The sequence below is a fragment of the Strix aluco genome, chromosome 1 (assembly GCF_031877795.1).
Source record: "Strix aluco isolate bStrAlu1 chromosome 1, bStrAlu1.hap1, whole genome shotgun sequence".
In the NCBI taxonomy this organism is placed as follows: Eukaryota; Metazoa; Chordata; class Aves; order Strigiformes; family Strigidae; genus Strix; species Strix aluco.
Window position 1 is genome coordinate 129838341 of NC_133931.1, and position 252920 is coordinate 130091260.

The following is a 252920-nucleotide window of genomic DNA, read 5'->3' on the forward strand; positions in this document are numbered from 1 at the left end:
TTAAAAAAGAAAATTCTAATGTATTATCTGAATTGGAATTAAACTGCAATCAAACTCCATTAAAACAAAAAAGAAATTATGTTATATGCTGTATATAAATAATTTTCATAAAATGAGGTCTGTAATGTTTTGCTGGAAATAATGAATAAGCCAGTGGTGTGGAAATGGATAACAAGCAATTACCAGAATGAGTATAAAGCAGTTGATTAAAATAAGCTGGTAGTGGTGGGCAATACCAAGAAGTGTGATGAATAGACCAAGACTTTCAGAAAGGATGAGACACAGTGTATTGTTTTGTTTTGTGTAGTTTATCTGTGTTTCGGGAACAGCTGAGATTCTGCTGGGGATTCACAGTTTGATCTTACAAGAAGTGTTCTACAAAACAGCATCAAACTTCCTTTTCAAAGTACAGATTTTCATTAAGCTTTTGGAAAATAGTTTGCTTTGATTACGGTGTTATTGCTGGGTTTTGTTTGTTAACTCGCATCTTCAGTCTCAGTTAATATGATTTTTAATCAATTTCTCCAGGCATTTATCCTCAAGAAAACACCTGAACTGATGAGGGATCAACTATTGTAGTAGAGAGATATCAGTCAACTATCATGAATATGAATATTTAGAACCTGAAGTAACCAGAATTTGTTTTAAAATGGTAGCATAAATTACAGCTTTTTAGAAGTTCCCTTTAGAAAGCAGAAAGAGCTTTTATAAACAAAACAATTAGTATTTATACTGTGTAGAAAATTTTTCCTGAAAAGATATTTCAGATATCACATCTCATACTGAACTTGGGAAATAATTTTCACCTATCATTAGCTGTTTTATATGTGTGTGAAAATGTGTTATAAGTATACACAAAATATTTCAAAGCTACTTTTAATGAAGCATAGGCATAATGAGAAATGTGATATAACTGAACGTTAAGAATTAATTCAATGTGAAATATTAAAATATTTTCCATATGTACCTTCTTAGAGAGTTGAACAAGAACACAAATGTCTAAATCATATTTACAGAAAAATAATTCATTAACATTCACATAATGTTTTAACTAATTCAAGTGAGAGAAAATACTGTCTAATCCATGCAAAATGTATGCAGCCACTGCATAATGGGCAGTGATTAAGGCATCTAAGCCAATTACAGTATGATTGTTTCGTTTATTTTTCTTTCGATCAGAGCCTTTGTTTAGAGCAGATAATTTTATGTTCTACAAATTGTATATTTCCGTTATTACAGTAATAAACTATACTGTGGGGCTATTGTTTCTTAGTACAAAGAACCATAACATAATGTTAGGCATTTAAGCATACACATATTTCCCCATATTTGTTTGTGTATGCTTTAGTAATTACCAGTCGCAGGAGTGGCCAAGAAACGTGCCATGTGAAAAGCATGCCTACAACTAACACAAGCCTGTTTGCTCCAATAGTCTCTGAATACTCCAAGGAATGCACCTGAGTGAATCCACCAGCCGTATGTTCTTATCCAGCACTTAAAGCAAGAGCCAGCAAACTTCACTGCCTTTCTTCAGAAAGTTGACTTTTGGGGATTATTATGCAATGGAAGATCAAGGGCAAAATGTATACCTACTGTCAAGAAAACAGCTCACTATTTGTATTTGCATCGTTCGCTCAAAGCTTTAGCTATGAACTGGGTCCACTCTTGCACTCTGTGCTATGCAGCATCACACTGAAAGGCAGTCTTTGCACCAAAGTGCTTGCAGTCAGAGCCAGGGAAATGGAAGGATAGAGAAGGGGAAAGATATGCTGAAAATCACACTGCAGATCAGTAGGGGAAAAATAGAGCAATAAGATGGAGATTTATGGAGCCCTGATCCTACGATCTAGCGCAGAGGCAGAAAAACTGTGGCACGCACGCTGCAGACGGTGTCCAAGGTCGAGGGGTCCCGGTGGCACGTTTTACATCATGGGACTGGCAGCCGGGCTGTGCCACTGTGGAAGCTGCTAGGTAATCCAAATCCCTAACAGGAGTGACAGTGGGGAAGCAAGCCAGCAGGGTCTGCTGAGATGGGCACTGCCAGCTCATCCAGGGACCCCACAGCATGCAGCACGAGGTGGGACTCCCGAGGAGCCAGTGCCATCTCCCATCTGTGGTCTCTTGCTGGCACTCTTCCTTTCAGCTCAGAGTGCTGAGCTGAGGGGTATCTGTCTTGGCCTCAAGATTTTTTTGGAATGGGGCTCATAGGGATAGAAGTACAGGCCACCCTGAAGTTGGCAATAGCCAGTGATTGAGGGACACAGTAGAGAAGGGACCTGTGTTTTATTTTCTTCCAAGTGTTTTCTCTATTTTGCGGTCATTGCTTGTTGGCATTATACTCTACACTTCTTTATAGCAATATGCAGCATGGGTAAGATTCTTCCCTCTTCTTTCTGCTCTCTTTATTTGTTTTAGTGGCTTTTACACCTGCTTCAGATAAATGTATTTACATCTGTGCAAATATATTCAGTGCATGGCTGTATCTTTTTTTCTTCACACCTTTTTTAGAATGTTTAATCTTAATCTGTTTTCCATTCAGTGTAGGAGAGAAGCAGAGACAGATATTTAGCTGTGAAAACTGATGTTGTCCATGGAAGCTTTCAAAGAAAATTCTGTTTGATTTGTACACCATAATCCTAAACTTTCCTAAACATTCAGGTCTTAAAAAATGACTCACAATATGATTTATTTTAGTGTAGCTGTGATCAGGAAAGTTGCCCACAGAAAATAGGACTTTACTCAGCTGATCTGGCTCCGAGTAAACATAGTCTTATCTGTTGGTAACAGTGACTAATAAAAGATTTTATAAATTTTTCTTCTGTTATTGTTTCACAGCAAGGGAGCAGACTTTGAATGCAGATAATGCATGAACCAAGTTCTTAAACATGTTCTAGTTGTGAGTTTCCTTCTGTCATGCAGGAAGAACCTACCTTATCCCAGAGCCCACACGGCATTTATCCCGTGGGTGGCTAGTAAGCCTTTTTTGTGCTGCACTTGTGAATTAAGTAAATTTGATCTGGAAATTGCCAGCTCACCCAGAACCCCAGCATGCCATCTGTATAGTCACATTTTGGAGAGAAATGGCATATTTGTTCCTGCTTAATGAAAAATGCAGTAATGTTTGTCACAGCATGTTAGAAAAACTGGTGTTTGAGATAGGAACATGCCCAAAGTACGATATCACTGTAAGTTGATGAACATTTAGCCAATAAATCAGATAGAAATAGGACCACATACAATTTTTGGTGTCAATCAATAAAAATAAATGTAATGAAAATTAAGTTGAAATTATGTAGCATTTGACTGCAGAAAAAATGAATAGTGTGAAACTGCTGGGAGCTGGTAAGCAACTGCTGCCTTAAAGCACCAAAGAAGCATCGTGTCATATCAGACAAGTGATGGAGGGGATAAAGAATGGCTGCCATTCAGCAGCTGCAGTAGGAAGCTGTGTTTTATTATGCAGAAATAACTGAGAGTTACGTTGTGTCATCAACTGATTTATATGGGTCTATCAGATCTGTGCTGTTTATTGATCTATATCGAGAAACAATTGGCTTAATTTACAGCACGGATCTATATTAGGCATTAAAAAACACTTTTTAAAGACAAGCATATAGTTAAGTACAAGTATTCTAGCACAGGGTCAGACAACCACAAGAGGCAAACATCTTCTGGGAATGATTTAATCCTGCTCCAGAGAACTGGGATGAACTAGGTCATTCTGAGATCATCTCCCATCTAGCTGTATGCATTTCTGATTACATATCGTTCCTGAGTACGAAGACAGCAAGACTATATAAGCATCAACAACAGCTGTCACAGAATGCATCACATTTTGGATAAGAAAGTAATTTTATATATTCTGGGAACATGGAAATCCTGTAGCTAACTGCTCTCTAGCATTTAGTAGCAAGTGCTTAATACTGATCACTCTGCCTGCAGCGCCACATCAGTGCACCAACCTTTGTTTCTTCCCAGTTAGCTGGTAAATACATAGCAATGACTTGGAGAGGGGAAAACTTGGTCTGCCTTACACAATTTCATGGATTAGAAAGCTGGGATACGAAGGAAGGCAAAACTTTAAGAGCAACCAAAATTAGTAGAAATGGCAACAAATTATACCAGTCAGTATAATTTACCTGTATTTGGAATCCAGTGATGCCTCTTACGTGTAAACTGTCATAAATGACAAGCACGTTGCTGCGAATGTTGGGGAGGTCAATATACTTACCTAGCACATCATCCAAAATACCCATGCACTTTAAATTAGAAACTTTATTAAAGATATATGTTTATATATGATATATATTATACTGCCTACAAAATTGCCTATATTATTCTTATCTCTGTGAAGTTATACCTATGTAATGTTGAAGGAATTGTTGCTTTTTCAAGTGATATGGAGGCTGTCGTGGATTCTTCATCTCCCTCTAGGGCCATAGTTAGGGACTGATGGCTTCTGGTTGTTTTTAATGTTGCCCATGACACAGGCTTAGAAATACAGTGCTATTGAATCCCAATTGTCACTGTTACTGATTTTATTATACTGCACATTTGTGTAGACCTCAATATTTCTACAGCAGGCACAAAATGCAATGTATGCTGAAGTCATGTAGATAGCAGTGGCTATAAAACATTGGTGTCCACTGTTTTAAAGGAAAATTAGACTTTGCAAATAGTGGGCAGGTGTGTTTTCAGGATAAAAGCATTTCTGCTAGTATTCTGTAGAGTATAACGTGATCTCATTGCACACAGATTTATATGCATAACTTCTATTAAAATCAATCAATGTTACTTGCATAAATGTCCTTGCTTGTCTACAGGAATAATGTATCCCTTAAGGCTGCAATACAGTGTAATCTGTTTAGTAAATGTAATGTAATACTACAGCATGAAAAAGACTTGGGAAACTAATGTTGAGCATGCACTAACTCATTTTAGGAACATTCCAGATTCATAAATACATGAGCTGTTTATTATCCACACATACCAGAAAGCTTCTATCAAATATAATTATGCAGTAGATTATGTACAATGGATGCCTGCCAATATTCCCTACTCGTATGACCACTATTATAGGATGGTCAGTTCTAAGTATGCAGTCTGGCCTTCATCAAGAGATACTCTCCTTAAGCTGCTTTAGAAAATTAATTTTTTGTTTTCATGCCTGGTGCAAGCAATGTGCAGTAGTTATTAAAAGCCAACACTGATGTCAGGATGTCACATTGCTAATTTCTATAGCAAACAGAGGAGGTAAACATGGGATTTCAGGTAACAGATAATGGCAACAGCCAATTTGAAAAAAAAGAACAGCTACACTGGGTCAGAACAAAGATCTCTGTAGTGCAGTCTCTGACTGTGGTTAATAATGTATGCCTAGGAGAAGAGTTTAAGCATAGTACTACTGGTTCCCTGCTCGACTATTACTTTTTCAAGATAAAGGAAATTGTCTGATGCCTAGAACTAGGGATTAAAACCCCAAAATTCAAGTTCCTAGACTTGCCTCTGCTATTAATACATAAAGCTGAGCAAATAAGAAACAGTGCGTGTACCAGCCCAGCCATTGCTAACAAGATTCCCTTATCCCTGTTTCTCAGAGTGAAGACTGCAAAGGCTCCTACACAAGGGAGCACTGTCATTATTTATGACAGTGAAGTAAAATAATTATTTATCTCTTCCTAGCTAAGAATATCCCAGACATTAACGGGAAATTGCATCACCTTTCAAGCGTGGGTGTACATAGGCGCACATACGTGTACACACACAGCTCAAATATTTTGCTCTGAACAAGATTTAACATCACCGACAAAACCTCACCAGGTATTAAAAAGAGATGACATTAAAAGGCAAAATAATGACCTGAGGGTTGAACTGTGTAATTGCATATTTTGTGATAATGTAAATATATTTAAATCAGATTTAATAAATGACAAAGTTACGAACAAATTTGTACCAAATACTTGGGCTCCTTCTAAACTGAGAGACCTGCGAGTGCTGCAGTACTCCATGTCAGGGCAAGACCAGGGTGTGTACAACTCCCTCTTCGTCCTCCTTTCCCTATTCTCTATGCCCCACTTTCAGCAGAAAGTAAACCCAGACTTCTGTGGCACCTTCCCACCAGGATGGAGAGAGAGAACCCAGTGACTTACTGGGGTTCCTCACTGCAGATTGGCTTAGATGTACTTCCGAGATTTTTAACACCTGACTAACATACCTGTTTTATTATTTTCTTATTTCCTAAAAGCTTTGTCATGTCAAAATTTACTGCACATATTTGCTAAGTACTTAGGGATAAAAACAAACCAGAAGCAAAACCAGAAACGAATAAAGGAGATAGGTGTATACAGTCTGCTTCATCCAGCCTGCTTGTTATTGGTGTAAGAGCAGCTCTTACTGAGATCTTTCTAAGTCTGTCTGCTTTACTGATTAAACTTCCCCGATTTGTTTTTATGTCACAACTGAAAACATCGACCAGATCTACCCTTTGGCACAGTTCAGAAGTGAACCTCTCCATACGAATTCTATGACTGAATGTTTCAGCTTATTCTTCTATATGGCTCGATTCCAGGAAAGACTAATGCATCAAAATGTAACTAGCAAGGAATTTGGATGTCCAAATTTATAATCACAGTCCCAAAAACTCCCATTCTCCTACTGCCTAAACTGAAGTACACCAAATGCAGTAATTCAGGTTTCTGCATTTAGGGGTACAGCTATTTCCAGAAATGTCCAATAGTAATGTAGTACAAAAGTCATTAAGAGAGTAATTTTAAAAATCTATGAAGAACAATAGGTTCCTCATAAGTCTATCTGAATGCAGAAATTAGGCTGTTTCCTTCCAAGTACTCATTTACATATTGTTTCCACTGTCCTTGAAAGCTCTTAACGGTTACAAGTAACAGCTTTGCTGTAACACCTGCCATTCAGAGAAAACCAGATCGTTGCAGTTAAAAACTAAAGGTGTTCGAGTACTTCTGCATACTTAAACCCCTGTTTATCAGAGACTAATTATCCAAAGAATTTTATTGCAAGATAAGAATCTTATTTAAATTTTTACTTTTTTATTGCATGAGCATGTGGTGGCTAAAATACAGACATGCTGCATAGGACAGCCTTTTCTTTTGAAAGCATGCTTAAAAGGAAAAAAAAAAGTCATGTGGCACCACAAAAAATATTGCTTCTGTCAAGGTTCCTTCTATCAGCTTCAGTCTCCTTAGGAAAATGTGAATCCTTTTCTTTGCTGTTCTAAAAAACAGTGTAAAAAGTTGGAACCCCATGACAGATGTTTTTCTTACCATGCTTTCCATCATCAAAGAATGTATCTCCTGACCTCTTCTCTTGGCCACACTTCAGTTGAAAAAGCAGTAGAAGATCAGTGTTCCCCTCCAGTGTTGTTAACAAAAAAATTGAGACAGACCCCTGAATTAGGGAAAACTGGGAAACACCTGAAAGCTATTAGATTTGGGGTTTTAGGTAGAGATGCAGTGAGTTTTGAGGGCCAGGCAATGATTGTTCATACCTAACATCAGTGTACTCTGTAAAGATACTGTGAAGCCCTGTAAAACTGCTAAACTCAGTAAAGACAGTGCACGAAATTTATGGACAGGAAAATAGAGACAAAAAGACTAATGCAAGGCAGAGACAATAGAGGAAAAACTGAATTTTGCCACCTTGATCCATGAGTGGGCTGTTCCTGCCACAGGGGAGGGAGTGGCAGGGCTAAGGGACAAGTTAGGACAGGGCTCTGCAGAGCCGAGCAGGATCCAGCTGCCACGGTGGGAGGGAAGGAGAGGGAGAGACAGAGGCACTGGGGACCTGTGGAGCTGGGGGCCAGCTTGCCCGGCACATCTACCAGCAGTGCCATTGCACCCCCTTCCTGCCAGCGGTTGTCCCTGTCTTCTGGTGAAGGCAAAGCAGGCAGCAAGGCCACAGACATTTTGGTGCACCCTTCCTCCCCTCGTCCCTCACCATTTTGCCATTTTACTGTATATTAGGTTTGTTGAATAAAAGTATTTATTAATATAGTCATGCACTCCTCTCTTACTGTCTTAGTGATCTCTTGCTGCTGTTTTAACATTTCTCTAGAATATATACATGCTTTCAAGGACACGGAGTATGTTTTCATCCACCAAACACAAAATATCCCTAAGTAGCAGAAACTACAGCATAATGACAAGTAAAGCCGCTTTCTGAGTGAGGGAGAGAAAGGGAAAGGGCACTTGTGTATGTCAAAGACTCTTTCACTTTATACAGGGACCAGCAATGATGTACTAGAGTAAAAGGAATCATTCTTGAAGAGTTTGGGTTCAGCCTGCCACAAAATTGTGCTCAGGGGAGTCACAGACTGCAAGGAGGATCTGAACTCCCGTTCACTGAAGGCAAAGAAAGTTCAGTGGTCTTGCACCACCAAAAGAGGCTCAGTACCTTTTAGGACTGAACCAACAGTTAATTAATAGGGCTATTTGCATCCATACTTATGATGTTTAAAATGTTTATCTTTTTTTAAGTAGAAACCACCATAATAAGGGAAGAAGGCGCAGAGCTGGCTGGAAATCTACAGACACTGGGATGCATCAAAAGCGACAGCTATTTTGTATGGGATGTGACAGCTCCTCTAAAAACTATTTAAAGTTCGAGGGAGAAAAGCACGCAAATGGGATGCCTGGTTTTCAGAAGTCCACCCAGCAGCTTGCATGAGCTTCCAGGGGAGCTGATGGGAACTCAGAGACTTTCAAGGACTCTAAAAATTTTAAAAAACAGGTCTATTATTTAGATGTCTAACTTGAGGGTCCTGCTTCCAAAATCATATTTTATATCTCCATAATGGGTTGGGGACTTATTCATGCACCAAAAGAAAGAGATACAAGGGTAAAGATTACAGACTAATTTCACTTATTATCCATCAACAAAATTTTTGGTGCTCATCATCCAAAAGAATAAATAAAAAAGGTGGAAACTTAAGACTACTGCAATAGACTCACTGTTCAGTAATGTTATATCAACTCTTAATGATTCAGCACAGAAAAAACATAGGAATGAAACCAATAACTGTGGTTATTGCTTATCAGCTACACAAGAAACTTGACTCAGCAAAGTAAGCTGTCAGTGCCGCACACGTCAGATTAAGCACAAAATTGCCTTTTGCTGCAGGGTAATAACCAATGTACAAACTTATAATGAAACTACAAAGTGGTTATTCTGAATGCCCATCACAGTACTAAAAGATCAATAGAAATTACTGATGTGAAGTGCCTTTGTATTCCCATGTACTGGACTTTGGATAGTTGGAAACTGATTTTTATTTAGTTGTTTAATCCTTTAGCAGAAAGGAAAATATACATTGTTCTTGAAAAAGATGAGTTTATATGAGTTGTTGCTAAGTTTTCATTGCAATGAATCTGTAAAATTATGATTTTAAAGTAAAAACCAAGGTTACTGTGAATTCAGCATTTTAGTTGGCAGCAAAAGAAGCCTAAAAAAAGACTCCTGCAGCATATCTATACCAGTTCAGGCATTTGGAATATAGAAGTTGAGCAAATTACTATCTGTCTTCCAATTGGAAACAATATCACTGGAGATCTGTATCACAGTATTTAAAAGCCTGTAACCGCAAAAGCTGAGTCCATAGGCAAACATATGAGAAAAAAACAGATCTGGATAGCCAGGCTCCCACAAGGTAAACAGGTCTGTTGAAGTCCACTGAAGTGAAAGGCTAGATCTTTCTTGTTGCCTCAGAAATATATGGCAGTCCTAATTATTTGAAAAAGGCTTTGGAAGTTCATAAAAATAACCAAAATGGAGGAAAAATGCAAATTTACCTTCCTTAAACCTCAGCTTCCCTATTTGCATTTTAAGGTCCCTGGATTGAAAATGCAATATAAATAGATATTGTTATGAAATAAGTAAGCATTTTGATCTGTAAAGGAGCAATAATAGATCTCTAAGATGTATTCTAGCACAGGAGATACACAAGTTAACATGGAATTTGCCATGGTTGAGCAAACATGCCCCCTCCACACTTGGGAGCTGGTCATTCCCTGCCATACTAGCAAAGACCATTTTCATCAGGCAGAGGCACCTTCAAAATGTTATTCCTATAGTTGCAGATTATTGTCTGATAGGAATTGTCTGCTTACATAGCTATTCTGAAAGACATGCAATAGTCAGATACTATGGAGAGGTCCATCTTCCTGAATTCTAGCTATCTAAAATTTAGGCAGCTACTCTAAACAAACTAGCTAGTTTCCCTCCATAGTTACTAGATGCTAGGCACTTCCAGAGAATTATTCATACTACTGCTCTTAACTATTTTAAGGCAAGATGACTCATGCTATGGGTATCTATCTCTTTCTAAACTTAACACCTATCTTTTAGATCACCAAATGTTGATGAGATGAATGCCCTCTTTGGTGTAGGGGAATATATGTGTCTTTCCTTAAGGGAATTGTGCCTAACCAAAAGCACTATGAATGCTCTGTGCCCTCCAGGTTGGAGGAGGGGGTGGTGGTGAAAAGCAACTAGTCTGTTTTTTTGGGGTGGGTAAACTGTAGGGTTTAAAACAGGAAACCTGCCTGAGCAATTCAGCTTTGGAACCTCATCATCAGATGATGGACCTTAAGCCCCTGATACCTGAGGTATCAGCAATAAGACTGTTCTTAGGAGCTTTAAGGGTAAGTTGGACCACTGGAAAGATCAAAAAATTAAGGAGACTTATCACAATGCAAACAAAACGTTACTAATCTGAACATTACTAGTCTGAAAATCCTTCAGAGCTGACAATACACAGGTTGAAAAAGCAACGCATGATCACAACTCTAAAAACCAAATAGACTTTTTTTAAATGCCTAAAATTATGTTATCCAGAGTAGCTGCCTCTGGGATCCCATGTCCAAAGCCTTCCATAGTGTTCTGTTCCCTTGCCCTTTCAGGCATTTGGGGGCCAAAATTCTGGGCTGTTTCTGATTTTAATTAAAGGGAAATTATGATACAAGGTATCTTCTTTCATGAACCCCAGAAGGAAGAATGAGAATTATAAAAGGTAAAGGGATACTCTAGACTCAAGGAAGTAGGGATTATGAATTACAGGAAATATACTATTATATTAAACATTCTTTAAATCAGCATGGTTTGTTTCTTATCAAAGGCTTGCTTTTAGCTCCTAGTTCCACTAACTACCTTTTGAAATGGATGCCAGGACTCTCCATTCTTTTTGAGTTTGTTTGTTTTATCCAGGGGTAGAGATTAATGTTAGAAAACAGGAAAAAATACTTTGCCTCAAAGTGTGCCAAAAAAGGCAGCTGAATACTAGCAGTCTATGGGCAAAAATCTGTATGGACTACATTTTACGCAGATCCACTGACTGCAATAAGAGTTGGAATGAGTACAACTCAAAAGTTGGCTCCATTTAATATAAGAAGGGACCCTCTTTTGATTTGTACCTATTTCCATAAAAAGTGTGAATTACAATAACCTGTGCCAATTTGGTTTAGCATCATTTGTTTTTCTGTTGACATTTTTGATTGGAACAGGCTTTATCTAACTAAGTAGAGCCTTTAAACAATGGGGCCCCACAGTTCAAGCCTTTTGTCAGCGGTATAGAAACCAGACTTTCATAAAAGTGATTCCTTCAGTCAGGCTTTTTGCAGTGAAACTTAAAGGGTAACAGTTGGTGATGAGAGACAATCCTGCAAAATTTGATGATATTGCAAAGTATTGTAGTGATTTGAAACACACAGCTTAGGAAATGCAAAAATTTTCTATTAAACCATGAGGTCAGTTTCTCTGAGCATCTGAATTACAGTTGAAGTTGGTATCACATTCTGTGATCAGTTTGGGAAAGAAGCTATTTTCCAGGTGAGTCTTGCTATGTAGTTGGGCCAGACTCCTTCTCAGCCCCTTTGATCTAGAAACCTCCCTGTAATGCAGAAAAAAATAAGAGATTTCTAGATGTTCTACATTTCCAGTTGTGTCAGAAATACCACCAGAGAATCATTCCTGTGGCATTTTAAGATGTGATATCTAAGGAAACTAAGAAGCAGAGAAGCTAAAACTAAACAAGAAGTAAGAGAAAGCTGAACATATTTTTCAAGATAGTAAACCCATAAACCAACATAAGTTGAGAAAAACAAAAATTACCTTTCAGTTTCAATTAAATTTAAATTATGTCTACAAACTGAAGTTGGTTCTTACTATATCCACAGAACCACAGAATGGTTGAGGTTGGAAGGTACCCTTGGAGGTCATTTGGTCCAACCCTCCTGCTCAAGCAAAGTCACCTAGACCTAATTGCCCAGGCTTCTGAATATCTCCAAGGATGAAAACTCCACAACCTCTCCAGGAAACCTGTAGCATTTGTTCATGAAAAGAAATGAATGGAAAGAAAGACTGTGCTTGATTCCTTCCAGGACGTACAAAAGTACATCTCACTTCTGTGAATCAAGGATTCAGGATGGATTTCATTGGCTGCTTTTTTCCCTCTACTTCTTCTTCATGCTTGATTGATATTGATGACCTAATAGTCCTGAGACACAGGGAAAACTGATACTAGTGAACTTTACATCTAGTCTAAAGATACTTTTTTCTTAAGAGGAAACATTGGCTCCCATAACACAAAATAATACTGAGTCTGTGGCTCTGGAGCCACAAATACAGCTTCAGGGCATTGTGCGTGGCTCTGATGGAATCCAGAGGAGTTGAAGAAACTCCTATCTGTGGTTGGGGACTGCAGGAGAACTGTGACTTTACAAGAGTGACCCATATAAAACAGGACAGGGACAGCTGAGCAAACATGTCACCAGGGAGGACCGTTCCCCATTTCTTTAAGTGGCCAAAATAAGGAAAAGAACAATGAATGAGAGAAAAATTCCCACACCATAACAAGGGTTTGGAGGTGAGACTGGGGAAAATTAAGATTATGAGTAGAAATGCTTTTTATTTCCTGCCAACATCTACAAAAGAAGGTGGGAGTGTGAGGAGTGGAGTGGTTGAGATCCACAATAAAAGGCTGAGCTTTACACTATGGCATCTTCTCCAGATCTGATGATCAAAAGTCAATGTATTTTGCCTAACAGTGAAACTTGAGGAGGACAATTCTTATTATCCCCATTTCTATGCCCCTATGCAGATCTATTGTGGAACAATTATTATAAAAATCAAACCAATGCAACAAAAAACCCAACCCAGTCTTGAAGTTGGTGACAAACAAATAACAATGTTTTGCTCTCTAGGCTCCCTCTTCTGGCTCTGGACTAGTAGTTTTCTAATGAGCACTTTTCCTGGAATCATATTCATTTCTGTTAAGTGAATGATGACTTCAGTGCACAAAGAAATAAAGAGGAAATATTGGGGAAATAGGAGAAACCCCATTCTTGTCCAAGGGAAGAACTGAACCAGTATTCCAAGAAAAGTTTAACATTTTTAAGGTGTGGTAGCAAAAGCAATTTAAAAAGCACAAAAGTACTATGCTAGTTATTAGTAAACGTACAATATGCTGTGTGTTAGATATGATGAATGTTTCAGTTGTAATGCTTTAGATCCAGTAAATGAATAAACCAATATCCCTCTACAGTTTCTGTGACCCATTTGTCAGTAACAGTTATACTGGGACTGAAATATTTCTGTAGTTTAAATACAGCTTTTTTCACAGTGGTTTCAGTAGGCCATAACAAACTATCTTGAAGCCTAGAAGATGTAAATCTGGTCTTTGAATTCAGAAATAAATGTATTTTCATTGACAAACATAATCACAACTAAAGACCTAGTCACATCAACGAGGAAATGGCACAGAGCCACAGCAGAGCATAGGTGCCTATTTGGCTCAGAGCATGCCAATACATTTTTTTTCTCTGGCCGTAAAAAACAAAAACCAGGGAGTTGCTTGAGGAAAAATGAAGTTTTGGGTGTGGCACCTTTCCCTGCCTCCCGCTCAAAGTACTTGATGTGTATACAGAAAGAGAGCTAGAGACTTCAATAGCTCAATATACCATTTTGTTTTTCTGTTCGCCTTTTCCACTTAACACAGCAGTTAAACAAAAAATCTTGCAGTTTTTTTCCCCTAAAAACTTCTTTCCAGATTTGATAAATCTTAAAGGATTCAAAAAAGTGTCTTAGAAAGCATTTTAAAAGGCATCTTATACTGTGGGAAAATTTACAGTTAATCACTGTCCAGGTTTTTGGGACTGCTGGGTGATTATCTCTCCCACAGGAATCAGCAGGAACTGTGGGTACCTCTGAATATCAGGTCAGAATTCTTTCGAGACAGAACTGCCAGACATCAGGTACCGGACTCATTCTTGTTTTTATCATACTAAAGCACAATAAATAGCTTATACCAAGGGATTAATCTGGCCAATGTTTGTTGGTTTGTTTTGGCCCCATAGTCATTGAATCCATCTTTCTAACCTGCTGGAGAACTTTTGTCCTGATTGGAATTGCCAAGCAGTTACAAAGATATCCCACCACTTGGCTTCCAGGCTGCTGGTCTCCCACTGGGATAAACTGAAACCCATCCTGTCATTTCAGTGGGGGGGACAGGGAGCACAATGACTGCTATAAAAGACATTGATTTAAAAATAAAAGAGAAGAGGGGACCCCTCCTTAAAGAGAACCATGAAATATAGACTGAAAGGGATCCTTTTCACTGCAAATTCCCTCTGCATTGCCCGATTTGCTTGCTATTAACTATCTGAGAGCAAAGTGTTCTTGACTTAAATGAGTTTCATCCCTGAGCTTTAAACAGTATGAGTATCTATCCTTTTACCCTCCCTTTCAACCTGTATTTTCCACTGCTGCACACAGCTATACATGAATATGTCTATCATAACATATAACAGGGCTGTAATGATAGATTGTTTATTTCTGGATTACAGCAGCTCTGAAAAAAAAGATATATGATGCCCATGAAGTGGAAGTCTAACTTTACTCTATAAGGATCTCTGCTATGTTGTTTTATAAACAGTTGAACTACAACACAGAGGCAGTATGAGTTCCCCTTATCTCTAGGATGCCTAATGCTTTCAACCATATTAAACTATCATTAATTTTCATTGAAAAATCTCCATATCTCTATGGTTTTCAAATAGGCTTTGAAATTTGGCAGCAGTATAGTCCTGCAGTCAAGAAAATGCTTTTTGTGGGAACTACGTAGATCTGTTCAAAACTAGCCAAATTATAAAATGTCAAAATCCTGACTTTTTTCTGTCTTTCAGATGGCACAGCTTGGTTTTGGCTCTGTACCAGATTTCCCTGAGATCTGCTAATGCTGAATGTGCACTTGGCCAACCTCTTAGCCTTGCTGTCAGTACCCGGAACAAATACGCAAGACGGGCCATCCTAAACAGATCCTTCGCCTTATCCTTCTGCCATAATTTTCATGGGGATCCAAGAGACCATTCATTCTGGATCTTTTCTCATTGTGGTGAATGAATTCTCACTGTACTTCCACGTTGGTGGCTTGTTAACCTAGGACTGCAGAACCTGCAAAAGGATTCTCATTCCTTTGAATGGCCAATACCATATTGAGGCTTTCCTGCTGACTCTCAACAAATCTGAGAAATATGTACTGGCATACCTAGTGAAAGGGGCTGCTCCTACAGATAAAGTCTGCTGTGGTTTGCATAAGGGACACAGCTCCTGTCAGTTAACAATCAACTTGCTAAAACTATGTTTTACTGCACTTTGTTGTTTAAATTGAGAATATTGTGATTACTTTCTTCTCTCTCTTGAAGTTGTGGTGCAGTTCACAGCACACTGCTGTTGCTGGAGACACCTCTAGGATGATCCAATACAACTGTGGTCAACGGCAGGGCTTATTCTGTAAGGTTGTATCTGAACTACTCACCCAAATTTCACAATGTGTCCCAGAGCAATACATAGAAATTTCTGTGAATATATCATTATAGTAAATTCATTTGATAAATAAAGGATATCCGCTAAGCAGAAGTAAGAAAAGGTTTTCTTGGCTTGGTTCTATTATTTGTTGTATCTTCACTTAGATGCAGGCAATGTAGTATTTTCACACTTTTTGGTACAACTGTGATATTATGGACTTGCAGACGTGTGGAATCAGACGGAACACAAACCATTAACAATACTGGCTTTGTTTACATCCAACTCTGCCACAAAATCTCTTCCTCAAACTTGTAGTTTCATGTGAGCAATAAGACACTTCATGAATACAGACCCTAAAGACAACTTTTATCTGGGCATGAGCTACTCTGCTCTACCAGCTTGGAACCTAGTAAATCTCTGTTCATTTACATCTCTGGATGTTATTGGGGACATAATCATTTATGGAGTGCTGTAAGTTAACACAGATCCTGCTATGAAAATCTTAAATATACACAGCACAAAGACGTAAATTATTATGCAGAACAATTGCAAAGTGGTTTGGTTATTACAGAAGATGACTCTAAACAGCTATTAATACTTTGTGACTAATCTAGCCTTGAACCCCTCAGAGATTTGGAAGTGGCTGGGGCTGCCTGGTGTGATCCACTTTCCCTTGGTTGTTCTCAGCTGTTTTTCTGAGCCACAAACTGTTGTTTTCTGCATGGGGGTGTCGGCTTTCTTAGTATGGGCATCTCTAAAGTGAGCGCTTAACATACAGATGCTTTGCCCTGTACTCAACACTCCGTATTGTTTACATGAGAAAAAAAAATCTAAAACAGTTTATGTCTTTCATGCATTTTAACATGATTTAAAGGCTGGAAATGAGGAGGAGCTAGAAGAATTTAACAGGTGAATACTGATCTCAAGCAACACTCCCTGAATTACTCCCAATAGGCACAGTATCAAAACAAATACAATTAAATTCATGATAGGAAGTATAAGCCTATAGATGTAGAACTGATGAAAAGGCAGAAAGATACCTGGGCATCTTCCTATCCAGGCAACAAACCAAGTGGTGTATCTTTTTCTGACTCACTGCAAGATGATGGAGTATAAGAAGAGCTCTAGATAACTAGGACTTAGGTGTAATTTCCCACACCAGGCATACACTTTTTTCATGTCCAGGGATGAGGCGTGCTGAACAAAGAAAGTGGGAAGAGTCCTTGGGTGGTGATGTTTGAGACTCTGAAGGTAATAGCCTGAAGAGAGGACTGTGAACAAAGAGGATGTGAACAGAAAACAAAGCACATGAAATAGGGAGATGACAACTGATGAAAAAGGGTACTGGATTTGTGCATCATAAGCACAGGTGGGAGGTTTAGAAGTTGGAATGAAGACAACAGCACCCGGAAGAACAGCTCAGGTTGAACAACTGAAAGAGAGAAAAGGAAGACAAATATATTATGATGATTTTAGAAGCCTTTGAACGTTTAAGCGGCTGATAGCAAATTAAGCAGACATTGCACTGTTTGGTGATTAATACATCTTCCTCTCCCACCTCCATACTGTGTAATATCCATCCACAGAGACATTCTCTTCTCTTTGGTGCTGCTCTGAGAACGGAACTTTAAGCTGACTGTGGTCATGGCTCAGGTCAGATTCACAGTGAGTCCAGCTTGGGGAACCCTGAGAACTGCTGCTGCAACACTTCACACAGGTGGTCTGGCCTCAAGAGCAGGTTTAAAGGCAGGAAAGTATCAGATTTGCAAGCCATCACTAAATTTAGTAGTTTAAGAATCTTCCCAACTAGGCATTGCTTGTCATTGTCGAAAACTATGTATGCAGGGAGGTTTACTCTTGATTTCCTATGCCCTGAGGTAGGAAGTTTGCGCATTCTTATCACAGGGTTGGCTTGTATAGCTACAAATGGTGATGAACAAACAACTAAAGAACAACCCTTTTGTAAAACCCAACTGCAGCAGTCCTGCAACCACCTCCTGCAGTGTTGAATTCCAGTCTGCACACTGCTGAAGGAAATATTTCATTTTTAAAATCAAAAATGCCTTTGCATTTGTCATTTTTTGGTGTACCATTGTACAGCTGGGGACAGCAGTTGGGCTGTGAGTTTCTGTGGAATCCCTGAGAATTCTCAATATTTTAGTCTAGTGCCTGTCAACTTTGTGTTTTCTTTAGGATTAAAATCATGTTCATCTTTATAAGCTCTGAGTGTACCTGAGACCATTTATCCTCTATGTTATCCACCGTTTCACTCTGTGCTAGAGGAGTGTAAAGGTAAGTTGATACACAAAGGATACCTTACCAGAACAGAGTGTATCTTTGCCAGTTTTTTGCTCTGTGTCTTGGATGATGGGCAAGTTTTGTTCCAACTTGTAACAACAAGGTAAGACCATACTGCATTTAATCCCCCTGTACACCCAAATGACCATTGCTAACATCAGTTGCTGACAAGAAACAGAAATACATTTTATTGTAATTCTATGTCCTCCTTTGCAAAGAGTCAGAGCTCATCAGGAGACAAAAGATGTTTTTTAAGTATGACTTCTCATATGTTTATCCAAAAATAGTTTTCATCTCTAGTATTCAATCACCTTCAGCCACGGTACAAGAATTCAATAAGAAATTGCATCTGGAATTTCCACTCCCCATAATACTTATCCATTTCTATCTTGTTCTAATGAAAAAAAAAAAAAAGGCTTAGAAAATCAAGATTTTATTTCCTTTTTCAGGTCTTATCAAACCCTTTTGAAAGCCAGTAGGCTTTCAAAATAGACAACTACATCTCCTATTCCTCCAGTTGGTGTTTAACTTTGAATATAACACCTTTTCAAAGCAAAAATTTACTTCCTCTTTCATAGCATGAGTTCTAAGCGTATCAGATAACATCACTGCCCATAGCAACAACTGGCAGATCTTACCATTATTTTTTATCACTCTGAAGAGCACCTGTTCATTATTTTGATTTTATCATTTAATAAATTTTTAATCCAGACTAGCTGTTTGCCCAATGATCCATGATTATTTGACTTCCTTATGAATTTCTTATCAAAATTTTTTGAAATCCATGTAAATTACATCTCCCAGGTTGTTTTTATCTACAGATTTATAACCTACCTAAACCCTGTCAAGTTATATTATGTTTACTTGCACTTTGCAGTTTCCATAGGACTGTGTGGAGGGTGGGTAGTCATGCTGTTCCGAAACACTTCTTAGATCTTCTTTTTTAACATGCATACTAATACAATAACAGTAATGCAGCAGCTTTTAAGATTATAGATATGACTTCTATGCTGAAGAATATATTGTTTATACTGTTAAAATCTCAGCTTTCTTATGATTTCCCATTCTTACCCACCCCAGTGAGTAATATCACCTAAATTGTTTAGGTTGCTCCAGAACATATTCCAGGATGAAATGTACTCAGATTATTAGTCTATGTGTTTCTGCAATAGTACTATTCTAGAATTTTCTGCTTTGATATTCATGTAAAATATTCTACCTGACTTCTCAATTTGGTTAATTTATACCTGTTGATGTGTTCTAGGACTCCAGTTAAGCTAGAATAACACTGGAATGTGAGGCTGCAACCTTATGGTGCTGAAGGACAGATATTTCGCTTCTCTACTTTCTTGGTTAATGCTGGGGCAGTATTAAGTGAGACATGCTGCATCTTTTGAATAAGAGGTAAGGAGGTATCTTGATCATTAATCCTATGACATCTTGCAAAAATAGGGTTACAACAACCTGATTTTTTAGCCAAGATCTGATTGGGGCCACTGTCCTATATTCTGACTGTTCTCTGTTTCCATTAGTGCAAAACTGAGCTTTGACACATCTTAATTACAGATTTTAAGGACTGAAGAGGGCACAGAGATTTTGTTTGATCTCTGACATAGCACAAGCTATATCTTTTTTACTCTTTTTTACTGCACCACAGACTATTAAATGTCACTCAGCCTGTGCTGAATGTAATACCTTGTGTTCGACTATACTGTAATTTTCACTAAAGCTTATATTTATTTAGATACATCAGAAGATGGAGAATCAATTATTTCTTTTGCACAGGATTAACCCATGCTTTCCTGGACAGCGTCATGGAGTCTTTAAGCTAACAGGCTGTCCTAAAGCTTTCTACCTCCACTCATGAACTGAAGATTTTGTTCATCTATGCTACCCATCACTTCTCGGCTTTTCTTTTTTCTTCCATTTTCTTTCAAGACTGTCTGACCAAGATCAACCAGCTAGATAAATCCCAACACTGCACAACAGCTGATCAATGTTCAAAAAATCAGTAAAATGTCACTTACAGGAAAAAGAGCACATGAAATTTTAAGTTATGATTCACTTTGTTCACCAGCAGGCTACCGAGTACATTGTACAAACCTGCAATATGTTAGGGTAGGAAAAACTGTGAAGAACCTATTTTTAATTTTTTTACAAATTAACTGATTCATAAAAAATTAAAAATAATTGCCAATGTTTTCTGAATTTTACTGTTATTAGAGGAAGGCCAAAATGAAAGAAAGAAAAAATTATGAAAGAAGTAACTGTCTAATTTCTAGGTTCAGGCATCTACCACTGTCTCAGATAGATATCCAGATGTCATCAGCTGCATCTGTAATTTATTGCAGATAAATGTGGGAACAAACGAGAAGCTGGCTGCCTTCTTCCAAGAACTATGAACATTAAGATAACATTCAGTTTACTGCATAAACAGTGAGGAAATATTATTAAACTGAATAAAGTAAAAGAACTTTAGCAAGGTCATTTTATGACACTCAATAGTAACTTCATCCTTTGTGAACTGCCTAGCTAATGTCAATTGAATAGATAAAGGATGAATTTGACTCATTAAATAATATTCTTGAAAAAGTGGGGATCATCTTATCAGATACCTTAACAATTGCATGTAACAGTACTTTTTTTCTTTTTCTCTTTCTTTACTTCCTTTATTTTTCTCTTTCTCTCTATCTTTCTCTCTCTTTCTCCCCCCACCTCCTGCTCCAATTTTGTATTGAACTAGAGGCCTGAAAACTGTAAAAATTCATCTGTAAGAAACAAACAAAAAAAAAGAAAAAGAAAAAAAGAATACAGGACCTACAAACAGGGGAGGGATCTACAGAAGATTTTATGAATACTCTAGGGAAATTAATTGTCATAATTTTATAGATTAAAAATTTACTTGGAAATTCTCCATTGAATGAATTACCTAAGTGCATGAGTCTTAAAATTTGGCTTCTAAATTTTGTCTGGGAAAGTTGGTGCAATGTGTGGTATGGTTATAGTAAAGCAGAGCTAACATCTGAATTCCACAGTTACTCTCCCAGCTTTTTGGTGGGGAAGTTAATTAACAAATATCTTGGCTATTTGATTTACTTTCAAACATCTGAGCATTTGAAGCACTTCCTGCTATTCACCCAAAGCTCCTTTTAATAGGATACCTTTTTTTTTTTTTTAAAAAAAAAGTTAACCATTATATACTCAGAAAATCAACATATGTTTCTAAAAGCAATCTTATTCATACATTTTATAGATTCCTATGAAAGTGTGAATTGTGACCTGGAGCATGAGAAATGTCAGGCTTTATAGCCTTAAAACAAACTTAATGGAAAACTGCCTGTAAGAGACACCTATGTTCCAAAATGTAGGCTTAAATATGGATATAATTATTTGTGACCAATCACAGAGACTTTGTGAGAATGAATGCAATTGTTAAAATGTTGGTTTAAGTTATTAAACAAATACACGGGTATAGATTTCAAACACAGCATATTATATTTCAGTTTACCTTTGAGGGGGATGCCACATGCTAATTTGAAATAATACAGGAGCTTGTGTAAAGATGTAAGTGACCTTCTGATTTAATGATTGCAATCCAGATGTCCGCAGAGCAGTGCTCCTACTAAGCTCTCAGAAGAAAGAGAACTTTCATAGGATTTTCCTGTTGAAGATTTTGGCTGAAGTCGAGAGAATACTGCCTGTCATGCCAACAGCTTGGAAGATTAGTTCAGTTATTAGCAATCAACAATCCCATTTTTTTGGCTTTCTTCAAATGAGTGACTGAACTGTATAATCCGAATGATGAGTCTCCTCTTTAATCATGATGTTCTTGTAAAAAATAAATAATAATAAATGACCTAACTGGGGATTAAATGAAGGTCTTTTGGCTGCTATTCTTCTGCTATTCTGTCAAGCAAACCATTAAATCATCTGTCTGATCTAATGTTTGTTTTGTTGATATCATTCACCAAGCCTATAACTTCAGATGCAGTCTGCAGGAGACAGCCTGATGCCTCAGCATAGACTGCTTGGGTAAATAAAAAAAGCTCCAGCAACATAAATAAACTATTTTAAGAGAGTTTGGACCTCCCCTCCTAACTCATTTATTAAGTGCAATTATTCCATAATATAGGAATATTAGGCAGAGGCTCTCAAGAGTGTCTACAGCTGAATGTTAATTTGGATGAAGTAGGATGTGAATTAAGGGCAAAATTATTTTTCCTCATATTCTTGCCATTTGGACAGGAATAAGTTTAACTAGAACAACTCTTTGTATGTCCAGAATTAAACTAATGATTGAACACAATAAAATTAAGAAAATATACTAAGTTATATTTTACTTTATATACATGGTAGATAAAGAGTATTCATGTGGGATGTGCAGCAGTTTCACTGATTAGCAATGTCTTCCTATCCATGATATCTTAGTTACATGCTTGTACTACACAAGGGTCATCAGAGTCATTTAGGCATAGCGGAGGTCTGTGTAGACAAACCCTGAGCAAACAAACAGAGAAGACTTCTTCAAACACCTCTTTAGAATGGGCCCTATCTGAAGATCTGTGCTAGGAGGAAGGAACCAAAACAGCCAGTCAGCTGCTGATTTCCATCTCCTTAAGTAATGGCCACCATGCCATGAGCAGTTCATGGTGCCTGTAAAATTGGGACTTCCCCGGCACATCATAAGGCTGAAGTTGATTTTATCATTATACTTTGCCTTTGTACAAGCAGGTTCAGCCATGGCCGTTTCATGTGACACTAGAGGTACAATTACCTGTTGATCAATCACATGTGGCAGAAGAGAAAGGAGCTCAGACTTCTTTAGCTCTCTGTGGGGAAGCTGTGTCTGACATGATCACTTACAACCCAAACCATTTGACAGGCAAACATCAGCATCTCATTTGTGCTGAACTCCATTATACTCTTCTCTACTGGTATCAGAGAATCCCAAATACAAATGGGAATCAGACTCACTATTTCTTTTGTACCCTGCAGCACAACTGGCCCTAGTTCCTATTTAGATCTTATTTGTCCTACTCCTTTTCTGCTACTTTTTTCCTTCTGTCTCAAAGGAGTCTGGATTAGTCAGCCAGGACAAATCTAATCTTGCGACACTTTGCTGTGATTAGTTTGGCAAGCTACAAACCATTCCCGAGCAGTGCAATCTTGTTAATAAAACCCTCTCTGTTTTCCACAGACTAGCCAAAGGAAAGTAAGAGCCAGCCAGCCTGTAGAGCCAGCAGAGAAAAGCTGGTGTCCAAGAACGGCTAAGGGGTTTGTGTGCCATGTGCTATACCTGCAGTCTTCCAGGAACTGAACTGTGGCATCACAGTTAGAAATTATTTTTATTTAGCTATGGCTGTTCTTTTTGCTTGACCTGCATGCATGCCTTCATCTTAAAAACAGAGATGGAAGAATCTCACCTATAGTTTCTGGTAACATGCTAATATATTTTATTTGGGTAAAAAAAAAGAATCTGTTTGTACTACTAGGACATGTTCAGCTGAGGTTATCCCTCACAGAAGTATTTATACAAACGCTGGGAGGAGGAAGAGGACAGCAACATGTGGAATAAATCAATGTCAAGTTAAAACCCTGTTTTTTAAACATCTTTGTATGCATGACAGTATTTATTGGGCTATATAAAGCAGCCCTTTTCCTCTGCTCTCTTCCCCTTAAGGGTTAAGTCATTTCCTCAAGGATTGTTAGGAAGGTGCTTCCTTCCCTTTACAGCTGAACCCTCTATCAAGGGTAGCCTTGTTCTAGGAGTGTTGCTACAAATTTACTCAGTCAGCATCTTACAACCCTTCCTGACCTACCTAGACCTTGTTCTCTTCCACAGACCTCATGAGAACAGTCCCATAAGAACACAATCTCCCCTTGCACAAGGGTCAGCCCTGGGTTTCTGTACAGCAGTAGATAGAAAAATCAGTATGAGATACAGTATTAGCTTTACCATGTTCAACAATTTTCTGCTAAACAGGAACATAAAAGAGAGCTTATGACACACACTGGCTAGACAACCCTAACAGCAAGCAAGAGCCATTGACCGAACAGCCAAATTCACTCTACACACCAGATACTTGCAAGATCTTCTGAATTTCAGAGATCCCAGACCCAACCATCAGCAGCCCACTTCCTTCCCTTCAAAACTGAACTAAGTTCACAAGAAGAATTTCCTTCCCTTCTAGTGTGACTCCCTATGCTCTAAGGCAAAGCCTTTTTATAGCAGCAGCTGCAATTGCATACAGCTGGTCGGCTTCCTGCCCCTCCTAGGCCTGCAGTTAACTCCTTCTCTGCCTCTCAGTGGTCATGGACTGTACGCAGCTTCTCATTATCCTCAGCACTACCCTGCTCTTGACGGCTATCTGAGCCTTCACAAACTGTCACTGTGCCACCACTTTGTTATCTCCTAGCTAAAGACTACAAGCTTATCCCCTTGTAATTTAACTTGCTTGATTAAACAAGCAACTTTTCCCATTGAATTTACTCCTTGCTTTTTAAAGACTGAACTGGGGAAAAAGGCATTAATGGTGGAGGCTTTGACTATGTAATGATGCTTTCCAGAAAGGCACTGGCACCTGGCTGCAATGTGTTGATACCTCCCAGAGTGTTTTGGTGAGGCTGGGACTCTAGAGGCACCCAGCAGGGTCAATTCAGTTAAGACAAATCACTGACATGCATATGCATGCTCATGTATACATCTGGAATATTAGTCTTCAATATATCGTTCAAGGAACAGAATATCTTCAAATGTATTATTAGGGGTCATTAAAATCCAAGTTGTGGAAAGACTGACATTTTCAAGGGGAACTGTTTATAAATTGGCTAGAGTATATATCTGAGAAATGTCTTCACTTGTAACAAAAGAAGTGTACCCCCCTATTTTCTCATGTTCTGTTTCTGCTTATATTTCCAAAACCACCAGTTCACTTTTGGGCAGAAGACACCAGGCATTTTGATCTGGTGATCAATTTATTTTTAAAGGCATAACCAACTGAAAAAAAATGGAGTAGGAGGCAAGGATTTTTTTTAAACTATAAAGCTATCAGTAAGAAAACAGCCAACCACTGTCATATCCTCACACTCAAACCTCTGATGCTGATACTGCAAACAGTTGCACATCTCATAACTCCTATGAATGTGAATAGTGAGAACTCTCCCACACAGTGCCCTTTGTGCATGTGCAATTCCAGGAAGCCTGAGCTACTTTGTCACCCTAAAATCTCCAAAAATCTGGCCCTGAGTGTCTGCAAAATGGGTGACTATATTAAAACATATAACTTCTATTTATAAAAAGTTATTGTTTGAAGACACAAGCTCTTAAAAGAACCTATTAATTTTTCATAATTACATAATAAAGACAAATTTAAATTTGTTATTAGACACCAAAATCTATACTTTATTGCACCTAAAAGAAAAAAAAAAAAGGCTAAAAATAACACTTAATTATCTGCTGGTTATTTCCAGACACACAAAGTGCTGAGGTTTTGTCCTTGTTAAGAAGATTATCTTCGCTTTTTCCTCTGGAATGCATGTAAAACAGCTCTTGCCTTGCTGCAAGCTTTAGGAAAGAAGTTCACTGCTAAATTACCTGTTGTCAGGGGACTTACATTTTGCAATAAGCTGCTGAAATTGCATTTTAATAAGGAGTCTTGACCTGTGCTGTGTATTTCCCTTCAAGGCTCTACAAGACATTTTTCTTATGGAGGTCCTGACCTGAGAAGCTCAACCTGGATAACCACAGCCAGAGGGGGATAAAATGCAACACCTAGGAGATTTCAGTAAACAGTAAAACCATTCCAACTTAATCTGTGCTAAAATGCTTGGAATGTGAGAGCTACCGATGATGCCCCTTGTCTGTGTGTCTGACTGAATCCTTTCTTTTCTTGGAGGAAAGCAGAGCCTGGGAACTAGGCCAAATGCCTGCCTCTTACCTTAAATTGATCAGCCACTTTAAGATTAAAAACACTGAAAACTGCAACACCACAAAAACAAGGCTTCCTTCACATTAAATGCAAAATGCAACATTGGGCTTGCTGTGATCTTTTTTCCATTTTACTCAGCGTACACTTTTTTTCCATTTCTGCTCAAAGGTAGAAGCCAATAGTTACAGCATCTTGGCCAAGTATTCATTAAGGTTTATAAAAAAGAAATTTATGGTTATTTAGGAGTTGGCACAAAAGCACGTTGTTGCTGGAGAAGAAATATAGTTTTGAAACAGTCTGAAACATTGGATGTCTTATTTCAAGTAAAAGCTATATTCTATCTTTGCCTGTTGTATTTAGACAACCATTGAAGTATGTGCTTGGGATAATCAGTAGGTAAATTTCTCAGTGGTTTTATGTACTGTAAATACACAGTCAATTCAAGAATTTACTTTGTTCTGCAAGAATTATTTCACTGTTGCAAGAAAGTTAAGTGTAGAGGTAAAAAGAAATGGAACAATGTCATCATTCATTGAAGCAGGTGCATCTACATGAAATGAGGGCTTTTTTTCTGTGTCTGTCTTCTGGAAGAACTGATCAAAAGTACAGTACCAAAGGCCTATTTGACAGAAAAAATTCAGGCTGGATCTACACTCAAATACGGATATACCCAGACAATGATACTAGCAAAATCTTCTAGTAAAAATGGTATTTTGGCTTGTAGATTTAATATCACTTCCTCAGCTTAAACAAGTCAATCAAAGAAGACATATTTAAATCAAAATTACTGTGTCTATATTTGGATTTTTCTTTGTGTGGAGGTAGCTAGAAATACTTTCTCTCTAACACATATTGGCAGAAATGCCAATATGAAACCTGGTGTCCTGTACTTTCAGCTCTTCTCAGTGCTGCATGGCTTAATTAAATTATTTGAACTGCTTCTCTCCGGTATTTCTTGATGCAGTCTTAAAAATCACCATCATGTAACGTAACAGTTATTCACGTAACATCACAACGCTGTTGCTGTGCATCTGCAGTCAGTCCCGCGGGAGCAACAGCAAGCTCATGCTGGGTGGACTATGGTGTCCATGCGAGCTCCCTGGGGACCACCCTGAGCGTTCACTCAGGGGCCCAGGATGACGGCGAAGGGGGAGTGTGCTCCTCTGCTGCTGCTGTGTGCCTGCCAGCAGCTGGATTTTCTCCCTTCTCTCTTAGGAGAGTCATTTGCTTGTTTTTAATCCTTTTCTTCTCATTTTAAGGTCAGATCAAGCAGAAAAGACACATGACTTCCTGGCTGTGCATGTCTTAGAAGCCATAAGATGCTGGCCCTCCAATGAGTTGGCTTAATTAGGGGGAGGTCAGCCAGGGAAAGAAGGCCAGAAGTAAAACAGAATAATATACTCCTTTGGAGGCAGATTAGATTGGTTAAAAGAAGAAAAGGTCATGTTAGATTTCCAAAACCTAATGCTCAACACTTTTTTAGATTTGCCTCTATGTATTTCTGTATCTGTGGCAACATCTGGAGTCATCAAGCAGTACGGCCCATAGCACAGGAAGATAGTTCTGGTCTAAGGCCTGAAGATCTGTACTTCAGATCTTCAGCACAGCTATTTGGAATCAGGAGGAACAGGGACATTTCTCCTCTGAACCCTGAGGAATTATGGTGGCATCTTCTTGTTTCTCAGGATTAGGCCCCTACGTGAAAAAAGCAGAAGGCAAGATAAATCAACGGTTACTCCAAAGAATTTGTTAGACAAACTCAAAATGGAAGCATCAGTTTCCTTTTTGAAAAAACAGACAGAAACTTTGTCTTCCACCCAGATAATCTGTAAACCCACTTGTGGATTTATAGGCTGCATAGAATGTCACTACTGATAAAATGTCATCTGAAAGACAAGGCAATGAAGAATATATACCTCAGCTCTGATGTGTGAAGATACCTCAGAAAAAAGCATGAGGACATTGGGTTAATCAATGGTTTCACTAAACCCATGCCCAAAGGTGGAAAATAATAGAATAGTGGATGAATATGGGAAGACATCATTCATGGGAGTATTGCTTTTGTATTGTGCTTTGGGATTCCTCAGCCGTGTGTTGTCTTCTCATTACAGACTTTCTGTAAATGCTTTTTGAAGCCATTTAGATTTTTGATTCTTAAAGTGTCCTTGGACAATGAGCTGTGTGATGAAATTGCATGCTTTATATTCCTCTGTTTTAAAACTGCTATCTGAGAATTTTATCTGGTGATTCCTTATTCTTGAGATAAGTGTAAATGAGTGAGTTACTGTTTCTAGTCATCCTCTCCTTTCACCACCCTCTGAAATTCTACTCTGTCCTCCATAAACTGTTCTTTTCTAGGTCTAGAAGTCCTAACCTGTGTAATATCTCCATGTATGGAAGTTTTTTTCTACCTCTGATTACCAGTATTGTACCCCTGTGTCTCTTCTAATTTTTTTCATAAATGTTTAGAAAAGGCTTCCCAGAACAGTAAACAATACTAATTTTTTTTTGGCACAAAATGATAATATAGTAGCATAATGTTGTTTCCCTACTTTATTCTTTCTTTCTTTTCCAAGACATACTTTCTTTTTTGAGCAGCCTTAGGCATGGAACTGATGTCTTCAGGGAACTAACCAAAATGGGCCCAAGATTTCTCTTTTCAATGCCATTTTTAGTGCACAGTTACTATATCAAATGGTATCATGAGAACCTTCTTTTTTCCTCTTTGTAGCACAACTCCCTAGAGACTCTGCAGGTAGTGAAGACTAACTATTTACTCATACCTTTGTCCCCTGATTCCTAATGACTTTTTTATTCATGGAATGACCTTCCTCCAATGGCATTTATAACAATTTCTGTTAAGGAGCATTGTCAAAGACTTTTTGGAAATCCATTGAAGCTGTATAAACCATCAGTGCTTTTCTAAAATGGAGTCTTGCAGAAAACTTCAATGACCTGGAGAGGTGTGATTTTTCTGCAAAAGGTGTGTTAAAGCCTCTTCTAATATATTTTAATTCAATATTTTTATATTTTTATACACTTTTTCTGGTACAGAAGGAACAGTTGTCCAAATCTTTACTAAAACCCCTTTAAAAATTGAAGTATATTGGCCACCTTCAGTTTCTTTATTTTAGTTTGGTATTGGTTGAATTTAAGTGATGACATAGCTAAATAGCACATCTCATAGTTCAGCAACTTCAAATCTGAGTTCCTTCAGAACATCTGGTTCTGGTGATTTGTTCCTGTTTATTGGATAGATTTGTTTGAAACCTCTTCTGCTGACATTTCAATTTAATACAGTGCCTCAAAGTCTTCACTTCTGAAGAAAGGCTGTGTGGATTCTCCCTAAGGCTCTTTGTGATGAATATCAATGCAATAATTCATTTAGCAATGTTACCATTTCTCAAGCACTTCTTTTAAACCGTGATCACCTATTTGGCAGAGTTTGAGAGGTTTTCTGCTTCTGATAATGTTTGAAAAAGTTTTTATTAGTAGTTATTATCTGGTCAGCAAGTTATTCCTCAGAATATTATCTGTCCTGTTCTATTATGACTTTACAGTTAACTTGCTGAATCTTATATACTCTAAGATTTTCCTTATCTGAACTTCTACTTTTTGAAGGACCAACTACTATCTTTAAATTTCTAATATTCTCCTCTATTATTTAAATATGATGATTTTTGGGGGGAGGGTCGGTTGGGCTTTTTTGTGTGACTGTTTAAAAGTCTCTTTGGATTAATTTTATTTATTCACCTTGAGATTATAATATGATGTCAGTAAGCAATCTCTATGACACAGGCAAACATTTTACCCTTTTAGATTACAGTTTTAATTTATTTTAAAAAGTGCTTTCAATTTAATGAAATGAAATGCTACAGATGAGAGTAGCATACTTTGACTCTTGCTGTACCAAAGATCCTGAACTAAAAAATGTTTTCATCCCTCCTACCCTGCAGGTTCCTCATCAGTCCCCCTTGCACAGCTTAGGACTACATCAAGAGTTGCATTTTGTCTTATGAATTGCTAACTAGTTGGTCCAGGAGGGAAACAAAAAATTCAGTCTCTGCACTGTAACCTTTGAAGATATTCACTCAGTGTACATGGGCATAAATGAACTCTGCAGTTATTACTGTACTTTTTGCCCAGTTGGCTCCCTTGTCTCCCTTGGCACGTCACAGTCATTGTCACTCTCTGAGTCGGGTGACTGGTGGGATAGCCCTGATGTTACACCCTCAATATTTCACTGTCTCATGGCTTTCACAAACTTCTGTTTACTACCTGCTATTTTAATATCTTCATTTATCACCTAGTATTCCAGTTCATCCAGCTATTTTTAGACTTGTAGCATATATGTTTAAATCCATGTAATTTTCTTGTCAGATTGCTTGTCTGTTTTTACATCCTCTGCTTCAGTGAGATTTTACTTGAACCTGTTCTTCTCTGTTTCCTTCTTCAGTTGTATCAACTTCTGTTCTATCTTTTATTCAAGGATACAGGTGTTTATAACTTCATATTTAGAGGATGCAGCATTCCAAAATCTTCCTCAAATTCCAGCTTTCCTTCAAACTTAAAAAATTTCCATCTGACCCTTTCTATTTTTAGTGTCAGCAGCCTGATTCCATTTTGGTTTACATGAAGTTCATCCTTCCTGCTCTATCCTTTATTACAGTCACTGCCATGCACTGAAACTTAGTTTTCTGGTTTTCCTGGTTGCATTGATGGTGAGATAGATCTACTGCCACAATGCCCAGCACCTCAGCAGGAAGCACAAGTGTTGCTTTCCAGATATTGTAAGGTTTGAAATTAGTTAATACCTGTATTTGAAGTCTGTGGATTTCTTTTCATCTATGATGTTCAACTAATAGGCTTTAAAATCTACTAAAACCTAACAGACTACAGTTTAAACTCTGTATTTTTGTCTTTCACAAAGCTAAATTGTACAGTCTTAGCATATATCAAAATCTGACCAAACTTGGCACCTACAAGCTCTCCCTGAAATTAAATATTAAAACATAAATGCTTCTGAAGACTGGCTAATGTGTAGAATTAGAACATATTTTTGTAGGTTTTAAAATTTGTTAAACTCCAAAATTGAATTTAGTCTAAGTAATTCCCTAAATCAGGGATTAAAATTTTGAAAGCAGAGGTCACTGAGAGGTTTAGTTGGAAACTTCTGGATTCTGAGTAGCTAAACTACAAGTTCACCTAGAGTCCCTTAGGAAGTTTAAACTGAAAATTCTTGTGTCCATCAACAGGGAACACTGTGTAGGTGAATATGCAAACATAATGTCCCAGTGGAGTTTTGCCTTTGTCCTTACACTATTAAAAATAGGACTAATGCAATATTTTTGATTGTTAATTAGGTACCTGTTGACCACTGAAAGTTAATGGGAATTGTACCCCATATGTTTCTTGAGCCTTTGACATCCTTCCTTTTAGGCTCCAAACTGACTGACATGCTTTTGAAAATATTAACCAGAGGTCATTAGTGCTTAAATAAGATTATATTTGAAAAAAGTAACAATTCAATCTCAGAATTATAACAGTGAGATGTAAGCAGGAATACAAGGATCCAGGGGCTCAGGAAAAGCAAAGTTCCAGGAAAACAAAGAAATAGCTCTTTCATCTTCTGACCACATCCGTTTTCTATCAGTAACTTTAATTTTTAGTGATTGACAAGGACCCTGTGAATCGTTCTTTGCAATTGGATCTATGTCCAGGAAATAACCTTCAAAGAAGCAATCACAAAAATGATTAGAAAAATGTTCTTCGCTCAAATAAGGAACATACACCTGCTAAAACAAAACTCCAAAAGAAATGAAGCATAGCTTTAGTTTACATACCAGAAAGGTAAGCAGGAATTGTTCAGGGCTCATTGCAGCGTTTCATACCTTAAGTGCCCTGAATACGTTAACTGCTGCACAGCACAGTTTGTCTGCTGTTTGTGGTATACATAGGACAAATGACTGTCAAATATTTTAAAGTTCTTAGTTAACAAAGTAAGTGCTATGAACAAGATGCTAAGAACAATTTTTAAAACTAAATTTAAAAGGAGAGAAGCAAATGAGAGGAAAATGAGAACAAACATTGTTTCTATAGCTCTTAATATAGAGTAAAACAGCAAATGACCTGCAATTTCCAGATCATTTTCCATGGGCAAAAAGAATGTCTGTGGGTTCTGGACTGGACTTTTTGGACCTAACCTTAGACTTAAGCTAAGAGATCAGACTAAACTCCCTGTCCTGGAAAGACCTAGAAATCTCTAGAGGGCCATTTAGACCTTAGATGAACGGAGCTGCCTCCAGAGGTAAGAACAAAGATTAAACTAGAGTAATTAAGCTTGTAGTTCAGTTGTTTCAGTTATGTGTCAAAGTTGGATAGTTTGAATATGGGCCCAATATCTCACATAAACGTCCATCCACCTGGCCTGTGTAAAGAAGAGAGAGCTCTTTATCAGTGTCCTTGTCCCTCATTGTTCACAGCCCTTCCCCCTATTGGCTGAATGCCCTTTGGAAGTGATACAGCCCAGCCCTGTACATCCTAACCTACAAGTGCCATTGCATTTCTTGTGTAGGAAATGAAGGGCCTGGTCTGAAGTCTTTTCTGTCCATCTCATGACTGGAAGCTGCTGAAGTTCTTGCTGCCTCTAGAAGTCAGAGACCTTTTCTTTCACAATTGTTCAAGCATCCTGGGCAGGCTGAATGCACTACATCATTAGACCATGGGATTCTTTTACCTTGAAAGATTTGTTTGATAGCCTAGCCTGAGGTCAACAAGTATTTTTCTTGGGTCCTTTACGATAGGATTTCCCTCTTCCATCTTGTCTCCCCTTATTCTGTTCCCCTGCATACATTACTGTGCACAATTTATAAAGAGACAATGGCAAGATGTAATAGATATATCTGTTTCAGCCTAGGCCACATGAGAGGCTGGTCATAAAAAGTACTGAAAGACCTTTGTTGATATAATACTGAACAGGTATTTTAGTCTTCAAGCAGAACGGAAGGGTAATGACTTCTCAGCTCTGAGGTTCATGCCTTTCAAAATATCATGGCAAGAAGCTTTAGCTGAGATTTTGAAAGGAATTCATACTCTACATTTTTATTTTAATTTTATAGCCCATGGATACTTTTAATTTATAATATTTTTTCTATGTCCAAGATAGTTCTTTATTTGTAGTGTGATTCAATCAATGGAGATATGGAACAAAATATATACCCACTTTTCTCATTTATTCTATCGAAGATAAAAAAAGTATGTGGCTTCATGGTGTTGTTTGACTAAGACCTAGTCTGGTACTCTGCCCTTTATGTTGCTTCAAATACCCTTACGCACCTTTTTTTCTCATATAGTTATGTGTTTCTCTCTTGTCCCTCTTTTTCTAAATGCTTACCATTAGTGTTAACATACCAACTTTTTTCTCTTTAGAAAGTCAAAAAATACATCTAAAGGAGGTAGAAGAAAGATTCAGAGTTAACTCCTGGTGACTTGGTATTTTTCTTATCAGTAAAGCCTACACTTTACTCCTCTTTTCTCTCAGGAAACAAATGCTCAACCCTTGTCTTTAGTTGTGATGAATGTCTACCATAAACAGAGGCCAACAGGACATGCTCATAATAAAAGCTATGTGTTAAAAAATAAATATTTTCCCTTGCACCAATAAAAAAAAAAAAGGAATCAATATTCTTCTCCCACACCATTACCTTTTGAATCCTGAAATTTGGAACAAAATAGTCATTTTCTACCTTGGAAATGAAAGAGATGATCCTATGTTATAAACATTTAATTGCAAAATTCCAGTAGCTGTCACCTTTGACATTTTCCCTGTGTGAACTGTGGACAGGAAGGAAAGACAAATGTGGAAAAAGAGTCTAGCAGGCTGCTGAGCCTCTTTGCTTTTATCCCTGCTCAAAGTTAGCTTTAAGAAAAGGATTGACCTGTACCTGTCTCAAAAAGAAGGTAATGACAGCTGAAAGCAAATTTGCTATATGCAAGAAACCATTATTTTTCCTTAAACTCATGACTCTGGAGAGAGTGATGAATCTAATTTTCTTCCTATTTTGGGGAAAGAGGACCAGGAAACTAATGAAGGTAGGAAAGTTCCCTCAGCCCTCTTCTAAAACAAACCTCCCAAAATAGGGTAAAGCTTGGGCTGTCCTGTGTTTTTCGCAAATGTCATTTTGCTGACATATGTCTAGCCTAGTGTGATTATGCTATGTTTCACTGAATTAATCAGTTAGAATGACATGAATCATAATAAGAATTGACAGACTACTCTGTTGTCTTTGTACAGGCTTCAAAATTCAGTAATGAGCACCACTCAGAAGCAATGGGTTGAAATCACACACAGATTTTGGACAGTCGTGAACATGCACAATTGAACATACAGAATGAACCTTCAAAATGAATCTGAACAGTGAACCAATTCTTCCCATTTTCCCAACACTGAACAGAGTTCTAGACACTTATCATGTGAATGTCATTCTCTAGGTAGGGCAAAACCAAAGCAATACCAGAGATAAGTCGGAAAAACATTCTGCCTACTTTCTAACTCATGTCTCTTCCAAAGTAATATGAAGGTAGGTCACAGCAGACTCAAAAGTGGATATGAGCAAATGTTTGGACACAGTACAAATTTTTTCTTAAGAGTGGGCACCCTCATGGATTGTGTGCATTTGTGAATCTTCAAAATTATCTTATTTATTTATATATAAGCTCTTAAAACCAAACCTTGACAGCTCTAGAATAAGAAATATTTTTACATTAAATACAACAAAAACTTTCACTGACTTCTATTACAAAGACACGACTGAAATGGATCCAGACTAAAACCAGTTCCATATCCAGGCTCCTTCATCATTGTGAAGGTATGTATTAAAGAATCGTAAAAAGAATCATTCCTCAGAGCAGTATCAGATAGACTTGTCTCATCACTACCAGATGTTGTCTAACCTGTTATTTCCCTCAACAACAGGGATTCCACACTCCCCACAATAATCTACACTAGCGGTCCCATAAGTTGAGAATTTTTTAACTTCCCTTGTTAGATTTTTTTTTTAACCTCCCTTAAGTCAGAATTTTTTCCAGATCTCTGTCTGAAAAATATTCTTTAACCCCTCTTTGTCATTTTTATTTTTAGACATCCTTCTGTAAAGCCATGAGGTACCAGTAATTCTCCACACTTATACCTTCCTCAAAACATAGCCCTAGCAGGGGCCTTCCCATGCCTGCTCACATGTTCTCAAGACAGACTTGTTAACAACCAATGAGACAAAACTAACAGTTAACTGTTACAAAATAAAGCTAAAGACTGCAGAATTAATGAGCTATGCTATTTAATTCTCCCTCTTTTGGTGATTCAATGTTTGTTTACCTTGCTTGCCTTTAATCTCCAGCATATACAAACACCTACTCCAGACTGCTGGCTGCTCTGGACAAGGATCTGATTTTCTTCTCTGTAAGTCCCTGGGTTATTGTTGGCACTTTTCAGTGACAGGAGTAATGAAAACTACATATTTCATTTATATTGTGATGGGCTCCTTCTCCTTTCTCTGAAGTGCTGTGGAATGTGACTTGATAATGCAGAGAAGTCTAGACAGCTGTGCTGGAGGTGAAGCTGCCTGAACTATGCTTTGGGGATTTCTGACTGCACTCAGGGTGGTTGGATTTTTCTTTCAAATATCCCAATAGTTCCAAATTTTAGAGAAAAAACCCACACTTTTACCCATGTTATGTTGTTCTGGGTTTGTGTGGCAGGGTTTTTGGTAGTGAGGGAGGGTGCTACAGTGGTGGCCTCTGTGAGAAGCTTCTTGAAGCTCCCCTGGCTCCAAGTTGGACCGGCCTCTGGCCAAGGCTGAGCCAATTAGCGATGATGGCTGCACCTCTGTGATAACGTATTTAAAAGGGGAACCTGGTAGAAGGTTGGAGGGACTTTGATGAGGTATTACCAGAAGGACACCTGTGTGAACACTGAGGTCAGTGGAAGGAAGAGTGGGGAGGAGAGAGATGTACCAGAGCAGAGACTCCCCCTGTATCCCACGGTGAGATGGCAGGGCTGTCCCTCCTGCCACCCATGAAGGTCACTGGAGAAGCAGAGAATTGCCTGTGGCCTGTGGAGCACCCCATGCTGGTGCAGACAGCTGCGTTAGGCTGGGACTCTGGGGGAAGAAGCAGCCCCTGCTGTTGTAGTTTGGCACTGGGAGGACTGCAACACGTGGAGGTGACCCATGCTGGAGCATCTCAACAAGAACACATCCTGTGGGGAGGACTCACAGCAGAGAGTTTGTGGAGGTCTGTCTCCCGTGAGAGGGACTCCACGTGGAGCAGGGGGAAGAATGCAGAAGAGTGCTTCTTCCCCACACCTTCGAGGAAGAAGCAGCAGACTGACTGCACCCCCCCATCTCCTGTCTCTGGGCTGCTAGGGAAGGAGGTAGAGATATTGGGAACAAAACTGAGACCGGGAAGAAGGGAGGGGTGGGGGGAGGTGTTTTAAGATATGGTAACATTTCTCACTGTCCCATTCTGTCTGTTAAGTGTTGGTCATTTTAGCGTTTGAATTAAAGTGGTGTTCTTGTTTTCTTCCCCTAGCCTTTTTTTTTTTTTTTTTTGCCTGTGACTGTTAATGAGTGAGCAACCCCTCCCTGTCCTTATCTCCATTCCTGAGCCTTTTGATTAATTTTCTCCTTCCCAGTGCTGAGGGGGAAGGGGTGAGTGAACAGCTGCATGGTGCTCAGTTGCCCTCTGGGCTCAAGCCACACATATTTACAGTAGGAACCCTGCAGTATGACAGTCAAATCACAGGGGGAAGTGAAAACGCAATGTCCATTGCTGCCTGGAATCTTTTGCAAAAGCCCATGACAACCTATCTGCAATATAATATGATGACTCTGAGAGACCTACATTGGAAAAGGCTGTCAACAAGAAATACATAAAAGCAAGGAAGATGTCTCTGTTGAGTAGATTTACTATGTTTAATAAAGTAAATAGGCAACATGTTTTTTTAATTTGTTGTTCCAAGCAAGTAAGATTTGCTGGTATGGCTTACTGCTAATCTGAGATAGTAAAGAACCATCAATAAGGCAGGAAGAACTGCATAGCAACAAAATGTTTTGTTAATAATATATCACTGGCAATACAATTACATGCATTGTTTTAGTACTTGATTAAATAAGCGAACAATTATAACCATTTTGATCCGGCAAATTTTCTTGGTCACCAGCATCCCTTCAAAGGAACCCTGACTGATAAAGTGGCAATAAAGTGCTGCTGTTCAGGCATATCAGATTGTACTGATTATTTAAAAAAGAAAAATATATTTGCGGTTGAGGTTTGACATACAATAAAATGAAGTTACAAAGGAGACCGGTTTTCTGTTTGTTAGCAGCAGCTGCAGTTATTAAGCTGCTCCAAGAAGAGCATAGCTCACAGAGCATTTCAGAACAGCTCATTTTTCTCCACCCAACTGTTTGAATATAGAGTATTTGAACCAACTCCTTTAAAACCTTTGAGTTTTTTCCATGGATAGAGAGGGCAAGGAATGAAGTGAAATGCAAAGTAGATCTGGGACCATCAAGGTTCAGAATACCAAACCGTTTTAAGAAAGCATCTAATTAATAAAAATATCATGCTTTTTGGGCCTTGGTCATCTTCCTTCACCTTTTTGGAAAACAATAGTTTCTCTACCAACCTAAATTGAACTACAGTGTATTTTGTAAGTGACAAAGTACATTCCTTCTGGTTAATCTGAAAATGGAAATTAAAGTTGTCAGAGTCTCATTTTTATGTGGCTTGCATTTTCCATCCATTTGTGACAAAAATACAGGTAGCTGGATAGACAAAGATTAGCAATTTTATTTAATGCCAAAGCAATAGTAATGCAAATAAAGTAAAACACACACTTTTGCAAATAAGCACATGCAGTTTTTCAGTTTCTTTTTGGAATCATAGAATCGTAGAATAGAATCACAGAATGGTTTTGTGTTGGAAGGGACCTTAAAGGTCACCTAGTTCCAACTCCCCTGCCATGGGCAGGGACACCTTCCACTAGACCAGGTTGCTCAAAGCCTCGTCCAACCTGGCCTTGAACACTTCCAGTGTCTCACCTCCCTCCTAGTAAAGAACTTAAGATACCTTATGTGCCCAGACCAACTTTTTTCTATGATGAGGGACCATGGACTGGAAGACAGCATTGCCCTGGGGATCTGTGGAGGACTGTGAAGACCTCCTGGTCCAGGTCACAGATTTGTGTGTAGAACAGTGCAACACCAACAGGAAGTTATTGCTATCTAATGAGCATACAGTGGCAAAATTAAATACGTGTGTCAGTCCAAGCATCCACATCACAGAAACCACAACTACCACACATTTGCTGGCAGGCCTCTCTGTGTCAAAACCCCTCAAACAGGCATGGAAATTTAGCTGGTTTTAATCCTCAGAGATAGCCCAACCTTTCAGGTTTGAGGGATGTTAACAACATAATACGGAAAAGTTTACTGACTTGTGTAGTCAGTTTATGTATACACAGACATGAGCAGAGGTAAGTGAATACTGCAAGGAGTATTTGTGCAGAGCCCTTTACATTCTGAATACCTCTTTATTCATACTGCTATCCAGGCACTTTTGAGGGTTTTGTCTGTTTGTTTCTCTTCTGGGTAGAAGGATCGGCATCCAAATGGCTAATCATCATAAGATAAAACTGCAAAACATGAGGTTAGCCTCCTCCCACTGAGCAGCAGTAATGAATTTGAACTCTCATGCAGAAATTGATGAAATTTATCATGCCTATCTTCAGCCATTTCAGAGCTATGTCTAGCTGTAGCCAGGCATCTAGAGTTCTTCTACAGTCAGTGCAAAAACATGAGTAACTCCAGAAGGTGGTTCATCCAACCTACCTTACACAACTATCTTAGGGGGTTTCTTTCGCTCTGATCACTGTAGAGAAAGTGTTAAGGGTGAGCTGAGACTAGACACTTAACTTTTAGGTGGCTAAATGTAGATGTGAAGAATCTTATCCAACCAGACAAATGTACTCAAACAAGAACATTCCACTTACTATACTTCTGATTAATAAAGTTTGATGCATTCCAAACCTAAACCAGTAATCTGGGGTCAAGTTGATCAGTTTAGTAGTCTGAAAAACAGATGAAGTGTTAGACAGTCAATAAGGACAATATCCCCTGTTCTGTGGGGAGTGACAGCAAATTTGTCATTTGGTAATTCATGACCAAAAGTACACACAAAACAATGCCTTCTTTATCTAAATCAATAATTATACTACACTCTTGGAGAAGCTTAATACATAGGAACATCAGGATATAATCCATTGTCTTCATAAAAAAAAAATTTTAGCGCTGAGATTTTACTCTACAATTTTCTGTAACATTGCTTTGTAATCTTCAGATCCTATACGAGGAAGAGATACTGGGATGATGAAGGTGTACTCCAGGAATCAAAAGGTCCTGCTACAGCTGTGCTGTTACTCATACAAAGTGTTTTTACCAACTTTTCCTTCTCCTTTTTTTGCACCAATATCAGGGACAGGTTTTGTAGCTTCATCATGAAACAACAAAATTGTTATTCAGCTGTGAAGGATATACTGTCCCTCCTACATGAGGCTAAAAGATTTTCAATCCACAGACTGACTTTTCAGTGCCTAGCTCTAAAAAGCTTCTTTTTAACACATCAGTGGGGTAAATGTGGAAGTTACGTGGAACAAACATGTGCACCTCCCTGTTCAAATTGCTGAAGAGCAGATCCAGGTAAAGAATGGAATAATATCTTCTCTCCTATTTCTCTCCTTAGAATAAGTGAGTACAAGGACAGGAATCTTTCCAATTTTACACAACATAAACTTGTATCCCATATCGCCTAAGAAACTCTACAACTGTAGAGCTGTACAGTTCCAAGAGTGAATAAACCCTATATAACCTTTTAACAGAATTCTTTTTTCAGCATACTACCACACTTTAAAGCTCTGATCTGTACTTCCTACAGCTTTTCATTCTAAACAAAATACAATTCTAGTTTTCATTTGGCTTCTTACACTTCACTGGTAGATGCTCTTCTACCACGAACTAGATGATATTTAACATTTTGAGATTTTTCTTCATTTTTTTTTTCCTTATTTCTCAGTTCTTGGGGTTCTTAGCACATCTTTTACAAGTGTTGAAGTGTCTCTTAGAAGTGTTAGAGGGCATTAATGAGAACAAAAAATCCAAGCTGAAGATACTCTTTGAAGAAGACTGAATAATGTTTATAGCCATTTCATGCATGGGCTAACAGAGGTTATAAAAAGAGGGCTGAAACTAATGAAGGGTGTGGATCTAGATCAGAGGAAAGGAGGACATTTTCTGTGTTTCTTGGAAGGTGCAACTAATGCAAGTGGCAGGCACAGAACTGGGATTTCTCAGCATGAATCCAATACAAATCATTAGGAAACAGAGTTTATTTCAGCCTCTTTTAAAGAGCCAGGAGATGTTGGACAAGCCAGCAGGAGTCTTATGGAAGACCTAAAACTGAGTCCTGAGCTCCTTCCTTACTACTGGGCAAGAGAATGAGAAAACATGGTAGATGTTGCAAGCTCAGCTCTTTCTGTGGCCCTGGCAGCTCTATTAATGATGTACTGGAGAGACATCCATCCTACTCTGACTGAGCAAGGTAGAGATTACTAGGTGGAAAAGAAAAAGGCTCTGGAAGGTCCTGTCTCCAAACAGTGTATAGTTTAAGTAACAATAAATCAGTATATGTTGGGTTTTATTTGATTACTTTCCATGCTTTCCCTTAATACTAATCATATAAGGCATAGCCCCCTGTCAGCACTGAAATGGTATATATTACATGAATTACCAACAACCGTACACATTCTAGGTCACCTTTATGTTGCACTAATTTAGCACCTTCACATTTCTGCCTAAGTGAATCTGAGAGCCCATAAAGCAATAGTAAAATGTAACAGAATCCCAGAGAACTGCTTAAAACCTGACATGCAGTATACAGACAATTGCTTTCCCAGCAGTTTATTTGTAAACAGAAAGCAAGTCCAATCTGGTCCATGAAAAGTCACATTGCCAGTAAAGGCTGTTTTGGCATCTTCAAATGACTCTTCTTTCCTCAGAATAAATACAGATTCTCTATTTGTATGATGTCAGTGTAATCATCCCAAATAAGAAAAAAAGCAGAACTAATCAAGGTACATAAAGTTACATGGGGTGGGGAAAAGGGGAGAAGGAGGAAGCAGAGGAAATATCAGATATTTCAGGAGAAAACCTGAATTCTTTGAAGTCTGCATTTGGGATGAGTGGGCCATTGACAGACATGTGTAATTACAGACAGAAAACTGATAGATGTGTGATTATAGACAGATGGTTAGCTCGGCAGGAGTTTCTGACAGCTGGGCTCCAGCACTTCTTTTCATAAGTCTTTATGACCTGATCTTTCTTCAGCACATAAATATTCATGTACTTACATTTTTTGGTATGATTTAGGTGTAAAACAAGTAATGGTTCTGCAAGGTGCTGAACAGCATTGCCTTTAAAATTAACCATGAAAACTTATGCCAGATGGTTAAATTTAAGCAGTCCTGCTGACTTTATTAGTTTTCATGAATCTTTCTATTGGATTCACTAGTCTGTGTCTCAACTGTCACGGGTAGGTTTTATTTAACCTGATTTTGGCTATTTAAAGTGAGGTGTCTATTTTAAGAAAGCCTTCAAAGCACCTTTTGACTCCCTGGAGAGGAGTGACAACCTTCATAAGGAAATTCCTTCTACCTCAGTAGTATGTCTCAAGCACGTGGGAACAATCATGCCTGATAATCAGTTTGGATGAATTTTTAGTTTGGTTAATATTAAATAAAATGAACATTTGCCTAAATTGCATGCTCTGGGACATGGAAAAAAAAAAAAAAAAAAAAAAAGGAAACTTCTTGTTTCCAAAGCAAAAATAGTACGATGGCTATGTCCAGCAGAGGCTCTTAGAGCCCTTCTGTGTTTTTCAGTTTGAGTGCATGATGTAACTGTGCACAAAATCTGTATTAGGACAAGGCGTAGACATGCACCACTCCTTCCTTTCTAGGCAAAGGACACCAACATGTGGGTAGGAGGGAAGTGACAGTTTTCTCTGATCAGGTTCCTAAACCACATAATCTGTGGTGACAGATTCAGGGGCAAGCTAAAAAAATCCCATGAGACTGAAGTCAGCTCTTGTTTTTCCCTCAGACTTTATTTCTTTTAACCTCTCTTTTAATTCTTTTACTCTTCATAACAATTTCCTCAGCACAGGAAGAGAGATAGACTTCTTTGATTCATTCTATAAGAATTGCAAAAGCTGAGGTACCCTAGACAGATATACCAGATAGAGACTTCTCTTATTGTTATTTCAGCTTTTTGCAGGTAGAGCAAACACTGTCACGTTTTCATCTCAGTAGCCTGAGTGCCTTGACAGCTGTAAATGAGTTAGTCTGTAGATGTGGCTGCAAGGTCTTTGGGTCTTGTTACTACATCAGTTGTCTGATGCTTTAGCTTAAAAAACCTGCTTCTAAATTTCCCTTGTGTCTTACCAGTTCTAGGTTATTCTTCCTGAAAATGTTTTGTCCTAAGGTAACTTCATATTTGTTAAAGAAACATAAAGCAAAAGCATCAAACATTTCAAGCCAAACGTCTGTAGCTGGTCTTCTAGTTTTGGAGCTCTTCTCACATGCATTTAGCAATTAGTCCATTGTGTTCAGCTCCCAGTTAAGTCATGCAGTATTACATCATGCTGTGGTTTCTATATGGAGCTCAGTAGCAGATTTACCAGTGTGAATTTTGAAGTGATAGCCACTTTTGCAGAGCTGTCAAAACCACCCACAGCCAACAAATAGTTCCATACCTTCAATTAAAATGCATCTCAGACTTCTCTGCACTCATTAAATTCTAGATCTCCTTCAGCACTTGTCTTGCAAGCTCTGCTGAATGTAGTTATGTTTTTAGGACAAGACACATTTTCCACACAGAACTAAGCCAGGGATATCTTACATCACTGGATCTCTGCAGTTTGAACATGGTCTCGCTTTTGAAATGAAGAGGTGGCTAGCCAGACATGACTGGTATTATTTGCTCTCTTTTAATTATGACGTTATCTTTGTTGCCACTGGTTTTGAAGATCTGACATTAAACTAAATGTATCATATGATAAGGCCCAGAAAGAGTAATACAATCTTCCTAATTGCTAGTTGTACACAAACTTTTTCAGTTCTAGCACAAAAGTCTAGAGCAAGACCCATGTAATAAAATAAAAGCACCTTCATTATTTCAACTTTCCTCAGCAATTCAGCAATCATTTCAAATCCTGAGATACAAAGTCACACACTCATATTTTAGACCTGGAAAACTGTTATTCTAGGGAAGACAATGAAGTTTTCTCTTGCAAGAAGCTGTAGTTATAATTCACGCTGTCTCCTGAAAGCATCCAAAAAGACTCTTTGACTGTTGTATACTACCTTCTCCATTTAGGCTCATTGACGATGACCCTCTGAAACTGTACAATATGTTACCTGCCACAAAGCAGGCTCCAAATGCAGTCCACGGAAATCTTTACTCACCAGCCAGGTAAACATGTGTCTCTTGGATTAAAGCAGGGGTGAGGAATCTGTGGTCTAGTCTCCAGTGTTGTTTTATATGGTTCCCAATCATGAGATCCTTTTATTCCTTATTCCTGGGTAACATTACACTGTGTAGTACAGATACGCAATTTGTCAAGTGTGTCTAAAAGGCCTCAGAAAAGACAGAGCTCCTCATCCATGCATTAACCAAAAGCAGCTATCATCCTATCATGCCAGATGTGTTTCAGCAGGGATGAAGCTAACACACTGTGCAAAAGAACAGCGGTATTTAAAATTAGCAAACACTGCAATTAAAAAAATGTTCATAATTGTATGTAAAAAGCTTATGTGAGAAGGCCAGTTGGAAAGAGAAGGTTCCTTGTGTGCAACTCCTATCTTTATACATGGAACTGTTTTTGCTGATTCTGTTTAACTGCACTCACTGCGGCATTCTAGCAAAGCAAATTATGCCTGAGCCTGGCTGGTAGTTTGTCTGATGAAATGTAGTTCTAGAGTTCAGGAGTACTGCTTTCTCAGAGAATGTAATGATCTTAGATCTCTGTTATACTGATTGTGTTTGCTGAAAAAAAGTCCACTTTTGTCAGTTATTTAACAGGTATTTCTTTTGAAATCACAACAAAAGGCTATCAGAAAATATCTTCCCTAAGTTCATAAACCTCTCCAAAGAGTCAACTTTTTCTGAAAGATGAGTTGGGTTTTGTTTTTCTCTATCCAGTGGCAGTTTCAGGCTTCTTGTCTGGTGTATTACATCAAAGCTGCACGCAAGTGCTATGTCCATTTGCAGCTGCTTAATTCTAAAGTTTGTTCAGCTCTGGTCCTGATGATCCTAACAGCAGTCCTCCTTGAGCCTGGCTGCCAATTTGAAAATGGCTGGGAATTTGTAGTGCAGGAGATCCAACTGACCTCTGGCTCATTTTTCCTAAATCATTAGAAATTTTAGTAGAAAAAAAGTATCTGTTCATCCAAGGACAATTTAAGGACTTCTTCTGAGTTGCCAGAAGACTTTCTGAAGGTATTGCTAGCTTCTGTGAAGTTATTTCCTAGGAACTCTTCAAATAACCATAAAGGAACACATATGAAAGACTCTGGTTGTCCACTTTCATTTCCTAACCATTTGCAAGCATAAAACTACTGTAAAGTTTTGACAAAACTACATACAGCGGACCTACCATATCCAATGCTTCAGGTCATTTTTTCTCCAGTGTAACCTTCCCCATGTAATGGTGCAGAACTGGTAAAGTGGTATGAAAGGAGATTTGATTTCAGCTTACTCAGCTTACTCAGAATAATATAAATTAGCCAGGCACAGATCTAGTGCAAAATGGAATCAGTCCCATAAAATGGAAAGAGGGAGTTCACCTCTGTAAGAATTATTTACCTCATGATACCTTTTGCCTTAACAGATCCTGTTTTTATTGCAATCACCTAAAACCAATTTAGTTTAGTAAATATTTATAATTTTTGAGAAACCAGATACTTACACTGCTTCAAGCTGAGCTGAAATCCATACCTTTAAGTACTAGAGACTGCTAAAATGTCTAATACAGCCCAATTAATTTGTAACCAGCCAGTGCTGTGGGAAACATTTGTTCTACTTTCTGAAATGTTGTTAGCCCATGCTCACCCTTTAAATTCACATTCGCTTCTTTATATCAAAGCTGTAAATTTATAGCTAACTTCCTGCAGGCAATAATTTTATGCACATGTAAAAGATGGCTATATAAAATAAGATAATGAGGAAGTGATATTTTTGGCATGTTCCTCTACAAGGACTAAAGGGTTCAGTGTTATATCCTTTGCAGATACACATGAATATGCTTGTTATATAGAAGTCCAATCCTATGAAAGAAGCTCTTGTGAGAAATTAGTCACCAGAAGATGCTGTATCCACTGCAAAATGTAGAAGACAAACTTTAAGCTGACTCATTCAAATGCCTCTTCAGGACCAAGAGACAACAATTATGGGTTATGCCTTATTTTTTAAAAATCTGTTCCCGTGTATTACAGAATATTCTACTACCAATTAATTTTGCTTGCCTGTGAAGAATAAAGCTCCTGGGGACCATTTCAAAACCGTGAGATTATCTGCCAATAGGTCGGAGTCTGCATTTATTAATTTGCCTAAGCAAATACCTCTCATGTATCTCCAGTATTTAGAATTATTTTAAGAAGATTTTTCTTATTTTAGCTTGTAAAGATGCATCATCCAACACTGATTTGCTTCTTTTTCTAAGAACAGCCATTAGCACCAATTTGTAATCCTAAGAAAAAATCTTCTGGGATCCCGTATAGTCTGAAGTATTCCTGATTTTCTTGGATTTAATTTCACCTCTTATTTTTTTCTGCTATGGTCTCATCCAAAATGTGATTTTTATCTCCTATTAGACAGGGACATTCTACTAAATTAAAATAAAGTGTAATCTTCTGCACTTTAGCAATATTCTTCTGTAGACTCCACAGATAATGTCTTAATATTAATTTGCTTTCTTATCTGTGATCAACTCAGTCTTATTAGGAGTGCATCTATATTCCACTAACTCCCACAGTTTTTCTTTTTGATGAAATCAGAAAATAGTCCAATTCTGCTAACACAATTTCAGTATTTGGGCTTTGATTGTACAGTTTGTGTAGACTTAGATGTATTTTATAGAAAGAGTTAAATTTTTCAGTTTATTCTTTTTTTTTTTCCTTACTAATTTACACTGTTGGTAGAAGAATAAATAACTCTGAATTAAACTAGAATTTTGAGTATTTGAACCAATACCCCGACGGCTTTCTCTTATCCTACGTGAACAGTATAAATAATGTATTAGAATGCCCCCTTGAGGAACACTGCCAATGACTATCTCTTGCGGCCATCATCTTTTCAGGGAGAGACCTTAAAAACCTCCAATTTTAGTTAATTCCACAACTGATTGCAGTATTAGTTGGTTAGAAAAGACACAGCCTGTTCAGGACAGGGAAAACACAAGGACGTAAGATTCAGATACCTAGGTTCCTATTTTAAAAGGAGACCATGCTGTGTTTCTGTTTGAGGCAGGTAAGAAAAAATATCCAGTATGTATCTACAAACTGAGATCAAATGTGTTAATTGTTTGTGCAAATTCCTAGCTTTACACCCTAGACTTCAGGCTCTCACCTCTCACAGATGTTATTAAGATCAGTGATTATTAATTTCAGTGTTAGTGTGCAATTTAGATAAGAAGCTCCCTCCTCTCCACACATATTTTTTGTTGGCTACATGGCTAGTGCTGGACTCAACATGTTTCTCACTGTAATGGAAGGGAAGAGCTGGGGCAAGTACGATGGGGGTTGCCACTTACACAGAGTAAAATGGGAATCAGGAAGGTTTGGGCACATGGAGAGGGGATGACCAAGTTTTACATGTTATTTCTATTAATGGCACAGTTTTAGGAAAATATACAGCCCATTTGGAGTCACCAGAAGACGAAAAAGAAAAAAGAAAACAAAGATTAAAACTAACCAAACAATTCACTATTTTTTAAAAGCAATGCTGCAGAAGACAACAACCAAAAACCAGCCTCACCTCAGCCTAGTATCTCTTAATTGACCAGGACACTGTCTTCTCCCCAGGTGCAGTGGAATTCATGTATTATTCACAAGAAGGATGGGATTTTTTTTGCAGGAGCACTTATGGGTCATAGAACTTTTTTTCTGAGAGATCTTCACATGTTGTAAATAGAGAATAAAGAAAGGGTAGAGGAGTGTTGAAACTGAAGGTTTTGTCTTTCCCTTACGGTATCTGTAGGCGTAAGTGTCTCTCATTCCCTGTGAGGCAGGAGAATGGCATCTGACTGTAGCCTACATCCTCAGCAGTCACCATCTGCTAGTAGAGATAACAACCGCTCTGTCTGCCGCCTCCTTCTGATATTTGGCATGATTGAAAATGCTAAGAAGGGAGATGGTACTAGAGATCAGAGACATAGATAGATTCTGATCAGTGCTGACTTGCACCAGCAGAGGACTTGACCCAGTGCTCCCTACCTAGGGAGACACCAGGAGATACTTGACTCCCTGTTGAAAACAAAATAATTTAATTTCCCAAATATTCTACTAATATGTGATTCAGGATGACATAGCTGGATGAGATAACCAAATTCCTAAAATGGATCAACCTAACCCAGATGTCTCATTCAAGGATGATTTAAAGCTAATGAAAAATTAAAATGGCAGTTTTTAAAATTTAAACCAAAAAATAACAAGAAATTCTGAAGATCTGAATTGACTTAATGAGTATGCCAAACATTTTTTTAGGAAACTGCTTGAATTTGCTGATCTGAAACCATCAGAATGAGCACTGAGTTCAGAGTTCGTCTTTGCCATATTGTTAACTTCAGCTCTCATTCTCTGGAATTACAGTGGCCTGAACATGACTGAGTGTGCTTAGGCAAAGTAATGTTACCCATTTAAGGAGCCTGTGATTCAAACTGGAGGAAATACACCTCACATCTCCCACTAAAAAGAGCTGAGAAGATAAAAACTATTAAATAACACTGCATTCTCTTCTAAGCAGTCAGACAGAAATTCACCCTGGCCATCATAGATATTATCAGTTGTTTGAGCATTGTAGCTTTTCCTTTGATCTGGTTTTAGAAGAGAAAATAGCAGAAAATTGAATTCTTTGGGTATCTCTCAACATATGGGACTTCTACTGTTTAAATCCTGAAGAGAATGAGATGGTCAATGTAACCTTGAAACAGCATTTGAAAAAAATACTTAAAAACAAAGCACCTGTGTTTTCTGGCTGGACAACAGTGTATCAGTCAAAATAGCTGTTTTAACTATTCTGGCTGTGGTGAGCTAGCTCCCCATAATTCATTTCATAATTGGGAAAAAATGTAGCATTTTCTGACATCATCTCAGTGCAGTTTTGGACACGTTGTACTGCAGAGAATCCAACAATAACCTCTTTTTTTTTCCTCCCCATGATTTAAGAAGAATCCAGTGACAAGGACTGCATATGGTGGCACTACATGTTCATTTGGGCCTTTTAGTTCAAAATCTAGACACAAATAATAAATGTGCATTTGAGTACAAGTTAAATTGTATCTATGAACTTGTATTCTTTCTCCTTCCCTGTTATTAAAAACAAATCAAAGAATCAGTCCCTGAAGTTTCAGAGGACAGAATCTGAAAACTAGATATTGGACTCTGTGGGAGAGGAGAAAGGTGCTATCTCTCCATTTTGTGGTCTGGAGTTTTATTTAAATGTTATCACTCATTGTTTTTTCTCTCCAGTCTCTATCTCAGTGGTAACTGACTCGTGTCCTATTACTTGTTTATTACTAATTTAAAACCACAGGCCCGGTCACACAACTGGGCTCAGAATTCCTCTGTGTCACATATGAGTAAAATCTGTGAAATTCAGCTGGCAGATCTCCCTCTGCAGCTGAGCGGGTCATTGCAGAAGGAACTGTTTTTGTAGAGGAAGTATTCTTCCCACCAGAAATGGAATGCAATTCTAGGACAATAATTACTACAAAGATGGCAGCAAAGTCCTCATTCTGACCTTGGCCATCCTGATACAAATCCTGAATACGACCCCCTTGAGTCTGAAGGTATAGATCGAAGAATATAATTTGACTTTTTCTTCTACAGGGAAACAGGGACCCATCCTGAGAATGCTCTGGTATTTTTCATCATGTGAGAGCTTTCTGAGGAGAAACTAGCAGATGGCAGTCAGCCTGCCATTTATGGCTTATTTTGCTTTACCTGATCTGATTTAAGACAGATCAGAGTAAGTGATACAGACAGACACAGGACTATGAAGAGAACACAGAAGATGCAACAAATGCAAAGGGAGCAGGGATAGTGCCTGTCCACCCAGCTGGCTGTCTCCAAGGTGACTGTCATTATCAGGGAACACAACCAAGTCCTATTTTTAACTTGAGTGAGGAAAGCAATTGTCCTCTAGTTTATACTGAAAACCAATTGAATAACAACTCTTATCTGGGAGAGAATGTCTAAGATTTTGCAAGATCAACTCGTAGAGAATGATGTAAGAACTACAAATCTAAACAAAAACTCAGTTGTCTATTGACATAAATCATTTCAGACTCCTTCACTGTCCCTTTGTCCATCATCATTTCAAATGCAGTGAGAAGGGGATATGGAGACAGGAATGAAAAGGAAGGGAAGTGAAATGGACACAGAAAAGGAGAAGATAAAAGTGGAGAGCAGCAGAAAGAGGTGGAGAAAACAACCGCAAAATTCTGCTAAAAAGATCTTAAAAATTGCGTGTCACATCCAATTCTTCAAATGTAACCCATGACAGAGCAGCAGTGTAAACTTTCTCATGATTCAGTTTTCAGTTTGTTCACATATTGCATAAAAGGGAACATTCATAAAGGGATTATAAGGACTAACAAATGATTAATGACTATTATATATATGCCACAGACCTGAATGGTATGTGCTACACCTGGCTTTAGGTATAGCAGTAAAAGTGTTATATACGTTTAGAAGACATACTATAAACCTCCTTGATTTTGCAATTCAGCTTTAATGTAATAAGGATGAGTTAAAATTTGTTGATGATTAAAAGTCTCATCATCTCTACAACCAACTAATTGCAGTTGCGAAGTCATATTTCTGACACACTATTTTAATTTTTACTGACACTATATCAAGAACATGTGATCAGCTGGTATTTAATGGGAACAGAACTACAGAAAGATTTCTCAGCACTGTAGGTAAAACCAATAACATCACCTACAGCTGAAGTATTCTGACGCTTTATAAGACTACTACAATGGTGTATAATTTTATTAAAATATGACTTTTTGAATTAAGTTATTCATATCCTCTATCTCAGTCTGGTTAGTCTATATTGCAGCAGAAACAATTCAGATGTTTCCAAGAAATAGATCACCAGCAATACATTATCTTTCCATTATAAATTCTTAAAAGTGCTTATGTGAACAGGTCTAAGTACCATATTTTGCACCAGGGAAGCATGAGGAATGTGACTTTTTAGAGTCTAGAAAAAACTTATCAAATTAGGCCAATCTGTAAGAATTTGAAAAATCTAGGCTTTGCCTGTTTAAATCTTGAAATAACATCTCACCTGATCATGCTTACAATCATGCCTATGAAAATGAAGATCAGAATCTTCTGCCTAGCTGCTAATTAGACTATGGCTGAAGACATTGTCCAAAGACAAACTTTCACACGCACCAAGGCAAGCAGCCTCCTAATATTCTGCCCATAGAGCTCAGGGAACACCCTGGATGAAGCGACCATGGAAGAGAAATGAGGCATATGGGTTGTGGGAATAGCCTATGAAGGAAATTATAAGACCAAGACTGGAAGTTAGGAGTGTTAGAAGCATAATGAAAAACTGGGACCAGCTGATCAAGTATGAGATTGACAGCTGGTACTCATACCAGGAATGATGGGGAAAGAAGATGGGATGAGGAATAGGGTGAGGAGAGACAAGCTAGTTACTGGAACAAGTAACATCAGGCAGCATCAGCCAAAGTTTAGGCAAACAGGGATGCTGGTGTGTCCCCTGTTCCTTCCAGCACCTGGAGTTGAGCTGAATATCTCCTTTCTATAAACATCAGTGGAAAAAGGCATGTATCATCCCATCTTGTGTCTGCTCCACATTGTGGATGGCAATTTGCTCCTTTTATTAATTATTCTGTTGCTTCTAGTGCCAGAAGTCAATTCTCTGATTGAAAAAGGTTGACTCCTATCAAAGGTGAGGGCGATTTGTAGAGGATCAGTGTGATTTTCTGTACGTGAGAAGTGGTATAAGGTTATGCAGAGTTATGTTTTTTAAATAATTTAGGTTTACATCCAGTTGCACAGTACCAAAAAGCCAAAGACACATAGTACTTCTGTAACAGTACAAGGTAGTGGCTATTGTCAATGGTGACTGCAAACACAAATGACCCTGAAGATCATCCACAGAAGTAGGATGGACATGCTTAATGTCTCAGAGGTTGATCTGTGAATGGTTGTTTAAAATACTGATATGTGTGATCAGTTTTTAATCACACACTTCTTCATCCTCTATAATAGTGCTGACAGTTGAAACCAAAAATGTGAGAACAGATTATATCACGGCTTCTGTGGTTCAGCTCACTTTGACTATGTGCTTCAAGTTCAGTTTACCATACTATAGAACAGTGCTGCTTAAAAATGTCCTGGAAAAGGTGCAAACTCCTGTGCAGCGTATGTAGTCTGAGAGACCTGTAGCAGAGTACCAAGCTCAAAGGGCTGCTAAACTGACTGGTCTCTAAACATGATGCTGTAGATGTGCTGAGTTTCTGTAGCTAAATTCTGTTCTAGGAGGTTCTTGTGTTAACAGACATGTTGGCTGAATGCTTGTTCAAAAACAAATTAAAATGTTATATTTTTAAGAAACTGGAACATAGAAGAAACTCAAGTAGTTCACTCTGTATTTGAAACCATGTAACCCTACCTGGAAAAATCAACTGCAACTCTTGACAGTTTTATCAGAAAATCTGTTTCTGACTGCATATTAAAAAACAAAGTTCTTGTGAATGAATGCAAATAGATAAAAAATAATCCCAACACAATTCTAATGTGTACAACTTCACAGAAACCACAAAAGAACATATTCACTTTCATATCAATAGCTGGATGAGAATAAAATAGGGAGAATTTTCATTTATTGGGCTATGACAAGAAGAATGATGTTCACAGATCTTTAGAGAAATGGGTTTCACTATAGTCAGTTAAATGATGATTCCTTAAATTTAGCTGGTACGTGTTATAGAATGGGGTTTTTAGAGACAGTTTTCTCAACTTCCCTTTGCATTGTCAAATCAAACAATTAACACTGCCGGAGAGAGGTGGCTTCAGCCATATTTCTCAGCTTCTTTCCTAAAGTGCAATGTAAAATGAAAAATTTTTTTTTTAACAGTGTAATTAATTTTTATGTTAAAAAATCAAGTATGAAAAACTAGCATTACATTTTGCAGACAAAATACTGATTCTATGACAGTAAATGAAAATTCTTTAGGGGGTATGGACAAAGACAGAAAATATGCCCATTTTCAAATACAATCCTATGCAAAGATAATCAAATTTGCTGCTATAAATGTCAACAATTGGCAAGAAATAACATAGGGAGTAAGTAATACATGTATCTATCTCAAATAAATTTTAGAATAATAGAGTGTTTAGTATAACTTCACTGTGATAGTTAATAATTTTTAAAATCATGTCATTTATAGAAGTCAACAGTATTAACTGGCATAAAATTCACAAAATCCTTACACTGTGCCTATATTTGGGAGGAAAAAATGTTTATGATGACTTCAATTATTTGTTATTTCACAGAAATATCTGCCTCTTGATGCTTTTGAACATGTCCAAGACCTTTAACAGAAATTGTTATGGTGTCTAACTTTTGTTCCGGGCAGGCTAGGACTACAGACACAGAGCCAACTCTGTATCAGGCCTAACTCCACTCACAAAATTTGGCCAAAGATAAATTTGTCACATTGATTTCAAGTAAAGTTCAGATCCTGTGTGATGCTCAGGGCTCTTCCAGAACAAATTGTAATACAGGAAGTCTGTAAAACCACATTTGGAACTGAAGGCTTTCAATTACTATTCTTTCTATGACTTCCATATAAATGACTGAGCTTGCATTTTTCTATGGTTGTTACAGTTGAGTATTTCTCTATTTATCATAGCTATTTACTAAAATAAATCATCATTTGTTTTCATGGATACTATACAAACACCAGAGAAGGCATCTTATTGTAAAGACTGCCTGGGTAGATTGAAGGAGAAAAAAAAATTATAAGTTGCCATATAGCAACTAAATACATCTTCACAATGTCAATTTTGAGAATGTTTTTCTAAAACTAAAAGCAAAGAGACTTGTAAACTGTCACTCAGGTTTGCTATTTTCAATCGTTTGGTTTATTGCAGATATAGAAATTGTTCTGAAAACAGGTCTTGCAGAGTTTCACTGCAGAAAATAACGATCCTGTGACCCAGCTGAGGAACAAAGCTCATGAAGATTACACATAGGAAACACCAGGGAGGAAAGCATGGAAAACAGATTTGAGTGAGGCAGATAAATGGAAAACAAAGGATGGCATCTTAGATGCACCATATGGAGTGATAGGGTGACATAAAAAGAGGCAAAATAGTCCAAATACTGTGGACTTGGTGGGCAAGGCCAACAAGTTTGTTTGCTGCAGTTATTTCAGAGATTCTTATTGGAAGGATGATAAATAGTTATGAGGAAGCTTTTAAATTGCCATGGTGAAAGAACATGGTCAGTCTGTTAAAGAAACCACTGTTTGGTGTCAGCAATGAACATAAGATACTATGATTAGTATCTATTTTATAGCGGATATTCTCTCATTGAAGTAAGGAAACAGCAATCTCTGTACAATTTACAAGTTCTCCGTTTTCTTTACATCTTCTGAGAATCCAATATTTCCCACACATAACTAAGATCTCGGCAATGTACACAATTGTGCAAAAGCATGTGCAAAAGTCTTTTATTTCTTGTTGCTTAAATGCTTCTGCAATGACAAAATGAAAATCTTTCAATTCAGTCCACAGAAGGTACAAGCTGTGGTAGCCCACCTCTGCAGAACTTCAGTTTATGTTGTTGCATTTTATGTTTACATTTCCAATAACATCTGTGTGAGGATCTGAATGCTTAACTGGTTTCTGTAGGAGTAAACTTGAAGGCACAGGTGAGTTGGATGGAGGCTTTTGTTGTCTGGCACTGATGGTAAGGAATGCAAGCATCGGTTTTGGCAAATTCCCTGGCTCTGGGTGATTTCTGAACACCCATCAGAGACAGCGGCTGGCGAGTTAGCCAACCTGCATGAGAATAACTTATCAGTTTCTCTTTACAGATACAAGTAAGAAAAAAAGTGTGACAATCCATGCAGCATGCCTTAGTACGAAGCAGAAGGGAGGTAGTCTGAATAGTTTGTTCAAGAGTAGTGCCAGGCTGCAGCTGGGCTAAGCACATTTCAGTGCACACCCTTAGCTCTAGATAGTCTATCTTCCTGCAGCAGGTCAATGCTGCAATCATGGGATCCTCACTCTTTAACTGAAGACTTGTTTCTCTGCTCCCCGAGTACTGGCACGTATCTGCGGCAGTTCTGCGGTAAATAGGAAAGAGCACCTACCCTTTGAACCCCAAATCTTTCTCCAGCAGTGTGCTGTAGGTAGGATGGCTATCAGTAGGCTAAAAATACAATTAACTTTCCAACTTGGTGAACAGATATCATCCTGATCACACCTGTGTGAAAGCTCCCTGTACCAATACAGAGACATCTAGCAGAAAAACATCAAAACCACAAAAAAATAGTAAGGAAAAAGAGTCTTCAGTGGCCAGCAGAGTGCAAGCTTCTTTTACCAAGGCAGGGGTGATATCTGAGTGCACTGTGTGTTATCTTGCCCCATTGTCCATTCAGAATACAGATGACAAATATACATGGGAAAATATCCAGTTCTCACATCCAAGGAGGATCAGAAAGTATGTCTTTCTCCTCAACAGCAGAGAAATAATTTGTATTCTTTTACTGTGCCTGTCAGATTGAGGATATGTTTTGTTTTAGCAGCTGGGTTACAAAACTTTAGTCATTGCTATGAGTACATGGATATGCATTTGCTTAGTCATTTTACTTTCCAGGGAACACAGTCAAACTGATTTTTGGATCTGACAAAAACGTGAGTTACCTGGTTTTTCTGAAGCTTCATCTGATGCTTTAAAACCAAATGTGTCAGTGAAATAATCTAAATTAATCTTACTAGCAAGTATTTTAAACTAATATTTCTCCTCCTTCATAGATTTTTTACCCTAGTGATACATAAGGGATTGGAGTGGACTGATTTTCCACAGTAATCCATTTATGCCGGGACTATATGGCAGTGTCCTGGCCATTGTGTAAGGCTTCAGTCCTACTTCTAATTGCTCTTGGTACCATTTCTTCAAGCCTAATTCTTCCTGCTCTTCTGCCAGATTAGCTCTTATTTAAGCACACAGTTTCTTATCCTAACTCATGCCTTTTTCATTCAGTATTGATGCTGGTTTGGGCTCTGTCACGTGCTTTATTGCACATTTGTGCATCCACTCACAGCAAGAAGCTGTGCCTTCAGAGTTTTGTGAAATTGTTAAGCATCTGCCTGAGACAATAAAATGTACTTTCCATCTGCTGCCATACCATATCTTTTAAGATTGTTTCCAAGATTTTCTCATATGCTTGTTGTTAAGTCCATTGATCTACAGCTTCCTGGTTTATCTTTTCAAGTTCTGGAAGTACTGGAACTTGTCCTAATTCCAGTGAATTTTTACATTTTTCATTTCAGAATTTCATCTATTTCCATGCCAGTTCCCTTTCAGTTATTTTCCTGCCATAGTCAAAACTTAAATTCTTCCTTGATCATTTCATTTGAAATACATAGATATACATTATTTGTCCTTAATGTTTTTTCTGTCTTGAGTGCCTATAATCTTCTGGTTTGCACATTTCCCCCCCAGTATAACTAAAACTGTCTCTTCTCAGCAGATATTGATCTCCTTCCTATAAATATTAAGTTGGGGCACCACTTAACCATCATAAATTGTTCCCATTTAATAGTGGTTTTCATTTTTTGTTTTACTGATTTTAGATTTCATATGTCTTTTTTTAATCTTCTGATTTCTCCTCTAATCTGGTGAATTGTCTTCTATTACCATCTCTTTAGTGTTTTCTTTTTTTTCTTTTTTTCCTTAGCTAATTTTATGTAAATAGCAAAGTAATTCTCAATATCTATTCTTCCCAAATTCTCTAATAATTTAAAAGTACCCTAACATTTCTCCTTACTTGCTCTAACGTGACATGGTGGTTCCTATTGTATGTGACTTGATTTGGAGTTTACATAATGCCCACCTGTGCTGAATCACTCCCCAGCTATGGATTTTCTACACATTACTGAATTCCAACAAATTTCCTTTACCTTCTCATACCATTCCAAAATCTGTTTACAAATGTCAATATTTTTTACTAAATGCAGTCTATATAAATCCCAATCAAGTTTTTGAAGCCTAAGTGCTCTCCCTTAGGTCTGATTCTGGTTTAACACATACAGGCTTTGCATTTGTCATTTCATTGATATTAGTGGGTTTTCTTCTGACCCACAGTGGTACAAAGTAAGGCTCAGTCCCTCTGATTCACAGAATGCAACAGACTGCTACACAGAATGTAACAAACTGTTCACAGTTTGTCATGCTTGCCTCATTTCCAACTATTAGGTATAAAATTGTTTTAGCTCTAGTTGGCTCTTGCATGGTACATTTAAACTTGTCTTCAGTTTGTTGGACTTCTCCCAGGTAACAAACACATTGTATTCAAAAGCAAAAACTAATATCAGAAGTGAAAAGAACAGTTAAAGACATTTCTTTGGCCTGACTCAGATGAGTAATGAGGATACAGCTTGCCGCCAGACAGATTTGTTAGCTTAATGTTACCCTTGTGAATTGTACTTCAGAAATAAATGCATGAACTTCTTATATCAGCTGAATAAAACGGTGAGATTGTTCAAGCAAGAAGCATGTTTTTTTAAGTCATGCATCCCTAAAATAGTATCACTTTTGGTTAACTTGATTCTCAACAATCTTCTCAGTTCACCACTGTTTTTCCTTGCCCTCAGTTGCCTCTAAGTTCTAACCCTTCTCAAGGTGTTCTCAAGTGTCCAGTCTTAGAACCTGTAGATATATAAATACTTTTGAGCACTGATGTTCACGCTACATCAGATCACTTTCATCAGCAGCTGATACTCTAATCTTGCTCTTTTACATGGCCTGCTCAATATTTCAACCTGTAATAACAGGTTGAAAAGCTAAAAAAGACCCAAAATGAAAAAAAAAGTGTTAATTCTGTTGTGGCTGGTGCCCATGCAGTGAATAACAGGTAAGACATGTCTGGAGTATTAACCATACTTTAAACAAGAAAAAGAAAAAATACTTGAGATCACTACCAACCAGCATATTTTACACTTTTACCATTTTTATCCTGAGGATCTTGAGACTGCATGAATAAGAAAAGCTGGATTATGTTACCAGGACGCAGCTTAGTATGTGGGTTTACTGCTATGTTTCAAATATGATGGTAACAAGCAATACAGGTATTTCTAATGACAGAAAATAGGCAAGTATCACATTCATTTTCAAGAAGGGAGAGAGGGAGGATTTATAGGCCAGTCAGCTTCACCTCTGATCCCAGGAAGACTGAAACAAATCCTCCTGGATGCCATTTCTGAGCTCATGAAAGACAAAAGGGTGACTGGAAACAGCCAATGAGATGAACCAAGAGCAAAATAAGTCTGACCAATCTGATCGCTTTTTATGATGAGATGACTGGCTTTGTGGACAGACAGAGCATAGATGATGATGTTTTCTCTGATGTCAGCAAGGCTTTTGGCATGGTCTCCCATAGTCAAATCAGTGAGATATCTGAGACAAAAAGATAGTGAGATATTTGGGACAAAAGATATTTGGAAAAGTGGTTAGATTGCTGGGCTCAAAGCATTGCTATCGAAGTTCAACCAATGGATGGTTACTAGTGACATTCTTCAGGAATGAATGTGATACTGAGGCCAATATTATTTAATGTCTCATAAAGACATGCATGTTGGGATGCAATGCATCTGTAGAAGCTTCACAGACAACATCATCTTGAGGGGAGTGCCGTGAGATACAGTGAAAGGCAGGTCTGCTATTTAGAGCATCTGAAGAAACGGACTGACAGGAATCTCATGCCTAAGAGCAGAGACTTGCACCTTTGATGAAGTCAGCCATGCACCAGTCCAGGCTGAGTGACAACAAGCTGGAAAGCAGCTCTGCAGAAAGTATTGGTGTCCTGGGAGTCCTAGTGATCAAGCTGAGCATGAACACTTGGGTTGCTCTTATGGTGAGGAAAGCCAACTGCATGCTGGGCTGTGCAGGAGTGTAGCTGGCAGGTTGGGGGAAGTCTTTCTCTTCTGTTCAACACTTTTGAGACCAGATTTGTAATAGTGTGGGGGCTCCCTAGTACAAGGAGGTCATTGATGTACTACCATGAATCTGGCAGTGGGTCATGAAGATCACAGAATCACAGAGTCATTCAGGTTGGAAAAGACCCTTGGGATCATCGAGTCCAATCATCAGCCCTACTCTACAAAGTTCTCCCATACACCATATCCCCCAACATCTCATCTAAACGACCCTTAAACACATCCAGGGATGGTGACTCCACCACCTCCCTGGGCAGCCTATTCCACTGTCTGACCACTCTTTCCATGAAATTCTTTTTCCTAATGTCCAGTCTAAACCTCCCCTGTTGCAGTTTAAAGCCATTCCCTCTTGTTCTATTGCTAATTACCTGTGAGAAGAGACCAGCACCAACCTCTCTACAATGTCCTTTCAGGTAGCTGTAGAGAGTGATGAGGTCTCCTCTCAGCCTTCTCTTCTTCAAACTAAACAGTCCCAGCTCCCTCAATCTCTCCTCATAGGATCTGTTCTCCAGGCCCTTCACCAGTGTCGTTGCCCTCCTCTGCACTCACTCCAGCCCCTCGTTATCTCTCTTGTATTGAAGTGCCCAAAACTGGACACAATACCCAAGGTGTGGCCTCACCAGTGCAGAGTACAGGGGGACTATCACCTCCCTACTTCTGCTGGTCACACTATTTCTAATACAAGCCAGGATGCCATTGGCTTTCTTGGCCACCTGGGCACACTGCTGGCTCATGTTCAGCTGCTTGTCAATTAGAACCCCCAGATCCTTCGCTTCCAGACAGCTCTCCAGCCACACCTCCCCAAGCCTGTAGCCATGCAGGGGGTTGTGGCCCAAGTGCAGGACCTGGCACTTGTCCTTGTTGAAGCTCATCCTGTTAACATTGGCCCACCGATCCAACCTATCCAAGTCCCTCTGTAGTGCCTCCCTATCCTCATGCAGATTGACACTCCCGCTTACCTTGGTGTCATCTGCGAATTTACTGATGATACACTCTATGTCCTTATCGAGATCATCAATAAAGATGTTAAACAGAAATGGTCCCAACACTGAGCCCTGAGGAACATCACTTGTGACCGGCCACCAGCTGGATTTAGCTCCATTGACCACCACTCTCTGGGACCATCCATCCAGCCAGCAGACCGTATGCTCATCCAGGCCCTGAGCAGCCAGTTTTTCTATGAGAATCTTATGGGGAACTGTGTCAAATGCTTTTCAAAAATCCAGGTAGACAATATCCACAGCCTCTCCCTTGTCCGATAGTCGGGTCATCCTGTCATAGAAGGAGATCAGGTTCGTCAGGCAGGACCTGCCTTTCATAAACCCATGCTGACTAGGCCTGATCCCCTGGTTGTCCAAGATGGTTGGAGCTGAAACACATGATTTCAAGGAAAGGCTGAGAGAACTGTTTTGGTTTCATATTTAGAATAGAAATCTAAGGGGGATTTTATTGTCATGTTCACCTACCTAATGGAAAGGTTTAGAGAAGATGGAGCCAGACAGGACTAGTGACTGGACTAGGAGGCAACAGTAACAAGTTGGAACATGGAAATTCTGATCAGATAGAACGGGGGAAAAAAACCTTATGGGGGTGGCCAAATACTGGAACAGGTGCCCAGAGAGGCTGTGAAATCTCCATGCTTCAAGTTATTCAAAACTTGACTGGACAAGGTCTAAGCAACCTGATCTAAGTGTCTGAGGGCATCTAAATCTACCAGGTGAGATGCAGATGTCCCTTCCAACCTAAACTCTTCTGTGCTTCTGTTCTCCCAAATCCTGGCTTTGGTTTAGAGCTTTAGAAATGGAGAGGCAAAAAAGACTATTTCTGAGGCTTTTAAAAAACAAATAAAACCCCCCAAAAACTAGGCAAAAAGTTAAGAGAGCTCAAAAAGAGTCTATTGGGAAAGTCAGGTTACCAATATTTGTCCTATAAAAACAGTTAAAAAAGACTTTTCTGGCTTTAATGAAAACCAAATGTTGCGAGAAGTAATTAGAATGTTTACAGTGAAGTGCAGTTTTAGATCTGCAGCACACTCATGCCTGACAGGTTTTGATTAATAATGGCAAGCCACAAAATAGGCTGTTCTTTCAGTAACATGCTTCAATATGCAAGATATTCATCAGCCATAGTGTGTCTGCTTCACTACCTCCCCTCTTGACTTTACAGGCTTATGAATCCCTAACAGTGAAGGACCTATTCAAAGAGAACACTTTGTTGTCCTAAGCAGCCTCTGGTTGAGCAGTGTGAATATCAAAGTTTGATCAGGTTGCATGGGGCTTTTTAAGATAAGTTTTGTATACCTCCAAGGATGAGAATTTCACAGCATCTCTGGGTAACCTGCTCCAGAGCTTCACAACCCTCAACAGTTCTGTCTTCAGAAATATTGCTGCTTGGTTCTGTTTCCATACAGTCTGTTCTTGGTACTTTTAGCTCAGTCTATACCAACAATCAAAGCAGGGCCAGGATCCCCAATTTCCCATACTACTTAATTGTTACATTGATGTGGTTTTGGTTTGTGCTAGTCAACAATTCCCCAACTAGTGCTTGGGAAAGGCATTTGATATGCACTGTGAATCACTGTAATAATGACTGTCCACAGTAGACAGTTCAGATGTGTCCACCCTGTGCTGGATGAAGGAGAAATATAATGCATGAACAGATAGCTAACTCCTTTTGCTTAAATGATGCACATTTAACCTTGTGGCTTAAATGTGCATCAGAACCAGAGAACAATCCCAAACCTGTTCTGTTTAGTAGTATAGCTGCGACATACATCTCCCCCTCAAAAGTCCTCAGTACTTTTTTTCTCTTATTATGAAGCACTAACAGAGGCAGTTGTTGCTGAATTGTGAAAGGAGAAGTTATTATTAAATAGAAATAGCAAATTTCTTCTGACACACAAGACAAAAAATGTATTCTGACCTCATGAGGAGGTCTGAGTTGGTGACCAGGGTACAAGGCTAGCTATCCTGGTAAGATACAGGGGAATCATAAAGAGATGTCTGCCAGCTCAGTTCTATAATCCAGTCTAATATGCATTTTCTCTTTACCCTTGTGTAATCTGGTTACAGTCTGCCCCACATATATCTGTCTGCTTTTACTGCTTCCTTGTTTTAATATCAGTTCATGTACACTGTACAAATGAAATGGTGCATTGCTACTCTTGTAGAAGTGCTTCTATTACACCTGTAATGGAAAGTCTCACCAAAATTGACCTCTGTGCATGTTGTCTAATCATTGTATTAGTATTGAATTACAGAGATGTAAGACATCATAAACCTAGAATTTTTCTACTGATGTGCCACAGACTTATATGAAAATTTTTGCCTTGACTTTGACTGTCCAGATGGAACTCCTTGAAGATGCGTAGAAAGAGAAGGCACACAGACTTTAAAAACTTTATGAGGTGGAAATGCTGAAGTGTATTGTATTTGATGGTGAATCTCAAACCTCAGAAGTACTGTGTACTGCACTCTTCCAAAAATATGAAAAGAGGGAAGTTTTAAGGAACTGTCAAAGTTCTACTAAGAAAAAGCTTGAAAACTCCTGAAGTAAGCTATTAATACAGCTGAAGTCACCATGCCACAGTGGACCAGAAAGACAGCTTTCTATTTCATTGCCTAGATAAACAACATCTTCCAAACTTCGAAATCTCAGCTAGGACATACATGGAATAATATGTTTTTCCCTTGTGATTTCACGATGGTGCAGTATTAGCTTGTTTAATGCTGTTTCTTGCTGTACACTCATTTATTCTTAGTAATGTACAGTACTGCAGCAAGGAAAATTTGTACAGCTGAATAGAATGAAAGTCATCACATCGCATACAGTCTAAGAATGTAAGATACATCCGCGTTATGAGTCCATCCACATGCCACGCAACGTATGCTTCATGAATAGTCACAATAATAGCGATAATGAGATTTATGTAGAAGTCATAAGGCAGAGGCAAAAAAAGGAAGTACGTTGCTGCAGCCACATGCAAGCTGAAATAGGTGTATGGTTTTCACTTCACATTGAGCAAACCTTACTCAGGACTGCTGCAGAGAAAGGATTCCAAGAACTCAAGCATCCTCTGACACAAGAAGTGGGAAGTTTAGCTTGTCAGCAGAGGATCTACCTTGCTACTTCTGTTCTTCTAGCATGCACTAGTAGAACGACTCCTGCAACACTGTGTATCAGTGTAGAACAGAAGAGTAGCTAATGCTACACATTTACACCAGCCTTCTCCAGATGCTCTTTCCCTACCACACCTGGCTATGCTTTGGAGGTCTTAGATATATGTATGGAGAAAAACAGCATAACTTTGTCACTGAATATCCTCTGCAAAAGGAAGAATATTGTGCCAGAAGTACAGGGTGAGTGCAAGTTGGTAGGGGCCAGGTTTCTACACAATCTGTACCTGAGCTGAAAATCAGACCTATTTATGGTAGTGCTGCTGCTCTGACCTGGGCAAAGGTAAGTTCTTTCTGGCAAAATTTTTTCAACCTCCAATTGAAAAAAACCTAATAGCAGAGAAAGGGAAAGAAAAAGTGACAAGAAAGGAGGAAAAGAAAGGAAGAAAGGAAGAAAGGAAAGAAAGGAAAGAAAGGAAAGAAAGGAAAGGAAAGGAAGGAAGGAAGGAAGGAAGGAAGGAAGGAAGGAAGGAAGGAAGGAAGGAAGGAAGGAAGGAAGGAAGGAAGGAAGGAAGAAAGGAAGGAAGGAAGGAAGGAAGGAAGGAAGGAAGGAAGAAAGAAAGAAAGAAAGAAAGAAAGAAAGAAAGAAAGAAAGAAAGAAAGAAAAAGGGAAGAATAATAGGAATTGAAGATACAACAATAAAAGGAGAAAGAAAAATAACTTCAGAAAAACTGAGTCAGAAAATAGGGAAGAGGATACTGAGAAAAGGGGACAGAAGAGAAAGGAACAGAATGAAATGTAATATAGAATGTGTGTAATTTAAAATTGCCTTTAAATCCAAAATCTATTTAAAACTTAGTTGTGCTGTTGCTGTGTACATGGAACACCCACAGTCTTTGGATCCCAAATGCAAATCCAGTGACATAAACTAATGTTATCCCATTTCAGTTTTACTAGAGCAGAAAGGGCTTCATAAAGGCAGTTTAGCTGGTGAAAGGCATAGTCTTTTCTGCCACTGAAAGCATTAAGTTCACTAGAAGAAAAATGCAGCATCTGTAACATGCACAAAGTATGTATCAAAGTGTGTCTGAAAGTGAACTGATACCATCTATAAATTAGTTTCTTATCATCCTTCTTTGAGCATAAACCCATTCTATCATTGTATGCTCCCAAGGCAGCTAAAATCTTGTAGAAATTGACATCTATGCAAAAATCTTAAATAAAGCATATTGATTAAATAATTGCCAGATCTAGAAACATAATGGAGAGAAGTGCATCTTTATGAAAACAATCTGAAATCTGAAAAAAATTTGGAACAACCTGAAGTAGAATTTGTAAACAAATAAGAGTACAGAGGTAAGTAATAATCTTCCAAAAGCATATAAGAAAAAAGCATATCTTTTATAAGAAAAGATCTATTTCCTGTTCTCTTCATGCTTTTATACTGCAATTTTTTAAATGTGCAGTTGGGGAAATAAAGAATTTTGACATAAACAGTCCAGGAGTTACTAATACCAGGAAAGGGACAAGTTCAGTTAAACTAAAATCAAGGTTCCAGTGTGACTGGAAAGTTTCAAGTGTTTTGAATATCAATATTTTGTCTTAGCATTTTTATCGCAAATAACTCTCTTCTGTTTTTGACCTTCACTTGGTCACACATGACAAAAACTAGCTGAAGTGTTTCTTGTACATCTGAAAGACACCTAGAAATATAATTATGATGGGAACCTAAGAACCAGGATAAAACAGAATTCACTTTAGGGTCAACTTCTTATTTGGTTATGACAAACATAGTCCTCAAGTGAGAGGAAAAAAAGTGTGGGCCTTTTATGGCTGCTCTGAATTACCCTTATAAGGCACTATTGACTATAAAGACAGTTGACTATAAAGACAGTTTAGCCTACCAATTTATTAAAATAGGCAAATCCTCCAAACAGAAATCCCTGTCCTGGAATTGCCTGTGCCCAGGTCCAGGTCAGCTTTTCCTAAAGTCAGCACTAGTTGTGGATGCACAACATCTCAGAAAGTTAGATCTTAAAAGGTCATACAGCCTACCTGAGCAAATATCACTGAAAATATCTGCTACACACTTAGGAAAGTGGATGGTGATGGTACTTTTACATTTAGAATATAACTTACATGGATTTGTTTCCATTTATCAAGGCAACACCTGGGAGCCCAAGGGTGGACAAGAACCCCATATGCTGTTATACAGACACAGCACAAAATGAGGGACCCTGGCTGAGGAAACTTAAAATCTGAGGATGGTGTTTCTGTGAGTTATGTCTAACCTTTTTTTTTTTAGTTGCATGGTGCAGTGAATTCATTAAGCATTCAGGTAGTAGCAGATAACTGGGCAGTTGCCCGAGATCAACCAGACATGAAGCAGCTCTGATCCTGAAACAAGTACTGTGGTGCTGAGATCCCATTAAATGAGGTCTGATTCAAAGCTAGAGAAATGTGATTACAAGGCTTCTGGATCAGAGCTGGCTTTCCCTCAGGCAGTTTGGAGCACAGGGGAAGTGGCCATGCAGTTGTCTGTGTTGCTCTATGAAGATATGTTCTGCAGATGCTTGTTCCATGTTTCAAATGTTTTTTAAATTTTCTTTGGGGAGCAGGTTAGAGTAACCTAAAAATCCCCAGAGCTTGGAAAAATACTGGGTGGGTGAGAATTTTACTAAACGTGATAAAATTGTGTTACTTCAAGCTGACTGAAAATTTTTTAAGTCAAAATAAAACAATCTGTAAAGAAAACATAACCTTGAGACTGATTTCATGCTATCCAGCACCTACTATCTATTTGAAAATGAGTGTAAAGTTTATGGTGCACAGCTGGCACTGATCACTTACTATGTACAATTGTAGACGACTTCATGCATTGCAGGGCAATACCTCTATAGTGAGTCTGCTAGGTAATGGCTTGATCCTGTGCCTTGCACCATCAATGGCAATGTTTTCAGTGCCTTCAGTCGTTTAGGATCCAGACACCAGAATGACATCTGGAAAAAGCCAGTCTGATTCTATGAGCCTAGATTCCAAAAGTGATTCTTCATGAGTTCCTTAGAAATCCCATTCCCTTAACACTGCACTACGGCACATTTTATCCCAACACTTGGATGTATGCTTCATGTCACCCAGAAGCACATGTTCTTTTAACGCATACTGTTTTCAGGGCAGTCACACTGACATGGAAAGAAAACAAACCACTCAAAACACAGTTTTGATATTGAGCTAATCAGCAGTGTCTGGGATGTATACAAAAATGAACTGAAAGGCAAAAATCTTGTGAACATGGCTTAATAAGAATTTTGCACTAGAATTCCCTTTGACAAACATCCTTTTGGTGGTACAAAGGGCTCATCTTGCCCCTTTGCACATTAACTGGTGAAACGTGCCAAAGACTGTGACACTCAATTAGAAATTAGTTACAAGACCACCTTAAAATTAAACTAATTTAAATTTGCCTTCATGTGAAAAGAATGGCCCTGCTTTCTACAAACATCAATTGTAAAGTTGTATCAAATGATCCAATACTTCCTACAGCCATAAATTATGTGGACACTGTGTGCAAGCTAAGTCAGCCTGTGAGATTCCAGTGAAATGCTGAAAAGAACTCCCTGTGTTTGTGGAGGATCACATGCAGCAACAGTCTAAATCTGCCTTTCTCTCAAATGGAGAGTATCCAAAAGTTAAACCATCTGCTGGGGCCTATATTCAAGATTAAGTACTCAGGCTGTCAGCCATGAGACATGATAGATCCTTAGTTTCAGGACTCAAAAATGTGAACATGATACATATTTTTTCTTATGCTCTTTGTGAACATTTCCCTTTTTAACCTGAGTCCTCTCAGGACTAATGAGATCCACATGGTGTGTTATACTGAAGTACTTGTTCCACCTGCAGGCATCCAGGACTATATAGCATGTCCAGAAAGAAACTTTAAAAAAAATGAAAAAATGCTGGGAAAAAAATCTTTGCACAGAAGATGGAACTGTCAAAGGACTTGCAAATCTGAGTTAGCTTTTCAGGTGTAAATGGGTCCTTCTAATGCAGGCCGACTAACATTTGCACACCTGGGCTATTACATAACTCTCAAAGATTGCCACAGTAAACTTTTCAGTTTTAGGAATATTAGAAAAGGTCTGCTTCTTAACAAGGCATACTTATAGCCTTGTTTGCTTGGAAAGAAAAAGATATCTCATCCTTTTGTTGAATAGTCAACATGCTGCTGTAGGAACAAGTGATTCTGAAGTAATAAAGGCTTTCTGGCTCTCCAGAGGTTCTTAGGTCCTTATTATTGCTTTTGGATGATGGTTATCTTCTGTTTAGATTTGCTGAATGTGTCTACCCTGGCTGACAGGCCTTCTGATACCCATAGAATTGACTGCAGGGTTGTGTGTGCACTCAAGCCTGCATGGATTCTAACAAAACACCTTGTTTACATGGTCTGTCCCTAACCAGGGACATGCTATTTTCTTTCTTTTGTTTAAGTAATCACCACGAAGACCTGTTAGACTAAATAACCTTATACTGCTGATAAAAAGGTGCCTGAAGGAGTATTGACCACAAATACCAAAACTGATATTTGTCACTTTCTTTGTGGAGGTTTCCAGAGGATGATCCATTTCTAGCTACACCAGTATCAGATCTGCACTGACGTGATTGAATGGAGCTGTGACTGACTCACCTACAGGCCAACCATGACCTTGTCAAAGCCAGTGCTCAGACTTCTGCTCACCACAGATCTGTGTTTTTCTTGTCACAAGCAAGATCTAGATGAGAGGATTTAGAAGCTGACCACAGCAGGACCCTGACCGAAATATCTACTTTGACTTCTTCTCTGAGGGAGCCTATGTCTCTTCACTAATCGCTAGGAAGCCCTGGGAGACCAGCCAGGTACCTAAGCAACTGAAACTGGGGAATTTAAAATCCAATCTCCCTATCACAAGTGAGGTGAAGTACAGGGGCCTCCATCCTGCTGGCTGATTTTTGTGGGTCAACTCCTGAAAAATTACTATTATTTGTTACTGTGTATGCTGATCTTGTGTGATTAAGTTCTGTATAAAAATTTTAAAGGTGTTTTGTGCAGTTAGAGCTACCACTGCTTACCTGTTACTAAAATAGCACTGTAGTAGTGTAGGCCTTCCTGTAGGCACAGTGACTGAAGAAGAAACCACTTCAGGCTGACTGATATGAGTAAGCAGTTTTGCGTTCCCATTTTGCGTGGGAATGTGTATGTTGATGTGTGGTTGTGGGTTTTTTTCCCAAAGGAATGTATAAACTTCATTATCCAAGATATCTATACAAAGGCTTGTTTCATATTCATGACTCTAAACACAGTATTTGCTACAGGCTATTTTTAAATATGGTGTAAATTAACTTTTGCCATTTTCTTACACCTAAAACCAAGTCCAGTCATAAGGATAGCTTCTAAAGATATTTGATGTGAAAACTATAGGTGAAACGCTATACATAGCTACTAAAACAATGCATGCCCTCTATAGTTCTCAGTTTAGAGAGCTCAATTACACCACAGATATACATATATAAATATACACAAAGAAATGTTACATTAAATAAAAAGTGACAATAAGGAGTTATTGAAAAGTCAGAACTCTCTAAGCAGCTTAATCCTATGATTCAGTTCTAAAAGACAAGTCAAATTATTGATGTGTATTGTGCAAAGTGCAGAAATACTCAACAATTGTTTCTGTCCTGTATCTGGAAAAAAACAGGATTACACATTTCTCATGCATTGATGATGGTGCAGTTTGCAGTCCATTAGCATCTATGTTAAACATCATCTACCACAAATAAACATTTTTAAATCACAGCTAGATAATTAGCACGCAAAAGACCCTTAAAGAGGTGGTTGAGGAAATGTCTTGTATGCCAATACTGGTTTTTAATAAATCTTGGAACAGTGAGGAAAGTCTAGAAGAGTAGAAGTGAGCTAACATTGATTCAATATTAAAAAGAAGGACATAAAGGAAGGCCTGACGAATTATGCTGCTGTGACATCAGGCCCAGACATAAAAATAGGAAATAGGGCATGCAGTTCAGTAAATAGAGTGAATGGATGGGAATGGAATTAATGTTTTTCAGTAAAGCTCTGTGTTCTTTAAACTGAGGATTTTAAACTAAACTGTTGCCATTTTTAAACAAAATTCCAAGTTTGTTTGGTAAAGGTAACTGGGCAGGTGAAACAGTGTAATTCATAGGATGTTTAAGTCTTACCTGGCACTCTGCTGGGCGTTACCACTGTTCAGTGCATCACGCGTTAAAACAGTTTTTGAACAAGTTTAACAAGAGTTTTAAAAAGTAATTGACAAATCAGAACCATTTTTCCCTAGAGACTCGTTCTGTCATTATTATGCTTCATGCAATTTAGCAGGTTTGCAAATGATCTGGGAGTAAATATGAAACTACTTATGCTAAAGCTAGCAGGCAAAGAAAGGATTGCTGAAATAATGCAAAAGAACGAGATTAAGTAATAAACTGATCCCAATCCAGCAAGACACATTTTAATACAGCTAAATAGAGGACACACATACATGGAAGAAGAAGGCATGATGACAACACCTTCTGACTGGGGAACAGCAAAGAAAATTTTATATGGAAAAGGTTACTTTAGCTGTCTTGATAAAAAGACATCCTTCTCCCTGTACCTTATCTTGTTCATATCCTTAACTAAAGCAGGACTGCAAAGCTACAATGTCTATTCAAGCAGAACCACTCAGAACTTACAGGTCATGCTGGAGATAAAGTTTTACAGGAACACCTAGCGTGATACATACATCCTCGGACACATTTATTTGGAGTACTGAGCAGAAGAAGAGAGGTGATGGCACCTCTGTGAATTGTTTTGGTGTGGCCAACTTTATGGTACTACACACGGCCTTGCAACGGAATTTGTCTCGCTTAATCATCACATACCCTCAGAGTGTAGACTTCTGCATGTGTTAATCTCTAGATGGCTTTCATAGTTAATGGAAATGAACTCATTTAAGGTGATGCTCTTTTCATTATAAAAGGCATCCTAAAATAGCTTGAAGATGGCTGTCTGTGGCCCACCGCAGGTGCTTCTCCTTAAGTTAAATGAATCCCATCTGTGGTGTCAGATACTTTGAAAATTACCGAGAAACTGGAGAGCATGCAAAGTTATTCCAAGCTGCCTGAGAATCACGTGCAAGAAGAATACACAACTGTTTATGTTATCAGAAGACTAAAAAATAACTTATTAGAATATAGAAGAAACAGCATAACAAAAGTATAAATTGGTGGTAGCTAAACAGGGGGGAAACTGCTAAGAGGAAATGGAGAAATCTCCTGTCTGAAGAACAATTGGATATCTTCTTAGAATAGATGGTTTAGCTGAAGACAAGATAGAGTACAGCAGTGAAGGAGTGAAAAGCAATGGCCTGTGATGTACTGATTAGTCTGGATGATCCAACGATCTCTTGTGATCTTAACCTTGACGAGACAATGAGTTGCTCAGTTTAACTGCAGGAAAGATAAGGTTCTGATGTAGAAATGCTCTCAGTAGAAGAATGGAGGCAGGCTTATTGGCAAATAAAGTTAGTTAAGACAAAGTACAAACCTGTGATTTGAAGTTTATTACGTGTTAGTTAATAGCATTTGTTTTTTTCCATAGAGTTAAATTTCACAGCTTTTTGTGGGTCTGCTTGATGCTAAAGCTATAGCACAAACAGGGTTTTATTACAGGGTAGGAACCATATGGAACTAAAAAAATAAAATTACTAGATAAGTTTTTTATCATGCAGGTGGAAGAAATGTAAAAATAAAAGGCAGATAACTCCCATGTTGGCCTGTCTTAATTAAATAGTTGTGACTAGTAACCCTTTGATTATATTCTGGAAATGTTTGGTTAAAGATAAGCAGTCCTTTGTGTTGTTAATGCATCAAATAATGTATTACCAAGGCACAACTTTGTCAAGTGTACCTAGAGAGCTACAGCTGTACCTCCTCAGGCTTGTCTTATGGTGTAGGACAGTCTGTGTATGTCCATGCAGATCTCCATACTGGGCTGAAGTCTGCTCCTGTTAGTTCTCCAACCTTAAAATGGGGCAGTTCAATTGAGTTGGTTGCTTTCCTGGTAGATGAACCTCCTAAGGATCAGCTCTTCCTAAGAAACTGCAGCAAGTGTATTCATATTCACAATGCTCAATAGCATAGTAAGAAAATGTATGGTAGGTAGAAAAAAAGAGCAGAAAAGATTTGCAGAAATATGTTTGGCTTTGTTAATTTCACCACATATACATGAAGGGCCCTGTAAAATACACAACAGATTAGGAATGGCACATAGAAAGTAGCATCAACATAGAGTGAGCCACCTACCACTATCACTTCCTAGAAACGTGAACAGAACTCTGGTAATAGGGAACAAACATTTCAGCAGTGAGTACAAAGACCAGAAGCAAACATGTCTGAATGTGATGTATACACTCATTTACCCTTAACTCACTGCTACTCCTGATGCATGTCTAGTCCAGAATTCATAACACAATTCACAGGATTTTTACCTCCCATTCCCACTCCAAAATATTCAGTTGAATGTTAATGAAAGAGCTAGTCAGAAAACTCTCCAAAAGCAAGTTGCATTGTCCTCCATCTTCTACGATTTTTTCCAGCCCTCAGACTTGTACTCTTGATTTTCTTATATGGAGTAAGTATCAACCGTTGTTTTGTCAGCTTGAGTAAGCCACCCTCTTTGCTTCATTCTGTTCCCCTTCAGACCATGTTAGTCCTTCTCTGCAGCTATGCCATGTAGAGTTTTTCTTGCATGTGAATGACCATGGCTCTACTCAGCATTCCTGATGCTAAGAGGTTGCCAAATGGAAACCTGATCATGGATATGATAGAACTCACTAGCCAGGGTGGCTGCTGTACACTGTGAAGATACACTAAGAGAGAGAAGCTCTTCTTCAAAGAGCTGACAATTGATAATACAGTTGAGATGGAGAAAAGGTGTGATGTGAGATGGAAGGTCTTGCTTCACTATGGTGAGATAAGAAGTTGAGGGCTGATATTAAAAAATACTTAAGGATCTCAAGTAGGTTTGTAGCAAGAATTTCAAAAAATCTGTAGCTGACTAGGCACTTAAATCTTGCTGATTGCACTAGAAGCTGGATTCCTTATCTGCTAACTGCAAATCCACAGCTTCAGGTTAGCAGCAACCCAGGAAGTCTGAGGTAGCAGAATGAGGTGGTGGATTCCTCATAGTTTATAGAATTTTCACCAGCTGCCTTGTCCCACTAGTTTGGGGGTGACAGAGCATGAACACATTATAAACCAGAGATAAGTGTAACACCAAGTGAATTAACTCCTTAAAACATTATCTCCTCCCTGTTGGGAAAACCTCCTGAAAGCCACCATGCTGTGATGCTGCAAATAGGTGGCAAAGAGACAGGTTCTAGGCTAGGTAGTTTACTTCCTAGGCACAAACATGATCCATTTCTCTAGAGCGAGATATTAATACCCCCTCTTATGATGGGACCAGCATCTATCAACTCCAGCAATGTTAGTTTTAAAAACCTTTACAAACCATCACTAGCTCTCCAGGATCAAGGCTACTGTTCCTGAATTTTCAGGAGAAATTGTTGTGTGATCTGGCATTTCCAAGCTCATATTCAGTTGGATATATATTTGAAGTAGCTAAAGTAGTAAAGCTCTTTAGTAAAGCTAAAGGGACGAGGGGAAGCAAACTCTATGTTATTAATACAGTGCTAACAATGTTAAAAGAAGTGAGCATGCCAATTGTTAATGCAACATTTACAAAAGTCTTTGCAGGTTTCATCCAAGCTGTATCCCTGTCCAGCTAGTGAAAATGCCGTAACCTCCCATCCAAACATGCCCCTCTAACCCTTACTAATTTCTACATTTTTCTCATTCCTCTGCTGTAATGTTAGTTTGTTTACTAAAGTGTGGGTACCTAACTTGACATCCAGCTGCTATGTTTGTGAGCCAATCCATAGGACTGTGCATACTTTTGAAACACTGAGGCTGCTGTTTCTCTGTAGAAAGTAAAAGTGTTTCCCTCATAATGCACAAACAGCTGGCTGACCATTTTTTGCATATGTACAGTCAAGGTCTATTGTTCTTCAGTTTGCAGCGTTTTGAGAGATTCACCACTGATTATTGTCCCAAAAGAAAACTTACCATCTCTTAATAGATTCACTCAGAATTCCCAAGAACCCTTAATTTCTTCATGTTCATCAGCTGTTAAAAGAAAGAAAGAGTAAAAGATGTATCACTGTCTGACCTAAAGGGATTTATTAAAGATACTTTATGCAGGGTTTAAATAGATGTTTATAAAGCAAGATAAACTTTGAAAACAGTAACTTTGTGTGTTACTACAGATAACTATGGATAATACATAAGTAAAAATAAATGTGATGAACTGTGGTATGAAACACTTTAGCTTTTGTTTAAGCAGAGTTTTAATGTCGTAAAAGCACATTTATGTTGTGGTATGTTTCCTGGACTGAATATGTTATATAAAAGGCCACTGAGGTGCTCCCTTCCCCCTTCTGCTTCTAGCCCTTTTAATTTAGATCAATCAGCATCCATCTGAACATGAAAAGCCGCTTCTGATATTTTTCCCAGTGTTTTCTCTATATGCGGCAATCAATAAAAGAAATTAAAAAATATAAAAAGAAGAAATCAATGAAATTTTGTCAAGCATGAAACGGTGTTTTAACAAAACAGGGGTTTTTGCTGAAGTAATGTTTCAGTAAGGAAGGAAATACCATTGACTTTATTACAGCTGCCTAATGTTTTCCACGAACTGCAGAAAATAATTCATTGTATCTTAGTGACCTACAATAACAGCTGACTGCTTGCACTTGATGGAAATGTGATTTGTTCCTACTAAAAATTAACTATTTAACTTCTCCATATTCTTCTCTCTGGTAACATGTTAGTTTCCTTTGCATTCTGCTTTGAACTGCTTCCTGAGATGTGAACTCCAGTAAACTCAAACCCCAATTGCTATGCAATGTTCTTCCATGAAAGAAGAAAAATACGAGCAGACTGCATGTTTCTGTGGACTGTAAAACTCATGCTGGGCTCTAAAAAACTGCACTTAGATGAGGCCCCTTCTCTTTAGCAGTCATTTTATCTCACAGGTTCAGTAACGTAATAAATATAAAGGAACATTTCTGACAGTTGCACATGTGCAGACACATGCATACACATGAATCCTCAGTGGGAAGTTTCAGGGTGAGGATGTTAGAGAAGAGCAAAACCAGCAAAGGTTCAGGCCTGGACTGGATAAAGTGACAATGTAAAGGCAAAAGTAATAATTTGTCTAAGTAGTGTGGAGAAAAATGAGTAGGCATGAGGGAGGAAGAATGGGAACAAAATCTTTGTCTACTGAGACTTGTTAGAAGATTTACTCCCACCGTTGTTGCTGCCTCTGAGAAACAGGAGATGGATGCAAGCTGAACTGCTGCAACTGACTTTGCTGGAAGTCCGACAGATTTTGTGTTCGCCATGTAATATCACCCCTTCATTACACAACTTGCCAAATATGTTTTGTCCTTACTCACTAATAGCACCAAGATACTGTACACACACCTATGAAGATAATACAGTTTACATACACAGTATCTATCCACATAGTGTAAAACTGTATATGTAAGTATATCACATATACAATATATATGATCATATATATCTACATCACATGTATATACAAGTGCTAATGGATAGATTTGTTGTTTACTAGGGAAGGACAGTTTGGCCAGGGACCGTGAGAAAATTTTACTTTAATAGAAGGTGACCTGGGATCCTTCATGTCCATTCAGAATAAACAAGAATGAGTTTTTCATCTTCAAATTTGACCAGTAGTGTATGCCCCCATAATTTGTATGAAAAATAGATATGAAAAAGAGATAGACCTACTTTGATTTTTACTGTGTATAGCATGTAAAGAAGACTCTTTCTTCACACTTGAAAAACAGCTGTATATCTTTGAAGGGCGCTGCCTTTTTCTTCTAGTCTTACTAGTTCAAATTAGGATAACTAGCGTGAATCAAGGATTACTTCCACTGAAGTAATGCAACTACACAGAGGTAAAACTAGTGCAAGGAGACCCTGGAGGCTCCATGCTACTATTTCACACTGGTGTGAAATTTTGTTTTATTCTTTCAATGTGTGAATGGAAGGACCATTTCACTCTACTGAAATGAAACAAGACTGCAAGCAAGGAAGTGTTAAGGTATTACTAGAACTGGAGATCAGCCCTTTTAAACTGGTTAAACTACTGTATTGTTAAGATTGCTATAGAAGTCTAGACTTCCATTTTATATGCTAGTCTGAAAATGTTAGTGAACACTACAGTGGCTCTCATCAGCAAAGAAATGGTTTTCCAACTCATGGCATGATGTCAGGGTACCACTCACTGAAACATCAGTTCCTGAGGTTTATATTTAAAACATTAAGTAGGCCTGCTTATGAGATGAGCTCTCTTAATATCAGAAGCCAAGAGAACATGCCTGTTATTTAATCCTACCCTTTCTCTACAACAACTATAATATTTCTATAACTTCTCCACTTCATTTCCCACCTGCTGCTTAAGGTACTGGACCCACGTGTCAACTGCCTCTATGCACATCAAGATGCAGTTGGACTCAAAGAATAACTGAAATATCAAAGTGAGAAGGAACCTGTGGTTGTTGAAACACAGCAAGCTTATATAATGAAAAGTTGGACTCTTCTATCACTGGGACGTCATTCAACAAAGTTCCTTGAGAAAATTCAGTGCTTTGTTGGGCTTTTTATTTATTTTAAGGGAAATGATTGGGTAATCAGTTGGCACAGGCTACAAGCAGACTTAATGACCCCACAAGTACCTTTATATTGAGTTCACTTCTACTTGGAGAAAAGAAGCTTATATTCATATAGGCCTACATTCTTCATTTTCAGGCATTTAAAAGAATGAAAGAAAACATGTAGTGTAAACCTTGATAAACAAGTTTCAGAATGATGGTCATATACTTAAATGCAGTGAAAATCAAATTCTACACAAGGGGAACACTCATCGGGAGCTGTGTCATAACAGGCCTTTCAGATGAATGTATCCCATAGCTAGCTTATGTGGTTCTTACAAACTGAAGGTGGATACATCTATCAGATTTCATCTTGCTTAACTTCATAGAAAACATTTATATAATGCAAATAAATGTTTGAACAATTTTATAAAAAATACTGCAAAGCTTTCTGTCTCAGTGGGTATTACAACAGTATGCTTCAGACAATCATTATGTAGAAAACATCACTCACTGATATTCTTTATTACTAATTTCACTGGATATACTCTTTGGGATATAAGAAGCAAAATACAGATGCCTAAATGGCCTCCTCTACACCATCATTTTCTACACTTCACCTTCCCTTCTAATATCCCTTCTCCCTAAACCAAATTGCCTCAAAATTTTTAGTCTGCCTTTGTGTTGAAATCTTTCTCTGCCCTAGTAAGAATTAATGAGAGAATAAAAATAAAGTTATATTTGCTATATTGTTTTTGAGCTTGTGTGATCTTAACACTCAGGTTAGAGAGGTAAAACTGTTTCTATGTGGCATTAGAATGTTTACAGTATTATTCTCAACGTTTTTCTTAGAGTGACTTAATTTCTTGCTCGCTTTTCAATGAGTGTTAAAAATGGAGTGGGTTTTTTTAGTTTGTAATAAGACATAGCTTTTCCCAGTTGATTTATAGCACATGAACATGCACAAGTAGCCGGCTGAACATGAGCCAGCAGTGTGCCCAGGTGGCCAAGAAGGCCAATGGCATCCTGGCTTGTATCAGCGTGGCCAGCAGGGACAGGGAAGTGATCTTACCCCTGTACTCGGCACTGGTGAGGCCGCACCTCGATTACTGTGTCCAATTTTGGGCCCCTCACTACAAAAAGGACATTGAATTACTCGGGCGTGTCCAGAGAAGGGCAACGAAGCTGGTGAAGGGTCTGGAGCACATGTCGTACGAGGAGTGGCTGAGGGAACTGGGGTTGTTTAGTCTGGAGAAGAGGAGGCTGAGGGGAGACCTCATTGCCCTCTACCACTACCTGAAAGGAGGTTGCAGAGAGCTGGGGATGGGTCTCTTTAACCAAGTAATGAGCAATAGGACAAGAGGTAATGGCCTCAAGTTGCACCAGGGAAGGTTTAGACTGGATATTAGGAAGTTTTTCTTTACAGAACGGGTTGTTAGGCATTGGAATGGGCTGCCCAGGGAGGTAGTGGAGTCCCCATCCCTGGAGGTGTTTAAGAGTCGGGTTGACATAGCGCTTAGGGATATGGTGTAGTTGGGAAATGTCAGTGTTAGGTTAATGGTTGGACTAGATGATCTTCAAGGTCCTTTCCAACCGAAATGATTCTGTGATTCTGTGAAGTAGTTCGGTTTCCTTGACTTACGTACACTGAATTCCATATGTTATCTTTATATACATTTTGATAACATTGATAACATATGTTATCTATATACATTTTGCTATCTTCCCTTGAAGTTTTTCACTAGCCTCTTGCCACCTTTTCCCTCTTCTACCAATGACTGTACAGATTCATAAGAATCTCTATTTTTTTTTTTTCTCCAGATTAAACATCAGGAGAGGAACTCTCACTTAGAATAAGATCTTAGAGAGTCCTAACCAAATATTACCATACTGTAGAATTCTATATTTTAATGTTATTATTTTAAAAAATGCCTTACTGAAAAAACTGCACAAAGATTACTTAAAACACCAGCAGATAATGGTGCTCCCAGTGGCACCAATGCCTTTGGGAATGACAGCAGTGAAGTAAATAGAGTTACAAGATATAGCTGTATCAGTGCTAAGGCAGAAAAGAATCAGTTCCACAATCTTTGGTTATAGGTTTGCACAATATTATTTAAAGAACATAACATAAATTCATACTTTTTTTTTTTTTTCTTAAAGGACGCCTTCTAGATGAGCATGTAGTAATATTGTGTACACTTTTTCATTCCTGTGTGTATATCCATTGTCCAAAAGTGTATCTATTGGATGTGTTGTCTTCAACTATCAACTTAATAGTTCTAAAATACAGTTCAGAAGATGAGATGGTTAACTAACTGTGCACTTTCTCAGATTACAGCTATTCTTAAATACAACCTGGGAAGTTGAGAGATTGCCCTTCAACAAATTTACCCTTGTGTGCACTGAAGCAAGTACAAGTAAGGGGTGTAAAATTAATCCCTGTAGTGTTGTAGACATTTAAAAGTACTTCAGTCAATGGTTGCAATTCAGTCTCAGCTTGGTGAGTGTTTCAGTACCTGACATATCATCATTTTCTTACTGTAGCTTCTTAACAGAAGCTGGGTATGTTTCTTTACCAGTTAGATGCATGTAACTGCAGCTATGTCAATTACTGTATCGTGGGCGTGTAGCAAAACACACCTCCAGTGTTCTGCTTGGCATGTCTTTAGTGAGCTGCCAGCTTTCAGACAAATGTAGAAGTCTAGAGGGTACTGCAGCAGAGAAACCACAGTGGAATGCTACAACGAAAGAGTTAAGATCGCAAGCCCTACAAAATATAAAACATTAATAATTATACTACAAAAAGCTACTCAGTAAATAATATATGGTAATAAGCCATATTTTTGCATGCTACACTGACTGATCTTCTGTGGAAATACAGTCTTCTCTCATACTTGTTAATTATATCCAGACAATGAGATGGCTTGCTTGCCAGGTGGATTTTCTTTTTTTTTTTTGTTTTTTCAGAATCTTGTGAAATAGTAGAGATAAATCCATGCCTAGATCACCACGCTCATTGCTGAAGACAGTGATGTTGATCATGCGCTGTGATGCCTGTCAATCCACGCACTCGGTTCTCCACAATAAATATGGGCAAGTGGGACATCTCTTTTTCACATGCTAAAAGGACTCAGTGTATGTATCTTGCTAGGAGCTGGTGCAGGCAAGCAGTTCCTGGAACGGTGAGACAGCTCATCTGTAAATTGCTTTTGCTTCAGTTCCACAGCTGCAAGAGCAGCAAGCGCTGGAGCCAGATGAGTCCAGAGAAGAGACTTTGCTAAAGGCTGGCCAGGAAGCCAAGCCACAGGCAGAGACACTGGTACATAAAATGCATTCCAGTGGTTGGCATCTGGGCCCTGCAGCTGCCAAGCACACCCAGTGTGTGGCCATGGGTGTTGGCTTCAATGCTAAAACATTTTGAGGAGGAGGCCAACAACCAGTGACCAGAGAAGGCAGCGCCAAGTTACTACAGAAATTACATTCATGTGCCAATTTGCTTGCTATTTCAAAAGACAAAATTTTATCTCATATGTATTGTTTTGAACATACCCACAAGACAGTTAACAGAAACATGCTGATATTTGCTAGTGGGGGGAGGGGTAAAATACTTATGTAAGTGAAATGATGCTCCTTGGGGCACTGGTTAACAAAACAAAACCATACCCATTATACTATTCCTTAATTAATGCACGAGTTTCCTTAGAGACCACAGCTCTGTTGGGGGACACAAGTCTGGTGTATTTCTTTCCAAGAGACAGTGTGGGGAGAGTTATATAAAACAAAGATAGAGGTGAAATGAAAGATATGCAACAAGGCTGAGCAAGTTTCAGCTCCGAAAACAGGCTTTGTGCACTATTAATATGTGAGCAGGTCAGAGTATCACGTAAAAACAGAAAGGTTGTATTAAACCTTTAGAACACAATAGAATCGAGCACATGGCTTAGAGTATAGTATTATCTAATGGGGTGCCTGCTACACAGGCCCAAACTGTATCAGGCTGCATATCCAGCTCTCTTCACTGGAGATTATGTCACAACAGATGATTACATTTAAGAACATGTTAAGAGTATACGGGGTCAATGTATAAGCAGAATCTTTGCCTCCCTCCTGGGAGAGTTACCTTTAAAAATAAAAGCCCTTAGGTACTGAAAATACTTGAGCTGTGGTAGCAAAAACTTCACACAGGCTAATTTACCAATCAGATCACATGTTAGTTAAAGGGATCAGAACACATGTTAAAAAGGATTATTGTTTTAAACACAGTGTTCATCTTCCTTTCAAAGAGGCTTGAGCATGTTGCTCCTGCACAGCTCTGCAGTCCCTGTCTCCCCGAGCCCAAAAGCAATGCTGGAGTGCAGTGCTTCCCTGAAGGAGAGCTCTCTAAAAATGTGAGGGTAAGATCCCGTCTCAATGCCTCTCGCAGACCTCCCACCAAATCTTCTCACTTCGCAGCATCTGCAAATTCAGTTAAGAACCTGAATGTCAATCAATGGTTTTCTCTGGCTCAGTAATCATTCACAATAATGATTTTGTTATTGAAACTTCAGCACCAGTTCTGTTGAAGATTTACAGGCCAGAATGGAATCCAGCTCTCTGGCCTTTAATTATCCTAGCTCTATAGTGCTAAAAAACCTAGAAAAAATTATCAAAAGCCACTGAATTAGACAGATATAACTTTACAAGCTCTTGGGACATATTAACTGGGAAAGACAACATGGCCAATTGAAATAAAAAGTCCTAAGTTTCTATCATATATAGACTTGAATAAATAAAAACAAAACAAGAAACCTCAAATTGTACCAGAAACCTGTCAACAATCTACTCTCCTAATTTTCTTCTGAGACCTTTGCTTTTAAATGCCTATCTCATTCAGACTATAAATTAGTGGTGAACTCCTCAGCAGTTAAAACGGCAAGATGTAATAGTCATCCTAGTTAACAGGAATTTTTTCTTAACTCAGTTAAAGAGTGCAAAGTGAGAAACAACTACCTTAAATCTCAGTTTAACTCAATAATTATTTTGCCTCTGAAGATAGCTGTTGCATATTAAGTGTTTGATTTTAATCCCTTTGTTATAACCAAGAATCTACTCACCAAATTACCATGTTCGTGTCAATATAGAAAATATTGTATGTGTATCACAGGAGAGCCTGTGAATTCAAATGGTAATGAGAGCTTTTCTTTTCTTTTCTGTTTCTGTGTTACTGGACTAGATTGTGCTGTACTGGGGCTTCTTAACAGTTTGATGTCTGTGGAACAGATGGCTGAACAGAATGAGTTACTGATGCAGATGCAAAGTTGACACAGAACCATCTCCAGGCAGTGATAACAGAGATGGATGGCTCTGGGAGGGAAAGCTCACACACTGGTGTGTCTTATCAGCACACTGTAGACCCCAAGTCCTTGACATTTCAGCTCGTTCTCAAGAAAGATGATTTCTCTTTGCTATTCCACTCATTTTGCTTCTTTTGATACTTGCCTTTTCATGACAACTGCAGGCTGAAGAAATTTAACCATAAAGGTTAGTTGTATTTTCTTGTTCTTCTGTAGAAACCCTACTTGCAAGACTTGTTACAGGCAGCTTAACTAGGCAGGACTTTAAAACACCATTTTGTTTCTCCTTTTAACAAGATTTCTCATTTCTGCTCTATCTTTGCCTTCTACTAGGCCTTTTGGGAGAGCAGGTCCCTATATCAACATGTAACTTCCAAATGATCCCTGTGACCATGGTGATCATCGTTACCTTGAAATCTCCTATACAAGGATCTTAGCTGTTGTTTCTTATATTCCTCTGCTGTGCAGTCCACTGGTCAGTCTATCATGAGGTGTAACTCACGCAACATTGCGTTCATAGTATTGAGCATGCCTGAGGTATTTTTTGTAACTCTTTGTATGTTTTCTTTCACTGAAGCACATGCATCCCATCATATGCATAAACTGGATCCATCTTGAGACTGCTTGAACTGAAACAGCCAGTTTGTGCTCTCTTCTCATTTCCCTGAGTTTAATCAGGAAAAAAGTCAGTCTTCCCTGACTTAAATACAGGAATTATCATTGAAGAAGGCAGGAATCATTAGTATGAGGACAGGTCTTCTTTCTTCCCTTTTTTCTCACTCCTCATTGTTATCATTATTAATTCATCACTGTTACTGTATTCTTTGCTGTTGCAACTTTCTCCTTCAGTCTCCCACCTGCTGTGAAGCCAGATCTCTCCCAACACAGCCATAGCTGCACTGAAGCTGGTGCTACAGTTTGGCTCAGCAAGAAGTAGTGGAGACCTAAGCTCCTCAGGGAACACAGCTGCTGAGTAAGAGAGAGCACGTTTTTCATTCTGAACTTTTAAGCAAGAGCCAGGAACAAGCAAGTGCCTATGAAGAGGAAGTCAGGAGTTGTCTTGTGACAGGTTACATAAACTGAAGGTTTCTGGTTCCAATAGGCAAAGGGAAACCAGAAAAAGCTTTCTGCAGCAAAGACTCATCAAATTAAAGCAATACGGATTTGTCACTGCCAACACTGCCCTCACTGGAGGGTGGATTGTGCTTCAAGCTGGGATCAACCCAAAGTGAGAAACTCCCCATGGTGCTGGCTCTCCTTGGTCCCCTTGTACAAGGGTAAGTCCCTCCAGCTGAGTCCAGCTACTCTCCTCCCATCTTTTTCACTCAGGATGCATTAACTCTTGCCACACCGTGGCCTGGATCAGGCCCTGCGTGAAACATCCCAGCTTGGGTATTTTGCAGTTCGACAAAGTCCAGGTCACTCACTGCAGCCCCATCGACCTCTGGTCCTTCTGCTCAGTATCTGCCAAAACGGTGGCAGCGATGGAGAGGGCCTGCCGTTGTCCTGGCACAGGTGACACCTTCAGACAGGTCCACGCTCAGTCCCCTCATGCCACTGCTGGCGGTTACCCCTTGCGTGGGTTCACAACGTGGGCACAAGGCGGTTGGGAAGGGGAAGGCCCTGTCCCACTTGAGATGCCTTGCTGCTCTTGTGCAGGTTCTGAAGCACTTTCCCCACAGCTGTGGGCCTTCCCCTGAGGCGGCCCCCAGCCACGTGTGGATGGCGTTTTCCTTATCCCCCTCACGCAGGACGAGCGGTCTCTTGCTGCGGTGACCAAAGCGCCTCCCTGCTCTCGCTACACTGGCGTCAGCGGAGGCAGCGGCGCCCTCCCCTTGGCCGCTGGCGGCTCCGCGGGACACGCGTGCCCGTGGTGGAGGAGCGCGGCCCACGCGCAGCGCCCCGGGCGCGGGGCAGCAGCGCCGCCTGCTGGCCACCGCCGGCGCCGCCGCGGAGAGCGTGAGGCGCGGCCGGGCCGCAGCTCCCCCGCGGCTCCCGCCCTCCTGCCATTTTGTGTCGGCAGCTGATACAGGCCGGGAGCACTGGTTTCTTTTCCTTTTTTCTCTTCTGTGGCTAGGAATGAAATAACCGTGGCTTTTTTTTTTTTTTTTTTTTTTTTTTTTGGCAACACGGATCGTTGCACGTACCAAAAGCCCCCAGGTTCATCTCTCGTCCCGCACCCATATGTGTGAAGCGTGTGGTGGCTGCTGGCGGGGAATGGCCTCTTCCTCGGGGCCTTCCTCCCACAGACTTCCCTGGGCCGAGGGCTGCTCCTGGCCTGGCCAGCACTGGGCTCTCCTCAGGGTTTCACTGTTGCTGTGTTTTTATGTGAATCATCTTGGTTGCTCCTGCCACACAAGACTCTATCATCGCCTGCCTCATCAGCCCTGTAGATAAGCCCAGCTCTCATTTGTGATAAAATTCCTCCTGCCTTGTTTTTCCATTCTACAACATTAGTTTATTTCAGTCCTGAGTCTTCTAAGTATCATACACATTTGTGTGAGAAAAAACCCCAACAACCCAAAAATAAACAGAAGCATAGTTGTTCTGCAGAAAACCTTGGGTCACACTGTTTTGGTTTGAAATAGCAGTGTGAAGTGTGAGTAACAGAAATACCACTCCTTCCACCAAACAGAAGCAGGAAGAGTACTGGGCAGCTGGAGTGTGTAAAATTTTGTGTAAAATTTTAACACAAATATTAAGTTATTTTTACATCTTTACTATGAGTACATATGAATATGTTCCATTTTACAGATGGAAATATTGGCATAAAATTGCTTACCTTATGTCACATGGAGGCTAAATGACAGACCTGAGATTTCAGTTCAGGCATTACCAGATAAGGGGTGTGGTGCATGCGGCTGCTCACCTCAAATTTACAAAAAGATGGTTTTTCCTATTGAGTAGAGACTCATTATAAAGAAAAATCACTTTAAAAAAATAATATTTTTTACTTGTATACTTTTACACAGATGTGCTCAAATGTCAAAGTGGATAGGTAAAGTTAAAGAGGTGCTGACAGCAAGACTGTCACAGTCTGTAATCACAATAGCCTCCAAAGAGGAAAGACATGCTCTTGCCACATACTTTGACACTGAACTACTTGTAGATTGTGTGTGGTGAAAAGAGGAAAATCTTTCATTTTGATGGATACATTCTTTGCATGGGCAAAGGAGGGGAGTGTGGCAATAAAGCTACCTAATCTTTGTCTTTGAATATCTAGGGATGGGACAATGGCATCAGCAGGAGTTGGCAGAACTGCAGAGAATACAGAACCACCAAAATAATTTTCATCTCTGCCTCTAAGAGGTGGCTGGAATCCCCTCTGATGTTGAGCATCTAGGAGATGTCCTCTGTGGATGCTTTCCTTAGGAATATTCAGTCTATCCCAGTACATCACTTTTACTGATACTTTTTTTTTTTCTGAAGTGTAGCTTAAATATATCCTATGGTATGTTTTTACCCTCACTCCATGTCCACCTTGGGTCTGGAGAAAATTTTGCTACCTTCCTTTTCACCAGCTTCTTGGCAGCAGCCTTTTATCTGTTAGAAGACAGTGTTACCTCCTCCACATTCTCGTTTCTAGAGAATCTCTATTTGTTCTGTCTTACCTCATCAGTCCTACAGTCCCTACTCTGGCAGCACATCTTGAGAGTCTTTCCCCTTCGCCTTCCCCTTCCCCTTCCCTTCCATCAACTTCCCATACCTGTTTCTCAGTTCTTCTTCCCTCTTGCCTAGTCTACACCCTGCCACTGTTCCTATCCTAAATCTTAGCAACTGTGCTCCAGTCTGTTTCCCCTAAGATCTCCTCAGTGGAAATTTTCCTTTCTGTTACCAGTTGTGAAACCCCCTCCATGTTGTGTATTTCTAGCTCTGATTTTAGACAGAGAAGAATCCTCAGTACTCTTAACTCCCACCCCCTGAACTGATCCACTCCTCCAGGAAAGGATTCCTCAGCTCCTGTTCCTACACCTGAGTTCATAATCCACAAATGCTGCTTGGGCGCAGGGGGACCCTGGCTCGTCCATCAGCGCATGGGAGGGAGCTGCTAGCATCACAATGGTTTGTGGAAGTTAAACAGCTTCTTGGGCCTCCCTGCCTCTCCTCCTTCCTGCAGACCTGGCTTTGGCTCCTGTACAAGCAGGTTGTATCAGTTGTCTCCTCCAGACTCAGCACTGACAGTGCAGCGCTGAGCTCTTGGCTTTGACTTGGCCCATCACAGCCCAGACCTGCAACTTCTGGAGCTGGCATCTGTGTACAGATAGACTCTGCTGTTAAAACGTAAGTTTGCATGTGCCCATATATGAATGGCAGTCTCTTCAGGCCTTGCAACTGGATAAAATTAGGCTTGTACAGACAAATTTCCCCTCACATCTACCTTTTTTCTCCTACCAGAGTAAATCCTTTTTTAAACATTCACTCCAAAGAATTCCCGAGCCTGCTGGAAAAAGCTGGTAGAGTTGTTTAACATGGGCAATACAACATATTTTTTTCTTGACCTCACACTTGGAAGCTACTGAGCCCTTTGGCTTTAATTAACACAAAATACATCTGAGGCAGATATTTGGCATGGGAGAGCTTAGTTTTCAAAATACAAAAATTAACAAAGTTATGAGCCATGAAAAAAATGGTCTTACAAAGTAATGGAAAATAAGAAAGATTTATAAAAAGCAATTCTGTCAGCCTTTGTGTGTGATATGTATCATCAAATACAGTTCCACACTGTGTAGTTAAGTATGTTACCAAATATCTGTATTTATTGATGAGCTACTGCTGATAAAAATACATTTTTATAACAAACAGCCTGATAGATACAAATAATAAAATCTGTATTTCTATAAACTCACACAGGCATATAGTGCAGTGCCTAGCATGTAATACACTGTGCCAGATCCAAGGGTTATTAGTAAATGTTCATGCGTTGTGAGAAAAACAGTCTCAACTTGGGGAGTTTCACTTAATTTATTGCCAATTAACATAAATGTTTAATTACTGGTTGGGGTATTGAGAAACCAAGAAGACAAACAGCTAAGAAAACACTTATGGAAATACCTTTCTTCCCCTTTCAACTTCAGTACACCACCTCTTCTTCCCCCTTCCTAGCTGCAGCTCCCCTTGTTTTCAAATCTGCTCAGTCCTTCCCAATTGCCCTGCCAAGGCGACGGGCCTGCAGCAGAGGAGGTTCGCCTCAGTGTGTAGTGGTTTATTTTTGCTGCTCCTTGCTTCTGATTCTTTTCTTCTGCTTCTCCACTGCTCCTTCCTTCTTGTTTCCTCTGCTCCAGTGTGGGTTGCCCATGGGCTGCAGTCCCTCAGGGGTATCCCAGCCCTGATGTGGGTTGCCCCTTTCCAGAAGTGTGTCTCCAGCCATGCCCCAACAATGTCCCATTCCACATGTCTCCAACAGCACCTCCTCCACCATTGCTCCTGCCCATCACAGCTGCTGCTCTTTCTTAAACTTGTCAGATCATCACGGGCTCCCCTGAATGGCAGAGGTTTGGTGGGCAATGGGGTACTCACACCGGTGCTGGAACCATCTGGAACTGGCTGCAACCAGCCCAGGGTGGTTCACGGCCTCCCTCCACTGGTGACCTGTCAGCCACCCGCCACCGCACCCTGCTGGGTGTGCCCAGTGTGCCACCCTATACAGCTCAGCTGAGTTTGAGCACATAAGAATACTTGCTCTTCTGAGGAGATGTTACTGACTGAAATGAAGATTGAAGTCTTCAGTTGCCACGAAGACATGGCAAATTATTTGCTGTAAATCTTTATATGGAAGGTAAATACTTTAGTCATTGATAAATTGTATGGTGATATCCTGAGGACTAACTAGAACAAATAATGAATTATGAAAATTGATCCTATAGCACACTATGAAATAAAAGTATACTGTTAGAAACAAAGTGTATACAAGTTAAAATGAAGCATGCATTCTTGCCAAGAGAAATATATTTTGGCTAAAGTTAAAAAGCAGTTTGGATTATATAATACAAATCCTTATCCATATTTACAACTAAAAGAAGAACTACACTAGAGCAGAATGGTCCGCTGTTTTATTGTTTGTCACTTTGTTTACTAATCCATTGACATGTCACTTATTTTTGCCTGCCTGCTTGCCTGACACAAAGAGCAAAGAGGACTTGTGGGGTGATGGAAGAGCTATACTGCAGACCTCTTTTGGCAGTTAATTGCATTGAACTCCTGGTTTTCATGAATCATATGCACATACTGCAAAGTTCAGCACTTTGCACCCTCCAGACAGTAGTAACTTCTTGTTTCTGGTGCTTTGCACCAATATAGTTTCCTTTTATGGAACATTAATTGTGTCTAAACATAGCAGGCAGTTTTATACACATGAGGAAGACAATGCATTAATGACTACTTTAAGCATTTAAATTGCCTATTTTTGCAAGGATCAAAGTTGATAAGAAATCTATCACTGGAAGAAACTAATGGAATTTATAAGGAAAGGAATGACCAAACTGGATCAATTTATATACAGCAGAAGCTGACCCAATACAAAAGAATAAAATCTATTTAATATGGACAGCCAATGCTAACTGGCATGTCCTTTTACAGTACAGTAGAAAGTAGCAACATCTTTAATAATTACATATTTAGAAATGCCCTGAGAAGGTAAAAGACCAGTGCTTCTGTTCTCCCACAAGATGTGCAGCTTGGCTATTAATACAGGCCCATATACAAATGCATTACATTATTCAAGCATGTACAATAATAGCAGATAAAAAAATGCTGCTTTGCAACTGAATGGCCTTTTACATTACCCTTGTGCCAGGATGACACCAGATACAATGGAGCATCAGGAAGTGGTATATGATACGTGTTTTCTAACATACCTTCCTTGTTCTTACATTATTTATACATATATGAAAATCATGGTGAGATATCCTTCATTACAAGCAATGGCAAAAAAGCTAGCAAGACAGTAGGGTTCTTAAAAGTGATGGTATTCAAAGATAGCATCTTCAAAATATTATTTTTCAGAATTCTCTTTTTTTTTTTTTTTTTTTTTTTTTTAAACGATTTCTCGTTATCAACCAAAGAACTTTGAGTAGTAGTGACGGATCTACAGGATTAACTGCACCAACATTTCAGTTTGACTGCCTGTCCAAACAGCAGTTATGACAGTAGAGAGACAATTCTGCACGGCACTGAAAGACTAGCATAGTGAAGGAAGGAAATATAATGGACAGCCCGAGATTGTAGTTTGAAATTATTGGCCAAAAAAAAACCCAAAACAAAAACCAGTTAAAGGATAATTTTGCCTGAAAAAGCCTTGTAGCTGAGAAACTGTAATACCTATTGTTTTAATGACAAACTTTGTGTGTTGTATGCCAGGAGACCAGCAATAGAAAAACCAAGGTAAAAAGATACTCTTACTATGTTTGGGCCATTTTTCAATAGGCATGAGGGAACAGACTGCACTGGTATCCGAAAGGTTTCATTGCTGCCATAGTCTACATAGATAACCTTACCCTCAGCTCTTCCCTGTAAAGGAAGCAACATATCTTGAACAGCCTGTTCCTTCCAGATATTTCCACTCTGCCAGAGGGAATTCAGTTCCTGTTCTGAAAGTGAACTAAAAAGCTGATCTATTTTTCCTTTGTGAACAAATCTGTTCAGGCCACTGCCTTTCCCCAGATAGAAAAGAGTCAGAGGCTGCCTGGAACGATGCAGGGTTCCATAGAGCTCTTTAAAAGACTCAGTTAAGCATCTAACAAAAGTTTCCATTTTCCTGGAATCTTCATTTAGTTGTTTTGTATTTTGGGGCCAGAACAACAAGGAGGCTAGGAAGAAAGGCTCTACACACTGTGAAGTTGGTTTCACTTCCTGTAGAATGCTTAGAAGCAGACTTCTCAGCATCTCCAAAGATAATAACTTAGTGGATTTAGGTTTAATGCAGTTCAGAACAACATTTGCCAAAATCAAATTCTGTTTGTCTTTCTGAGTTGCTTTTGCATTGTTCTTACACAAAAATCCATATGCTTCTACTATGTCTTCTATTTCTCTGTCAGCATTTCTGTGATTTCTGTGGAGGTAATCCAAAATGCCAGAAAATGAGCCTGCTTTGGAAGCCTCCAGAGTGTCCCTGTAGGCTTCTATATGCTGAGACATGGGCCACTTTGAGACCTGTTTACTTTTCAGTTGCTCAAAACTGAAATCACAGAATATTTCTCTGTATTTGGTAAAATGTTCTTGAACCTTCTCATACAATTTTGCATCTATGATTTCTTTTTCATTGGTCTGTGTTTTGAAAAACACAAAGTAGTCTTCAAAAAAGTCAAATGCCCTTTTCAACCGCGATCGCAAACTACATAAAAAGCTGGAATGATGTTCAAGAACCTTGAACATTTCACTCTCTGTGTTAGGGTTATCTACATTCAGAACACTATTTCCTGATAGGTACTTTGTCATATTTTTTCTACACTGTAAGTCTTTTTTGCAGAAAAAAGGAACATGCCAAAGGATGTCAATAACATAAAGACTAGTTTCTATCTCTCCCTGATAACCAGCAGTATTGTACATTTGGAACTTTCTTTTAAGGTTTTGATGCTGCAAATATTGTTTATTGTCTCCATTTTCAGCTTGCCACTGAGATTCTCTGAAAGCCTGTGAAGCATTCACAGCAAGCTCTAGCAAGTATTTGAGTTCCTCAGCTGTCAGGACTGCACTCTTTGCTTGGCACTCTACACAGTATCGTAGCTTACTTTTGAAGACTTGACCTAGTGTATCTGTTATGTATGAATTGTGTTGTGCTCTTTGTCTGGCTTCTTTGGCCCAGTATAATGCAGGGTCAAATTTCTTTTCTTTAATGTAGAAGTATCTTGCTAAGGCTTGACAAATGTAACTGTTTTGCTCAAATCTAGCGGATGCTTGTTTTAACACATATTCCACGTTACTACACTTTTCTTCCCTATGAATGGCTTCAATTAAGGGGGAAAACAATGTGTCTGACTCATCGCCATGTTCCTTGCGCTGTCTAGTAATCAGCAAGGTTTGTATATCACGAATAAGTTTGTCTTGCTTTAATGAAGTCTTATAAAATAAATCTTCTTTCAATAACTGCAATGTAATTTCACTTTTAGGCAAGTCATAGGTTTGTTTCAATTCTGTTAGGCAGTGAGATGCTATCAATGGATGAATGATACGAAGACCTTTGTATCTCGTGTATTCATGTACCTGATCATATATTAGAATATTGGAACAAATTCCCATGTTTTCTATCAATCTATCTTTCCTGCAGCCAATCTCTTGAGAATTAATTCCTAAGAATTCTTCACATAGTGATACTGAAACTGTAGATTTTCTTACATATGAGTTTAAGAGTGTTAGATAGCAAAAAAGCTGTGCTGGTTTAGAGGCAGTATTCAAGTTATGCAAGGTATTTTTTACCACTTTTTCTATATACTGTGGATCAAAGTTTTCCTTCATAATCATAAATGAATAGAAATTGTCAGGATTCGGATGCACCTTTTCAATGTGTTTCAGTTTCTGATCAAAGGCCCTTTGCTCTTTTTCAGAAAGCGTATGTTTTAAAGAAATACTGTTCAAGAAATTGATTGTTGAACATTCATCAGGATTCTGAGATCTCATACAGTTTAGAATGATCACTAAAGGAGTTACATAAGTAATGCATTTTTCTGTTATAGCCACTTGAATTTCTTTTTGCAGAAAATAGACATCTTCTTGCTCTTCAAAATCATCCACAAGAAGTAACACTGGTAAATAGCCTGTGTCGTTGTTTGCTCCACAGGTGAGTAAAGTTGTCAGCTGTGTTCCAAAATCATTTGGTTTGCTCTTCAGAACAGCACATCTGAATTGCTTCCGGAGATCCCAAAGGATATGCATAGCTAACGTTGTCCCACCACAGCCTGGGTGGTGGTAAAGGTTGATAATTTTTACAGGTGCTTGATTAGCACTCCTAGATGAAGAAACAATTAGGCGTTCAAGCTTTTCATAACCATCCCTTCTGATAAAATCTGAAGTATAATTTTCAGAAGAAAAATAGAAATTCCACCATGATACTTTACCACCTCGATAAAAATCTTCTTCACGCTCTTTCATGAAATTTTTAAATTTATCTGCATCCTTTTCTATTCCTGTGTCTTTGCATTCATTTTCACAAAGTATTTCCAATGCTGCCATGGAGTCTTCTTTCTTCTTTAGAAGAACGGTAGAATGACCAACAGAGGAGAGAAGTCTTTCAGAAGACTGTGTCACTGATTTTAATTTTATGATGGTACCATTTACCATTTGCAGGGTTAAATTAGAAACACATTTGTTTGAAAGTGCTTCCTCACTAATGCCTCTAGCATGAAGAAGATCTTTCCATCGCTGGTATGTACCTGCACCAATACAAATGCAGACCATGTATTCTAGTCCCTTTAATTCTTGGTAAAATGTCATAAAAGTCTCAGTAAGGGGATCTGCTGAATCTTCCACTGTGGAAAGCAAAAGAAACACTATTAAAAACTTTCCACTCCGCTTTACATCTTTGTGTGTAAGAAACGATATAATTCTTCTGACACCAGCAGCCCTGTCTCGTTGCCATGAAGTGGGATCTAATGGTAGTTCCTTATTGCCTTTGAAGTCTGATCCACCATTGCAGAAAATCCAGTTGGTCTCCTGATGCAGTTTCAGCTTTTCAGCTTGTTCAGAAACTGAACCCACCTTGTTTTCATAATAATCTGGGAAGTGAAGTTTGGCATTTTGATTTTTTTTGTAAGTCCCTAACACGCCATTCATTTCTGATTCAAAATCAAAGTCAAGCACAGCAAACCATTTTATTTCCTGCAAAAAGTCTAACTGCAAAGTTTGACTTGGGTGGCACTTGTTTGTTACCAAAATGTAGTAGTCGTAATAAGATCTATCTAGTGAGTCCCTATTACCCGTAAGCAGACTAACTAGCTTTAGTCCTTCATTCATTGATTTCTTCTGCTTTAAGTTATAGTCTTCCTCTGCTCTTTTACGAAAATCTGCTAAAGTTGTCAAGCTACCTTTAAAAGTATCAAATTCTTTTGTATTTTTAATATCTTTGGAACTAGCTCTATCCCGGATGAAGACAGCTTTTTTCCAACTCTTACTCTCGTAGTCGTATCTGTTGGTACAGAAATATTTTTTTTCACAGATGCAGTGTTTGGGAACCACATCTATTTCAATGACAAACATATGCGATGGAGCTCCATTTTGAAATAATACTTCCACAAATCTAGGTTCTCTAATGCAAGCTTTTGCAATGCTGATGTATTGCTCATTAAAGTATTTTCCAATTAATTTATTCAAATGCTTAGCGTATGCTTCTTTCATGGTAACTTTTATTCCTTCAATTTCCCCATGTGGATCATCACGAACTCCAAAATGAATAGTGCCATTTGTGCGGGAGTTCATGCAGGCTGCAGCAAACCTAAAGACTTCATTGCTAAATTTCATCATGATATCCTCTTCTAGTGCCTTCTCTGTGTTGGTAAGTAATTTGAATTCATGTGCTGGATCAATGAGATTGAGTGGCCCTGTTTCAGGGACATTAAGAATATTATACTGTATGTATCGAGTACCATCACTGAAATTATCAAAAGGATATGGCATACACATCCTTCCAGTTGGGTGCTGGCTGTTTGACACTGGTTTCTTTGAAACATTCTCTTTGTCAGCTGATTTCACTGCTTTTTTGTCTTCTGTGGGCTCTGTCTTAGAATCCTGCAGTAAACTGGAATTAAATGACCCATATTTCTCCTTGCACTCTTTCTTTGCAATTTCTACATCTTCTCCTTCTCCATCAAGACTCTGCTGAGTGCCTTCTTGTTCCACAGCCTGGTTTGAGCCTGTAGCTATAATGTCATGCTTTTTCAGGAAATACATTATTTTAAGAGCAGGCCCATGAGGTATGCCCATTTCCACAAAATCTGCTTTAGTCATCAGTTTCAAAGTAGACCCAGTCACATCTTGGTTAAACAAGATTTCTGCATATTTCTGGTCAATCTTAACAATTTCAGTTGCCCATTGTGTGACTTCCTCTTTTGTCCACTGTTCAATACATTGATATGAATGTGATGTCTCTTTTTTTTCAGTGTCTGCATTTTCCATTCTTTAAGGAAAAAAATCACAAAATTACTAAACAAGTGATTTATAATAGCCTATTAACTGAATAACACGTATTTCCTTGCTACTATCAGTCACTAATTTTTTCATTAGTGTAATATGTCATACGGAATACAAAAGTTCAATTAGGGGACATAATGGGAATGCAACATAAGATCATTTATAAGGCATTAGCTACTTATAAGAGACAGATTTATTACAGAATTATTTGAATCCTGTTTTTAAACCACTTCTGTAGCTAACACTACACAAAAATTGTGACTGATACCTATTTGGACTGGTCATTTGGACACCTATTTGTGGTTGTATGGACTATCCAATAATTTATAAAAAATAAATCACAAAATCGTAGAATCATAGAATATCCTGAGCTGGAGGGGACCCACAAGAATCATCGAGTCTAACTCCTGACTCCACACAGGACAATCTAGAAGTTAAACCCTGTATCTAAGAGCATTATCCAAACACTTCTTGAACACCGACAGACTTGGGGCCATGACCACTTCCCTGGGAAGCTTGTTTCAGTGCTTGACCACCCTCTCAGTGAAGAACTTTTTCCTAATATCCAATCTGAACTTCCCCTGACGCAGCTTTAAGCCATTCCCTCGTGTCCTATCACTGGACACCAGACAGAAGAGATCAGCACCTCCCTCTCTGCTCCCCCTCATGAGGAATTTGTAGACAGCGATGAGGTCACCTCTCAGTCTTCTCTTTCCTAAGCTGAACAAACCTAGTATCCTCAGCCACTCCTTGTAAGTCAGTCATGCCCTCTAGTCCTTTTACCATCTTTGTTTCCCTCCTTTGAACACATTCTAAAATTTTTAGATCCTTATATTGAGGAACCCAAAACTACACACAGTGCTTGAGGTGAGGCCACACCAATGCTGTGTGTAGTGGGACAATCACTTCTTTTGACCAGTTTGCTATACTGTGCTTAATGAACCCCAGGATACAGTTGGCCCTTTAAGCCACCAGGGCACACCTCTGACTCTTATTGCACTTACCATCAACAAAAACCCCCAGATCCCATTCTGCAGGGCTGCACTCCAGCCTCTTGTCCTCTGATCTATATGTACATCCAGGATTACACTGTCCCAGGTGCAGAATCCAGCATCTGTCCTCATTAAATTTCATATGGTTGGTGACTGCCCAGCACTCTAATCTATCAAGATCTCTTTGTAAGGCCTCTCAATCAATGACTGCTCTTAATTTAGTATCACTGGCAAACTTATTAAGTGTGCACTCAACTCCTGTGTCCAGGTCATTGATAAAAACATTGAAGAGAACTGGCCCTAAAATTGAACCCTGGAGAACACCACTAGTGACTGGCCACCAACTAGATGTTACTCCATTTACTACAGTGATTTGAGTCCAACCCTTCAGCCACTTGTTCACCCATCATGTTGTGTACATGTCACAAATGGCTCTCATTAAGTTCCCAGTTTGGTGAAGGAGAAAAATCAACTGCACACAGAAATCCAACCTTTTTTTTTACCTTTACACATGATTAGGTACAGAATTTCCTTGAATAACACTGCAAAGAGACATTGGGGTGGAGAGATACTGCTGTGATTACTTATCTGTTGCTACTGCAAATGAAAGGAAAATCTTTTCTGTATTATCTTTTCAGTACCTTTTGCATTCACTAAGGCTTCTCAAATTAAACAAAAGCAAGTAGTTCAGCAGCATTTGTGGAGCTAAGTGACAGGAAGAAGAGCATCTTACAATCCACTTGGTCTTAGTAAATGTGGACTTACTGCAAAAACTTTAAAGAAACACAATCAAATAAAATAATTCCCCTTAATAGTGTCAAGTTTTACTTTATAATCTCACTCCTTTTGGGACAATTATATTCATTCATCTGAAATTTTTACTTTATGTTATTGCACCCAGCTACAGTTGTTGCATTAGTGGTAACGGTCTCCTCCATGCACATTTTCTTTTTTTGTAGCTGAGTATTCCTGAGCCAAAATGACTTCTTAGATTTTTTCAGTGAAATTTTGTTTTCTGAAAGAATACTTTGTTATTTAAGCCACCCTAGCAACATACTTTCCTCCATCTATTATTTGATTTCCTAAACTGTAAACTTTAATTACAAGCAATAGAAAAGATTTCTTATAGCTAATGCAGGAAAACAGCTATCCTACCTTTGGCCAAGCTGCCTCCTGATCTAACTAATGAACCATAATGAACCACTTTGGACTGGATGATCTTCAAGGTCTTTTCCAACCTAGACGATTCTGTGATTCATAAGAGCAGAGAAAAAATGGGGGCTGTGGGCTACAGAAGCCTCCAGTTGCATTTTCTCTTAACAGACTCTCCCCTTTGCTCACAGAAAAAGAAAAACTAGTTTCTAGTTCTTTAAAATGCCACTACAGTAAGCACATATTGTCAAAAATTGAGGGTGCAGGGGTAAAGAAGCTGAATGTTTTTATTCCGTGGCTGAAGTAACTATCATATGCACCAGTCACTCCACCCAGGGTATGTAAAAGCTGAGAAAAGAAACTGAAACTAAAGCACTTCTGCTCAGAGGCAGTGTTCAACCCAGCAATGTGAAAGTATGATTTTAATTCCCACCAAACTTATGCTTTCTAATAGAGGTACAATTTACTCCTAACAAAAATCAAACATTTTTATGTCCTTAAAACAGTTGCTCCACGTTTTAGTGTTTGGAACCTCCCTAAAGAGATAAAGCTCCAGATGGGATACTTTCATTTCCTAGACTTGATGCAGTGTGTCTACATTTCATGTTACTGGCTAGTTAATGATTCTAGCCAGCTGAAATACTTTAAAGATGTCCTTTTCCAGCATGGAACAACTCTGTCATATTATTTCTGCAGAATAATTTCTTTAAGGACATATTCCTTGGGATTATTTCACTGTAATCTCATAACAACCACTTTTCATGTGCAGATGTTTAACAGATTTGGAAGAGTTTATTTTAGTAGATTATATATAATTTCATCTATAAAAATAATGCAAAAAAAAAAAAAGAGAAAGAAATGGTATCAGAGTAAGCCATCAGGTCTCCATAAAATATTCCATCCTGGAAGTAAATATGCACGTACTTACTGTAGCTGTTCTCTTCTGTGGATTTTTTCCTATAGTTGTTCAATACATGTATTTTGTTCAAGCAGGAAACTCAGCGGCTAAAATTCAGCTGAACTGCTATTCTAAAGTATGGGAAAAAAAAATCCAACTAAAATTAGTTTATAAACTTCTAACAGAAGTCTAGGGTCAGAAATAGTAGGAGGAAAGAGCATCAATAGACATATAATCAATTTTACCCGGTGGCAAACACCCACCTCTAGAGGAGAGAAATGACAGTGCCTTCTAGAGAATATTTGTTATTCCTTACCTTTCCTTGCATGCTTCTAATTTACCCTACCAACACAGTGTCTAAATGCTGTAGACTAGGCAAATCAGAAGCCGGGTGTTGCAGAGAAATGAGGAAATAGATGCAGGGTGTTTGGGAGGTTCTACTGCTCTCACCCTCTTTCGCTTTCTCTTTTACCAATCAACATTGCTTCTGGTCTGCCTCTTCCTAACTTCCTGTTTGGAAAATCATTGTTCTCATAGGAAATTAATACAAGAATTCTGTTCTAGGATGCCTTTATTACTTACACAGTATTGTCTTGAGCTGCTATCCAGAAACTTCAGAAATTAGGAAACACCATCTGAGGAATACTTAGTTAATAAAATGCAATTAATTAGACATATGGTATTAAGCCAAAAGAACTTTCCTGGAATAAGGGGAGAAAAAGGGAAATAATACAAGAGATGCTTTTGAGAAATGTGAGTATTCTTCAATATAGGCACTTTTGAATAATCAGGCTTACTGACTTGCTCCTCATCCTGGTTGTTTCATTTCCCACACTGCAAATACATTAGTTTATTCCTGGTCTCCTTTTTTGGAGCAAACAACTATTTTGATTTGAAGTGTAGCTTGGGTATAGTTCTGTGGATAGTTTACTCAGAAATGTTTTCCCTTAGGCAGCATCCTCATGTTACACTGTACCGTCCTCCAGTGTCCAGTGAACAAGCTTTATGTTGTAATACCCTGCTATTGTCTGCTTCTACTTCCAATGTTTCACAGTACTGACACTGATCTTACAATACCCTACTCCATTGACCATTACCATTACCCTGTTTTTTCATCCATTTCCCTTGACTGTTTTGAATGACCATGATAAGCAGCAGGCATCTGAGAAAGATAATGACGACCATTAAAACAACATTTGTTTAGAAGGGTGGCAGCAAGAGTATGATCGCACTAGCAGTTGTGTGTCCAATCCCACAGACTGAAAAGTCTTTATTGGGTGTAAGGACCCACACTGAAGCAGTTCATGAGGGATGGCAGCCTGTGGGAAGGAATTAAGCTGGGACAGGGGAAGAGTGTGAGGAGGAAGGAGAAGCAGAGAGGAACAATTATGGACTGACCAAACTGTTAAGAACTGACCACAGTCTCCCATTCCCCATCACCCTGCACCACTTGGGGTGGTGGAGGGAGAAGGTGGAAGAGCTGGGAAAGAAAGAGTGAAGTTGAGCCTGTGAAAACTGAGTGGGCTGGGGGAAGTTGTTTTAGTGTTTTTCCTTGTTTCTCACTATCCAACTCAATTGGCAATGAATTAAATTCATTTTTCCCAAGTCAGGTCTGTTTTGTCCATAATGATAACTGGTAAGTTATCTCCCTGTCTTTTTCTTGACCCAGGAGCTTTAGCATCTTATTGTCTCCCCTATCCAGCTGAGGAGGGGGAGTGAGAGTGTGGCTGTGTGGGCATCTGGCAGCCAGCCAAGGCCAGCCCACCACAATCCTTCAGAATGATATCTGTTCTGAGAACAGCTGGGTGAGGTCACCAGGGCAATGCAAGTTTTAGAAGGCAAACAGCATCTCCAGCCACCACAAAGCCAGATATAGAAAAGCCAGCATCTCTTCCAGTTGTTGATGCTGATCATAATACTATTGCTTTCTATCCTTATATGCTTCCCTATGTACTTTAGTTATGTATATTTCTTAAGTGCTGCTTTTGCACAAATTCTGCTATTGCACAAATTCTTACAGGAAAAATTATAGCACTACCTATTGAATCCCTAATTGCTGCACTTTTCAGGAATGCATCTTCAGCAGATAGAATGGTATGGCTACACATTAAACACTCCTATATATTCTCATGTCAAGGCCAAGGGATACAAATTAATGCTTGGTGTGATGCAATAAAAACATCACTTTTTCAGGCTATGATGCAGATCTGACATTATTTTAAGCACTGTGGTATGAAAAATTGTAAGAAATAATGATACTGTCTTTGACTCAGCACATGAGAACACCAAGTGCCATGAAGTGCAGTATCTGTTTTAGACGCTGCTGACCCTGAGCACTATGGATATGAACCATTGCTGCATCCTTTTGCTTGGGAAGGTGATTGCTTTCTTGGGCAGGTGCCTTTGTTTATAAAGGCATAGCTTGCTTCTCTGGAGATCATTAAGGTTTCCTCTCTGTAGCTGTGTGTGCTTGCTGAGGCAGCTGGTTGCTTCTCATCTGTAGGAATCCAAGCATTGCCCAAATTGAACTAGAGGGGTTATTGAGTTTCCCCTGCTTCATCCTAGTTTGTAGGTTCACAACTCTTGCCTGGTGTTCCAGGTTACCTACGCTATGTTTGGGGTTGCTGACTGGGAGGCTGTGCAGACCATATATCCTCGTATTAACCAGATCATTGGTTGGTATACCAGGCTAGCTGGTTTTTATCATCTATCTTTACCACTAGTCAGCTTCAATCCTACCAGTCTTGTGAGACAGACTCCTCTTTAGTTGCTGTACTCTCTGTGCTTTGACTAAGTTGTTCATCCATTGTTTTCACAACGTTTTGGGTTGGGGTTTTCTTTGGTGTTAGCTGTTTCCATTAACCATGTCTGCTGTTTTGGTATAGTATGTCTTGCCTGTTTGGCCATCAGCAGCATACCTTTCCCATAAGCTTTTTCCCTTCAGATGCCATCTGCAGACATTTAAGCATGAAGTTTGTTGATGTGGTTCTCCAGCATAAAATCAACTCTTCTAGAGTGACTTAATTATTTATTAAAATAAAAATTTTTGTTTATACCAGGTCTTTCCCTGTAGTCTCATTATTCAGCAAAACTGAGTCAAAAATACTATCTTATTTCTCACTGAATGATGTGGAAACTCACCACTGAAATCCTGTCCCCTGCTGCAACTCATAGGATTTGTTCTCTAATATATATTAATAATTCCTGTAATGACACCATTCCTTCTGCATTTTCTTTGCCTATTGAAATTAGAGAGCACTGTTCATGTACAGTGTGATCTGTAGATCAGACTGCCAACAGTTCTCAAGTTTCCAGTTGTAAGAGCTTTCAAAGTTATTTTGATTCCTGCTATTTCCTCTAATTTCTTTATATTTGTCAAATCATTATATGTACAATATTATTCTGCCATTTCAACCTTTACTCTGTCTTTTGACACCTATATTCCATTATTATTACCTCACTGTATTTCTGTTACCTTAATAATTCCTCCTATCACATTGTGCACCAACACTTGAAATAATTCAGCCAGCTCCTTGAGCTCTTCTCATTAGTGAAAGAAACATTTGCATGATCTTTTATAAAACTGGCTGCTGCTTCCTTTTTTTTTTTTTTAAAAAAAAAAAATCAGCTCTTTTCTTTACTGTGTTCCCTAAGTTACTACTCACCCATTTCTTATATTTCTCCTTGCTGTCCTACTGATACCTACTGATATTTATCTGTTCTGGCATCTGCTCTATTTTTCAGGTGTGGAGGTCACACAGAGGCCTCCAGAGCTTTTTCTTTTCAGAAGCAAATAACTTCTGTGTCTACTCTGGCAATAGCCTCTCAACTTTTCTTTAGAAAGATTTACTAGTTACATAGGTCTGTATTTTCCTGATGCTGATGTGATTGTCAGGCCATCTCTCTCATAATTTCCTCTGTTTGCCCATCATCCTCCCTTCAGTTCTTTTTCAAAACTTCCTGAGTGTTACTCTCCTTCTTTCTAGGGTTGTGCTTCCTGAGGCTTCTCTTGCAAGAAAGGAAATGAAATGACAAATGCCAATCAGAAACACTCACAAATACATATACAGTGATCACTTCATTATATTCTTCATGTTTTTCTGCCTGCTGTCACTGGCCCACAGGAAGATAGATTCCCTGGCATTTGCTTAAATCCTCAGTTGCTGAATAGGGAAAGTTGATTGAACTGCCAATGATCCTTTTCTCTGGGGATGAGTCTTGCAACCACTGTAATGCTAGTAGCAACCAGTCCAGAGACCGCAGGACCTGCTGCTCTTTTAGGAGCAGTAGGCAGGTCAGCATAGATCATTTCCACGTAGTTCTTGGTTTATCAGCCAGCAGAACTGACATTCAGATTGGGACTCACACCAGCCTTGCTCGGTTGTGCACTCTGATGAGCTCACAGCCTGAAGGAATCTCCACAGGCATAAGCCTGTATCTACAAAGTCTTAGTGCTCATTTAAAGAGCAGCTGTACTCCTTTGATTACTGCAGGCTAGTTATCTGTTGAGCCACTCTGTGGGTGTTAGTTTCATTTTCTTAAATTGCTGGTTGTTTCCTAATTGTATGGCATGGTACTGTGTTTCCCTGAGCTGTGTTTTATGGGCTGACGTGACAACCATTCCTTCCCTGCACCAACATTGAACAGGTGGCTCTTAACCTGACATTCTTCAGCAGCTTGTGATCTCAGTGGGGTTTGAAGCAGTATCGTCCTTCTCCCAGTTCTGGCCTCTTCTCTTGCACTGTATGATTGCGTGGTGAGCTGGTCCAAGGAATTGAAGCACTCTGTTATATGTCAGCTTAGTCTATGGACAGATCAGATCTGGTCAACTTTCTGGGAGGTTGCTTGAGCTCCTTACTAGTGTGGGCCAGACCATACCAGTGGAAGCAGTGCAAGGTGCTGTAAAACCACATACTTGTATGGACATGTGCATTTGCAGGCTACCAAAATCTACACAAATGACAGCTGAAATTGCTATGCATATTCTATTGTGTTCTGCAATGTCAATCAAAGTATGGGAACATTCCAACAGGTAATTGCGAAATTGCTGTGGTTGCTCCTAACTTGCTTTGCTCTTTGCTGTTATCTTTTGTAAGGTAACTGCCTGCTCAAAAGGCTTGGGCACTGCGATCTGAAACACTGCTGTTACCTGGTTAGCTGCCTCTCTAGGAAATACACAGCTCCTTTCCCACCCTCACAGTTTCCCTCTTTGTTTATGCCTTTTGTTATAAATTATACATCACAGCCTTTATTCATATTCGTTGTGGTGGAACTCCTAAGTAGATGATATTCTTGACTGACGAAGTTAGAGCAAAGACATTTCTTGATTACTCTTTTTTTTTCTGGTTTCCTAAATAGGCATGGTTGACAACTGGCACTCTGTGTGCCCTTCCTATGCTGGCAGGCAGATGGAGATGGATGCTGAAGCTCAGTAGTATTTCTGTGAGTATACATGCTGCTATGACTGCAGGTTATGCAAACCTAGCTGAATTAATTAGTTTGAGTGCTGGTAGCAGTGCTGACAGGTAGCAAGGAGCCTTGAGGGGCTGAACCCCAATGCATGTTATTCAGGCATCCCTGAGCTGTGTGTCCAGCACTGAACACCTGTGTCTGAGGCGCTTGGGGAGTCAGAAAATTGGAGGAAGCTGGGCTACCAGCTATCTGAGGGAATGAACCTGCAGACCTCTCAGAGGACCCAAGCTATTTCATATAGAATAGAAGAGGAGGGAAGGGGAGGAGAGGAGAGGAGAGGAGAGGAGAGGAGAGGAGAGGAGAGGAGAGGAGAGGAGAGGAGAGGAGAGGAGAGGAGAGGAGAGGAGAGGAGAGGAGAGGAGAGGAGAGGAGAGGAGAGGAGAGGAGAGGAGAGGAGAGGAGAGGAGAGGAGAGGAGAGAGGAGGAGACCTACAATGATCATCTAGTCCAAGTGCCTGACCAATTCAGTGCTGACCAAGTTAAAGCATGTTGTTAAGGGCATTGTCCAAATGCCTCTTAAACATTGACAGGCTTGGGGCATTGACCACCTCTCTAGGAAGCCTGTTCCAGTGTTTGATCACCCTCTCAGTAAAGAAATGCTTCCTAATGTCCAGTCTAAACCTCCCCTCATGCATCTTTGAACCATTCCCACAGGTCCTATCACTGAGCACCAGGGAAAAGAGATCAGCACCTCCCTCTCCACTTCCCCTCCTCAGAAAGCTGTAGAGAGCAATGAGGTCACTCCTCAGCCTCCTTTTCTCTAAACTAGACAAACCCAAATTTCTTAGCCACTCCTTATAGGACATTCCTTCCAGCCCTTTCACCAGCTTTGTTGCCCTCCTATATATATAAAGTAGGTCTTTCCTTTTCCTTGTTGTATTAGGGACAAAGTGATCACAGCCCCTTTTGTTAGAAAAACTTTTTCTACGTACTAGAAGACTTATTTCATCTTAGTATATTTTCTCAACAAGATAAAACATTTTTTAGGACTTTTCTAAACTTTTTTTCTCATTTATGTTGCTTCTAAAAGGCTTTCTCCATTTGGCCATATCTTTCAGACACACTTGAAAGGAATTTCTAATATAATCCATTTTTCTAACTGTCCTAGCCTGCTGTTTAGAGTAGTGATCTGGAATATTTGAATATAATTGGAATGTTCTGTACTTTTAAATAAAACTTGTGGATGGGACTAAGCATGACAGACTTAAAGGACTTGGAAAGTGCTTGAAAGCCAGGTTTTGAATTGAATAAGACTTGATAAATATAAAAAATCAGCAAGGTGAAGTTAAAGAGGAAAGTGTAGCTCTAAGGAAAACACATGAAAGATGTCCAACAGAATTTTGGTTTTTTCCCCAGTAAACTTTTGTTTTGACGTAGCAAAACAACCTTATTCATTTCCTATTAAGATGGAAAAAAGTTATATAGAAGCTACATTTTAGAACTACAGGAAATATAAAAGATGTACCTTGATGAAAATCTCAGTGTTTACATTAGACAGTACTTTTCTAAACAAGAACATGTGTTCATTTTTGGTCAGAGTATGCTATTGTATAGAGGTGCTCTAGTTTGGAAGCCCTGCCCTAATGTTTTGACATTAAATTGTATCTGAGTTATGAGATCCACTGTGACCAGCAGCTTTGTACTTTGCTCTGAAACTCAGAACATAGCCTGAAGAGATACATACATATTATCTTTTTAGGTGGAGCAGGATTTCCAACATGCTGGTATTTGCATTGCATGTTTAACTGAACTGTGATGCAAATTTATACTTGAATGGAGTCCTTAGATGTCTAATCTTTTATTTGTCTTCTATGATCTTTGTCTATTGTTTATTTACCACAGATTCTAATCAAGAAATGATCCTTTGCTTTTTTCCTCATTATTTTAACAACACAGCACAACTGTCACTTTGCATCCCAAGGCTGCATCAGTTTTGTTGCTTACAATGTAATCCTTTTATATCTGTCTGTGAAGTGATTGGAAACTTTTGCTGCAGTTCTGTTGCTCTTATGGCCTCCACAGAAAGGCAGCAAGGGAGCAGGGCTTCTACTCTGTAGGAGCTGAGCTCATATCATACACTCAGGAATCTTTACGAAGAACTACTTGTTGAGCAAACATTTCTGTATAGACTGACATGGACTGTTAAATTGTCAGCCAGTGATAAAGATTGGATCCTGCACTTTTATGTTTTTAAGAGATGCTTATGAACAACATTCTGCAGTTTTCCATGTGTGAATAGAGAATATACTCAAAAATACAGCATGATTTACTGTTCAAGGACATTCTAATACAATGGCATTAAAAAAACATTTTTGGTTGACTGCAAAAATATTCTCAACACGGCCATTTAGCTACCTAGAAAGTAGCTGTTCTAAATTAGGAAGCCTCTTATAGTAGGCAGGATTGAGGAATCAGTCCCCCTTCAAATGTACAAGTCATCTGGGACATGCTCAATTTGCATGTCTGTCAGAAAAAGTTAGTGTTTGCTAGTATTAGCTGCTTTTCCTTTCTCCTCTCTAGCCCAAGCATAGTTATCGACAACCTCCTGCCATCTCCTGTGGGAAGCCATTGCCCTCTAGCTCCCAGAAAGATGAATGATACAGATGCATTGACAGCAGTGTGGTGACAGATTTTCAAAGGAATTATGCTAACACTGAAGAAAGTCCATAGAAAATATGTGATTGTATTTTATCTGAGTAAGGCAAAAAGGAATAAAAAAGAATTGGGCTATTTAAAACAAAAAAAGTTTTTTAACCCGAGATTATAAAACAATGAGTTCTTTCATTTTCAAGGTTCAGCTTTCTACAGGTAAAGCATGGAGATGCATGCACAGTGCTGTGCTTGTATTTTGCCTTCACATCTAGCTTAGCTGGCCTTACATGTTTCAAGGGGGTGGTTAATGGACGCATACATTTGCTTGACATTGACATGAACTCATTGTGTTATAACTGCTAGTGTAATTTCTGCTTAGAACTACCTACTAATCATCACCCTTCCTGTGCTCACATAATCACAGCATGGCTGGAAAGCACATCCAGAGATCATCTAGTCCAACTCCTGCTCAAAGCAGGGTGTTAGGGAAATCTAAATCCCTAATTATTATAGAAATTAATCTTTATAATATAAAATTGTATTAAATTTCTTTAAAAAATATATATAGTTTACATTGTATACTGAATAGCCATGCTTAAGCAAGCAAGGTAAAGGACCCCAGTTCATCATAAGTAGAACAGCCTAGCCCCCGAGATAAGGATTTTGCTTCTTGGAATCTTAAAAGCTGTCCATGAAGGGTAAAAGATACCCCTGGACAACTAAGATAACACCAGCATCCTAGCCCCTCTAACACGTCTTTGAAACCCTCCCATTTTCTGTCATCATAGATAAGTAACTACAGCAAGACTGACTTCAGGGCCGTCTGATTGATAGAGAAGCAGGTGGATGATGACACCATAGAAATATAGTTGCTTTGCAAAGTTCCCCTATGATTAATAAAGGGTAGTGTGTATTTGTGAAGTATCAATTAGTCAAATCGTGTTGCACCTGAGCACTTGAAATGCTTGTAAAACTACATTCAGAGTGTCCCAATTTGAATGGGACACCTCATGCGCATGAATAAAAGAACCACTCTTGTAATTCTATGCTTTGCATCCTAGCCTCTCTCCTTAGTCAGCATGGGCCAGTTGCAAATTTTTGTAACAAGGGTTGGATACAGCAGGTGGCCCAGGACTGGATTTACAATATCTCCAGGGATGGAGACTCCACAGCCTCTTTGGGCAGTCAGTTCCAGTGTGTGACCACCTTGACGGTAAAAAATATTTTTCTTATATTCATACAGAATTTATTGTGTTTCAGTTTGTGTCCATTGCCTCTTGTACTGTCACTGAGCACCACTGAAAAGAGCCTGGCTCTGTTTTCTTTGCACCCCCATTTCAGGTATTTATAATCATTGATAAGATCCTCCTGAGTCTTCTCTTCTCCAGTCTGAACAGTCCCAGCTCTCTCAACTCACCATTGTATGTCAGATTCATCACTGTTGTGGGCCGTTGCTGGATTCACTCCAGTGTGTCCATGTCTTGTACTGGGGAGCCAAGCACCGGACCCAGCACTCCAGATGTGTCTCACCTGTGCTGAGTAGAGGGGAAGGATCACCTCCCTCGACCTGCTGGCAATACTTCTAATGCCATCCAGAATACTGTTTGTGTTTTTGATCTTGCTGTGGAATATTAGTCTGTTGCTCTGTAAGAAGGGGTTAATGTTTCAAAGCCATAACTAAGTGTAAGATGGAGCATTCTCATATAAGCAGTGGTGAAAGCCCAAAGTGACATTCTTCAGTATTCTTATGAATTGCCTTTAAGCTATATAGTAAGGAAAGACCAAGTACAACACACCACCTTTGGTAAAAGTACCTGGAGTTGCTCTGACTGCTGTTGCTGTTCCTACATTCTGCTTCCAGTTATGGCTTATCTTCCCTACCTTTGATCTCAAGTCCACAGCCTCACTTCATCAAAGAAAGCCATTGTTCACCCTCATCAGTGGACAAATGAAATGTCAAAAGCCTCCATCAAAGGGAATGAAAAGAAAATGTGACAGGACTTTTTCTAATTTTTTTCCCCCACATTTCAAGTTTTGAACATACTACATTCTCATCATTCCATCTCACATTTGAACAGCCCAATGTATACATCATCTAGTCTAATGGATAAACTCTCCATTGGTTTTGGTAAGATTAGGAATAGATCTTACATCAGTAAATAAAAGCTTATAAATCTCTTTTGAATGTGGTAGTACCAGTGAGAAAAGGGCAAGAATCCAACACGAAAAGGTTTTCTTTTTCATGCATTAAAATTCTGTGACATTTCAGAGCTGTTTTTTCCCCATAGTTTATTGTTTTTATACTTCCACCAAAACGATTTCTCCACCAAAAGTAGCTAAATGCACTGTGCAAATTTTGGAAGAATAGTAAAGAATGACCACAGTTTGAATAGGAATTTAAACCACTAGTATATTTTTGTTTAACAGCCAGTAATACACAAGATGCAGTGAAACGAAAATAGATGAGAACAGTATAATAGAAGCAGAAGGCAACTTGCCTGTGTTTGGTCTCTGTCCCTTGCAATACATATTTCTATCTGCAGAGCTGGTTCTGCTGCCATAGCTAGAAGAATTATTTAAGCCAGACAATGAGCTTTTCTTCTTTCTATAGCAAATAAATTTCAGTAAATTTTGGTAGTAAGTGGGGAGTAGGAATGTGGCTGCTATGACCTGCATACACTTTCACACTTTTACAGAGAGGTTGTAGCTAGATGGAGAGAGGAAACTCCAGGGCAGCAGCGAGGCCAGGGTACAGCGGGGCTGGGTGTGCTTGTCCTGTGCCACTGCGTGACGAGGGAAGGGAGAGGCCTCCAGGGAACATTTTACTTGACCTTCCCCAGAGCAACAGGCGAATCTTTGTTCCTTATTTATAAACCTAATGATATATGTAATTTCCAGTGAAGATGCATAGCCATACATGGACCCACAGAACTATTGGACATTATGTGCTGCATAAAAAAAATCATTTTATTAAAATATTGTACAGGTATTTTGCAGAAGTTTAAAAGACTGTTAGGGTGGACTTTCGTCTTAAGTTGCTGAAGTCATCTCACATTATTGACAGATGGCTTAATTTGAAATGTCTTCTGATCTATTACCAAGACATGAGCAGATTGTGAAACAAAATGTTTTGGGAGCCTTATAATGCACTTAGGCACGGGACAAATGTGCCTACAGTGAGTTTAGAAGAACAAAGAATGGAACTGATATTGAACTGATTTATTTTTGTCATGAAAATACTCAGAACAATGTATATTACTGGCAGTTTTAAATACAGAGGCTCCAGAGGTGGAGAAACAGTTGTTTCTATAAATTCATCTGCATTTTTTGCCCTGTGACCCTGAAATGACATGAAATGTGGCAAGGTGGAACGGTGTCAAGCACTTCAGAAATCTGTATGCTCTTTTCAAAGCAATTAAAATATCCACTCCAGCAAGAAGAGGGGGAGAAAAGAAGGCAAAAATCAGACTTTACACATCCCAAAGGGCTGTCCTAATTTGAAACACACAAATGAAGTCAGCTTTGAATGCACAATGGAGGAATTTGTGGGGATGGACCCTGAGCTTCTTGATCCTTCAGGACAACTTCAGTACTTCAGAGTTCTGCCCAAATGTTTATACTTATAGCCTCTGCCTGATGCCTTCATGTCAGAGGGTTATTTCTTCGGGAGCAAATCTGTTGACTACTTTATCTTTGAGACCACCTCAGTTCTTCTCTCAAATCTGGGCAGCACCAGCTGCCTCTGTGAACTGCCAAGTCCTCTTTTCCTCACACGCAATGGTGAAGTTGTCCTTCTCCCCTTTTTTTCAGCATCATGAAATCAGAATACTAACTGAAAACAGTATTGTTTTTCCTCATCTTTGAAAGAAAGAGGTGGGAAGAATGTTTAGTAAACACGGATTAGGGAATTATTTTAAATAAATGCAAATTATTTTTCATAATACAGAGTGCTTTAAATAATCCCATACTGCCTGCCTTAAAGGGGACACACACCGTATGCTTTCTCATTACTCACCCTAATGATTTTCCACACAATTAGCTGTTACTGAAGTATCCTTTTTTATCCTGTAGATTATTCTAATTCAGCTAATAATGTCCCTTTTCCCTGGCTGCAGCTAACTGACACCATCTAATAGCTGACCCAGTGGCAATAATAGTGAATTTTCCTGCAGGATTCAGACACCTGCTAACAGCAGCTTCTGGAAGAGGATTCCTCTATTTGTAAAGGGACTTGTAGCACACTGTCTGTTTAAACAGAGTAAGACTGGTTTCATTTGCGCTGGAGAATTAAAAATTTAATGTATAAATAGCCTGAACATTCTGCAGCTTGCAGAAATTACTCGAATATTACTTGCTCTTCTAGTCAATGAGAAACAGGCTCTTCGGCAGCAAAGAGAAAACCAGTCCAAATGCAAAGGAAACAATTTAATGAGAACACATTCTTTTGAATAATATACATATGTACATTTTTAAACTGCAACTGCCTGACAGATCAGTTTCTATGTTGTAAATTAAAAGATAATGTTACATTAAACAAGTGAAAAGAATGACTTTATTTTAAACCCCAAATGCATTTTGCAATCTGACATATTGCATTTATTACTTTTCATGCCAATATGGAAACCTTCTCTTGTAAAAGTCAACCTCAATGAAAAACTCCCATACACATTTTTTTTGCCATTTTTTTAAAATAAAACAAGCATGGGAGGCATCTTGGGCCTGATTGCTCCCTGTGCCTCCCACCCATTATTGTAATAAAACATATAGGTTTTATAGTGCAATTTTTAAGCTGTCCCTTTGTCTTTTGTATTCACAAATAAGGAAAAAAATGTTAGGAATGAAAAAAACTCACATTTTTCAAGAAACTATTAATGAAAAAGAAGCAAAAAAATTTTTTGAAAAATGGGCAATTTGGAGCACTTGAAGGAAAGGGATTGTCAGTCTGAAGAGAAATTGCTATTTCAAGAAAAGCTGGCATAAGCCTTTGCCATTCTAGGAGTTGTTGGCATTTCCTTTCAATATATAGTAAAGAAAAAAAGTCACTTTTGTATTTTCACATGCTTTGATTTCCTGTTCCCATGTCTTCATATACATCTAGGAAAGAACAGATAGATATAAAAAAAAGTTGTCCACAATGCTGCATTTCTTTTCTTTAAAAAACACTGTTGCAAACAAAAAGATAAACAAACCAGCAGATCTAAACACAAAAGTAAAACAGTTCTTCAGCCTGAACGACAGCTCCAGGGGCATATTTGTAACACACTGATATTGGACCGAATTTTTAGTATGTGTAAGAGCTCTAGTTTTGAAAAGATAAACCAGTTCTGAGCCATAAATAAATATAATGGCTAATATAGCAACCCACATTGCTGCTTTTTCAGTACAGATATTACAGTTGCTCCTACATTATCAACAATAATGTACCAGAGCACCTGCTATAGGGTAGGCTGAGTCAGTGTAGTTCACAGCACAAACCCCGTGCTGAAATGCCTGGCAAGGGTTTGCATCCTCATTGCTCTTCAGCAGTTGGCAGAGCAGAAATTTGTGAAATGGATAATGTTTGATCTGAGAGAAACAGAGTATATGAGAGGAGAGGAAAATGATGTAAATTTATCTTCATTTGAAGTGAAAATGAAACCTAAGTTACAAACAGTTTCTGCTCGTGGAAGAGTTGTGAGCTGTCAGTGCTTATGCATAAAAGCTGGCTAAACTTCTTGCTCATTAGCTTTTGCAGCCATTCTCGGATTTCTTATGTATGTGGAAGAGCATGTTGTTCAGTTTGTCACAGGATTTATATTTAATTTAAAAAATGTGCAAGTGTCATTAAAAAAACCCCACCAAAATGGCTTAAAAGACTGTGTTTAATGAAATAGTTGAGTATGTGACAGTCACGCAATACCCTGTCACTGTGGATCCCAGAGATGGAGCAGAACAGTTTCCTCAAAAACTGATTTCATGTTTTCCCTTTGATTCTTTGGAGAAGCAGGGGAGGCAAATCTGCAAAAGGCTGTTGTGAAGAGTGACTAATATCACCATGCAAATGTAAAAGTGCAAAACCAGCTATCACCCCAGCTCATTTTTTGACTGCATTTAAGTTATGAGTCCGTCAGTCCAAACCCAAGAGAGTTTATGAGTATAATTAGATTCCAGCAGTATTCTTACTTTTTAAGAGCTGGGGCACATCTAAAATTTTGTAATTATTTAGAGTGTCAGAGGCATATGTGCATGAGTGGATGAAAAGGCTGATAAAAGCATAAGGAAAAGTGGAAGGAAAAAGCTATTCCCAGGGTGTTAGGCTTTGGCTAGTCCATGATTTGTTGGTACCGTCACTGGGATTCCGAACAGTGAGAGAACAGCTAACACTGTAGAAGTTAGATTTAAAGAGATGATTTGAAAGATTCTCAGAGAGTGTAAATCTGAGAATGAAACAGTGGTTTTGATTTATTTTTCTTTGCACATTAATTCTAATACATTTATGAAATTACAGCAGTTACAGTCAGAACCACTCGGAATAAGAGTAAAATGATCACTTTACTAACAAACCTGCCTGGCTCCCATAATATCCATTCTTTGTTTTGTATACACAGAAATTCCCACTGTAAGCAGAGTGCAGGCAAGTTCTGTATCATTCTTCCCATGAACGTTGCTGATTACTGTACAGATGGCTGCATACCAAGTCCGTGGGATCCACCCATAAGCAATCATTACTTTGCAGTACAGGAGTTTGGAATTACTTTCCCAGCTCTGTTTCCTGTTCTGTGGTGTTTTGTTTCTTCCTTATACTGAATTATAAAGCATCCTGATGCAAGTACCAGTATCAACTTAGTAGTCCTTATTTATTTGCCACTCAGAGTGCTCCTCTGCGGCAGGTTAGGAATTGGAAGATTCAGGAAAGCAGTCTTTCTAATATGAGTAATTTACCCATCACCATGTTTAGCAGATTTTATTAGTGAAAATTTTATTCCTACATTTCTTTTTAAAAATCTTGATATATGAAAAGAACAGCAAAATGGGTTTATGCAAACGAGTTCTTTACAACTACAGAATATGTCTGTGAAGTTTGAGTTGAAATCTGAACTGTCACAAAGTTCAAGTTACCTTTACGTTGAATTTATTATTTTTTTAGAGTGCTTATGTATCAGTGAGAAAGTTGAGAAGGAAGACATGTAGGAGGAAGAATAAGAAAAGATGTACTTTATGACTGTTATGTTTTACATCTGGTTTAGAAAATCATCTTAAGGTTCAAAGTGAGTAACCCCAAGCAGAACAATTGCTTTCTCACTCATCAGCTTGCTTTTACAAGCATGGCTGCATGTTTGTGTAGATAATTTGGACACACAATTGAAGATGTAACCTGCACAAAATTTTTAATAGTGTAAGTACTGAATACTAATGCAGTCACATAAACATTGTGATTGCTCAGCCAACTGGTTAGTATATTGGTAACAGCGCATATTTTCCTTTTCAGCCATAAAAGAAACAGAACACATAATAAAAACATGGAAAATGTGATATAATAGCCTTGTTACCAAATGAACTCTTGTGTGCTGTTCTTAATTTGTAAGACTGTCGATATTCAGAACAGATTTATGGCAGCTATACCACAATTACAGAAACTTTACAGTGTATTCACTCTTCTTATGCCAAGAAGTGCTACGAAGTAGGTGATTTGAACAAAACCAGCACTACCAGACACTAACCACATAAGCACAACTTGCTGTGGTCTTTGTTTCTGGTATTTAACTCAGCAAAAGTGTTTCTGTGGAGTTCCCAGCCAGGGTACTGCAGAACAAGAATTCTTTTGCTCTAAATCATTAGTTAAGATACAAATTAAGACATTGCTTACTCAGGTAACTAAGCATTGTCCGTTAATATTTCAGTGACCATTTTAACAACAACTGGTTATTGATCAGCTGACCAGTTTCAGCATTGCAAAAAACCCACCCCTAACTCTACTTGGCTTATGTCTGGCAGGTCTGGAAGCCGTGCTGCTGATTGAACTGCTTTGATTGAAGATTTAACCTGCTCAATGGGAAGTGCTGATGGCTCAGTGCTATGAAACTGTAGCCACCCTTTTAAAATATTTGGGAATTTTCATTTGAAATTGTGGTTGAAGATTTTAGCTTTTGTTTTTCACACTTAGACAAAACTGGCATGATGAAACAACAGACTGGAGTATTGAGGAAAAGTGAGGGATTGCATAGGAAACAATGGAGGTACTGATGTAGTTTATACCTGTTTTCCTTCCTTACCCCTCTCGCTCACTCGAATCAAATGCCAGGTACCAAAATGAAAATTTTCTGGATGCAAAAGTATTTGCCTTCGAGCTACCACATGAGCACAGACAAGCTTTAACTTACTGTTGATGGTCTTGTTGCGGCTGCTCAGGAATATGCTGAATAACTTCATAAACCGTACTAAGTATATCCTGGCAGGGGACAAAGTCTGAGCCAGCAACAGATTGACTTGAAACCTAAAAGTAGCAAAGAGTATTCCTACTGTGAGTACAAATGGGAAAACATTCAACAGAAATTAAACGGATCATGTAACTTCTCATTTTTTAAACTTTTCCCTATCAATGATTTGTGTTTGGATTTAACAATTCATCTCTATTAGTTTACAAGTCACTTTGAGAAAGTTTTCATCATATTTGTAGTAAGACAAGCAATAGTTTTAAATTCAGTTAGGATCTTAGAAGATCTAGGATGCAGCTGTTGCATCTAGTACAGCAAGTATTTTATATTAGTGTACCACAGGTCAAGGAAGGAACATTTGACAAAGAGAGAAGCAGGAGAACAGATAGTAAAAAAGGAGAAAATATTCACGGAAAGGGTTCAGCATAAAACTCCTACCTGCATGAAAAAGAGAAGGAACTGCAAGGAATTTCCATAAATGAAGTAATACTGAAATTGTTCAATATGTTAAGTATATAAATCTGCTCTTATGTCAACAAAACACCCAGTCTCTGCATCCATAAGGAATTCTCAGTCTTTCTGTCTATACCTAACCTCCAGTTCATTATCTCCACTTTCTTATTTTTCCCTTTTTTTGCTAAATAACCAAAATGAATCAGTGGCTCAAACGCTGACTTTATCTTCAATGCCATAAATCTGAGTAGTTGAACATAAACCAGTGGAGTTTCTCCTGTTTCTTGAAATGGTACTGGAAATTAGAATAGGTTTCATTGCTGTATATCCATTCTGTTGTCTTTGTCACTCTCTCCCTCCTGACCTACTAAGGCCCCAATTCTGCAAGGATGTAACTTCGTGATATGATCAGCCTAAGGGATATCGTAGTGTGACTAAGGCTGTGAAGATTTAGGGCCTGATCTCTGTACTTAATAAGCCTCCTATGGTCACAAAATTTCACACATACAGTTTGGCTGCTCTGTTTTCTAAAAGCCTTTTATCTCTGCTGCTCTAAAAGTCTGTCCTCTCCACTAACTTTTATGATAACACTCTAGCCCCAGAAATATGTATTTCAATCATTTAACCCCAGCAGAGAAAAGGGTTTATTAATCTATGACTGGTTTTTGCTAATACATCATGTATTATGAGAACTAATCATAGTAACAAAATAGGTGTAACTGTTGATGTGACCCTGTGTGATCACATTTCAAGAGCTCTCCCTTGCCTGACCATACTGATGCTGTCCACAGGTACAAGATTGCATTGCCAGTAATTTTCCCTAACAAAGCGAGTGTCTTCTACTTCCTCCCAGTTTGAGTCTGTTGTCCCTACATTTTATGTCCTTATTTCTCATTTTTTCTTTGTCCTTTTACATCACATCAGAACAATCTCCAACTGCTATACAGTAATGTCAGCAAAGCCACAGTGAAGTAGCGTACGTAGTAGGATTTTTTCTGCTAGAGAAATTCCTGTGTGTAAGTTCTCCCCCACCATACGTGAAGCTAACAAAATAATTCTTGTGAAATATAGCTGATTTAGTTTGCATATTTTTTCAATTAAAATTTTAAATACCCCCTGAGACTTTTCTGCACTGCCGAAGTTGTATGTTGCATGGGCAGCAATATTAGGGCCAAGGGAGAAAATAGCATCACAATAATTAATTTGCTTGTGTGACACAAGTGGTTCAGTGCTACCCATCTACCCAATGCTACTAATATTCTTTTAATGTAGGGCAGCTGAGCTGAGATTGTTGTCTTTAGAGCTTGGTTTGTTCCTTACTGCACCATGTTGATACAAGTACAGAGATAACAACACAGTAAAGAAAGAGCAAGTACTAGGTAAACAATAGCCATGAATATGGTGTCACATAGACATCTGTAAAAAGAAACAGAAGCAAACTGAGAAAAGGATTCTAGTACAGGTATTTAGCACATCTTAAGAAATGGAAAAGAAACCATCAGTTTATGATGTAAAATCACATACCCTAGAACCACTGGCAAGATCAGGAATAGCGACAAATTCATATATCCCAAAATCATCCAAAGCACTTTCATGTCCTAAAGTTAGAACAAACAAACATGAAAAAAGGTATCGAGATAGAATATGAACCTGGAAAATAATGACTGGCAAAGTAATTTGGCCTAATTTTTAAAATATCTGAATATTGGTTGTTTGATCTGCTTTAAACTATTTCCCTGTCAAGCTCCTAAGCGGGTGTGGAGTGAGGCAGGGCAGCTGCACAGCCAGTGTGCACAGTGCTTGGCTATCTCCAACACCTTGGACCAAGTGAGGAGCCTCTCGCTAACCTCAATAACAGTTTTGATAGAGCCATTGGAACTCTCTTTGCTGGAAGGCTAAACAGACCAATTTACTTTCATTTCCCATAGAAAGGAGGCCCACTCCATAAGCTCAGCACATCTACACTGTAGTGTGGCAGTACTGCCTGAATCTTTTATAATGCTGAGAATAAAAAAAGGAAACATGATGATAATAGGCGACACATTATTAAACCAGTTGACAGACTGTATCTTGGACTTCAGATACAACTTGTAGTTAGGGTGGGAGTCTTTCTCTACCCTTCCACTGTCCAGAAGATCTGAGACTCTTGGTTGTCTCCTGAGTATCACTCCACAGCAAAGGCTGCAGCACTAAAGACAGTGCTGAGATTCTCTCCTCTGACACCACTTGCAGGGGTGAATTAACCTCTGTGCTGAAGTGAATTTCTTACCTTCCTAAGCTTCATATACTTCTCTATCCTCTCACATGTAGCAGCTTATGGCCTGCTCTAATGCTTTGGTAGAAAGGGATGGGAACAAAAGTGCTACCCTTCCAAAGGATGGCTTGTCTCCAGCCTCTCATGCCCAGGGTGATGTGGGAAGGATTGTGGAGGGAAAAGAGGCAGTGACAAAAACACACTGGGTCCTGATGACATACAGAAAGGTAGTACAGAGTGTGGTAGAGGCTAAAATATATATACTGAAATGTCATATTAACATCTCACAATTTTGGTACTGATTGGTGCCATGAACATTTAGAAGTGTGATCCTCCCATGGCTTATCACCTCTCACTGCTATCCCATAATAACACTGATTTATTTCATATTGGTGAGGACAGCAGAATGCAGATGATTCTAACCCATGTTAACAGCTAGAATTCAAGCCAACAGGTACATACTGCTGTGAACTCCGGGCATGAACTAAACCTACACTGACCCGTTGTCATTTTGGTTTTATTTTAAGTAAGCTAACATAGAGGTAGGTGTGCAACTCAAGTTAAAAACACACTTCCCTTCCTTTCCTTCTTTCTTTTTGTATCTGAAGATGGTAGTTTTTTGCAGCTTATGCTCATGTTTCTTTCATTAGCATTACCTGAAAATGTCTGTGCCTTCCTGTAATCAGCCCCTGGTCTAGAAAAAATAAACATGTTTTTCAGTTTGATGTCATAAGCCAAGGAAAGCGAATTAATATAATAAAATGCAATTCTCTTGATGGAAAGAACTGCAAGACCTAAGAATGATTTATTTTTGTACCTGCTCTGCAGCTTCTGTTGTATCACTGAAAAGAAGAAAAAAAGAAAAATCATTCTTCATGCTCTAATGGTCCAAAAGATAAGCTGGAGCATGCTTAACTTTTACATACCTTTATGTGGCTGATATCTTTTCCATATGAATAAAAAGGCCATAGCTAGGATCAAAAATAATGAAATTCCTGTTATTACTGCAAGAGATGACAAAGATTTTCCTTTCTGGGCCAGCTTTTCCAATCCTGTGACAAAGAAGGTGAGTACTGTATTTAGTCTCTTGTTCTGTACAATGTGCTACAATGACACTGAAAAATGCATCTTTTGAAATTCATCTGAAGATAGTAAACCTGCATAGGGATACAAAATAGATACAAAATTTGGGTTCTTGTGTATCGGTAATATTTTTTTTTTCCCCATAAATCTTGTAAACTGGAAAAACAATGATATGCATATCAGAAATGAGTCCAGAACAGATTGGTACCCAGAGCTAAATGAAGGTCAGTAAACGTAATCCATGAATTACAGCATCACAAAAAAGTAGATGGATATTCTAATTTTAGGCATAGAGACACCAAACTACCAAGAAATTAGGTGACAATTAGGTGAGCAGTTTGTGCTAGATGGGAGGGAAATCCTCTCAGCTGTAGGAGCTGTAGAGTAGGAGGGGATAAATGAACTACTGTATTTTTTCTAAAGATCACTGACAGTCTGGTTGTTTATGAAATCCCATCAGAAGACAATAAATTATGTTTGTTTGTATTAATGTCTAAATATATTCCAAAGTATTTCTTCCCTTTGCTCGGATCTTTCACTATACATTAGCAGCAGTTTTCCAGTGGGATTTACTGATACAGCACAAACACAATACGTATATAATTATATACATGAAAGCATGTGGAAAACATTTGCATAGAATTTGCAAAGACAGGAATATGAAAGTGAAGAAATGCCAGGCATAGGTCCTTGTGCACCCTTAATTTCCTCCTTTTGCTCTGAATTGTCCAGAATTCATGTAATTAAAGGCCACATCACAATCCATACAGGTAAATTAAGGCTGCATATTTGTCAATGCCAGCTTGATTAATACAATTCATATGTGTATTATTTAGCTGGATGTGTTTCCAGTACTTTGATGAACTCCTGTGCAGAGAGCTAGCATTGCTTACATCTACTTACACCTCTAACACTGTGCTGGCTGCATGTGCAGTGATTATCACAAAGATTTAATATGTGGATTTCAAACCAGATGCATCTTGAAGACATGGGAAAATAAATCACTGCAAGTTCACCAAATTTCTTTCATACTCCTTCAATGTACTGCTTTCCTCAGAAAAAAAAACCCAACAAATGCTGGAGCATCAGCTGAGTCCTGAAAAATGTCCTTTAAAACAAATTGTTTCAAATTTATACTCAATAAATATTGTCTACACAGGCCTACCAGTGCAGAAAACAAAGATGTGCTCTTTGCGTGCATTTAATACACTCAAGTTGACTCAGCTTGAGAACTGAGCAATGACTTGTGTACATAATGAAATACCTCCTCTTATTTTAAAATCTAACTAGTCTTGGCTAAAACTGTGTGACAACTTAGTGCAATTATTGATATAATTGTAACTTAATGATATAATTGTTTTCTTGGTGATTTTTATTATTAATTAGGCAGCTGTTTATAGCACCATATAGGTAAGTTTCAGTCCCTTAAGTGGGGAAGTTGTGTAAGGTCTTCTGAAACATCAGCGTTCCTGTAGCTGCTGAAAATGGGGTTTACAGTATTTCGAAAGGCACAGTCCAGGCTCTGTATCTAGGATTGTGGGGACAGGGAGAAGGGATATAGAATAATATTCATAGTCTTTGCTTACTATGTTTAATCAGTTTCAACCAGAATTTAGCCTGAGCAGGATCTCTGAGGTTTAGCCTCATGTGTGAATTCATACTTCTTAGATTCAATCAGTGCTGCATTGCAAAGTGTAGGCTTGATGTCTGGATTTACTGCTATCTGAATAAATATTCATCAAGAAAATGGCTACGAAGGGGGAACTGATATTTTTTAATTTTTAAATACACAGGATAAAATGTTTTAAAAAGCTTTATTTAGGCAAAATATTTGTAATCAGGAAATCTATGATTTTAAGTGCAACTAAACGTGAAGCTGTGGCGTTTTCCCTTCTTTTTGGCCTTTGAAAGGAAATCTCAGCTGAATGTCTTCACACTTATTGATGAATATTCACATATATATCATAGCTTACATGAACTTCCTGAAGAAATGTTGTGTTTATTTCTACTGACACATAGCTCTGGTTGTATTTTCTTTCACCACTAACCACAGTGTTTATTTTTAAAGTGCAGTATTCTCATTGTAAAATTGCAACCCATCTTCCCTACAGCATAGTGAGAGCCATAGATTTGTGATGAATCCGTAAGTCAGCCTGAATGTTGGACATCTGCTCTCCTTGTTTACCTAACAAATGGCTGAGCTCTTTGTTCTGCACAAACAAAATTGCTTTGTTAAAACTTTCTGAAAGGCATTCTAGTCTATCCTGTTGAATGTTAATAGCACACATTTCTTATCTGAAAATACTTGTATTGATCTGTATTAATAAGAGGTGTCAGACTTCTCAATTTCTTGTTCTTTTCTGTATGCTTCTGGAGATTTTCTGAAAAACTGCTTTGTTGCTGTTTAACACAATCTGATACAGGAACTGAGGTTATAATATATGAGAAATAAAGGTGTGCGTTCAGCAGAATCTAGCAATCAATCTATAGGTTCATAAATAAAGACAGTGAAATAATTTTTACAAACAGATTGTAATAAAACCATTCATCATCATACTTTGCATTATTATCATACACTAAACTAAGGTTCTTATAATACCTAACCACACTGGAAAAATATTAAAGACCTTCATTGCTGTGAGTCTATGCCTGGTTATTTTAGTCAGTGATATGCTTGAAACTATCCCATGTACTGGTCACCTGGTGGCCCCAGGGCTCACAGCTCCTGAAAGCTGTGGGACAGAGAGCCTTGGACAAAATCTGCCCTTGGGAGGAAAGGCCCATCTTGGCATTCAGCAGACTTCTGCATCATTCTCTCCATTCATCTTTATCATTTTTAAAGGAAAAAAATAAGAAGCAGAGTAAGAGACATATAATTCTGTCATGTTACTTTGTCATGATGATGTTTACCTACTGAGGAAGTTTTTCTACTCAAGGGATAAAGTTCCAAATGGCCAAATATATTTTAGTGTCAAACTCCCACAAAACTTCAGCAGCTGGTAGGTCTTGTCCCAAGCTGTGTCACACTGCGAGTAAAACCCAGATCCACCTGAATGGCCAAAATCCCCTTTGCTACTTTGTTAGCAAGACCTCACTTCTGATACATATCCTCTCTCTAAGAATTATTTCTTTTTTCTGGGGTTGACACTCTGCTCAGACATTAGTTACAGCATTGAATTAATGTTCTTACCTACAGAAGTAACGACAACTGTGAAGTGAGTTTCATCTCGTTTTCCAGTCACGTTGTTGAAAGCACGGCACATGTAATCTATTGTCTTCTGGGCCACTTTATCAGATACAACTTCCAGATGGGGTCCATATTTGATTACATGAGTGGTATTGTCAGCCCTTTGACTCCACGAGTAAGTATTTGGTGGATTTGAATCTGCTGAGCAGTCAAACAGTATAACTTCCCCCATGTCAACTGTAAACACTGCCCCTATATTCAGACCTTTATCTGATTTAACTCTAAGTCCATAAGGTCCATCTGCATTGAAAAAAAAAAAAAACCCACAGTGGAAAAATTAAAATCAAATTATATAATGAAACTTTAAATAGAAGCATATCTTAAAATTCAGAATTTTTAAGTTAGACTAGCCTTTAGAATGGCTGGTATTGGACTCAATCATTTCAATTAAAAGGCTTTCAGTTCAGTACATTTATCTCAGACTACACCCACTTAATACTGATCTAATTGCTGTTTAGGGAAAACGCACAGGTCTATGCATTGTTCAGTACAATAAAAAGAATGAAAACTGAAAACAGTTGTAAACGCTGTGAAGAGCAGGTCTTCTTCAGGGGCATATTTGACCCTTTCTACACAAATGCCAAATTTATTGGCATAAGTAATTTCTCTGCACATTTAAAAGTGAACAAATAACCTTGAAATATATAAACATTCACTGTAATACTTTGCAGCATAATAATTATTTGGGGAACTATCCTACAGGTATAATATAGAGTGGGGCTTGCCTTAGATAACTTCAGAAAAAGTTTTCCATAAATGGCTGCTAAAATAAACTTTAACCTTCCCCCCACTTTATTAGGCTTCTATTATTTCAACATTTGTGTTTCTTTCAACAGTCAGCCCTTGTGCTGAAAGAAAGCTGTGTGTCTGAATATAATTAGAAGAGGCATATATTGTCCAATAGTCATGTGTCCATTACTCAGAAAATTGAGCAGCTAAGTATTTTTAGGGTAATCATCATAGGAAAATGGGAAAGGAAACAATATATTTAAATATGATAAGACTATTTCCCATGCTATTTTTAATAAATAATTTCAGATCATGGGGTTTTTATATCTTTACATGTTAAAATATATTTTTACAGGGATCTAAGTATAGAAATTAATGTAGAGAATATAATAATCAAAATGTGCCTTATTAAATTACTTTTTCCAGTCAAAAGAACTAATCATTTTAACGTTGCTAATTCCCTAAAGGCTTACATGCATAATAAAAAAAGCCCAGACCTAATATTGACAGAAGCCAAAAGAAGAAAATATGCAGAACATCTTTTTAGTAGGGTCCCTAAAATTGACTAAAGCTGCTGACAAGTTCCTCACACAGAATGGCATAGCAAAAAGGCAGATAAGTCAATATTATGCCCATTGTAGACAGTGTAATCAAGCAATATTTCCAGCTTCCCATGGTTATCTGGAGGCATTAAGATAATGTAGCTGGGTTTGAATGTGGAATTCCTTGCTACATGAATTGGCACACTGGGACATTTCAGACTTTCTCTCATCAGGAAATTCAGGCTGACGTTAGACCTTCCTCTAACATGCACACTTGTATTTATTGTCTGGTTTTTTTTATGAGACTGATTTATTCTTCAAGAACACATAAGCAAACAGCATGCAGCACAGAACAGGCCATTTTGTGTGTGCTTCTGGGCTTTTTTCTCTATTTGTGAAGGCTTAGATGAGAGAATGTAGACTATCACACCATGACCTCAGTTTAATCCACTTTTAACCAAATGCCCATATTTCACTATGTAAGCTTCTCAAACTTTTTATTTTCTCCACTTATTTCTTAGCAGTAAGCTTTCTGCAGTCTCATTTTAAGGAAGGCCCAACATCATGCATAATATTTACTTGGGAAATGCAATACAGATTCACTTCAGAATGAATTAGCACTGCTCCCACCTACATTGCAAGGGCCACTCTGAAGAATCAAGGCATTTTTAAAACTCTAGATGCTGGGCTGCTTCTTCACAGGCTCTGCAGTTCCCAAGTCATTTGCTTTACTGATTCCAAGAGCCAGCTGACCCTGTAATGTGCATTTCTGGGAACTGCAGACCTATCACCACTAATTTGGCTTGGCTGACCTTACTCAGGCTGCATGTTTCTGTGGACGAGGAGCACTCCCACAACACCAGCCTCTTACGGGGACTTGTCTGTTATAGGTATTTACTTCCCTTTTTTCATATGGGAAAGGAGAGGGATGTACTGAACTTTGACTTTTTCATAAATGAAAGTAAAACCCCTCACACACTATTTATAGGCAGGAACACACTGTTTTACTTTACAGAGAAAATCAGTGGTTCCTCCTATCCAATTCTTATTTCTTAGAAGAATTAGCTTTTATTTTCAGTGATAATATAACCTTTGATATACATAAGCAGAGATTAATGGTAAGAATAGCTGACCGGTCTCTGTGCCCCCTCACTATAGTGGGAGATTTGCCACAGTCTGAAAAAGAATCAGAACAGAGTTCTGCTTTTTTATCAGTATCATAACAGAGCAGCATAGACGAATAACACCAACAACATAACTACACTTTTATATGAAAGCTGCAATTGAAAGAAACCATTATAAAAATACTGACACACACTGGCTGGGGAAGTATGTTTGAAAAAAACAAAGAAAGGTTTTCTTAAGAAATAGTCAAATCTTGCTGAGGTCTGAAAAGTGGCATTCTTTGATGAGGTCAACACAAGCATTGGGTAACCCTTCTGCTTCTCCTGGATCAGTCATTTGCCTCTCCTGGGCATTGCACAGATCATGAAGATCCCTAAACACTGGGTAGCTGAGGGATATATGCAGCTTCAAGGATGATTCTGAAAAGCAGGTAATTAACCATTTCCTCTCTAGGACTAAATATATTCTAGCTTTGGGAAGTCCCAAGAAAGGAAATCCCACTTAGTCTGTTAAATTCAACTCCATCAGCACAGTACAACAGTACAACAGTTTCTGCTGCAGCCTCCATGACAGCAGCTTCTTCCAATCTTGAAGTAATTTGTTTCTGGGTCATGCTACTGCAACAGCCATGTTCTGTGGTGTATTATCATTATAGCTAATGGAGAAGCAGTATAGTATTAATAAGAAATGAAGAACAAACCACTTGTGATTCTCAGTAAAAAAACATGGTGACAGCCTTCATGGATCCCTCAGCTCTACTTCTCCTTTCCAGTATCATTCTGAACACAAATCTGCCTCTAGTCTCAGTAAAGCCAGTTAACTAAATGACTTGTAAAATAATAAATCATCTTTTCTGAGTAACAATTTACTGCTCTGTGGGAATATTTCCAATTGTTCCTATCACCATGAACCTGTTACAGTTTCCAAGCAGATGGCAGGTATTTACTGTGAGTGACCTTTTTTTTATCACTGCCAGTAACTCCCCTGCAGCAATGACATATGGCACATAGAGATCCCAGGGCCTGTTCTGGATTGTTATTGACAGCTGGGAGATAAACTACTACTGCAGGCAGAGGTTGGACCGAATTATGTGACTTCATACAGCTCAGGAAGTAAGACCCTAACTCCCATCACTAACTTGGATATGGATAGTGGCGCAAGTACTGCAGTCTTTCAGCATTGCATTGTTTTATCTTATTTTTTTTTTTTAATTTTAAATGATGCACAAAGCAAACCCTCAGTTCTGATGAAATAAAAAAGTACATTCTGAAAATGCTAATACTTGTGACAATATTTCCACACGTGGAGAAAAACTGAATCTCAAAGTTGTTGATATACACAGATCTTTTGAGCTGTATGTCACAATGACTCAAACAACAAAAAGTTCCAGAAATGTGGGCACTGAAGAAACTTTGTGATTTTAAAGTTCTGCTAAACAATGGGTCAAAAATAGGTTTTCAGTTTAGAACTTTGAAAAATTTTTCAAATTTGCTGGAAAATACATGTAGTTGAGTGAGGGAGAAGGGAGAAAGCAGTACCAGAGTTGACACTGAAGGGCACACAACTTGTCAGTGCAAGTGTCCCAGACACCCATCAGTGTGATAAGTGCTCTGGAGGCAACCCTGTGTGCAAGATGTCGGAAATGCAAATGCCGACCAGGTGGTGCCACAAACGTAGAGCAGTAGAAAAGGTAGCAAGAGTGGCAGATATTTTTCTAGCCTGACCTGATTTTATTGCATTGTAAGAAGGCTGTCAGGTGGTGCTGGGTACAGTGTCCCCAGGTTTTGTGTAGGTATTCTTTGAAGAGAGAGATGTATAAGGCCCATTCATAGCTCATTAATGTGAGAAAAGCAGTAGAGGCAGTGCATTCATACACATGCATCTCTCATTCTTAGCACTTTCAGCACTTAAGTGAGCTGAGATTGTGACTGTACAAAAGGCATTTAAAAATGTGCTACTTTGAGGAAAGAATATGCTGATTTTTTTATTTTATTATGGTAATGATACGTTAAAACTCCATCAGTGCTGGTTATTTCCTTGTAGAGCATTTTATCATGATTCCTCTGTCCAACGTGATAGAAGTTCAAGTCACATCTGCCCTGTTTAGGAATCTTTGCAGCAGCTCCTTCATCTTTATGTCTGCATTGCTGTCAATTTTATATGCTGCACCTAAGGGATCAGCTCTCGTCTAACAATATTTTTGACAGTCTTCACTAATTTAGGCAGTCTTTTTCTCTTGTCCTGGTGCAGTGTAGAGACTCACACACACTTTAGATGCAAGACACCCCCTCATTCAATTCTTCCAAGTTACAATTAAAAGTAAATAAGTAGCAAAATGACTAATCAAAGATGAAAGGGGGAGGAAAATATGACATAGTAAGAGGTGTAGTTGCTGAATATGCTAGTAGTGCTATCATAACAAGTCTAGGGCATGGTCTGTCTACCAGCTGCCAGGTTACAGACCCTGGCAAAAGCAAGAGCAAGCACCAGCCCTTGGCTCAACAGGAATACAGTTCCAGTCCTTGCACTGTGCCATCCACACTGTGCCACTGGGTAAACTGGTTATATCTGAACAGGACTGGTGGCAAAGTAGATCCTGACCTGTCTGATTTCAGCTCTCCTCTGAGAAGGGCAGTTTGACCCCTGAGGACATGAGGATCAGAGCCTGGCAAGGTCACACAGGTAGCATGTGCTACTTGCAAATCTCAGAGGCACTGGGAGTTGATATTACAGAAGGGGTAAGGAACAAAATGAGAGTGCCTTTTCTAAGATTTAAAGTATAATTGTTGAATGTTGATTAAACCACTCTTTTGTATCTTCTAACTCATTTAATTCCTGAACTCAACTAACTCACAGTTAGTTTATCTCTGCTAGCGTTTCCAGTCAAAATATATGGCTAGCTTATGGTCTATTCTTATGCCAGCATTGGTCTTTACACAACTCTTCTTGCTCCCTCACTTTTCCCACTTGACATGGAAAGCAAACACTCCTTTCAGCTCTGATTTTGCTAAATCAGACTGGGGTGTCTTCTCCATTCCTTTCTGTTCTGTTTCTTTCCAGTTTGAGATCATTGCTCTGGGAAGTGCAGGAACTGCACATGTGGTCTCATCTTCTGTGTGCCATTAGTATTCCCCTTATTTCCTTGTTGGAAATACTTTGCCAACACACCCTAGAATTACATGCCTTTCTCATGCCTGAATCATACTTCCAGTTCACAAACATCTTGTGATAGCTGTCACCCAGGCTTGCTACCACACCAGGCTTACTTCCCAACCAATCTCCATCTTATGAGCAGAAGTTCATGGTTTTTATTCTCTAAAAGTGCATGCCCATTTATTTTTAACTAGCAAATTTCGTATCAGTTCTATTACTCTGTCAAAGTCATTCAGTCCTCCCAGTTTAATGTTGCAGGTGAACTTCATTGAGATACTCCCAATCTTTATGCTGATGTCATTAATGAAAGTATTAAACAGAACTGGACTCAAAATAATCACAAGAAAAACCACTAATACCAGTTCTTCAGCCTGGTACTTCCTGTACTTAGCTTTTTGATACTGTTTGCTGTTTCCATTTTTAACAAGATTTTCATGTATAACCATCTGATTATTTTTTTCATTTCAGTCACATCTCCACCAGATCTGAAGATATCTGTACTGTGGAATTCCTGAAGTTCCTATTTGAATTCTGCTGTTCAGACTTATCTTCACAACTACATAACACTTTTTATTATACTGTTGTAAGTTAGAGCCGTTACAAACAAGCTCATTTTGAATGCAAGCTCACATATCATGTCAACTGTTTTCTGCCTGTTTCCATAGTTAGAGGCACTCTTTCCAGCCAGATCATTTATACAAAGATAATTATGAATATTTCATATACTCACAATATATGGTTGGTGCAATTATCTCACTTTCCATTGCACTGACAGGGTTAGATACCAGACAGCTGTAATTCCCAATGTCTTCTTTTGCAACAGGAACAATTAGAAGTGTAGCATTGTTTGATGAAAAGGTGTAATTAGGGCTGTCATGGAGAGGCTTCCCATTTTTCATCCACTGGTAAACCACCCTTGTACCTTTACCCACAGTACATTTTAAGGTAATATTCCCTACATACTCCACTACCCCTGAAGATGGTTCAGTATGTACAATTGGCTTTGTGACAGGAACTGTAAAATAAAGAGATATGAAGAGTTGTAAAAGTGACAAGCCAGTATGTTACAGTCTTCATTGTCAAGATGAAACAAATAGCAGTCATCATCCTCTCTGGAAAGTTCTCGGATTTCAAATTTTATATATTAAATGTGGTTAAAGGTTGAAAAAAGAAGGCCATATTCTCAGCTGATGACTGTAAGTATTGTTCTAGTACTTAAATAAAACTAGACTGTTTATATTACTGGTTATAGGACAAAGGCTGCAGTCAGGTATACCATGGCCTCCAGCTCCTGCCTCATAAGCAGATCCCTGTGGCCGCAGAAATGAAAAGACTGCAAAGCATGACATTGCCCACAGTGCGTGACTTCCTCCGTATGGCTGCCTGCAGCTTTGCTGACACTGGGCACCGCCAAAATACACTGTCGATCCAGTCGTGAGGGTGGCTGCAAACCGGGATAGGTATGGGAGTTAAATGGCAGCTATAACTTTGTCAGCTCAAGATGTCATTCACTTCATTATTCCAAGGGCAACAGTTACAGGCCTTCCCCCATATAATCGATAAATTACAGTAGTTCAGGGAAAAAGACTGTTTGAAAATTAATCCATCTTCATGACTGATAGCAGAGCAGAGCCTTATGAAACCTTATTATTTAGAAGTTCATCTAATTTCATATTAATTACTGGTTTTTATACATCTTCAATTTTTTTACTTATGATCCAGAAACATTAGTCAATATATTAATTTTGTTTAAAGATGACATACTTTAGCATTCCCTCCAACAGCAGTAGAAAACAATGTAACTTACTTGTTAGTATTTATTCATGTATGAATGCATTAAATTATACACTATTGTAACTGGATACTAAGAACCAGTACTTCAAAACTATTGCAATTTTATCTTCAAAATGAAGATACTATATTTTACTAACTTACCATCAACAGCTACTTGAATTTTTTGACTGGCAGCTATTGTCCTGTTTCCACGGACATTGACTTTTACAATGTAATTGCCCTCATCACTGATATGCAATGGACTGATCATCAAAGATGCATTCGGTGGTATGAGGGTAAACTTGTGCTGGTATTCCAAGTCTGGAACTACAGTTTGATTTACAGAGCCAAGCAAGTATTTTGGATTACTCTGAGGCCTCTCAAAAAGCCAAATTATCTGGATTTCAGAAGCTGTAGCATTGAAATTGTAGTCAACAGGAAGATGGAGTGGTTGCCCTGCAATACCATGGATGGTATGAGATGGTACTGTCAGCTTTAAGGCAGAACAAATACCTGCATAAAAATGAAAGAACAAACAAATAAATAAACTCAAAACACAAACGGAAACCCTGGAAAACTCAAAGGAGAAATTCTCACAGAGAAAAAACTCTCAAGGTTAAAGCTTTCATTTTTTTGTTTGATTATAACTCAGATTTCAAGTAAGAAAGGGGCAAACACTCATTCACCGTGGTGAAGTTGGATCTAGCTACGGAGCTCCAGCTTTAAAATACCTGAAAAGCCAAAGGAAGGATATTTGCAATTTCTGGGCAGAGGATCTTTTATTGTTGAAAGTTTGACAAAAATGAGAAAATATGCATTATTTTCCTTTTAAAATATTCCAGATTTCTAGGTCTTATACTGTCTAACAGTCTTGCATTGCAAACTCAATTTCTAGGAACTTTTATTCTGGGTTGGTTTAGCTAGGGAAAAATTTCTTAGTGTTGCTTTGTCAGTTATACTGAGAAATTGCCTGAAAATGTAACAAGCAAAATACGTCTGATCAAAATTGTATATACTTATTATCGCTGACTGCTCTGTACTGTAAGACTAAATTCAAGAAACATTACTAAGCTTGCAGAAGTCAAGTATTCCAATTTTAGGAAAGAGCAGAATTAGGGTTTGCTGTTGATATGCACAAAAGCAACATTTTCAGCCACATGATTAATCCTGTTCTCCAAGAATCCCGCCTCCGTCAGGGTGCAAAAAGGCCACTCCTCAGCTAATCATTGGCTTTCCCGTATATTATATTTTAATCTTTTTTCATTGTGTTGGCCTGAGACAGATTTATAGAACATTATTAAAACTTTACCCTTAGGACTGAGTGATTGATTTCCACATGAACTTTTCCACAGCACTCACAAGTACAGCAATGGTGTAAAGCATTGACGTTAATGAATTGATTTCACAACACCATTATAACTGATATGACTTTACAGATGAGGAATTTAAGCCCAGAGAGAATTAACAGCAAAATTACCCACTCATTTTGGATGATCAATTCAAAATATTAAAGACTGGATTATTCAAAATACATATTTTAGTATGTTCAAGATGCAACTCCTATTGACTTCAGTCGCAGGTTTGATTGCTCAGCACTGAGTACTCAATATTACTGAAAAGCACACTGCAAGTGCTAAGTCAAAACCCTGGGGAAAAAGCAACCTCTTATTAGTGAGAACACATAAAAAATGTGATTTAAGTAATCTGCCTACCACTGCATAAAAGCACACTGGAAACTGAGAGAGAGAATGCACTGCCCAGGGCAGCATGCAATGATTTCACGATGCACCATCTATTCTTTTCCTGCTACTGAACATCTTCGGTTGGACCAGATGATCCTTGAGGTCTCCTCCAACCTGGTATTCTATGATTCTATGATTCTTGACATGTTTTCCAAACCCTGTGACACAAATGTAACTCCCCAGCTGAAGTACATATACCCTCTACCTGGAAAGGGGGGTGCAGAGGGAGCTACATGTGAAAAATATCTGACTGTGCTATTAAAGGTTAATCTAATACAGAGATAACTTTGTTTCTTAAATTTCCTACCTTCATAGCATTTGTCTTTATGACAAAAGGAAATTTTTAAAGGTTCATTTGTGTCTAATTTCCTAGGTTATATAGCAGGAAAAGATAAAAATATCAATTCCGTAGCATGATATGGTATCTGTATATGTCTCTTGGGTTAGAATCTTCAAATTTCACTGCACAGCTGTTTGCCACATGAGTTAATCGCAAAAGAAACTGTCACTGGGGATCAGGGTAGGGACACAAAATGGGGGTGGGGGTAACAGATGCAGCATGACAATATGTAATGCCAGTAATTAATGTTACAGGTACTCTGGAAGGGCATAAAATCTAGCAGAGTAGAGATGGTGTGGGAGGGCACCTGGTTGTGGGTAGCCAGCAGTCCGTGCTGCTGAAGGTGCCCACAAAACCATCTGTGAGATACTAACTCTATTTCAGGAAAAAAACCCAATTGCTAAGAAATCTCTGGTCATATTCTGTCCCTTCAGGAACCAGTGAGTTTTATTATCAACAAAAAGCCAGCTACAAAGTCTACCCCAAAAAAAGTAATTTTGTGGCTGGCATCACTTTTCATAAATCTGAGCAATACTATACTCAACTAGAGAAGACAGCTTGCAGCGTTTCTGACGGTATAGCAAGGAAACCAAAGGAAAATGTGGCAGAACACTATTGGGGTGATGTGTATAAGACAGTGAAATCCTTTGACAGAAAGACAGGCAAACCCACCTTCTCAGGGGCTAAATAGGAAGCAGGCAGAGGACTTCAGGTTGCATGGACACTGACATGGAAAGGACAGTTGGGGGTCAGCTGAGATGGGAGGAGAATGGGACAAAAAAGGAGAAAGTGTGTAGAAAAAATATGGAGAAGTTTAAGTGCAGGATACACAGGACAGAGATGTTTACATGCTTAACTTTTTCTAGAACAAAAACCTGAAATGGCTGAAGCCCATCAAATTGAAGCCTCCTCCCCTACCCCTTTTTAATAGTATTTGTGGCCTGTTGTTCCTGCACAACTCTTACCGACTTGCTGGACTCTGGTTAATGGGAAATTAGTTTTGTTGGTTGTTGTAATGGTTGTTGTAACATTTCTCAGAGGCAAATTTCCTCCCTGCGAACCTTGCAACACAAATCAGATTTAAACTGCTGTTGTCCATTTGAAAAAGAGAAAAACCCCACAATTCCTCAGTAAAATCCTTCACAAAATATTTAATGTTGGAAAGGTATTTCATATAACCCACTGAAAACATTTCAATTTTTAAATCTCCTTGAATAAAGTCAAAAACATCTGTTAAACACTGGGAGATCTGTAAATGATCAATTAAAAGATCCGTCCATATCCTTCCTCATTCTTTAGGCATAACATTGCTCAATTTTTGAGTTTACTTAGCTGTCAATAAGCAATTGTGCTGTAGGACAAGAAGTCAGTAACAGCTGCAGTGTAATCATAAAATATGTATAACAAATAATATTTCTCAGATCTGTTCATGCAGAAAATCAGCAAAAACCAAGCAGGTCTAGTGAGCACCAGGATAACTGGGACCACCAGTGTAGAAGGTACCACCACAATACAGTAAGATAAAGGGAATTGTGTCTGGAAAACTTAATTTCTTCTCAGTTAAAAAATGTGGGAATAGAAACTGTAAATTAACTTTGTTCCATTTGATTCATGGGGAAAATCAGCTCCATGTAACAGCTTGGAAAGACATTTTGATCTGCAGTTAAGGAAATTCTTTTAACAAAGACCAGAGGTGGTGAGGGCAGAAACCCTGTTTTCCCCTGGGGTCTGTTCAGGAACATGTTTGGGCAACTGCAGTTTTTGCTTCTCCTTCTGGGTCTGCTGGGGTGATTTTGTGGAGCACCATCAGCATGCAGGAGCTCCTCCATTGCCAGCAAGGCGAGGGGCAAGGCAGGCTGCGGCTCAGAGTTGTTAGATGACGGTGCTCTGTCAAAGGCAAAGGTTTTACAGGACCAGTGCTGGGGAGACTTCTGGCTTTAACAGAAATCAAATCTTTTGCAGTCTGGAATATTCTTCACCAAAAAGGTTATTTCTTCACCAAAAGAGTTGTCAAGCACTGGAACAGGCTGCACAGGGAAGTGGTTGAGTCACCATCCCTGGGGGTATTTAAAAGACATGTAGATGTGGCGCTTAAAGGACATGGTTTAGTGGTGGACTTGGCAGTGTTAGGTTTACAATTGGACTTGATGATCTTAAGGGTCTTTCCCAACCCAAATGGTTCCGTGATTCTATGTTATTAGACTAATTTTGATTTTTTAATTAAAACTGAAGACTGTTATGACTAATCCTTGAATTAATGTTAATAGTGAAATCAAACCAATGTGCCAAACTCTTACTTCATTCTCATCAGGCACAAATTCCATATAATTTAAGCCTATCTCTGTAGCTTTCTAAATAATACACCTTTTTCCAAGACAATGGCATTCTGAAAACTAGTTTTTGTGTAATGACCATAAGGGTTGTACCAAAATGACCTCCATTTGGAGCTCAGTGATCTGTGCTTTGCTTCCATCTCATTTTGCTATCACCAGTATTAGCAAGCACAACAGAATCGTTGTTGACATAAAACAAGGGCTGCAGATTTAGTTTAAATAAAAAACTATGACATAACTTTTGAGTGTATGGCATAAACCGAAACCTGCTTAGCGAGGTTTTATCTTTCTCTGAATTTAACATGCACATCTCCTTGTCAAAGTGAGTTTGGCTTCTCAACTGCTTTTCACCAGTGTTCATTTAGCTCTGCAGCTCTCCAGAAACCTGATACTTGGAGTAAAATGTCACTAGATCTGTGAGAATAGTTTTTTACACTTTTTGCAAATATGTCCATTTATTAAAAAAACCCCAGATATAATGGACCTGGGCATCTGCAATTCCTATACCCCCATTTATATCAGGAGAGACTCGGGCATACTCTTCCCCAGTTTGGGATTTTTGCCCAGGAACAAGTTCCACTGAGCTTTGTTGTTGGACCTAATTTTAACTTCTGAGGTCAATGTCTTTGGTGGGCTTTGTGTCATGCCCCCAGTGCACCTGATTCTTGTCATGATATGAAGTACAAGCTGCCTATTTCCCATACTAGGAAAGGCGTATATCTGAGTAAGGGTATACAATGAGACTTCCTGGTGAACAAATGCGTACTCTGAAGCACTCTGCTCACATATGAGTATCTGTTGTAGGATTTTAATAAAAAATGTCCAATAAAGTTGTAATGTAGATAAAGTGCATATTCACTGCAGTTTTTATCAACCAGGGGTTTAAGTTTTAAAGAAGAAATCCAATAATCTTCATATAAAACTGCAACTGTTATGAAGCCAAAACTCTTCACAATTTAGCTCAAAATCAAGAAAACCAGGTAACTGTGTATGAAGTTCAAAAAGATAAAAGAAAAATTGTCCTTACACATGAATGACTAGTACTACATTTGTAATATTATATATTCCCTCTGTTGATATTTACAAACCCACTTAAATACAGAAAGAGTGTAAATACAGAGTTTGTAGAGATGGAAGTTTATCTAACATCTGACCACAGGATATTCCTGTCAAAGTGCATAGAACATCTATTTTTTATCAAGTGAATGGATAACAAATGTATACTTATGAAAACTTCACCCAGATACCAAACAAATGTACTAAAAATGGGAAGACATTCTTCAGCTGATTGAAAGCTTAATTTAGTTTTAATACCAAGTACATTTAAATATTACATATAAATTTTCTCTATTAACTGTAAGGCATCATAGTGAACTGAACAATAATGCATCAGCAGTGTTTCACCATAATGCATTTTTAAAGAGATGTGTAACAGTCTCTGTATAAACTTTGGTTCAGAACCCGTCCAGCCTTACTTGCAGAAAAGAATGCATAATTATATATTAATAAATAAAATGTGACAACATATACGTAATCAACACCTGTGTTTTATATACAGATTATGTATAGCACTAATTTTTGTCCGTTGCTAAAAGTTTATAGCTCCACTCACAAAACAAGGTGACACTATCTGATTAAAAGCTTTCAGGCTACTTTCTTGAAATAAAACCATCTGACAATACAACAGAAATAGCTTTAAATTTAGGAGTATAAAACCAACCCACATCTCCACTGTGACAATCAAACATAATTCATACTGTTTCTTACCTACAAGCAGAAAATATATTTTGCACTGTAAGTCCCAAAAGAAGTTGGCTAAAGGGCTCCACAAAAGCATCTTGTCCCACACAAATCCCACCTTCTTCTCAGTGCTAAACCAGGGCTTGGACCTGCAGCTGCTGGTTTATTTGCTAGGGAAATCAGCAATGAGTTAACAGGCCCTATCCTGTCCCCTGCCTTATGTGATTTGAATATGTGTATACAAAGAACAAAGGGAGTGGAGCACCTGTTAGATGAGCACCCATCTTCATTGCCTCTGACTTTATGGTAACCCTTCCCCAGCAGTCACAGCAAATATGACACAGAATGTAATAAATGAGGTGCAGAATACAAAGTACATTGAATTAATACAAATAAGTGAACGCACCCAATATACAGGTTATAGAGGTATTAACATCCTTTAGTTAGTTTCATAAAAATACTGTCCTGCTAGATGGTTCTGCTTATTTCAAAGTTGTATTCAGAAGATTTTTTTTTCAGATCTTTTCCAGTGACAGCCTCTCCTTTTCTGTTATAAAAAATATTAAACAGCTATCAAAGAGCTTTGATGAAATTTTTTCTAGTACCTTCTAGCTCATTACTCTTGTGTATTTTTTTCCCTAATATAAACGTAACCTGGCGATGATTTTGTTCCCTTTCCCTAAACAACGTGTAATGTGAAGGGTCCATCAGGCATCTTCTAACAAAGAATCCTGTGGCTACAATGGACAGCTTACTACAGTTGTTGAGTTAGCTGCTGATTACTGTTTATTCTGCATTAACTGACATCAGTTTAAATTAATATTAATATTAATGTATGATTTGGATTTTGTCCAAGGCTGTCACTCCCTGTACAAATCTAATCAGCAGCAAACCAGGCAACCTTCCATAGTTGCATGTGCAAGTAACAGTTTCCAACAGCAAATATTTGCATCAACAGGGGTAGTTTATCCATAGAAAAACACACTAAGTTTTTGCTGTACAGCACTTAGCAGACCATTATGGATTAACAAATATTAAGCTAGACTGTATCCTGCCTTGTGCAGGAGGGACTGGTAGCAAGGAATTGCCTCCCCCTCACTGCAAGGGTCCTGCAAGGTGCTAAGACCCCACCAGAAGGGCTGAACACTCATTACTTAAGTTAAAGGGACAGGAAAAAAACTACAAGCAAATATAAGAAACAAGGTTATTTCAGGTTAACAAAAATATAAGTAACTCAGTGGTCCCACCAGAAGTAATGTCACCACCTGACATAAACCAGAAGAAGGTATTTTGCATACTCCCAAAGCCTTCCCAGGTCCACCGTCCTGCCCTTCCTGAATGCTGCTGTTTATAATCTGCTTAACCCACTCAACTGTAGGATAGATATATCAAATTGCAACCTTTTCTAAAACCTGAATTAGAAATTATTATCTACTACGTTTCAACATGTAATAAAGTGTTGGCCACAGGTTCCAATTAATTTCTAACAGAAATGAAGGGAACTTTCACACGGATAAAGCCGGTGTTGACATTTTAAATGCCCTATGTGAGCAAAGAAAATAAAAAGAACAGATTAGGATAGTTATATTTTTCAGGTAATCGTGCCTCCTTATTTCGAGCATTTGGGTATGCTCCTGATGTCATTAAAATGCTGCAAGTTTTTACACTGAGTCACACAAATAAAGTGGATGCTAAGGATGTATATTATGTTTTCTATAGAACTCTAGCTTGTGCTGGTTGTTAAATGGCATCTAAACTTAATACAAATCAAACCTCACTCCCTTTTAGTAAAAGCAACTGCATTAAAGCAACTTTATTTTCAGCACTAACATTCCGAACACTTCTGAGTATTTCTGCAAATTTTAGTTATTTTATGTTAATATATTGTATTTAGTTATTATATTATGTGCTAAACTTGTTAGAGGTTTTCCACAGAAATAATTACAGAGGATATTCCCAGTGGTAGCCAGAAGTAATGAATTCTTGCTAAAGAATCCAGGGAAGGCTCCACCCGTCCTGACATTCACTATCACTGTGCTGGTTCAAACAGAGAGCAGCATGCCTGCTTCTACCTGACCTACCCTGCAAAGATTTCCCAGCCAGCTGAGGGGCTCAATAATAATGGAATTAGGAAATGCATGCTAAACTGACCTATGTGCAGCCTCTAGTAACTCCAAAAGGAAATACAATCCTTTCTGCAGGTATTACTATGCCACTGTGAATGTGTTGCTAGCTTTATTATTGAAGGTCATCTGCAGTTAAGCAAAAATTATGGGATACATTCTTCCTTTTCTTGTATTGATATAAAATAGACTTTAAAATGTATCAGTTCATTGTGGGGTTTTTTTTTTGTAGTTGGTATCTATACAACTGAAGCGCAGGGCCCAACACTTTTGTGCGTAACACCCAAAATAACCCAAGGCAAACAGCAAATGGCCATTATTCAAGTCTATTTTCTAGCTAGTCTGTCTCTTTCGACAGAGCCTCATTTTGTCTTCTCAGGTAATTACTTTCGAAGTCTAAACAAGTGAACTTCAATGATCAAATACTCAATAAACATCCCCAGACCCCAGAGAAACCCTCGGCCTGTTGGGCCACCAGTGCCAGACGAGGCGTTCGTGGATAGAAACGTACGGAGGAGGCCAAGGCAGAGCACGGGCTCTGGAGACGTGAGCCTACCAGTGCTTTCAAGCAGCAGAGGCTGCCAAACCGCGAGCTCCTTCCCTGCTCCGCAGGGGTACCGGAGTCACCTGCCCGAGCCTCTCCGCAGCCGCCACCGCCCAGTCCCGCCTCCCCGGGCGGGGGCGCCTCCCGCAGCCACCGCGCCGGCTGGATCCCCGCTTCCCGGGCCCAGCCCTGCCCGCACCCCACTCCCCCTCACGGCCGGCCCGGCCCGGCCGCCCCCGCCCCTCGCAGCGAGGAGCCGCCTCGGGGCTGCCAGCGCCAGCCAGGCGCGCCGCGGCGGAAGGAGCCGCCCCCGCTCGGTGCCCGCCCCCCACCCGGTGCCCCCGCCCCCCTCTCGGTGCCCGCCCTCCCGGCCGTGCTGACGGGGGTTGTAGTTGGGCACTGCCGCCCGAGGACTACCGGTCCCAGGGAGCAGCGGGCCGGCTCGGTCAGGTGGCGCCCAACATGGCTTCCCCGTACCCGCCGGGGCCGAAGCCCGCGGCCGTGCGCGGCCGCTGAGCGCTCTCGGGGCGGCGGCGGCGGCACCCCCATCATGCAGAAGATCAAGTCGCTAATGACCCGCCAGGTGAGCAGCTCGGGTCGGGAGGGCTGCGGGGTCCCACCGCGGGGGTTCCCGGGCTCTCCCCGGGGGTGCCCTGCCTGGGCCCACGGCGAGGGGGGTGCCGGGGCAGGCGTGTGCGGCCATGCCCGGGGACCCCGGTGGGCCTGCGGGGCGCGGGCGTCGCTCTCAGCCCTGCTGTGGGGAGAGGGAAGTCGTGGGGTGTCTTAGCTTGTGGTGCGCATGCATCCAGCTTTTTTTCCCCTCTTTAAATCAAGAAATGGAAGCATGAACAGGTGCCAGCACTTCGCTTGCGCGATAACAGACAAATTGCGATTAAAGATGACACGGCTGGTCTGTGTCAGTTTCCTTTTTCATGTATAATTTTGGAGTGCCGGGCCGTGGCATTGTAACATGGCTTTGTCTGACAGCAAAAGCTTTTGATCAAAAGGGAGGGAGGCAAGGCTGTGGAGGTGCCGGGAAACTCTTTGGGTGGGCGCATACTGGATGTCTGCTACAGTACTTAATGTGTTTGTTAGCTTATCTCTTTTGAACCAGTTGTCTCTAGGATTATGTAGCTCTGTCTATGTTTGGACCGGTGTTTCTAAGGGCGTGAGCCTTTTCAAAGGAGTGTATTAAAAAATCATTCAAGTCATTCACGTGTACAAAATATCTCTAAAATGAAGCCTGTTTGTGTGTCTGAATTTGAGAACTTTAAAAATCACTTGAGTCACCCACCACACCAGATATTCTAGACAGTTATAGAAAATGATGGGAAACTGAACTTTAGTTTTTTTCTAAACTACACCCTCAGAGTTGTGATGCTTATGCAGGAGACAGGGCTTAAAAATGGACACCAGCATGGAAGCTGAATTTCCAAAATAACGTTCTGCTCCCCTTCAGTAGAGGGGTAAACAATCAGTTTTCAGCTTGACTTAAGAGGAGTTGTGGCAAGCCTGCCCAGCGTGGAAATGCTGTGGTCAGAAAATGATGCAATTTAGGCAGTTTTCAGCCTTTGGAAGGATTAAGTTCCATCTAGCATTTGATAAGTGACACTTTTTACTGCTTCTGAGGATAAGCTGCTAGTACTGCAGATTTTTGAGACGACATGTGGAAGGTTTCATGTGAAGTATGAGAAGCTGCAGCAGTTGCTTTGGTTGTTTGTTACCTGGAATTTCCAGTGCATAGGGGTGAGTCACCTTTGGCGGTGCTAACTGGAAGGGAAGGATATTTTGAAATGGTGCGCAAGGAAGTCTGAGAATCAAAACCAAAATGAAGAGGTTTTGCATCCTGGGAAGATGAAACAATTGCAATATGTAGTAGTTACCACAAAAGTGATGAACTTGTAAAACATCAGTTTAAAAGGATAAATACAAACTTTTCTCATCATAAACTTAAATAGTAATTACATAGGTCCTTTTGTTTCAAAGAAAGTGTAGGGGTCTGAAACGGCCTGAAAGGGGTTTGGGAACTGTTTGGGTTCTATTAGCATCACCCGCAAGAGTAGGAAGGAGGCCTTCCTGAAACTCGTGGCTCATGAGAACATGCTGAAGTCTCGAGGGAAGCTGGAGTTGGAACCATTTTGATTCACCTCTGTCTAGGGAGCTGGCAGAAAACGTGCTAAGCACTATGTTCTGTGGTATTGCTTCATAAAATTGTGAATGTGCTGGATATTCAGCAAACACATACTCAGCTGGTTAACTGATGCTTCCCGTACAAAGCTTCGGTCTACTAGAGCATATTTATGTGGCTATATGTGTTTTACAGAGTAATAATTATATAAAACAGCTAATGTGGATTATGCATTGTTTTCAGTTCAGTTATACATAAGGAAAACCAGTCCTAATAGTGTTATATGGTAAACAGACAAATATGCTATCAAGCAAAAATAATACAATTTTGCTACAGAGTAGGTAGCACTTAACTTGAATTTGATTATTTGATTCCATTAAACCATTTAGTTGATGGAATGAAGTATGTTATACTTTTTGGACACATGCATTTTTAGATTTAAAATAACAGCTGGAAGTTGAACCGAGGATATAATTGAACTTCATGAAGGAAATGCTAGTGAACTGTACTGAAAAGATACATATTGCAGCATAAAGTTGGAAATGTTCAGGTGTTTGAGGAGCATAATTTGTACACCAATAATCTTGCTTAAATGTTTATAGAATAAGGTCTTAGCCTTCCAGCCTCCTGTCAGTGTAATTTATTAAAGGACTTGTAGGTATATATGCAACACCAGGTAAGACTTTGTGCAGTTTGATTGCAAGACATTGACTATTAAAATTCTTTTAAAGGGTCTAAGAAGTCCTCAGGAGAGTGTCCATGACCTCAGTCCTATTGAAAGCTTTCGGATTCCTAGTAAGGTATGATACACAGTCCCTCCACTCTCACTCCCTTAATTTTTAGTTTTTCATTTTATAGTTCTTTCTTTTCTTTTTCTTTTTAACACCAGGTTTGCTGTTGTTCTTTTTGACAGTTCTATTTCTTGCTGAAAATCTCTCAGAATATTTTAATGAAAGAATTAAGAGCTGTGAGGCAAAACAGTTCACTGACTTAGAATGAACTTGCATTACAATTTCTTTCTTGAACTTTTGAGTTGTTACTGGATGCTGATCTTGATGTTATCTAGGTTTCCTGCTGGAATGAATTAAAAAAAAAATGAAGAAGGAAATAGAAAAGTGCCTCTTTTTTTCTTTACTTTGGAAAGTAGATGTTATACAGTTAGCCTGTATAGTTCTAGTCTTAATATTATGTCTCTTCATGGTTTTGGTGCTGTGAGTATATTTTGTAGTTTCATGGTTTTAATCTTCAGCATATATAATTAACTTCATGTTCTACTTGAAATGTTATAGCTTTATTATTATAAAGTTTTTTGGCTGTTTTGGGGTCTCACTACTTAAATAATGCCAACTCACTCTTGTCTCACAAATCATGCTGAATAATCTGGGTGTGAGGGAACGACTGTCACAATATTTGACTGCTCCTTATACCCTGTTGATCTGAGTGCATGATTCACAAGACTTGCCGTTGTTATTATTTTTCCCTAATTTGGACTTTGCCTTTAACCAATGAGATATTTAAGTTACTGACTTGAATTTGGATGCCTTATTTTACAATAGTTAAAAAAAAAAAACCCAAACCAAAAAAAACCCCCTTGTGTTTCTTTGTCTCTATATAAATACTGTAATATGTTCTTGTGCTGAGACAGACCAGAAAGTCAGTGTTTCTGTATATTTAAAAAAACCAAGTAACAATCTCTGAATTGGTATATAATACTCTGTTAAACTGTGGTCAATATGTTGATTTCAAAGAGCAAAAAAGTATTTGGTTGCAGCAACGTTGAAAGAATGGTCTCATCTCCACAGCTTAGATTTCAAAATTGCAGATTCCTGCCACCCACTGAGCATTCAGTTTCAAACTGTCTTTTTTGCCAAGTTGTCTCTCCAGGTAAAAGTAGATGTAGAGTATCTTGGCTGGGTTTCCATTCTGTAATAGTTTGATGTTATGTGTCTGGTAAGCCTACACCTTGTATCAATAACAATGGGAAATCAAACACCTCTCAATAATTTGTATTTTTTTCATACATTTATGTCAAAACATTTGTAATGTGAGAACAGCTGTTCTGCAAACAGAATCTCATTGCAGTTTTAAATTCTGTGCCTGAAAAGCCAAGATTGCATTGACATTAGAACTTTTCGCCTATTTTTTACGTTGATAAAATTAGAATATTATTCTCTCCTGTGCCACAGAATAAAACTTTTATATTAAGTCTTTTAATATGTTTTTTTCCTTCCAGAATGTTTTAGGTGAGTAATTCTCAAAATAACTACTATATTCAGATTGTGCATTGAATATTCACAATATACATTCAGAATATACATAGTATATTCAGAATATAGATTCTGAGTTGCTTAGGTTAACTTACTTTCTCAACAAGCTGTGTTGAATGAAACTCTTGCCTCGTTTTCTAATTATCTGGACAATGCTTTTAGTCATATGATTAAGTTTTAGGTAGTCTTGCTAGTTGGACTCTATGATCCTTATGGGTCCCTTCCAACTTGAGATACTCTCTGATTCTAGAGAATGTTGAATAAAAAACTGCGGTGTTTAACTCTTGGCTATGGTCTCCAGTCATTTGTCACAGTAACTTTACTTCCAGCCATTTCTTTTAGAGGAAGGATTTATATTGTCATGCCTCCTTAGCTTTGCTAAAACCTTTATTGTAGGATTTTACTTTTCAAAGGATGAGACATCGGATGAGGTATAGTAATAACGTCTCCTGTCACTGTGAGCATAGATTCTGATGCGCTTTCTTGAAAACAGGAATTTTGACAGCTGGGAAGGGGGAGACGTTGTCTGTGTTTGTGGTATGAGTAACTGTCAAGGAGGTTAGGTTTCAGTACTGCACAGAAGTTGAAAGTCATTGAGCTTTTTGATATTGGTATTTCTCTTGAACTGATGCTATATTCAATGCCATGGCAACGTACTGATGTTACAAATCACGATTGCATTCTAATACAGGATCAAGCAGCTTTGCTGGATATAAGCTAATGCCTCTCAATAATTGTTGTATTATTGTGGCCAAGTTTGGTAAAGGGAATTCACTTCTGAATGCAAAAGTAAAGACTAAAGAAAAGGTACGGATTTTTAAAGGCAGTGAGCAGTGAGTGAATGCAGGCTGCTATTTGAATGCATGTTGTTCTCTGCTGCCACATTTTAATAACTGTTTTTGTTTATATCTTGAATATCAAAAGTGTCAAGCTCACCTGCCAAATACTGTTTTGATGATAGAATGGTTATGATGCTGTACTTTCATCATCACACCTCCACTTCAAAGTGGTATCTCCAGATTGATTTAGTGCAAGTGTTACTGAAAGTTTCAAAAGCTGAGTTAAAACTGTAGAGAGGTATACAGAATGAAAGGCTGCAGAGCCAGCATGAATTACTGGAAAGAGCACAAGTCATTGATAGATAATGCTAACTCTAGAGACAAAACCATGTTTTTGAAATGGGGGACTGTCACACTAGTGTGGAGGTTAAATGGGAAATATGGAGCGTAGGAAGAAGAATATGCTGACATTGCATACGCCAAGGGGAAAACCAGCAAAATTCTTTTGGGTATTGATATCTGAAAGTTGTGGATTTGCTGACTGGCGGCATGCTGGTAATCATATTGAAGTGATGACTGTGCTCCTCGAGTTTTTATTTTTAAAATGATGAAATGATTTGGTACCTCGATATTTTACTGAATAGCTCCAGGAGTATGCACTCACATTAACCAGTGCTTGAATAAGTTCTGCAACTATCTTGAAAAATTTCAATTTGCTTCCATCATATGAAGGCAAATCAGCTAACTTTATGTTGTAATACAGACTCATACTGCCAACTCGTCACACAGAGAAATAAGTGTATAATAGTTTATGTCTGTGATATAGTCTGTAGATAAGGCAAATCTGAGCTGCAAGCCCAGATTTTTAGAAGAGAAAGTTGTCTGCAGAGGGGCTTCGTATCTTTTTTGACTGAGATACCTTACTTATCTGTGTGCCCTGATCACCCTGGGGAACTGTAATTCTTTTTGAACCATTCTGTTATTGTCAGCTTTGTTGTTTCCCAAGCTAATAACAGTTTTGTTTAGTAGATTTTGTCACAAAAGAGCGAGATGGGTATTTTGTACACTTGAATTCAAGTCTGTGGGGTTAATAATGAGTTGTCTTTGAATTAGGTTATGCTTATCTTGATGATAATCAGCTCATACGCAATATACAAATATTAGCTGACTTTGTGGCTTATAGTGGTAAACAACACTGAAAGTTTATTTTTTTTAATGCTTTTCCTATATATACAGAAGTGTGGCTTTCTTACTCTGTGTGGGTTTCTATTTCCGCAACAGTAGCTGAGTGCTTTCCAGGAGTGCACTAAGCTGTGGTGTGACTAATATCTGTTCTATGGATCAGGCTTTGTTGTTCTCTCCACCAGGAGAATTGTTTTCGCAGTATGTTTGTTTTGGTAGAGTGAGGGCTTTTTAATAAATACTGTGTATACATACTGAAGAAGAAAAGATCAAAAGAAGGTTCTGTGCATTTCATGTGATAGACAAAGCAATACCGCAAATTTCCTCGTGGGACTGCCTTCCCTAGCTGTGGATTAGCTGGGGACAAAAAAAGGAAAAAAAAAAAAAAGAGTTTTGAACTGAGTTTGTAGATATAGTTATACATACATTAGGAGATATATAAAAAGATATATATATAAAATACATAAATATATTATTTGTGAATTTTTTATAATTATTTATTTCATGGTGGTAGGATGTTGCAATGTACCTGCTGATTGAATCTGTTGAGCAGGGCCCTCATCATAGTATTTAGGATTAGCTTTTAAGGTAGGTGTTATCCACATTCAGAATGGAGGGATATTAATTGACAGTGTGTTCATCAGTGTGTTTTTGGCTCATGACAAAGGGAGGGAGGCTGTGTCCAAATGAGTACAGCGCAGACTTGTCCCCTGGCACTCTCTGTGTAGAGGTGCATAGGCTATTGCTGACCTTTAGCTGCTAATTAGATTAGAAACTTTTTAGATTTTTTTTTTTTCCTCTGAGTAGTATCAGTTAGCTTTTTTCAGTGTCTTTGCTTCCGGTTGATAGTGACTGGAATGCAGAAGGTGTTTGCTTCAACTTTCTATCAGTATAGCTTCATTCAACAGAGCAATATTGATTTTGGCATTACAGGCAGTGTGGAATACAAGGAGAGTGGGAGCGTGACGCACTGGGAAATAGCAGGGTAGGTCATCTAAAACTTGCTGAACTGCATTTCAGATGAGTTTGCAATGAAATGACTCTTCTGAAATATATTTCAGGGAATTGCCACAGGCTCCTAGACGTGTAAACTTCTATTTCCATAGAACAGGAAGGCAGAACAATGTGAGAAGTGTGTAGACGCAATCTCTGTGTTTTATTTAAGCAATGCCTTCTTCAAGTATGCAAATCTGTCAGACAGATAGTTTGCTGCTTTTTTTCCTCCCCCCTCTTTTTCTTTCTCTCCCCAGAAACTGTCTTTCCTTGATCTATTTAGGTGGCATTGCAAAAGAGAGACCTGCTGCTTAGGATTGCACTAATCGTAACCTGAAAAGCAGTATGTTTGTCAGGATAAATTGTCTTTCCATGAAAGTATGATCCAGAGTACTGGCAAAAAACCCTGCACATTTGGCAGCACAAGTGATGCAAGTTTTATGTAGGAGGTGAAGTTTCTCACTGAAAACTTTGGAAAAATGAGTAGCCCCTGAAACAGCATCTTAGATGACTGTGTTGGCCTGTTACTGCTTGGAGAGTTCCTACTGTGGAACGTGTATTAACTGAGCAGGTGGGTTGAAATGAATACTGTGGGGTCCACCTCGCCAGTGCGCTGCTCTTCCTGATCTCCTGTGTATGTAAGTGATTCAGTTTAGCAATGGCGAAGCTCTCTGCATGATTATCATCATATGATTCCCTCCGTCCCAATTTTTCTATTCAGAATAGCACTTGCAATTGCTAAATTTACATAAAATTTACTGTCAAGTGTGTTTTAATGTTCACTTTTTTTTTAAAGGCCAATATTTAAGTGGCAATAGTTAGAAAAGTTTTGAGGTGGAAAAGGGTCTTGAGGGATTTAATAGAGGTTCTCTCTCAGCCTCTGCAAAGTGTGTAAATATGAGCTTCACAGTGCTAAATCTGGCCTTCCCTGAGGCCCCTGAAACTATGGGCTTCATATGTATATAGTAAAATGTTTTTATATTGCTAATTGAAGAGATGATGAAAATCGAATATCAGCCAATAAACTTGAGCCAAGGATGTTTCTTCCTTTGGTGGTGAGTGAATAGATTGGCCTGGAGCATGTTAGCTATTTGAAACTAGTGGAGCATGGTGGACTGAAAGCTGCAGTTTATCATGGCATAAAGTCTGGTGGCAGACAGTGTAGTTTATATGGGAGCGTAAGTTTATCCTGAAGAGTTGTTCTCACTAGCCTGTTTTCTAGAAACAATGAACAAGATAAAGAAAAACCCTGTCCATTTAATAAATATTTGCCTAGGTAGTGTTTTGACAAGAAATACTGAGATGATTGATCTTTCTGAGACAGGATAAAACAGTTTCTTAGTAATTTTCCTAGCCACATCATTTATTTTTGTGCTGAAAACTGTGGTCTTCTACAAAGACAAAAAGGACATTGATTAGGTTTCATTGAAATGCTAATATTAAAAAGAACCCTCCCAATTTATTATCACTTGGCCCTAAATCCAGAATATGTATCCACAATGGCTTTCTTAAATCATTTTTAGGGGATGTCAATCACCATTGACCACCAACATATCATTTCACTAATACAACAAGATACCAGTAGTCTAGAAATTCAAATGATTCTAAAGAATTATTCCTGGCTTTAGTTTTTCTTCTTTTTTCTTTAAACAAACAAGTGTGCAGGAACTTATAGCCAAACATAAGATGATAAATTAGATGATCCCATTTACAATGGTTCAGTGAACAAATTAAGCTGACCCAGTTGCCTGTCTTGGATAATTTTTAATTTTAGGTTCATAATCTAAAACTCAATGTACTGTAAGATGTTGAGCTAATTTATAGAGGGATGTGCAGCTTAAAGCTGCCATTTGTTAGGGAGTCTAAAGGGAAATAATTTTGTTTGTTTTAAAGGAATACATATGGTTAGATAATAGCCATTGCTTTGTAAATTAAATTATTGCAAGAGCAGTAGACCATTGAATCTGAATGTATGCATCCTCTGCCAATCCATGCACCCTCAGGTGATGGAAACTTTAAAACATTAAATTAAAAAGCTGCAAAAGCCTCCAAGGGGACTATTTTTCAAGAATCTTTTCATTCTCATCCCTCATAACCTGCCTTCCTCTCCTGTTTCTCATGCTCTTAATAAAGCCGAAACCTGAGGTGGGAAGGTGTTGCTGCCGGGTGAATTGGGTGGCTGGAGCTTCACGGAGAGACGGGTCTGCCTGCGTGGAGTCCTGCCTGTCTCTTCGGTGCCGGCCTGGTGCCGCAGGCTCTTCCCTGCCGGCTTCCTCCGAACTTTTCCTGCTGGTATCTATCTGCCACCTGCTGTCAGTGCCTCGTAGCTGACCCTCAGCCTTTGCCTTTGAGCAAGGTGCTGTTGTGTCTTGTGGCCTCGCCGCCGAGAGCAGGACTGTGCGCAAAACCCATTTTTAAGAGTTTGTCTAAAGAATAGTGTCGGTTTGCTTTGTTATTATTATTTATTTTTGTTATATTGTTATTTATATGGATTATTTCGTTATTTCTGCCACGTCTGTTGGCGCGCTGCCTTTGTCGATGCCTTCCCTCTCGCAGCCTGCGGCCGGCTGCGCTCGGGGGGCAGGTTGCTGCGCTCCCCCCGTGGGGCGACGCAGGTTTCTCCGTCTCGCTGCACCTCAGCCAGCCGCCGCCACCAGCGGAGGCGCTTTCAGACGGTCCCTCTGCAGAGATCTGAGGCGCTTGGGCCCTCACGGGAGAGGCAGAAGGTGGCCCCTCGATGCCTTTTCTCGGGGTGACCCTCTGGCCCAGCTCGGCTCGAAGCCGCCTTCCCGCTGCGCGTTCGCCCGCGCTCCAGCGGGTGGCGCCCGAGCACCGCGCGACGGGCGGGGCCGCGTCCCGGCCGCCCTCTCCGTTGGGCAGGGTTGGGCCCCCGCGTGTCACCGAGCGGACACGACAGCCGGTTGAAATCCGGTTTTGTCTCAATTAGAGCCATCGCTTTTTGCTCCCGCCCCACCCTTTATTTCTCTTCTTTTTCCTGTGGAGGTATTTTAGAGGAGCAGCAGCTCGTTCGGATGTTCTTCCAAACTGTTCACTCGTCACCCCTTGGCTGCCTTGAATTGTGTAGAGAAGCAGCACCTTGCTTTGTATTTAAAATGTCGCTTTGCCTCATAATGTGTACACATGGACCTTATTTCAATCGATGTATAAATTAAGCAATTTAGTGGTTGCTTAGTCAGTTAATCGAAAATCTGATCTCTCTAGCCAGTGAAATAAGCCCTTGACCTCTTGGCGATTAAAATACCAGTACCGTGTCTCACTATCACAACTCAGCATTGCTGGGAGATTTGGGGTCTTTATGGGACACTTCAGTCCGCTGGATCGGATTAAATTCCAATATTGAGCAATTTGATCCATTTTATCTCAATTTTTAGTGAAAGAATATCCTGGTACTTATCCCATTGGAGTCTCTGATAAAGGATTTTCATTCCTTCGGTGGGAACAGTCTCCAGGAGAGAGCTAGTATTGGTTAAAATCTCCAGTATGGGAGGAGAAGAGGAGGCCCAGTCCTTGGTGTGTTGTGACCAGTGAAAACATCTAGGTTGTTGAGAAGACCTTTCAGGGGAGATCATGACATCAAGGAGGGGGTGCTTGCCTCTTGAATATTAGCTTTCAGAAAGCTGACAGTGCATCTCTGCTTAGATCACCCAGCTAGTTGGAGAAAAATCTGAAATCTGTTAATTTTGTACAAAGAAGGTGGATCTATTCTGGTCTTGCCTGTAAAAAGTTCAAGTGTTTAATGGCATGACTTTAATAAAAGTGAATTCTGAGGGCTGAATTGAAAAGTTATATGTTTGCAGTGACACTGTCTACCGTACATTTACAAAGGTGGTTCTGGTTAGAAAAAGTCAGGTTTTGTTTGTTACGTTCTTGTGGGGTTTTTTCTTCTGGAGAAATAGTCTGCCAATTTAGTTTATTATGTGAATTTCTAAACTTCAGGAGGAAAAAACCTCTGGACTCAACATGCATTTGTACCATAAATGTATTGCTGAAGACATGTTTAAGTTATCTGCAACACTGAAGTCTGCATTATGTTCTTCGAAAAGTTTTAAATATCTTGTTGTTTGTAATGGGAAGAACAAGGTGCAATGTACTTATCTTTCTGTTCTTTGCTATTTCTTGTACTAATGTTGTAAATGGCTTTTGAAAAACATTTGTTTTGATAAAACATTGTTCTTGTTAGGATGTGATATTACATCATGGAAATCCTTTTTTGTTTTGTGAAGGAGGACCTCAGAGAACTACGTGAAGAACCAACTGATCCTCAAGCTCAGCAAGAAATAATTAACAGCATTGAAGAAGTTTATTTTTCCAGTGATTCCTTTGATATTGTGAAGTATGAGTTAGAGGTAAGCTGTCATCTTAAAAGGAAAGACAGTAATATAACAAAAAATGAGGGTCAAAAGTATACTTGTTTCAATGAACTATTTTTCATTTTGTTCCTTATATCTTGCATTAACACTATACCCTCCTGTCTCATCTTGCGTTTGTGTGGAGATCCTAACAGACAGTATTGGTACGGAGTCTCTTCTTTTAACGTGGTAGAATTAATATCAATTGTGCTAACAGGCATTTCATAATTTAAACTATGGTGAAAAAGCCAAAATAGTTGGAGGAAAAAAAAATGTATTCTGTGTTTTGGGTATTTTTTTAGCAAGCTGACTGAGACATAATGATTTCAATGATTAGATGGGTTGTGTGTATGCATATATGGCTTAAAATAAGGTAACTTTGAGGTAATTATGATATTTTGTGATGTAATTATGATAATACATTGTTTATTTTAACACTGATTTACTTCAGTATCCATCATTCGAAACAATGGATTAATTCTACAAATTAGATTGCAGAAGCAATAAGAACGTTTCTTTAATGGAACGGCTTGGTTAGTTAATACTGCAAGTATATTTAACATCCTTTAATTTCTTACTGAATTTAATTTGTTGTTTACATGCAGAGGCTTCCTCCAGTGCTTAGTCTTCAAGAACTGGAAGAGTACAGAGACAAATTAAAACAACAGCAAGCTGCTGTAAGTAAAGTAGTTTCCTCTGTACCATCAGCAATTTGTTCTATTGTCTATAAGTCTAGCCAGAAGTGTAACTGAAAAAGTTTTGATTTTTTTTTTAAACACATTAGATGTTAAGCATTTTTTCTTTTAATATTGTGTTGTCTGCCTTTATAGTGGAAAATCATACCTGTAAATCATATAATCATATGAAATCATGAAAGTAAATCTTGATGATAAGTATAGTAACAAGGAGTGAATGTGCTATTTCTTTAGAAACTTGATTTCGTGAATGTTCAGCTTTTCATGTATTTCAAGAAAAGTAATGTTCAACTCAGTGCTGAATAGTGCAGTAGTATCTCTTTTTTGAGGGATTTCTGGCAATGTAAAACATAAAATGTTTTAAAAATTCTTTCTTTAGAGTTGCTATTTTCTCTTATTTTTCATTTGTCAATTTGTTAATTGTCCGAAGGCTTTCTAGTGAGTACTGGTACAGAGTTATTACGTAATAAAAGAAATGAAATGTAACAATGAATAATAACTATAATTTACGAGGGGAAATCGGAGTTGCAGCTTCTGAAAGGTACTTGTTATATTTCAGGCTTTTTTTTTTTTATATTCATACATTTAATAATTGATTCATTGCTCTTTTAAAGATGAATAATATGATACAGGAATGCATTAACTGTGGCATTTGGAGAGTATCTGCAAGTAAAATAATAGTAATAATTCTAATTCATGTCTTTTAAATGAATGAAATGTACAGAAGGAGAATATTGAATCGTTGACAATACATAGAGAACAAGTTCCTTCTGCCTAAGACTGCTTTTCCCAGAATCACAGAATCATCTAGGTTGGAAAAGACCTTGAAGATCATCTAGTCCAACCATTGAATAAACCTGTGAAATTTTGTAAAGTATTAGAAGTTGAGCAAATGAACATTCCATTTTCTCACCAAGAGGTATAAGGAAAGAAGTTGAAAGTGGGTGGTGGTTTTGGCGGTTGTGTTGCTTTTTTGTTTTTTTAAAGTTTAAGAGGACATCTGGTGGTGACCTAGTTTTGCAAAGAAATACACTCAAGACTGAGACAACTTCATTGACATATGCTGGATACTCCTAATACCTGTTATCAATGTCTTGGGCATTCTGCCTGCACGATGGGAACTAGCTGCAGCTAGAGGGGTAGTTTCAGTGCAAGGCTGCTAATGAATAATAGGGGTGAGAACTGAGCAGGAGGTTTTCAGTAAATATGGCCCAGATGTGTCTGTCTTTTAGAAAACAAACAAAAACTCTCAGTCAAAACTTTTGTTGACAAGAAACATGTGTCCAATTCTTCCCCCACCATCATCCCCAGTCAGGATTGGGCCTTTCTTATGTCTTCCTTAATCTAGTCTAAATGTGATTCTGTTATAGAAAGGATTTGTTGGGTTTGTTTTCCTCCTCGGGCATGTGCCAAGTTGCTAAAATTTCTTGTATGCTTATATCATGTCCTTGTGTCATATTTCCAGGTGGAATGTGAGAGACTGCTACATTTTTTCTTTTCCAGTCTCAATTATTGTCCATTTATCTTGTGATATGTCATTTAGATTACTGTCTGTCTTAAAGGACATTAGTGCCCTTCATGGAAGACTGTACTGCAGAATGTTGTACGTTGTTAGTTCAGTCCTAAAGATATTTTAATGCTGATTGTGAATAGATCATTAGATAGAGGACTCAAGAAGTCTGTTGACAGATCACACAATACCACCGCTTTTGAAAAAGAATAAATACTGCCTTTTTCACTTCAGTGCCTGTATCTATCGCAGGTATAGGAATTTACAATAGTGGTTTAGAGATAATTCCAACTTCTAAATTTCTGTAACACAAAGTGCTCAAATAAGTGTGAATTTTAAGTAACAGAGCTTTGATCTTCCGCTTCTCACTGACTGTTACCATCTGCTTTTGCACAGCTGATCTTGGTCATGCCTTTGTTTTCGGGGTCACTATAGACTCTGTATTTTCCATAGTTTTCCTATTACAGTCTTCCATTTCATTGTATGGATCCCGACTCAGTCAAGACTTCTTTAAAGCTGCTATGATACACATATTAATTTGTCTAACAATCTTGGTACAGACAATTTGAATTAGGCTTTTTAGCTGTGTTTCTGTTTGACTTCATTTTAATTAGTAGACTGATATCCTCAGCTGTATCTTTTTTTTCTTCAGGAGATGAAATATTTTTTCCTGATGTGATTAGGAAAGAGAAATTAGTTTTGGAGAAAATTGTTTGATCCTCTCAAAGATCGTTGTTGTTTGCATGCATTGATAACTGCAGTCACTTTCATTGCTAGCAATTGCAATTCTGGATTCCAAAAGTTAAGGATCAATGCAATTGTATGGAAGATGCCAAAAGGGGTGGGAAACTTGGAAATGAATGGAAGTAACCTGGGATAATATTGCTCATCCAAAAGAAAGGAAAGAGAATAGCTTGGAAGCTCAGAGAAGTGTTATCACTAAATTCAGGGAAAGAAAAACAAACACGGCTGCAACAGATGCTTGACAGTGTTGGGATTGTTATTAGTCAAGGGTAACTGAGAACTTGCAAAACAAATTAAAAAAGCAGTGTAAAAACTGAAAATGAAATGCATCTTTTATTCATGTGTACTGCTTGATGAATCCCTTTAACAGTGAAGAATCAAACCACTGGATTTTGTACTAGCACAATGCATGACTAGCGGGGGTATTCCTGTCCTAAAGTTTTTACAGGTACGGGGCTAGTGGGAAGAACAGGTCAGAAAAGGGAGGTGAAAATTTCACAGCATATAGACTGTGCAGTGAGCAAAACTTCTTTAGAGCCCTAAGGTCATGTAGGCTTGTGTAGCGTTTGGCCTGATAATATCCTTTCCTGCCCAACCCCAGCTCTGGAGTGGTTCTTTTTCTGTCCTGCAGAAGAAAGCTTTATTATCTATAGAACAACTAAGAGGTTTTAAAATAGTTTTATGATTCTGGCTGGTTTTTTAATATGGAAGGAGGAGAGCATAGCTAGATATATGCCCCTTGTCCAGATTGCAGCTGATGATATTGGAGTACTCTGAAGACCATTTGTATTCAGGTGCTCTTCCAGAGGATGGGAACTGACCTGTTGGAGCCACTCAAGTTGGTTACAGGAATGCTGATTGAAGATCCCAACTTTGTGCTATGTTTGACTAAGAATTCAAACATATAAAAACCTCATCTGTCTTTCCCAGTAGTGTGTTGTAGGCTGTTTTATTTTCGTTTCTGAGAATATTGTTCCCCAAGAAGAATATAGAGCAATACCAGTAATTTGTCATGTTTGAAACGGTTTCTTCTTAAATACTTGTATTCCTTGCTGAAAAATAAAACAAAACACACTGTTCTCAAGTTTGTGTTTGTGTGACTGTTAGTGTTGGATTTTTTTTTTTAGGCTTGTGTGTTTACACACAAGAGACTAAGACACACAAGACTGTAGCAATGTCCATTTTTAAATTAAGTACAGACAGCAGCTCTCCGTAGCATTTCACTTACTGTTAGTTCAGAACAATGGAGAAAATTTTAAAATATGCATGTTCTGTGTGCTAAAGAAAGGGTATAATGTGCTCAGGGTGAATATTCATTTTAACATGGAATTTTCTTTTAAATACAATTATCAATTTGAAAGGTAGGTGTCCTTACGGCTTTCTTAGATCTCCATAGTAGATGGTTAACTTAAATTTGTACTCTAGCAGTAGCATAAGCAGAATGTAAACACTTGCAGTGTCCCATGTTATTTGTTTTCTATTTTAGCGTGTTCCTTAACAAGCAAGAGAGGTAAGGGATTAATTTAAAAATGCCCACTAATTCCTAGATGGAACTGTAAACACTTTTCTTGTCTTGCTCCTAAGGAAAGCTGATTGTCATTTTTAGGATTTTTTTACCTTGTGGCATACTTCTTAATAAATTTGAAAACTACAGAACTAAATGATACAGAATCACAAACTTGTGGTAGAACTTCAATATAGGGATGGCCTACTTAATTGAGATTGCTATGTTTCACGTGTAATGTTCTTTTTAAGGTATCTAAGAAAGTTGCAGACTTGATTCTTGAAAAACAGCCTGCATATGTTCAGGTAAGACAACTAACAGTCACTTTTTAAGAGTAAACCACTCCATTTTGTGCTGTTATAATGCTGCATTGTTTCATTGGGGATTAAATCTAGTAATTTGTTAGTAGAGATGCTAGTGCCTGGTTGGAACTAGCTGTCTATGCAAGCTAATCATCTGTAGAGTGAAAAGAACCAAGGGTGTATTAATCTGGAGGCTATTAGGTTGATAAAGGCTTTGGCATATGACCATTTTAAGAAAGCTTTCTGATAACATGAATTCACTGGCTATTAGTCAATATCTGATTTGAATGAGAGCTTCTTTAGTGCCTGTGTTTAGGAATGGTTTCAGATCTTTCTCCGTAAGAGAAAACATCAGTGACTTTCCTTAAGAGCACCTAACCAGAAACCTTCCACTAATCTCAGGCAGTCATGAGAAGAAAGCATCTAAGAGAAGACTGAGCTGAAAATAGAGCCTCAACGTGTCAAAGATCTCTGAGAGCAAAACAAAGCAAAACTGCTTTAGCTGCTTGCAGGAGAATGTTGGCATGGCTTCTCTCCTTGTTCCCAAAGCATAATTGGAACAACTGTCATAATGATTCTCCAAAGAGAAGGGTTTTTTTTCCACCCATTTAGTTTTAGTAATGCCCCTGTACGTTTGGTCAGCTCTGCCTGATTTTATCTGATCTTTCCATGAAATGACAGAATTCTGCAGTGAAAACTTGGTATTGTTATCAAAGTAGTCGGAGAATTACCCCGTGGTGGGTAATTCTGAGTGTGTACAGCACCTTGTGTAAGCGTTGTCATACCAGTTATTATGGCAATTCTCATTTTGGTCAAGAAGCTGGAGAGAGTGTGGGAGGGCAATGATGGCTGTATTTGGTGGTGGAGCTCACTCTTTCCTGCCCCCCTCCCTTTCTCCTCCCTTCTCCTCCTCTCCCCTCCCTTCTCCTCCTCTCTTCTTTAAGCTTCTTCCTGTTACGTCCCTCCCTTGCTGCCTCCTCCTCAGCTGACACACTGTTGCTGCAGCCTAGGGCTTGTACCCCCTAGGTGTTAGTTAACCCACGGTAGATCTCATGAAGCTGGAATTATTTTCCTCTTTCATCCAGAGGGCACAACTTCCTCTTGTGCTTGCACTTACGGCCTGCACATCCGGCCTTAGTGACCTTGTGAGTGTCCCATCTGTGCTCTGGCGTTTTGCTGGGCAGAAGTTGATAACATAGAGGAGGAACTGTTTTTGGTGAAAGATGCAGCTTGGTGATTTGTCAGAATTATTTGTATCTTTGAAGACCAACCAGGAACTGATCTTAATTTGAACTAAACTTTAAACTTGTTTTTGCTTCTCATATCTTTAGAATTAGATTAGTTTTCAAACTGAAAGTCTCCCTTCTCTCCATGGAAAGCACTTGATATGTTTTGAAATAATGAGCAGTATTTAAAAAAAAGGTGTTTTTTTTCTTTAGGGTGGGGAGAATGTTCACTTTTCTGCAGTGCTGTTCCTAACAAAAGAAATCCTAATAGGTATATTAAAAAAATTATTTTTTTAAAGGAGTTGAAATTATACTAGACACTTCACTAAGTCAAAATCAAGCTAAATTCAGGTCACCTGTGCTGAAGAGTTTTCAGCTGAAATTCAACAGGATACAATTAAAGTTCATTATGAAGTGACATCTGTTAAATTGGTAGAACACAAGTGCTTCTGAACAAGAAAATGCTGTGTGTAACATGATTTTTTTTTTTTTTGCTTGTTTTGCTGCTCTCTGGCACATTAATGCAAATTAAACACAGTGCTTCTGTCACTGAAATTCGATCATTTTGTGGTGGTGTATTAATGGTATAGAGATTTTTAGGCTAAACGTACAGTATATAAATGTAGAGGGTCCCACTGCAATGAAAATGGTTTTCAAGTATCTTTCTTCAAAAGAGAATTGTATTTTAAAAGATAGTTAATGTTACATTCCAGTGCTTAGCATATATAAAATGTTGAAACAAATAATATATAAAGTAACTTTACAAAGTCATTATAACATCTCAAGAGAAACCTACAAATCACTAGTCTTTACTGGTGTGTAGCACGACTTTAACTTGTATATTTAACCTGTTGTCTCTCTGTAGGAACTTGAACGTGTTACATCATTGCAGACTGGCCTTCAGTTAGCAGCTGTTATTTGCACAAATGGAAGAAGGTATCTTGCTTAAATAATGTCAGAGATTGACATGGGAAAAAAGTATTTAAGAAGAAATCTGTAAACTCCAGAAGTTTGCTTGCTGATATTTCCTATTTCTATGCTGAATGGAATTAGCAATAGTAGTTAAAGATACTGAAACAAATACCAACTGCATTTTCTCTTTCAATTAGGAGTTCTCTTTAAAACAGGAACCTTTTGAGGTGCACCATTGATCCACAGACGAGTTCTGCAGAAGGGAAAACATACCTTCTTAGTAGTCTGTTGGCATCATCTCAATTTCTGGGTTTCCCTAACAATGCTGACAATCTTGTTTTCTAGCATGTATTTTGATGGATATGTTAGAATTTATTAGAAATAAGTTTTATTTTATGTAACATTGAAGATTATGTTAATTTTTAACTTTTGCAGACACCTGAATATAGCAAAGGAAGGCTTCACGCAAACTAGTTTGGGGCTTCTTGCAAATCAAAGGAAACGACAGTTGCTTATTGGACTGCTGAAGTCTCTGAGAACAATAAAAACACTGGTATGTACAGTTCTTTTTGTTCAATGGCAGAATATTTGTCTTCATTTCTGTGTAGTTATCACTGTGATATTTTTTTTTTTATTTTTAGCAAAGAACTGATGTGCGTTTGAGTGAGATGTTGGAGGTAAGTCCCTGCCAGACTATTTTTGTCAGTCCCTTTTTTGTCCCTTCATTCCTTCCTCTTGCAAATAGGCTATGGGTGTGTTTGTGTGGTGAAATTATATTTTTATTCTTTTTAAAATGTTGTGAGAAATAACTCATATCAAATAGCCCTTGTGCTGGGGAGGAGTATGTTCTTCAAAGACTTAATCCTGCCTTTAGATCTGGGCACTGAAGCTTGAGTTAGTTCAGTAAGAGTGCTGTGGAGTCTTCACTCCCTTCCCAACCCTCAACTTATACTGCTTTTCTGCCCTTAGCTTGATATTTGGAAAAAAAAAAAAGGTGAGATTTAGCTGATTGATATGATGGATCTAGATAAATTACTTCTACTGGTATATCACTGTACAAATTTATATATGGGCTCCCTACTTATGCTTAAAAATAATAGTAGCTTCTTTCCTTATTCATTGGGTTGGATTTTTAATAGTTACAGAAAACATTGTTGCATGCAGGCCATGACACTGAAAATTCTACTGATACAGTGTATGTACTGCCTAAAACTGCAGTAGATGCTGCACAGAGCAAACCCAAGTTCTTGTCGTAAGGTGGTTAGTTGTATGACAGTCAGCTTCAGGATCTTATTGACAACTGTATTTTAATTGTAACAATTTTGACTTGTTAGTTTGTCAAATATTTACAGCTAATACTGAGTGGAACGTCCTTATGATAATCTGTAGTTACTAAATTTGGAAACTGAGTCTTAATAATTGTGACTCTTAAGATTCCTTGAGTTTAATTCCATCTTGGGTAATACACCTCTCAGTACACTTTCTTATTCTTGACCAAGCAAGAATGTATTAATTTACAGGCTGCATAAACATTGTCTTCTGCTCAGTAAGCCCTGTACAATGATTAGCTTTTCATTTCTGTGCTGTATTTTGTTGCACAGGGAATCAGCTCTTTACTGTCTACTGACAGGAGTTGTCTTGATGCAGGTGTGGGTCATTCACACACAGACCCTAATGTCTGGTTATCATAATTTGCCAGTGATTTTTAAACATTAAAGGCTGGTACTGCCCTTTCTGGCTACGTGCAGTTTTAGAGCTGTGCTCAGTGTGTGCTCCCAGTAAGGTATCCCAGATATTGGCCAATTTATTGTCTTTACTCCAAGAAGAAATTAGTAGCTTGGAATATGCATGAGAGCTAAGAGTAGACATTCACAGAGGAATATTTAGATAGGGTTCCCAATTAAAAAAAGACCAGACGTGAAGCTATAATAACTTACAGGGGTGAGCTGCATCTGGAATATATTAGTAATAAATGTTATGCAAGCAGGCTTTCTGATTTAAGCTCTGTTAGGCTTAATGGAGCAAATACCAGGTTTCCAATGGAGAAAGATGCAAAGAGCTGTAAATGCAGCAATCATTTTAGACCAATGTACTGTTCTGTTTTCATCTAATGGATAACATTTGTGGGGTTTTTTGTGTTTTTAGCTAAACTTGATCTGCATTAGAATGCTGCTGTTAAAACCAATTTAATTTCAGAAACTCCTTTATGATAATAACCAAATATAAATTGCTCTTGCGTTTTTACTCTTCAATTGATGACTTCAAAATTCCGGTAACAGCTTTGCGTTTGTGCTCTCCGAAGCACATAATATAATGGATGTAATTAGGACAAAAAGGGAAGCTCTTAGCTATTAAAGAGGGTTTTCCTTCCTCCAAGAGCCTTTCTGGCCTTATTTCTAATAGAATACGAAACCAGTAGTTATACACAAGGCACTGCCCATGTTCTGTGGGCAAGATCCTGGGGTTTTACATTTTTGTGTGTATGTTTTTGTTTTGCTTTTTTCCTGGCATCTTCATGTACTTCCTGATTGATCTGTCTAGCTATTGGATATTCTTCTTATAAAATAGGACAATATTTCCTTACTTTTTTTCCTAAAGTATGTTCTTTTTGTCCTGGGGCCTTGTGTGAGCCAGTTGTCTTTAATTTCTAATTAGCTATGGAATGTGTCAAATTAAGTAGTGTTATTTGGGCATACTGTTGAAGTGTCTCCCTTGTCTCTTTTTAGTGTTTGTAAACTATGGCAACAACCTGCCAGTCTTGAACTTACCTCCTTCCCTGCTCGTGAATAGATCATATTGTATTAACAGAGGTTTGAAAGTTAACTGGGAAGATGTTAGTTGTTTTGTAATAAAAACTCTCTGATATGATGCGTATGAATGCATAAGAAAACAAAACAGCAAGTGATTTGCTTAAAGTAATGTAATACCTAGTGTTTTCAGATGTTGCTAACATGTCTGTTTCTAATTCTAAACTGCTTGCCCATTAAGTTCTGCAATAGACCCTCACATATTCTGTTTAACTTTACTGTATAGATGTAAGAGGCAAAATATTTTGTTCTTAATGTTTATACATAAGCATGCAAGCAAAAATGGGTGTTGCAGTATTTGCTTCAAAAGCCAAATTAGCTGTCCACTGTATTTTATCCTAAGGAAGAGGACTATCCAGGAGCTATTCAGCTGTGCTTGGAATGCCAGAAAGCTGCCAGCACTTTCAAACACTACAGTTGTATAAGGTAAGGTGACATTGTGCATATTTCAGCTTCTGGATGATTTTAGCTATAAATGGTATAAAACAGTGATTGTTAATTCTCATTTTCTAAAGCAGCTTTCTGCTTAGAAAAGTAAAATCAAGGCATTTATAAAAGCATAAGCATCCTCAGTATATAATACTATATAATAGTATATAATAACTCTATATAATCTAGAATAACACTATATAATCTATGTTTGGACTATATCATTGTTCTGTAACTGTTGTAGTATATTGACAGGTAAAGTTTCAACTGAATTATAACTGTGCTACAGCCTGCAAGCCTAGAGATACCTGAGCTAATTTTTTAATAAGCAAGTTTATATTCTGGAATTAATTTACGTACAGCAAGATGGCTTGTGGAGGATAACTTACCCTGAGTCTTGGCAATGAAATTAGCAAGTGCAGAGCTTCATGCTGTCATGGAAAAATTGCTTTCAGAACTGGAACTAATTCAAGTATCTGCAGTTCCTAGCTTAGGATCTTCATTGCTGTTTAGAAAGAAAAACCAAAAGGATTGGGTAAGCATTAAGTTCAAAGTCATAATAGATATGACCATAAAGGAGTAAAATGAAGTCAGTTTTGATGTTTCATCCACTAAGAAGATCATTAGATTAATTATATTTTTTGTGTTATTTTTAATTAGAATTTTAAATTTTTGGGTAAAATTCTGACATTGTTTGATCTGTCAGAATGCTCTCTGACTTAGAAGGGCCAAAATCTATGAAAACACATGCTTTGCCTCCCTCTGTCCTCTAAACGTATGCTTTGTTGCAACTTCAGAGTGATTACCCATAATCCTTTATTTCAGTTTAGCATTTGCTTTTGAGGTATAGTTGTTTCAGGATCTGAAGATGGACCAAAAAAGTGTATGAAGTTAGAAATTATACCTGGAAATAAGCCCTTCTCTATTCTGAAGTCAGATTTCAAAGCTGCTTTTTGCTTGCTTTTTAGTTCCGTAAAACTTGTGTGTGGATACAAATTGACTGTACAGCCAACATTTGCCTACGTATATTAAAATTCTGAATCCCTTCCTTATATAGTAGCAAATGAAAACTATTCCTTGTTTATCTGAATGAGGAAAAAAGACTGATTTTCCTCAGTCCTTGACAGTTTAGTTGTTGAGAAGCAAGATGACTCCTGAACAACTTTTGCTCTGCTTGACTCTACCTTCTGTAGACAGATGGGTCTTGCAGTCTTCCATACTTGTGTCTTGTCTATACTGTTCAGTAAGCTCTCCTTAGTATTTATTGCTCTTTCAGGTGCTCTGTGGCTCCAAACATTAATCTGATTTATTCTGTGTATCTCCTATATTTTTTTTCTTTTGGAGAAATTAGCAAAAAGCCAGATTGATTTCTTGGAATCTTACAGTGCTCATCTGGAAAACCTTGCTCTTCCGAGTTTTAGGTTAAATTACACAGTTTCTTTGACTTAAATTCTGTTTTTATGTAAATGATATGAAACTTTCTGTTTAATGTTGAATCACGTTAAGCTTTTATTGCAGCTTCAAAGTTTATCTCCAGCATGCTATGGCCAGTATAGCAAAATTTTGACCTTGGAACAGTTCATATTTTTGCCATTTGGAATATTTAACTGCCAAAGTCATACTGTTTTAAGTCTGATAGCATACTGACAAGATACCTGACAAATAGCTGTGAGGATTTACTACTTTGTCGTTGCACTCAAAAGGCTATCCTTGCATCCAAGAGGAAGGTTTCTTGAAAGAAAGAATGATGACAGAAAAAATCAGCACTGCTTGTTTATTCTGAGAGAGTTTTTTGACCTTGTTTTTGTTTGCATTGTGAGAGCAGAAGGACATTGGCTGCATTTGCATTTAGCCGCAAGTCTCAGCCCCAGTGGATACACTTCAGTCTCTGTGCACTGTTTTGCTTGCAGAAGTCTGAGAGAATATGTATTGTATGGAATAATGCCTCACTAGCAGGGTATTGGGCTAAATTAATAAATAGATCTGTTGCATTTCTGTTTAGGACTGCATTAAAAAACTGCTAGTCAAGAAAACAGACACGTGCTTGCATTTTCTAACATGCTTATATGAGACATCACCTGTGTATCTTCCCATGAAATTTTCACAGTATCCCTTTGATTGTATGCTGCCCACATGAAAAGAATCAGTGCCTGCCCTTGTACAATCATTCTTCACATTTTTCTTGCTAGACAGTGGTAGGAATTGGGGGTAGCTCTTAAACAGCAGGGGATTTAAACCCTTCTATGAAGCATATAACTTTTTTATTTTGGTGTATACATGATCTGAGGAGGCAAGCGCTTCAGCTTCCCTGCTAAGACTTCTTTGGTTTTAAGAATGGCTGCTCATCCTCCTTCGAAATAATAAGCTAGATGTCTATTTTTGTTCTCCATTGTCTTCTTCCTAGGGAATGCTTGCATTATGTGATTAATTTTTATTTAAAAATACAAATGAAAGTCTTTTGCCTTCTGCTTGTTAATCAGTTCTGATGTGAGTAGGCTCCCTTGAAAAACCTGTACGAAAATGTAGTGTCAGATAATAGGATGACTGTCTATTGCATCTGGGTCACAATGTTACTTCTGTTATATTGCAGTAATGTGCCTTCTAAAAATGCGCTAATTTAGATTTGTATGGATGGGGTGCAAAAAAATCCACTTCTAATACGTTTTTTATGAATGAAACGAATGCTTTGAATTAAATTCTCAGTTATGGTAAATGGGCTCTCATAACAATCATTTAGCCATTATGTCTGAGCACTACTTTTATAATTCTGGCTTAGAAACTACATACAGATTTAGCTGGACACTACATTTTTACATTTTCACTTCAATACTTGATCAAAGTTACTTATGAAATTTTGTGATTGCACCTTCTTTTCCTAAATCAGTCAGGATAAATGTAGGCTCTATTCTTGCAAACACCTCCATGTATCATAGATTGGTTGAATAAATAAACTATGAATGTGTGTATTCAAAATTGGTGCTTAAGACCTTTCTTGAATGGGAAGGCAGCACTGTCACAGCAGTTGCTGTAAATAGTAGGGGTGAGAAACACGTGGCAGTTTTACCTTGGTTGTGTTTCATGTGGAACAATTTCTTTTGAATTCCTCCCCATCCTCCTCTCCAAAAAGAAAAGAAACGTACACTGTTTCAGAATGGCCCTGATCCTGGGGCATTTGCTGGGAATTGTGACAGGAGGACTCAGATCCCTGAGCTGACCAAGCCTCCTATGTCACCAGGTGATTGCAAGCTGAGGCTTGCCTGGCATTAATAATAGTGAAAACGAAGGAACTAGTTTTCATGAGGATCTGTGTTGGTATACAGATTGAATTAGTCAAATATGATCACCTGCAATAATCAAGACATGGTGTCTGGAGCCCAGGAAGTTTTTCAGTCCTACACTGCAGTAGTTGAGCAAATTCTGCATGTGTGTGAACATGTAAGTTGCCTGGCTGAGATGAAAAATCCATGTGTATTTTTAATTGAATTAGAAAAGGTAAAGAATGCTAGATGAGCAGCAGCACGTTCATGATGTTTGTGTGAAAGGAGTCATAGTCTTCTGTTTATATGGTACCTGCTACCATTAGAGGCTTTGTGAATTTTCATAGGACTTACAGTGGTACAACTGCTTAATTTGTTCAGCCCATTGCATTGTTTTTTCTGATGTCAGCAGCTTCTGTATTTTAGACCAGTTAATTTCGACATGTAAACCAACTATATGCTTATATGCAGAGGGTGGTGGACTATGCTGTACCTGGTTCTAAAGATGGAAAGGAGTGATACAGTGCACAGAGCAAGTTTCTTACTTTTGTTCTAACATCATCTTGCTAGCTAAAAGAACTGGAGTAACAGGAAATGCTCATAAAATCTAGCAGGAGATGTAGTAACATTAAATTGTTATGGAGGCTTTTCTGTTTGAAGGCTTGTTGCATGTGGAGAAACAACAAAGAAATATTGGCTGCTTCATTTAGTGTTTAATGCCAGCTCTTTCTGATGCAGTTTTTTCCATTTAAACCTTTCTTTGGAGGGTGTTGTATCTAGGTTATGTAACAGAACCAAAAAAGGAGGGGTGACGGACATATCATTTAAGTGGAGAGAACTAGATAGGGAACCTAGAATCTGCCTTTTGATAGTTAATGTAGGCCCCTTAGGAGAAGATTCAGAGTACAGAAGTAAGTTGTCTAAAATCAGTTATGGTGATTATACCATGAAAATTCTGTGCCTTCCATGCTTGAAGGGAATATCCTGCCTGTTTCTTGGTTGGTTTGACCCTTCCAAACAAAAACAGAGGAGTCATATTTTGTCTTATGTTTCTGACAGGTGTTCTGAAATTTTTAAAGCCAATTATTGTTGGAAAGGAGTGGTTGTGCTTTTCTTTGTCCTAAATAGTTTTTCTTATGGTAGCTATTTTTGTGAATCTTGCTACATCACATACAGCTCAGAGAAGTGAAATGGTGGTCTTAAAAAGACTTTCTGAGGGTTGTGTAAGATAAGTTCTCAGGCGTTCCTGAGCAAGAAATAAAAGCTACCATACCATAGTTTGCAAAGACTTGACAGCCCTGACCTTCCTGGGTATGTTCTGCTGTAGACCACAGTACCAAATCAAAACAATTAGAGCATAAGTTTCCTGGGGGTTGGGAATGCCTTTGAATGCATGACTAAACGCTAGCAGGATGGGGTCTTGTCTGGGCCCTCTTAACACTGTTGTATTATAAACCTAGGGTAATGTGCTACTACAACAGTTATTTTAATTTGAAGTGTTAGGAATACTGCAAATGCCTGCAGTAAGTGCCTTTCAGTAGTAACAGTTGTGTGGCGATGCTAGTCTGACACAGTAACAGCAGGTTAGTGACTGTTACAGAGGCTCTCAAACTAACAGCAATCAAAATTTAAGAATTTATTATCAACACAATTAACTAGACCTCCACAACCATTCAACAGCAGGTTTGAATGCCTGTGAAAGGAGAACAAAACACGACTTCCTAGGGTTTAACAACAACCCAAAGCTCTCTATCACAAAACAACCTAGGGTTTAACGACAACCCAAAACGCTCTATCACCTAACAAGTGAGGACTCTCAACCTCGAGGAACTTTTCAGGAAAGCATCGTGACCCAAGTAACCTCAAGGACTTTCCTTGGGCGGCATCATGGCGCAAGGGGAGAGTCCTTGACTGCAGCGTGCTGCTCCAGTGGACAAGCTCAAAATGGTTCCCCTAGGGGACTCCATTTATACCCAAGCCGAATCTGATCTGTGGTCATTAGCAGCTCCCGTTGGCCAAAGGCCCCAACTACTGTGAAGCCCTGAGAGCAAAGGCACAGACAAAGGAAATCAACAGGTGCTACACTTCAGCAACCAAGAAGGTCTCTTTTCATTGAGTGGGTGCACCTGCCACAGTGACTTATGATAAATTACTGTGTTGTGGCTTGGTAGCAGGCAGATGTGTTTTTTGGAAACAAGAAACTTGGCGTGAAATGTTAATATGATCAGTAGTTTTATTTTAAACATTTTTTTTCTTTCATTAATAGTGAGTTGAATTCAAAACTGCAGGATACCTTGGAACAAATAGAGGTAAGAATAAATATACTGATGTTTAGTATATGTTAGTATTTAACCTCTAGGTACTATAGCTTTCTAATACGATGTTATAAGCAATTACAGAACGTGCACATTTCTTTTAAATACTGTTTGGAATGCTATAGTCATTGCTATTCATGTAGACTTCTGTGCTGCAATCAACCTAAATGCTGTATAATATCTTATCAAACTTAGAAGTCCAGCTCACTAATTGTGCCAGCTTTAACTAATAAAGTAGGCACGTAACATTTGAAGTACTGGAGCAAAGGTGTTCCCTGTATGCTGAAGACGTATGGTGTTTTCAGTCCATGAACTGCTGTGAATTCTTTAGACCACTCCTGAATAGTTGTGAAAAGTAAATTAGCAGCGTGCCAATAGGTTTGGATAAACTACACAAGACGTCACCAATTCACTGTAAATTTTAGAGGTCAGCAAACGGGAAACTGCTGGACAGGGCCAGTGCTAACCCATAGGAGGTAAGACTTGAATAGCTGGGAAAGATGCGACTAACACAGATCTGTTTAAATTGGTAGATAGTATCACAAAAGCAAATTAATATAAAATGGTGTCTTGCTGGAAATTGGTGGCAAAAAATAGTTCATAAACAATAGGCATTATTTTAACTCCATTCCTAGGTAATTTTGAGCTGGAACTTGGCAAGCTCTTTGTAAGAAGTCTAGTAATACAGATATGTATAATGTATATGTAGTACATGTAATGCATAGCAGGAAACTGAATTAGCTATCCCAGCAGCTCTCTATGCCTCTAGTCAAGTGCTCTTTAGAAAGTCAGGTTAGCACATGTATTATTGTATCTTTTTATTTAATTCCCTGTACAATTAGAACTTTGTTAAATTTCCTTTATTTATGCCTTTGTATTTTTTCTTGCGAAGCTTTTTTTTTTTTTGGTTCTTTTACTCTTTCACTGATATATTATCTATTCAGAGCATAGCTGGTTCAAAAGACCTAATGAAATGACTGTTTTCTTCTCTCTCACATAGGCCAGTAATTAAACTAGTCTTTTTTTCTTTTAATATCACTCATGTTGCATTCCTGTTGCTTTCATTTACTTGCCATTTATTCCTTGTGAGCAAACGTTGATGTTGCTTAAAAGGAGACATGCATCTTTACTTCCTTTCAGTAACAGCTTTGCAGAGCAAGTTCTGCTTTATAGTAAAATCTGGAAAAATGTGCCATGTTGGTTGGTGAAAGCAATTCATAGTTAGCTAAATAATCATATTCAAGATTTTTATTTATTACTTGTGAATTTATAGAAATATCTTATTTTCCTGCTGTGAAAGTATCTTATTTTCTACTGGAATTATGTCTGTGCATGTGGGAGAAATGTAAGTCATCCTGGGGTTCGTAGAGTGTTCCTGTGAAATACATACTCTAATTAATATAGAATCATATTCTGCTAATTAATATTTTAATAATGAGTCTTCTCAATAGTTGAGTGTCTCTGCTTATGTCCATTCATTTTTTTGTCTTTTTTTAAATTCTCATAATTTAGGTTTTAACATTAACCTTACTTTTGTGCTATATTACAAATAAAATGCAAGGGGGCTATAGTGGAAGAAACCGTTGAAAAATGTAGCTGAAAAGATTAATGTGCTCTGTGTTTAAGAGCTGTGTTCATGGGCAGTTTGATATCCCTGTTTCTCTCTTTGAACAGCTGTTTTGTATGAAATCAGAGAAGGAAAACCATTTTTTTTTAAATTGGTGTATGAAATTCAAATTGCTGAGCAACCTTTTAAAGAAGTTCTGAATCTTTAGGTTACTGTCCTTTTACCATTTTGCTTGGGAAAAAAATGCTGATTTCGATTGTATTCCAGTCACCTTTTTTTGTGTTTAAAGAAAATATTGATCTGCTTAAGAAAACTCAACAAAATAAAACACACCACCTCCCAAACCCAACAGCAACAACCCCCCCAAATCTCTAGGATTAAAATTCAGAAATATTTTGTGGCTAGTGAAGTAATTAATGAAAATTTTCCAGTGGAGTAAATAAAAGTACACAGGGACTAAGCAACTGTCTCCTGTGGTTTCTATTTGCAAGAGCAAGACTACTTTGCAGGATCCTGAAAGACTAAGAATTGAAATGTGTTTAGTGACTATCAAGGAGAGAAAATGTCTGCTGGCTGTGTAGGTTACCATATTTGTGTTTTCTTTTCTTGCATCGTTGATTGAAAATAACTATAGAGTTAGGCTGTGTATCTCTGAATATATTACAGCATCTAAGTGAGAATTATGCTGTTAAGCTACATGGTCAAATTCTTGGAAGCTTTCTTAGTCATTAGGTATATGATCCTATTTTTTTTTGTTTGTTTTCATTCAGTGCACATAATAAATAGATGACCACTTATTGCAAAGCTGTTCAGTATGCTCAGACACAGCTCTGATGGCAGAACTAGTAACTGTGTGTATATATGTGTGTGTGCTTTCTTTTTTTTTTTCCTCCTATGGTATTGATCATTGTGCTGGTATAGTATTCCATAAATGACTTATTTCACAATGAACTTTTAAGTCAGGTAGTGTTAATTCCATTTAATAGATAGCAGTCAGAGGGTTTAGAAGTCTATAATTGAATTCCTTGAGCTGAAACATCTGTGGAGCATTTTCATTTTTTTCCCCAGATCTGGATTTTTCTTAGGAGTGGGAGTAGACAAGTCAGAAATCCCAGCTCTCCCATATTGGGGTGCTAGATCTTCTCAAAATAAATATCACTTTGAATTTGACTTCAGCGAAGTAGTGTACTTCTTACTATGCTTGTTCTTGGAAATGGTGAAACTGTTTTGCTGACAGAAATTTCAGACTGAAATACTTCAGGCTGCCAGAAGTAACATTTGAGAACCTCAGAATAGTCTTTTAATGTAGTCTTGGCTATTTTACAAGCATAATTATCAGATTGTTTAAATAAACATCTCTTCCTTGCTTGCTCTTGTCTAATGCATTACTTGGCCTGTTTTTATTTAGTGTTTAACACATTTTTTTCCGTCATTTACATAGGAACAATTGGACGTAGCACTCTCCAAAATATGCAAGAACTTTGATATCAGTCATTATACAAAGGTTCAGCAGGCTTACAGGCTGCTTGGAAAAACACAGGTTAGTAGTCATCTTCTGAGTAAGTCACAAAGAACTGTGGTGTAACAACGTGAAGCTTTGAGTACTGTGATGGAAGTATATTTTCCTAATTGCCATGGTTTAACCACTGGCTGGCAACTAAGAACCAGACAGCTGCTTGCTCACTCCCCCTTGGTGGGATGGGGGACAGAATCAGAAGAGTAAAAGTGAGAAAACTCATGAGTTGAGATAAAGACAGTTTAACAGGTAAAGCAAAAGCTGCATGTACAAGCAAAGCAAAACAAGGAGTCCATTCCCCACTTCCCATCAGCAGGCAGATGCTCAGCCATCTCCAGGAAAATGCGTAACAGGTACTTGGGAAGACAAACACCATCATTCTGAATGTCCCCCTCTTCCTTCTTCTTCCCTCAGCTCTATATGCTGAGTATGACGTCATATGGTGTGGGATATCCCTTTGTTCAGTTGGGGTCAGCTGTCCCAGCTGTGTCCCCTCCCAGCTCCTTGTGCACCCCCAGCCTGCTCGCTGGTGAGGTGAGGTGAGGAGCAGAAAAGGCATTGACTCTGTGTAAGCACTGCTCAGCAACAGCTAAAATATCCCTGTTTGTTGTAATCAATGCTGTTCCTAGCACAAATCCAAAACAGAGTCCCATAGTAGCTACTACGGAGAAAATTAACTCTGTCCCAGCCAAAACCAGCACACTAATGCTGATAAATCATGCAAAGTATACAAAGGCTTTTATAATGCTTAGATATTTTAATAGTACTTGCTAAATGTAAACTGCGTATTACTGTAACATGTAGCTTTTTGGACATGGTATGACTGTAACAGTTCCATATTTCAGCTCTGTTTATAATGCTGTTTGCATTATTAATTGTGTTTGGGCATGTGAGTACTATTTTTTTATAGCTAGGTCCATGTTACCAAGTTGTGCACAACCTGTCCCTTGTGTGCATGTGTTCCCATTTTATATTGTACTCAAACACAAGAGGAATGAAGTTGTGAGGAGAGTTTGTTTTTTTGTTGGTTTTTTTTTTTTTTGGCAACAAAATATGACACAAGGCATGTCAAACTTATACTGTGGACATGTCCTAAAAGTTACACCTCTCTGTGCCTATTTACATTTGTGTAAATAGGAGTAGATCTAAACTCTCCAATAGGAAGTAGTTCTCTTCTGTTGGTGCACTGCCTTGAGACGTTGATGGTTTCTCTGGGAAGGCGGTGAACCCATTGCCTTCTGACACACATATGAAGTGTGGAAGCTAGTACCAAGCTTCTGTGAAGTAAAGGGTGGTAAGGAGATGAGAAAGTCCGGGAGGCACCTTTTGTTAGTGATCAGTGTTCATAACATAGTGAGGCTAAACATGGTGGTGCCAGTGTAGCAATGGTGTTTTGCTTAGAGAAGAGATTCCTCCAGAAAGTTTTAGTTGCTAAAGATCACATCAAAGTGTCTGTCCCCAATGAAGACAGGACAAGAACCCCATTTGCTTTCTATTACGCTTGGATTTTCTTTAATGTTTACCAGTATTCACAAGTGTATCTGACATTAGAATGCCTTTTTTGGCTTTGTTTTTAAATTTTTGTTTGGTCTTTGTTTCTTTCTAATTAGAACCTTTCTAGCAAAGTTGGGTTCTTCTTCCATGGCTTGATGGTGATAACAGTGTAGCTCTGCAGTAGGATAGAAACGGATTTCTCTTCCCATACTTTGATAATGTGCAGAATTACTGGAGTGCGTAAAGACTGCAGTTGAAAATCGGGGGGAGAAGATTAATTAGACTTTTCCTTTGTTAGTGCACTGTATACAGTTTCTTTACTGAACAAAAGTAGGTATAATGTATTCAGTGCTCCAAAGTCTGGTGCTTGATATGTTGAGAAAGGCAGATTTTTTTGTTGGAGAGGAATGACGTTTCTGAACAAAACAAGTGTTCTGCATGGTTTTGTTACTGCATGGTTTTTGCCTGCTCTGTTCTCATGATAGTGACTTGTTTCTGACATTCCGTTTATTGCTATTAAAGTATGTATTTTGAACTTGTCCTGAAAATAATTTAGTTGCATCATTATTGAAATATCTCCCATTTTGACTCCTCGTTAAACAAAATAAGAACCTTTAGTGTCTTCAGTACTTTTCATGGTTTTATTTGTCATTCTGTTTTCTTTGACTAATTCAAGTTGGACTAGCTGCAGAAGATTGGTTATTTGCAATAGGACTGAAGCAGAATTACTTGTTTATTTCTTAGGGGTGTGATTGAATTCTCAGCTCTTGTCAGTAGCTAAGAATTTCAAATAGCAAGTAGCGAAACTGAACATTTTCAGATCTGCAGGAACTGATAGCTTCATTCTGGCATATCAAATAATTTTTTAATCAATTCTTATATAACATATATACCAATTATTAGCATATCTTGAAACAGTGAGAAAATTAAGTTACTGAAATGGACTAATGTTATGGACAGTTTATTAATGAATGATCAATAGGATAACTTGGGAAACAACCTGACCTGAAACTTGGGTATGATTATGGCAAAACTTACATGTTATTTAGTCATTAGTGTTTAGTACGTGTACTGATATTTGTTTTTCTGGGAAAAGTAAGTTTTGTTAGACAAATGTAAGGGTTTTTTTTTTATTGCAGAGAGGGTTTTTGTGAGAAATTTATTGATATGATGTGCATGCCTTTCTGTAACATTTAATCCTACTTTATATTCTTCAAGGAAGAACTCAGTTTGGGCAAGTGGATGGATTGAAGACTTTGTAATTGTGGTTTTAGCTTTATTAATTGCAAAGGAAATATTTTTATTTTAGTTGGAAGTGTTTCCAGTGGGAAAAATAACACTCATCTCAACTAATTTTTTTGACACATTCATCCATCAATGATTGGGAGGGTAAATGAATGAATGAGTAAATTCTATAATTAAATATATTATATACACATAAAACTAATATTTACTAGTGATAATGTCAAAAAAACCCTGGTGAGTTATAGAGGGAGGATGGCAGGGGAAAGTGATTTTACTGGTAATACCTGAACTCTTCTATGTCAGTGTATTGTAATATTGCCACGTCCTATGTTAGATATTTTTGAGACAAAAATTGGAGGCCATGCTTACAATCTCCTGTGTTCAGCACTGAAAAAGACTTATATTAAAAGATGATGACATATGACAAATTGAATTTTACTATTTGATTTTATGTTATTCCTTTTCTTTCAGACAGCAATGGACCAGTTACATATGCACTTCACTCAAGCCATTCACAACACTGTGTTTCAAGTAGTCCTTGGATATGTGGAGCTGTGTGCAGGAAACACAGACACCAAGTTTCAGAAGTTACAGTACAAAGATCTCTGTACAGTATGTAATTCTTGCATATATGTGTATTTTTTTAATCTGAATTTTCCCACTGTTGTAAGTGTACATTATGTAAGTGGGGGACTCAGTTATTAAAAGAACCCTGCAGCTACTATAGTTTCTTAATACAAGTCATAGGCTAATTGAGAGGTTGGTTATTCACAACTTAATGCTGATTTTGATTGCACTAAATCTTAGCCCTTTAGAGTTAGTGTACACACCATCTAAATAAATGTAAAGAAGTAAATCGTAGGATACAAACAGGAGACCAACATTTCAAGACTCCCATGTCTTCAGTATCATATGCTGGTTACTGGAATCACTGTTAGCGTTGAACTTTATTCCAGTGCATTTAGGCAGTATTCACAATTTCTATAATACTGCATTTCAGTAAGGATTCTTGTAAAGATACTAATTGGAGTCTTCCCATTACTCCTAACTATCAGATTCATTGCACTTTTGGTATCAAGATAAGGGACGGTGGTAATACTGAGATGCAAAAGCCTGATGATAGGCAGATCATGGACTGGGAATTACCATGCATTTTCCTCTAGTATAGATTTTAGATTCAGTTTCTTGCATATGTATGTTTTATTTAATTATTTTAAAATGTTGTTAGAATGAATTACTTTATTTTCAGTAGTAGTTTTAGTTCACTCTAATTCTTTCACTTGTGATTTTACTGTTATACTCTCAGAAATTCTCTTAAGCTTCACTGGTAGGGAGAGAGAGTGTGAGATATTTTAGGTGGTTCTAACATTGATTTAAAATTTGAAATTCTGTTTCTATCTTGATTGTTCTTTAGGTCATTTGTTTCAGTCACAGGCTAAGCCCTCATCATACTTCATCACCTCAAGGACCCACCAATTATTAGTGGGTTGCAGTTTATTAAACCAAAGTACAGTCACAAGGAGATTAAAGTTCATATTCTGATCCATTTTCTGCTCTTTCACTTCTAAGATCTCCTGGGATCATGTAGCTTCAACTAATAAACAACACATCTGCACTGAAGACAATTTCATTTTAAAGAGGTGCCTGTTTGACTTAAGAGGCTTATATAATCTAAGAGCCTTCATATGAGTGAAAGTGGATTATGAGAAATTAATTTATTTGGAGTAATTGACATAAGTATTAATGAACAGAATGAGTAAGGTTCCAGATAGGTGGTATTTGCACTTCACTGAAATGAATTCTAGTTCAAGAAAGCGAAAAAACCCTATCTCTGTTCAGTGGACTACAGCCCATTCATATTTCTGCTTTAAGTCTTCAGAGGATGGTTTTAATTTCTTAGCTTCTAATGCACTTTTCTTCTGATTTTTTTTGTTTTATAATTCATATATGCCCTTCAGTTTATTTCTCATTCTTTGCTAACGCTCATTTATTTACACTTACAAACAGTACTACTGAGTTCCTTCTGACATCTTCTAAAATATGGATTTTGTGCTGTGTTGATCCTTACCATTTACAGTGCAGAAGGATCTCTCAGATCACTGGAAATACCACATTTTGTAATATACAGAAAGAGAGTGGCTTTAACTGCTTGGTTACAAAATTATTACCTCATTATTTCTATTTGGTTTTCTTCAGCAAAACCCTTATGAGGTGCTTCTTTAGTTATGTGAGCCTGTTGGAATCTGGCAGTCTGTATAAAGGCAGGTACTCAAACTTTGGGACTATAATGTACTATGAATACTGCTGCAATTTCCTTGAAATTTACTGATTTTTATTTTTATTTTTCATTACTCTCTTGGTAACAATTAGGTATTTAGGGACAGACTGCAGATGGGAAATTATGTTCTCTGTTACAAACTATGCTGTTCAGTGTTGGTTGTTACCTGTTGCAGCACATTTGTGAAATCAGAGCTCCAAATAAGCTGGACTATCATAACAATTCAATTTCTAACTTCCTGTAAAAAAAACACCAACAGATTTTCAGCTCTTGCATTCAGTATTTTGGGAATAAATTGTTTAAGACTGAAATATGATCCTGCTTTCTCCCTGTCTAGTTCCAGTGAGAACCCTCTTCAATCCGTCTACTCTGTTAAGCCAGGATGCTCTTAACATATAAGTGGTTATGGAGCACTTACTCTGATTAAACAGTGGAGGTCATATAAAATTAAAGTCTTCCTTTTTGGGCAGATCTTCTGTTACGCGTTTCTAAAAATCTTTCTATATGAACTCATTTAACTCATTTCCATTTTACATGGGTAGTGGGGGGGACTATAGTGGGTTTTTTCTTTGTTTTAATTTTTTTGTTTGTTTCTTTTCTGAAAGTCAGATACTGGATTTTATAGTTATGTGGATTGTTTTAAAAGAATAATGTTTTCAGTAATTCTTAGGCACTTATGTAACTTATGTGCCTGTGCACTCTGAGTCACTGTTTCCTTGTTGAGCATTTAGTTTCCTAGTGATATACTATGCTCTAACTCTTACATCCTTTCTCTTTCTGGATACTGCTGGAACAGGGGAGACTTCAGTTGCTTCATCTTCAAGTTTTAATTTTCTTTATCCTAACATAAGTTCAAAGAAATTCGGTTGTTTATTTCCTTAGTCTAAATGGAATTATCTTGGTATTTAGTAAGTAATCCTTTGTTCCTGGCCACCTGGAAGCCAATATGCCTTCAAGTATAGTGATCTGCACAACAAAAGTTTAGATTCTATAGCTACTAAAAGCGCTGAAATACAGTATGAGTAACATTGCCTGATGAGTTGGCAGAGAAAATTGCTGAAACAGCTGTTGAAATGTCAGGACAACTTATAAATGATAAACATATCACCCTGTTTTGTTCCATTGTTAGCAAAGGTCTACAGTATGTGAGATTAAAGTGTCTCAATAATGCAGTCACTAATGTATATCAACTCTCCAATTAAAGGTGTTTTAGGAAAAAAATGTTCTCAGCTGTTACTTTTTTTATGTATCACGAACTTGACTTTTTTTGTTGATGTGTGCAGGAAACCTAATTTATATCTTTGAGGCAATTCTGGTTTGATAGGGAACAGAACCAGAGTAATAATCCATTTAATAAAACGCAAGCAAACTGAAAAGACATAATGATTAATATGAGGCCTTCAGGTACTTTTGCTAGTGACATCTATTAATGCTGAAGAACAGTTTTTGCGAGTCCTTAATTGTAAGCAGGGCGTAGGAGAATATGGCTTGGGTGGTACGTGCTACTGCCAGAAGCATTATTTAAGTTTAGGAAGCAAGAGAACACGATTAAATAAAAGATAAAGACATGCAGTGTATATATATTTTTTTTATTTTTTTTTTTTTTTTACCTGGAAGCTGAAAAATAGGTGGGGTATAAGTGATGCATCTGCATTTGCAAAGAAATCTGTCGAATCTAACGTTTATTCTCCAACAAACATAATATTCAAGCTTATAAAAGTTTTGTTGCAATTCGTTGCTCAGGAAGGACACTCGGTGTTTAGAAAGCTACAGTTACATCAGTGGATGAGGATGCAGTTCAGAGGGAATTGATTGCTTTGATTAAGGTTTTGCTATCTATAGAATCCATGGTTGATTATTTTGGTGGTTATGTTGACATCACTGTTGCAGAAGCTGTTACTGAGTTTGGAGAGTTTTGTTGTAACTGTAATGCCAAAGCTTTTATATCCTCTTGGTTTTACATTTTTGGGTTACCATGCAGTAGCCCCGTAGTAAAAGCTAACTAGCCTTGTGGAAGTCAGCTGTGGACACTGAAGTGGCAATGGGAAAGTATGGACTGTTTTCTACAACAGTGTTAGTTTGAAGTGCTAATTTCCACACTTCTCTGAGAACCTTTAAACAATAATGTAATTGAAATCACATTTGTGCAGTTGAAGTTTGCCCTTGTTTATAAGCTGTGAGACTGCTTCTTCACAGCGAGACAAGGGTGACTTACCATTGCCACTCAGATAAGCAATATATTTTACAGTCTTTTCTTAACCCAGCAAGACCCTTTCTTGAATTCATCCCCTTACCTGACAATCTCATCTTAGGTATTTCTACTGTGTATCTCTCTGATAAAATTGATACTTTTCACCTAATTAATATCTTAAATCACAATTGGCTCTTTGGAGCAGGGTGGATCAGGGAGATAGGACAGCTGCCTCCTAAGTTTGTTTGTTTTCAAACTACTTTATACAGTGTTCAATCCAATGGGACACCAGCCAGGATGGCTTCTCTGTACTACTGAAGTACAAGTATCTATATCATTCAACTAACACAGTTTCTGCATGTCATAGGACTGGCTGCATCCCTCTTTGATAGTGAGATGTGCTGGCCATTAGACTGTATGGCTTTACTTCTGCATCTACTTTGCAGTTCCATAAATACAAGAGGTGGTTAATATATGGACCAGTTGGGGGGCGGGAGCGGGAAGGGCTACAAAATTAAATTTGCACTTTGAGACAGCATTTGAGTAGTTGACTAAAATCAGGCATTCCTCAGCTCTCAAATAATTTTGAAAAGGAAACAGATACACGTAAAGCACCTCAGCTGTATGAATGTGGAGGTTTTTGTATGATTCATTTTGCCTCTGCAAAAAATGAACACAGTTGTTAAGTTTCACAATATTCTTTTGTTTTTCTGTAGCATATTACATCAGACAGCTACATTCCATGCCTTGCTGATCTCTGCAAAGCCCTCTGGGAAGTCATGCTCAGTTACTACCGAACGATGCAGTGGCATGAGAACCATGACCAAGATGAGGCAGCAGCTGTGTCTTCTGGTAAGAAACTGTTCTAGAAACAAAACTTATAATATTTGGAAATAACTTTGCTTGTGCTCAAGTTGTTAATTTGTGTGTTGGTACCTTTGTGGTCTTGACTCTGTGCCTTCAGCATTATTGCTTATAGTGTGCAGTAAGGAACTTAAATACTCACTGGATTTTTGTAGTCTTCAGTATAAGATTGATTTTTTTTAAATGAATATGTGTATGTGCCATTATTACAGATATAAACAGTTTTATTTTAAACAGTGGTTATTGTTGAGTTGGAAGTCAGCTGTGGTAGATGAATACAAAATCTGAGCATTTTTCCCTTTAATGTGAAATTTCAGATTTTTTGACCAGTGTCCAAATTTTCACTGCATATTATGCTTAGTAGATTGGCATACTAAATTGTGTACTAGGAAAGGTGACTGAAACAACAGGGAATGAATCTGTTGTAAATCTGTCACTGTGATTTTTTTTCAGGAAATCCAGTTTTCTGAATGTTGTATGTCATCTCTACTAGTGAATCATACGTTCACAACTTCCTTGATATCCTTACAGGAGAAAACAAACATTTAATCTTAAAGTATAATTTTTATTTTCTTTTATTGTTGTTCTAGTTTGTATTTTTAGGACAGAAGCACAAAACCTTAGTCTGTTGTCGAAGTCCTCCTAAGTACATTTTGCTGAATGTATTCTAAATGAATATAAGATGTTTGAAGACAGACTATTTCCCCACTAACCTACGATGCTTGTGTTTGGCAGAGAGCAGAGTGTGAAATTTATGGTATTAAGATTTATGCAAAACTCCTTTTATTTGAATCAGATAGGTTTGCTGTTTTCCTACTGAAAAGGAGGCTCTGTCAAAGGACAAGGACTATAGGATTGCTGTTAATTCCTCCTTGCCTGATTTGCATAAAACTTGTATCCTTTATGTTAGATGATAAGAAGAAAGGGAAAAAAATTGGAAATAGAAGAACAGATCTTGGAACACTATGCTTCTTACAATGTATTTGAAATCAAACATTTCTTTCAAAAGTCAGATTTGTTACAGATTTTTTAAGTCTTAAAAAGAATGAAATTTATGCTAATCAACATTGTGTTCCTAATTTAAATTTGAAAAACTGATGAAAGTCTTTTCTTTGGAGTGTCCTTCCTATGTTGTGTGGAATCTTAAAAAAGAAAAAAGAATTTGTTGAAACTCCAAGATTGCAGTTTTTAGAAGTATATCAGAATTAAAATCGGAGTTGAAGTATTTAATTTTGAGACGCACCGTGTGAAGAAAGATTCTGAAGTTTTGACTGAATTGCCCATTCTCAGTAATATTTACTTTGAAATTTAAAATAACTTCAGATAATTGCATTTCCTTCTCTTGTTTTCATTTTGTTGTGATCTTTGCATGTGTAAAATAAAGCAGGTATCATAAAGAGTTTATTGAATGGAAACATTATCACAGTAGACTCCTTGCTCAGCTCCAGATGTAATTTTAAAAATAGTTCCCCTTAGTGTGGTTACTTGTGATATCCCGAAGAAAGAAAATAATTTGCACTGCAGAACCTTTTAAAGGAACCATTAAGCCTAATAAAAGTGGTATATTCAGTCACATGAGTAATTCAAATGCATTGCTTTTTAAATGCATGCTAGAGTGTTTTTGTTATGTTTACTACTAATCCACTAAATCTTCTGTCACTCAGTTTTTAAGTTTCTGTAGATGTGGTGGCTTAGCTGTAATGTATAACTAGAATGTATTTCAGCTACTGAATCACTTTTTCAAATACCTCAGCAATGATAAAGCACACAAAAGAGAATTTTACAACTATAATTTAATTTCAGAAGGACTATAACTATCTAACAAATGTCTGTTTTCTCTAAAAGTCATTGCTTATGCTGCAGTAATTATTAAACCTGTACATGGAAGTCTCATTCCATATTTATTGATTTAATAGCTGTGATATGTGCTAAAGCCAGAGAGTAAAATCCCCACAGAAAGGATGGGTGTGTCAGAAGGAACCATGGAGGCAGTTCAGGAGATTATGCTAAAAGTGTTCCCTCAATTAAACCCCATAGACTGGAGCAATAGAGGGAGCAGTCTTAACTGTTGTACGTGTGTCTGGCATTTATCATTTTGAGAACTCAAGGCTTAGTATTTTTCTCTCCTTGTGCCAGTTAATGTCAGCAGTCTTACAAAGTACGTTAAATGGGTCAAGGGACTCCTGATCTTGGGGCACAAACCCAGCTGTAGAAGTGAGGAGCTGGACTTAGAAGACATGAATTATATAGCTCTTTCTATTTTAATAGTGAAGTTTATCCAAAAGAATGCCTGCATGGATTATGGAAATGAGGTTGCACTTCATCTAGATTGTGTGTCTCGTATTTGTTGTTCTTAATGCCTGCTACAGATGTTAAAATGTTCTTTGCATATCTTGTAAATAATTGCCCTTCTGCATTTCTGAGGAAAGAGGTGTGTCTGCTTTATATCATTAAATAGTCTGCTTATTTGTGTTCTGAAAATTTGTCTAGTTTGAGACTGAAGAGCAAAATGGAATAGAAAATACTTTCGCAACAGGATTTTTTTTGTTTGAAATGTTTATAGCAGAGACTCTTTGAGGCTTTTCTATTTTTTTTTCCCTAGAATTGAGTTCAGAATTTGCAGTTGTTCTTTCAGTTATAGTGTGGACTGGTCTTTGGAGGTTACTTTAAGATCAATTTAAAAAAACCCCTTACTTGAAATAAACTAAATGGAAACATAATTATCTCTAGATATAAATGCAGTCCTAAAAAATTTTCAAGTGTGGGACGTATTTTAGTACCTTTCATGAAATAGGAAAGACTAATGAGATTTAGTTTGCTGAAGTGTTATAACAGTAGCAGTAAATCATAGTGAAATATATGGTATGATAGTTCTATGAATCATCAATAGTAACACTTAACTAATTGCTCTAATGTACTGTTGGAAAGACAGAATTAAGTGTTCATGTGCAGGACTTTTTTAATCATACTGAAGGTAAAATTAGTGAATGAAAAGTATCAACTCCATAGCATGAAATGAGTTCTAAGTTACATTCAATGAACTGCTGCTTAGTCTGTGATTTTGTTTTTCATATAGTAAATAGCAAATTGCTGCGATACAGGTTTTCATTCCTGAAAATAAACTGCTTATTGGAAAGTCTTCCATTTTACTCTTGGTTATGGTCAAAGCATTGTTTTTGTCTGTACTATAGAATCAAAGAAAAAAGGAGTTTTAAAGGGACCCGTGCAGGTCATTTTGTCTTCCCTGCTCAAAGAAAAGTGAACTTAAAAGTTGCGTTGTTTTGTGCGAAGCCCTGTCTGACTCAGCTTGATTTTCACATACCATAAAATTTACTGTGATGTTGATGTAATTCACACGTATTCCTAAGACACTAATTTAACAGAACAACTGAAACTGAGCAGTAAAATGATCACTATAGCATTTAAACTCCTGGTTTCACAAACGTAATCCTAGTGGTCGAAGATGGTAACAACTGTAATATCTGTAATAGATTCAATGAAAAGCAAGAAGAAAATGATGTAAGATGTAAATTTGATTTCAACCATTTTAAATTTCAAAACATTCAATTTATAACCTGCTTGGTATTCAAAGAATGAAGCTAGAGGACAGTGATTTGATTTTTATTCGCCCCCCCCCCCCGCAAGGATTAAAGAAAAACCTTTTGTTATGACTGAAAGCTGTCTTTACAGATTTTGGAGAAATACTGAGAAACCTGAAAAATTACTGTATTTAAATCGGGCATCTAGAAGAATTAACTCCTGGATGCTTCTGATTCTTATTTTTATGTGAAACTATGAATATTTATGTATTCTGCTACCTGTTCCAAATTTTTCAAGGCAAAAAGGGTAAATGTTTGTGAACCATTGTGCAGTCCTTGATTTTCAAGGAAATTATCCTAAATTCATATGTTTGCATGTGTGAAATCTGCTGCAGTACAGTTCATTAAAAGACTGGAAACAAGACCTCTTAGCATGACTGACTGTAAACTGGGAGCACCGTGGGATTGCCAGAGAGAATATTGTGTGGATTTTTATTGAACCATAGCGTACATATGGCTCTGTACAACCATTCCTTCATAAATGGCAGTTTCTGAGGACAATGACTATGGTCTTAATCTTGAGAACAGGTCAAAGATACTGAGTCATTTAGGCTTGGCTTCACTCTGCAGAAGTATAGAAGAGAGGAGGTTGCAGAAACTTCTAAAGAGCATGCTGTGACTAAGATAGCTGGTTTTGTTTACTCTTATAGTCAGAGAAAGGATAAATCTGCTTAGTGTTTCTCTAGTTGTGTTATTCTTTTGGTTTGTGTTTTGTTTAATCTTCCATGATAAATCACTTTTGAAAATGCATTTGTCAGAATTATTGCTTTCAGGAGAAGAGGAGCATATTTAGGTACAGTTACTAAATTATAAGTTACTTCTAGAATGGCTAATATTTTTTTACGGTTTTTCTTTCATAAAGAAAATTTTCTTTGAGTGCTCTGCAACAGTAGATGCAAGTATGGAATTATGTTTGAGTCTCGTTTTCATATCAAGCAGCCTTTTATCTTCTCATTTTGATTAATTAGGGTAAATTCTCAGCCAACCTGTAAAAACAGTGTCAATTACTTTAAACAGGAAAGAGTTGAACACAGCTTTGCAGCCTTGAAAGTAAGGAATATCTATCCCTAATATAAGCCCAAATTCCAGAATGTATCATCTTATGTTTTTAATTCTGAGGAGAAGTTATTCAGTTCAAAATACCAGAGCTTTTATATTCTAGCTGCATATAGTATTGCACTGATTTTGTATTCTTGAGGTCTAGCCTCATGGACAGACTAATTTTAATTTAACTGGCTTGAAGATTCTTCTTGGTAGTGTTGATATGTTCATAATCCCTAGTTTGCAGATGAAGCTCCCTCAGTGTTTGATGAAGTTCATAATTTAATAACGTGTCCAGACACACCAAATAGCTCCACTTGAAAGAAATTAAGCAAAGCCAGCATCTTTCTCAGTAGCCATATTCTCCACATTTGCTTGATTTAAATGGAGCTACAGGTGTTAAAGGTTTCATATTTTTTTGTTTCTATTATACTATATATTATATAAGCATTCATATAATAGGTAATATATATAGTCCAACAGGCTTTAAAAAAAAACCAAAATCCATCTTTCAAGGACACAATCTAAGTCAAGGACGCTAGACACGCCCTAGTCTTGTTAGATATGTCCTGTTGTTCTCCAGGTAGGCTCAAATTATAGATAGGGACTGTCCTTCCCACAATATCATAAGGAACTTTCTTTCCCCACCCCCGGTTTCCTCTCTGGGTTCCTGTAGGATCTGGGCTTTGTGCTGCGTGTTCCTGTGAAGACTAGGCGACAGGGATGAGACCGCCTGATGTGCGTACAAAATAATAGCTTGGGGCTGGGTTGAGGTTTTTGAGAGGAAATGCTGGAATTCGGGGAAAGAAATGGCTTTGAGTTGGGAGCCTGTGCACGGAGGTAGAGAGGTGACACTAGCTGGACTAGGAACAAGGGAGTGAATAGTCTTCTCAAGTACTGAAAATTAGTTGGAGTTGCAGAAAAGATGGAAAGACAGGTCAGCATGGCAATGCTGGGTACTGTGGCAATCTTAATTCTTCTGTGTTTGCAACCTCTTAAATGATGGGGTAGAAGGAGGGCTGTATGCTTTGTAATATTCCAGTGTAATATTTTATGTGAATTTTTATCTTTCATGTCAAATCACTAAATGATTTGGGCTTTAAAGGACATGCATAGTTTTTTTTCCTTGTCAGGAACAGCAGAGTTTTCTTATTATGGGAAAAGTTTGTATGTACAGTCTGGCTAAGAGAGAGGTTTCCTGTGGACAGTCATAGGGTGTGAAGCAAAATGCGTGGTACTGTGCCATCACAGACTGCAAACGTAACCACAATTGTATGCTCACAAACTACATATAAAATATTGCCTTCTCTTTTTTAAAACGGAAATGAAGTATATTTCCTCCATGGAGAGAGAGAACACCACAGACAGGAGAAGTCTACCATGCATTACGGTGCCTTTTTGGAAAGTGATCCAGTGCTGTGGGAATGAAGGTTTTAGAATTAAACTAGTTTGGAAGAAATTAAAGACACCTGATTATATGATTGACATTATTTCATGCATAAGCATAGATTAGTATGAGATGGGGAAAAAAGAAAAGAGCATGCTATATTGTTTGGATGGTTCATGGGAGAAGTTTCAGTATTTTTCCTCAGAGTTGCAGACAGATTTGCTGTGGCAGAAAGTTAAAAATCTTGTTTCTGAAATCTTTAAGTTCATGGTTCTTGTCTACAAAGCTAGAATATTTTAGAGAATCTGGTTGTAGAGGATAAGAAGTGCTCACTTCAGCCTTCAACTTTATCTTTTTTACTTGAAATATTAGTGTCTGTTACTCTCATCTTTTTTTTTTTTTTATTTTTGTTTTTATTGAATGAGATATCTTGCTTACATAATGGCAACCAGAAGCTCTCCTGGTCTGTATTAGCATATAATATTTATAAGTGCTTTATTCATTTCCTTTCAAAAGTTTAGAGCAATGGAGCTCTCCTGGAGTTTGCATAATGGATAATATGATAATGGATAAGGCAGAAGTCTCATTATGAGTACAAAACTAGGATACATTTCAAGACTTTTGGGAATATCTACAGTACCTTTCACCTTCAGTTTCAGATGGCAGCAATGTGATTGGAACTGAGGAGAACAGTTTTGACCGCAGCTATGTAAAAAAGAAATTGGAACATGGGCTTTCACGAATATGGCAGGTATGGTTTTTTTTTTTTTTTCTAAATATTTATCCATTTCCCCCCCCCCCAGTATTAATTACAGTTATATTTATACCAATCTTCTTAAAGGAATCTCTCCAGGGACTTTTTTATTTTTTTAAACAGATTTGGTTTGAGCTAAATATATCAAAACCATGGAAATATAATTTCTGTGACTCATTCACTACTTGGTTGCTACGCTTACAAGCTCAGTCACGATACCAAAACATAATAACATGACTTTCAGCCTGATTCCACTTCTCCCAAACTGTGTGCTGCCCCACAATCTATTTTCTTCTCATGTGCTTTTCTCTGTTAGCACAGTCATACTGTTTTATGTTTCTGGTATAACCATAGCTACAGAGAACCCGAAGTCTTGTGAACCTGCCTGATTTCACAATATTCCTGGTCTGCCTGCTGGATCAGTTTGATGTGCAGTGAGACTCCAAATGTATGATGAAAAAGCTGTATACCTTTTACATGGCTGAATTGTAATCTAAAGCTCTGTTTTCGCAGTGACCAGCATCTAGGACTGACCTTGTGTTATAGAGTGTTAAAGAAACTGATTATAATGTTATTTTAGGAAGTCAATGAGATATCATTCATGTTACATAAAATGAAGTTCTACTCTAAATCTCAAAAAAGTTAAGAGTGCAAACAAACCAAAAAGTGCTAATGAACAAGGCATCATAGCCTTCACCTTTTTGTCTTTAATGTCTTAAGAATACAAAAACTTGTTTGTGTTTTGTAGGATGTTCAACTGAAAGTGAAAACGTATCTTCTGGGAACAGATCTGTCTAACTTCAAATATGATGACTTCATATTTGTACTTGATGTTATCAGCAGGTATTTTGATATGTTCATAAAACCACTTAATACATATGCACAAACTTGAACTCTGATAAACAGCACAGTTAATTAAGGCTGATATTTACATTCTGATGCCAACTTTGTCCCCATCTACTGATAGCTTGACGAGCATTTCTTCTTTATGTGAGAGTCTATGAGTGAGTGCTGATCTCTCTTTCTCACTACCTGCCATAAGGATGTACTTGGGAGAGGTAGCATAAATTGTTTTGCTGCTCAAGTAATGCTTATCTGCAATATGATTTCAGTGTTGTCCACCTTTAAGATTTCAGATGTGCAGATCTGACAATTTTGATGTTTCTAAAAGTTTTTAAAGGGAATCTCAGTTAAGAGCAGTAAAATATTGTAGTACTGCTAACCGGTAGAGTATTATATCCGTCTGTTTCGATAATAAGATGATGGATTCAGACTGTGAGCTGTACAGCTTGCCCTGTGTAATGGGATCTCATTTATTTTACTTATGGCTCTTTGTCTCTATGTGTATGGGACATTATGATAGGATTTGGAGGGAAATGAGATGTGAACTTTTGTGGCATGAGTGAAGTGTTTGCAACTTAATGTTGGTGCTCTGCTTTTATGGATACATATATGCTCATGGTAATGGTTGAGACTTGCAATGCAGGTTGGAACAGTAGTATTAATAAATCAGTAAATATTTCTGAACTTTGTTTTATTGTTATAGGTTGATGCAAGTTGGAGAAGAATTTTGTGGCAGTAAGTCTGAAGTTTTGCAAGAATCTATCAGAAAACAAAGTGTTAACTATTTCAAAACGTACCACAGGTGAGACTACTGTATGTACAGTGGATTAATCTAATGGCGGTTATTTTTGCTGTGTTTAACTTGACATGCTTTCTGAAGGAATTCCACTGCATAATGTTCCTGCATAGAGGTTGACAGATAGTGGAATATGCTTCATGATGAGAACAGGGTTCTGAACTGTGGAGAAGGGGAGAGGGTGGAGAAGCCTTTGCTTCCGCTATAGTTGTGGAGAATTCTAGTTCTGCAGCAGGCAAGCCAGATAAAGATGAAAGACTTTTTATGTAGAATTTCAGTAGTTTTTCAGTCTGCCTCTTAAGCTGTCTCCTGAGATCCTGTGGATGAATGCTTCTGAAGTCCATACTTCCTAGCAAAATTGTTACTTCTTTTTCTATGCCATTACATAAAAAGAGCTGATTATAGAATGGTTTGGGTTGGAAGGGACCTTAAAGATCATCTGGTTCCAACTCCCCTGCTGTGGGCAGGGACACCTTCCACTAGATCAGGTTGCTCAAAGCCCCGTCCAACCTGTCCTTGAACGCTTCCAGGGAGGGGGCAGCCACAGCTTCTCTGGGCAACATGTTCCAGTGTGTCGCCAGCTGCACAGTAAAGAATATCTTCCTTATATCTAATCTAAATCCACCCTCTTTCAGTTTAAAACCATTATGCCTCATCCTATCACTACACTCCCTGATGATAAAGAGTCCCTCCCCATCTTTCCTGTAGGCCCCCTTTAAGTACTGGAAGGCTTCTATAAGATCTCGATGGAGCCTTCTCTTCTCCAGGCTGAACCACCCCAACTGTCTCAGCCTGGCGTCATAGGGGACATGCTCCAGCCCCTCAGTCATCTTCGTGGCCCTCCTCTGCACCTGCTTGAGCAAGTCCATGTCCTTACGCCTGGGGGCCCCAGAGCTGGACCCAGTACTCCAGGTGGGGTCTCACAAGAGTGGAGTAGACAGGCAGAATCCCCTCCCTCGACCTGCTGGCCACACTTCTCTTCACAGAATCATCTAGGCTGGAAAAGACCTTGAAGATCACCTAGTCCAGCCATTAACCTAACACTGACAGTTCTCAACTACACCATATCCCTAAGTGCTATGTCAACCTGACTCTTAAACACATCCAGGGATGGGGACTCCACCACCTCCCTGGGCAGCCCATTCCAATGCCTAACAACCCGTTCTGTAAAGAAATGTTTCCTAATATCCAGTCTAAACCTTCCCTGGCACAACTTGAGGCCATTCCCTCTGTCCTATTGCTTGTTACTTGGTTCAAGAGACTCATCCTCAGCTCTCTGCAACCTCCTTTCAGGTAGTTGTAGAGGGTGATGAGGTCTCCCCTCAGCCTCCTCTTCTCCAGACTAAACAACCCCAGTTCCCTCAGCCGCTCCTCGTACGACATGTGCTCCAGACCCTTCACCAGCTTTGTTGCCCTTCTCTGGACACGCTCGAGTAATTTTGTAGTGAGGGGCCCAAAACTGAACCCAGTAATCGAGGTGCGGCCTCACCAGTGCCGAGTACCAGGGGTAAGATCACTTCCCTGTCCCTGCTGGCCACACTATTTCTGATACAAGCCAGGATGCCATTGGCCTTCTTGGCCACCTGGGCACACTGCTGGCTCATGTTCAGCCGGCTGTCAATCAACACCCCCAGGTCCCTCTCTGACTGGCAGCTCTCCAGCCACTCCTCCCCAAGCCTGTAGCGCTGCTGGGGGTTGCTGTGGTCAAAGTGCAGCACCTGGCATTTGGCCTTATTGAACCTCATACAGTTGGCCTTAGCCCATCGCTCCAGACTGTCCAGACATTGATGGAATGTGTATAGTAATAATTGTTTTTTTGAAATAACTTGTGTTTTTACTTAATGTTTCTTGTAGTTCTTGGGAAAATAAAAGGAAGTATTTACTGATATAACTCAAATTATGTGAACCTTTTAATACTTTTTTGTGTTTTATACTGTGTGGGTATTGTGAAGATTAATTAGCTGATGTTTGCATCCTCAGAAGGAAGAATATAAAAAACCCTCTCTCCCAGCTATATCTCTCAGGTTGATTTATATAAAAGCTTCAAGCATCTTTCCTTTTCAAGCTAATGTGGCTTTCACTCCCCTTGTGTATTTAATTGGAGGGGGAGAAAAAAGCTAGTGCTTTTAAGGATTCATTAGTACATAAAAGCTACATAGAGCTTAAATGCTCAGAGTACTGGAGTAATCAGTTCTTTGATTGTGTAATTTGACATATGTGGCCTCCTGGGCAGTGTGGTGTTTTAGAGAACTGTCAACATAGAGAAAGCATTCAAAGGAATTGGTCGTTGTCACTCAAAAAGCATAGAAAAGCAGTGTAATACTAGTGTATACATGAAGCCTTTTTTGGGTAAAAGTTGATTATTTTGACAAATTAGAGTCCGCTTTTGGCAGAGAACATCAGTAAGGCAATTTTTAGAATGCGCTTTATTTTTTTGTTCTGATACGTTTGTAAAAAGGTGTGTCTGATCACCAACGCTTTTCAGAGAATAAGCGCGTCAGACCTTCCACATGTGCCTCTTTCTAGACTTGTATGCTGGTGAAAATGAAGAGCATTTGTTCAAGTACTTTCAGTACCTTGATTTCAGCTTTGAAATGATACAAAAACTGGTTGTGTGTGGCTTTTAAATGTTTGTTTTTCTATGACTCTTTCTCCTTAGTCTTCCTCTTAAAGAATTTTAATTTGTAATGCTCATTTTCACAGCATCTCTATCTATTTTTTTCTGTCGGCTTTACTGTGAAGATCTGCAAGCTATGGGTACTCAGTGCCTCAAAAATAGCACTTGAAGTCTATTCACATTTAACTGGTGAATTTAAATAGACACCGCAAACTGTAGTTGTAATTCCACACATTGTTCATCTCGTTGAGGCAAGAAAACTTTCATTGTAGTGGTAATCATAGTTTTATTATTGAAATAGTGGTATTTCTAGAATATTTTAGTGCCTAATTAGAAACCCAGTGCATAATTTACCAACTGCTACTTGTTAAGCAAAACAATATACCAAGAAGAAAAGATACAGCAATGCGACCTCAATAAGCACTCATTGCTGTCTCTTCCTATATGTGGCACAAAGATTTACTTTATTAATGGTATTTCTGCTTGTGGCTGAATGGCGGCTTTTCTAATGATTAAAAACATAACAGAAACAATGTTTCCCTAATATGTTTTCTATATTAGTACCAAGGTAAAGATAAGCTATGAAAAAAACGGAGTTTGGGAGATTAATGGCCATTTCACTTTCTTCTCTGAAAAGTTAAGATGTCTGTAGAACATAGTTCTTCCCACTTCCTTTTGCTACCTGTTGGCTTCACTGTGCTTGAAAGAAGCATCTAGCTTGTGTGGGCTCACAGAAGCTGTTGTACAGTTGTAGAGTGTTTGTATATATTATATTGCTTTCTACAGTTTATATAGAGGAAAAAAGATCCAGTATTACTCCATAATCATACATGTTCCTCTATGTTGTCTAATGGTTTTGACAAAAAATTTGTTTCCAAATTTTGGAGATTGACATTCTTTGAGAGTATTTCCAGAGGTGTCATAAAACATACACTGTGTTAATAACCACATCTTTTAGGTGGTCTGTCAGTCGAAAGAATGAGTTAAATATCTGTTTTCAAGTGTGAGTTTTTATACAATTTTTGAAGGTGTTTTTCACTGCATAACTTAAAATAATTATGTACTTTCTGATTTACTCTTGCTGCTAATTAAGAGTATTCATTTGTTGTATTTCAGAACCCGTCTTGAAGAACTAAGAATGTTTTTGGAGAATGAGACCTGGGAACTTTGTCCTGTTAAATCAAGTTTTAGTATTCTGCAGCTTCATGTACGTTCTATGAATAACACATACAAATATATTAATATTTTAATAGCTAAGAGTCCAGGTGTTCTGGGTAGTAGTAAGATCCATGAACTACTGTGCAAATGTTTTCACTGGCTGCTAAAAAGCCCAAAATTTCACTTCGTGATATTGGAAACTTAAGATTCAAATGCTTTTAAAACAGTAGTGTTCCTGTTTCAGGCAGGTAGAGGTTTACAGAAGAAGCTAGAGTTATAAGCATAATGTTAGCCTTTATTTTTCATGTTTTAATGTGCTGTTAATATGTCAGTTTTCCATTTCCAAATTATTTATCTGATAGTAAGACGCTAAAATATGAGTGCCTAAAGATAGTCACATGAGCGCTCACTAGCTTGTACCAGTTTTGGTATGTGTTGTTTTTGTGTATGTTTTGGTATATGTTTCTGGACACATGGGTCATACTAGCTCATTTGGAAAGGAAAAAAAAAGTTAATTCTTCTGTGGTGAAGTCCAACTGAAAGCAAGTAATTGCAAGTAATTGGTGTGCTCACCTGCTGTCCTATAGTGATTTTTGTGAAGTTTAGCATGTGGTAGGTGAATTTCACCTGTTTTGCCAAATGAAATGTGGGTGCCTATGATTAAAGCTAACACTAGAGTGCAAAAATGGATATAGCTGAGCAATCTCAAGCCAAAGATAATTTTGTGGCTTTTGTGCAGAGTTAACTGTAAAAGTAAGCAAGAGGCTACTGGGGCAGTAATAGGATGGAGGGAAAAGGTAAAAGGACCCTCAGTAGCATCCAGTAGCAAAAGAGGTAATATTTTTAGTAGAGAAATTGGATTGTAAATCCATGCATACTGCTCAAGGGACTGGAGCAGCAGAAAATGGCAGAAAGTCACTGATTCACTTGAACAGAAATCTAACATTGCAGTCCTTTTAGCTGCATACATTTGGATTTTTAAACCTTTAGATAAATGATAATGTACATTTTGCCATTTATAAAGATCAATAGCTAGAGTTTAATAGATAAAAATGATACGTCAACTGAGATAAGTCAAGGTTTTTAGAAAAAAGTCTAAAATCATACCTTACGTGCCTTAGTCCGTGTATTTGCAAAAGTCTCTGTACTCAGTCATCAGAAACTTCATGTGCAATGGGTTTGAAAAGTAATAAATTTTGAAAAGAACTCTTTAAAAATAAAATACTAAAAAAACCCCATCAGCTTTAGTAAATTACTAGGTAACTTGGTTTAAGAAAACTGCATTTTTTTGGATAGAATTTAGGTCTTATTTTACCTCCTAATTTCCGTGAAATAAAAAACTCACATAGTTTTCACCTAGTTTTAGGCAATGAATTCTTTCAGAATTTAGGAGTTGTATTGTGTGTCATAGCTAAGTGAACTAAATCAGTTCAAATATCTGCTAAAATTAGAAAGATGAGCAGTATAAGATTACCAATTTCAAGGTTAACTTGAGCCAGCGTGAAAAGCATGTTTAAATAACCAGGAAGCTTTGGCTAAAATTTTCATATCAGGTTAATTGTCCACAAGTTTGTTGTTACACTATGGTTTTACAGAACTGGAGTCAATACTGAAACTGTCTTGTTGGTGATTAAAATTGTACTTTATTTCTATTAATAGGAATTTAAGTTCATGGAGCAGTCACGTTCCCCATCTGTGTCACCTAGTAAGCAGCCTGCTTCAGCAATTTCAACAACAGTAACATTATTTGAGCAGTACTGTAATGGAGGAAACCCATTTGAAATTCAGGCCAACAGCAAAGATGATGAGACGGAAGATGTGTTAGCTTCCAATGGGGTATGGACTGTTTCAGGAAAAAGAAAGAAAAAAAAAAAAAGCAAATCTTGCTCTCAGTAAATTATGATTTATTTTGTGTATCACTGATGGCAAAATGTCTTAGTACAAGGATCAGTTAACTGCAGTGCTGTGTAAAGTCTCAAGCCACCTTACTCCTTTAATTAGGTAGGTTGCTTTGCTTTTAACAGTGCCAGAAATCCAGGCATCCATTTAAAGTTCAGTTTGTTTTGCAGTGGATCAATATTTTTTTCCAGTGAAGTCAAGTGTTCCTGAAGCAAGACATGATCCGCTTAAATTAGTGTTTTTCCAGGGGTTTGTTAGCTTTCTTTTTGGAAGTAATTTTGTCATTTTAGGACTAGCTTTCTGGCCTCTTAGGAAAGAATCAGTGTGGGTTACTCCTTCTGTTGTATTTGTTCACACTTATGTGATTTGCCATAGATTATCTGATGTTTGTTAGGCAGTTTTTAATTGTAATTTAAATGGTCAGGACACTCGCTTTACGGCAGGATCTACTATAAAGCTGAACAATAAGTTTGTGTATTTTTCAGAATTCTGCCCAAATCTAGCAGTGGTCAAATGTGTTTTACTTTAAAACTTTGTACTATTCTCTTAAATGCTATATTAACATATTTTTGTTAAAGCTTTTGCTCTTGTTTATCCCTTCAAATAATGTTTTCTTTGCCTTTTTTTTTTGATAAGTTCGGTTTTAGTTTTTTTGTTTAAGGTTAGTTAATCCAGCTTGTCACTCTAATGCTGTCTGGTTTTCAGCTTCATATTTCTTGCTTTCCTTGTGGAACTTCAGTTGCAAAGCAGCACGATTGGTATCTCACACACCTGAGTGTGATGCTGCAGTGTCTTTCCTTCTGTGGGTGATGCTGCAGTCTCTTTCTCAAGCAGCTGTCTCAGCGGTTCAGCAGGTTTTTTTCAGGCTGTGGTTTTGGTGAAACAGGCTAGAGGGAGTTGTGATCCCATGAATTAGCAGTAGGCTGATGTGTCACACGTGTAGCAAAGTCCATGTTGTGGTTTCCCTGTCTTTAATTTTGAACAGTGTCCCACTTGGGAGGCTTGCACATCATCAGGGACTTTCAAGGCTGGCTGCTGTGTCCTCTTTTTGAAAGCTGTGTGCCAGTTTAGTGTTCTTTATTAGTGAAACCTTAATATATTTTAAATTGATAAAATCTGATTTTGTGCCTGGTGAAGAACTATAATGAATTTTGGCTTTTCTTTGACACCAGAGGGACAGAATGTTCTGTGTGGAAAAAGTGAAATACCAATGATACAATTTATTATGCATTTCTCTTGTGAAATATAGGTTAGATTTGCAGTCATTCATATTGTAGTTATTTTAAACCTTAAATATAGTGGTAGAACTTAGAAATAGCATATAGAGCTAATTTTTTTTAATCTAAAATTTAAAGTTGTTTGTTCAATGTAATTTAAAATTGATTATGGAGGATGATGCTTTCGACTCTTCCTTCACCCTTGTGGAAATCAGCTGTGGTGAGTATTTCCTGTTTGACATTTTGCTAGCTTTGCTACGTATAAACAAGTTTGTTCCATATGATAACTTGAGTTTTTAATGCATTGGAAAATGGGAACTAACTGCTTTTAATGTTGAAAGATGTTATGTAAATCTGAGGAATTGTACTCAGAGTGTGGATGAGGGTGTTCAGTGACGCTAAGAAAGCACTTACCTGGTTTTCACCAGTGTATTTGGCTGTTAACTCAGTCACTGGAAGGATAAAATCCTTTCCAAAAATCTTTGTGAGGCAGGGAAGTATTATGCACATCGACATAGACAATTGAGGCACAGAATAGGTTAATTAACTTGTCAGTAGTTGTACAGGACATCTAACTTGGCTGGTATTAGAACTAAGGTTTCTTGTGACCCAAGAGAGTATACTCTCCAGGTGACTATCCTACCTTTCCTTTTCACATCTCCTCTCTCCATTACCGGCTGTTCCAAAGTGCTGACACATAGAAAGAACTCTTATTTAAAAAAAAAAAAAAAAAAAAAAATTACATCTATTTGGTTATCCTTTACATGGAAACAGAAATAACTTGCTTAGGTAATGTGCGACAATATTTCTACAAAGGTTTTATGTTTCAGTTTCTTGACTGACCAGTTAGGGAGCAGTCAAGGCACGTTTTAGCACTTAAAATTGGAATTATTTCAGGTGGAGGTTGCAAAATTTTGTTTCCAGAGAATGCAGACATGTTTCCAGATATTTTGAGGAATGGCATGACAAGGACATAAGCAATTGATTTACTTGTCAAATGATCTGTAGGATGGTAAGAACTGTCAGGATTTCTTTTGAGAATTTTAAAGTCTTTTTAACTGCTTAGTTGTTGTTAATTCTGGACAACTGAAAATGGACCTCTGGATCTAGCAGCCTCAGCTCTGTATCTTGAGGTGCTTTATGTCTCTTTTCTGTAGCTCACTAAAATATTGTGATGGTTTAGCCCCTGCCGGGGTCTGAGACCACGCGGCCGCTGCCCCTCCCCCACAAAGGGAGTGAAATACAAAGCCCCAAGACTGAGATAAGGAAAGGTTTAATACAACAGTGCAATAGCAACACAACCAATAACAGTAATAGTGATGGCAATTAACAGAGCAAAATAGCTACCAAATACAGCAGTGGGAAGCACGATGTACAAAACCACGAGTGCACCGCGCTCCTGCGCCAGGAAAAATGTGACCTGCCAGGATGTGACGTCCCCATGGTATCTGAATAACCCGGCTAGAGCTCCCCCCCACTGCTGGGGAAACTTAACCCTATCCTGGTTAAACCAGGACATAATATCTTTCCTGCAATACAGTTAACTTACAGTTTTGTAACACTCTTCAGCTTTGATGAATCTTACCACTGTCCTATGGCTTTGTTTGGGCTGATTGCCTAAACACTTGTGAACTGATTATTGCTACAAGATATCTGAATTCCTTTTAGCACTTTAAAATTTTACTGCAGACTGTGCATATTCAAAATGGATTTATAAGATCTCTTCAGGTTGAGGTCACTATTTAATAGTTGTGAGTTACTTACTGCATGCTTCAAAATGCAGATGTTTTTATCTCATTAAATAACTTTTCCAGCTCATTAATAGCATTAGGTTGAGGAGACTTAAAGTATTTTTCCATGTAAAAAAAATTCTCAAAATTCTCTTAATCTATGATGTTAAGACGCTATGTATGTCAACTGTCACATTCATATATCAATATGAATTGTAGTTAACAATTTGTAGTCAATTTATCATTTTACTATCACAGGATTTTAATTGAATTGGCATGTCATTTATTATATATTAATCCGTAATAAGTAATGGTAATTCTCCATGCCAAGTTAGTTAAACTATGACTCTCCTTAATCAAGCCTAAAATCAGCTCATTTTGAAATAAACTGAGCTTTCATTATGGCTTTCCTTTGTCTGAAATGTTCATGAGGCAGAAATTTTGCCTGTGAGTACTAAGGATCAGAACATTTATTTTTAGTCTGTGTCTCATATCACATTCTTTTTTCCATCTGAGCTGGATTTGCTTTGAATTTGTTTGTACTGTGGGTTTCACACTTTTATAATATAGTGCTTTCATAGTGCTAGGCTTTAAAAGCCTCCATAGCTTAGGGCTGGCGCCAGGAATTGCCGTGCATGACTGAAAAAAATATATTTCCTAATGTATTTTGGATGATTGAGAGACTGGGTTTTCTCCTTTGGAGAGCGGTTGTATGCTTTAAAACCCTGCCATTCCCTAAGGATCCTGGAACCAGACTGTCTTTGTCATATGTGTCATTATTGACTCCTTGAATAAAATGGCTTCAGAGCAGTGTACACATTAAGGAAAAGTTAAAAGTATTGTGGTCTCTCTTCAAGTCCAAGTGCATTCTGGAGCCCGATGGATATGTTTAATGTTGTGCTAGCTGTGTAGATGTTCAGGAAAAAGGGTTATGTGACAGAGCATTTCCCTTTAATCTTTTCTGGGTTAAGAAATTAACTTTGTGAAAAACAATTATTTAATTATTTATGAAGTGTCTAAAGCATCTATATTACATAGCACCTAGAACGCTTGAAAAAGGGATTGACATTAAATATTGCTTTTAGTTGGAGTGAAAAAAGATTGCAAATTTCAAGTGAATTTAAAAAAATCCCAATTGTACACTTTTAACATGTATGTGTGGCTTCATAATTATAAAAAGCATTTATTATCTGCATTTGTGAATACTGTTTATATACATAACTCATACTCTAGCAGTAATAATACATGTCTACCATGGAAATCCTATATTGTATTATATGTGCAGTAGGCTGTGTTGCTCGTTTTTTTCCAGATGTCACTTGTTAGGCTCAAACCTTCCATCCTTGAATTGAAAATAATTTTTTTGCAATCTTTGAAATGCAATTCAACAATTGGACAGAGAGAAACAGTTTCAAAAAATTAAAAATGCAGCTGAGTGTTTGGAGGCAGTAGTTGTCTGTAACTACTTAAGCTTCTTATTTTTCAAAAGATGCAATTAACGTCTAATGTTCCTCAGTGTAAGAAGGCATGTCTCAAGGCAGGTATACGTGGTTAATTTCTCTACACTTCACATTTTTCACAGGGTTGTTCTGGAATAATTTGTGGCATTTGTGACAAATGAAGCAAATAGTGCATGAGGCTCCCTTCCATCAAATAAGAATTGTTTCACTGATAATTAGAGAAATAGTTCAAATATCAGGATCTTGTGCATTTAAGTAGATAAAGGGTGGTTTATGTTTCAAAAGAAAACCAAGAACCAGGGCACACAAATAAATACAAGCATGCCCCAAACACCTAATCAAGTTTCTGAGAAAGTAAAGGGAAAAGGGAAAATACTTTTAATCTAGACCCCACTGATTTATTCCGCTGATACAGTTGAGTTATATCATTAGAGTGTTTCTTAGAATAATATAGTGGGCTGTGTTTTGGGGTTTGGTTGTAGTGTTTATTTTCCTCTATGAGGAAAGGTATATCAATTTGGCTTGCAGAATCCTGTTCCTTGCTTGCTCTGCAGTTTTTATTTGTTCCATGTACAGTGCAAGGTTTATATGAATAGAACATACAGATACATACAATACATATATACATACTCTTCTTGATGTTGAAGTAGATAGAGCAGCATGCAGTTGAAGAAAATAAGTGCAGAAAAATTAGTGAGAAGCAAATTACATGGTAATAGTAGCCATGAGATATACTTACATTTTTGTAGTAGCATTTGACTGATTATAGTTTTTTTTTGAAGTGTTTTTACTTAGTCAAAATTGCATTGGTCTCTGACAGGTTATGTGGCTGAAAGACTCTCTAGTAGAAATGTCTTTTGGAGTGTACTAAAATCAATTTTACAAACAACTGCAAGTTGATTTTTTTGGTGGTGATTTTTTAAATGTATACAATATAAGTATTTTTGTGAAGCAATAGTTTAGGCCTTCTTGCATTAATAATTAAGGATTGTGTGGTTTTTTTGGTTTATTGCCACTGTATGGATAAATTTTGAGGTTTCATTACTGTTTTTTCAGATTGTAAAGTAAATAAAAAAAGATAGGTGGGTACTTGATACAGGAACAAGAAAGCAAAAAAAAATTTCAGTAGCTGGGAGAAATAGGATGATGCAAGTATTTACTCTTAATCAACATCTGAAAATAGTAGTTTGTTTAGAAATGCACTTACAAATGGCTTTGTATAATTTGCCTCCTGCATTTTTAATAAACATTGTCAGCAGACTTTCAACCAGCAAAGCTATTCGTATCCTGATCGAGGTAAAAGCCAAGAAGTGACCAAATATTACATGACAGTATTATAAGGAAAATAATGGCAATCAATTTTTAATTTTTTTTTAATAGTATGAATCAGATGAACAAGAAAAAAGTGCATATCAAGAATATGATAGCGACAGTGATGTTCCTGAAGAGTTGAAAAGAGATTATGTGGATGAGCAGACAGGAGATGCCCCTTTGAAAAGGTAAGTAGACTGTGTGAGTCCTTGGTCTCATTTACATGCTTTTCATCTCAGTACTCTAATTAGTTCCTTTTCTGTTTAATCTATACTCTACGACAAGGGGATAATAATCAAATAATCTTTACGCTACCTGCACAGCTAGAAAGGCCTAATAGATCTCTGGAATGGGGATACTGCTCATCATTACTGCAGAAAGAAACTTAGTGGAAAACTGATTAGCAAGCGTTGGATGTTAACTGAAGGTTTTTCTACAACTGCTGTTGTGCATATGTATGACTTCTGTTGTGTCAAAAGCAGTTGTTTGCAGACAAATGGCTTGAGACTTGGGCTTCTGCTTTTGAAGAACAACAGTAAACTTTTACGGATTAAAGAAAAAAATTCTTCCGTGGCTTGAAGGCAGTCATTTGGAATTTTAAATTCTCTTTTTCTTTAAGGAAAAAAAAAAATACACAGACACATATATATACACATGAATATACATATTCTATTTTGATGAATAGAAGTATTTTATTTATATACATATAAACAGAAGGCAACTCTGTAGCCTTTAAAAGGATCTGAAATATGAATTTCTGCCTAGGACACTGTACTACTTAAATGTCCATTCAGACTTCATGAAACAGACTAACATTGTTTGTATGTAGAGGATTTCAGGGGAACTAGAAAGCCATCACTTGGGTCAACGCAGAGGAATATTTTTTTACAAAATAACTCTTTAGGATAAAATATTGTTAGTATGATTTCATAAGCTACATCACAAACTACTTCATTTCAAAGAACTGATGGAGATATTGATAAAAACTATTTAACTGGAACAAACCACAGTCACTGTCCATAGCTTTGTGCTGTTAAGTTGAAGCATTCTGAATTTTTGTAAGAATATCGTTTTGAGGTATGGCAGCTGGTGGAAGGTTTCCCTTACAGAATCATAGAATATCTCGAGTAGGAAGGGATCTATAAGGATCATTGAGTCCAATTCCCTGCTTCTTGCAGGACTACAATTTATGAAAAATTTATTATTTTTTCAGTTTCATCTTCCTCAAAATTGTTTCCATTTCCAGATAGTCATTTTCAGCTGTAGCTTACTAGTCTGCCCCTGTTTTGTTGTGACTTGCATTGTTTTCATTTTCTTTACTTCATAAACTATGAACTTGAGTCAGAGTGGATAAAATGATTGCTGAGGCCAGACAGAGGCTTGCAGAACTCAAGCCTTGGACTACAACTCAGAAACTCCTTTCTCTAGCACAATTTTATGTCAATTAGGCCAGGCTTCTTTCTTAACCCAGTTATGCACTGTAAGAGATCCTGACACATTGGTAGAAGGGGGAAGAAAGGATTTCTTTTCTACTAAATATTATTTGTATGTCCTTGAATATAATAGGCAGTCTCATTTGGTGTATTTTGTTTTGTTTTCTTTAGCATTTCTCGAGAAACTCTGAGGAGCAGAAAGCGATCAGATTATAACCTCAATAAAGTGAACGCACCTATCCTAACAAACACTACGCTGAATGTAATAAGGCTTGTTGGTAAGTAGAACAATTGTAGTTTTCTATGTATGTTTTTTACTTTAATGTAAACCTATGGTTTATAGCAAATAATTTAAATTAATTTTAAGGCTTTTAAAAATATACCTAGTTGGGGTCTACTTCCACTCTTTGAAAATGTTAATAAAATAGAAATAAAGCACTAAACCAAAATATTTTTTAATTAAATTGACAAATTTGGTTATACCTTGTGAGTTATTTTTACTTTGAAAATTAATCTACATGCATATATTGATTTTAACCAATAATGGTGGATTATTTGTTTAAAATATTGAATATGTAAAACCAGTGGAGATAGAAAGGGAACAGATTATTGTTTTATCTTGCTGATGTGTCTTGGTGGGTTAAATGCTTCATTTTAAAGTAGTATAGTTACAAAAGTAAGAACTTAAAGATTTGGGGGTTTTTTGCCCTTTCATTGCTCAAATTCTCACACGCACATTAACTATTTTTACTACATGGTAGACAACTAGAAGAAAAGTGCCCTTCCATACTGGTAATTTCAGTAACTGGAATGCATCATAGTAATCCCTGGGGAGTTTAGGGACTCTCTATCCTTGGAGGTGATCAAGACATGGCTGGACAAGCGCCTGAGCAACCTTACCTCCTTAGACCTGCTCTGAACAGGAGATTGCAGTAGCTGACCTCTGAAGGTCCTTTCTAGCCCAAAGTTTTCTATGAAAATGCTCCCCTCCAGTACTAAGTGTAATAGGATTGATTTTTTTTTTTTGTTTTGTTTTTGTGATCATCACTTCTATTTTGATTATCTAGATAATTGTACGATAGCAATTTTCTGCTACTGACTTTCATTTTATTTGTAGAGAAGGGGAAGTAGCTACCTAAATTCATCAGGTTAGGCAGAAGAGAGGAATTGTTACATGTTATATTAATGAAGTTTGTCTTCAATGTTTATATACTTGGAAATGATTGTGGAACTTCAGAGTAAGCTGTTTTTAAAAAACACTGACACCTGGTTAGTACCTTTTGCTGTCATGGAGGACAGCATGTAAATCAGAAATTAATTTTCTAAACCTTTTTTGCATATTTTGCCTCTTGGAACGTTCCATCTAAAATACAGACCTGAAATAAGAATTAAGATTATTGTATTTGAGCCCAGAGGGCAACTGAGCACCAAGCAATCTTTCACTCACCCCTTTCCCTCCAGTGCTGGGAAGGAGAAAATGAAGCAAAAGGCTCAGGAATGGAGATAAGGACAGAGAGGATTGGCTCACCCATTATGGTTCCAGGCAACAGACAGACTCAATAGAGGAAGAGAAAAAAGAACAACACTAACAAAAACAATACAACAGAGTGGGACAATGAGAAGTGCCACCACATCCCAAAAACACCTCTCCCCACCTCTCCCTTCTTCCCAGGCTCCACTTTGCTCACTACTTCTCTACCTCCTCTCCCAGAGCAGTGCAGGGGGGCAAGGAATGGGGGTTACGGTCAGTCCACCACCTCTTTCTCCTCAGGATTGGGGAGCACTCCTCTGCATTCTTCCCCTTCTCCACATGGCTCCTCTCTCACAGGAGACAGTCCTCCACAAACTTTATCTGGCATGAGTTCTTCCCATGGGCTGCAGCTGTTCCTGGGCTGCTCTGGTGTAAGTCACCCCTGCATGTTGTAGTCCTCCCAGTGCCAAACCACAGCGGTGGGGCTGTCTCTTCCCTCAGAGTCCCAGCCTTCTTCGGGCACAGCCACCTGCTCGGCGTGGGGTCCCCCACAGGCCAGCCTCTGGTCCTCTGATGATCTCTATGGGTGGCAGGGAGGTGGTCCTGCCATCTCACCACGGGATACAAGGGGAGTCTCTCGGTGCAGCTCCCCACCTTCATCCTCCTTCCTTCCACTGACCTTGGTGTTCACACAGGTGTCCTTCTTGTAACACCTTCTCACAAGTCCCCACCCCCTTTTAGGTTCCCCTTCTTAAATAGTTATCACAGAGATGCAGCTGCCATCACTAATTGGCTTGGCCTTGGCCAGAAGTGGGTCTGACTTGGAGCTGGGGGAGCTTTCGAGAAGCTACCAAAAACCCTGCCACAAAAACCCAGCACATTATGTCATAACTTTTCTAGTATTGATCTGTGAGATAGGTTGGAGAGATTTGTTTGCTACCTTCTGGTATAAGGTTTTCCTCTAAGAAAATTTAGGATTGAATCTAGAAATCACACGTGGCACATTCATGCAAACCACTTGGTCTTCTTCCAGCCTCTGCCCCTGCCCCCCCCCCCCAACACTGTGTACCAGTAGGTGGAACTGCAGTTCTAGTTTTCCAGTTTTACATAAGGAGTCTTTATATTTGTGGATTATGGCCGTAACCCCAGACATAAACATTGTTTTCAAAGCTCATATATATGCTTTTTTCCCCTTCTGGAAATAACATTTAATTTCCAATTTTTGTGCTATTGGGGATGTTTTCTGTTGTTTCTGTAATGACTGATACAGCATTACTTGGAACATGGAATTGAAAAGGGACCTCCTGCAGCCCCTGTTACAGGAAGATGTCATTTAGTACTGCCTGTAAATATGCTTGGTTTTGAGCTCCAGCTTAAAAATACTTATGTTTTGTTCACACCACTCTAATAGGAATTCTATTCCAGAAGCCTCATCAACCTAATGGTTAAAAAAAAATAAATTATCCACCAATTTTCTGCCTGCTTGATCTTATGCCAAAATAAAACTTTAGGTTTAACAGATCATCTTGTTCATTGATGCATCCTGCCCTGCTGCTTTTACAGAAAGTAATCCTATTTCTTCTCAGTCTTTGATTTGCTAAACTAAATGTGCCAAGCTTTTTCATATCCTCTGTATTTATCTGCCAGAAGCTTAAGTCCCCTACTTTCTTACAAGCTTGTTTTCTGCCCTTGTTATAGACTTGTCAAAATCATGTGTAACAGTCTGTATGAGATCTCACTGCATTGTGTCACTGATGTATCGCAGCATCCTGGTCACAAGTTGCCTCCCTTTTGCACCTCTTTGGATTTCTCATAACTTCCTTGTACTGGCAGTTCAGTTTCTCTGTAATGAGCTTGTACAGCCAGCAGATCTTTCACTTTCCGAGTTTTTTTCCAAGGGATGAACTACTAGTTTATAGCAGAAAGATGCGTGTTTTTAATTAATTGGTCCCCGAATGCATGGCTTTACATTTCGTACTACTGAATTTCATCCACTTTTTATTATGGCAGTCATCAAGGTCCTCCAGTTCCTCCTGTACATTATGTCAGTCCTTTTCTGTTTTGATGGTGCCTCCTTATTTTTTTTCCATTATCACACTCTTATTGTTATGCCAGAGTCATTCATGAAAATACTAAAGAAGAGACCAGTTGCTGGGAACTCCACTCGTAGGTTTTCCAGATACCTCCCTTTTCAACACGCTCCATTCTGTCTTCTCTTTTAGTAAACCCTTACTCGTTTAAAAAACTCTAGCTTCACTTTTTTACTGTGCAATATTTTAAGTTAATACTTTCACTAAATCCCAGATAGATGAAATGTACTGTGTCTTTTATCTAGAAAATGATGTAGGTTCCCTAAAAAGAATATATATCTTAGTCTGGTACAGTTCACTTCTGGTAGATCCATGATTTGTTTTATCTTAGTTTTGCCTCTGTATTTCTGCTTCTGTCACTTCCATACTTTTTTCAAAACTTAATCTGAAGCCCTGCATCCTGCAGATTAAAGCAGTGGATCAATAGTTGCTTGGATGACTATTTTCCTCTTCTTGAATACGTTGTTATTTGATGCTTTTCAATCATAGCCTGACTGCTTATTGCCCACACAGGTTATTACACTGATTATCAGACTGGTGATTTCATGGCCATTTTTTATGACATCCTGCTTCCATTGCTCCTGTAGCTTGACTGTTTTAAGGTCTTTTCCAGCTCATTCTCAGTGTGGAAGTGGCCAGTTCTATTAGTCACTCCGTTTCCCTTCCCCTCACTTTCCTCACTGTCAGTGTCATTGTCCCTAGTGAAAACCAAAGCAAGCTATTCATTCTTGCTTTTGGACTGTCTTGTTTGTCTACAATTTCTGTCCTGTCATGTCACTCTGGTCTGGGTTGCCTTTGTTAGTCCTCTGTAATTGGAAAACTCTTGATTTTTACGATCTTTGGAAAATTTAGTTTTGGCAAGACTTTTGGTACTTCTAGCTCTTAAAATAACTTCCTGAGTGAATAGGTCTGTTTTTCCCCTTTGTCCTTGTAATAGTCATTCTTTGCTTTTAGTTTGCAGTTTCTCATGTTTCTAATACACTATGACCCCACCTCACTTTTATCTTAATTTGTATTTTTTTTTGAGGAATACCTACCATTCAATATCATACATGAAACGGGTTTTTTGCACTGTGTTTGTTAGACATAAACTGCATATTACACCTCTACTACACAAGTTGAAAATGCCTTCATCTTTCGTCATAGCTTTTAGCCTTCACATAAAAATAGTTAATTCACTTCTTCCAGGCAGCATCCCCAGGGGCATCAGACATATTTCTTTAATAGTTAATGACTACAGAAAGAAAAAACAAATAAAATACTGCTATTTAGCCGGACTATTGGATTCATTAGTTTTTTCTTCCTTCTTGTCTCCCCCCTTTCCTCTTGAATCATCCCTATTAAATGTGAAGATAAGCATGTTGTTGCTTAGCAGATTTAGCTGGATGTGATGCTAGGTTGTAGGAGATCCAGGTGTGATCCACTCCACTGGGTTTTCCCCCTGCAGACAAGAATACTGTGGAGCATGCCTGTCTTCAAACAGCAGTCTCTGCTGATGCTATGGAAGGCTCCAGTTTGTCTTTCACTGTCTCAGATTTTTGGCTAGGAAAATGCCACAGTACTTAACACTAATTTCAAGCAGTAAAACTGAGATGGTTATTTAGGATCCCTTCATTATCAATGGGGAGCTGTAGGTAACTTCAGAAGATGATAGAGTTTGTTGTCTGACCTGGATGTCTTTGCTTGCATGTCATCATATAGATATCTTAGCACTTGTCTTCTGGAGCTGCTTGCCCTCTGCACAGGAGATCTAGGCAACCAGTGTGGCTCAGGGTCTAGTTTTCAGGTAAAGTTGGACAGAGTGAATTGCATATGCAAGACCAGTGGTGTGGCGCCTCAAAAAATAAGTAGGGGCCTAATGTCGTACGGAGGGCACTATAGATCTGTCCTATCTACAGAAAGCCTGTACTCTTTTAAAAGTTCTGTTCCTTGAAAATAAGGCTCTATTTTAAGAGTCATTTGTTTTGGTGGCAGTAATGGAAGTACTAAAGTGGTTTTCATCTCTGCTACATTTTGTCACTGACATTCCTGCCTCCTATATGTTGCATCAGCACGACTTTTGGTAGATCTAGGTCAGCTTCCTGATCTTAGTTAAAAAACAAATAATAAAGGAAACTAGGCTTTAAAAGGGAAGTCTGGAGTGAGATGAAGATGCGGGTTTAAATTGCCCAATCAAGTAACAGAAATTGTTGCTTCAGTTTTTAGGAATGTTATGTGAGTAGTAGTGCTCAGTGAATGAGTATAACAGTGCTCATAACCCACTTTGAACTATTTCTGTGTGCTGTATGTTTTGTTTGGGGGCTAGATGAATAATACAAAGTGTAGCTTAATATTTATAAACCACATAAATGAATTGCTATGAATAACTGAAGACTTTTGGGAGCTGCTATAACTTAATTTAAATTTCAAGTGAGCAGTTAAATTTATCTGGTTTTCCCTCAAGTTAATAAACCAGGTAATTATTTACCTGTTTCTGGTATAAAGTAACCATTAGATTAATTTATAAGGTTAATTTTTTTCCACTGTGTGTTAACTTAAAATGTAAGGGAAGAATCAACTTGTGTTTAAATTTGTATGGAATATTTTGACATAGGTCCTATACATCAATAAGAATAATTAACGACTGTGCCATTGTATATATTGATTGGGTGATTTCTTATCTTAATATCTTTCTGACTTAAGAAATGGTTTAATGGGTATTTCTTAGGTTGGGTTTCTTAATGCGTTTTTTTTGGCCTCATTTTTGCTTTTGTTGTGAATGTTTCTGGGGAAGAAACCCTTAGATTTTGTTTGCTTTAAAACCCATTAACTTTTAAGAAAATAATGGTGATGACAAAGTAAGTGATTGGTCACATAGCATAGAACCTCATGGAACTTAAAAAAACTTGGATCATACAGTCTTTCAAAATTATATAATTACTATGAGCTTTTCACTTTTTCCTTCGAAGTGGCATTTTAGCTCCCAAAGTATGTCATAAGAAGCTGCATGTTTGGAATTCTGAGACGCCCCTAGGATATTATTTTACTAATGACCACAGATATGCTAAAACTCAAATACGTATTATTCAGGAGATTGTGTATTTATTTACCTTTTTAGTTTTAGTGATCAGTGTTGTACAGATTAGTCTGATAGGGAGTACTCTCTACTTACTGTCTTTAAGGACAAAAGAAGCACTGGAAATAATACTTCACAAGAAACTTGGCAAATGTTTAGCAGTTTTAACTATTGATGGAGAGCCTCTAGAAAGTCAAGCTACTTCGAGCTGGTGAAAATCTAAGTGGTATTTTTCAAGTATTTCTGGAAGTTTCTAGCACAGTGTGGATTTGGGCTGTTAGCTTTGTTTGGAAATGCTCTCATAAACCCCTTTTCCACCCAGTACAGGACCTTTAGTGAAACTAGGTGACAGTGTATAGAAGTTAAAAGTTGGCATCCTGTTAGAGCAACTAGGAGGAAATGTTCTTGGAACATTTGTTGTGTCAAGATGCTGAGTGATGTAGTAATAGAGAAATGTTCTTGGCATCAGAAGATTTTTACGGGGACAATATTTGGGCAGTGTGCAGTATATAGCCCTTTGGAAAAGTGTAAGATACTGCCCGAGAGATTACCTTGAATATTCACACCAGCTGTGCAGATACTTGGAAATCTCACTGTCCAGAATGTGACACATCACCCTTACATCGTGTATAGGTTGCAGGCAAGTTTAAAAATGTGTTTATCACAGAGTAAGTGGGAAAAAGCAGCCTGTGGCAATACAGAATATTCAGATAACGTGTATGAAGGTGACAGCTGCTTTGATTAGGGTACCATCCTTTCCCAAACATCTGAAAATTTCCATGTTAGGCTGTGCTGGGTTTGGCTGCATTTGGTTTTCCCTTTTGGAAGACAAATAGAATTTTTTAAGTCTGCTTTTCAGTTTGTTCATAATGCTGTGTGTCAAAACATTAATAATTAAGCATAGAATTAACTATTGTGCTAAACTGCCAAATATTAAGTGTTACAACCAGTGTCAAATCTCCAAAAATTACAAAATACATGCTTGTATGTATTAGTAAACTGGGGCACAGATGCATAGTGTACAAGCAGGGAGTGTAAGGTAGATAGAAATCTGGAAAGTAGCATTGTCAGGTTATTGCTTGATTCTTACCATAGCGCTATATCATCTTACCAGGTGTATAACTGTATTGTGTACTTGTCAAATTAACGTTATTTTTACTGGCCTACACAAGTATTTGCTTAAAAAAAATAAAATAACTCCCCCTGATACTAAAAGCTAATTTTGTTTCTTAGTTTCTCTGCTTAAAACAACAATTTCTGTATCGATTAGTAAATTACTTTGCTGGAGACAGCATTAACTTGAAAAACAGTGTTACTGACTACAGAAAAAAGGAATTTAGCACCCTCATGTAATTTTTTCCAACCTGTCACATCAAAACATGTCTGGAATGTGACAATTTGTTAAATAATCTGCTATAACCTACATGCTGGGTAGACTGCATTTATGTTTTGGTTCAAAAATTGCTATCTGTTTTCATAATAACCCAAAGCTTATAATATATTCTTTATGTTTTTAAGACGCTAATAGGGTAAGCAGTATGTAATTTTTGAGCTAGCCAGCAGGAAATGTAGGGTCTTTGCAATATCAGGGTTTTCATTAAGTATGCTTCTTGTATGACCCTGTGAAAAGATCCATGCCCTATGCTGGAAAACATAATACCTAAAAACTATAGGCCCTGTGAACTAGACCTTTAGGGAAAAATTTCTTTCCAAGCCCAAATCCTGTGATCAGTTTGCCTCTGCTAACCTATAGAAGAAGGTCCTCTGAGGCTTGGTGGTTTTTTTTAAAAATTTTTTTAATTTTTGATTTTCCCAAGTCAAAAACGCAACAACGAGGACAGGAAAGAAGAGAAGGAATTATTCTTCTCCCAGGATGTGCCAGGGTCACAGCATCCTCCTCTTCTGTCAATCTGTCCCTCTAGGAACATTTCAAACATACATCTTAAACTTACTTGGGTTTCTCACCCCAGGATAAAAAGGAAGAAGAGCAGGAAATGTTACGTCACTGATGTGAAACACATTATTCCTGGAGTTGTTGGGTGAAATTCAGTCTTGGACATACAATTTTTATACTGTGCTTTTCTATTGCTTGAAAAATATCCATATGTGCATATATAAACACACTAATGCGTAAAATCGTCAGTGGCTCTATATATCATTTGCCAGAGACTACTTTAGGGGTTTATTATTTTTTGGCTAAATGAAACTGAAACTTGTAGAGATTCCAGGAAGTTGTATAGTTTGAATTTGGTACCAGAGGGCCAAGAATGGTTCAAGACATTTCAATAGAGATTGACATCCACATTTGGAGAAGTATCGAGACATTTGTGGTGTTTCAGTCATCATATTTAGCTTTGATTTTAAACCTCCCAACCTCTAAAATATTACTAAGTTGTTCATAATCAGTATTCAAGGCTAAATAATAAACTTTGTGAAGCTGATTTTGAGTTTGTCAAACTCAGCACTGTCTTTGTAGCACTTGTGCTGAGGAAACTGATCTTCTGTATTTAATTTTTAAGGGAAATACATGCAGATGATGAATATTCTGAAACCAATTGCATTTGATGTGATCCACTTCATGTCCCAGCTCTTCGATTACTATCTGTATGCAGTCTATACGTTTTTTGGCCGAAATGATACGGTAGGTAGAAACATTATTCATTTCCAAGTACCACTGTACACACAAAATGAGAATACTGAGATCACTTTACTTAAAATACTACCTAATATGTAATCCCCAGAAAAATTAGTGGCAACAGAATGGATTTGAATGCAGGAGTAAGAAAAGGCTGATTAGATCAGCAATAAGGGGAATAAGTACTGGGAGCATCATTATCACTGGGACATGAATCCTGTTATGTTTTGAATAGAGTCTGTACTCTTTTTTTTCCAGCAGTTATTTGAAAGGGAGGAAAGACAACATGAAATAACTAAAAGTAGTGGCAGAAAGTGGGGAACTTTCAGCAGTCTGCAGAAGGAGGGTGATGGTTTGGAGCCTAGAGAGTACGAGGTGATTTCATTTTCCTGTATGTGTTTCTCTAACTTAGATAAGAATAGCAAAAGAAGGAGGAGAATGGGGCTATGAAAGCTAAGTAGTAACTCAGCTTTAAGAGGTTTGAAGTAAACTTTTTCAGCTCTAGTATTCTTCTGTCAAACTAATTGTATTGATGAAAACAACGTTTTTGAGTGATCTTGTAGTTGAAATAAATACTTGTTGTCAATGTCTGTACATAACAGATCAACTTTCAACAGAATTGTCTTAAAGCATTTATGAAAAGCTGCCTGTAAAAACAATTTTCTCCTCTCTTGGACCCTAAATGACCCCACAAGTAATAATATTGTGGGGTTCCAAATTCATCATCATCTGTTGGCAAATTATAATGGATTTTCATACTCAACATATGGTTCTAAATGGTTTTGAGCTGTTCTCTTTGGCAGGACAAATGTGTTTTCAATTTGTTTAGAAGATGGGTGGTTTTGATTTTTTTTGTTTGTTTTTTTAAGATAATTGTTTCCCATTGGTTTAGTGAGCTGCTCCAGTACTCACATTGTGTTTTATTTCTTTGCACCTCTGTTTTATGTTTTTAAAGCCCATACCGAGTTCCTCATTAGAGAACAGCACAGTGCTAGGCAGGTAAACATTATAGCAGATGGGTGGTAAAATTGTGATGGTTTTATAGTGTGCCTAATTTTTGTTCAGACAGATGATTTTCCATGGGAAACATAATGCTTTACTATGAATGTAATGAACCCTCTTGTAATGCTGCTTAAATGTCCTCACTCCCCATAGTGTTTGTAAATCTTTGGAAAGTAGAGATGGATGATAGTACATGATTTAGACTGCTGAGAGTGTTCCTGTTTTATTTTTATTTACAAAATAGCATCAAATGGGATTCTTAAAAGTACTCTAGTAATACAGCTTCCTTAAAAATGGTTAAAATTTGTAATGAATATTGTGCTTATGTTGTATGTGTGAGTTAGTACACACATAAGAAGAGTTGTCAGTTCAGTGAAAACCAAGGATTTAAAATATACATTTTTGCGTTCTATGTCTGGTCAAGATGCTAAGTCATTGCTTTTTCCAGACCTCTTTAGAACGATTATCCTATGTAGTCAGTATTTGACTTTCTTCGCTGCTGAGAGTTGCACACCACTGTAACCAGAATTGCTCTTTCAAAACCTTTTGAAATTGTGGAATGCAAGTTAAGGCTGCCTTTCCTCCTTATCTCAAATTATGGAGCAACCTAACATGAAATTAAAAGGATTTGACTATATTTAATATCTACTCACTAAAGTGTAAGATGTTCATGAACATGCCACAGAATAGTCTTCCTTAGCAGAATAAATTTGAGGTGTTTTATTTTTTTTGAGTAGACATAATAATTTGTAAACCAATAGCCATTCTTATGGAAAACACTTTTTTTAATTATAAGAGGTTATGTAAAATTGGTGATGAGTAAAATTATTCTGTGAATTGTCTAATGCTCTGCTTATTAGCCTTACTAGGTCATCAATTTGTGGAATTTAAATATCTATCATTTTGCATATAGAAATAGCAAAAACTTCCATGAAACAAAGCAGCTATACTGATGAGTGACATGTTCTGTGTGAAGTCATGAGGCTCTGTCCTTGTGGAATAATGCTAAGCAACAATCTTTTTTGGATTTTTGATTGTTTATTGTGGTGGTGGTTTTTTTTTTTCCCCTCGTACATACGGATGCACAATTCTGACTTCAGGCTGTAATTGGTTGCTTGATAAATGTGGAGTTATTGATATGTAATGTTTTATGGAAATCTAAGTTTGGTTTTAGATTCTTTTTCATTCAGATATGTTTCAAATATGAAAATGCCATTTTGTGGAAAGAAATATATAATTATAGAATAAGTAAGTGACAGTTACTAATAGCTATTGAAAGTTAGTAATTGAAAGGCAGAAAGAAAAAGAATTAGTGGCAGACTGGTGATGTGTAGTTTTGATACAGGCGCAGATTTCTTAAAATGAAATTTAATGGCTGAAACTTGCAAATACATTTTTAAATATATGTATTTTTTTTCCTTTAAGCAGGGTATTTTTTCCTGTTTGTTCTTACCTTAACAGGGAGAATATCCAGTCTTGGATTTGCAGATCCTTACGGCCATGTCTTGAAAAACTGCTATATGACATTAAGGAGGGAAAAAAGAGAATTAAGGGTGTGTTTCTTAAAGGGAAGAGAGTTATTTTCATTTTCACCCATATACTTGCAAAATCAAAGGCAGTTCAGAACTGATACTTCTACAGTAAAAGAAGAAAATACAAATTATTTTTTGGAAAAAAGCTTACTTCATCTGTAGAGAAACAAAGGTGTAAACATTCTTTTTATCAAACATGGACACTAGGATAGTGATTTATATCTCCTAAATCAGGTTATAGATTTCAGCAGTGTGTAATTCTGGTGGGATTTCAGCTCAGGTGTAAATTTTCGTTGAATACATAGGAGGGTTGGGGCAGATGGACATCTTAAGTCAGAAATGTTAGATACAGTAAATGGGGTCCTAAATTATAACTTTTTGTATTTAAAAAGAGCAGATAAGATGACCTGAACTTGAACACTTCCTTCCATGATTTAGTGAATTGAAAGGAAGTCGAATAATACAACAATGCTCTACATATTGTTCAGTAAATTGCCTTTTGGTGTGAATCACATACCAGAACTGTATTCAAATACTTCCAGATTCTTGATGTAAATGTGTGTTTCTTAGCTGTCCAATTTCCACTTCCTTTGTTGTGTTAGTTTGCTCTTTGTTTTTTTAATTGGAAGTAGAAGATAAGTACCTACATTAGTTAGGCATGTCGAAACAGACCCTCAGCTGCTATAATTCTCACTGCATTTACCAGGAAATCAGTGTAGCTATATTGATTTATCCCAGCTGAACATATGCCCCATATTACTTCTGAGCCATGAACATGAAGATGGCACATTCCTCAGGTAGATCTTATAAGCATTATTAATGACTGTTTTATAAGGATCAATGGATATAATTTTACATATGAAAGTTAGATATTAATAAGGAATTATAAGAGATTTTGTAGCTTGATAGAGAAATTAAGACCATTTAGCTTGGGTGTGGTGTGCACGCAACTCTCAGTGGGGGCATTGTGGTGCACCATTCTGGGCACATTGCCCAAATGAGAAAATCTAGAGTCTTGCACCTAAATACAGTATTATAACAATAAAGTATACTGTTTGTTTATAGGTATGAATGATAAACTGTTACCTTCATGGAAGGTACTTGGGTCATTCTTCATACCAGTGCAGTGTTGAGTGCCGTGACCTCTGTTCATTTTCTTTTCGTTTTGTATGGTTGCGATTATGTGCTAAAGCTTTAACGTAAGTAAACTGTAGCTAGTGTTTACAAACTGAAGTTCTGCTGTATTACTGTAAAGTTTAAACCAATGGGTTCTCCTTTCCTGACTTAAATAGAATGTGTCTCTTCCAGTTTGAATCGACAGGACTGGGCCTCAGTAGCAGCAGATTACGCACCACACTGAACAGAATCCAGGAGAGTCTGATTGATCTAGTAAGTACTTGGATTTTGTTAATGCTTAGTGAAATAGAGGTCTGTGTAGGAAATTCAGGAATTGTATTTCATCGTGGCTTTCAGATTTTTCTCTTCATATACAGTGTGTGTAATGACAAAAGCTTGGTCTGATGGCGTATCATGATGTAGATATCATTATTGTATGAACTAACTTGTTTCTAATATACAACAAAACTAGTTCAATAGCTTTTGTTAGATGTAATGACAAAATTATGTATTTAAATCTTATAATGTATTACAGTTCATGTAATAAAGAGAGGCATTCTGGTATTACCCTTATTAAATGAGACGTTTTATTAAAAAAAAACCAAAACAGCATAATAGATGACTCATTTTTCTTCAGTAAAGGAATAGCAAACCAGTAAGCTGTCTGGAAGATCATTCACCTTACAAGATAATAGTAGTATATTAAGGCCTTTGTTAAGTCATTTCTGAATTGTGGGGAACTTTCCCTGATGTATTTTATAGATTATATCCCATTGGCCACTTCATGAGTTATTTTCAAAATGAGAAAAGTAGATATGGTGCTTGTGTCACACTGGTAGTAGAAAGTGAAGAAATTTTCTAACAGTATCATAAAAGGCTTGTATAGTAATTAATACCATGGATGCTGCAGGAAGGATTTATTTTCTAAGGCTTCTGCCTTAGAAAGAAGTAAAAGACAGATGCTCTACTCTTGACTTTCACAAGGATTTGGCACTCCACAGAACTGTACGTTATGTGTTTTATATTGAATCCTAAACTGTTATTTCAGAGAAGCTTCTTAAAGGGTTTTGGGGCCATTTCTTAGAGAGTCACTAGAGGGAGCATACAATAACTAAAAACCCCTGGCCTTTATAAAACAGAAAAAGGCTAGTCGTATTGATATTCATCTCAAAGGCAGTGTATTCAGAAAGAAAAATTAATTCTAGGGAGATCTTGCAAAGGAATCAGTTAAAGATTATGGAAAAATGACAAGTTATGGAATTAATTTTTTAAACTGACTCTGTAGTCACAGTTCCTGACAGTACTTCACAGTCTTGCATTTTTTATCGTCAAAATAATTAAAAAAAATAAAAAAATTCTAGGTGTAAATTGGAAAAATAACAGGACTTCTTTTTCTTCTTCAGTCATTTAACAGTGCTGTTACAGATAATGTTAGTGTCAATTGAAATTAATAGCTATGTTCCAGGTAAGATTTGAAAAGAGGAAGAAATGTTAGCTAACTACTATTAACTTAAAGGCTTTCCATGAGGTTATTAATATCTTATGAACTTATGCTCCTCTTATGCTATAAATGGAAACTTTTTGCTTTTTGATTCATGAGGAAGAAAAAAAGTCTTCTGAGTATTTTTATTGTTTGCTTAGTTTTAAGAGTTTATGAAAGTTGAGATTAATCTTTACTGTGTCATAAAATGGGTATTTCTCATGACTGTATGGACTGTTCTGGACTGTTCCCAAAATCCTCCTCTCGTCTCAGATAATTGTAAATTGCTTTCTGAAAATATTCATGTTTGTGTTGTGAGGTTCAGTCTCATGGCCTTTTGGGAATTTTGGTTTTTTGCATTGTCTTCTATTCATGGTAACTTCATTATGGACTATCGTTTCTGTCACATTTCAGTTCCTGATAGCAGCATCTTTCAGTATTTTATTCTCATAAAGATAGTCTGAATCTGACAGTTCTGAATCTGTGGCTAAGGCTCTGCCAGAATTGCGTGTAGATCAGAATAGTTCCTCTAATCTGCCAGAGCCTGTGATGGTTGATCTCTATGATCTATGTCAACTCTTCAGTAATTTAGGCTGGATCATTCCTACCTTTCCTCTTGGACTTTGTCCAAGAATAGTTAGAGGGTTTAGAGGCCATCTCCTCCAGCTTTTTGTAGACTTTCTGTAGTTCCTGTTTGCAACTGAATTAGTGCTATCTAATTTACATCAGATACCTTTTAGGATACTACTTTTATTATTCGGCTGGATTTTAAGCTTCCTTTGTGAAGAAAAAAGCAAAGTGGAAGGGGGTTCCATTTCTGGCAAAGTAAAGCCAAGCTGCTCTAACGTTCTTTCTCACATCTTTGTAGCATCTTCTGTATGAAGAGTATGGAGGTCGATTGGAGATGTTCCCAATAGGACCTTATGGAACTGCTCTATTCCAAGTTTATACTTCCCTATTATTACAGTGCAAGAACTGTGTGCCCTTTTAGTACCTACTGTACTTACAGTATACTCACCATACTTGAGAGAGAAGTACTATCCTCGTTTTCAGTTGGACCACTGAGAGATAGAGAGTTGGGTTTCTGACTCAGAGCCACTGAGCAAAAAAGGCTGCAGCAATTTAAAGCGCTTCCTCTCCTCTTCCCTGCATGCCTCCTCATGCATCACATACCCCCTGCTTCTGCTGGAGGGTCATTGTCCCCTCTAAGCAGTACTCAACTATAGCTGAATCACTTCTCTGTTTTGCAATCTAATACTTCATAGCAAAGCCAATTGTACTTTATAAACTGCAGAAAATCCACCTGCAGTTTAGATTAATGTTTTAGACTGTGAACAGGAAATAGCTGAGATATGAACATGCCTTCCAGTCATGTTAACTTCACCATAGGGCAATAATGTGACACCTCAGCTGTGATACATATTATTCAAAGTCTATATGCTGCTCCTACACTAATATAATAATAAACATAGTGAACAAAAAACCCCAAACAATAACCATCAAACCTGATGACTTCAGTTGGAAGTAAAAGTGCCCCCTCCTCATAATTATGATACAAAAACATGTTTGTAACTTGGATGTTTTGTATGATGTAATCCAAATTACAATGATGAAGGGACTTAACTCTTTACTAGATTGACCAAGCATGTTCTTTAGGCACTACTGCTTTAAATATGCTTCCTATTTAAAATAAATACACCAGTAATGAGGTTTTGTCCAGGTATAGCTTTTGTTAATCTCTGCGCTGCTAGTATTAATACTAGTTTAAGTATGGTGTGTAATTTCTTTTGATAGGTAAATGAAATAGGTTTAGTTAAAAAATTTAAAAAAAGGGGCCTACTGATTTGCTTTCTTATAGTAAATTATGTGGAAGTGTTCTGGGAGCTTACAATGATTAACCAGTTTTCTGTGTCTGAGCTACTTGTAGGCTAATTCACAGAATCACAGAATCAACTAGGTTGGAAAGGACCTTGAAGATCATCTAGTCCAACCATTAACCAAACGCTGCCAGTTCCCATCTACACCATATCTCTCAGCGCTATGTCAACCCTACTCTTAAACACCTCCAGGGATGGGGATTCCACCACCTCCCTGGGCAATCCATTCCACTGCCTAATAACCCGTTCTGTAAAGAAATACTTCCTGACATCTAGTCTAAACCTTCCCTGGTGCAACTTGAGGCCATTCCTTCTTGTCCTATCGCTTGTTACTTGGTTAAAGAGTCTCATCCCCAGCTCTCTGCAACCTCCTTTCAGACAGCTGTAGAGGGCAATGAGGTCTCCCCTCAGCCTCCTCCAGACTAAACAACCCCAGTTCCCTCAGCCGCTCCTCGTACGACATGTGCTCCACACCCCTCACCAGCTTCGTTGCCCTTCTCTGGACACGCTCGAGTAATTCAGTGTCCTTTTTTGTAGTGAGGGGCCCAAAACTGAACACAGTAATTGAGGTGCAGCCTCACCAGTGCCGAGTACAGGGGTAAGATCCCTTCCCTGTCCCTGCTGGCCACGCTATTTCTGATCCAAGCCAGGATGCCATTGGCCTTCTTGGCCACCTGGGCACACTGCTGGCTCATGTTCAGGCGGCTGTCAATCAACACCCCCAGGTCCCTCTCTGACTGGCAGCTCTCCAGCCACTCCTCCCCAAGCCTGTAGCGCTGCTGGGGGTTGTTGTGGCCCAAGTGCAGCACCCGGCATTTGGCCTTATTGAACCTCATACAGTTGGCCTTAGCCCATCGCTCCAGCCTGTCCAGGTCTCTCTGCAGAGCCTCCCTACCCTCAAGCAGATCAACACTCCCACCCAGCTTGGTGTCATCTGCAAACTTACTGAGGGTGCACTCGATCCCTTCGTCTAGATCATCAATAAAGATGTTAAACAAGAGTGGCCCCAAAACCGAGCCCTGGGGGACACCACTTGTGACCGGCCTCCAACTGGATTTAACTCCATTCACCACAACTCTTTGGGCCCGGCCATCCAGCCAGTTTTTTACCCAGCAAAGCGTGCGATCATCTAAGTCTCAAGCAGCCAGTTTCGCCAGGAGAATGCTGTAGGAAACGGTGTCAAAGGCCTTACTAAAGTCAAGGTAAACTACATCCACAGTCTTTCCCTCATCCAATAACCGGGTCGCCCTGTTGTAGAAGGAGATCAGGTTTGTCAAGCATGACCTGCCTTTCATAAACCCATGCTGACTGGGCCTGATGCCCTGGTTGTCCTGCATGTGGTGTAAGATGGTACTCTGGATGAGCTGCTCCATCAGCTTCACGGGTACCGAAGTCAAGCTGACACGCCTGTAATTTCCTGGATCATCCTTCTGACCCTTCTTATACATGGGCGTCACATTGGCCAGTTTCCAATCTGTCGGGACCTCCCCGGTCAGCCAGGACTGCTGGTAAATGATGGAAAGCGGCTTGGCGAGCACCCCAGCCAGCTCCTTCAGCACTCTTGGGTGTACCCCATCTGGTCCCATAGACTTGTGTGTGTCTATGTGATGTAGCAGGTCACTGACTCTCTCCTGGATTGCGGGGTGGTCGTTCTCCCAGTCTCTATCATCTGGCTGAGGGGGCTGGATTCCCTCAATACAACTAGTCTTGTTATTAAAGACTGAGGCAAAGAAGGCATTAAGTACCTCAACCTTTTCCTCATCACTTGCTACCAAGTTTCCTTCAGCATCTAGCAGGGGATGGAGACTCTCCCTGGTTTTTCTTTTGCTGTTGACATACTTATAGAAACATTTCTTGTTGTCCTTGACTGCTGAAGCCAGATTAATTTCCAGCTGGGCTTTGGACCTCCTGATTTCTGCCCTGCATAGCCTCACAGCCTCTTTGTAATCACTGTGAGTGGCCAGCCCCTTCCTCCAAAGGCTGTAAACTCTCCTTTTCTCCTTGAGTTGCAGCCAAAGCTCCCTGTTCAGCCAGTGTGGTCTTCTCTGCTGCCTGCTCCACTTAGAGCACCTGGGGACTGCCTGCTCCTGAGCCATAAACACTTCCTTCTTAAAGAGTGCCCAGCCTTCCTGGACCCCTATACCCTTCAGGACTATCTCCCAAGGGATCCTGTCAAGCTGGTGCCTAAACAAGACAAAGTCAGCCCTTTGGCAGTCCAGGATGTCAGTCCTGCTTAGCCCTTTCCTGGCCTCTCTAAGAATAGAGAACTCTATTATTTCATGATCGCTGTGCCCTAGTCATCCTCCAACCGCCACATCATCCACCAGTCCTTCTCTGTTCACAAGGAGGAGATCCAGCAGGGCACCTTCTCTGGTTGATTCTCTCACCAGCTGTGTTAGGAAGTTGTCCCCCACACATTCCAGGAATCTCCGGAACTGGTCACGCTCTGCTGTGTTGTATTTCCAGCAGATGTCTGGGAAGTTGAAGTCCCCCACAAGAACAAGGGCAAGCAATCGTGAGACTTCACCCAAGTGCCTATAGAATATTTCATCCACCTCTCTGTCCTGGATGGGTGGCCTATAGTAGACTCCTACTACAACATCTGCCCTGTTGGCCTTCCCCCTGATTCTAACACAAAGACACTCCACCCTGTCTTCACTGCACTTGTATTCAAGGCAATCATAACAGTCCCTAACATACAGTGCTACCCCACCGCCTCTCCTTCCTTGTCTATCCCTTCTAAAGAGCTTGTAGCCATCAACTGGCGCGCTCCAGTCATGGGAGACATCCCACCATGTTTCTGTGATAGCCACAACATCATAATTTTCCTGTTTCATCACAGCTTCGAGCTCCTCCTGTTTGTTACCCATGTTGTGTGCATCGGTATACATGCACTTCAGATGGGCTGGTGTTTTGCCCCCTTCCCCCTTCAAATTTAGTTTAAAGCTCTGTCAATGAGCCCAGCTAACTTCTGCCCCAAGATCCTCTTCCCCTTCTGGGACAGGTGCATCCCATCTAACACCCAGAGGTCTGGTGCCCTGTATACCAACCCATGATCAAAAAAACCAAAGCCCTGATGGTGACACCAGTCTTGAAGCCACAAATTCATCTGCTGTGTTCTTCGGTGTTCATCCTCATCCATCCCCCCAACTGGAGGGATGGAGGAGAACACAACCTGTGCCCCCGACCCCTTGATCAGTTTCCCCAAGGCCCTGAAATCTCTCTTCATTGATTTAATACTTCTCCTGCTAATGTCGTCGCTACCTACCTGAAAAACCAGAAGAGGGTAATAGTCCTTAGGTTTGACTAGAGAGGGGAGTCTTCTTGTGAGGTCCTATTCAAAAGTATAAAAAGCACTTTGAGTATTTGCTTTAAAGTTGATTAGGGTGCAGTTTCATTTCTGAGAGGTAAGATAACAATATGACTTTTAAAAATTTGTTTAGCTACGTTGCACTGAGCTTCATAGGTGTATCTGAACTTCCTATTCAGGCCTTTCTACAGCTAGTACGAAATAACTTCAGTACAGATTTCTGCCATGCAGCAGCTTCAGAGCAAATAATTTGGATCCTCCGGAAATAGCACTCTGCAAGCTGTGTTTCATTCATACCAGCAGGATGTATTAAAAGGAAAACACGGGAAGAGAAGAGTGAAAAGGGGAGGACGAAGTGCTACTGTTTCAGCCTTGCTTATAATGATAAGGTGCAGTTTTGATTAGGCCAAACACATTGAAACAAGTGTCTGTTTCTGAGCTACCGATGTCTCCTCACTGACAGTTCCCCTGAGTGGGATATGTAGAGATACCTACACACATTTGGTTCTTGTGTTTGTCACTTCTACAGGAATGTGTTTTTGCAACAGTAATGATGTTCATATTAGTCCACTGAGACCAGTAAATCCCCAAGTAGGTACAAGGCATCAATCAGATTGATGTGATCTATGATAACTGGTGATTTGGAAGAGAAATTTCTACTTCTGATTCCTTGCTTTAGCTGTCTCTAAGCAGCTTCCTTGTCTTCACAAAATGTAACTTAGTCATGGTACTGCCATTACCTAGATGTTGTTTGTGAATGTCCTGTGTATGCAAATAGCTGCCTTGAGTGATACTGCTGCTTCCAAAAGTGAGATTTTGGGGGCAAATAACCATGGAATACTCATAAATATTTCATTGCAAACTGGCTTGCTCAAATAAAACTGAGATTTAGAATGAAGTTTGTTGAGTTACTGTGACTTGCAGCAGTAGAAAATAAATCACTGTGGTATAGTATATAAGCACTGCAATGCAATGTATAGAAGAGTAGATGGAAGGAATCAGTAGTATAAAGAAGTATTGGTTAATGTGTTTTAGAGTCTGTCTTTAGCTTTTGGACTCTTTCCCCATAAAGTATATAACTTTTGGCAGAGACAGTAAGTTAGAGATTGATGGTGCAGAGATGGAAAATGTAGATTTTTCAGCTGTACAAATAAGATAAGGAATAATGGGAGGAACAACTTTTTTCTTCATGCCTGACTTTCCAGCCCATTTTGGCTTTGACCCCTTGATGCTGTGGAATGGTACGGTCCAGTTATGCTGGTCCCATTTCTGGAAACAAACAATTCAGTTTTACTTAAAATGTCACAGCACAGTCCTGCGTTACTTGGTGTGGACATGTACCATGTTACGTCCTGGTTTGGCATAGCAATGGCAAGCTCTGGAGAGTCTAGGCTGTGGAATTTGTTACTTGACATCACAGGGCCCAGCACAGGATGCTGCTTCTAAAAGACATAGCTAAGCTCCTCACTGAAATGGTAGTTGTGAACTGTGATTCTTGGTGAGGTTTTGTTTGGCTGAAGATAATTTCTGCAACTTTTACAATCCTCGCTTGGTCTCCTGCTCCTTCAGAGGAGAAAAAAAAAGCCTGAAGAGAAAAAAAAACCAACACAAAACAAAAGACAATTTGTGAGGGTTTTTTTCTTCCTCTTCTTGAAAAGATTTGTACAACATACATAATGACAATGTTTAAGGTGTTGTGTGAATTGCTTGTCAAGGGAAGAGAACTCTGTGTATACAAAAGAAAGTTCTGACATGACAAGCACTTTGAAAATATGCTAGGGCTTCTGCAGCTGTTTTGCTTCCTCACGTTATTCATTTAGAGCTTTTCATACAACTTTTTTTTTGTTTGATTGTATTACCCAAGTAGACTGGAATGATTTACTGAAGTTTTCTAGCTTACTTCTGGGTTTTGGGAATTGCTTTGTCTCTCCTCGGACAGTCACTGAACCATCTCATTTTAGTCACTTCAGACTCTTTTTGCTCGGCACCGAAAACTTGTGGCTGATTGCTAGTCCTGGAGGAGTGAAGGTGTCCGCAGAGTCACAGCTTAGCACCTGGGAACTGGCAGCAGCTCCTGAAAATCTTTCTTTGGAGAAGAAAAATGCTGCAGTAAAAATGTGTGTGACTGGACCAGATTTGGTTACATGTTTTTGTAAGGTAACGCTTCAGGTTCCCAACAGTGTAGTAGTGGGTGTGCTTTTCTGTGGAGGCTCATTTTATATTTGTTTTTTAAAGCATAGCTAAAGACTCATTTTCTCAATTGTCTATAAGCACATAGTGATTCCCGATAGAGGCCCTACTGCGTTAGGTTAGACAGGATAGTAAATAAACTTGGTAACTGTTGGTAATTTTTTATGCAAAAAGTCTGTCATTTAACTTTGAACACTAAGAAATAAATGGAATGCAAAGATCCCAGAAGTTTCTACACAGATTTTATTGAAGTCTGTTACTGAAGCCAGTGGGACTGACCCAACTGAGGTCTGGGGCATGCCTGTTTTGTGGCAAAGAGCATGGAGGATCCACACTTTCGAAATCTGAAGCCTCATGCCTACCTCAAGGCGCTGCTGATCAACTCAGCCCTGGGGCTGGTGCGAAGTGCGTGCATTGGTGAGCTTGGGGATCCCTTGCGCAGCACTTACAATGCTGTAAAGGTATCGCTTGCCTACAAAGGATTATAAATAAATAGAAAATTGATAACATAGTTTCTCAAGATGGTTTGTTGTTTGGTTTTTAATTATCTGCTCTCTCAAAGTGTGTTGAGTGGTGATCATGGTAGTAGCTTACATTATTTACATTTGACTGTTTCCTAAGGGCTGAGTCAAGATTACCTGCTTTGTAAGCTTTGTGCCCCTCAGTAAGAAAATGCTAATCTTTCAATTTAAAAATGTAGTAGGAGTATTGACAAGTACCATTTTAAACCTTAATGCATTTATGTCATATTCAAAAAGCACTGTTACCCTTGAATGCGGTATGGTTTTACAACTGGTTTTACCTGTGGTTTTCAGCATCAAGTTTCAAGAACTGTTAGGGATGTGTAAGTTGAAGGGGGAGGGGAAAAAACCTGACTTGTTGCTTTCAGTACATTTCTTCTAATAAAAAATTATTGTATATTATGCAACTACTTGGAGTTAGTTGAGTTCAGACAGCCTTTGAATACGATAAGGGGTTCTGCTTTTTGATCAGTGTTTATTTTCTTGTACTCTATGCTCATAATATTATAGAAACTATCAATTACAGTTTCATAATCAGAGATGATAGAGCTATCCTGTCTTAGGTAAACATCTGTGGGCAGTCTGCTTTTCCTTCTTCATCAGCAGTGCACATCAAGATCTTGGTAACAGTGTTGGTATGTCAGAACTGCTATAGACTGTTTGACTGCCTTACCCTTTTCAGATCGTCTGTTTTTTTCCATGACTTTCAAACACCACTTATTCCTTGAAGATCAGTATTTCTTCAGTAGCATTTAGAGGTATTGCCATTTGCTCGTAGCAGAATCAAAACTAAAATTGTTCCTATTGTGTATGTATATTAAAACAATTCTAAAGCTAAAGTCTTATGCAAAAAATGTTAGGTCAGGAGAAACTCAGTTTTGAGAGATCATTGGTTATTAGTGTGATCTGCAAAACTTTGTGTGCTGGGGACAAGTTGTGGGGTTTACTGTTTTTTGTTTAAAGTTAGTGAAAGTGGATGATTATAATTAACTGTTAACGATCTCCACCATAAGTGGCAGATAATTGGTTATTTTGGTCATAAATTCTGTTTGGATAACTGAAATAAATACATGTTTCTGAACTCACAATGAGATCAGGCCCCTTAAAAAGGTTTTTCTTGCAAATTGCATGTCAAACTTTTGACTTAAATAATTAGATTAGGTAGTTCATACTTCTGATTTAGGTAATTAGATTATAGTCTCTTCTTCCCACTAAGATGGAAGGCTTAACAGAGGTTTGCCACTGGGTTCAGCCAAACTATTGAAATGAAAGTATTCTCTTGTGCTAGGAGACATTTTTTGGAGGAAGAGATTGAAGGAGAGGCTTGTTCCTTACACAGATGTATTTATTTTTTTCTTCCTATTCATTAAAGAATTTCTTCATGGGAGTAAACAATTAAGTGCTCAAGTAAAATACCCAACAATTAATCAAACAATATCACGCTCAAGCTTATTTGATACCTGTTGTTTGCTAATACGTGCCTTTCTGTTGTAAAAACGCATTCCAGATGAAATTTAATTCAAAGATAGATATCGCATAAAGATACTTCCCAAAGGACACACTATAGTTCAAACTACTGTTATTAGCAACCCTTAAACAGGTAAAGCAGTCATAAGCCTGCTTTAACGTTTCTGTATCCTGATATTTTCAGGCCTTTATAGCAAAGCAGCTTTTATAAATAATTGCTAGTTGTGTATGCCAATCATGTGTAGCATTAGAAAACTCTGTTCTTTTCCAATGTCAGTATGAAGGAGTTAGACCAGAGAAAACTGAATAGATAAGACCTGCTGTAAGGTGTCTACATGGAACGCTGGTTAACCTGTACTGCTGTGCCTACTGCAGTTGATTTCGTTATTGTTCAGATTCGTTTGGTGCTTTTGATGAAATGTTTTTTGGTTTTGTTTTGGCTTTTATGTTTTTGGGTTTTTTTTAATCACTGTGGTTTTTTACCTGTTTGGCAAGGAAGGAGAAAAGCAATTTGCATCAGTTCCACACGTACCTTGAAATTATTTTATCAAATCTGTATTTTGCCCCGTTTGCGTACAGGGATGTTATGTGGGCTGTAATACGTCTTACATATGTCACAATTCTGCTCTATCAGCAAGACCTGCTTCTCTGACACAGAGAAAAGCTAAGCAAGTTCATTCTGCTTTGCTATTGCTCTCTGCACGCTTGGTGCTGGGTGCTACAATATGTTCTCAGTGTAACTTGGCATTTCTTGAAATTAAAGTTAGTCTGGCTGCTATTTAATTTCCTGGCTTCTACTCTTCTCCTCCTGACCCTCCTTCTCCTCCCCTTCTTGAGATTGGCATCTTTTTACCTACTTTCAGTTTTATGAGACTTTACTTGTTCTCCATGGGTACTCAAAGGGAATCTCTGACAAAGATTGTCTTGTAGATTTTCTTAAATTACTGGAAGGGTTAACATTAACAAGTCCAGCCCATTGCAAAACATCTGATTTCTTTAAATAGTCTGTAGCCTTTTTTCCTGTTCCAGCCTGCATGTTTTGCCCCATTATTGCTGCTTTCAGTCAGTAGATCATTTCTGTTAATGAAGTCTAGAGTCAAAAACACATGCATCACTGAGGCCCTTTCAGAATGATCTTGTGCTTTTCTTGGGGGTTGGCACACTAGCTGTTTCCTTGGGCTTCCTTTTTACTATCAACATGCTTTTGCGGTGCCTGTTTTTTTAGAACAAGTTAGGAGAATGAAATGCTCCTACTGTGTTTGGCCAGTGTATTTGACTCCCTAGTTGAACCCTAGCATATCTTTGACTTAGCCAGTTGTCTCATGTACATTTTGTGTCTTCAGGTGCAACGTGATTTTGGCGTTTAAAAGGTTCACAAGGTATCTACCTTGATGGGAGGCAGTGGGGTAGAAAAAAAGTTATTTAAAATGCATCTCAATACTGACGAGACAGTCTCCTTTGAAGTCTTTATAATATTTGATTTTTGCATAATTTGTTATTAGTCTTTGAAAAAAACAAAGACGCTTAAATCTTTAACACCAATACCCTTCCCCCAGCTATGTGGCTTACTGTCTCTCCTTAGAATAGAGAATTGGTTGGTGAGCTATGGGTTTGGATTTTTATCATGTGTAAACATTTTAAAGCTGCTCATTTATTTTGGTTTGGTTTGGGTTTTCTGAGAATGACATGAAGTGAAAAAGAGAAGGAAGATAAAGAGTGGATTTTGATAATTAATCAGCGGTGTCTTTGGCTCAATATTTTTAGAGAATTGACTGTTATGCCTAGATGACTAGATGTTATTACCTGTGTGCAGTATACTTGTGGATGCGCTGGGTAGGTATCTTCAAAGCTGCCTGAAAGAGGTCACGTGAGTTTTAGCAAATATCCAGGCCTTTGGCCTTGCTTATCCATTCTGAGACTCGGCAGAATGCAAACTTCATGGTATTGTGAAATGTCTGGCCAGTTTAATTGCAAGTTTATCTGGCTGAATGTGAACACAGATCAGAGCAAAGGAAATTCATTTTTTGTATAACATAGTGATGTGGCTAGCCTTTATAATTGTTCCCACGCTCGGTGCAACTGTATCTGATACATTTACCATAAGCTTCTTTTAGACGGTTTATCTTCTGCTCATTGATCTATTTCTGTGAGATCTTTTAACACTACAAATGATGTGTTGAGGGTATTGCTCAGTCAGCAGTCTTTGTTTTTAATGTCAGAATTTCTGTGGGGATCCTTCAAGACTCCCTGATTTATCCACTTTCTGCTTCTGTAACCTATTACAAAATTTTTTAGAAGTCTGAAGATACTTTCCTCACCCTTGATAGTGAGAACTCCACTTTCCCAGTCTGCACTTTGTTCCATCTGCTGTAGCCCATTTTTATGTTTGTGTTTGACGTCTTCCGGAGACACAGAACTGAAAGAGCCTTTCTGACTTAGCAAATCCACCTCCATGTTGCCTTGGGCTGTTACATTACAGGAGGCAACTGTCAGCTAAAATCCAAGATAGTTAAAGTGGAACTTGTGATTTTTTTTTTTTTGTTGTTGTTCCTCCACACCTCAAACCATTTTTAACAATTTGGACACTATTATGTTCCCAGTTGTTTTATAGTCTTAATGTCACTTTTGGCTTGGCTTTCATCCAAGCAGTAAACAAATTCTGGTGCTGCTTTGTCTATAGCAGCAAAGTTTTGATCTTTCTGCTCATTCTGTATCACTTAAATTCTCACAAAGTCCTTACACATTTTGACATGATCAGTTGTCACCCACCCTGCCTTTAATTGCTGTGATGTAACCACAGTGGGTCTGTCAGATATTTTGCCACCAGAGTAACCTCCCTGTTGTTGTTCCCCTTTTCACCCGATCATCTGTGCAGTACCTTTTCTCTTGGCTTTTCAAGATCTACAATATTCTTCCTTATCTCAATCCTGATATTTAGAATGAGTTAGACCACCACTTAGTTCCATCAGTGTTTCTAGTGCTCACTGCTCTCCTTTTCTTAAGCAAAACTGTCTGAAAAACATGTGAATAGCAATTACTCCATTTTGTGTCACTCCTCACAGTTGTTCTCTGCTGTGAAGCCTCAAAGAAACTCCTGGTGACTGTTGTGGTCAGCCTGAGTCTATTTTTCTTCCTCCTGTTCCTGAATCTTTAGTTACTTCACTGCAATTTCCTCTCAATTTATTTCTATCTCCAGTTGGGGAAAAAAAAAGCAAACCACAAACTGGAACCGGTTTATTTATTATCATGTTTTTGGCTTCATCTTTGTCCAGTTTTATAGCAACCTGAGAATTATGCTAATTTTTTTTTTGAGTCCAACCATAAGTGTCATGTTTAAGCATTATTGAGGTCATACTGGTTGTGTGTTCATACATTGCTTTACAGCAGGCATGTTGTGTAGCTGATCTTGCTTTTGAAGAAATTATTTTTACCACTACTTTGTCACTGTGTTAGTGCCTAAATTTATTTTCATTTCATACAAATAGGCTGATTTGTTGTAGCCCCTGTCTGGCTACAGAGTTTCTATCCCCAGGGTCATGGAAGACTCTTACTTAAGAAATCAGTGCCATATCATGCCTACCTTCTTCATGTTCTGGGTTCTGTATCACCTTTGCTTTGTAGCATTTCTTGTATGTTTAAAGCCTGTGTGTAAGCAGTAAGCACGGTATGAGTAATTAATCTAAAGACAGAACTATGTTTATGTTTTCATGTCCTGATACGGTTTTGGCAAATAGCTAAGCTTCAGAGGGTGTCCATTTATATACCTACTTAGACCAATATGACGCCTCTGGGAATTTCTTCCTTCTGTGATTCTTCTTCTAGCTGTAACTTGTACTTACATTCCTCAAATGTAGAGGTGGGGTTTTTCCCTCTTTTTTTTTCCTTTCTTTTTTTTTCTCTTTTTCACGCTCCCTGGTTTCCTGCCCACTGGTTTCCCCCCCCTGCCCCTAGTTTCTCCCCTCAATTCCACACCATTCCATTTTCTTCTACCTTTTTTTTTTTTTTCTGGTTTTAGTTGTTTTGCTTTTTGTTGGGGTTTTGTTTTGTTTTGTTTTTAATTTTGCAACAGGGCATTGGTGTAACCTGTTTCTTATTACAGATTCTTTTCCTTGCTTTCTACAGTCAAGATGTCTGTAGGATGGAAGTTTTCATGGAATGAGAACTTGGTTAAAAACATGATTTGTATTTTACTTAAGTTAGCCACAGCTCACATAAGCGGTAAAGCCCGTGCATAAGTAATATTCCTTTGATTTGTCTCCTTATTTGGTTGCTGTCAGATTGAAGATACTAGCTCCAAGGATGAGAAGTCAATCTCCCAGTAGGCAGTTGGGCTAAAGTCTGTATGGTGCAGTAAGAAGTTTGTTTTCTGTCTTTTTTTTTTTTCCTCTGAGACAGATATTGATCTACATGATGGGGGTTTTTTTCACCTGCCTGAACACCACACTGTTCAAATAGAAACTCTACGGTTGTCTTTTGATTCAGTCTTGTTTTAAATTGTACCTTGGAATTAGAAACATTCCTTAATCTTATCTGTTATCAGAAACTGCTCAGCTGGAGTCATTCTTGCTGGTTTTGTGGGGTTTCAGTTGTTTAATTCTTTGTTTTAGGAGGTCTCTGCTGATCCCACAGGAACTCTCACAGCTGCTGAAGAGAGAAAGGAGAAGGTGCCAAGCCCACATCTCAGTCATCTTGTAGTTTTGACTTCCGGCAATTCGCTGTACGGTTTGGCGGAGAGAGTGGTGGCCACGGAATCCCTGTAGGTTATTTACTGTACACTGCATTTAGTGGTCACTGCAAGCTATAGATTGTTTAAGAGATTGTGATTACAAACCAAAACCTTCTTGAGAGGTCAAAAATTTCTACCTCTCAATGTGATTTTAAATATGAGTGACAGAGGTAATTTCTTAATTAAAGGTATTAGGGCCTAACCATCTGATCTAACCACCTGTAAGCACAAGCAATGAAATTTTACTGCAGCTGGTCCGGTAATGTCTGACTGTACAAGGCCAAATCTAATGGAAAAAAGTTTAAATTAAAGAGGCTAATGGCAATATTTAATCTGTATGATTCATCTAAACCTTATATTAAGTACTTAAATGGTGATGGCTGAGACTCGAAACTCTTAGTTCATATTGGTTTGCCTTGGACTGCAGTGTTCTTTGCAATGGGTAGAAGCGTACCTGTGAAGAAGAGCAATAAGAGAATAACGAGCAAGTAACGCAGAACTTACAAAGTGTTTTTTATTTGGTCAAAATAATAATAAGAGTCAGATAGAAATTATTTTTTTTCACACACAAGATGACACTTAGAGATGAGAAGTTCATTTTAAAAATATATTTTCAAAGGAGCTCATTTTCTTTTGCATTCATTTATGCTTAGTTAGAAATGTATTTCTTTGTTACATCGTTACTAACAAATCCTACTCCTGAGAATATGATCTTACATTCTCTCTTTTAAAGATTTGCTAGTATGTAAGTAATGAGGAATGTTATTTTGAAAGTCTGACATTTATTAATATTAATGTTGACTGCCCTGCACTATGGAAATTATGGGACACTTGTCCACTGACTTTACTAGACTGTGGATCAGACTTTTGCAGTGTATCCTGAGTAAAATAGAAATATGAGTTATTGATATTTAAGCCTTAGTCTCTTTATTCAAGCATTTTCTTGTTTGCAATCATATTTTAAATTTGTCAGAATTGAGAATACTTGTTGATATGCTGGCATGAAACTGATACAGTTCTTCTCAGGACTGAATTTTCCAAGGTTACATATCGTTATTGCAAAATACGTCAACTGGAAAGTAAAAGTTGTACAGAAAGATGCCAAATGTTGCATTTGGTTCACAGTAAATTTTCTTTGCTTTCAAAGGGTATTTCTGGCTGAGCAGTTTGAGTTTCTGCAGCCTCATCTTGATGCAGTGATGCCAGCTGCCAAGAAACCTTTTCTTCAGCAGTTCTATTCTCAGGTCAGAATTGTGTAATTCACAGCTGTTTTTTAAACAGAAGATTTCAAACTTGTACAATATGATGCAAATACTTGCACATAGTAGTTATATATTGCTCTTATTAGCCAGAAATTTACTGTATTGAATTTTATTTGTATTCTGTTTCAGACAGTGTCAACTGCCAGTGAACTACGTAAACCAGTTTATTGGATTGTTGCTGCTAAAGCCATTGATTATGAACAAATGCTGCTTCTCATGGCTAATGTGAAATGGGATGTGAAGGAAATCATGTCACAACACAATGTATATGTAGATGCTCTTTTAAAGGTGAATACTTTCTGGGAAACAGTGTGCTAGAGTTTATATGAACATCAAATTACTGTAATACTTCACTGAAACTGTTAAAGTAGCATGGTTAGAGCCATACAGCATCCTGACAAATGTTGTTATTGTAAGGAGGTCTGTCCAGAATTTTCATTATTCTTGCTGCTAGCAGATTGTTTTCAGTGATAGTTTTTTGACTAACATGGAGGGTGAAAGTGACCACAGAAGTTTAATGAGTTTCATGTCTTAAGTCTTGAATGGTAGATAAATGTGTAGTAAATGGAGTAACACTGAGGAAAATCCAGTGGCCTGAGATAGTGCATTTTTTTTAACAAAGGCTGTTTGCTGTTCCGCATAATTTTAGCAGTTGCCTTTGAGATGTATCATAGAGGCTATAGGTCAAACCAACATCAATAATGACCGTGCACTATCTAATTGAAGTTGCTATATTTAGAAGTGAGCATTGAAAAGGAAGGTGAAAGGGAAGGTTTTTCTTCCAACTTCTCAGTTGCATTCAATAGAAGTGGTTATACTTTGCTGTGTTTTATGGCATACAGAACCAGTTCTTGGGAGAATCCCTCTCTCATCCTTTTATATATGCCTAAATGATATTTGTAAAGGTCTTTAGAAGGAATTTCTGGTAGTGGTAGAATTATACTGATTCTCACAGAGAAACTGAAAATTTTATTTTAAAGATATGTGAAGTATGTATCACAGGAAAAGTTATGCACCTGTGTTGAATAACAGTTTTGATTATACCTTTGTACTTTGTAGCTGTTCTCTGCTTTAGAAAAAGATCAATGCAGAGAAGGGAGAATCTGATAAAGGATATGTCACTGCACTGAATTTGTCTGAATCTTTGTGATTACCCTTCTTTATTCTGCCATGGTTTTTTGAAATCAGTTTGTACTTAGAACATTTGGTCTCTGCAGTAGAACTTTTTTCCTTTTGTGGATGTGCAGCTGCTGCTGAATTTGCTTCAGGACAATCAGGGCTAATACCATTTAAAACCATTTCTGGCCTTTACATTATATAGGTAATAATAGTTGCTACAGAAGCTTTTAGATTACTGTTAAGCAATTAGTGATTTGCTGTGTACCCTGGGACTCCAGAAGTGTCAGATGTAAGAACCATGTTTAATGTAATAACCAACTAATTTTAGCCATGTGCACACATACGCAAAATTCTGTACTCACTCATAGTATGTATGGAAGCAGATGAAGTGGGGAAAGAGGATTGTTCAAGAAATTCATTAACACAGAGTGTTAGGCATCTTAATCTTCAGGGGAGTGAGTTGTATGCTGGTTAAAGCATGCCGCTGTGATACCCTGCTTCCTCTTGCCAAATTCCTCTTTCAAAAAATTTGTGTTAAACACCAGTTATTTGGTCAGATACTAGGTTAAATTGGTTACTGAGATTCCCTTCTGATTCTCTTCACGTACTGAATTTTTGGTGAGGGGAAAAAAAGGAGGAAAAAAAAAAAGGAGGAAAAAACCACCTAGATTAACAGCCTTGGAATGAAAGCACTTTGTTGGACAAGTATGGTCGTAATAGGCTGCAGTACAAACTGCTTTTGCTTGTTACACAGAGCAGTTCATTATCAATCTGCTTTATATTTAAGTCATTTGATACTTTTTTTAAACGATAGAGGCGTTAGTCACTGGCAGCAGATTTCTATTTCACTTTATGTAAGTCACAAAATGTAGCAGTAATTACATGCAGTTATGACTAGTTTGTCACTCATAGTAACAGCTCAAATCCATCCAGGCTGTTCATGTTTCAGGTGGAAACAGGTGCCTTCCCTCAACCTGAATTGTTATGTAGCGTTGCAGTGTACTTCTAAACTGTTAGATTTGGACTCTTGTCAGTAGGTGCTCTTAGCTCCTTTTAAAGCACCAAGGAACTATCTAATGCAAAAGGTTGAAGAATGAAAAGTGGTTACAATATTTCTGAGGTTTTCTTTGAAAGCTTATGGGGCAGGTATCTAGAAGGGATAAAGAGAGGTTGTGGAAGTGTTCAAGGCCAGGTTGGACGGGATTTTGAGCAACCTGATCTAGCAGAATGTGTCCCTGCCTATGGCAGGGGGCTTGGAGGTAGACGATCTTTAAGGTCCCTTCCAACCCAAACTATTCTATGATTCTATGATCATCACTGGATTTTCTTCAGTGGCTTTAAAAAGTTGAAGATGAGTTTAGGGAGTGAGGCAACGAAAATGGCATTTGAAGTATTAGCTACTTGGTTAATTTTCAGAGGTGTCAGTTTCAGAGAACTACACCTCTGGGCGACAGAGCAGTATTTCCTTTTTTTAAAAAAAAAATACTGAGGTAATGTTGTGAATGATATACTAGAAAGTGGTATGCTTTCTACTTTACACATTAACCTTGTCTCCACAGTCTGTGCCTGTTAAGCTTTTCTACTCTGCTTTTATTTTTCAGTATTCTCTTTCACGTGCATTTCTAATTCTTTGTTGTTGTTGTTAGGGATGTATAGAGTATGATCCCTTTTATGCTAAACAATGATCTTTCATGTTACATCAGGAATTTGAAGAATTTAACAGAAGGTTGAACGAGGTGTCTAAGAGAGTCCGTATTCCACTGCCTGTCTCCAACATCCTTTGGGAGCACTGCATACGCTTGGCCAATAGAACTCTCGTGGAAGGGTAAGTAGTTCATTGAAGTCTTGCTTTTGGGTGAATATGTCTGTAATGCTAACATCTATTTTATGGCATTAAAAGTTCTAATTTTGTAGTGCACTTGTGCTTCTGGGGAGCCTAAAAAATATCAAGGCTTAACATAGTCCTTAGCAGTTGTTTGATGGAGTCTGGTACAGTATTAAGCCTAAAGGGGATGGTCTTGCACCTAGATACTGCTGAAGAATGACACTGAGTGTTTTATTGAAACATTCAAAACAACATAATTATGTATAGTACTCTAAGGTACTAGTTGAAAACTGCTACACCTTCCTCATCCCTCCCTCTTAATTGGTGTGCTAGTCTCTTCAGAGTCAACATTGTAGCCTGAGTATTGTAGTCTTTTCATCCACTGCATTTATTTTTGTGTTCTTGTCCCCTTGCTACATATGTCTGGGCTCTCATCACAACTTCTTCTGCATCATAGAATATGTGCTGTCTTCCACTCCTTCTGCATATGTTTTCATATTTCTTTTCTGGTTATCATTACCCTATGCACTCCCTACTACCTATTTTACTTCTTTCCATCCCACTCTCCTGCTGTCTGTTCCAGTTTAGGACCTCAACAGAATCATTCTTCTCCAAGTGTTAGCTGTCTATTGAGGATCACCAGCTTCCACTGCTTCCATCAAGTCATCATTTTTAAACTCATGCCGGTTTCTTTTTGTGCCATCATCCTTTTGCAGTCTCTTGAGAGATAAGTTTCATCTTCAGAGAGACTAAATTCAGCCATGACCTCCCTGTGGCTTCCCAGTTCCTTCATATGACATGTGACCTATACAACTATCTTTTCTTTTTGAAATTTTATTTCCCACTTATGTCTCAAATCGACAGAGGTGGAACAAAAGCATCTATCTTCTCTTCCCCCTGTCCCCCTTTCAAGTGGATAACACTGTCAGTCACTATCAACCTCCTCTGCCTCAGCCCTTGTGCCTGTTTTGGATTTGTTTCTTTGTCTTACTTCACAATCTTACTCATCTTTTGTGACTTCAGTGTTCATGAACCACTTAATTCTTAGCTCTAAAGATCATCACTCCTATGTCTTGCTCCATGCTGCAGTTTTGGTTCACACTTGTGGCTTACCATGAAACTCTTTCACCTTTCACCTAAGCATCTCGCTGACTGGTCAGAGTGAACTGGGAATACTTTGCTGATATGATTTGTCCTGTGCCCTTTCTTAGAGTGTAAAGAGCACTCATTATCATCTTCTCTCAAATATCTGCCTGTAATTTCTCATTCTTGCCCAGTTCTTTTTTTCTCACGTATCTTGTAGTTTCTTTTGCTGCTGGGGAAAGTGAAGGAAGGTATTCTGAACAGCTGACTCTCTGAATACCTTCATAACTTCTTGCATCCCTGAATTCCATGAAGGTGTGGAATTAAAAACGATGAAGAAGGTATTTCTCCTCCAGTCAGCCAGTCAACTGAATTGCTCTTATCAAGCTCTTTGAGTGAAGAATCATCTCCAGTACAGTCAGCCGTATCCTTCTTTAAATTTTGTCCTGCCCTGTCTCCTAGTTCTATGTTCTCTCTTGTTTCCCATCTGGCTTCTTGAAGTGCTTCAGTACGTCCTATTGAGAATCATCATCCAATCTTCTACGGAGCTCCAGAGGGCTTGTGCCTTGGTCCCCTCTCTTTTTGCCTCTGTTATTTCTGCATATTCTTTCTGTGTACTAACTGTAAGGTGCAATTTCTTCTTATTCTTAACCTGATTTTGCTGTGTATCCAGTTTCAGCTGCATGTTTCTGCTGCCTCCTTTGCATCAGACCTAATAATCTAGGGACTGTATGATAATTAGGATCAACTTCATGAACCAGTGGAAGACTGATTTGCTTTAAATTTGGTACAAGGGAAGAGTGGAAACAGTGGGACATGATTGTTGCTTGTGGCAGCAGCCTGTGGGTGGGCTTATAAGACAGCGTGCCCCAGACCAAAGCTTTTTGATTCCCTGTACACAGCTGAAATTGACACTGTTAAGGGCATTGCAGTGTCATTTCCTTTGATCTTGACAAATGCAGTTTCTTATCCGTTTGAAAAACTGCAAAGATTGTTTTCCTCATTTGTTGCCTATTACCCCACTGTAATCCTTCCTGGTATTACCCTGCCCTAAGCTCATCTGCTGTCTCTTCTTCTTTGGGCTCAAACCTGTCACCAGTTTTCTGTCAATCTATTCTCATTATAAAATTAACCTCTCACAGAGATTAGCCAGTGCTGCCACCCTGTATCCTCTGGTGGTTCTGGATGTTCTTGTACAAACGGATTTTTGCCTTTGTCTGATGCTGCCACTATTGGTTTAGCAGGCTCCAGGTGATCATTTCAAAAGCTGCCGTGTTACCTTTCAGACTTCAGTGGTCATGATAGCTTGACTAAAGCCACTGTCTAGTGTGCTGATCAGCATTGATTTAATTTCATTTAATCCACTTCTAGTAAGTCATTCAGTGTAGCATTTTTAGTGGCTTTTGGCAGGGGGTGGTGGTGGGTTTTTTAAGTATTACTGGGTACAGTGCAGGTCTGTTCTATCAGTGGGGCTAAACCATATTATACTACTGCAAATAAAACTGCATCAGACATCCTAAGAGGAGGTCTTATCTGCTTTTAATTTAAAACCATAATTATGTGTCTTCTCAAGGTTCAAAGGTCTATGTTAAACAACTTTGAGAAGTAAGAATCATTTTTATTTCCTTCTAAGTTTTACTTTCCACTGTGTTTCTCTTTTCAGTTATGCCAATGTAAAGAAGTGCAGCAATGAAGGACGTGCCTTGATGCAACTAGACTTTCAACAATTCTTAATGAAACTAGAAAAGTTAACAGACATTAGGCCAATTCCAGATAAAGAATTTGTGGAGACCTACATTAAAGCATACTACCTAACAGAAAATGACATGGAACACTGGATAAAAGAACACAGGGTAAGAGTTAAATTTGCATTCTTTTACTGTCTGTTGAAAAAATTCACCATGATGATAGAATCATGCTAACAGCTATAAAATTGTCAATGCTTCTATGTGTTAAAAATGAATATGTGCATATATATGTATATATTAATTTATTATAAAAAAATCTGTATGGGAAGCAGTGCAAATATAAATGTGTGTGTGCATGTATACATTCATTATATTTATTATCATATGAGGTTAGTATATGTTTGTACTGATTGAACATCTGATGACTGGAAGGATGAATAAGCCAATCACATCCACCTACTGTATCAAGAAATGTAGAGAACTAGAGCAAACTAAAGTTGAAAAAATCTGAGTGAGTTCGGAATATGCCAAAGATCATCAAGAAGTACAGTTTGAAATCACACCATGAAGTTTTAGTTTGTCTTTAGGAGTAGATTGCGGAAACTAAGTTGTAAGGCACAATGGATAAGAGTAATTGTTTTTTCTTTCTTCATTTAATAATACTGAACCAGGATCAACATTGCTCTCTGAGATAAGTCTTCATTTATGTTTTGAAAGCATTTAGCATGCTTTCATGATAGCAAATCGAACAATTACAGTAGGACTGTGTAAGTAATGGTCACATGCTGTTGGAGCTGCCCATTGTTGAAGGGAAAAGTCTTTCAAAAAGGAGCACTTTGAAGAATGTATTTTGGGATTACTTTCAATCCCACTAGAAATGGATGAAAGAAATAAGTCTTTAATATCATTTTCCTTGTTTTACCTGGAGCCACAAGAGAGATTGAACTGTTGTTTGTTGACCTACATGGAAAAACTCTTGCTTAAACCTACTGGTGGAAGATAGATTTGGATAGTCTTAGGTATAAAGGTAGTACTGGCAAATGTGGTGTTTTGACAGGTGTTAAGAACTCTTGTCTTAAATACTTGCCATTTTTTTCCTCCTTTATTATATACTGAAATTAACATTGTTTGGAGACCCTGTAGACAGAAGCTTATTGGAAATGAGAAGTCAGAATAAAAAAGTTTATCGACTTTTGTCACAGTTTGCTTAGAAAAATTTTTTTGTGTTAAAAGCTTATTCCATTTGCATAAATATTTCCCACCACACCTCCCAAAGAATGGAAAATACATAAAAAATTGATTTATATACATCTGTATTCACAGAATTACTTTCTGTGAACTCATTCCAACACTACTAAAGTCGTAAGCATTTTCCATTATAATCTGCCATGTAGCAAAATACAGTTTTGTCCTCTGCCTCAACTATGAAAACTATCGAGACCTGACTTAACTACCACTTTAAATCTTCCATGTGTACTGACTACTTCTATCAGTTGAGAAGTCCACAGTGTGCATGTGTGTGTTTTCTAGTTTTCTATCTTTGTCTGGTGTTTTATTCTGCCATAACATGATCTGCTTTTATTTGCCAGGAATATTCCACTAAGCAGTTGATCAATCTGGTGAATGTTTGTCTGGGCTCCCACATCAACAAAAAGGCAAGACAGAAGCTGCTAGCTGCTATTGACGACATAGACAGGCCTAAAAGATAACTGGAGAAAGCTACTTTCCTTGTGATTTGTACCTTTTTCTGTGTTCATGTGAAGCATGCAGACAAATCTGTCAGGGTAATGACAACATTCTCTTAAAAACATTGTGCATGACCTTTCTTACCAGCATTGGAGACACTCTGAAGCAGCATAATGTTCTAAAATATGACTTTTCTAATCTGTGGAATTCTTTTCTGTTGTATTTCTTCTTTTTCTTGTTTTTGTTTTGTTACTTGCCCTTAGTAAAGGGCCACTGTTTGTGTACCATTGGTGAGCTGTATATTTTGCAAAACTGTATACTGTAAGTAAAATCAAAATCAGAGAGAAACACATTGGCTTAATATATAGTTGATGCTCTTTTTTAATAAAAGGGCTACTTGAAAATATTTCTTTCCTCCCTGCTTTCACCCTCAGAAAATGTGCTTTATTATGGACCAGTGTAAAATGAAAGGAAATGTACAATATTTGATCGATATATCTTGCATGTGGATTAAGAGTGCAGATCAACTACTCTCATGTTAAAGCCTCTCATCTTCATATGTATTTAAAAATGTCTGTTTATTTCAGAATTAAGTTAGTCATATCGAAATGATTGACTTCAGATTAATAGAAGATAATAAATACTGTACACTAATACGATTTCTTTGTGAGACTTTATTTTCCTAATTCAACAATGCAAAATGTAATTTACAATAGAAATTAGTACTGTTCCTTTCATATCACTTCTCTTTTGTCCCTCTGCCAGTCTTACCTGTTCCAAAGCAATAATGCCAGGGAATAGAAATAATGGGTTTTTTGCTGAAGTTTTGGATTGATACTAAGATAATCTTACTATTTCCTGCTCTGCTGTAGACACCCTGAGTGATCCTGAGCAAAGCAAAATTGCTTGGCTGTGTATTTGTCCTAGAAATCGATTTGTCAGAGTATCACTGACTCCACTGAAGTTTTCAGGTTTGCCTTTGGTTTTCATAATGTAAAGTTTTAGATTTTTTTTTTTATTATTACACAGTAATCTTTTTGCAGTGCTCTCAGACCTTTTAAAAAGAAACAGTACTAGTACTGAGCTAATAGGTAAAATAATTTACATAAGCTACAATGCACTAATGTATACAACATGGTAGATTCTCAGTTTCAGGTTCATACTTGCGACTGTACTTTCAGTTCAGATATGGGAGAATCAGGATTTAGTGAATGATAGCAGTACGTAGTGACAGAAAATTACCCTCTGGAATCATTATAATTGCTCTTTTCTGTAGCTTAATTTCCTCTTCAGAATTGGACTGAGCATCATTGTGTGAGTTCAATGAAAGCTTGTATACAGTTTTAGAAGAATGATAGAATTTACATTTTAAATATTGACTGTGTAGTATTCAGCTCCCTCGTTCATCTACATTTTAAAGGAAATAAGATTTAAACAAAATTTAAGTCCTTTCTTTATTGACCATGCTGTCATGCTGAGTTCCATTTAAAACTTGTTTGGTGGCCTGTCAATGTGTATGTTGAAGCTGAATCACTTACCCTCATTAAAAAGGGGGTTCAAAAAAGGAAAAGTATAACTCATTTTGAAAGCGGAGAGTTTTGTGTCAGTGTATCTGCCCCGAAGTCAGATCCTGAACAAGAGCTCTCAGAAGAAATAGAAGCATGTTGGAGACAATTAGTGTAAAATCTGTTTCAATTTTCTTCTCATGGATGAAATAAATTTAAGTATCTTTACCAGAGCTTTGGTGAGCTGAACACATGGTTAATTTCTCCTGAACTACTTAGGTTGCTGTAATTTGATTGCTTACCGAAGGGTAGGTGTATAAGCACTGATTGGAATGTAGGGTCAAGGAAGAAGGTGAGCAATTGCATGAATCAGTCAGGCATAATTTTTTGTAGTGTATCTATAGTTTGACTTGTTATTTTTAAGTAAGCCCCCAAATAAAGGCATGTGTAAAATGCAGTGTTAAACCTGTGCAGCAACTGCTTGTTCTTCATTCATACATGCCTCACAAATTAGTATATTTTTCAAGGGAACCTCCCCTTGCTGCCCAGGATTGATGCTAAGGGAGAAGCTACATAGCTTAATGGCCTATATATGCTCTCAGATACGTGATTTAACTTTCAGGTTGCTCTATGTGGCGTCAGGAGTTGGACTCGGTGATCCTCATGGGTTCCTTCCAACTCAGGATATTCTATATGACTTGGCCCTGAGTGACTAATGAAGCCAAGTTTTGGCTGAATGTTGAATTATTAACGTACTAGGGGTCTGTTTGATAGTTTCCATCCTCTGGTATGAGAATTCTTTACAAACCATTGATTTTTTTGAGCATTTCTGTACATCTTCATTCTCCTATGGAATAAGAAGTCTCTTACACTGCTTTTTCTGCAATAGAGAATATGGCTTAAATACCCTTTATGCTTTAGATGGGTGTTTTGGAATACTCTAATAATAGATGACAATTTCCTTCAGTTTCTAAGGAGAATGACCAGCACTACACAGCTGGGCAATGCATCTGTCAGTCCTTCTTTAGCCTAATGAAGAGTTTAAATCCTGTTCGCCAGACAATGAGTACTCTGATATTTGCTAAACTCAGCTGGAGCATAGTTGAGGCAAAGCCTATCCTTGCCCTGATCAGCATACAACTGGCTTTTCTACGGTCAGCTTCTCTCAGTTGTATCTAATGGTGACGCAGTTCTCCAAAGCAGCAAAATGGGGAGAAGCCAACTGATCGATTGCTGTGACCCTGGTGAAAGATTCAAGTCCTTACTTTGGTGTAGTTTTAATTATTCAAAGCAGAATGGCATTGATGGGAAAGACTATCTTGGATCAGCAGTGCTTCAGCTGATGGGATATGCACAGAGCAGCCCCCGGAGGTGTAAATTCAAGTGCCTGATCTGGGTAGGGACCTGAATGCTCCATGATTTCAGATGAGTAGCTAGATTTCCAGGTAACTGACTGTTCTGGGTTCCGTTGTTCCCACATAGGAGAGAGTCTTCCCATGTGTAAAATAAAAGCTTGGCTTTCTTCTGATCTGCAATGGGAAAAACTAGGCCCTGGCCAGATCTGCTTTAGCAAACCCTGGGTGTGGGGTGTGGATTATATCTTGTGAACCCTGCTGAAACATCAGCCTTCCTTCTTCTGTCCCTGCTCTGTTAGGGACAAGTGATCAGTGGCTGTCTCAAAGCTGTCTGTGAAAGGTCTGCATCCGCTTTTAATTTTCACAGATGTGAATGACAAAGGCATGTCTCGTGATACCAAATGCAAAGCTGTGGATGTGGGTTGTGCTCTTGACTTATGCTTGTGCCACAGAAGGCACAAAATTATAAAGATCCCTTCCTCTTACTATTAAAGTGATATATTTTGGGTCTTTCCCCTTTAAGACCTCGCTCATGGTTAGTATTTATGAAATTTCTGTATTGCAAGCTGTACTTTGGTAACTCAAACTTTGAATAAAGCCCATAGTTTAAAAAAATAACAAAACTTAAAACCACTCCACTTTGATTAAATTGATAAATAGCGTTGTCTCTTATGAAAATCCTCAAAAGGCCAAATGTCACCAGGCACCTGCTATATTATGAATGATGCAAACAGAGATGGACAAAAAAATGCAGATTTATTGTGTGTGGGTGATGATATCTATTTTATTTATAACTACTGCTTGAAAGAGCATAGCGTAAAGACTAAACATCGCACCAGACATCAGGATTATGGTGCAAGTATGAAAATAATGCAGTTTTCAAATGACAGAGTTTCTGTGCTTGCTGGCTATTTAAGGATATTGGTGAGCGTGTTGTTTTTGCAGCGCCAGAGCTGGTTTTCATCACAGCAGGGACTTGGCTTTTAAGGATCTCCTGCTTTTCCGTGAGGTCTCAAAGTGTGATGTGGAGCAGCATCTTTAAACTATACTAAAGACTTCACAAATCTGTGGTGTTGTTTTTTGTTTACATAGGCATTAAATGAATTACATGTCAAATGATAAAAGTACATGCCTGAGAAACTAATGAGATGAGTAACCTCTTTTTTAGTGTGTTGGATCCATTGCTCAGTTTTAATTCAGTGGAGTGTTCTGTCCAGTCCCAAAGAGTTTACATGTATAAGCTAAACTAAAAATAGTTGGATGTGAACTAAACTCTAATCTACTTGACTGTCCTGTTAAGTCCCCCCCTATACCCCTTAGCTCTGCTGGATTGCTCTGAAACTTTTGATCTGGATACATACGTGAAAGTAAAACAACTTTCAGAGCAGAGATGTATAGATTTATATGTTACATTTTTAGATTATCTTGCATAGATTTCAATATTGTCAGATTTAAAACCAGCAAACAACTTCCTAAATGTGTGTTGATCTTGAAAAACAAAATATATGAGCAAGCTGAAGATCTAGGAGAAGAGATGCAGTGAAGTGCACAAAATTAATGGATGATCAGATGTGCAAAATGACTGCAGGTATGTTTGAGGATCTTTTTTACAAGTAAATCCAAGGTTCATACTTGTGTGTATTTCCTGCACTATATCTCTAGTATTTTTTATTCATAAGTACCACTGTTCATAAATAAAAAGTCAACCCATTCATTGTATTTTGGTAAAGAATAAAACAGAAATGTGACCTCAGCCTTAAAATAAAAAGGGTCCTTGTACAGGAAAGAAATTACCCTGTGGCTCCTGTCTGAGAGCTGCAGGGATGTCATGTAGAATATGCACCATAAAACTGTTCCTTTTGAAATTCATCCATATATTATAGTGTAAATATATAAGCACAGACAGACCTTTGTGTGCAATGTAATTCAGCAGTGGGGACCATGAAAAAGAATGGCAAAATTCAACAACAAGCAACATATTGTTGGTGTCTCTGCCATCATTTACATCAATAGCTGACACTGAAGCCTGGGTAGGTAGTGCAGAGGTGTTTCCTTGTGTGAGTAACTGGTGTCCATTGAGGGCAGGGTCATAACCTAGGTCTGAATTCAGAGCTTTGGGTACATCTGAGTTACCATACTGCTCCCACTGCTGCTGCCTTTGTCTGCCAGGGACGTGCGCTGTGTTGGAAGCATCATGCAGGAGCCTGCTGAAGAGGACCTCCAACCCAGCCCAAAGCACTGTGAGAATCAGGTTGGACACTGTTGGTGGAGCATGATGCTCCCCTCCCTAAGCAGAGATCACAAGATAGCTGTGCCTGCTGTCCTGGCTGCCCGGGGGGATCCCTGCTCCAAAGGCACGAAACTTGTGGGTCTGACGATGGGCAGAACCAGGCTGAAAGGAATCAATCTGAGCCAGCTCACTGTTCTCTTGAGACCTGAAACCTCAATAAACATGGGAATTGTCATTGCCTAATGCAGTTATTAACACAGTACTAAGCACCTGTGAATTTTCAGGACCATTTATTTCTTGAAGTGTAGGAAAATGTCATTGATATAAATGAGTTTGACCAGGGGCTGCTTCCTGGCCCTGAGCTGCCAACATCTGTCTCCTCCAGAGCAGTTAGAATATTTAAGCAGCCAAATGCTCCAACCAGCTGAGCATTCATGGATGGTTTATAATGTCCTACATTTCAACTAGACAAAATTGTTGCCGTGAATAGTAATGCCTCATAGCTGTAATGCCATTAGCCCTTCCTTCCCCCCTTGCACACACAGCCCAGCGTTGTGCTGGTGTCTCTGCTGTTTGACAGGGCACTTCCTTCTCAGTGTTTACTGAGCCTTTATGCTGAGGTCTGTTTATTTTTAGTAAGATGTTTACTGCTGCTTTCTATTGCTCAAAATCTCTGCAGTGAGATGCAGGGCTCTGGGTGACGCACACGTGTTTTGGTTGTATGCACTAAGAGAGCTCTTGCTGTTTGTGGCTGCCCTGGCCAGGGGAGAAGGAGGTAAGGAGGTCCCTGTGGGTGGCACGTTTGGTAACACTTTAGAGATGCTGGATACTGCAACGGCCAGGTCACAGACCCGTCCTGAGCTTTGATTTAGGTTCTGCTCTGTCTTGGTGCCTGGTGCAGGGAAGTTTATTTTCCTATACTTTACGCCCCTAGCTACAAAAGAAATGATGTTATCTACCATGTTTTATGAAGTGCTATCAGACTGTGGTTCTGTAGGCATGCACTGTACTTCCAATGGCCATCAGAGGCTTAACCCCAGGGAAGCTGAAACGTGAACTCTTTACGGAGAAGACGACACATAAAGAAACCTTCTTCCCTGTGTCTCAGGCTCTTTAAGTGCTGTTTCCTTTGCATTAGGACAGAAGCCAGTAATCTTACACATGTTCCTCCCTCTGATGCTATTCTTCAAACTGCGCCAGGCAGTGCCATTGCCTGTCTAGCAGGGGACCCTGCTATGGACTACAAAATGTAGGTTGAGCTATGGATGGGACTCTCTAAGATGTACCTATGCATTACAGTAATCTGCTACTGCCAGAAATAATAACCAGACAGGTTAGACAGGGAAGTCTGTGGACAAAATTAAAGGGAGATTTATTGTTTTTTTAAATGAAAGTATGAAAGAATATTAAAAATACATACACACATGCATCCTGATGGCTGAGCTGTACACCATCAGTAAAAGCTCATGACCTCTCTGTGAATCATGGGAGTAGTTAGCTACTAAGGAGATAAGTACCCTTGAGATAACATATGGATGTAGACTGAGAGATGGTTTATTGAGAGGGAGAGACTTCCAAAGAGACACAAGCTGCAAGGAGGCAAGACACTTGCAAATAAGGCCATATCTTTATTGTGATGTTCAATGTGATTTCTAGGTAAAGGAAAATGTATTTTGGGGAGCTAATCAAGGCATAAGTCATTTAGGGTTTAAGCGTTTATCCTCCCGTTCTGCATAAGAGGTGTTCACTGCATCAGTTCCTCTCCCTTTTCATTCATGTGTACCTGGAGCCCCTATTTTCCTCCCTACACATCCAGACACCTGAACTCCCGCAGGGACCCTTTCCAGAGGAGGTTGACTTGGGGAAAGTCTACCTGGAGGAGCCCACAGCAGCGCTGCTGGCAAAACTGTTCCTGAGAGAGGTGCCAAGGCTGCCACAGAGGCACCAGGCTCCATGTGGGGCATCTCAGGGTAGTCATAGGTATCTGCTGCCTTTATGAACCAAACATTTGCTCTTCTGCGAGCAGAACTTCTTACCTTGTGGAAAGAACCACAGGAAACTCTGGGAAACCTTGATTTTCTTTTCCTTGAAGCACAAGTTATTTTGCTTAAGGTACTGAGTTATGACCTAAATGCCAGAATCAATACACAAAGGAGCTAGACCAGGAGGGACAAGGACAGTATAGATGAGACTTAAGATCTTGTTTGCTCACAAAAAACCTAGAACACAAAATTCTGGAACATTTATTTTCTTTACAATTAACTTTTTTTGTAAAGCCCAAACCTGAGACTGTTCCAAATAAAAAATTCAGGTAAAGAGTTCAGGGAAGATTTCTTTCCAATGCCTGTCCATGCTTTTTAAAACCTATCTATTCAATAATGGGAAATGATGTGATATATCTCTAGAGTTTTTCTGCGGTTTTTTTTGTAGGCACTAAATTGTTTGATTAGCTTCAGTTGCCTGGGTGAGTGTACAGACTCTAAGCTGCTCTAATCTCTGTTTAAGATTCTTGGCAATCAGTTCCCAGAATGTTTGTGCTCTTATCTCATGTCTTTCAGTTGAGACTTACTTCTGTATTAAATTTCAGTTTTCTGCATTTGAAAGGAGTGAATTGTATGAATAATTAAAACACATTTATTAGCCTCTAATGAATGGTCAATAAGGCTGGGAATTGGTCTGAGTGACATGCATGCGGGATGTTTTGAAGCCTACTCTTTGTAGGAATAAGAAAAAAAATCTTGAAGTTGATTGAGTAAAATTTTCTGGAGGTCAGTATGGGCCTGAATCACAACCTGAAAAATACAAGTGCAATCTTCTCTGGGGTTATCTGATACTTCATTATAAATCTTTCTGCTCTTGCTATTTCGTGAGATCAGTGAAGGATCCTGGGCCAACCGTATCCTGGGCTGCATCAAGAGAAGTGTAACCAGCAGGTCAAGGGAGATGATTCTTCCCCTCTACTCTGCTCTTGTGAGACCCCACCTGGAGTGCTGTGTCCAGCTCTGGGGCCCCCAACATAAGAACATGGACCTGCTCAAGTGGGTCCGGAGGAGGGCCATGAAGATGATCAGGGGGCTGGAGCACCTCCCTTATGAGGACAGGCTGAGATGGTTGGGGTTATTGAGCCTAGAGAAGGCTCCAGGGAGACCTTATAGTAGCCAGACAAGTTAATTTTTGTCATTTTCTTTCTTTTGTATTCTATAGCTCACTGCATAAACAAAAAGGTCACATTAATGGTCAGTGGCAGCTTGTGGGGGGAGCCCTCTTCGTTGGTGTTACTTCCAACTTATATGAGTATTGCAACAGCACTTGGGTGCTCCAGTTGTGGACCACATCATCACACTGCTGAGTTTTCAGTAAAAAATATGGAATAAATGGCTTCTGTTACCTCAGTAGGGCTTGACTCTAAGAATAATATAGGTGGAGGGCCATGTTTGGCTAATCTCTGTTGACTTGTATATAATCACAGCATGGAGAGAACAAGGTCTCATTCCCCCCCAACCCACCCCCCTTTCCAGTGTGACTCAGGAGCCTGATGTAGAGAGCAGCCTTTCTCCTCGTTTACTGCATGAGCCTGAAGAGACTAACCTCCGAGCCTGCACTGCCTGGTGCGAGCACCTTCTGCTGAGACAGTCAGATTTAGCACCCGTGTCAGTGAGGGTGGAGACATCAGCCCCCGGAGTGGAAAGCAGAATCCAGCCTTGCAACTGCTGAGGCTGGATGACCTGTGCCACCCATTGTGGCTGTGGTGGGCTTCCAAGGAGAGGGCTGGAAGTGATAGGGGTGGCCGGCCACGGAGGGGATTGCAGGGTGCTAGGCAAAAAAGCAGGCTGAGCGACAAGGATCCACGGGCTGGTGACCAGAGGAAACCTGTCTGCCAAGAGAAAAGCATCTGGTTTGTTTTACTTTCTTTCCCACACTGTTGAAGCAGGGGAGCAGCATGAGGGACCACACAGAGGGCTGCTGCTCTCTCCTGGAGTCACAAACTTTCTGCCACAGTGCCCTGGGGGAACATCCCTCCTAATGAAATCACCAGCCAGTCTCTGCTGCCTGGCTTTTGTATTAGCAGGGTTTAAATTAGGCCATCACTCTGAAGCACCAGCTTCTCTGCTAGTGACAGATGAGGAGATACAAGTATAATCAAAGGAGCAAATTAATCCAGTCTGATTCATCGAATCTTGGTTCAAATTAAATGCTCCAAGGAGGCCATGGGGACTTGCTCTTCAGTGTGTGCTGGAACTTTGGCTCTGCCTGCAGAAGTGTTTCCATGCCAGCCTTGGAGCAAAGCTGACTGAGGATGTCAGCAGGGTCTAGGATGCAGACTGGCAGAGTAGCTGGGTCACGGGCCAAGCAGGGTCACCACCTTGCAAGGGACAGTATTTCCAATATGTTCCTGGGCTGGAGAGAGGTAAAGGATTGGGGAACAAGTGGTAAAAATCCCACTACAAAATGGAAAACTTTTTATATTGACTTAATGGTTTTGTGGTGATGAGGCTCAGGGCTATCACAGTGTGGGACCAGAGAAGGGGAAAATTATTTGTGTGTTTGACAGGTGTCACGTGATCTACCCCAATATATGGAGAGGAGGAAGCCAACTGATCAAGTGGCCTCTCTCTCACCTGCCATGGAGATCAAACAATAACCCTTCTGGTTCCTCTCCTCCACTCCATTAGATCAGCCTAATACCTAGTTTTTGGTATTCATCCTGAATCATTATTTCATATTCAAACCTATATAAATGGAAATGAAGATTACATTGAACAGTTTCTTCTGGAAGGTACAGTAAACACTGTGTTTATATAAGCGGTCATTCTTCACTGTGCATTATATACCCGCCTGGCTATTGGTGAAAAATCATTTGCAGAATGGTGTATGTCTATTGTCTGTTGTTTAGAATGCCTGTTTTTGTGAAAATGATGCTGGTCCAAATAATTAGGTTTAATGGAGAGGAAATATATAACTGCTACAAAGTGATATGAAAAGGCTGAATTTGCTCTGGAAGAAGACTTAAGATTTCATTACTCCCACTGCAGTCTCTAAGAGCAAGATAACCTGAAAAGGAAAGGGACTACTTTGACAAATCACTTCTTTTGCTTCGTACAATAATTCACGGACAAAAGACAGATTGGTTTTTTGATGCATTGTGTCAGATAATTCTCTATTCTGACTCAGCCACCCTCCCCCAACCTTAACTTGACTGAAATGGCAATGTGATTGTACATGTATACATTCCGCTATCTTTATAAATGTGTTTCTCAAGGTTTACTACAGCACCATACTCTGTATTTTCCCTATGAAACGTAAAGGTCCCAGACAGTTCTGCATGTACAGGAGGAGATGTTGGATCGGGCAGGTGCCATTGCCTTTGCAACCATCAGTCATCAGGCCATGACTTGATCTCATGCCCTTAACTGGAGGAGGTGAGGAATAAACCTGAACAAGGTTTAACAGGTCTGGAAATGGAATGTTTTTCTGAGCATCAAGGCATTTAGTCCAATACAGAAATGCACAATGCTGGCCAGGATCTAAAGCCAGTCAGCCAAGATAAGATCCTCATTGTAAGGGATAGGATGACCCACAAATAGGGAGGAGACCAGAGGAAAAGGTGAGGGTCCCCATTTCCTGCAATCTTGCAAATAAGGTCATTGTTTTTTCTTAAAGAGCTTTCTTGTAGTGTTAGACATCTGCTGTGATATGAAATAGCTTCAGTGTCACTGTACTGTTTTGGGTCAGAAATGAATATGATGGAAACTTACACAGTTTCTCAAATTTAACTTTGAAGGCATGAAGAAATAAATCCCAAAATACACAGGAGACCGTCACGACTGAGATAAAGAGGACTGAAGTAGTGAAAGTCCAGGACTGTTTTTCCAAAACACCAACAGAGCACAGGAGTGGGAAGGTGGCAGAGCCCGGCTTCAGCCAACACAAAGGCAGTGAGGAAAAAATTGACTTTGCAGGGGAGAATTTGGAGAAAAAAACATTGAGCAAAATATTGACTTCCAACCTTCCATCAGAATATGCCTTGAAATTCTAAATCCAGTAACTGAATTCCCATTACATACAAAAGACGAAACAAGCCTTTGAGATGAAAACCATTGGTAAGGTAAGAAGGAAATGTTTTCCTCCACAGAAAGTCAAATGTACTTTTTATTCCATAGACACGCATGTATTCAGGACCAGCACTATATTTGAACTCTGTCAAAAAGATGTTGTTTCTCCATCCCAATCCATTTGCAAATTGAGTCAGTGAAGTACCAATTAACCTCAGGTCATTAATTTTAAATACACTATCAATTTTCTTTCTTTTTTCTTTGCTTTTCTTTAACTTGTGTAATGGCCTGTGGGAGGAAAAAAAAATTGCTTGATTCCCTAGCCTTCAATAAATCTTTTCTTAATGCACCAATATCAGGGCTCAGATTACCATTATCCTTGGCCTCTGAGCTGCTGAAAACATTTCTGTGCCTTTAGATTTAGTCTGCATTCTCTGCTTCACCAGCTGAGATGTTTTACCAGGGAGGTTGGTTGAGAATGTGAGAATTTAATTTTTCCTTTCAGAGTTTTTTTAAACTTTAATTGAAGGTTGAAGAGAATGGGATATTTGTTGGGTTTTATAATGTGCCAAGAGATCCTCTGCTGTGAGCTTCTTAGGTGCTTGATAGTGTCTCTTGATCTACATATACTATTTCTTATACAATATTTAGCTTCTCTTAGGGTTTTACTTTAATGGAAGCTACACTGGGAACAATCAGCTCAGTGACCATCTCTGAGTTAAATCTTTCAGGAGTTAATAGTGCTGGGTGGAATAGGGATCCCTCGTCACCACATCCTTGGTCTGGATATAACCAGATTTTCTGACATATTGGGGAATGTCTGGAAGATTTGGCCAAGGCTGGGTTTGCTCTAGGTGAGGTTGACCTAACTGTTCTGCCAATTTTAAGCCGTACTTAACAGTACTTTTAATAGTGCTATAGGGATTGCTGAGTATTATGGGAAACTACACAATTCCTCGATTAGGCAGGATCTCTACTTACTATTATTTAGGAGACCTATCCAGTGTCTTGCTAGATGCTCAGCTCCATTACATCCATGACTGACTTACAGCATGAGGAGATTCACTATGCAGCTCCTGAGGACAGTCAAACATAGACTCTAATGACCTAAGAGCTGTCCTGGAATGGATTCTTCTGCCCGTGAAAGACGAATAATAATGTGATGCCAGCTGATTTTACTAATTTTTCTTATCAGTTATTTAAAAAGCCCAAGTGTTTATATCTTAAAAATTTACCACACCAAAAATAGGAAGAAAACTAAAAGCCCAAAGTCCCCGCAAAAGAGATAAAATCCACATTTTAATTCTGAAATTTTACCTTGCGGTGGTTTGACCTTGGCTAAATGCCAGGTACCCACCAAGTCGCTCTATCACTTCCCCCCCTTCCCCCTTTTTTTCTCAACAGGGCAAAGAGGGGAAAGAAAATAAGATAGGTAAAAAAATCCCCAACCCTTGTGGGTAAAACAAAAGCAGTTTTAATGTAAGCAAAGCGAAGCAAAGGTCCGCGAGCGAAGCAGAAAAAAAATAAAACAGATTTATTCTCTACTTCCCATTAACAGGCAATGTCGGGCCTTCTCAGGAAGCCGGGCTCCAATACACGTAGTGGTTGCCTCGGAGGACCAAGGGTGACCCCACCCCCTTCCCCCCTTTTCCCAACTTTATACTTGAGCAGACATCATATGGTATGGAATATCCCTTTGGTCAGTTCGGGTCAGCTGTCCTGGTTGTGTCCCCTCCCAAGATCTTGCCCACCCTGTCCCACTGTGGGGGGAAATGTCGGAAAGAGCCTTGGTGCTGTGTAAGCACTACTCAGCAGTAGCCACAACACCAGTGTGCTATCAACACCCTGCCAGCTCCCAACATAAAACACAGCACCATGAGGGCTGCTATAGGGAAAACCAATTCCGGCTCAGCCAGACCCAGTACATACCTGCATGCAATTCAGTAGAATAAGTCATCAAGGAAATAACATCCAATTTCACCATACAATGTTATAGGAATCAAAACAGATTATACCTAGGTGGGGGTTAGAGTGATTAAATATTTGAACAGAGAGGAAAAAAAAAAAGAATCAATGGTGCTTTCTCTCAAACAAGACAGGGCCAGTGACTTGTTGAAATATGACAGTGAAACTGTGCAGAAGAGGTATCTGGACGTAAATAGATCAGATGTATCTCATCTGCCCCTCAGGTTACACTCAACATGAAAAGACACAGTATTTTCTAGTGAGAATATTGCAGCTCAGCGAATTGCAATACCTGCTTCATTTCAGTTCCTGGCTCCTAACAGTCTCCTGCTTTGGGCTCCCAGTTTAGACCACAAGCTGCATGGAGGGACCCAGCTGCAGTGTGCACACTGAGGTCTCCTGTACTGCCAGAGGACAGTGGGAGGTCGGTGTTAAGCAGAAGTCGGTTACCATGCCAGCAATCCAGCAAGCTGCCAGTCTTTTTTCTACTTATAAAGTGTCTACACCAAGTCCTGATCTTCTTCAAGGTGCTGGACTTAACATGCCCAAGATTTCTAATTTATATATGTCTGCATGGGATCACTGGCAACCCTGTGTAAACCAAGTAACGCCCTGTGAGTTTAAACTACATGTTAACCTTCAATGACTCTGCTATAACTGTGAAAGAGGGCTGACTCAGACCTCTTATCACACATTTTCTGAAACCATCAGTGAAACTTCTGAGTGACCAAGAACGTGGAGTTGTTCCTAAATTGATTTATGTTAGTTCAAAGAACATACGTAATAGATCTGCCATTTGATTTAGGAGTTTGCAATGTTGTTTCTCAGAAACTTATTTTTTTTTTAGAACCTGTAATGTCTTTCTACCTGGCACAAGAAAGATTTCTAATTGCAATATTTCATAGTATTACAGCTTGTATAATTCCAAACTTACATTAGAAGCTGTAGCATGTTGCCTCTGTCAAAATGTGTTGAAACAGTTCTGAATAAAATTAGTCTGTCAATATTTTGAAATAAACTGTATTTTTTAAAAAATAAAATTATGCATATTTCTGTATTTCCTGTTTATAATTCAAACCCCTAACTTTTGTGGTAGAGTTTTTGCATTTTTATTTATATTAATTGATACTATTTAGTTTCCAGTTACTTGGTAACTGTTGACAGGTTTATGCTTGTCATATCTGCAAAGAATGTAGGAGAATATATAACACAAGCATGAGTCAGTTGTACTGCTGTCTACTCAAAACATGTTATCCAGACAATTTTTCAAGCTGCTCTAGAGTTTACTTCTCTATTTTGCTTCATCTTATGCCCTTTTCTGGAATCTACTTGCATGCTCCTGTTACTCTACTCTTTCTCCCTCACTCTCTGCTGTTTTCTTCACCAGGAAAAAAACTACTGAAATTGCCAATTGCACTCAGGTCCTATGTGCATAATGACTAATTTTTAATTCTGACTTTTATTCCAGTGTGTCAAAAGCTCCATTTGCCTTGTGACTGCCAACGAACACCTTTGGCTTTTCCTGAGACATTTGCTATGCAACGCAATGAATCATTCTCTGCAATACAGTGGCATTTGAGAGCCTGAGACAACACAAAATTGATCTGATCTAAAAACAGAGTAACTATTCATACAAGATACCATATAACTGATCTGAATGGGAGATCAGCTGGATAAGCAGCTGGGTGGCCAGGAGGGAAGTATTTAGGAGGACTTTACTCTTACACTCAAGTTCTTTTTATGGGCAAAATGGAGAACACAACTTTATATGTGAAAACAAGAATTTTCTGTTGGTTTAATGAGAAGTTTTTAGCGTATAGAATATTAAGACAGATTATTAGTCTAGTTACAATACTATATCTTCATATTCCATATATTTAATTCAAATTAATGTTGGAAATCCCTGACAATAGAGTTAAAAATGTTATAAAATAAAATCTCCTTCCTAGTATATTTGTTAGGTTCACCCCTGAAATGCTCCTCCAGGTGCCAGGCCAGCAGTTTCAGTGTATGTGCCTGTGAAGGGGTTATGAGGAGCTGCCAGTGCCCTGGAGCATTCACTGGGGAAGAAAAGGGTCAGTCTCCCTCCTCTTTGCCAGGAGAAATGTAGTGGTAAGTTTTCTTACTCCACTGTCTTGGGATCCACCTGGGTTTATGTTGTTTGGTTTTTGTTGCACAATTTATTTGCGATCTGTTCACTGGTTCCCATTTATCGCTTTTTTGTTCTTTGTTACTGCTAGAACTGATTTTACCAGAGCAATGCAAGTTTGCACTCCTGTAGGGACTTCTGACTTGATCAGAATGACTTGTTTTAAAATCTGTGACCTCCAGTATCATCCTGCATCTGTCATCTTCCACACTAATTAAATTCACAGGCACTTCAATCCACATGGCATAGCTACTTGTTAAACTATAAACTACAACTCAACCAAAACAAGCTTAGGCAGCAGGTACCAGATGTTAGATAGTTGCTGTCACAGTTAAACAGCTGAAATCAGCTCCGCCCAAGGCAGCGCCTCAGGTTATGCAATTTCAGGCCAATATAAAGCCTGTAAGTAGTAAGGGCAAAAATCACAGTTACTTACATGTATTATCTGGACTCTGTTGTTCAATCTTGGTGTAGGACCTTGGCTTTGTTGGGAGCTATGTTGAAAGGCTTAGACAGATCCATCTGTGACCTTCAGGCAGACCACAATAAATAGGCTGACTACTTTTATAGATGTCAAGGTTTTTTAATTGTGCATGATATATTGAAGGATAATTAGTTGTCAGATGGATAAGAATGGCATGCTCTGGAGACTCTGTGCAACCATCTCCATACTCATATGTCAGACATGGCAAGCAGTCCCTTTTAGCAGAGAAAATCAAAATCAGTTCCAGGCACGTGAATTCCAGATACTTGTGATTTTGTCTTTTACCTTCAAAATCTACCATAAAAATGGTGTTATATTTTTGCTAGGTTTTACCACCATTTAGATGAATGACTTGCTCCATACATGTTCACTACCTCCAATGTTTTCTGAGAGAAATAGCGATGCTTTTCTATTTAGGCCTTTCTTCTCATAGCAACACTAAGTTTTAATAAACAATGGGCTCTGAATGTTCAAGTGACTAGGGCTGGGTGAAGAAAGGGATCTTGAAATAGCCTAGTTTTCACATCTTGGTTGCTTCCTTAGCATTGTTGGAAGGGAATTCAGACAATGAGAAAATCTGTTGATGCAAAAATTTGTTGCCACTGCCACTGGAAATTGGAACATCATTGCAATGGCAAGTTCGTTAGGTTTCCATTTTGTTCCTAGCAGTAGGGGCTGTCAAGGTTTGGAATAGGTTGGTATGAAGCAATTTTCTAGGAGTGATATTCAGTATAGTGCAACCTCTGCACCTAGGTGATATCTGCTTATTTCACATGCAGATTTTTTTCCTCTTTCAGGCACAGGTTGACAGTATCCATCCTCTTGTAATTTAATTCCAAGTCAGTCTGAAATTTGAGGATAAATTTGTATGTGTATAGTAGACTGCATAATTCTATGGGTTACTGTTGCATTTATTTCAAAGATGATTACTTATGCGTGTAAACTGAATGCTACCTATCTAAACAGGTCCAATCCCATGAGTACATAATATGATTAATTCTTTGTGTCTGTTGTGTTTTAGATAATCATTGCTGAGTGGTTGATCCAAAATACATTGAGTCAACGGAGAGATCCACATCAAATCTTAAATCCTTAAATCTTCCAAGTCTTTGCCTTTGACTATAAGACCCAGGTTCTGCTTACTGTTTCACTAAGGGGAGTAACACAGAGAGTTCACACAATGGAAGAGCAATGTGCCCAGATCAAGCCTTTGTGAACACTGCTGTCTTACAACTGACTCCTATTTCCCTCTCTGTCATACCATTGCTGCTGTGAAGCAGATAGATTGATTAATTTTCTGCATGTAAAGGGATGCTTACCCTTTTGGTTCCATTTTCCTGATAAGTTGTTTGGGTGTTTTGTGTATGTTCACCAAGAATAAACAAGTTGGGAGCAGCCAGACTGTAGGATGTTTTATGTTTCTGCTAGCAATGTAACTCTTGTTGGGTTTCAGGCTGGAACCTCCCATGGAGCTTCAGAGAGAGAAACCAACTCTGGAAGCTCAGGCGTGGCAAAGGCATCAAATAAAAAAACCCCACAGCAGCAGATTTGTGGGAATATAAATCCTCCAGAAACCTTCCTTGTATTAAAGACAACATAGCTTCATACTGCTTATTTCTCAAATAAAAATATGGTTCCTTGTAAGACAAATATTCAAAAGTATAAAGTAGTTCCAAACTATATTTTGATGCTTTGTGTGAAAGTGCTCAGAGTATGTACACTTGTATAAAATTTGAATGTTTCATATCATACTGTTTCCCTCATTATATTACTATAGAGTATATTTTGCCTCTGTTTCCATTTTTATGGAAAAAAAAGTTCGATGTAAAAAGGAGTAGCTCCAATGCCCACCAGCAGAGAAGCAGCACTTGTGAAATTCATTTGCACTTAACCGCAAAACACTGAAGTATATGCTTCAAATCTTTTGACTTTGTGCTGAAAGAAAGGGGACCATTCGCGCAATTAACTAGGTGTTTGTTTAGGTACTTTGCTGAATCAGGGTATAGTTTAAGTGAGAAAATGTTATCTAATGATTGATCTTCAGAACCCTTCACTGCAAAATATGTTGGCAATATAAAGCACTACTGTATTAAACACAGGTAAGCCAGTGAAATAACATGAGTCGGGAGGCAAAACTGAGCAAGGGCAGAGGCAGCAGCCCAGATTTTAGTCACTGCTGGGCAGTTGGCTTCCCGACTCCTGTATTGTGCATTTTGTCTGTATAATGCCATGCAGTGCATTCAGGATGCCTCAGAGCCCCACAGGGCTAAGTCAGGCAGGAGTGAAATGTCCTGGAAAAGGGCTGAACTCAGGTGGTAAATCCTGGGGCCAGCCTGTGCTGTACTCTACTTCTTATTGCTGTGGACCTTTCCTGGTGTTATGCACCTAATCCCAGTTTTCCCATTCATGAAGGACAAGTGGAAGAGTGTGTTGCATGTATTAAAGGACTCAAGTATAAATATTCATTGTATATACAAGCATACAGTCATATATTGGAGACCACCCCTGCAGAACAGATAGCAGCTCCCTGGCCCAATCCCTGTTCAACCTGCTGCAAACCAAGGACTCAAACCTGCACGTGCTGCTGCGGGCGCCTGGCTGTCAGGCAGGGTTCCTAATGCAGTAGTAAGAGGTAGTACACAAGGAAAGACCTGGCTGAAGTCATCGCGGGTAAAAATTGGGTGTCGATACAGCCTATGAAGCCACAATGAGAGCAAGTAGCATCAGAGTCCTCTAATAATAGCTTCCATTAAAGTGCTTACCATGGGGAATGGACTGAGACGCTGCATCTTGATAACAATTTTCTAAGGTAATTTCCTAGATACAGAAATGTAACCTTTTTCAATTTAGGTAGGAGTTAGATAATTTCTGCAAAACATGGCCATTTTTCATCTCATCCTGCACATGCAGTGCATCCTTCCCCTTGTGTTGCTCATTGTCATTCACAGTCTGCCATTCATGGACACTGTTAAAAGCTTTTCAGTTCATATCTGGAAGTTGAAGCTGTCTTAAAACTTCTCTTGTCTATTGTATCAGTCAACAAGAAGAATTAGGCCCTGTGACCTCGGGATGTAATTATGGGTGAGATTAGCCCAGCAAATGAAACACCTGCGTGTCCCCTCTGTAAACATGTGCTGCTTTTCTGTGGCAACTTGAATCATAATTTCAATAATGAGCCTCCTGTCGTCTAACTGGAGTTTGGTTTGCTGTGTGGTGCATTGCATCTCTTTATTTTCAAGGAGATTTTGGAATGCTGAATTGTAGGTGTCTCTATTATCAGGTCAAACATTTTTCACTCAGTTTTGCTCAAATAGCTGTCAAATTACAGCCCAAGCAAAGAGACTTTAACTACATTTAATATAAAACCAAAGGCAAATGACATCACTCTGAACAATCTAAATAATAGTAAAAACCATCTAGTTCTGAAGTACTAACTATAGACTTAGCACAAAAGTAAAGTGAACTTGTCCAGAACAGTCAGACACAGTTAGTCCATAACCCATGTTCAGGAATTAGTGAAGGTGAATGAATAAGAACCAGGTCCAAAGCTTGAATAAATCAACAGAAGTTTTTCATTTGGCTTTGGTGGGCTTTGAGGCCAGAGTTCTTGATTTGTTTCTGTCCCTGCTAAAATCAGCATCAGAAACTCTACTGATGTCAGTGATACAGAAATTGGTGGCAGAGGTCCTAGTTCAAAATTAAACACAAAAATCTTGTCGTCTCAACTGGAATAAAATATCCAGAGCTAGATGGACAGCAAGGATGTAAGATCACAACCACAGCCTTTAACTTTTAGAGGTCCTTCTGCCCTGTGTAATTCACAGCCCTGAAGTGTGGGGAAAGTTTGCTATTCTAGCTACTGGGTTACTGTGCACACAACTACTTGAAGAAATTTAAGATCTTACAGTCATTTACTGCCAAAAATGTAACATGTACTCATGACGTATCTTCAGGACCAGGTGGGTTCTCAGGTTCTGCACTTTGAACTTAGGTGCTTAAAGTGGAGCTCAAAGAACTGTAGCATGTTTCATAATTGATGATTTCTTTTCTTACTCATAATATTAATATATTTATCACTTATTTAATATTTTATTATGCCTGAAGAAATGCTAATATGTTGTCATTTAGAGAATTACAAGATGTGTTCACTTACAACACTGCATTGCTCACAGTTTTACAGATATTGAGATTCATATTATAAATAGAAATACTTCTGTCATTGCATCAAAACTATTAAATTTTAAACCTACTGCAATAAAACTAATTGACAATTTTTATGAGTCATAACATTCATAGTTGCTATAAATGTTAACAAAAAGATGGAATGAAGAAACTGCATAAGGGATAAAAGTCATAACTTGTATCAGACTTAATTTGTGTATTCACCATAAACTCAGTCTTTTACAGATCCACTGGTTTTGTCTGCTCTTTTCTGACATGCTTTTTCAAGAGTTAGCAATATTGCAGCAGTGCTGCTCCAAACACTACTGCTGTCATTGTGAGG

At 38.4% G+C, this 252920-nt stretch overlaps 3 protein-coding genes and 1 long non-coding RNA gene across 13 annotated transcripts; 2 read left to right on the forward strand and 2 right to left on the reverse strand.

The window, feature by feature from the left end:
* Positions 1-85632: 85632 nt before the first annotated feature.
* LOC141928038 (sterile alpha motif domain-containing protein 9-like) lies at positions 85633-96505 on the reverse strand. Of its 3 annotated transcripts, none has more exons than XM_074835642.1 (3): positions 96378-96505; positions 96092-96192; positions 85633-93005 (listed from the first exon to the last, which is right to left on the reverse strand). In XM_074835642.1, exon 3 carries the CDS (start codon positions 93002-93004, stop codon positions 88220-88222), a length of 4785 nt encoding a protein of 1594 aa, XP_074691743.1. In that variant the 5' UTR covers position 93005; positions 96092-96192; positions 96378-96505; the 3' UTR covers positions 85633-88219. The 3 variants fall into 3 exon arrangements, with proteins under 3 accessions (XP_074691743.1, XP_074691752.1, XP_074691761.1); XM_074835651.1 differs by having other exon boundaries at positions 96088-96192; XM_074835660.1 differs by lacking the exon at positions 96092-96192.
* Positions 96506-100432: 3927 nt separating this feature from the next.
* On the forward strand, positions 100433-108799 carry LOC141928067 (uncharacterized). 2 transcript variants are annotated; one of them, XR_012624661.1, is made up of 4 exons: positions 100433-101093; positions 101420-101503; positions 104054-105338; positions 105467-108799. It is a non-coding gene; the product is annotated as an uncharacterized LOC141928067 (long non-coding RNA). The 2 variants fall into 2 exon arrangements; XR_012624662.1 differs by having other exon boundaries at positions 105187-105338.
* On the reverse strand, positions 107877-133170 carry HEPACAM2 (HEPACAM family member 2). Of its 5 annotated transcripts, none has more exons than XR_012624660.1 (10): positions 133081-133170; positions 127061-127411; positions 125856-126140; positions 119520-119816; positions 116173-116298; positions 115903-116088; positions 114517-114590; positions 112486-112598; positions 108978-109219; positions 107877-107983 (listed from the first exon to the last, which is right to left on the reverse strand). XR_012624660.1 is itself a non-coding variant. In XM_074835686.1 (10 exons), exons 1-10 carry the CDS (start codon positions 133148-133150, stop codon positions 109210-109212), a joined length of 1389 nt encoding a protein of 462 aa, XP_074691787.1. In that variant the 5' UTR covers positions 133151-133170; the 3' UTR covers positions 108536-109209. The 5 variants fall into 5 exon arrangements, 4 of the variants coding, with proteins under 4 accessions (XP_074691787.1, XP_074691772.1, XP_074691805.1 ...); XM_074835686.1 differs by lacking the exon at positions 107877-107983 and having other exon boundaries at positions 108536-109219; positions 115903-115940; positions 116064-116088; XM_074835671.1 differs by lacking the exon at positions 107877-107983 and having other exon boundaries at positions 108536-109219.
* A 2979-nt stretch (positions 133171-136149) lies between these two features.
* Positions 136150-233334, forward strand: VPS50 (VPS50 subunit of EARP/GARPII complex). Of its 3 annotated transcripts, XM_074835732.1 has the most exons (28): positions 136151-136303; positions 138580-138648; positions 147314-147436; positions 148045-148116; positions 152144-152197; positions 154286-154356; positions 154768-154885; positions 154974-155009; positions 157483-157565; positions 163092-163134; positions 166149-166247; positions 169434-169574; positions 174148-174283; positions 180976-181073; positions 181825-181919; positions 182623-182721; positions 186449-186539; positions 188150-188326; positions 194177-194295; positions 195712-195818; positions 204676-204797; positions 208634-208714; positions 223894-224042; positions 225160-225256; positions 225404-225562; positions 228097-228218; positions 230965-231154; positions 232579-233334. In XM_074835732.1, the coding sequence occupies exons 1-28, from the start codon at positions 136271-136273 to the stop codon at positions 232696-232698; spliced, it is 2904 nt and encodes a 967-aa protein (XP_074691833.1). In that variant the 5' UTR covers positions 136151-136270; the 3' UTR covers positions 232699-233334. The 3 variants fall into 3 exon arrangements, with proteins under 3 accessions (XP_074691842.1, XP_074691849.1, XP_074691833.1); XM_074835741.1 differs by lacking the exons at positions 208634-208714; positions 223894-224042; positions 225160-225256; ... (2 more) ...; positions 230965-231154; positions 232579-233334 and adding an exon at positions 207255-207567 and having other exon boundaries at positions 136150-136303; XM_074835748.1 differs by lacking the exons at positions 204676-204797; positions 223894-224042; positions 225160-225256; ... (2 more) ...; positions 230965-231154; positions 232579-233334 and having other exon boundaries at positions 136150-136303; positions 208634-208715.
* Positions 233335-252920: the final 19586 nt, after the last annotated feature.

Excerpts from the sequence above, each read along its gene's own strand:
- LOC141928038 (XM_074835660.1), bottom strand. The coding sequence starts at position 93,004 with ATGGAAAATGCAGACACTGAAAAAAAAGAGACATCACATTCATATCAA.
- HEPACAM2 (XM_074835671.1), bottom strand. The coding sequence starts at position 133,150 with ATGCTTTTGTGGAGCCCTTTAGCCAACTTCTTTTGGGACTTACAGTGC. Across the intron at positions 127,412-133,080 it reads AATATATTTTCTGCTTGTAG|GTATTTGTTCTGCCTTAAAG; the intron begins GTAAGAAACAGT and ends ATTTTTATGCAG. Across the intron at positions 114,591-115,902 it reads GAAGGCACAGACATTTTCAG|GACATGAAAGTGCTTTGGAT; the intron begins GTAATGCTAATG and ends TTCTAACTTTAG.
- VPS50 (XM_074835732.1), top strand. The coding sequence starts at position 136,271 with ATGCAGAAGATCAAGTCGCTAATGACCCGCCAG. Across the intron at positions 155,010-157,482 it reads GTTTGAGTGAGATGTTGGAG|GAAGAGGACTATCCAGGAGC; the intron begins GTAAGTCCCTGC and ends TTTTATCCTAAG. Across the intron at positions 188,327-194,176 it reads ATGTGTTAGCTTCCAATGGG|TATGAATCAGATGAACAAGA; the intron begins GTATGGACTGTT and ends TTTTTTTAATAG.